The 288,358-nt window shown below is 38.4% G+C and overlaps 1 protein-coding gene and 1 non-coding gene across 2 annotated transcripts; one reads left to right on the forward strand and one right to left on the reverse strand.

The window, feature by feature from the left end:
• The first annotated feature begins 107,643 nt into the window (after positions 1-107,643).
• Positions 107,644-237,061, forward strand: DKK2 (dickkopf WNT signaling pathway inhibitor 2). Its single transcript, XM_068975736.1, has 4 exons — positions 107,644-107,865; positions 232,536-232,686; positions 233,964-234,119; positions 236,811-237,061. Exons 1-4 carry the CDS (start codon positions 107,644-107,646, stop codon positions 237,059-237,061), a joined length of 780 nt encoding a protein of 259 aa, XP_068831837.1.
• On the reverse strand, positions 117,461-117,567 carry LOC138082491 (U6 spliceosomal RNA). Its single transcript, XR_011145118.1, has one exon. It is a non-coding gene; the product is annotated as a U6 spliceosomal RNA (small nuclear RNA).
• Positions 237,062-288,358: the final 51,297 nt, after the last annotated feature.

The raw sequence follows: 288,358 nt of genomic DNA on the forward strand, positions 1-288,358 counted from the left end.
TATTACTACCTTTACTTTGCTCATTTTTAGTGCTCTAGTAGTTTTTTCTGTTACCACTTCAACTATTTCTTGCTTCCACTCACACCTTTTTCAGTATCTTTTAAAATATAGTGGGATATGTGATTATTTCTCTTTGGCTAGAACCATTTTGTTTTACAAAACATTTTGGAATATCTTTCAGTGATATACACAAAACCCAGAAATACATGCATACAATAAAAAGCTGAGGCCATGAAAAATATAGACGAAAAAAGCAAACTCAGAAAATTTTTAATTAAGAAATGTATACTATAAAGACCTTAGTAATAACATAACTCTAATTAATACATTTAACTCTGAGCTTCTTGGCAGTTGAAGCAAAAAGAGATGTGATTAGTTTAGAGGAATCATACTATCACTTAAGGAGAAGACATGTTAGTTGTTTGTAAGGTCAGGCTCAAAGGCCCACGTCTTGAGTGGGTCTTTGTATGGAGGATTCTGGTTTATATAGTGGATGACATTTTAATAGCGTTATTGAGTAACTGTAGTAGCCCATTTCATAAAGCATTTTCAGGGCACCCATTAATGTAAGCCAGGGGGATAATGTCAAAGTACAACAAAGAAAGTATCTTGTCAGAGGTTAAGTAAATATCACAGCATGATTCAGGGGTTAAAAATTAGGATGTCTAGAGAGAGGCATACACTTCATTTTTTTTTCAAAACAATCTCTAGAAATGAAATTCCTTTCAAATGACTTCTGATAGAAGTCAGCTAGCAAACAATTTGGAAGTATGTTCTCTGGTAATAAATAATTCTTTGTTACTTATTAAGGACAGACTCAGTATTTTAAAAATTAACCAACTGAACAGGAGGGTTGACAACTTTTTGTGGAAACCAGATCAAAACTTAACACTACTTCTTGAATAGATGACCATCCAATTTCCACTTTGAAGTGGGCCAACGGAATAAACAGGTCTAAGAGTTTAACTTAAGAAACAGTTTCTGAGTCTTTTTCAGCATATGAACAAATTAATTATTAAGTCTCCAAGTTCTTCACTATATAATGTGACTGAGATGATTTAGATTGAAACATTTTCAAAGCAAAAGTTACCAGCCACCCACTAAGGCTATAGAAAAAAAAAAAAAATCTCGGCAAATGCACTGATGGACCATCTGGTTATAAGAAACTAATTTCCTTGGTGAATGTGACAGGATGAATTAGTTATGAATGTACGTGTAACTAAATTAATTATCTTGTTATATGGTGTTGATAGGATCAGTTACATTTTGAAAAATAACTGACCCAAATAATTTTGGTTTTAAAGTAAATGTTTTTAAGCAATCTTTTTTGATAATAGTTGATAAGCTGAACCAATTTCTGCTTAAGAATTCTGATAATCATAGTCATAGCATAAGCATATAGAAGGATCATTCTGCTTTCAATATCAGACATATTTGTACTGATCAAGCAATTAAAATGTGTAAAAAGAAAATGGGTGGAATCAGAACATAGAAAGATTTTATGTTCTTTAAAATTACTTGATTAGTCACTAGGCCATTCCTCCCAATCTTTATTCTCCTGAAAGAACTATGGGAGATCTTCCCAGCAGATCTGTATAGAGCACCAGTACCAGGAAGTCATTTAGCCCATATTGACCGTTAGGTTTTGCCCAGAATAAAAGATTGAGTAAAACTCAATGAAAGTATGCCATTCTGGATGCTGCTGTCACTAAGTCATGTCCAATTCTTTGTAACCCCATTGACAATAGTCTGCCAGGCTCCTCTGTCCAGGAGATTTCCCACACAAGAGTACTTGAGTGGGTTGCCATTTCCTTCTCCAGGGATCTTCCCATCCCAGGGATTGAACCCACATCTCCTATATTGGCAGGTGGATTCCTTACCATTAAGCCACCTGGAAAGCCTGTCATTCAGGATAGACTTAATCAAAAGAACAAGATTGAACCATTTGTAACATTGGGACTTTGTAAAAATAATCTTAACCCAAATCTATTATTTCTTATATAAAATATTGAGTCAAGAAATACCTGTGTGTAGTTTGTAAAGGAAAAAATTGGCATGGAATTTGATACAGAAATGCATAATTAATGATATCTTATTTCAGAAATGCTGTGGCTTTGCAACTCTTTTGCTAAAGATATATATATATAGATATATTTCAAGCCTAGGAACCCTGTTGTTCTATTAATGGAGAAAATAATTCTTGGTTTTAAAGAAGTTAAAGACTTCTGAGTGACTGCATAAGAGCTAGAATGTTTCTCCTTTCTTATGTTCCATTCACTATAGTCAGGAGGAGCCTGGCAGTCTATAGTCCATAGGGTTACACAGAGTCAGACACGACTGAAGCGACTTAGCAGGCAGCACACACAAATGTCACTGAAGCTTGCGATACATGTGAAATGTACCAAAATAATTTTTGTACCAAAATAATTTTTCATAGAAGGAAATCAATTTTAGCACCTTTTTGGGATATGACACAAGAAAAACCCTGCAAATAACTGTGACTAGGACTGAAGCAAGCTAACTTATTTTCAAATCCATAAGTAAGGAAGAGCTGACTGACAGTTTCATGCTTGTGCGCTCTATAGAAAAATAATGAAAGATACAAAATGTATTATGTTGTCTGACTCCAAAAGTATCCTCTTGTATTCCTTATATGCTATATACATACATTTATTTCTTAGTGTAATAATTTATGCAAGACATGCTTTTTCTTATGAACAATTATAAATATCCCTGTTTCCCTATGAAATTGTTTGAGGAGTTAGGTTCTATTAAGACTAAGTGATACTTACTTGGTAAAAATGTGCTTTTTTGTGTGTGTGCTATTAGAAATCTGCCTCGTTAGAGCCAAAAGACAATATTAACGGTATGTACATAAATTGGACTCTAAAAATGATTTAAAAAATGCATCTGTGTTTTCTAGATTTTGTTTTTACTAGATCTAGAGTGAGCTACACATGTTCTGGAGACCTCAGTAGATTTGGAAAGTTAGATTTACACACTGAGAGTTTCTCTTCCAAGTTACTTCACTGTCTCTTCCTGAGCTTCTCGGTAAATCTTGTATTTGTAGAAAAAAATTTGTGTTATGGTTTTCTGGAAATTTGGAAAGACTCGGAAATCACCCCTTTCTCAGAAGTTGTTTCTTGAGATGTATTTCTTTTTCTATTGTCTCTGAAATGTAAAGTTCCTGCACAATCTTACATACCATATCATTCTTCCTTCCTTGAATTGAAACTTTAGCATGTTCTAACAAAACAAAAATTTCATTTGCATGTAGCCCATATATTGGTGTTCCAAATGATATTTCTTCTATAACTTGTTGGCTTCTATGATTAACCATTCTTTACATATCAGAGCACATAATTCACATTGTATCACATTTATCTGAGGAAATTCAAAGGTAAATGGGCCAATCATCCATATATACTACAGCAGCACATTCTATGCTTTTTACAGAAATAAATTGGAATGCTTTGGATTCAATATGGTTATTTCATTGATCTGATGACAAATAAAGCTCAGCATAAAAGCCAGAAATTCTTAGTAACATAAATCACTGTAGAATTTTGTTGTTATTTAGTTGCTAGGTTGTGTCTGACTCTTTGGCAATCCCCATGGACTGTAGTCTACCAGGATCCTGTGTCCTTGGGATTTCCCAGGCAAGAATACTGGAGTGGATTGCCATTTCCTTCTCTGGGAGATCTTCCTGACCCAGGGATCTAACCTGCATCTCCTGCATTGAAAGGTAGACTCTTTACCACTGAACCACCAGGGAAGAAAGATCAATTAATTCTATCAACTATCTCATATGTGTCTTAAAGGTCACATTAGCCCATTTATTTATTTTTTTAACTACATACCACATACAATACTTGCATGCAGATCAGAATTACTTTAGAACAAATTTACATAAGAAAGTCATTTAGGTATCAACTAGTTTTGCAAAAGTTGGACTGTGAAGAAAGCTGAGCACCAAAGAATTGATGCTTTTGAACTGTGGTGTTGGAGAAGACTCTTGAGAGTCCCTTGGACTGCAAGGAGATCCAACCAGTCCATTCTGAAGGAGATCAACCCTGGGATTTCTTTGGAAGGAATGATGCTAAAGCTGGAACTCCAGTACTTTGGCCACCTCACGCGAAAAGTTGACTCATTGGAAAAGACTCTGATGCTGGGAGCGATTGGGGGCAGGAGGAGAAGGGGACGACAGAGGATGAGATGGCTGGATGGCATCACCGACTCGATGGACATGAGTTTGGGTAAAGTCCAGGAGTTGGTGATGGACAGGGATGCCTGGCGTGCTGCGATTCATGGGGTCACAGAGTCGGACATGACTGAGCGACTGAACTGAACTGATTCATCATTGAAAATTCGTTTTAAAGAGGGAGTCAGGATATAGTTACAACCACTCTCAAGACATGAAATCACCTATTCCTCTTTGCTGGAATGAGTAAAATTTAGTGGTCTGGCTATGGAGAGTCATTTAGAGATTTAAAATTGTTTGATTTGTAGTTTTGTGCTCTTAGAAGCATCTCAGTGCCTCAGAGCAATTATAATAAAAATGGCTAGTGCTGCCTTTCTGAATTCATCAGTAAGAGGCACATATTTAAATCACAGCAACTCTATTAATAACCAACATTATTTGAAACAGATAACCTCAGTATAAGTGCTAAAACTGGGGAAATAGTTCGCTTACTACAAATGGAGAATTAATTTAGAAAGAATGATGTTAGCCTCAGATGAATATAAAATTTCTTAATAGGTAATATGGAATATTACCCATTAATAAGATATTAATTATATACTATTATAGCATGTATAGTATATTTTGTACATGATATATTAATATATAATAATTATAGTATAATTACTACTAAGAACAAGGCCTCTATTTGAATCAGGTTTCAACATAGCTACTGCATTGGATGAAGAAATGCATTATTATTTACTTGTCTTCCCTTCCCTTCTATTTATAAACAAATCCAAGTTAAGACTTATTTTCTTTATAAACCATCAATACTCACACTTTGTAGTACAGAGATGTAGACCTACTACTGATTTTAAAAATCTCAATGTCAAAGAAACAGTGGGTCTGTAAGTATCTATATCTAATTTACTTCAATTTAATAAATACGCCATTGAGTTTCCAGGCAGAATTCCGGGCACATTAAGTTACGCATATGCAAAAGCCATGGTATCTGACTTTCAATGAAAGAAACAAATTGTTATGGGAACACAGAGGAAGAAATATGTTTTCTGAGATAAAATATTCAAAAGTTGATTCTCAAAGTTCAAAATGTATGAATTTTATCTTGATATGAATTAGAATTTTCTTTTGTCAGATGAACAAGAGTAAAAACATTTCAAGTAGGGGAAACAAAGAAAAGAAAGAAGTATATCATATTGTGCAAGTAATATTAAGTATCTTAGTATGATTAGAGTGTTGGGAACGTGGTAGCGAGAGTTATTTATTGAATAAATGATGAATGGAGAGTGGCATAAATTGAAGAATGCTACTGAGAGGATCCATTAGTTAATTCAGTGCAGACCATGTGGATCCACTAAAGATTTTAATTAAGATAATGAAGCAGATTGTGTTTTGGAAACCCTGATAGTCTGGAGGCTGGATTAGAGAAGGAAGCTATAGGGGAAATGGAAACTCAAGGAAACAGTTTGTTTCTGCCAACACTATCAAAGTACATAAGAAAATAAGTAGTTTTATATAAACTAGGAACATGGTGGCTGCATTCATTCTGTTAGATTTATATGGTGCCTTAAAAAAAAAAACCAGAAGCCTGGTTTGGAGTCACTTCTCTTTTCAGATTTTATGCCCATGAGGTAAGGAGAATGGTATTTTCCTCTTATCTCTCTCCTGTCTATGGAATGGCTTATGCTATGTTATTTATCAGAGGCTTTGAACTCTTTGAAAGAGAATGCCATTAAAACCATAGAGTGTTATTGTCTTTTGAACAGAGACTCACCATATTTGCCTTAATTATGCTATCTTTGAATAAGGACCAATAAGATACCAGCTGTTGGCCCATATTTTATGCATAAGTTTTTCTTCCTGAATGAATTAGATTACCATTTCCTGTGACACAGTCCAGCAGAAAATATTGCCCATCAGCAAAATTTCTTGGATGGCAATAAGAATACCATTTCCTATAATGACACATCTATTGGAAAATTCCTGGCTCCTGATGGTTTTGCTATGAACATGCAAGTTATTCTCTTAAAGTGGAAAATACCTACCTGGAAAAAGTATTTTGGCTTTAGCAAATATTTATATTCCTTTCTATAATGCTTGTTAGTAAACTTTCTTAAATACTTCCATAATTCATAGCTTTCAAATAATATACTATCCTGCTGCTGCTGCTGCTAAGTTGTCTCAGTCGTGTCCGACTCTGTGCGACCCCATAGACGGCAGCCCACCAGGCTCCCCCGTCCCTGGGATTCTCCAGGCAAGAACACTGGAGTGGGTTGCCATTTCCTTCTCCAATGCAGGAAAGTGAAAAGTGAAAGTGAAGTCACTCAGTTGCGACCCCATGGACTGCAGCCCACCAGGCTTCTCCGTCCATGGGAACTGCTAATGATGAAGATGCATTTGTGATTCTTCCTAAATATTCTGCTTCTTAAATGAAACAGATTTCAAGGCGATTCGATCTCTTAAAGTAAGTAACACATCTTTGATTTGCTTGAAGAAAAGACTAGAGAAAATCTAAGACTTGGGTCTGTTTTAAACGTGATAACACTATGGCTAGAGTTCCTCCTTTCTATTTTTCTGACTCTAATAAAACATATCTTTCTCTTCAATACCCAAAATTTGAAGAAATCTTACTAGCCATTTTTGCTCTGCAGCAGCCCCCAAGCTGTTTGGGTTTTACTATGTTCCAGATTATTTAAAAGTTAGAGAAATGAAGATATAAAATTTTAGTTTGTCTTGGTATATGTCATTCACACGTGCTGTGTTTCCCCAAACATAACAAATTCAGTTCTATAAATTAGCACGTACAGGTAAAGATTAAGAATTTGACTTCAAACAATTTGCTTTTATATTGTAATTAAATATAGCTAAACAAATATTAGCTCTTTAGATCTAAGTTGGCAAAGAAATCTTTTTACATATATTCAATATCTTCATTGGATATGTTTGTGTATATATATATGTATGTGTGTATGTGTGTGTGATATTTACGGTAACTTTCTAAGTATGTAATCAATAACCATGATATACACTTTCCCACACTCTAAGCTCAAAATAATCTGAAGTAAGGAGTCAACATGTATAGTATTAGTACTCTGTTTTAGCTACTATTTATTCACTTCTTTATTTCGTAAACACTTTTGAGTCCCTACTTCCTCCCAGCCACTATACTGCATTTTAAAACAGTGAAATGTTAAGTTGATAGTGAGAATTAATCCTTGAAAAAATTCATTAAACTGTTCTTCTTGTCTGCATCAGTTCAGTTCAGTTCAGTTCAGTCGCTCAGTCGTGTCTGACTCTTTGCGACTTGTCTACATAGTTAGTGGTAAATCAAAACACACAAAATTCACGTTACTTTGTGCTTTGAATTGTAAACCAGTAGAAACTGGGTAGCTATGTAAGCATTTGTTTGGGGGGTAATGATTCAACAGTAGATATTCAATGCAATTTTCATGGCAAGGTGATTATAGTATTTTGAGTTTATAAATTTAAAAATTATTTATGCCCAGGAATCTAATATTCTGATTATATTGTCCACCTCTTATTGTGTCCAACTGTTTGTGACCCCGTGGACTCTTTGTGACCCCATGGACTGTAGCCTACCAGGCTCCTCCATCCATGGGATTTTCTAGGCAAGAGTACTAGAGTGGGTTGCCATTTCCTTCTCCAGGGGATCTTCCCAACCCAGGGATTGAACCAAGGTTTCCACATTGTGAGCAGATACTTCACTATCTGAGCTACCAGGGAAGTCCTATTATATTGATAGTTATTTGTTATAACCAAGTTTCTACTATATTTGCATTATTTTTTATAAAAATCTAAAAACATAGGCAAAAGGATGCAGGACAGTAAAATGAACCCATTATACCCATAACTGTTGCAGAATTGTTTCAACATCATTTTTTTTCTCCCAAATGCACATGTCTGGGTATGGGCATTGAGGGGGTGATAGTGGTAATAGTTGGGAAATCTGTCTCTGTACATAATATAATATTTCATTTGAGGTTCTTGGGAGGTTCAGAGATTCAGCAGCATGAGATCATTGGTTCAAAACATCTGAAGAAACGTTTTTAAATTTAGGTTACAAATGCAACTCTCCAGTGGGGATTAATCCCCCTGGTAGATAATGACCTTCAACACTTATATCACCACCAACGTTTGAACAGTCAAAGCTAAGCAAGAGGAGGAGTATGCTTAGTCCAGGATTAGTGTGATGAAAGGAAACCTGTTCTGCTTGTTTTGTTCATCTGGCTGTTTGTAAATGCACAAGGGAGGTGAAAATAGCTCGGGTCAAGAACAACAAAAGTACATTTATCCACCATTCCACCCTCTCCCAGATTTGCACTGAGACTGTCTTAACTGTGTATTATTTGTAGATGAAGAGAATGCCCCAGTTCTGTGCTGAGCTTTACTGCTGCTGCTGCTGCTAAGTTGCTTCAGTCGTGTCCGACTCTGTGCGACCCCATAGACGGCAGCCCACTAGGCTCCCCCATCCCTGGGATTCTCCAGGCAAGAACACTGGAGTGGGTTGCCATTTCCCACAGGACAGAGTGGGAGTTGTTGTTTAGCTGCCCAGCTCTCACCTGAGCATCTAGTCACCAAGAACAAGAATGTGAATGACAGCTGGGCATAGTGGAGGGTACAGCCCATTGTAAAAATCACAACTTGCTGATCTCCTATCAGAACCTGGTCTGCGAATCTTTTAGTGTGAGGTCTGAACAAAGAACAAAGTCCTAGAACACTTCAAGCTTACATTAAAAAAAAAAAAAAAGGATACAGCATATAAATCTGGATTTTCCACTTTTCTTAAAAAGCTAGAATGTCTGGTATCACTGCACCAACAATGGCCAAAAGGCATCTATTTCTTTGAACTGGCACCTTCTCCTAATATACTGCAGTTCCCACCCAGCCAGGGTAAATTCATCTGTGTTACACGCTATGGGAAAAGAACTTGAGTTTGCTAACCCTCCTGTAAAGCCATTAGCAAATGCTGCTCCCTCCATGTAAATGGACTGAACCAAACAAGCTGGCTTCCAAGGACAGAAGCCCTATTTGTGACTTTGAAATTGGATGTAAGAATTTATATTTTGACCAAAGTATCAAGGTAGAATAGATGTGAATTTCTCACAGATAGCTCAGTTGGTAAAGAATCTGCCTGCAATGCAGGAGACCCCAGTCCGATTCCTGGGTTGGGAAGATCCACTGGAGAAGAGATAGGCTACCCATTCCAGTATTCTTGGGCTTCCCCTTTTGGCTCAGCTGGTAAAGAATCTGCCTGCAATGCAGGAGACCTGGGTTCAATCCCTGGGTTGGGAAGATCCCGTGGAGAAGGGAACAGCTACCCACTCTAGTATTCTGGCCTGGAAAATTCCATGGACTGTATAGTCCATGGGGTCACAAAGAGTCAGCCATGACTGAGTGACTTGCACTTTCACTAGAAAAATTCACTGGAATATATTTAGATAATATAAAAACCCTTGAGGGATTTAAAAAAAGGATGAGAGGGGAAGATTAATCTTTACAGAGTGTGTCGCTGATTGTCAGTCCCTATTTACCCCAGAGAGAGAGCAGTCAACGTGTGACCTCCTTCACCACAAGCCTAGTGATAGATGGTTTCCCTGGAATCATTCAAAAGCTTGAAATATGTTCCCTAGGGTTAGAAGATATTATTAGAAGATGCCTAATTCATCTAGACCCAATCGACACTGACTTGAGCAAACTCCAGGAGATAGTGAAGGACAGGGAAGCCTGGCATGCTGCAGTCCATAGAGTTGCAAAGAGTCAGACACAACTTGGTGACTGAACAACAGCAATTCATTCAGAGAGAGGGGAACATACTCTCTTTGGATTGCAGCCCACTTCTATTGAGTGTGGAGCAAAAAATATGTTTTCAGTGATGTGGACTACCCATGGAAGAGAGGACCTATTTGGAACCTTCTTAAGAAGAGGAGAGACATGAACAGTAAGAGCTGTGAGGAATGGACAGTCTGAGGAGACATGGAGTGGGTGCAGATGATAAGGGAGAAGAGGGAAGCAAATAAACATCTGACCACTCAGCCTTTGTTGACACCATGGAAAACAGAGCAGGAAAAGAGAGTTATTTACTACTACATGGAGTTTAGAACTATATTGCATAAGGTTTGGCATTATACTTACCAAGTTTAACCCATGTTTGCAACTGTTACTGGGGCTTCCCTGGTGACTCAGATGGTAAGGAATCCGCCTGCAATGTAGGAGACCCAGGTTCGACCCCTGGGTTGGAAAAAGCCCCTAGGGAATGGAATGGTAATGGAATACCACTCCAAAGCAAGAGAGTTCCAGAAAAACATCTATTTCTGCTTTATTGACTATGCCAAAGCCTTTGACTGTGTGGATCACAAGAAACTATGGAAAATTCTGAAAGAGATGGGAATACCAGACCACCTGACCTGCCTCTTGAGAAATCTGTATGCAGGACAGGAAGCAACAGTTAGAACTGGACATGGAACAACAGACTGGTTCCAAATAGGAAAAGGAGTACATCAAGGCTGTATATTGTCACCCTGCTTATTTAACTTATATGCAGAGTACATCATGAGAAATGCTGGGTTGGAAGAAACACAAGCTGGAATCAAGATTGCAGAGAGAAATATCAATAACCTCAGATATACAGATGACACCACCCTTATGGCAGAGAGTGAAGAGGAGCTAAAAAGCCTCTTGATGAAAGTGAAAGAGGAGAGTGAAAAAGTTGTCTTAAAGCTCAACATTCAGAAAACAAAGATCATGGCATCTGGTCCCATCACTTCATGGGAAATAGATGGGGAAACAGTAGAAATAGTGTCAGACTTTATTTTGGGGGGCTCCAAAATCACTGCAGATGGTGATTGCAGCCATGAAATTAAAAGACGCTTACTCCTGGGGAAGGAAAGTTATGACCAATCTAGATAGTATATTCAAAAGCAGAGACATTACTTTGCCGACTAAGGTCTGTCAAGTCAAGGCTATGGTTTTTCCTGTGGTCATATATGGATGTGAGAGTTGGACTGTGAAGAAGGCTGAGCGCCGAATAATTGATGCTTTTGAACTGTGGTGTTGGAGAAGACTCTTGAGAGTGCCTTGGACAGCAAGGAGATCCAACGAGTCCATTCTGAAGATCAACCCTGGGATTTCTTTGGAAGGAATGATGCTAAAGCTGAAGCTCCAATAGTTTGGACACCTCATGCGAAGAGTTGACTCATTGGAAAAGACTCTGATGCTGGGAGGGATTGGGGGCAGGAGGAGAAGGGGATGACAGAGCATGAGATGGCTGGATGGCATCACTGACTCGATGGATGTGAGTCTGAGTGAACTCCGGGATATGGTGATGAACAGGGAGGCCTGCCGTGCTGCGATTTATGGGGTCGCAAAGAGTCGGACATGACTGAGCAACTGAACTGAACTGATTCTTCCCTGGAGAATTCCATGGACAGAGGAGCCTGGTGGGCTACAATCCGTGGAGTCGCAAAGTCGGACAGAACTGAGCGACTAATTCTTTCAGTTTCACTTAGACGGTTATTACCTGAACGTGAAAATCATCATTAAAGGCCTGTGATTCCTTGAGGTTTCTTCAGGGTCAGGAGATTGCCACCACTGAATACATCTTAAAGGATCAATGGGACACAAAAACAAAATTGTGCTTTCCTTACATCAGAAATTGTGCCTGTTCACTGTGCTGGATATAAAATACTAGCACAGCAATGTAAGCAGTCAGGTTCTGTGGGGAGGCTGGCATATTGTCTTCAGGCTCTTAGACCTTGTGGGTTTCATACACAGCTCTAGAAATGTGGAGAGTCAGGTCACCGGTATATTACCTAGTGCATCTTTTCTATTATTTTCTAAGCCCATTCAAACTATGCTAACATCAGTTTTCTTCAGCTGTTTTTTACTTCCCTGTAGTCATCCTTAAAATCTTAAATTCTATCAACCTGTTATTTTCATCAAAATTTACCTTAGTTTTTGCATTCTCAGCCATGTTGCCTTGTTGCACAGAGGTACCTCCAGAGTAGGTATAAAGTAGAACATCTTTACTTAATCACTTACAGACTCTGGAAAGCTTTCAATGCCTTCTTCCCATGGTCAGTGATTTCCTGACTGGGGATTTTATGACCTGCCGTAGTGTCTCATTTTTTTTTTGGGGTGGGGGGAGGAATGAAAGGAAACAAACGTTTTGATTTTTTTTCCTAGGAATTTATCTAGAGTTTGAGAAAGACAAAAAAGTGAAAATGGAAAGTGTTCAAATTGATAAGGTTACAGCTGAACCACAGTAATTATGAAGAAGCAAGAGAGAACCAAATTTATTAGCATGTTATAGATATACAACATGTGAAGTACATCCTATAGGGAAAAACTCCAATAGAAAAATGTAAGAATAATGTAGGTTGTCACCTATGTCAGAAGCAATTGATACTTAATAGTCATAAAATTAACTAATTGGACATATTGGTAGGAAAGAGAACAAAAGTAAATCAATTTATAATTGCCTGGGTACATTATATAGATTTAAAAATATAAAGATTAACATTAAAAAGAGGATGAGAGGAAAGGGACTCTGGAAGAAAGGACCTTTGGGAATCCACGAAACATTATCTCAGCACATGTACTTGAATATTTGTGTGTTTGAGAGTGAGAATGTGAGAATAAAAAATTTAAAATTTTACTGATGTTCTAAGATTTTCTAGTATATTCACTTCTTCAATCCACAAGGAAATTTTTCAACGATATATTAATTTCTCAAAAGTTATAAAATCATATATTATTTAAGCAGTCAGGATTTATTTATCAAAACCTCCATTAGCAGGTAGAAAGTAAAGCAGCATTGATTAAAAAATATATCCTTAAATAATTATGGGAAAGAGAGAGACTATAAAAAGACAAATATGCAAGTGTTAGTTCATTAGATTTGTGAGTTCTTTGGGAAAGCTATAACTGAGTATAAATAGACTGGCACTCAAAAACAAAAACAAACTGGTGAATGAATGAGAAACGCAATGCCTAACCTCAGAACTTTTCAAAAACATGCTTATAAATATGATTTCACTCTTTCCTCCAAGGTTGTTTCTTCATGAGATGATTGATTAATTGGTTAATGGACTGTTTAACGTAGATTAGAAGGATCTCAAATTTAGTCCAACACTTGTTTTTGTATGGGAGAGACCTGGGGTTAAGAGAGGTTAAGGTAACAAAACAGAATCAGGCCTAGGACCCAGGTTTTCTAATTTTTTTGACCCATGTTGTTCTCAACGGAGCATTCATCTGACAAAGTCTGTACATTAAAGTTGTAGATTCAAAATGAAGTTTTCAAATTTAAATAGCAAGTAGTATTGAGAAATGGTTTAGAAATGTCTTCCATGATGTTGGGAATTAAAGAGAATGTATTTAAATCTGATTCAAGTGCAGGGAGTGATCCTGATCTCAAAGTTTCTCTTTTTGGGTAACAGTGTGTTGTCAAAGTCAGGAAGGTCAAGTGTGTTATCCTGAGGTCTGAAGAATTCTTACAGTTAGGAATGAGGGAAATTTAGGCACCTAGTTCTAAAGAAAATTACTCAAATACAAGCAATGTTATTAAACATTCTCTTTTGAATCATCTCTTCAGAATCCTAAAAATATGGAAAGTTCTAAGTGAAACTGGATTAACCCATAGTTTATAATATGAGGGCTTCCCTAGTGGCTCAGATGGTAAAGAGGCTACCTGTAATGCAGGAGACCTGGGTTTGATCCCTGGGTTGGGAAGATGCCCTGGAGAAGGAAACGGCAACCCACTCCAGTATTCCTGCCTTGAGAATCCCATGGACACAAAGAGTCGGACACGACTGAGCCACTTACACTGTAATATGAGTCAATGCACTTTCATTCAAAGTCTATGCTTTATTCAGAAATGTTTAAAAAGTACCCTCATTTCTCATCATCTCAGTGAATATTATTTGGAAACTTTAGGTATTGGTATCACACAAGACTGATTCTGAAAACTGGGACTCCAGCTTGTTCAATTAAGTAATTCTCCTAATGGCAAAAGAAAGTACAAGGCAAATATTATAGTCTCCTCATAAACAATGACTAACAATTGCAGGATATAAATGGAAAAATTGCCATTGATGATAATGTAGTCAGTTTTAAACACTTGGGAGGGAGTCCAAGTATAGTATCTCCAGCTACCTTCTGCCTTTCAGTATAACGCCGCCACCTATGAATGGGAACACGTATCACTTCCTCCCAAACAATTCCATTCAGTTCAATCATGAAGAAACCTCTTTTATGCAGATCCCCCACTTCCTTCCCTCTGATGTCCAGGTCTTTCAAGCTCCTAAGTCGCACAGCGTTTCTGTGCATTGTTACCTCCTCCTCAATGAGGCTGTTGGGAAACACTTCAAACAGTCTGTCCTGGAGGGGGACAAAAACTTTCTAAGAGGGAGGGGAGGGAAGGGAAATCAAGTCAGTGCTTGCCAAAGCAATGAAAAGAAAAATGTGGAAGCTTGTGGTGGTGGTGGTGGTGGTGGTTGGGGAGGGGGATGATCTTTACTGGGCCAAATGAAATGACACCTGAGAGAAAGGTTTAATTCATTCAAAAGAGAAAAGTTAGGAGTTAGGTAATCACTTTCCATCTGTGAAAATGAATAATAGGAAAGTGGGATTAAGAAACTAATTTGGGGTATGAAAGGGAGGACTGAAAGGATCTGGAGATGCTTTGACTTCCCCAAGCTTTTTCACAGCCTCTGAATTTTCATTTTAACCCACTGAGACACTAGGCACTTAGCACTGATTCAGGAGACTGAGTTTGGACTCTTAATGTGGCTACATTCATTCTGATCTAAAATCCTTTGTACACGATTTCTCTCAGTGACATATTCCTTGAAATAAAAACATAACCACACTAGATATGTATAGCATAAAAGCAGATTGTTTTTAAACAGGGGGCTTTTCAAGGTTTACTGCAAGGCATCAGCTACCCTTTAAGTTAAAATAATGTTTGACAGGTTAGTAATGAGACATAAAAGATTTTTTTAAGAAACTGACAATTTTGTGCAACTAAAGGGGCAAAAACAGAAACATCAAAGCTCAGGAACTGTATACATTGCACAAAGCATTAGGAGTTTCTGTTCTCTTTAACATTTTGACATATGTTGTATAGTGTGGTTAGAGCTATTATGGGAATGCAAAATTCTTTCCAAGCACTTTTACCACTCACATTGTTCCATGGTCACTTGAAGGGCACTTTGAAGTTTCCCAGGAATAAGGGCAAGGTACTGCTGTGTTTTGTTGGATAGGATACGTATGAACAGAGAATGCTATGTAATGTAATACAGTAATCTTCAATTAAGTAGTATTTGCTTTTGATTTAAAGGCATTTTGATTTTTAATACAAGGATTCCAAGAGAAATTTCCTGTCTTTTGCAGTTACTCCAGCTCTATTAGAACTGAGACCTCTCTTAGGATTGAGGAGACTTGGAAGTTAGCCTTGGCAGGTTGACTGTCCAGTTAAAAGAGTTTGGAGTACCTCCCAACTGGTAGATGTGAAGCTTCACATAGATTTGGAAGGAATTTTTCATAACTTTAACATTTTTTCTGCTTGACCATTTATTATTTGATTGGATAGTTTTTATTTAGCTTTAGCAAAATATTAAAAGCATTTCTTGGATGGAAAAAGACAGGTGTGATCATTTCTGAAACTGAATTTGAAAGGCTTTTGTACAGGAATGCTTTTTAGAGCATGTTATAACTTCAGAGACAGAGAGACCCTTCAGTTTTCTCATAACTATTTTCCTGAGCTTAAATTCTGGAGCTATAATTTCCCTTTGAATAGTCAACAGCATGAAAGAAGCATGGACTTTAGAACCAGGTGGCTGTGGACGTATATGTAGCCTCTACCCTTCTCAGCTGAGGAACCTTGAGAAGGTCTTAATTTCTCTGTGCTTTGGCTTTCTTATCTGTGAAGGTGGGATAATGATACCAATTTTTGCAGGTTTATTGTAGGAATTAAAGTGTAATTTATGTAAAGTTTTAGCATCTAACATCCTAATATCTTACATCTTCTAGTCTGCCTTCAACAGGAGGGGGACTTGTTGCAAAGGCTTCCCTTTAGGAGTCAGAAAGAAGATTATAAGAGGGAAAATTGTGCTTTCTCTTTATACTAATGTTTATTTTTGTAGTTTCAAAACCTATCATCTCAAAAGCTTGAATGCTGGAATCAGAACAGATGAACGAGGGGATTATGTGGACTCATTTCTCCCTGCTCATTCTCATTATTCCTAACCCTCACCCCCACCATAGCTTTAAAAGTGAGCTATTTGGGGATCAGCATGAGCCCATCAAAGGTGAACACAGATTCCTCAAACAAAGCTTGTCCAGTGCTGACCTTAGGATCTTTTTCTGCCATCACCCAATCTAAAAAGCTAGGCTTTCTCTTACCGTCATCTCTGATACTCTCTACATGCAACCCACCTCCAAGACTTTCTGTTGCTGCTTTTTTAATGTGCATCAGCTCAGTTCCTTTCTGCCCTTTCTCCTTTAACTCCATCTAAATGTTGGTACTCTTCAGCTTTCTTAGGTTTTAATTGGTGTCTTTCTTCTAGTCTTAATCTCTTCCAAATACAAAGCTCATTATGTCAGAACCATTAAATGTTTATTGTAATCATTAAATGTTTATTGTTTAATTAAAAGATTAAAGTCTGAATTTCTTGGCAGAGTGAATCAGGCCCTTGAGGATGTAGTTCCAGCCTGTGTATTTGGCCCTGTATCCTACTTTGCGTCTCCTTGCTTCCTAAGCTCCATCCACATAGTGTAACTTGAGGTTCCCAGCTGCTACTAAACTCTGCACCTTTGTACTGGATTGGCCAAAAACTTCATTCAGGTTTTTCTGTACGGTATTATGGAAAAACCTGATGAACTTTCTGGCCAAATCAATACGTACTCTTCCCTCTACCTGGATCTCCTTTTATCCTGCTTCCCACAGGGAAATTTCCCAATTCAGATATTCCCTTCTCTGAAACACTCCCTGACCTTCAAAGCCAGGGAGAACCAACCCTCCCCTTCTCTATACTCCCTGAATCTTATATAGACTCTAGGATTGCACTCACCATATTGGATTAGATGCAGTGTTTCCAGCCCCTGGACTATAAACAGGGAACCTAGCTTTTCATCTTTATGATCTGTCTGTTACTCTTTAAGATACTAATAATACTCAAGGCTGCTTGAACAACTGAATTGAGGAGACAGGATTACATGGATGTGCAGCACAGGAGAGAGGGTTGTGATGAGACCATCACATTTGCAACATAGGAAGCAAAATAAAAGGACAAGCTTTATGTTATTTATGATAATTTTGGCCCAGAAATTTTATACGATGAAAATTATACCAGTAGTATAGAAAGAATGGGCTTCAAATAGTGAAAGAAAATGTAGTGGCAAATGATGTATTTGTTTTACAATGCCGGTAACTTGACACTTAAACTTTTAGAGTCATTGTGTCAATTAGAGTATGGTCCAACCTGTTGTAAGAAGAAATAGACTCCAGACTACAGTGGATTAAATAAAACAGAAGGCAGGAGGAGAAGAGTACGATAGAGGATGAGATGGTTGGATGGCATCACCAACTCAATAGCCATGAATTTGAGCAAGCTCCAGAAGAGGGTGAAGGACAGGGAAGCCTGGCATGCTGTAGTCCATGGGGTCACAGAGTCAGACATGACTGAATGACTGAATAAATTAAAACAGTAGTGTATTGATGTACTCATGACTTCATGATAAAAGTGGTGTACTGATAATTTTGTGATAAAAGTGTTTGTAAAATATCAGGAGATAGAGAAGGAATTGGAGTTCCCAGGTGGTACAGTGGTAAAGAGCCTTTCTGCCACTGTAGGAGACACAAGAAATGCAGGTTTGATCCCTGGGTCAAGAAGATCCCCTGGAGGAGGAAATGGAAACCCACTCCAGTATTCTTGCTGGGAAATCCCATGGACAGAGGAGCCTGGTGGGTTGCAATCTGGGGGGGAGCTCCAAAGAGTCAGACATGACTGAGCACAAAGGAGCAGTCACTTTGAGAGTGGTATTGAGGGAAGTGGTTATTGGGTTGAAACTTAAAGGATGCTTAAGACTTTAACAGGTAAAAAAGAGAGAGTAGCATAAGAAACACACGCAGAGTCCAGGGGAATACAAAGAAACTGGTAGGTGAAGTGAGAATGTAGTGAGAGACGAGGCTCCTTGGGTGGGTCGCAACCACGCTGTGACAGCCTGAAGTGGTAAGCTGGGTAGTTAGGTTTATGGGAAGTCTACATGCAATGTCCCAAGTGGGAAGACACGTAAGGCTTTTGATCCAAGTGGTGATATGACCCCGACTGTAAGAGGAGCCTTCAGAAGGCAGTTGGTAGGGAAGAATGCTCCATTACTATATGGTTATACCCCACCCTGGTCATTCCTGTGGTGCATAATCTGGAAAAGGAGTTAAGCATGGGTAAAGACAGATCAATAACCTCAGATATGCAGATGACACCACCCTTATGGCAGAGAGTGAAGAGGAGCTAAAAAGCCTCTTGATGAAAGTGAAAGAGGAGAGTGAAAAAGTTGGCTTAAAGCTCAACATTTAGAAAACGAAGATCATGGCATCTGGTCCCATCACTTCATGGGAAATAGATGGGGAAACAGTGGAAACAGTGTCAGACTTTATTTTTCTGGGCTCCAGAATCACTGCAGATGGTGACTGCAGCCATGAAATTAAAAGACGCTTACTCCTTGGAAGAAAAGTTATGACCAACCCTCGATACATATTCAAAAGCAGAGACATTACTTTGCCGACTAAGGTCCATCTAGTCAAGACTATGCTTTTTCCAGTGGTCATGTATGGATGGGAGAGTTGGACTGTGAAGAAGGCTGAGCGCCGAAGAATTGATGCTTTTGAACTGTGGTGTTGGAGAAGACTCTTGAGAGTCCCTTGGACTGCAAAGGAGATCCAACCAGTCCATTCTGAAGGAGTTAGCCCTGGGATTTCTTTGGAAGGAATGATGCTGAAGCTGAAACTCCAGTACTTTGGCCACCTCATGCGAAGGGTTGACTCATTGGAAAAGATTCTGATGCTGGGAGGGATTGGGGGCAGGAGGAGAAGGGGACGACCGAGGATGAGATGGCTGGATGGCATCACCGACTCGATGGACATGAATCTGAGTGAACTCTGGGAGTTGGTGATGGACAGGGAGACCTGGTGTGCTGCGATTCATGGGGTTACAAAAGTCGGACATGACTGAGCGACTGAACTGAACTGAAAGACAGATCTTTCTAAATCATTATAGAGAGGGGTTGTTTTGTTTGAGATAGCATAAAATCTGGAATGACTGCATTAGCATTCTCATCCCTACTCAAACATCAGAATACCTGGGGGAGGAGAAGGTCAGAAGGTAAAATATCTCCTTCTAGGCCTGGTGGGAAGAGCAGGATATAATTATCTTTATAAAAGGAGACACACCAGGAGTTGAATGGCTCACTTAAAATCTAAGCAAACTTAAAAATATATGACCCTAAACTGCATGCCCCCCAGTCTATCCACAAAAAAAGATTTGGCTGTGTACTATTTCCTTGGGGGTGGGGAAAAGAATAGAGTATACATTTCTTCACACATCTAAAGATTCCTTTGAACTCACTCTTCTTATATCCCTACACACTTTTATTTGAAGGCTGCAGTGCCCACAAATCCAGCAGATAATTTACATTTTGATGTAAGCAATTTCAAACAATTTTTCCTCTCTATTTTTGAGCAAAATTTTTGGTCAAAGTGAGTCATAGACTCATTAAAAAAAAAGAGACATTTGGATCACCAGTGATGTTACTACAGTGCTGAGCCTGTAACAGTGTTTGGATTTTAGCTGCTTATTTTTTAACATCCAAACTACTATTACATTATACAAGGCTAAAGAAATTTAGTGGAAATCACTCCCAGCTTTTAAGTTCTATCCATTGGAACATTATTTCCCAAAGTAGGGGTGAAGCCCCTTAGTTCATAAGAATGTCTCTAAATGACTGTTGAGACATCACGGTGAATTTTATAAAACCACCCCTAAAAGAAGTTTAGAATTTAGACATGAGGAAGAAATGTAAAGACACTGCTGGTGGGATAAACAGGGTATATAAGAAAAAGCACAGTTTCATTCATTTACAGATGTTTATTAAGTGGTCACATGTGATGAACGGAACTGGATTCTTAGCCGATCTTGAAGAGCCATGAAAGATACACCAAGAACAGTAAGTGAGAAGTAGAATGTGAAGGGCCTCATGTAGCTAGCACAGGCCTTTATCATTTCTCTTGGAGGCAATAATGAATTAGAAGAAAATCATGTTTGAAATATTAATCCTGGAGCATGGTCAGTTGATCAGGAAAGGGAAGAGAACAAAGGCAGGAGAACAGGTCCAGGGTGGGGGTGGGGGCTCTTGACATAGTCTAAGCAGGAGGGAACAATGGCCCCAGTAGGTGGATGACTGAGGGATGGAAAAGAACAGAAGATCGAGAGAGATGCTAGGCCAAGGAAGAGCAGAGGAGGTCGTTAACTCGGAAGGCTATAATGGAGCGGGGAGAAAGGCACTTTAGAGGAGGCATTTTTGCATAAATGCTCTTTATTTTAGTATCTGAAATTGAAAGTGTTGGTCGCTCAGTCGTCTCTGACTCTTTGCAACTTCGTGGACCATAGCCTGCCAGGCTTCTCTGTCCATGGAATTCTCCTAGCTTTAGTTGCCATTTTCTTCTTCAGGGTATCTTCCCAACTCAGGGATTGAACCTGGCTCTCCAGATTCTTCACTGTCCCGAGTATCTACCTTGGTACATTCAGGACATAGGAATTTCCTTTTTTCTCTCTCTAATTAGGGGTGGAATACATAGGAATCATAACAGATCATCATACAATCTTATACAAAAATTAAGTATAGAAAGAATAGTTTTCCTTTCATGTCACTCTGTGAAAGAAAAGAGATAAGAATATATTTTAAAACAATTATTATAGACAATTTCCCACTGTAAATAGGAGACAAATTTTGTTAAAAATCTATATTCAGAAATCAAATATTGACTTTGTTGTTTGGTCACTGAGTTATGTCCTACTCTTTGTGACCCCTGTGGACTGTAGCCTGCCAGGCTCTTCTATCCATGGAATTCTCCAGGCAAGAATCCTGGGGTGGGTAGCCATCCCCTCCTCCAGGGGATCTTTCGACACAGGGATCAATCCTGTTTCTCCTGCATTGGCAGGCTGATTCTTTACCATTCAGCCACCTGCTGCTGCTGCTGCTGCTAAGTCACTTCAGTCGTGTCCGACTCTGTGCGACCCCATAGACGGCAGCCCACCAGGCTCCCCCGTCCCTGGGATTCTCCAGGCAAGAACACTGGAGTGGGTTGCCATTTCCTTCTCCAATGCATGAAAGTGAAAGGGAAGTCACTCAGTCATGTCCAACTCTTCGCAACCCCATGGACTGCAGCCTACCAGGCTCCTCTGCCCATGGGATTTTCCAGTCAAGAGTACTGGAGTGAGTTGTCATTGCCTTCTCCGGCATATACCCTAAGGAAACCAAAACTGAAAAATACACATGTCCTCCAATGTTCACCTGGGAAGCCTCAAATATTGGGTTAGAGATTATTTTTTAAAAACTGCTAGATGATGCATGAATATATTCTCTGCTTGAGACTTGACTGCACAAAATTTTTAAGAAAGATTTCTGTGCCAATTTATTTAAGTAAGGACAAAGTTAATGGCAGTAAGCTAGATATATGGGAAAAGATTTTCCTGTTAGATCAAGAAGTTCATGCTTTTCTGCTGAGCTATCATTATAAATGGCATACCTAAATTTAAGCATTGTTTAGGATTAAAAGTATGAATACCAAGGCTTGGTTTCTCAAACAATAATGACCATGAAGGATATGTTACTATTCTCATTTGACAAACTTGGAGCTCCTGGTCTTGGAAAAAGCAAACGGCAAGAGAGAGAGGAAATTGGTAGGGGCATTCAGGAGCTATACCCTATGATTGGGGGCATAGCCAGGTTAGGAGTAGGGAAGAGTCGGCATTAAAACAAGCCCAGTTTCCCTGGTGGCTCAGACAATAAAGAGTCTGCCTGCAATTTAGGAGACCTGGGCTCAGTCTCTGAAGTCAGGAAGAGCCCCTGGAGTAGGAAATGGCAACCCACTTCAAAATTCTTGCCTGAGAAATTCCATAGACAGAGGAGCCCGGCAGGCTACAGCCCATGGGGTCACAAAGAGTCAGACACGACAGAGTAATTAACACTCACTCACTCATCTCTTCAGCAGGTACCCAGAAGAAAGCTGACACGTATACGTGGGGTCTTAAATAGCTGAGTGTGCCCACTGATGGTGGTTCAGCCTTTGTCTGAACCCGGTTCACAAACTTTCCAACATAGTACCACCTTCACTCCCAAATGAATTACGTTCTCTCGTAGTTCCTCACATTGATTTTTCCTTTCTAGTGTTTCTCATAGTTAGTCAGTATACCTTTTGGGATTATGTGATAAATATCTGTCTTATCCATTGAGTTCTAAGCTTAGTAATGCAATAATTCAAGGGACCAGGGCTGCTTTGCCCACAATAAGTGTTCCCAGCAACAATCAGAGTGCCTGGCACGTACTTTATTCCCAGTAAATATCTATCAAGACGATTAATGTCTTAACACTCTTATTCCTCCAACTATTGTTTAAACTTCTATGTCTAATTGCAAACTAGTTGCAAATAATCAGAAATAAATAGTATATATTGATAATTTTGAAGACTCTGTTCAGATGTTGGAAGCAGAATGAAAAATTTAAAGTGGCAAGTACCAAAAATTTAAGGCCTCAATGATAATCGATTTAGCATCCATCTTTGAAAACAGGTCCAGAAGGAACTGTGAAATATATACATTAATCTATTTAACTTTCATGAAAATGATGAAGTTATGAAGGTGGTCAAATTAGTGAAAATTAGCAGTAACATTGGAATCACTGGATATTTAAACTATAGTAGGGAAGGCAATATCTTTTCTGTGAGAGGAAAGTGTAGTTGACCACACCATACATTCCCTTGACAGTGATACATATATATATATATATATATATATATATCACTGTCAATAAAGGATAAACTGAAAATTTAATGTATTTTCACTTTCAAACACCTTTAACCAAGTTCTTCACCAAAAGATATTGGGAAAAAAATTCTCTCGCTATAAAACTGGGGGAAATGTATTGTCAGAAACAGGAAATTGGCTCATAAATAGGAAATAAAGGATAGTGATAAATGGACATTTTCTTCTTGGAAAAGATAAACAGTGAGGTTCTCAGAGACCAGTGGTGATACAACTTTTGTTCAACATTTTCATAATCTGTAAAAGGAAAAAGGCCTCTGGACTTTTCATATCTTAAAATTATATAACTCTTTTAGGTAAGGAAATGTGAAATGCCAGATCAACAGGCTGCAGATTGTGTGGGCAAAAACTTAAAGGGCTTTTTAATTTCTTGTTATTATGAAAGAGATCACATAACATGGTAAGTAATACAAACAGCACAAAGGGATAAAAAATAGAGTGGAGCTTTCAACTCCGACTACCCTTTAACTCCCTCACCTTGGTTCTATTCCTGGTTCTATTCCATAGAGAGTGCCACCTTATTTGGTTTTTTGACTGTCCTTCCTGAAATATGTGCATATATACACTTATATACCTATGCCTTTATAGAATATATTTACACATAAATGAGAGCTTACTATACACACACTATTCTAAACTTTGGTTATTTTTATTTAAGAATACATATTGATTCATGTTTGGGAACGCATGTACACCTGTGGTGGATTCATGTCAATGTATGGCAAAACCAATACAGTATTGTAAAGTAAAATAAAGTAAAAAAAAAAAAAAAAAAAGAATACATATTGGAAATGTGTTTTCTATTACCAGAAACCATTGCATCCTTTTTAATGACTGCTTATGTGCTATTATGTGGATTTTCTATATCTAATTTACTTAGTCCCCGATGATAGATATTTAAGTTGTTTCCTGTTTTTGTTATTATTAAAATTGCTATTGTTGGTATTTTTGTTATTACTGTTACTACCACAAGGACATTCTTGAATGCATATTTCTTCATATCTTGGGGAGTATACCTCTAAGATAAATTCCCAGAAATGGGATTGCTGAGTCAAAAATTAGATGCAGTTATTGTTTGCTTCACTCCCTACTGCCTTCCAAAATGTTGTATTGATATGTATTCGTACAAGCAGGAAATGAGCATCTGGTTCCTCATACCATAGCGAATAGTGAGTATTATAAAAACGTTTTAGTTCTTACAAAGTATAATCTAAGTACTAAAAATATGTTTTTATTTTAAATTTTCCAGTAAATTTTTATTAAAAAAATACAAACTCCTCCCCATTCCCCCACCCCCCACATACTTGAAATAGTCACTCTTTGCAGCATGACGGAAGTGGAGCCAGCTGTAGACTGACGGTTAGGAGGGGAGGGGAGGCAGTGAGAACAGATCATCCTTTAGAGAGCCTTGAGAAGAGGAGAGCGAAGGAGCAGGCAGGAAGTGGGGTCAAGGCTCAAGGCAGAAAAAGCATTTTGTTTGTTAAAGAATTTGAGTTATTTAGAATTGGAGTAATCTTTCTCCCCAGGAAGTGGATTCCTTGTCACTAGAAATGGACAAGCCATGGCTGAGATAACCTCTGGCCAAGACACTGCAAAAAATAATTCATGCTCTGGAAAGAAGGCTCTAAAGTCACCTTATCTCAGACTTGTCAGATAGGAAAATAACTAACATCTAATTGGATCTTCTCAACAACATATATACTTTGTGAAACTGCAGATTCTTCTTGAATATCATTAATTACTCACTGAAGTCAATGGGGCATTACAGAGTAGAAAGAGATTATGTATAAAATTCCTTCCACTTGAAGGAGTTTTGAAGTTTGATTTGAAGTTTTTGTGATGGATATATTAAGAAATATTTTTATTTAATATACAAGTGGAGGAAATAATATGACTGACCAAATCCCTAAGTAATTATTAGTTCTAGAGGCTTAGATTTTGCAGAAGAAATGAGAATAGATAAGATTTAGTTGATCACAAATCAATATTTCTTAAGAAAATCTTGCAAGACGAAGAAATATTTTGAAGCAAAAAAGTTTCAGCTGATAAAGCATTCATAGCTTACTATACACACTTGATTTTTATATCTTCCTGATATGTTCACACTCAGTAAGTCCCCATTTCATCAAATACATTCCATGTATCCAATTTTATTTACAACCTGGCCCATTTCATGTGTCTCTCACATGTACACACTCATTTCTTCATCTGGGATTTATGCAAGTTAGTAAAATGCCTGATATAAAGACTAAACAATATTAAAAAAACAACAGAGAAACAGACTTCCCAAATAGAGGAGTTGAAGCCTTTTTTTCCTTGCAATTTTCTTAGGATTTCATCAAAAGCTTGGGCTGGTATGTCATAATAATTCAGTTTAGAAGATAACTATCAAGGGTGTATCAAAATGTTTTTACCAATTTGTATTGAATTGTTTGGTCTCAATATGGGCAGTCTTTCAAATGCCTGATTAAATTCGTTGGAAGTTTTGTTTGCTAAAGCATTTCACATCCTGGGAAAAATAAAACCAAATATGTTGTTTTTCTTTGTTCTCCACTGAGCCATGCAAAAGTTAAAAAGAGCTTAAAAAAAATAAAAGAAATTTTTTTGAATAAACCCCCTTCAAATCAAATTGACCTTCTCTAGGCAATTTTTTTCTGCATCTTGGCAGGGACTGACTCTATATCCTTCTCTTTTCCAGGCTCACTCTGTGTGGCCCACTTCCTATGGCTATTCCATTCTCTGAAATGACAGCATTTTCAGACTACAGTAGCTTAAAAAGTATTAATTCCCAGTCACTGGAAATAACCTACATGTCACTCAAGGCAAAGAAATTGTTCTTGCTTTTTGACACTTGAGCTTTATTGCTTCTGAGCTCAGACAACCCCAACATGGGGAGGTGAGAATAACTTACTCCTGGAACCATTTTCTTTATGCTGTGCTTTGCCACTTGGCTTTCCCTGGCCCCCCAGCCAGGCTGTCAGCACATTCCCTGCTCAGGGTGGTGTGGGGAAAAAGCCCAAGTATGGAAGGAGAGTTTATTTTCAGTAAATTTAATCAAGCAGTGAGCTTTTATTTTTGCTTTTTATATTTTGGGAAAAAAGACCTCACTTTAGAATAGATAGCACCCTGGAACTAAGTTTTAGAGATTTTCGTTTTGGCTGATGATGAAACAGTTGCAAACCTCTCTGCTTTTTCCCTTTGCAACTTGTTTCCCCTTTTTGACAGAAAGAACTAGTTTTGTAGTGCAGTCAAAATAATCCCCAGTTTTCTTTAGTCTATGATATTTGGGAATGGTGGGCTGCTTGAAAGAGAGGAAAACTTCCTGATTAAAAGCAAGGCAGACAAACACCTTTTGCAGACTTCATCCAAAAATGGACAGGGAGCAATGTCTGTAATGCAAATGGCTCTAATGAGGAAAGTCATTCCAGCTTCCTTTTTTCCCCCCAGATTTGAAAAAGTCAGATTAACACATCATCTAGAGTATGAGTCAGTTCTGTTCAGTTGCTCAGTCGTGTCCGACTCTTTGCGACCTCATGGACTGCAGCACACCAGGCCTCCCTGTCCATCACCAACTCCTGGAATTTACTCAAACTCATGTTAATTGAGTTGGTGATGCCATCCAACCATCTCATCCTCTGTCGTCCCCTTCTCCTCCTGCCTTCAATCTTTCCCAGCATCAGGGTCTTTTCAAATGAGTCAGCTATTCGCATCAGGTGGCCAAAGTACTGGAGTTTCAGCTTCAGCATCAGTCCTTCCAATGAATATTCAGGACTGATTTCCTTTAGGATAGACTGGTTGGATCTCCTTGCAGTCCAAGGGACTCCCAAGAGTCTTCTCCAACACCATAGTTCAAAAGCATCAGTTCTTCGGCCCTCAACTTTCTTTATAGTCCAACTCTCACATCCATACACGACTAATGGAAAAAGCATAGCCTTGACTAGATGGATCTTTGTTGGCAAAGTAATGTCTCTGCTTTTGAATATGCTGTCTAGGTTGGTCATAACTTTTCTCCCAAGGAGCAAGCATCTTTTAATTTCATGGCTGCAATCACCATCTGCAGTGATTTTGGAGCCCCCCAAAATAAAGTCTGACACTGTTTTGCCATCTATTTCCCATGAAGTGATGGGACCAGATGCCATGATCTTCGTTTTCTGTATGTTGAGCTTTAAGCCAACTTTTTCACTCTCGTCTTTCACTTTCATCAAGAGGCTCTTTAGTTCTTCTTTACTTTCTGCCATAAGGGTGGTGTCATCTGCATGTCTGAGGTTATTGATATTTCTCCCAGCAATCTTGATTCCAGCTTGTGCTTCTTCCAGCTCAGCATTTCTCATGATGTACTCTGCATACAAGTTAAATTAGCAGGGTGACAATATACAGCCTTGACGTACTCCTTTCCCTATTTGGAACCAGTCTGTTGTTCCATGTCCAGTTCTGACTGTTGCTTCCTGACCTGCATACAGGTTTCTCAAGAGGCAGGTCAGGTGGTCTGGTATTCCCATCTCTTTCAGAATTTTCCACAGTTTATTGTGAGTATGAGTATATGAACCCAAAAGGAAGCACATCATTAATTACAATAAACCCAATTCTCTATAGTTTATGAGTGTGCAAATTCAAAACTCATATATATCTATAAGCTGACACAAACGCAAATCGTCCCCCAAGGGTTCTGATAGAAAGTTGGTCCTATTGAAATTTACCTCGAGTGGATACCCCGCTAAATAGAAGATAACTGACTTTATTTTATATCTTGCTTACCATTGCTGTCTATACACCAGATCATCAAAACAGTCAATATTATTGGGTACTAGAATTTGAGCACTTGTTATAGCAAGGGTAGTTTATCCATTCTCACTTTTAAACCACCTAAATATCCTATGGGTTAGTTATCCCTCCTTACCAATGGAACAAACTGAGACTCACAGAGTAAATTAGAGTACAGAGATAAATGTTATTATATATCTTAAGTTATGTTGTATATAATGTATATGTCATATAATTACTACTAATAACTTTTTAACTAGTTACTCCTCATAAGTATAAAACAGGAAATTTACAGAAAGAGAGGGGCTTCCCTGGTGGCTCAGTTAGTAAACAATCCACCTGCATGCAGGAGGTGCAGCTTCGATCCCTGAGTTGGGAAGGTCCCTTGGAGAAGGAAATAGCCCCACTCCAGTATTCTTGCCTTGCAAATCCCATGGACAGAGGAGCCTAGCAGGCTGCCATGGGGCAGCAAGTGTCAGACACGACTTAGTGGCTGTATTACTAGTACTATAGTAATGGAGACTTAAACTCAAATGTTAGCCTTCCTTGAAAAAGTTACTCAGTCTAATGGAACTCAATTTAAAAAGTCAGTTGTCTCAAAGGTATATTGCCCAGAGGCAGAACCTAAACCAGAGATTTCTGTACATGTGCTTTACAAGGGATGCACTGTTTGGGGGAAAAAAAAACCAGTAAGGGACTGGACTAGGGAAGCAGAAAGAGTGGACATGGGATGTGGTGTCAGGGCAAGTTTAATCTTGGCCTGATCCACCAGACATTGAAATATCTGTTTTATGGAAGCGTCCAGTGTTCTTGCCTGGAGAATCCCAGGGATGGGGGAGCCTGGTGGGCTGCCGTCTATGGGGTTGCACAGAGTCGGACACGACTGAAGCGACTTAGCATGCCCGACTTAGGGAAGGGACAGAGTTTTATCCCCTTTTACCAGTCTGTCATTGGCTGACCCCAGCAACAGTTTGACATGACCTTCATCCCACTCAGCTTCTGGAAAGTTGGCTCCTGTCTGATGATGCCAGTTCTCCTGAGAAGGTTGAAGGTGTCAGGGCGTCAGTTATTAGGCCATATTATTCTCAGTGGCTAGAGCTGAGTGTCACAGCAAGTTAGGCTAAGCAGGGCAGGGCGTTTACGACATCTACTATATCAATTTCTGTTACATGTCTGCCAGATGCCATTGATGGTATCTCTTTTTACCTTAAAAGAACTCAAAATCTAATGGGAAGAAAAATATGTTGATAGGGTTCAAATTAGAAGTATTTTTCTAGTATCACCATCTGTTTTGTACTCCTGGGGTGGGGATGGGAGTGTGCAGGAGGAGAAGGGAGAGGAGCTGATGAAGGGCTGCTGCTGCTGCTGCTAAGTCACTTCAGTCGTGTCTGACTCTGTGTGACCCCACAGATGGCAGCCCACCAGGCTTCCCCGCCCCTGGGATTCTCCAGGCAAGAGTACTGGAGTGGGTTGCCATTTCCTTCTCCAGATGAAGGGCTAAGAAAAACTAAATGCTACCAGAAGGATCTTACACTTGGGCTGCCTCTCGGAGACTCTTAGAAGTTAGTGGGTGAGATTGCAAAGGACATTTCCAACAGCAGAAATGGCATAAATAAAGGGAACTTGACTAACCTTGGCAACTTTGGGGGGCAGCATTAGCTCTCTATATCTAGGGTGATTAAACCTTGTAAGGGCATGGTGGGAGAAGAGATTGGAAAGATGAGTAAGGGTCTTTTGGTTTATGCCTGAGAGTGGAATTTATTACTGACTCAATAGGAGAGTTGAAAAAAAATTGCTACAGTGTGACATAGTCTCAGGTCTTTGCTATGCTGATGATAGTAATTACTTACATACTTTCCACACCATGTTGCCATGTTGGTTTATATTTTTTCTCCTACCTCTAGTTCTTCTGGGAATATCTGAAATGTGGACTGGGTAGTTTCGCACACTAATATAGTTGATTAAAATACACCATGGAGAATTCTAAGGTTGGTGTCAAAAAGGAGCCCATTGCCTTATTCCACGTGCCAGCAAATACATAGTTTGAGCACAGGGACATAAACTTGCAGAGAAGTTGGTTGTGGGCATTTTCCTCCAGACTTCTCCAAGCCTATGCTCATCCTACACTTACTCTCTAATCTCTGAGGTTCTTCCACATCCCATTCTTTGAGCTCTATAAGTCACATGGCTGTTAAGACTCCTAACTTGCTAATTTATTTTGCTTTTCCTCAAACCAGTGGCTCACACCATTGAACAACTGTAGACTTCTTCAGGGTGGAGATCGACTTACTTATTTGAGCTACAGTCACCATTGTTTTCTCTCCATTTTGATACTTGTTGCTTTTCCTGTCCTAGGGTTATATTGTTTTTCCATATGGCCTCTCTGTGAAGCAGGCCCTCCGTGTGTTCTGCGGAACTCCCCTGAATTCCAGCCAAGCTGCAGGCTTTAGAAATACACTTTGGAAAGTAGTGCAGAACATGGGCTGGAGTGTACAGTGGTGGGAAATAGAGGTGCAGAGTCTAGTGTTCAATATGGGATATACACACTGAAGAGTTACTGCTTATGATAGCAAAGCCTGGAAACAACCCAGATGCTTTTATTTTGCAGAAGGTGGGGGACATGAATAATGATGGCATAGTCACACAATAGAATATTATATAGCTGTCACATGAATAAATTACAGTCCCACCCAGTAGTATAGATAAACATAACAATATAGTAAGAGGTATTAAAAACTCAGTCATCCACACATACATCTAGCATAATACCACTTTTATAATTTTAAAAACAATACAACAAAAGTAAACATTTTAAGAATATAACTATAGATAATATCATATCATAAAGGAAAAAATGGGACTGATGGAACAGAATTTGAGATAGTGGTTACCTTACATGGGAGGAAGCAAAGGAATGGAATGGGGAAGGTAATTAGGTTTATGTCAAGTTTCTAGCTTTTATTTTGAGTGGTGGTTTCATGTGTGCTGACTATATAATGAAAGGTAACCCCAAACTGTAAAACCAATTACATAGAAAAGGGTCATTCTGGACCAATGACAACCGTGGATCATGATCCATGAGTTATGATTAAATCTGTGTACCTTAGATCTAAAAGGGAAATCATAAATAACTCTTGTAGTCGGTCAGGAGAGAAAAGGGCATAGCAATACTTATGGCATGAGCCGTTTTGAGAATTAAGTGAGATAAGCTGTGAGCTTCCTAGGTTCTTAGCTGATTTGGGAACGGGGAGGGGGTGAATGGCAAGACTGAGGACCGTGGTCCCAAAAGTTTGACGTTGGTTGTTAGACAGCATCACTGTATCTCTTTGAGGCCTTATCACCTGGATCAGGCCCTTGTTAAGAGCCAGATAACCTGTCCTCTTTCCACTCTTTCTTTGTCCATAGAGTCCCCTGACCCGTGGAATATCCAGTACATTCTCTTAATTAAGTTAAAATTTTTCCAAATGATAGGAAAACATTGACTTTAAACAGCCTATTGATGTGTTGTGGCCTGTAAACATACCTAATGCAAGAAACTACTCCAGGGAAATGAGACATAAAAAAATGTAAGGAGGAGAAACACAAATATTTTAGTAAAATTTCCTGCCTGTATGTTAAGCACTGGTCAAGTGGTTGTAGGTATTGAGTCAATATTTTGACCTTCCACTGCCCCCAAGTTACTAACAAGAAGGATGGACTTTTGTTTCCCTGTTTGGCTCAGGAAATCTTCTACCTGAAAACATGAATGGGATTGCAGGTAGGCACTGTGGAGAAATCTATGCCTGAGTTTGCCTTTTCTAACTCTGCTCTTCTCTCTACGAAACAAAAATGATAACCTGTGTGTCCTGGTGCCAGAATAGTGTGACATATAGGGGGTGTTCAGTACAAATTTCCCAACTGACAGCTCCAAAGTAGAAGATGTAAAAGTATCCTTTTTTTTCCCCCTGAAAAAAAGGAAACTTTGGATGAAGGCAGAATTCAGTGTGTTCTAAAAGTGGCTCGTTTCTTCCTGTGGTTGTCAGACTTCATCCCATTTCCTATTTGCAAAGACTGGATGTTCTCCAGTCCAGGGGATAGGAAGTGTGCTTCCTTGGAGTGGGACTTTGAGCATCTATCCAGCTTGGAGGCAGCCCACCCAACCGGAAACCCTCCCACCACACAGCACAACATGGGAACTGAGATCTGTTTTTCTTTACTTTCCACAGATTCATGAAAGCAAACAGAACAATGCAGTCTTCTCCCTTAAAAGAGAAGTAGTTTTTAATCTGAGAAAAATCACTCTAAATCACAAACTGGTGATTCGAGAAAATGTTCCTTTGCCTCCTAGCAGTTCCACAGAGGTAACCTATTCATTACAGGCATCTCCTGGGTAATTGGCAGACCCCGGGCAATCTGTCCAGATGGCCCCGTCCCAGTACTGTGTGTTGCAATAACATTAAAAAAAAAAAAATGCTTTGTGTTGGCTGATTTGAAAATGGATCTCTGTTGTGAAGATAAATATAGAAAACTTATCAGGTTACTAATCTGCCATTGAACATAGGCCTCAAAGGAAAGTCATAATCATGCCTTTCATATCTGTCTTCAAAGGCTGTCACAAATATAGCTAATGAAATACTAAAAGCACCTGCCTCCACCTTTATCAGTGTCCCTTCATTTACTTTGCTTTGTCTTTTGAAAATGTCAACTGACTTCATCATAATTGGATAATGGTACTGAACAAAATGATGACTTCTAATCTGCTTTAGCATCACCATGTAACCATGTTTCTGTTGTTAAATTCAGCTAGAAATTTAGGGCTATTGGAAATCCATGTATTTTATACAGTTGATGATAAATGTTTTTGAATGAATAAACAACTACATGCATTCAGTTATCTCAAGGATCTTAGAGGTGTGTAAACCTGTCTTCCTGGTAATCTAACCTAAGAAGTCTCTAAAATTTCACTCAGGGTTCCATTTCAATTCATTTTTTTAAATCTATTTTTTTTTTCTTTGTTTAGAGATCAAAGTAAGGGCTTACTATCTGTGGCATAAAATTAGTTAACATCACTTAAAATCATTTTTAAACCACTTTTCAGGCTTACAGCTGACTGTATCCTTGACTTTAACTTTTTCCTTGATCTTGCTTTTTCAAACCTAGATCTCTTCTAAACAAGTCCTCAAGTGCACTTTGTTGCTTAAAATTGTTGAAGGAGATCTCATATCTCTAGTACTTATTAACATTACCAGATCTGAGCATAACAGAAAGAAAAACTCACTGTTCCTATAAACTCCACAGAGTTTAAGGATTATTCATATTTAAAAGTATATTTGATATTAACATTTAAAAACTCATTTCTGGGTTATAAGCAAATAAGATATTTTGAATAAAACAATTATCTTAAAATGTAAGTGTAGGTAGTTTATTGTCAAAAATATTTGGGCAATATAGTTTTGGTATTACATATTCTTGCTAATGACAGTTCCTACAATTGTGATGTGCTTATTTAGTGGAAAGTCTTGGTTCATTTACCCTTTTGCCAATCACAGGATCTCTAATTACTTTTTTTTAAAATAAAATTTATTTTGTAGAACAGTTTTAGATTCATAAATAAATCACAAAAATAATATACAGTTTTCCTAAAACCTTCCAGCCGGTATCTCTTCTTATGACGTCTTATGGTATATTTGTTATAATCAATGAACCCAATATAGATATATTATAATTAAAGTCCATTCTTTATTCAGATTCCCTTAGTTTTTACCTCAGATCCTACTTCAGCTCCAGAATTCCATCCAGGATATGATTTTACATTTAATCATGTCTCCCTAGGCTCCTCTTGCTTGGGACAGTTTCTCAAGTTTTGCTTGTTTTTGATAACCTTGGCAGTTTTGAGGAATACTGGTCAGTTATTTTGTAAGCTGTCCTTCAACTGGAATTTGTCTGATGCTTTTCTGAGGATTAGAGTGGGATTGTGGGTTTTGAGGCGGGTGGCCACAGAGGAAAGATGCTATTTTAACTACATCATGGGAAGAGTCTATTATCAATTTAGCTTATTACTACTGATGCTGACCTTTGTCATTTGGTTAAGGCAGTGTTTGCCAGATTTCTGCACCATAAAGTTAGACTTCTTCCAAACCTCTTCCCTACTTTCTGCTCTGTAATGATGTCATATGAATGGCCCACACTTAAGGAGCTGGGCTCCTACGTAAATTATTTGGAATTCTTTTGCATGGGGAATTTTCTTCCAACCTCATTTATTTCATTATTTGATCACTCATTTATATCATGGACTCACTGATATTTATTTTATACTTCAAATTTTAACCTAGCACAACTCTATTTTACTGTTCACATTTTTCCAGCTTTGACCTTTGCAGTCTCTTTTAACTAACTTCACTGCCCTCTGACATACTTCCATCCTTGCAGGATTCGTTTTTTCAAAAAAGAAATTATCTTTAGCTCCTTCTTTCTTTTTGGTGTTCTGAGATGTTCCATGCTTATGCTGTATATTTTATGTCCTAGTGCTGAAATCAACCATTTCTCCAAGGAGTCCTGGTTCATTTTATTGGTGTTAGAATAGACAGTCTGGGTGCTATATGTATTTGCTACCTAGATGTTATTGCTTCTAGGCCCTCTCAATTGGCTTAACAAAGCAATATGTGTATATTTTAATATATATATATATACACACACAAATCTATAAATATTTCTTTATGTAACTATCTGTATCTATATTAAGTTAAACTTAAGTTCATACTCATGTCTCCAACTCTAATCCATTACCACATGGATCATTTTAGCTTTCTCCCCATATTCACCTCTGAACTCTCACTACAGCAGCAAGATACCTGGCTTCCACCAACTACCATCCACTCACCTAATTAATTATTCAGTCAGTTCCAGCATACATGGATCATAGTATCTGAATGCTTTACCCATACTTCCGTGGGAAACATCTAGATCAACTAAAATCCAGTGATTATGCATGATTTCTTTTGCCTTAAATCATAGACTCCACTCATTTCTATAGTTACTTGGATCTATCTGTACCTTGATCCCTATCACCCTTCAGTGAGATTGCTTCAAATATTTGTAATACTGTTAGATTGTTATGACATAGTCTACATTCCCTTCTGGGATCTTCTGACCTCCTAAATATATATATATATATATATTTTTTTTTACTTTATATTCATTAAAATTCACTCTGCCTTTTTAACATTCAGTGGCCTGCCTGCATGCATGCTCAGTTGTGTCCAACTCTTTGTGACCCCATGACTGTAGCCTACCAGACTCCTCTGTTCATGAGGTTTTTCAGGCAAGAATGCTGGAGTGTGTTGCCACTTCCTCCTCCAGGGGATCTTCCTGGTCCAAGGATCGAAGCCATGTCTCCTGCAAGTCTCCTAGACTGCAGAGGGCTCTTAACTGCTGAGCCACCAGGGAAGCCCCTGTGTTTTCACAAATAAATGCAGTGTGTCATGTGTTCAGAATTATATTGTCATACGGAATAGTTTCACTGTCCTAAGGTCTGCCTGTGACCCACCTAGTCAGTCTTCCTTCTTCACTCAGCTCCCTCGTGAACACTGATCTAGTTACTGTTCCTATGGTTGCTCTTTTCCTAGACTGTCATCTAGTTGAAATCGTACAGGATATAGTATTTTAAAGTTGATTTAAAGCAATGAAAGGACTTAGCATGTGCATTTAAGATTCATTTAAGCGTTTCATGTGTTGAGGGTTCATTTCTTTTTATCACCGAATAACACTCCATTGCATGAGTGTATCACAGTTTGTTTATGCATTTACCAATGAAAGACATCTGGCTGCTTCCAAGTTTTGACAATTATAAAGCTGCTATAAACATCTCCATGCAAATTTTTGTGTTGACATAACTTTTCACATCAGTTGGGCAAATACCTAAGGAAATGATTGCTAGATTAGATGGGAAGACTATATTTAGTTTTGTAAGAAACTGCCAAACTGTCTTCCATAGTGGCTGTACCATTTTGACATTCCCACCAGAAATGAATGAGAGGCTGCATCTTCACCAGAAATTGCTGTGACCAATTAAACAATTTTTTTTCCATTCTAGCAGATTATACCATTGTTTTAATTGCATAATGGCAAATGATATTGAGGTTTTATTTGCTATTTGTCCATGTTCTTCGGTGAGGTGTCCAGATAGTTTACTCATTTTTTAACTGGGTTATTTGTTTTTTTGTTGAGTTTGAAGTGTTCTTTGTATGGTTTGGATAAAAGTCCTTATGTGTTTTGCAAAGGTTTTTCCCTCAATCTGTGGCTTGTTTTTTCACTTTTTAAATAGTATCTTCACAGAGAGAGGTTTTTAATTTTAATAAAGCCACTTATCAGTTTTTTCTTTCACATATTATACTTTTGGTGTTGTATGTATAAATTCTTCACCAAACTCAAGCTCACCTAGGTATTTTCCTGTGTTTTCTTCTAGAAGCTTCATAGTTTTGCATTTTATGTATAGGTGTATGATCCATTCTGAATTAATTTTCATGAAAAGTGGGTTAAATTTTTTGCATATGGACATCCAATTTTTCCAGCATCATTTGAGATATAATTGACATTCAGCACTGTATAAATTTAAGATACATAGCATAATAATTTACATATATATCGATAATGAAATACTATAATAAGTTTAGAGAGATAATCCTTTGTCCATTGACTTGCCTTTGCTGTTTTATCAAAGATCAGTTGACTGTATTTGTGTGTGTGGGTGGGTGGGGGGGGATCTATTTCTGTGCTCACTGTTTTGTTCTATTAATCTGGATGTCTATTCTCTTGCCAGTACTACACTTCCTTGACTTCTGTAGTTTTTATAGTAAGTCTTGAAGTCAGGTACTGTCAGCTCTCCAATTCTCTTGTTCTTCAGTATTGTGCTGAATGTTTTGGATGTTATATCTTTCCATACAGACCCTCCAATCAATTGTCAGTGTATGTAAAACAGCTTGCTGGGATTTTGTTTGGGATCATGTTTAATCTATAGATAAGATTGGAAGGAACTGACATCTTAATAATATTGGTTTTTCTAACCCATGATCACAGAATATCTATTTACTTAGAATTTTTGATTAGATTTTTGCAGTTTTCTATACATAGATCCTTTACATATATAGATCCTATATATAGATCATTCTAAATGATGTATATAGAGATCATTTACATACATATAATTGTCAACACATAGGCATACATGTGTTTCATTTTTCTTAGTGCTATTGTAAATGGTATAAATTAAAAAAACTCAAATTCTTAGGTGCTGGAAGATAAGAAATCAACTGACGTTTAAATCCTAAAACGTTGCTATACTCAGTTACAGAAGGAGTTTTTGTTTTTGTGATGTCCATTCTTGAGGGTTTTTAACATAATCACATCATCTGTGTACAAAGATAGCTTTATTTTCTCCTTCCCATCTGATGGTGAAAAAAGTATAGCATTCACAAATCTATAAAGTCAAGCAAATGCTCTGTCCACAAATTCAAAATATTAACTGTATACAAGTAGGTTTTATGAAGCCTATTAAATCTTGGGTTTCTGGAGTGAAGTTATAACTTTTGGGAGGGGGCAGTTCATGGCGTGTAGCCTGTTGGAGCTTAGTTCCCCAATCAGGGTTTGAACCTGTGCTCCCTTCAATAGAAGCACAAAATCCTATCCACTGACCACCAGGGTACTCCCAACGTTATGACTTTATTTAATACCTGTTAGTTGTATGAAAGTAACAGAGCTGCTAGAGCCAGTTAAGATGAAAAAAAATTGAAATGGTTTATCTCTCTCAGTAGAGTGAGCTTTTAAAATTTCTTGAGTTGTGTTGCTATTTAGAGAGATACAGGGGTCCTTTTGTCAACCTTATAAATAGGTTTAGAAATTTTATCAGTCCTTGGAAACATGTATACTATCAGGCAGCAACACTTTTTATCAAGAGTGTCATAGTGATGAAATATCTGATAGCTATGAGTATTAAGCATGGAGTATATTGAGACAGATTTCAGTTTGATGAATATTCTTACATCTGTAATATTTTAAAACTTTCCTTAAAACCTAGTGCTAATCATAAGCCTTGGGTAGAAGGGAAGTCTGACTCTTTCCAAAAGATACTGAATTATGTGAAAAAAGGTCTGTTTTGGATCATTTGTGTTGTTAAGTATAACATTTCTTAATCCTATTTTGATAAGCCACAGTGAATAAGCAGTCTTTTATTCCATGCAAAGATAACTATAGATTTTACATACCATCTCTCAGTTCAGTTCAGTTCAGTCGCTCAGTCGTGTCTGACTCTTTGTGACCCCATGAATCGCAGCACGCCAGGCCTCCCTGTCCATCACCATCTCCCGGAGTTCACTCAGACTCACGTCCATCGAGTCCGTGATGCCATCCAGCTATCTCGCCCTGGGTCATCCCCTTCTCCTCCTGCCCCCAATTCCTCCCAGCATCAGAGTCTTTTCCAATGAGTCAACTCTTTGCATGAGGTGGCCAAAGTGCTTGAGTTTCAGCTTTAGCATCATTCCTTCCAAAGAAATCCCAGGGCTGATCTCCTTCAGAATGCACTGGTTGGATCTCCTTGCAGTCCAAGGGACTCTCAAGAGTCTTCTCCAACACCACAGTTCAAAGGCATCAATTCTTCAGCACTCAGTCTTCTTCACAGTCCAACTCTCACATCCATACATGACTAATGGAAAAACCATAGCCTTGACTAGATGGACCTTAGTCGGCAAAGTAATGCCTCTACTTTTGAATATGCTATCTAGGTTGCTCATAACTTTTCTTCCAAGGAGTAAGCGTCTTTTAATTTCATGGCTGCAATCACCATCTGCAGTGATTTTGGAGCCCCGAAAAAATAAAGTCTGACACTGTTTCTACTGTTTCCCCAGCTATTTCCCATGAAGTGATGGGACCAGATGCCATGATCTTTGTTTTCTGAATGTTGAGCTTTAAGCCAATTTTTTTACTCTCCTCTTTCACTTTCATCAAGAGGCTTTTTAGCTCCTCTTCACTTTCTGCCATAAGGGTTGTGTCATCTACATATCTGAGGTTATTGATATTTCTCCCAGCAATCTTGATTCCAGCTTGTGTTTCTTCCAGCCCAGCGTTTCTCATGATGCACTCTGCATATAACTTAAATAAGCAGGGTGACAATATACAGCCTTGATGTACTCCTTTTCCTATTTGGAACCAGTTTGTTGTTCCATGTCGAGTTCTAACTGTTGCTTCCTGACCTGCATACAGATTTCTCAAGAGGCAGGTCAGGTGGTCTGGTATTCCCATGTCTTTCAGAAATTTCCACAGTTTCTTGTGATCCACACAGTCAAAGGCTTTGGCATAGTCAATAAAACAGAAATAGATGTTTTTCTGGAACTCTCTTGCTTTTTCCATGATCCAGCAGATGTTGGCAATTTGATCTCTGGTTCCTCTGCCTTTTCTAAAACCAGCTTGAACATCAGGGAGTTCACGGTTCACGTATTGCTGAAGTCTGGCTTGGAGAATTTTGAGCATTACTTTACTAGCATGTGAGATGAGTGCAATTGTGTGGTAGTTTGAGCATTTTTTGGCATTGCCTTTCTTTGGGATTGGAATGAAAACTTGCCTTGTCCAGTCCTGTGGCCACTGCTAAGTTTTCCAAACTTGCTGGCATATTGAGTGCAACACTTTCAAAGCATCATCTTTCAGGATTTGAAATAGCTCAACTGGAATTCCGTCACTTCCACTAGCTTTGTTCGAAGTGATGCTTTCTAAGGCCCACTTGACTTCACATTCCAAGATGTCTGGCTCTAGATTAGTGATCACATATTCATGATTTTCTGGGTCATGAAGATCTTTTTTGTACAGTTCTTCCGTGTATTCCTGCCACCTCTTCTTAATATCCTCTGCTTCTGTTAGGTCCATACCATTTTTGTCCTTTATCGAGCCCATCTTTGCATGAAATGTTCCCTTGGTATCTCTAATTTTCTTGAAGAGATCTTTAGTCTTTCCCAATCTGTTCTTTTCCTCTATTTCTTTGCATTGATCACTGAAGAAGGCTTTCTTATCTCTTCTTGCTATTCTTTGGAACTCTGCATTCCTTCTTTTCACAGCTATTTGTAAGGCCTCCCAGATAACCATTTTGCTTTTTTGCATTTCTTTTCCATGGGGATGGTCTTGATCCCTGTCTCCTGTACAGTGTCACGAATCTCATTCCATAGTTCACCAGGCACTCTATCTATCAGATCTAGACCCTTAAATCTATTTCCCACTTCCACTATGTAATCATAAGGGATTTGATTGAGGTCATACCTGAATGGTCTAGTGGTTTTCCCTACTTTCTTCAATTTAAGTCTGAATTTGGCAATAAGGAGTTCATGATCTGAGCCACAGTCAGCTCCTGGTCTTGTTTTTGTTGACTGTATAGAGCTTCTCCATCTTTGGCTGCAAAGAATATAATCAATCTGATTTCGGTGTTGACCATCTGGTGATGTCCATGTGTAGAGTCTTCTCTTGTAGATCTCAAGACACAGTGTGTGCTTCATCTGGCTATTCATTTTTATCCTTTATCATAGCCTTTAATAAGCTGGTAAATTTAACTAAAAAAAAAAAACAGTACATGAAAAGTTCTACCTTAAATGAGGCTGTTACTTTTATATTAATCTTCTGACTTGCTTGTCCTGCATTCAGCTTTGTTTCCAGAACTTTAGCTAATCGAGTATTTTCTACAAACACTTATTTCTCACACTAATGGCCAAATTATAACCTTTCACTTCCTATCTTTTAAGACACTTTTTTTATTCCTATTCTACCCAAGGGGAAAAATTCTATAATTTCCACTCATGATAATACAACCTTGTTTACCTCCTTTATTACTATGGAATTCACAATTTATTCCTTATTTCATATTAGATATTTTCATTTTCTTGGGATGAAAGGGTGAGCCAATGTGATGGGAGAGAGATAAAATTTTGAGAAATAAAATTCAGGACTTTTGACTTTCTGATCACTAACACCTTGTTCAGTGAAATTAACAAACAAAGCTAAATTTTTACTTTGCCTTAGTATGCACAATAAATCTCATTATAGGTCTGTGTACTTCATTTGTATGTTATCACCATAATGAAGATTAGGTCATTAGAACATAACGCTTACTACTCCTTTTACTACTAAAGTTCTGAGACTGCACTGACCATCCTGTTAGTCTCAAATTTCAATACGATGCTCAGTATTGAATTTATCTTTGGACATACAGGCAACTAAAATTTTTTCCTGTCAGGTGAATAAAAAATCAAAAAATCAAAGAATGAGATGAACCAACTGGTGTTTTGTCTGACCTCTAACATTAGAGTTAAAATCAACATGGTATTTTGTATCCAAGGCACCCTTACGAGTTTTTACATGATAGGAAATAAAGTTAGCCCTCTGTTTAGAAAAAATCAATCTGAATTTAGATATATGTCACTTGATCTTTGCTCAACTTCTCCCTTCTGTAACAACGTATTTGAACTGTTTTAAGTATCCGACAAAGGTCCTCTGTCTTCAGGGTAGAGTAGAGAATCATTTTTCTTGTTGCCAGATTGGGCATAGGTACTCCACCATATTCTTTTGAATAACCATTCTTAGTACGCCATAATCCAAAGGAACCATCATGGGTCTTCCTTACAAACAGAATTAGTTTTCTTGTCTTAGTTGTTTTTAAAGGGCATCGTGAAAAATATCAAATGACTTCCAGCTCCTGCACTCAAGGAAAAGCTAGAAACCTCTGGAGGAAAATATGCCTGTGCTTACTTGCAGAAAAGAATTTAGCCTTTTTGTGAATAAAGACCTTAAGGTGAAGAAAAGATGGAAATGAATATGTTATCATGTATCAGTTATCTGGCAATTGTCTAGACAAACAATATGTAATAAATGAAATTGGAGAATACTTTGTGATATTTTGGATTCAAGATCTGGAACCAGTTTTGAGCTTTTTCCTATTTAGCTTCATTTGCTCTTGTCAAGGGGCTTCCCTGGAGGCTCAGCAGTAAGAACTTGCCTGCCAATACAGGAGATTCAGGTTCGATCCCTGGGTCGGGAAGATCTCCTGGAGGAGGAAATGGCAGCCCACTCCAGTATTATTACCTGGAAAATTCCCTGGAGAGAAGAGCCTGGTAGACTACAGTCCAGGGGTTGCAACGAGTCAGACACACACAGCAGCTAAACCACCACCACCAACTCTTGTCAAACAGTTATTTCCCATTCTTCAGAATGCTTCTTTGAGATGTTTAACTGGAGTATTGAAAAGCTTCTTAGTCATTAAATGCCTCTGATAATTTACAGTTGTAACATTTCAGAGGAACACAATTAGATGAGTGAATCGGAAACCAAATGAATCTCAAATGACAGATCTGATTCCACACTTATCTACCCTTTGACTCTTCACCATGCTCATGCAAAATGGCCCATGATCATAAGACCAAGACACGGTGATGGGTGACTTGATGTGAGGAGGCTCTTAGTGGAGCTGTTTATTTGCAGAGAGGTCTGGAAACTAATTTGAATCCCCAAACGTGTTTCTCCATGTAGAACATGAATGTGCTACTGAAAAGGAAAGATAAAACCATCTGTAAGAGTATTCAGGAGAGATGGCTTTATGAGTTTAGATAGCACAGACCAAATAGAGAGAATGGTAAGTCCAGCAAAGGCCAGTCCTTAGGAAAAAATAGAATTAATATGCAGAATTGGAACTAAGTCCACAAATAGTGAAAAGTGAAAGTCTCTCAGTTGTGTCCAACTCTTTGGAACCCCATGGACTATACAGTCTGTGGAATTCTCCAGGCCAGAATACTGGAGTGGGTAGCCATTCCCTTTTCTAGGGGATCTTCCCAACCCAGGGATCGGACCCAGGTCTCCCGCATTGCAGGTGGATTCTTTACCAGCTGAGCCACCAGGGAAGCCCTACCCACAAATAAGTAGTATGCAAATAGTCCTTTTATGCCTAGTCCAGCATGTGATACTGGGGAAGATGTAGACATTTCATGACATTATTTTAATACCAATTGGGGCAGTTTGTGAAAGAACACAGGGAGTTATGAAGATCTTCATATTCTGGGCATACGTCCCTTCTTCTGTGTACAAGGAACTCACACTTGTAACCATCAAGTGGATAAAACGTACTTGTGGAGCAGAGAGAGATTTAGAATCATCATCTCCTGTCCAAGGTACATTATCTTGAATATCTCCTACTAAAACAGGACCAGCTGTTTGGAAAGATGTCAAAGAGAGATTGATAAATGAAAGATTAGAAGCCTTGCCTTGTTCTTACCAAGCCTCTAAGAGAGTGAGGACAATTCCTGAGGAGAAGGCATTCTTTAATAGTGTCTTAAGATAGTCTATGCTTTGAGACTTGTTATATTTTTGATTTTGGTCTCAGTTATAAGGTGGATTCTTTTCCCAGTCAAAAAGTGTATTTGTTTGTTGTTTCTCCTCATGTGTTTTCATATGTAAGAAAATATACTTCACTGTTATTAAAGTTTCTTACTTATGATCTCCAGTGTCTGCTGCTGCTGCTAAGTCGCTTCAGTTGTGTCCGACTCTATCCAACCCCATAGACGACAGCCCACCAGGCTCCTCTGTCCTTGGGATTCTCCAGGCAAGAACACTGAAGTGGGGTGCCATTTCTTTCTCCAATGCATGCATGCAAACTAAGTCGCTTCAGTTGTGTCTGACTCTGCGACCCCATGGACAGCAGCCCACCAGGCTCCTCTGTCCACGGGATTCTCTAGGCAAGAATGCTGGAGTGGGTTGCCATTTCCTTCTCCCCTCCAGTGTCTGGAGAACATCTGTTGTTTCAACTGTTCAGTTCTGTTCTGTTAGAAAACTTTTGCTGTCTCATCCGCTGTGATTCGATTGGGACTACCAATCATATAACACTCCTTGTGATCACACATATAGTATCACACTCCTGGTCACAGGACTGAGTGTGTGATCTGGAACATACTTTTCTGCTCTTTTGTAGAATCTACTGTAATCTTGATTGATTCAAATATAGGCATGTGAGCCGAGATAGGTCAATCAATTCATTTTTCTAGGAGTCTTCATTTTGTGGGGCTCTTAGCTCCACAAAGGTTCTTTTCTGGATGGTAACGCAGGGTATGGTATTCATTAGGGTTATAATCCAGGTAATGTTAAATACAAAGACCTCAAGTTAGCATTAGCTTGAACACGATAGAAGTTGAATAATTTACCATGTAAAAGTCTGATCTGTATGGTAGCGGTCCTCTGCCAAGTCATTAGGGGCCCACACTCTTTAGATATAGTTACCCTGCAGTGCTAAATGTACAAGTTTTGTCTCACAGTCAAAGAGGACTGCTCCAGCTTCTACCCTATGTTTCCATTACAGCTAGTGGGAAGGGAACCACCAAGGGATGGCAAACCTCATGCCTTCAAAGGCGTAACTAGAAGATGTGTAAATCACTACTGCTCAGATCGTATCAGCTGTAACTTTCATGGCCACACCTGTCTTTAAGGCAAGCTGGAAATAGTCACCATTATATGAGTAACCACATGACTAGTCAAAAACTCTATTGTCATAGGAAAAGTGGAGAATGGAAATTTAAGGAAGCATGTCTGTTTTTATCAAATGTAGGCATCTGGGTTTCCTGGAAGCTTCCTTTTCTACTCTACAAAGTCTTCCTGTAGTCGATAAAAGTTGAAGATTTTAAAATGTTTGAATATGGTTGTGCTCCTTCCTGACTTTCTAATTAAGTAGACAAATAAATTTGGGTGTATGTGATTTGCTGAATAAATTTAAGTCAAGCTGTTACAGCTTATGGTCCAAATAGTCTTGACTAATACTATGCTGCAACGGGTAAGGGAAAACTAATTTTAGTCTAAGAATGAATGCAAAGGAGAGAGCTCCCACTGCTTCTTTTATGGCATATTATATGCATAAATGTTTCCTGAAAACCATGGTCATTACATATGGAAAAGCCCTGAGGAGTATTTGGCTCAAGAAAGATTTAAGGTGAGAAAAGAATTTAAACTCTCAGAGATGGTCAGGGTTTGATGAAGGCTGAAGATAAACAGTACAGGAATTAATAATAAAAGCATTTCTTATACGATCAGAGTTTCCATGGCATTTTCTGAGTCTTTCATTTTATGAATGTTGAATAAAATTGTGTGACTTCTGAAACAAAAAAAAAGATATTTCTTAAATACCTACTCTGTGCTTAAGAATTAACTATTTAAAGAATTTCATTTAATTTTAACTTCCACTTTATAGTGATGTGTATTACTCCCATTTTATAAATATTCAGAAAGTTTAAATATTCAGAAACTTCCCCAAGATGATAATTTGTGGCTAAACTAGGATTGAGTCTTAATCTGACTTGCAAGCCAGCCTTAGTCTTTCCTGACATCGTCGTTACCACCATTGGTTTCATCAGGGTCACCATGATCACTGTCCTTGTACACTGGCACCCCCATTTACAGTCACTGTTACTTTTACACCAGAACCACTAACTGTCGCCACTATCAGCACTACTACATCAGAAGCAGTCTCAGCACTGCTGCCCTGCACACCACCATCTAAGGTGGTCTACCACATCCATTAACAACCCCAGGATAATAACTCTTGAGGAAAATATTAGACAAGTGTTTTATTGCATGCAAATAATACCTTTTAACATAAAGTGACCAGTATGATTAATGTATCAAACCAAACATTCACTCCATATTGTAAGTTAATCATTAATTTTTCTTCTTGTATTGCAGGATACATTATATATATTGTCCAATTAAGTAGTATATTGATTTTATTAGGACAAAGACATTGATTTGCTCTTTTATTTTAAATATATAAATTTTAAATGTATTTTTGCTGTCATTCGTTCATTATAGAAAATACTCTCTTTAGTGTCAGACTGTAAGCAACTTGAGACTGCAATGGTGGAGAAGACAATGAAACAACATACAACGGAGCAAGGATTCGTAACAATGTGTGTTAAGTGTAAGGAGAGGGAAAGTAAAGGAAGAAACTGGAAGACAAGGCAGAGACACCACACAGATTTGGGATGGGATGGAAAGGCACCTTAAAGGAAGTGATGTTTTCACTGAGACTTATAGGATGAGGCAGATACAGCAAGAAAAAGAGGGGACCAGAGTGTTTGAGAGCAAACAGCATAGACAAAGGCCCAGACACAAAAACGGTAACTTTTTCTAGAAGTTAATATTCAAAAAAAAAAAAAGAAAAGAAGTTAATATTCATTGTGTGATCTGGACATGAGAGGGAAGGGCTGCAACTTGTAGGGGAAGTAAGTGCTGGGTCACAGAAACCATGCTGAGTAAAGGGGCCTTTATCCTAAGGGCAGTGGGAATGAGTTAAAATGCTTCAAGGCAATCAGAGTTGTGCTTTGGAACTTTGCTTTAAACTGCTGCTTGCAGTTTGGAGAAGGAATTGTGGGAGTCAAAACTGAAGTCAGAGATTGGGACCGTTACTAACTTGCAGTAGTCCAAATGAAATGATCATCCTCAAGAGTTATCTTACTTGAGATGGGAATAGTTTGCTTTTCATCTTGGTAAAGGCAGTGAGAGGGAAAGTGGTGCACAAATTCAAGAAATAGTTACGAAGTAGAATCATCATGATTTGCGGTTGATTAAACAGAGACATGAAAGAGAAGGAGGATTTAAAGATTACACCACTGTTTCTGTGTGGGCCATCAGTATCTGGTGATGTAATGCTTTTAAATATGGAGGAAAGAAAGTTTTGGAGCGAAGAGAATGAATTAAAGGTTTTTGGTTATTAAAAAAAAACTTTTTACTTGGAAATAGTTTCATGCTTAATGAAAAGTTGAAAAAATGATAAAAGATCCTCTTAGACACTTCACTCTCCCTCTGTACACACACACACACACACACACACACACACACACACACACGCACGCATAGGTATATAGTTAGATTTAGCATCCCTGAACTATTTAAGAATAAATTGTTCATCTCATAAATTTTTGTCTCTATTTTCATTGCATGTGTTTTAAAGCACAAGGACATTCCTTTACGTAAGAATACTGCAATTTTCCATTTTAGGAACTTTACATTGATACAACATTTTAATGTGCCATCCATATTCTGATTTTGTTAACTGATCAAATTATATCCTTTATAACTTTTTTTTCCTCTCCAGAACTGGATCCATTCCAGGATCATGTATTGCATTTCATTCTGTGTCTCTTTAATATCCTTTCATCTGAAATAGTTCCTCAGTAGTTTCACTGTCTTCCTTTTTTTTTATGATAGAACAGAATAAGTTATAATATAATGAAACATTTTCTATTTGGAATTGTTTGATACTTTATCCTGATTAGATTCAAGTTGTGCTCCTCAGGTCACAACATTACAGAAGAGATGTTGTACCCCTCTCAAGGTATTACATTCAGAGGCATATGTTTTCTATCCATCTCTTAACAGATGTTTTGATTTAGATCATCTTATCAAGGTATTGCCTTATTTTTCTACAGGATAATTACTGTTTCTCCCTTGCATCTTATAAACACTTTATGAAGAGACATCCCAGGACATACAAATAAACATATGCTCTTCATTAAAATCTCTCTCCCCCTCACCTCTCTGATTTATCATCCACTGATGATTCTTTCATGAGCCAATCTTTACTATGCTCGTTACAAAATAATTTTCCAACTCCAACACTCTCTCCACAATTACCAGTTGGCATTGTGCTCTAGAGCCTTCTTTTCTCCCCCATGCATGGATTCCTATTTTTTTTTTTGGTTTTTAATTTGCTACCATCTTTTTTTATTGATGCACAAAATGCCCCATATTGGACCAAATTTCAGTATATGCTTTCAGATATTAGATGTGAATTTTGCTGCAGTGAGGAATTATTTGAATTCAGAACATTTTAACATGGGATTCTTTGTTAACCTGGCTCATGTTGATGAATTCAGTTTTGTGCATGTTGAGTTTTTATTGTCTACAGGACATAAAAGTAGAGATGTCCAAGAGATTGTTGGATACAGAAGTCCGGATGTCAGGAGAGTAATTCACTAGCTTGAACTATTGTCTTGAGAATCCTCAACTATAATGATGGTAATTGAAGCTTTGAAGATAGACAAGATTGCTTAGTATCTCAGAGAGCAGCTGTCTAGATCATAAATCTAAGATAATGGATATTAACAAAAACAATTACAATAACAAGTACTGAGCTTATTTGAAATTATAAAAGTAGTAGCTATTTATTGCAGACGTTAAAAAGGTCAAACAGGCAATTCCTTAGTGGTCCAGTGGTTAGGATTCCATATTAGCACTGCAGGGGGCATGGCCTGATTCCTGGTTGGAGGACTAAGATTCTCCAACCAAAAAAAAAAAAAAACAAACAGAGAAACAACAAAAACCCAAACCACCTACCTCCCATAAAACTAGAGGCGTTTAAGAGACTTCTTTTTATAGTAAGTGATGGACATGGTCAAAATTAGAATTCTGTGTTAATAATTCTTTCTTCTGCTTATTCTATATTTCTCACTGAATGTTATCCTTTAAAATATGCCTGGAAGGAGCCTGCCTGTAAATTTGGGTTGCCTCAAACTGAGCTGAAAGTTGCTCCTAACAAAGGATCCCAAGTTCAAACGTTCAGGATTCAAACAAAACACCAACAGCAGCAGAACTCAGATCTCAGAGCTGAAAGTGAATACTCCCTCCTCTGTGTGCTGAAATGTTACCTTTTACTGCTCCTTGTGGAATGGCAGAACTCAGGTGCTCTATGAGGCAGCATTTAACTGTATCCTAGAAGCACTAAGAATGAGAGGCTATGTGTTGAAAGGAAACTTCCACTAAAGTAGTCACCCCACACACAAAATTAACCATGCTGATTATAAATTTTGTGCCTGTATTTATTTTCTCATGGGGAAAGGGAGCGATGTGAACATATTATGCCATGTGGGATGGAGAAACAAGAAGTTAGGAGACAGGAAGCTCAGGGTACATGCACAGTAAAATATTTTCCTATATAAAATGAACTGGCTATCAGGGTGAAAAAAGAACCTCCAGAACATGTGTTTTCAGTCATATGACTAAAAAACCCACAAAGCTTTGGAGAAAGAGACAGAGTATATTCCTTAAAGGATTTCACAGAATTCTTGGGCTGGCCATCAGTCTTAGATGGGCTGATGGATTGATGTGGCAGAGATAATGTTAGATCAGATGATTCGTGCTTTTCTAGTTTTGCATTCTGCTCAATGCATAGAAACTGTCAATTCTCAGAGAGTGCTACTATTTATACACAGTGTAAATGTGTGAGAAAGCCAATGGTAATTATCTCCATATTAATAAAATTGACCTCATTTCCCCTGTGGTTTAAAAATGTCATTTAACATGACTTTAAGATATGTCATATTATTTCATGCTATAAATTTGATAGTTAAAATTTAATTAATTGAACAAAAAACAACAATAATTTAAAATTTATTGCAAACATTATTTTAAAAAGTCTCTTTTGGAGAGCCCCTTAATTACGTATATAAAGTATATATTTAAATTGTTCTTGAATATCTACATAGTTTATAAAATATATATTATTCTTAATTTCATTTATAGAACTGATAATAACATTCCTTTGTGGGCTTTTTCATAATAATTCTTGGAGACCATTTGTTGCTATGCATAATACAATGAATCACTAAAACATCTGTTGCTACTTTTTAAAAAGTTGCTCATATACCTAAATTGCCTGTCAACCATAGCCTGGGCTCCATCTATTGCACAATGTTTGCCACTGGGAAATGGACTTTTTCCACGAATTAGTTTTTAAAGCTTTCAAACATAAGGGACCCCTTTGTATACATTGAATGTGATTTTGAATATAACATATCCCCTAGTACTTTTGCATTCTTTATGAACTATACATTATAGGCAATAAAACATTATCAGACAGGATGGTTTCATCTATTGGAATCAAAATTTGTTTGATTTAGCTAATTTTATACATCTTTCTCAATGTTGATTTTTCTTCATAAAGAATCATGGCTTTCGGAACAAAGAAATCACTTTATTTTTTTTTTTCATTTTCTACTTACAACTCTCACATGCTGATACTAATTTTACTTTAGTCTTATGAGGCCCATCACATTTTGTAATCATTTGTACTTCTCTGTAGGAAACAACTTATTAAAGAGTTCTAAAAAAAAATCCAATGCTGATTTTATGATTTTCAGTGCTTTTCTCTGAATCTTAGTAATTTGATACACATTTGCCAATTTTATCTTCTGTATCTTTCCTGTCAGCACTTTTAATCTTCTTTTTACCTTCCTTTCTCCCTCCAACCTTGCTTCCTTTTTTTTTAAAGTGTGTATAGGTGACCACAATTTATTGAACACATTCCCCAATAGTAGAATTTAAATTTACCCTAGTTTTTGCTGCAAGAAGTTAACATTGTCTTACATATGTCTTTGCAAACTTTCTTCAAATATATATATATATAAAGGTTCCTATAAATAGAATTTTTGGAAAAGGGGCATGGTAGAGAAACTGGAATAGGCTCTCAGTGAGTGGTTGATTTCTAAATTCTCAGATTTTCCTGAAATCTTTCACATTGGGGTAGTTAAAATACTATTTGCATTGTTTAAATTATACAAATGATGCATGAATTTATATCTGATGAAAAATTATCTACAGAAAAAAATTTCAATTTCATTTCCTTTTTAATCTCTGCCAAACCCTTTGGTAAAGGAGGGGCTTGCATCCATACACACAGATACAGATTTTTTTTCCTTTTTATAAAAATAGTGTAATTATATGAAACATACTGTAAATATATTAGATCATCACATCAAATCTTTTTTGTTTTCCTTTTTAAATCAACTTTACTGAGATGTAATTTACATGCAATAAAATGCATCCATTTAAAATGTACAATTTGATGAATTTTAACAAATACTTACACTTATGTAAACACCACCATAATTAAGATATGAAACACTTCCATCAAACTATAAAGTTCCCTTGTATTCATATGTAGTTAACCCCTTCCCCAATCCTGGCCCTAAGCAACCACTGATCTGATTTCTAGATTAATCATTCTAGATTAGTTTTGCCAGATTTAGAAATTCATGTAAATGGAATCATACAGAAAGTGGTCTCCTGTGTTTGTTATCTTTTTTGATACCAGGCATTCATCACTTTTTGAGAGTTATTAATGTTATTACATGTACCAATAGTTCTTAGTTACTGAGTATATTTATATAGGTATATGTTTATACATTTACCACCATTGGACATTTCAGTGCTTCTAGTTTTTGACTATTATGAACAAAGCTTCTCTGTACATTTGTATGCATGTATTTTGAGGGGGACACATATGATATTAATTTGTTTTGGTAAATGTGCTGGTTTATATAGGAAACGTATGTTTCATTTTATACAGAACTGACAAACAACTGCCCAACATGGTTGTACCATTTTATATTTCCTCCAGCATTTCATATTCTTATTGTTCTTCAAAAGCTGAAGGTGTTAATTTTGGTACAGGTCGGTTTATCAGCATTTTTTCTGAAGGTCTGTGAAATTTTTTTTTTTTTACAAAGGAATCTTTATCTAACATAAGTGGTGAAGATTTTCTCTTATGGTTTCTTCTATAAGTTCTATATTTTTAGCTTTAACTTTTAGATTTAAGATCATTTTAAGTTAATTTCAGTATCTGTTGACAGATAAGTATAGTGTTTCACTTTTTCCATGAAAATATCTAATATTTAATCCTTTTTGATATGTACCACATTTTCATTTTTACCTTTTTATAATTGAGGTATAGTTGATTTACAGTATTACATTAGGTTCAAGTGTACAAAATAGTGCTTCAGAACTTTTACAAATTATACTCCATGTAAATAGTGGCTATATTTCCTGTGCTATAACAATATATTCTTTTATCTTATTTGTTTTATACATAATAATTTGTACCTCTTAATCCTCTAATCCTATCTTTCCCTTCCACCCTTACCTCTCTTGAAAGTAACCACTAGTTTGTCCTCTAAATCTGTGAGTCTGCTTCTTTATTGTTATATTGATTAGCTTGTTTTATTTTTTAGATTCCACATATAAGTGATAGCATATAGTATTTGTCTTTCTCTCTCTGATTATTTCACTAAGCATAATACCCTCGAGGTTCATCCTTGTTGAAAATGCAAACTTTCATTCTTTTTTATGGCAAGCGGTATTCCTTTGTATATATTTACCATAGCTCTGTTGATGGACACTGGTTGCTTCTATATCTTGGCTATTGTAAATAATGCTGCTGTGAACTTTGGGGTGCATGTGTCTTTTCAAAGTAGTGTCTTCATTGTCTCCAGATAAATACCCAAGAGTGGAATTATAGGGTCATATGGTAGTTCTATTTTTAGTTTTTTGAGGAACCATCATACTGTTTTGCACAGTGGCTGCACAAATTTACTTTCCCACTAAAAGAGTACTAGGGTTCCCTTTTCTCCACATCCTCACCAATATTAGTTATTTGTGTTTTTTTGATGGTAGCAATTCTGACATGAGTGAGGTGATATATCACTTTGGTTCTGATTTGCTTGTCTCTGATGATTAAAAATGTTGAGCACCTTTTCATGTGTGTGTCTGTTGTCCATCTATATGTCTTCTTTGGAAAAATATCTGTTGAAGTCTTCTGCCCATCTTTTAATTAGGGTTTTTTCATGTTGAGTTGTATGAGCTGTTTAGATATTTTGGATATCAATCCTTTGTTGGTAATGCGAATTGCAAATATTTTCTCCCTCTCAGTAAGTTTTCTTTTCATTTTGTCAATGGTGTCCTTTGCTGTGCAAAAGCTTTTAAGTTTAATTAGGTTCATCTCAAAATATTTGCTTTTGTTTTCTTTGCTTTACAAGACAGTCCAAAAAATATTTCTACTAATTATGTCAAAGATTGTTTTGCCTGTGTTTTCTTTCAGGAGTTTTATGGTTTCTGGTCTTACATTTAGGTCTTTAACCCATTGTGAGTTTATTTTTATAAATGGTATGAGAAAATGTTCTAATCTCATTCTTTGACATGTAGCTATCCAGTTTCCCCAGTACCATTTACTGGGGAGTCTTTCTTTTCTCCATTGTATATTCTTGCCTCCTTTGCTGTTGATTAAGTGATCATAGGTGCATGGGTTTATTTCTGAGCTGTCTATTAAGTTCCAGTTATCTATGTTTGTGTTTTAGTGCCAATACCATACTGTTTTGATTATGTCACTTTGGGCATGGTGCTCAGTCTGGCTAATCAGTTTGAATATCTCTCAGCCTTGTGCATCTGGAGTCTGTGCCCAGATTCTCTGGAGTTTCACTCTTTTCACAAGCAGCTTTATACTCAGCCAAACACTTGAGACCATTAGCCATATTTCGGAATCTCTTTAACTAGATAACTTTCTCCTTTCCAATGCTCTGCGTCACAAATTCCAACTACCTCAGTCTCCCCAGATCCTGATCTCTCCCTTTCACTCAAAATACCATCATGTTCTTCCTGCACCAAGATGCAGGAAAGTACCTCCAGGCTCAAAGTCCAGGTGTTCATACTGATCACTTCCTCTGTTTCCTTTTCCTCAAGGATCACAGTCCTGTCCATTGTGTGAAAATACTTGTTTCATGTACTTTGTACAGTTTCTATTTGTTTTACGAGAAGGGCCAGTCTGGTATCAGTTACTCCATCTTTGCTAGAAGTAGAATGACAGAAACATTTTATTTTGCTAAATGTTGCCAAATCTCCCTTCAAAGAGATTGTACCAGTTATTGTTTCTATCACCTCTGTATGATAGGGTACTTATTTTTCTATCCATTATCAAAAGTGAGTTTCATTCAATGGTTTACTATTTGTCCATTTGAGAGGTATTTTTATTTATAATTCTTTGAATACATTAGGTTTAGTCATTTTTACACATTATCAGCCTTGTGTATTACTTTTTCTTTGCCTATTTAAAGGCCTTAGTCATTTTCCCATTTATGCTTTTCCTTTTTAATTTATTTCTTAGTATCCTTTCTGTCTTCATTCATTTATTCTTTCATTCAATCATTCAACAATGTTTATCGTATACCAGCCACATTCCAGGCCCTGTTCTAAGTGCTGGGAATATGATTAATTCTGCTTTGATGAAGTTTATATTCTAATGAGTAATGAGGATAGAGAGAATGAACACAGCATAAACACATTCGATATATCATATGGTGGTAAGTGTGGAGAAGAATAAAACATGGTATGGGAAATTCAGTACAATGGAAATATATTTTTGGATTGAGGAATTTCTGTTTTCTATAAAATCTTTAGACAAAGATTCTTTGATAGGTATATTTAAGTGAAAACTTGAATGAACAAAGTAAGTTATGTGGATGTCTGGAGAAAGAAGATTCAAAACATCATGAACAAAGGCCTAATGATGGTTGTTGCTCAGCGTGCTGGCAATATTAGAAGCAGGCCCCTGTGGCAGGAAGGTAAAGAGAGTAGAAGAGTGGGAGCATTTGTGGTCAACTGGGGAGAGTCTCTAGATTAGTTAGAAGTTGGCAGGAAATTTTAAATTCATTGTTAATTCATCTGAGTGAGATGGGAAGCCATGGAGGAGGACATGCAGATGGACATAACTGATTTTAATGTATAAGGGATTCTCTTAGTAGCTTCGTGGAGAAGATCATACAGGGAAGCAAAAGGAAGACAGAGCAGCATCCGTGTGTCTCAACATATAACTGAATATATAGTGTTAATTGTGTTGAGTGGTAGTGTTACCTTGATTATGTACTGTATTCTCAGATGCATTTAGCTCTTTCAAGTCTCCTCTAACTTGTTGTCCATTGTTAATGTTAAGCTCTATCTTGTTACCTGGTAGGACTATAATGAGAGTGATCATTCTGGCCAGTTAATCAAAACAGTCCCAGTTTATACCTGTGGTAAATCAGTTAATACCTGTTAACTACTTTTAATATGACTTTTCCTATCAAGCGGCCTGGTTTGGATGATAAACTACATGGTCACTCTATAAACTCAGTATTCTTCCTCAGTTTCCCAGGTGTTCTTTCATATTTAGCTTTTTGAATTATGGTTTTGTTTCTGTTGGAGAAGGGGATGGCATCCCACTCCAGTACTCTTGCCTGGAAAATCCCATGGACGGAAAAGCCTGGTAGGCTACAGTCCATGGGGTCGCGAAGAGTCGGACACGACTGAGTGACCTCACTTTGTTTTCTATAATGTTTCAGTAAAAATTCAAGTTGATATTTTAAGGGGAATAAAACTGTATTTTTAAAATATTTTAAATTAATAGTAAAGTAAATACTAATTTTTGGCAATATTTATCTTTCCCTAACCACAAAAAGATTTACATTTTAAAATAGTGAAGTCCTCAATATCTTTGTGTATATTTTACGACTTGGTTTTCACACAATATTTATATACTTTTATATGATTTTATAGTATAACATTTACAATACAAAATATTTTACAATATTTTTATACAATTTTAATGTTTATATCTTGACATTTAACAAAATGTTTTCTTATGGAATTTTTCAAACATGAAGAAGTAAAGTGTATAGTATAACAGCCTCATGTAATCATCACCCAGGTTCAACTACCATAAACATTTTTCCTAATTTTCTAGTTATTTTAACTTTTATTTGCTATACTACTGAAAATGTTTTTCTTGCTGTATTTTTTAGAAAAAAACATTATTCATATACTATTGTAAATTGTCACATTTCTATATTATGTTATTGTTTCAAAAATGTTTTACCTTATGGGACTGTCAAGTATAAAATCTTGTCAACTGCAAGTGATCATTTTGATCTGTTTCTCACTTTATTTACATTGAGTTATTTGGTATTCTTATATTAACTAATCTCTTAGCTGGCATAGATTAGAAATAGCATTGTAACAAATATAACATCATTTCTGTTTTAAAGAAATATGCTGTTAGAAACTTTCATGCTTTCCATTTCTAATTTCTGTTTAGTAGTTTTTTTTTTATGGACTTACGTATTCTTAATACATTAACATTTGAATCCAAGTTTTATATTATTTATAAGCTAGGCAGTTTTCCACATTTTAGGAGCTCTTTGTAAACACCATTTGCAATGAATGTATAATATTCCTTTGGCCCTGTATCACTCTGTGGCAGGCGATAAGCTTCCGGGCTGTGCTTACTTCCCCATGGGAATGACTTGACTCAGTTGCAATGTGTGCAGTGGGCCGTGAAGCAAAATCACACCAAACCACAAACCACTTGAGCAGAGTCGACTCTACTTGCCTAAACTTCTCTAGATCACATTCTATATCATCACCTACAGTTAAACTGCCCACTAGTCTCCTACTTTTGAGCTGTAAGCAGTCTCATTTGTTTTTCCTACTATAAAAACCTGTGTTGAATATTTGTGACCTGGGACCAATAATGGATTATCTTTCTGTAAATGATCTGTCCGTTTATTAGTACCCATGGTGCTTCCCTGCTTGTCTCCAGGCTGGACACAGTAGACTTTTCTGAAGAACCCTCTGTGGTGAGCACATCCTCTCCCAGTTTGGAAAAGGACAACCCAGAGCCTGAACTGCCCAAGAACTACAAAGGCTCTATATTCATGATTTTCTTCTAACTATAGCACTGAGATCAGAAGGTGATGTTATGTTAATTATCTTATGATATGACCTTTTATTTTGGGAAATAATGTAATCTATTCCCCGGAATGCCTATTTTTCTCATTCCTGAAGTATTCAGTATTAGGGCTAGGGTTTCACAGTGAGGAATTTTTGCTTCATCTTTTATGTGAAGAGAACACTAGAACAATTTTGTACATTAATCTTTGTGCACAAGTCTAATTATTTTCATAGGGTGAGTTTTTAGAACTCAAAGTACGAAAGCCAAACATATATTTAATTTTATTATTGCATATATTGCAATGTTGGCTTCTAGATATACTGTATCCATTTACATATTTTTATCAACAGTGTTTGAGAATTCCTATTTGTTCACTTCCCGGCTTACATGGATATCATCAACCTTTTAAATTCTGTGTCTCTGATGGGCAGCATATGATATCTTGTTGTTGTTTAATCACTAAGTCATGTCCGACTCTTGAGACCTCATAGACAGTAGCCTGCCAGGCTTCTCTGTCCATGGGATTTCCCAGGGAAGAATACTGAAAAGTAGGTTGCCATTTCCTTCTCTAGGGGATCTTCCTGACACAGGGATTGAATTCCTGTCTCATGCATGGGCAGGCAGAGTCTATACCACTGACCCACAGGTATCTCAGTGTCATATCTCTTTGCCTTTTTATACTGCTCATGGGGTTTTCAAAGAAAGCATACTGAAGCGGTTTGCCATTCCCTTCTCCAGTGAACCATGTTTTGTCGGAACTCTCCACCATGACCCGTCTGTCTTGGGTGGCCCTACATTCTTGACTCATAGTTTCATTGAGTTAGACAAGGCTGTGGTCCATGTGCTCAGTTTGGTTAGTTTCCTGTGATTGTGATTTTCATTCTATCTGCCCTCTGATGGATAAAGATAAGAGGCTTATGGAAGCTTCCTGATGGGAGAGACTGATGAGGGGGAAACTGGGTCTTGTTCTGTTGGGTGGGGCCGTGCTCAGTAAACCTTTCATCCAATTTTCTATTGGGTGGAGCTGTGTTCTCTCCCTGTCTTTTGACCTGCGGCCAAACTATAGTGGAGATAATGAAGATAATGGCAAACTCTTTCAAAAGGTTCAGTGCACATACTGCTGCACTCCTTTTCCGGGACCCTGCAGAAAGCCAAGGCAGACCCACACCTCTGCCAGAGACTCCTGGACTCTCACAGGCAAGTCTGGGTTAGTCTCTTGTAGGATCACTGCTTCTTTCTTCTGGGTTTGTTTGTGGCCTGCAGGAGTCTGTTTCCCCAGTCCTGTGTAAGTGCTGGTGGCTCTCTTTAGGATTGATGGCTGACTCCTCCAACAGGCCTTAAGCCATTCCAAGGTCTGCTGCATTCAGGGCCCCTGCATCAGGCCACTGCTGTATCATGCCTTCACAGGAGGCACTCACTCACAGTTCTGGTTCAGTCTCTGGGGGGGGTCTCCGAGTCCTGGTGCACACAAGGTTTGTTTGACCCCTCCAAGCATCTCTGGGTTTGATTCTAAACGTGATTTCACCCCTTCAACCATCTTGCTGGGGCTTCTCTTTTGCCCTGGGATGTTGTTATCTTTCTTTGGTGGGATCTAACATTCTCCTATCGACAGTTGTTCAGCAGCGAGTTGTAATTTTGGAGTTCTTCCAGGAGAAGATGAGCGCATGTCCTTCTACTCTGCCATCTTGTATGAAAAGGCAAGAAGATATGACACCGAAAGATAAACTCCCCAGGTTGGTAGGTGCCCAGTATGCTACTGGATATCAGTGGAGAAATAACTCCTGAAAGATGAAGAGACAGAACCGAAGCAAACACAACACTCAGTTGTGGATGGGACTGGTGATGGAAGTAAAGTCCGATGCTGTAAAGAGCAATACTGAATGTTAGGTCCATGAATCAAGGCAAATTGGAAGTGGTCAAACAGGAGACGAACATTGACATTTTAGGAACATTAGTGAACTAAAATGGACTGGAATGGGTGAATTTAACTCAGACGACCATTATATCTACTACTGTGGGCAAGAATCCCTCAGAAGAAATGGAGTAGCCCTCATAGTCAACAAAAGAGTCCAAAATGCAGTACTTGAATGCAATCTCAAAAATGACAGAATGATCTTTGTTCATTTCCAAGGCAAACCATTCAGTATCATAGTAGTCCAAGCCTATGCCCCAACCAGTAATGCTGAAGAAGCTGAAGTTGAACAGTTCTATGAGGACCTTCAAGACCTTGAAGAACTAACACCCCAAAATGATGTCCTTTTCATTATAAGGGACTGGAAGGCAAAAGTAGGAAGTGAAGAGATACCTGGAGTAACAGCAAATTTGGCCTTCAAGTACAAAATGAAGCAGGTCAAAGGCTAATAGGGTTTTGCCAAGAGAACACACTTGTCATAGCAAACATCATCTTCCAATAACATAAGAGAAGACTCCACACATGAACATCACCAGATGGTCAATATCAAAATCAGATTGATTATATTCTTTGCAGCCAAAGATGGAGAAGCTCTATACAGTCAACAAAAATAAGACTAGGAGCTGACTGTGCCTCAGAGCATGAACTCCTTATTGCCAAATTCAGACTTAAATTGAAGAAAGTAGGGAAAACCACTAGACCATTACAGATATGACCTAAATCAGATCCTTTTGATTATACAGTGGAAGTGAGAAATAGATTCAAGGGATTAGATCTAATAGACAGAGTGCTTGAAGAACTATGGATGGAGGTTCATGGCATTGTACAGGAGGCAGGGATCAGCAACATCCCCAATAAAAAGAAATGCAAAAAGGCAAAATGGTTGTCTCAGGAGGCCTTACAAATAGCTGTGAAAAGAAGAGAAGTGAAAAGCAAAAGAGAAAAGGAAAGATACACCCATTTAAATGCAGAGTTCCAAAGAATAGCAAGAAGAGATAAGAAAGCCTTCCTCAGTAGTCAATACAAAGAAATAGAAGAAAACAATAGAATAGGAAAGACTAAAGATCTCTTCAAGAAAATTAGAGATACCAAGGGAACATTTCATGCAAAGGTGGGCACACTAAAGGAGAGAAATAGTATCGACCTAACAGAAGCAAAAGATAGTAAAAGGTGGCACAAATACATAGAAGCACTGTCCAAAAAAATCATCATGACCCAGACAAACATGATATTGTTATCACTCACCTGTAGCCAGACATCCTGGAATGCGAAGTCAAGTGGTCCTTAGGAAGCATCACTATAAACAAAGCTAGTGGAGGTGATGGAACTCCAGTTGAGCTATTTCAAAGATGATGCTGTACAAGTGCTGCACTCAATATGACAGCAAATATGGAAACCTCAGCAGTGGCCACAGGAGTGGAAAAGGTCAGTTTTTATTTCAGTCCCAAAGAATGTTCAAACTACCACTGAGTTGCACTCATCTCACACACTAGCAAAGTAATGATCAAAATTCTCCAAGCCAGGCTCAACAGTACATGAACTACGAACTTCCAGATGTTCAAGCTGGATTTAGAAAAGGCAGAGGAGCATCTGCCTGATTGCCAACATCCACTGGATCATCCAAAAGCAAGAGAGTTCCAGAAAAACATCTACTTCTGCTTTATTGACTATCCCAAAGCCTTTGACTGTGTGGATCAAAACGAACTCTGGAAAATTCTTAAAGAGATGGGAATACTAGACCACCTGACTTGCTTCCTGAGAAATCTGTATGCAGGTCAAGAAGCAACAGTTAGAACTGGACATGGAACAACAGACTAGTTCCAAATTCGAAAAGGTGTATGTCAAGGTTGTATATTGTCACTTTGCTTATTTAAGTCATATGCAGAATACATCATGCAGGATCCTTTGCTGGATGAAACACAAGCTAGAATCAAGATTGCTGGGAGAAATATCAATAACTTCAGATATGCAGATGACACTGCCCTTATGGCAGAAAGCAAAGAACAAAAGAGCCTCTTGATGAAAGTGAAAGAGGAGAGTGAAAAAGCTGGCTTAAAGTCAACATTCAGAAAACTAAGATCATGGCATCTATTCTCATTACTTCATGGCAAATAGATGGGGAAACTATGGAAATAGTGAGAGACTTTATTTTTGGGGGTTCCCTAATCACTGCAGATGGAAACTGCAGCCATGAAATTAGAAGACACTAGCTCCTTGGAAGAAAAGCTGTGACCAACCTAGACAGCATATTACTAAGGAGAGACATTACTTTGCCTAAAGAGGTCTGTCTAGTCAAAGCTATGGTTTTTCCAGTAGTCATGTATGGATGTGAGAGTTGGACTATAAAGAAAGCTGAACACCAAAGAATTGATGTTTTTGAACTGTGGTGTTGGAGAAGACTCTTGGGAGTCCCTTGGACTGCAAGAAGATCCAACTAGTCCATTCTAAAGAAAATCAGTCCTGAATATTCATTGGAAGGCCCAATGTTGAAGCTGAAACTCCAATATTTTGGCCACCTGATACGAAGCACTGACTCTCTAGAAAAGACCCTGATGCTGGGAAAGACTGAAAGTAGGTGGATAAGGGGACGACAGAGGATGAGATTGTCTGATGGCATCACTGACTCAATGGACATGAATCTGAGTAAGTTCCAGGAATTTGGGACGGGAAAGCCTGGTGTGCTGCAGTCCATGGGGTCACAAAGCATCAGACACGACTGAGCGACTGAACTGAACTGACCAGGGATCTCATTACCACTTAAATATCTGTTGTTTTGGTCAGACATATTTTATTATTTTCTAACCGTTTTTTTTTTTTTTCCCTGAAGTATTGATCGTTTCCCCCTATTCTCTTTGGGTTGTTTATTTATAAGAGTATGGTTTTGAATGAGGGTTATCCATCATTTTATCTTATTGTATTTTATCTCTCTAGTTTGTCTTGTTTTTAATGTTTAGAAATTACAATAATAAATAAGTTGATAAATATTTTCCTGGTAGTAAAAAAATTCTATAAAGGTTTTTAAAGGTTTTTCATTTGTTCTTCACTAAAGAGGCAGGAGTGGCAGGCTAGTGCCAGATATTTGGAATCCAAATTTTGGCATTGTTTCATAGGTACTTCATGCCCTAAGGGAGTTTCTGTAACCCCAGAGGTCCCCACTGGTAGATCCAGCACTCACCTCTCACCTCTTTCCTCCTCACTCTGTGCTCTGATTCCCTACTCTATGCTAAGTTTTCACTGGCCTTGAGGCTTTTTTTGCGTTATACAATTTCTTTCCTTGACTTTTCCCCTTAAGATTCTTTAGATCTTCAAGTAAACGTGCTTTCTGATCTGACAATAAAGGGTAGATGTTTGTGGCAAGTACTATAAGTTGGCTGTCTCCAAAGCCATCTCCAAACACCTCCAGATTTGCCTTCCTTTCGAAGAGGCATTATTAAAGTGAAGAAGCCTTTCCTAAAGATTTGTTAGAAATGGAAATTCTTAGACCCCTCTGGAAATGTCCCTAATCAGCTCTGAGGGTGGGGGGGGGGGCAATGAGTAATATTTAATTAAGTGCTTCCAGTGATTTTTTTTTAATTGAGATTCTGATGCAAAGAAAGCTTTTTTTTTTTTTTTAATTGAGATTCTGATGCAAAGAAAAATTGAAGGAAGGAGAAGGGGATGACAGAGGATGAGATGGTTGGATGGCATCACCAACTCAATGGACATGAGTTTGAGCAAGCATCAGGGGTTGGTGATGGACAGGGAAGCTTGGTGTGCTGCAGTCCATGGGGTTGCAAAGAGTCAGACACAACTGAGCAACTGAACTGACTGATGCAAATTATGGTTCCAGAACCTTAAATACTGTGCAAAGTGGGATACTAGTGCCACCCTCCGTCCCCTGCCCCGTGTGAAGGGCTTCACATCTGCAAAGGTAGATAATAAGGGGAATTTGACCATTATAGCTCAGGCTCCATAAAGAAAAAAAACTACTTTCTCTTAATAGGGCTCACCTATGATTCTTCCACAAATGGGCTAAGTGTTTTAATTTCCTCTACAATCTTAAAATTAACATTAATAAGCCACCTCACCCCAGCCTCCCTTGATGCTTAAAGTGGCCATGTAAATAAGTTCAGAATAAAGAGAATTAGTAAACTCAGCTACAGAGGGATCTGAAAAATTTTTTTGTAGCTAGGGTGGCCCTTTGCTCTTCTCCCTTCTTGCTGTCTGGAATATTTATGAAATACATCAAGGTGCAGCAACCACTTTGCAGCCAAGAGGTGATACACCTAAGAATGGAAAGCCAGCACACTAAGAATGGCAAGATGGGCAGAAGGAATCCGGGGTACTTGATAAATTTAAGTAGCTGAACTAGTTAGAAGAAATCAACTTATTTGCTTTTTGTTTTTTAATTTTCTACAATGAAATATAAATACCTGCATAATTTTTAATTTTAAGACGTTTTAAAAGATGGCACAGTGGTAAAGAATCTGCCTACCAATGCAGGAGACACAAGAGACACAAGTTCGATCCCTGGGTTAGGAAGATCTTCTGGAGTAGGAAATGGCAACTCACTCTTGTATTCTTGCCTGGAAAATTCCACGGATGGAGCAGCCTGGCTGGCTACAGTCCATGGGATTGCAAAGAGCTGTATATGATGGAGCACACAAAATATAAATACAAGTCTGTTTACAATCAGATTCTCTAGTAATTTCTCTGAAAAAGCCTGTATCTTCAATAGACTTCGACTTGCTCAATAAAGTACAAAATGCCTTTTAAAAATGTTGGTTATAAAAGCAAAATGAGAACTGTAGCTAGAGAGGTAAGTGGGAGTGGAGGCTGTAGCTTTCAGGAATGAGGGTTGGAGACAAGCTGCTAGTTTGCCAGCCAGGGGCTGAGGTTTTAACAGCCATTCAGGGAATGTGGAGAAGGCCTACCTACATACCTGGGGATTCAAACTGAGATGCCAGTGTTAAGCTGGGTAAGGGTGACACAGAAAAACTTCAAACCTGCAAGGGTAGATAACAAGGAAACTTAATCATCATAGCTTAGGCTCTGTAAAGAAAAAGCATCTCTCTCATAGTTCTCATCTATGTTTTTTGTTGTTCAGTTGCTCAGTCTTGTCCAACCCTTTGAGACCCCATGGATTGCAGCATGCCAGGCTTTCCTGTCTTTCACTATCCTGGAGTTTGCTCAAACTCCTGTCCTTTGACTTGGTGATGCCATCCAAACATCTCATCCTCTCTTGCCCCCTTCTCCTCCTGCCTTCAATCTTTCCCAGCATCAGGGTCTTTTCCAATGAGTCAGCTCTTTGCATCAGGTGACCAAAGTATTAGAGTTTCAGCTTCAGCATCAGGCCTTCCAATGAATATTCAGAGTTGATTTCCTTTAGGATTGACTAGTTTGATCTCCTTGCAGTCAAAGGGACTCTCAAGAGTCGTCAGCACTACAGTTCGAAAGCATCAGTTTTTCAGTGCTCAGCCTTCTTTATAGTCCAACTCTCACATCCATACAGGACTACTGGAAAAACCATAGCTTTGATGTTTCTGCTTTTTAATACACGATCTAGGTTTCTCATTTCTCTGCTTTTTAATACACTGCCTAGGTTTCTCATAGCCTTTCTTCCAAGAGCAAGCATCTTTTAGTTTCATGGCTGCAGTCACTGTCCACAGTGATTTTGGAGCCCAAGAAAATAATCTTTCTCATCTATGACTCTTCCACAAATGGGTTAGGTTTTTAATTTCCTGTAATCTTAACATTAACGTAGAAAAACCTATGTTGTTTATACATTTGAAGCACCTGGCTAAGCACAACCAACACTTCCTTGGGTGGATACACTCTCAAGTAGGCCAGGTAGTTCCTCCAAAGATGAAGTCCCACAGACAATAAGATCACAATGTATGAGAGACAGCAAAAGAGACACAGATGTATAGAACAGAATTTTGGACTCTGTGGGAGAAGGCGAGGGTGGGATGGTTTGGGAGAATGGCATTGAAACGTATATTATCATATAAGAAATGAATCACCAGTCCAGGTTCGATGCATGATACAGGATGCTCGGGCCTGGTGCACTGGGATGACCTAGAGGGATGGGCTGGGGAGGAAGGTGGGAGGGGGTTTCAAGATGGGGAACACATGTATACCCATGATGGACTCATGTCAATGTATGGTAAAATCAAAATATATCATATTATATTTAAAAATAATATAACACTAAAAAAATAAAAAAGGCATACTATTCAAAAAATAAAAATAAAATAAATTACTGTGAACACAAGAGCACAAATCGGGACAAAAGAGCAGAAAACACAAAGTAAAGAAATAGACCACTCGGGATTTAAAATTAAATCCTTAGAATTAAAACAGAGGATATGAGATAACACACTTACATGATTAAAGATTAAAAGAAAATCTGTCATTTGGATTTACTGGTAGCAATGAAAGAGGTGAGAAATTGTTGATTTCTGGTTGTATTTTGAAAATGGAATTGGCAGGATTTGTTAGTGGCAGGATTTGTTAGAAACTATGGTTGCTGCGACGGTGTACAAGCGCGACTGAGAGGAGCTACCTCACGTCCGAGGTCAGGGGCAGAAGCCGGGAGGACCCCATGCCCCAGAGGCGGCAGCCAAGAGGAGTTACCCCAGGTCCGAGGTCAGGGGCGGCGGCCGAGAGGAGCTATCTCGCATCCGAGATCAGGGGTGGCGGCTGAGAGTGCCAGGCTGCCACAGCGCAGGAGCAGCCAAGAGGAGTTACCCCACGTCCAAGGTCAGGGGCGGGGGCCGGGAGGAGGTAACCCCCTGCCCCAGGCCAGGGGCGGTTGCCGGGAGGAGCTACCCCACGTCCAAGGAGCGGTGGCTGCACGGGCTCAGGAGGGCTTAGAGGAGCTACTTGACGTTCAAGGTCAGGAGGGGTGGCGGTGAGGAGATGCCCGACGTTCAAGGTCAGGAGGGGTGGTGGTGAGGAGATACCTGACGTTCAAGGTCAGGAGGGGCGGCGGTGAGGAGATACCCCTCGTCCAAGGTAAGGAGCAGTGGCTGCGCTTTGCTGGAGCAGCCATGAAGAGATACCCCACGTTAAGAGACCCAAGTAAGACGGTGGGTGTTGCAATAGGGCATCAGGGGGCAGACACACTGAAACCATAATCACAGAAAACTAGCCAATCTAATCACACGGACCACAGCCTTGTCTAACTCAATGAAACTAAGCCATGCACTGTGGGGCCACCCAAGTTGGCAGGGTCATGGTGGAGAGGTCTGACAGAATGTGGTCCACTGGAGAAGGGACTGGCAAACCACTTCAGTATTCTTGCCTTGAGAACCCCATGAACAGTATGAAAAGGCAAAATGATAGGATACTGAAAGAGGAACTCCCCAGGTCAGTAGGTGCCCAATTTGCTACTGGAGATCAGTGGAGAAATAACTCCAGAAAGAACGAAGGGATGGAGCCAAAGCAAAAACAATACCCAGTTGTGGATGTGACTAGTGATAGAAGCAAGGTCTGATGCTGTAAAGAGCAATATTGGATAGGAACCTGGAATGTTAGGTCCACGAATCAAGGCAAATTGGAAGTGGTCAAACAAGAGATGGCAAGGGTGAACGTCGACCTTCTAGGGATCAGCGAACTAAAATGGACTGGAATGGGTGAATTTAACTCAGATGACCATTATATCTACTACTGTGGGCAGGAATCCCTCAGAAGAAATGGAGTAGCCATCATGGTCAACAAGAGAGTCCAAAATGCAGTACTTGGATGCAATCTCAAAAATGACAGAATGATTTCTGTTCGTTTCCAAGGCAAACCATTCAATATCACAGTTATCCCAGTCTATGCCCCAACCAGTAACACTGAAGAAGCTGAAGCTGAATGGTTCTATGAAGACCTACAAGACCTTTTAGAACTAACACCCAAAGAAGATGTCCTTTTCATTATAGGGGACTGGAATGCAAAAATAGGAAGTCAAGAAACACCTGGAGTAACAGGCAAATTTGGCCTTGGAATACAGAATGAAGCAGGGCAAAGGCTAATAGAGTTTTGCCAAGAGAATGCACTGGTCATAGCAAACACCCTTTTCCAACAACACAAGAGGAGACTCTACACATGGACATCACCAGATGGTCAACACCAAAATCAGATTGATTATATTCTTTCCAGCCAAAGATGGAGAAGCTCTATACAGTCAGCAAAAACAACACCAGGAGCTGACTGTGGCTCAGAACATGAGCTCCTTATTGTCAAATTTAGACTTAAATTGAAGAAAGTAGGGAAAACCACTAGACCATTCAGGTATGACCTAAATCAGATCCCTTATGATTATACAGTGGAAGTGAGAAATAGATTTAAGGAACTAGATCTAATAGATAGGGTGCCTGATGAGCTATGAATGGAGGTTCATGACATTGTGCAGGGGACAGGGATCAAGACCATCCCCATGGAAAAGAAATGCAAAAAAGCAAAATGGCTCTCTGGGGAGGCCTTACAAGTAGCTATGAAAAGAAGAGAAGTGAAAAGCCAAGGAGAAAAGGAAAGATATAAGCATTTGAATGCAGAGTTCGAAAGAATAGCAAGAAGAGATAAGAAAACCTTCCTCAGTGATCAATGCAAAGAAATAGAGGAAAAGAACAGATTGGGAAAGACTAGAGATCTCTTCAAGAAAATTAGAGATAACAAGGGAACATTTCATGCAATGCTGGGCTCGATAAAGGACAGAAATGGTATGGACCTAACAGAAGCAGAAGATATTAAGAAGAGGTGGCAAGAATACACAGAAGAACTGTACAAAAAAGATCTTCATGAACAAGATAATCATGATGGTATGATCACTCATCTAGAGCCAGACATCCTAGAATGTGAAGTCAAGTGGGCCTTAGAAAGTATCCCTATGAACAAAGCTAGTGGAGGTGATGGAATTACAGTGGAGCTGTTTCAAATCCTGAAAGATGATGCTGTGAAAGTGCTGACTCAATATGCCACCAAGTTTGGAAAACTCAGCAGTGGCCACAGGACTGGAAAAGGTCAGTTTTCATTCCAATTCCAAAGAAAGGCAATGCCATAAAATGCTCAAACTACCACGCAATTGCACTCATCTCACACGCTAGTAAAGTAATGCTCAAATTTCTCCAAGCCAGGCTTCAGCAATATGTGAACCATGAACTTCCAGATGTTCAAGCTGGTTTTAGAAAAGGCAGAGGAACCAGAGATCAAATTGCCAACATCCGCTGGATCATGGAAAAAGCAAGAGAGTTCCAGAAAAACATCTATTTCTGCTTTATTGACTATGCCAAAGCCTTTGACTGTATCACAATAAACTGTGGAAAGTTCTTCAAGAGTTGGGAATACCAGACCACCTGACCTGCCTCTTGAGAAACCTGTATGCAGGTCAGGAAGCAACAGTTCGAACTGGACATGGAACAACAGACTGGTTCCAAATAGGAAAAGGAGTACATCAAGGCTGTATATTGTCACCCTGCTTATTTAACTTATATGCAGAGTACATCATGAGAAATGCTGAGCTGGAAGAAGCACAAGCTGGAATCAAGATTGCTGGGAGAAATATCAATAACCTCAGATATGCAGATGACACCACCCTTATGGCAGAAAGTGAAGAGGAACTAAAAAGCCTCTTGATGAAAGTGAAAGTAGAGAGTGAAAAAGTAGGCTAAAAGCTCAACATTCAGAAAACTAAGATCATGGCATCTGGTCCCATCACTTCATGGGAAATAGATGGGGAAACAGTGGAAACAGTGGCTGACTTTATTTTGGGGGGTTCCAAAATCACTGCAGATGGTGATTGCAGCCATGAAATTAAAAGACGCTTACTCCTTGGAAGAAAAGTTATGACCAACCTAGATAGCATATTGAAAAGCAGAGACATTACATTGCCTACAAAGGTCCATCTAGTCAAGGCTATGGTTTTTCCAGTGGTCATGTATGGATGTGAGAGTTGGACTGTGAAGTAGGCTGAGTGCTGAAGAACTGATGCTTTTGAACTGTGGTGTTGGAGAAGACTCTTGAGAGTCCCTTGGACTGCAAGGAGATCCAACCAGTCCATTCTAAAGGAGATCAGTCCTGGGTGTTCTTTGGAAGGAGTGATGCTAAAGCTGAAACTCCAGTACTTTGGCTACCTCATGTGAAGAGCTGACTCATTGGAAAAGACCCTGATGCTGGGAGGGATTGGGGGCAGGAGGAGAAGGGGACGACAGAGGATGAGATGGCTGGATGGCATCAACAACTCAATGAACGTGAGTTTGAGTGATCTCCGGGAGATGGTGATGGACAGGGAGGCCAGGTGTGCTGTGATTCATGGGGTCCCAAAGAGTCGGACATGACTGAGCGACTGAACTGAACTGTTAGCGACTTGGGTTTTAGATGTGAGAGAAAGGAGGTTAGATTTTGGGTGTGGCTTTTGGTCTGAGTGAATGGAATAACAGATATTAAGACAAAAATATATACTAGAGGTAAAGAGGATAAAATTATTTCTTCATTAAGATATAAGGATTCTTAAGTTAAATATTCATAAGAACCTTTCAATTTATGAAGAAATTGACCAAATTACAAGGAATTATTGACAAACTCACCATCAGAGTAGGAAAATTTTAACAAACCTCCCATAATAATGGAGAGAGCATAGACAATGAAGTCACAATATAATCACTTTCAATAGTACATTAAAATTTTCACTTAATAGACATGTATTAAATTCCTATACTCAATAATTAGTGAATACACATTTTGTACACCCATATGGTATTTGGAAAAATTTAACTCAAAGTGTGCAACAGTGTCACCAAATATAAAAAGATCAATATCATCAAGCTTACATTTTCTGACCACAATTCAGTATACTTTAGGTATTAACAACAAAACATATTAATATTTACACTCTCTTCCATTTATTTAGACATTCTCAAACATTTTCTAAATGATATGTGGATCAAAAATTAATAAAAATGAGAACAGATTCGTGAGTTCTAATAACTTTATTTATAAAAATTTGTGAGCTGCAATTAGATTAGTATTTGAGAATTTGTAACATCATAAGCTAATATTGTAAAATGCAAATTTTATTGTCATCACATTTGTTGACCCCATGTGAATTATTACTGGGAATGCTGTATAGGACATGACCTAGTGCTGAGAACTTCCATGTTAATATAGGTAGTAATGCTTTATTTTATACATAGGTGACCCTTGAACATCACAGGGGTTAGGGTCACTGACCCTCATATAGTCAAAATCTGAGCATAAATAACTTTACCATGGGCCCTCCATATCCTGAGCTCTTTATCTGTAAATTCAACCAACCAGATTGTGTAGTACTGGAGTATATATTTTGTGAGAAAAATCTGTATATAAGTGGGCAAGCACAGTTCCAAACCTGTGTTATTCAAGGGTCAGATGGTGGCTCAATGATAAAGAACCTGCCTGCTGATGCAGGAGACATGTTCGATCCCTGGGTTGGGAAGATCCCCTGGAGAAGGAAATGGCAACCCACTCTAGTATTCTTGCCTGGAAAATCCCATATATAGAGAGAATCCTGGTGGACTACAGTCCAAGGTATCACAAAAGAGTCAGACACGATTTAGCGACCACACAACAACATGGTCCCACTGATGTGTGTTATAAAAACAACCCTTTTATATATGAGGATCATGCCAATTTCCAAGCTTTCCATCAGTATTCACACTGCCACCAGGCTAAGTTTTCTAAGCATACTGCTCCCTCTGTCTGAACTACCTTGCTCCCTTGATCCTCCTGGAAAATTGTCACATGTTCTGACCTCCTGTCATAGTGATCCTTCCTCTGATTGTGATCTTTGGCTTCTCTCTCCACCCATCATACTCCCTGTCTATAAACTGTCTGTATATTGTACGTATATCCACTGTTTTACATTGACAATTGTACTGCAGTGATTTGTATCTCTCTCTCTCTTCTGTTGGCCTAAACATTTTGAGAGTAAATACTATACCTTATTCAGCATTAGCATAGTGCCTGCCCTGTAGGATGTGCTGAATGAATAGGTTTAGAATCCAGCAAAGGGAGCTCATAAATCCCTCTAAATTATTTCTTCATTCGTAAAGTAAAATGGATGATCTCTTTACGGTGATGTTGTATTAATTGTAAATCTGTATCACCGCACCAGTAATTTACTTCTCTCAAGCATAATCACAAAAAAGATTTAAGGAAATTTAGGGAAAGACACCCACAGTTGGGGGTAGGGGACAGGGAGGGAGGGAAAGAGAGAGAGCAAGAGAGAAAAATCCATGTATTTGTAGTTTGATATTTAAGTGCAAGTAATATTAACAGAAGTTCAGAAAGGGAGGACCGGAGAAATGTGGGACATTTATATTTAGAAAGTGTGAGAAAGAAGATCAATTCAGGGAAGATTTGGGTAAGAATCTGTGTTGAGAGGAGGGGCAGAGGACTGACAGAGAAGCCAAGGGAAAGAGTGGATCTCACCAAGAGGAGGGACAGCAGTGTCACTGAAGCAGAGCAGTTAAGATGAGAATAGAGAGGAGAGCAAATGCTTGGCTACATGTTAAACAAGAGCTACAATTTGTACTGGGCAGAGTGAAATTGTAAGATCTACATGGTTAAATGTATTAGAACTGTTACAATGACTTAAGATGATTTAAAAGGCAGCATAAGCTTTTGAAGACTTTTAAGAATTTATTTCTAAAGCATTTTCAAAATCTTTATTCAAAGTGAAAAGGTCTTTAAATGTAAAATTTTCATACATTTTTGTCATAATTACTAAATATCTATATAACTTCATATATTCTTCCTTTGTTTATTCAGGATAAATCTCCATTCTCTTTGGAAAGCCTGAACTTAATAAATGTTATATTACTTCAAAAGTATCAAATATACTTTCAGGATATACTCACTAATTTTATATGCTTCACTCCAAACACTAAATTCTGATAGTTGATGGTTTCATTGTATCAGAGTGAAAGTCAGGGTGGGCTTAAGAAAAAAAAAAGTGAAACTTTCAGAATGAACATTTGCTGTTGATTATAAGAATGTGTCAGATATGTGTGTGGGGAAGGGGGAGGGTGTATGGTGGTGGGTAGTTGCATGATCTATTAATAAGAAACAGTTTAGTGCAGGAGATCACTAAAGCATGGCTAATTCTGAAGCCAAAACCCACACATTCTTAACTTTCCCTCCAGCTTTAGAACCACTTTCCACACACTCAGTACAGGAACTGGAACATTATTCTTTGAAAGCAAAGCCAGTGTTTAGAAAATCTGAAATTGAGCTAACAGCACAGCATATAGAAGTCACACAGGATGTTATTTTAAGCTGTAATGCAGAAGTGTCAGTTCATTTGATACCTTTATTTGTTACATGTGGGCTTGAAGAAAGCATGTTATATACATTTTTGCTTTACAGATACTCTGTTACAGGGTATATTCAACTGTCAGGAAATTTTGAGATCCATCAAAGAGACAGAATCTTTATGGAACAGCTTTTGGAGAAAGGAACATACAGTGATTTATCTCATCCTTTCCCCTAGAAGAATGTATATTTAAAAATATCACTCAGGAGTCGTTCAGGAAGGATGTCCAGCTGGGTGAATCGCATAAATGTAATGGTTATGCAATCTAAGCAGCTAGCTCGTGTTCTATCAACATGCTCCCTCTCCATTGCACATAAGTCAAAGACTTACATACACAGCTGGATCCAAAGACAGGGTTGTGCAATATCCAGAGGTAACGAACATGATGTTTAATTGGATGCACTTGACTAATGCTTGTGCTGTTTTACAGACACTCCAGTCCAAATATCTCACCACCTCCTATATTTACATTTTCTCTTTTTGCTTCATTACCAGCTTTATGTGATTACTTCAGAATATTAAATCAGATGGTCAATTGGTGACCTTCTACTACTTGATTAGCTGCTGTAAAAGGGAAAAATGAAATGTAAATTTTAAAATCAAGGACACATGCTTTGATGTCCTAACAGCCTGAAGATTATACATCTCTGTTTTGTATAAAATGTACAAATAGGACAAGGTTGAAATTTTCTGTGTCTCTGTATTATAGATAAGCAGAAAATTATTCTGGATGTAACATTAAAATAAAGCAATCTTTGTCAGTTTTTGTTGAATTGCTTCTAAGGGCCTTCTCTAGTTGCAGCAACTAGGAGCTACATTTTTTTGCAGTGCACGGGCTTCTCATTGGGGTGGCTTCTCTTATTGTGGACCACAGACTGTTCATGAGCTTCAGCAGTTATGGCACATGGACTTAGTTGCTGCATGGCATGTAGGATCTTCCCAGACCAGGGATCAAACCCATGTCCTCTGCATTGACAGGCAGATTCTGAATCACTGGACCACCAGGGGCAGCCCCAACAAAATATTTTGATAGGACCACATCTCTTTCTTATAAGAGTGAAAACAAGCAGAAACAATATTTAATGTGGAAAGATTTTATAACTATGTATGTTCAAAAAAGTAAAGCAAGCCTGTTTTTAAAATGATTGTATTTGTTTAAAATATGTAAAACTAAAGATACTGAATAAATTTTATTTAAAAATGTGTTTAAAGCTGCTTACGTAGGAGAGGCGGGTATTGTATACGCCCACATGTACGTGTTGCAAAAAAGAAAAAAAAAGAGAGAGAGTAATTAGGTACCAATCAAGAACAATTTTGCTGAAAACTATTAAATTCCCTACAGGTTTTCATTGTTTTACAATTCTATGTTTTTACTTATATCCAGTTATCATTTGTGGTGAGATAGGTGGTATTTTATAATGATTTAAATAATGATAGGCTGTACAAATCACTGTCAAAAATGTCAAAAAGTATTTTTGACAATGGATACATATTTTATCCAAGAATCTGAGTAGCTCTTGTCTTTAAAATGATTGTATTTATTCATTCATATAATCATCCAAAAAATGTGTGTTTTATGATTTTTATCTACTAAGCACTGTTTGGGCATAAAGGTTAGAGTATTCACTAGGTCATATACAATTGACGCTTGAATGCTGACCCGGTACACAGTGGAAAATCCACTTGCAACCTCACAGTTGACCGTCTGTGTTTGTAGTTCCACACCCTCAGATTCAACTGAGGCTCATGTAGTACTGTGGTGCTTGATGAAAAAAATCTGCACAGAAGTGAACCATCGAAGTTCAAAGCTGTGTTGTTCAAGGGTCAGATTAGTTTCTGTCAGTCATTTTCCTGGGATTCATGTTCTGATAGGGGTGATAGGGCTGTTTTGAAGAGAATGAAAAAGAATCTTCTAGGGACATGGTATCCCTCCTTCTGTGGACCAACTCATTCTTATCTTTAAGTACATCTTATCTTTTCTGGTTTTTTTTTTTTTTTTTTTTTTTTGGTTCATTTTACTCTCTTTTCTCTACTTCAATCTGTTATGGCTCTCTTGCACTATTCTAATTTCCAAACTAGTTTCCTTGTTTTCTTCCAAGCCATTGCTGCACAATATGGGCAGACTGGACTTTTCAAGATATGTTTGTTCAAGTTGTTCCTCTATGTAAATCTTTTCAGTGGTATCTCTGTTTTTAGAATAAAGTGCTAACTCCGTAGCATAGCCTGTGTGATGTGGCTTCTGCCGGCATGTTCTTCCTCACCTCCCATCACGCTTCACCTCTCGCCTTGCGCCTCCATCTACCTTGCTCTTCTCTAGGTCACGCTAGCAGAACAAGCTCATTCCTGCTCCTCTCATGTGGTCCCCGTTGCTTCGAATGCCTGTCCACCACTCCAGCACTTTTCTTTAACCTGATTTGATGCTATCCATCTTATCCTAACTTCAGTATTACTTTATCAAGGAGAACTTCTCCAACATTCCAAGTTTGTTTATCCTTACTTTCTCTCTAAGTGTCCTGAAGTTTCTCTTCCCACCTGAAGGTATCCTGAAGCTTCCCATGATAGTTATCTAAATTGCAGATTTATTGTTTGCTTGTTCAAGTCTTTAATAATGCAGCTGAAACTTTAGCTAAGTCTAAGACTGTGTCTTCTTGCTTATTTTTGCATTTTCTGGCACAAGGTGACTGATCACTTGTTTCTGAATAAATAAATGAATGAGTACTGCTGCCTTCACTAGGAATTTGGATGTTAGAAAAAGTCCCTTACCCTCCTCTTCAGGTTATCACAATTCACCATTTAATACATGAGTTTGGACATTAGCCTCAGCTTTAAACTCTGTAGCTAGCAGAGAAACTGACTGAGAAATTTAATTATTTCAAACCAAAATATGACAAAATATTCATTCATTTAATCATCAAAAATATGTGTGTTTTATGACTTTTATCTACTAAGCACTGTTTATGCATAGGGGTTAGAGTATTCACTATTTCTCTTATGGTAAAATAATGTGATTATATGATTTTATAATTGAAATGTACCATCAGTTACTTTGGGTACATTATATATGGCCATCTGTAATTTTGTGTTCAATAGTGGAAGGTTGGGGATGTTAGTTAATCTCTCTTTGACTTGATTTTCTCATTTTTAAGTTTGACTATATGCTTGATCATCTACCTAAACTCTTTAAAGAAATTCTTGGACTATAGTACATACGCAATAAATTACAGAAGTTCTTTAAGATCTTTTTATTAATATTTAAGCCAGATATAGCAGCTATACCTGAGGGCTGCATGTATATAGCAGCTACACCTAAAAGCTGCACATATATATTGAAATGTCTGTAAATAAGAGCATCCATTGCCAGCATGCTCACTATAGCTAACCTAAGAGCAAACTATGCCATATGAAGGGACCCAGAACAGAATGTGGTATATAGCGGGTATGAAATACATGTTTGTTGAATGAATTAATAATAGCATGATAATAAATAAATAATAATAGTATTACTATTATTACTATTAATAATAGTAATACTATTATTACTATTAATAGTAATAATAGTAATACTTTTATTATTATAATACTACAGATCTTCCATTTCTTGGATATATAGGAAAAATGGAAGTAGTTTCAAAACTAAAGGGTTAATTTAGCAAAGTTAGGGTATTTTAAAATCTTACATGTCCATTGTTCATTGTTTAGTCATTAAGTCACGTCTGATTCTTTGTGACACCACAGACTGCAGCATGCCAGGCTTCCCTGTCCTTCACCATTTCCCTGAGTTTGCTCAAACTCATGTCCATTGAGTCATTGATGCCATCCAACCATCTCATCCTCTGTTGTCCCCTTCTCCTCCTGCCTTCAATCTTTCCTACCATCAGGGTCTTTTCCAGTGAGTTGGCTCTTTGCATCAGAGGGCCAAAGTATTGGAGTTTCAGCTTCAGCATCAGGCCTTCCAATGAATATCCAGGGTTGACTTCCTTTAGGATTGACTGGTTTGATCTCTTGCAGTCCAGGAGACTCTCAGAGTCTTCTCCAACACCACAGTTCAAAGGCATTGATTCTTTGGCACTCAACCTTCATTATGGTTTAACTCTCGTATCTGCAGTTGACTACTGGAAAAACCATAGCTTTGACTAGACAGACCTTTGTCAGCAAAATGATGTCATAGCTTTTCTTCCTAGGATCAAGAGGTTTTTAATTCCTTGGCTGCAGTCACTGTCTGCAGTGATTCTAGAACCCAAGAAAATAAAATCTGTCACTGTTTCCAATTCTTCCCCATGTATTTTCCATGAAATGATGGATGCCATGATCTTAGTTTCTGAATGTTGAGTTTTAAGCCATCTTTTTCACTCTTCTCTTTCATGCTTAACAGGCTCTTCAGTTCCTCTTTGCTTTCTGCCATTAGAGTTGTGTCATCTGCATATCTGAGGTTGTTGATATTTCTCACAGCAATCTTGATTCCAGCTTGTGAGTCATCCAGCCTGGCAGAGAACCCCAGGAACAGTACATCTCCATATTGGTTGATAAATTTATTTTTTTATATTATTTTGGATTTTAAGTGTAATATCTGTATTATTAAACATTTAAATTAAAATTGATAAAGAAGTCTTGATATGAAGCAATATGAATTATTTTCATATGGAGTTAATTTTTAAAAATCTCTTTAATGCTTCCTAGTTGTGATGGAATCCCTCTCACAAGGTTTTAATTCCTATGTTACTATTTCTGACCATGGACCTTGTTTCTAATTATCTTATATTGGAGATTTAAAAAAGAGTGTAGCTATCATCTATGTCAAATGTCCCAGAAATAGTAATAAACATAAATATTTAAGGTTTACTTGAGTTAGTTGGCATTCTAGGTGTATCTCATGAAGAAGTAACTCTGTTTCTGACTTCTCTTGGTACAGATTCAACTAAGTATTGATTAATATTGCCTTCCTTAATAAAGTTATTGAACTCATGATACAGCTTCTGCGTCCCTGAATTGATCTTAGAAGTATGAAGCAGATGAAAGGTAAGCCTCTGCTTCTACTATATTCAAGTCATGAAGTGGACTACTAAGAACATATTTTCTTCTGATGAATTAGTTGGATGGTCATGTTGAATGGAAGCTCTGTGGAGTGTCTGAGCTCTGGTCAAAAACAAGGGAAGCCACAGGTGACATTCTAGAGCTGTATGGTTAAGGACAATGAAAGAGGCAACCCGACTTTCCCATTTACCTTTGTGTGGAAGCAAAGAGGATTCATGTAACCAAACACAGCTAAGTAGAGGCATTAACATCACACAAGTCAAAAGTGACACTTATTCCTAAGAGGTATAGCAGGAACTGATCCTGGGATAGAGCCTTGAGATAGAAAGGGAAGACTGGCAGTACGTATTACTGGTGCCACTATTCACTGCATGCCCTCCACCTCCAGAAAATAGAACTTTATGGTCTATTTTTAAGTGCTATGAGCTGAATATTTGTATCTCCAAAATTCTTTTGTTGAGAGCATAATTCCCAGTGTGATGGTATTTGAAAGTGGGGGCCTTTGGAAACTAATTAGTGTTCTTATAAAAGAGGAGGTGACATGAAATCTCTATGTCTTCACGTGCACACCAAGGAAAGGCTGGATGAGGACAAAACCAAGAAGGAGGCTCTTGAACTTGACCAAACTAGCAGTCTGATCTCTGACTTCTAGCCTGCGAAATCTTGAGAAATAAATGTTTGTTGTTTTAACAGCCACCCAGTCTACAATAATTTTTTAATAGCAGCCCAAACTGACTAAAACAGTAAGTTCCTAGAACTGATAGCCCATTTCATGCAAACTGTCAAGATCATTTTGGGGGTAATTGTCTTTCAGATCAAGTAACTTTCTTGAGACCCTTTCTGAAAAATGCCTTGGTTGAAATAATGAAAATGTTAGATTGGAAGCATGTAAACCTAAAGAATGTTGCAGAAGTCTTAAGTGTACACTGAGGTGCAGAGTTAGAGGTGGTGCAAATCAGATTTCTTACTCCTACACAAGCTCCACAGTGGAATTCTAAGTGCCATAGCTACACAGTACAGTCACCAGCTGGAGCTTACCAGACAGGAAATAAAACTGTTACAAAAAAGCAGAGGATTTGGAATCAGACCTGCCAACCTTCTTTACCACTAACAATTTTATGTTGATTTAAGACAATCTAAGTCAAAGGTCAAAGAGCAAATCATGGACATTGGTGGAAACAAGCATATTTTATAAGATAATTTATCACTTTGTAAAATGTTTAACTGGAAGTTCATTGGTAAAGAGAACGTAAACATATACAATTAAAAATAGTTAACCTCTTGGTAATGAATTCACTGTCCATTGTGAGATTGTTACTCTTGTGCAAAAATATCCACCTGTCTGTAAAATTAAGAACATAGTAACTCCAGACCAACAAATTTCAAATTCTTTTCCATGAAATTCTGGAGTTTAAGCAATAATTTAAAGAGGTTTGTTGAAATACGATGTGGCCAAGGAAGGCATGCTTTAACACCGCCACTCTGGGGACTTGATGCTGACAATGAAAGTACGTGAGGGACAGCAAATAAAACTGTCTGTTCTGGTTTGGGGGATTTGGATCTGTGTTAGGGAAACAGTGACTGATTTATGATAGGTATTTGGAGAAGAGATAGTCTGTCAAAATAAACATATCTCCCTTTTTCCTTGAGAGGAAGCAAGCTGTTTTATGGATTTCCTTGGAATTCTTAAAAATAGTAGGGAGAGAAATGTTTCCATTATTAACAGCACGCTTCAGTTTTGCAGACTGAGCAGGCGAAAAGCACTTGTACTTGTACAGGTAGAGCTGGAAAGTTCCACACCATGTTGGATATTGAGCTCTTTAAGGATGAATCACATCAACAGCTTACATGCCCCACATCCAAGATGTCTGGGCTTCCTCATTCAAAGGGCTTTGGCATGACTTTAGCCACACATGGACTCTGAAATTTAGGAAGGTCAGACACACTAGCGAGGAGGATACAGCACAGGGTGGCCCCGCTCTTGGTGGATGCGAGTGCTTGCTGTCCTCCTGGGTATAAAAGAGGCAGAATCAACACTTCAGATGCTTTGCTCACCTTGCTTCAGACTAGTTAATCTACCTGAAAAGTCCTCCGTATTTTCTTTTCTCCCATCCTCAAATTTAGCCTTATAGTTTTGTGAAGCTTCTGAAGACTGGTAATTCTGGAGTTCAAACCCTCGTGTCAATTGGGTATTATTTACTTGCAAGGAAGCGATAAAGACCAGATGGAAAAATGTATGTGCAGCCCTCAGTGAAGAGCCTGGCATGCAATAGGTACTCCATCAATGATTTTTGTTGTTGTTCAGTTGCTAAGTCTTGTCTGACTCCTTGTAACCTCATCAATGATAGCTTTACTAAAAAATACTAGCACTTGCATCTATATTCTTTGAACCAGTGACCTAACAATATTATCCCCAAATGATTTTTCCTTTATTGTATCCTCGGAGGCTACTTTCAGCGCACAGTAGGAGAGCATGCATTAGGTCTTTGATTCTGAAAACAAATTCTGAATATTTAAAGACATATAGGTCATGCCCTGACCATCTCTGGAGTAGGATGGCTATACAAAAACAACCTTCACTCTACTAGAAACAAATGTGCAGGATAAATTTATGGATGGTATTTGGCAGATTTAGATCCTCTTGGAAGATATGGAGGAAAATAATGCTTCATAATTATTGTAAATTCAATTTAAAATTGATTTAAAAGACTTTCTCTTTGATTATTATGATTGTTTAAGTTCTGGCCCTTCTCCTCTAATTGCCATGATTTCTGGCCCCTTGTACTCCTTTATTTCTTGCCAAAAAATAAAATCAAACCCTGCTGTGATGATCCTTCTTCATTTTTCCAAACAAGCATTGTCTTTTCAGGAATACAGAGAGTGAAGTAGGGGAAAGTGAACTTCTGGTTGAACTATTTAGCTCAGAATTCCCCTCCTCTGGCAAATTTTCTTCTATACTTTCCTTCCCTCGAATCTCTATAGAAGTAATTAGTCATAATTATTAATTTTTCTCTGCTACCTCAGCAGTTTGCTCAGACTCTTAAGCTTTCACTTCACTGTACTGTAACTTATTTCTTTGCATATCTGCCTCCCTTCTGAGACTGTGGGCCATTTGAGAGTAGAGACTGTGCTGTAAACATCTTTGTATCCTGACTTGCTGCTTGACTATATATGCGGCAAGTATTTACTGAACTGAATTATTGAGTTCTTGAGTCGTTAAGTGAACACATAGTGAAAACATTCATTTTCACAACAATGATGACTATGTGAATAAGTCATGGTTTTGAAAAAGTTCTCTTTGTAACACGTGTATATTTTCTACTTGTCAAAGTTAGGGTTATTGTTATGCTTTTTATTTCTAAACTCTTGGCAGTGAATTACTGCTGCTTCACATTGCGGTTTTAAACTCTTGGTGAAAATTTTCCTGCCTGTTCTGCTGTTTGTGATGAATGTTTTCCTGTTGTGTGTGTGTTAGTTATTTACTTTTCCTGTAATGACAAATTTTGTCCAACTATATAGTGCCTCTCTACCTACATTGTTGTATAAATATCTTAGATTTAATTGTCCCTAAGGAACTAGCCTCAATTTAAAAGATTCATTTTGTCTCTGTTGTTCCTCTGATAAATAAATTCAGCAGATATAGGAAGACTGTTCTTTGGAATATTGTGTACAACGTTTTTGTTTAACTACTTCAATTTTTTTGAAAAGATAAAGGTGAGAATATATAAATTAATAACTGAATTCTGTTTCTCTCTCTTCCTTATTTTCAACATTTACTCTTTAAAATTTTACTTTATAAACTTCCAAAAGTAACTGCATTAGAGTATTAATACTGTTTTTCTTATACTCAGGAGAGAGAAAATCAATATATATATGTGTGTGTGTGTGTGTGTATATATATATACATAAATTTATATGATTAATGGTATGACTGTATATTGACAACAGTAAAATAATTTTCTGCATACAGTTTGGGCAAAAGGGAAGAAATTCAATCATTACACAAAACTATTGTCTGCATAATAGCAAACAAGTGAGATAAATGTTATTTTTAGAGTATTTAAAATTATACTTAAAATGACCTCTGCATCCTGTTATATTACGGGACTGAAAGGGACAGTTGTGCTAGTTAGCTTAATGATGAAATTAAGTTACCTGTCCAGGGTCACACACCTAGTTCATAGCAGCGTTTGCCTGACTTGCAGACCAAGCTCTTATTATTTTTAGGCAGGTAAATCAGAAAGAGATATGAGACCGTGTATTGTCAATCCATTTCAGGTATTTCATTATTAACCATGACAGTTACATAACAGGCTATGCTTTAGTGCCCAGTTCTTATTAATTTTCATTGCAAGGCCTTCTAGAAATAAGCAGAAAGTTACTGCTTAGCGTTTGTTTCTTCTTTCATTAAACATTTATTAAGCACCAGCGGTGTGCTGCATGGGGCTAGGCACCGAGGATACCGAGTGGCAGAAAGTAGCTCTCCCTCAGCAGGTATGGCTGCAGAAGAGCCACCCCTGTGAGCACGTATTTTGAATGTTAAAAATCCTTTTTAATATTTGATGAAGAGTGTGTTTGAGCAAGGGCAGGTGATATTCCTGGAGTAGTCCAGGTTTAAGGAGATAAAACTTTCAGGGGGACATGACTGGACAAACCTGAAACTGTGAAATAACCCGAGGGCGTGGCACTCTCGTCCTTGCCTGAGACACTGGTTTCCTGGAACTGCTGCTTTACAGGCTCCTTGCATTTGTCTCCAGTCCAGCCTGAGCTCTGCCCACTCAGGAATCCTGCCATGTGTGCTTGCAGCTCAGTGTCTTTTTTGTTCCTCTGGCCTCTGTCACTGTCCTCTGGTTCACTATTTCCTGTTCATTCCTTAAATCTCAGGTCAGATATCATCTCTGCTTGGAAGCATTTTTTTGGACCCCCCCCCCTTCAAAAGCTGAGCTTATTACTCAGTTATTTGAAATGCAAATGCCATATCTATGAAGAGGCCACTATTATAAAATACTCATATATCTCCTTAGTTTTCTTGTGATTTTGTACTTTATTAATTAAATACTAACACTTTTCTGATACTACAAATAACATGTGACTCTCATTAGGACAAATTTGTCTTCTTCCTCAGAAATTAGATTGTAACAATTTAAACCATTCTTGTTTTGTTTCTAATAGTGATTATTTAAATAATCAGTCCTTCCAATGAACACCCAGGACTTATTTCCTTTAGGATTAATGGGTTGGAGCTCCTTGCAGTCCAAGGGACTCTCAAGAATCTTCTCCAACACCACAGTTCAAAAGCATCAATTCTTCTGCGCTCAGCTTTCTTTATAGTCCAACTCTCACATCCATACGTGACCACTGGAAAAACCATGGCCTTGACTAGACGGACCTTTGTTGACAAAGTAATGTCTCTGCTTTTTGATATGCTGTGTATGTTGGTCATAACTTTCCTTTCAAAGAGTAAGCGTCTTTTAATTTCATGGCTGCAGTCACCATCTGCCATGATTTTGGAGACCCCCAAAATAAGGTCTGCCACTGTTTCCACTGTTTCTCCATCTATTTGCCATGAAGTGATGGAACCAGATGCCATGATCTTAGTTTTCTGAATTTTGAGCTTTAAGCCAACTTGTTCACTCTCCTCTTTCATCAAGAGGCTCTTTAATTCTTCTTCACCTTCTGCCATAAGGGTGGTGTCATCTGCATATCTGAGGTTATTGATATTTCTCCCAGCAGTTCCTTTAATCAGTCTCTTTCTTAAATTTTTTCTGTATTTAAATATAAGCAAAATTTCATGTCCAGATTGCTTCATTAGTGAAAAATCATCAAATCACCTTTATAAGCTTGAAATACTAAGCAGTTCAGTTCAGTTCAATTCAGTTGCTCAGTTGTGTCTGACTCTAAGCCTAATTTCATGTCCAGATTGCTTCATTAATGAAAAATCATCAAATCACCTTTATAAGCTTGAAATATCAAGCAGTAGAGAAACCCTAAACAGTTACAGCAAGTATTGTACATTTTCTACTTTATATTGTTGATTGTTAATATGTCATTTGCTTCTTTCATCTTCTGAACTAATATCGTTTGCTCAATTGCCTCATCAGTACTCCTTTTAGTAGAGATTATTTCAATATGTCACATTTCAGAAAAAATATCAGATCTCTGAGAGCTTAAATTTTTTACTTTAGTTTCCTCCAAAATTGCTTTGCATATTAGGTCATAAAGATCCCCTAAAACTAAATCAGATGCATTTGATTTTGTATGGTTACAGTTTCTTTGCTTTAGATAAATATTATCTATAGCTATATGAATATGTTTTAAATTATTTTATGATGTCTTGAGAAATTAGGTTGGTTGTAACATCAGAAACAATTTTGAATTTTTCAATTGATTTTGTAGGTTAGTCATTGATTTTTTTTTTTTTTTCATTTCCTTTGTCCCTCTTCAACTTTCCAGTGAAACCAACATCTCTCAACAATTATCAGAGTGAATGTAATGTCTGGGTTGTTTCTAAAATCTTTCTTTTGTTCAGAAATATACCACACATTAATGAATGCTCTAGAGGTAATACTATTGATTTTCAACTTTCTAAAACATAATGGACAGAATAATTTCGAACATGTCTAAAGAATCTTCTAACTTATGTATATTTTAATTTACTCTTAATAGAAACCAAAGTGCTCTGTATAGAACACAAACCATGCAATAGTACCCTGAAAGTATGACTTAATGATTCAAATCATTATTATTTATTTTGTAAGGCTATCTCCTATAATTTTAATATGTTCCCCTAGTGAGAAAGAATGTAAATATTTTTGTGGTAATCAAGATTATTTATATATTACTCTCTGCAGTAGAAAAATTAATCCCTGCCTCCCTCCTCCCATGCTTTCTGAAAAGTACCTGTCCCCATCGGACGCTTCCACTATGGGAAATGATGAACCCAGGTAGATTCTTTGTACCAGATGACCCTGCCCCCAAAGGGAACCAAACAGATTTTCTTACCCAGGAATTTGGAATTTAGAAAAATCAAACTGAGTGATTCATCCTGCTAAGAAAAACTGAGTCCCAAGATAACAAAGAAATATTACCGGAAGTTGGCTCTCCAAAAAAAAAAAGCCAAATCCAGTTATAAAGAGAAGACTACAACAAGTCAGCAAAGAAGTGTGGTTTTCAGAAAAAAAAAAAAAAGGCAGAATTAAGCAGTAGCATAAAGGTAGGCAAGAACAAGAAGCAGGGAGTCTGATGAAAAACAGAGGGTTCTCAGTTCTCAGGCCTAGGCCAGTGTGACAAGCTGAATTGTGCTTCTGTGTCTTATCCTCAGGTGCCATCACATTTCTTCTCTCACGTGCTTCAAACTTTCTATGCAGACTTGGGTAAATTTTTGTTTATTGAAACCTAATGATCCTGAAAGTGAAAGGTTAGTTGCTCAGTCATGTATGACTCTATGCGACCCCATGGACTGTATAGCCTGCCAGGCTCCTCTGTCCATGGAATTCTCCAGGCAAGAATACTGGAGTGGGTAGCCATTCCCTTCTCCAGGGGATCTTCCCAACCCAGGGATCAAAACCTGGGTCTTCTGTGTTGCAGGCAGATTCTTTACCATCTGAGCCACCAGGGAAACCCTTAATAATCCTGAGAGGTATTTAAAAATCAAAAAGTATTTATAAATTGAATAATACATAATAGTCATTATAAATCAAAAGAGTTTAAGAGATTCTCCTTACAATTCCATTTCATATCAAATTGCCAGATCCAAAGTATGTGAATAATAAAATGCATTTGAATCTGAAAAAGAACTTTTTAATCTTAAGGTATATTTCCATATTAGAAAATCATAAGCAATTTTGGTATCTATCACATAGGATGATAGTTCTCTAGTAAATTCTCAAACATCTTCTTGGCTCTAGTTAAACCTGAACTCTAATTTCTGCTAAGCTTAAACTTAATGAAAGTATACTTATTTGCTCAAGTAACAAATGTTGTCTATTTGTTTCTAGACTGGAAAATTTTAACTGTTTATTCCAAATTCAGTGGTTTTTTTTTTTAATGACCTCTTTTGACCTGCGTGGCAAAATCCTCTACCTTGAAATAACTTAGACAAAAAGGAAAGTTTATCGGTTCTCATAACAGGTCCTCTTATATTAGACTTCAGATTTGGCTCAAACCCTAACTAGTAACTTTTCTCTTTCTCTTGACTCAGTTTTCTCCTTGAAGAGCCTTCTTTCTTGAGTAGGTGCTTTCCTATCTTAGGTAGGTAAGTAGGTTTAGTTGCTCAGTCATGTCCAACTCCTGCGACCCTATGGCCTGTAGCCCGCCAGTCTCCTCTGTCCATGGGATTTCCCAGGCAAGAATACTAGAGTGGGTTACCATTTCCTTCTCCTGGGGATTGGATCAAACCCAGGTTTCCTGTATCGCAGGCAGACGCTTTACTAACTGAGCCACCAGGGAAGCCCTCCCCTATCTTACCTCTTGCAAATTCAGACATCTTGGCAGGAGAACTTCTCATTCCACTGTTTCCAGCAAATGCCTGACCCTGCCGCTAAGAATCAGCTTCTGCGGCCAAGGATAGAATGCTCTGAGTTTCAAGGTCTGGGTCCTGTGTCCACTCTGAAGTCACATGAACTAAGAGTAGGGCAATGGGGAGTGGGTAATTTCACCAAGAAAAACAAAGAGGCTCTTATTATGAGAAGAATAGGTGGTGCTGGGAGGCATAAGCAAAGATATCCTCTATATCTACCCAATATATTTTGCATTTTTGTAGTTATTCTGACTGTATGCCCACCACAGTTATTACAGCTTTGTTCTTATCAGTTGTGGTCTGTTAACCTACACATTCTTATGTACTGTGTGTGTTAGTAGCTCAGTCATGTCTGACTCTTTGCGACCCCATGGACTGTAGCCAGCCAGCCACCTCTGTCCATGGAATTCTCCAGGCAAGAATACTGGAGTGGGTTTCCATTCCCTTCTCCAGGGATTTTCATGACCCAGGGCTCAAACCCAGGCCTCCTGCATTGCAGGCAGATTCTTTACCATCTGAGCCACCGCTAATAGTGCGTTATCTTCCACATTAAGTGAAAGTTACTCAGTCGTGTCCAGCTGCGACAGCATGGCCTATACAGTTCATGGAATTCTCCAGGGCAGAATATGGGAGTGGGTAGCTTTTCCTTTCTCCAGGGGATCTTCTACCAATTGAAAAATCACTCATCCAGTGACAGTGTTAGGAGCTGAGACCTTTTATGTAATATGATTCAAAGAGTGCCTGGATATTGCCTCTTTTTCCCAAATATTCCCTCCTACTACCTAACATGGAGATGTACTGTTTTGTATCCTTGGGGTCTCAGAGTTTTCCAGTTTAATTTAAACACAGATATCTCCTTAGAGCTGCAGTTATCTTAAGGCACTCAGAGTTGGTGCTCTAGCTGGGATTAGCTTATGGCTAGTGATAAAACAGTTTTTTGAGGGACAGTGTCTAAGAGAGATGGAATAGTAGATGATTTTTGTTGGCACAGCATCAAAGATTTACTTGGTCTAACTTCACAGTTTTCTTATGGTTATTCCATCTCTAAGTCATCTTTTATATTTCTTCAACTCCAGTGGAAAAATGCAGATAAATTATATTGTATAAAAGAGAAGAAAGTTACAGAAAGATTTATTATTCATAGATGCTTTAAAAAAAAAAAGGGGACTTCAAGTGCCAAACCACAAGGAAGACATGACATGATAGCTATCCATCAGTGCTTGTGGAATAAAATTCTACGTCAAAATAATGTTGTTATCTTTGCAAGGTTTTCTGGTAAGAAAAACTCACTGAATAACAGATGTTGAGATCATGAAAAATATTATTAAATTCAAGTACAAAGCAATAATGTTTTATCGAATTAAACCGCAGAGGATTTAATTAAGTCTTTTAACATTTAGTACCTTTTCCCTGCCAGGCATTAATCTAGGTGTTTGGGCTACAGTGATATGTAAACAGACTGACATCCTCACTCTCATAGAGCTTACATGTTAGCAAAGGACATAGACATCATGTACTGATTATTATCAACAAAACAAATAAGTAAACTATGTAGAATAGAATTGTATAAATGCATGGAAAAACAAAACATAGAATAAGTTAAAGAAATAAGATAGGATATGTGGCATTGTATGTGTGTGCTCAGTTGCTCAGTCGTGTCAGAGTCTTTGCGACCCCATGAACTGTAGCCCACCAGGCTCCTCTGTCCATGGGATTTCCTAGGCAGGGTAGATTTGATTGGGGAGATGACATCTGGGCAAAGACTTGAACCTCTGAGGGAATGAGCTGTAGGATGTTGGCAGGAAGAAACTGTGGGCAGAGGGATTGGCCAGTGAGAAGTTCCTGGTGAGAATGTGTCTGTAGGACTCAGGACTAGCAATGAGGCTGGAGTGCTGGGATTGAGTGACCGAGGAGAGTGGGAGGGGATGAGAACACAGAAGGTTTTATTATATTGTTACTATTGTTCAGTTGCCCAGTCATGTCCTACTCTTTGCCACCCCATGAACTGCAACATGCCAGGCTTCCCTATCCTTTACCATCTCTTGGAGTTTGCTCAGACTAATGTGCACTGAATTTATGATGCCATCCAACCTGCTTTAGTACAAATTAGTTGTATCCTCTGAGGTTCCAAACGTTCAGCTATTACATTTTTAATGTATTTTTCTTTGTAATTATGATTAAATCAATGAGTTCTGTATGGACTCCTTTGGTTTGATGTTAGCCTTACCCGTTTTAAGCTTCCTCAATTTGTAATCTCATTTTTTAAATAAATATGAGCTAAAAACCACCACCACCACATAGTTAGAAGAACACTCATAAAAATGTGTGGTTTTGATAGGGCCAAAGGATAGGAAGCTGCCATATGTGACTATTCACAGCAGCAGACTGGATGGTGATGAGAAGGACATAGCCTTGCTGCAAAATACACCTAAAAGCGGATGACTGCAAACAATCTCCCTCTAGTGTCCAAGAAAGAAAATGTGCAGACCTTGTTCCACTGGAATTTGTTGGAAATGCAGCTTAAGTGAAGTCGAGATAAAGTTTAGTTTAGACATGACCACTGAGGCGCTGGTCAACTATGGGCCAAGTATTTAAGACCAGAATGTTAAATACATGAAAAGGTCTGATGACACTATTGTGAAGTAACTTAGTAGCTGATTAAATTTATCTGAGATTAGTTTGGCAATTGGCAATTATAATTCATATGTGATCATTTCATAAATATTTGTTAATATGAAACCCAGTGGATGGAGCTAAAGAATTTGGGGGAAAAATACAAAACCAGAAAATCAGAGTCCCTACTCTTGATAACTATGATATATTTTGAATTTTCTGTCCTGAGTATGTATTCCCAGCCCTGCCTTTGCTGCTAAATGACACAATTTATGGCTTCTTTCTTCCAGGGAATGTGAATGCTTAGAGAATAGCAATTTATTTAGTGTTAGCCTAAGTAAACACAAGAGAGCAGGTCTGTGAAAGGGAATAAAATATTACATCCCCAAAATGGGTCTTATGCTTTTACTTGTTTCTTTTAAGAGTTAAGAATTGATACTTTTTTTAATTGGTAAAATTTTAAATGTTTTACTAATTGTTTTGAAGTCAAAAATTTTCCCCTTTAGGTCTTGGGTTCTTGCTCAGTATTTCCTGGATATTGACAGTTATAAAATTTGCTTTTCTATCCACTTAAATATTCTATGAATATAAGTATATCTTAACATTTGCATAAGCAAAACAAAAATGCAAGTTGATCTAGAAAAAATTAAATAATATTGGAATATATATATAAATAATAATAAAAAGCACCCTTCAGCAGCCTATTTCACATCAGTACTACATTCTTTCCCCTGGTGAAACCAACCTATTAGGAGTATGAGTTTTATTTAAATGTTCAGTTTCTGTGTACATACACATAAACACAAAATGTTTTACTTCATTTTGCATTTCTCATTTATCTGCATAACTTGGACATATCTGTGTGTAATAACTATTCAGTTATCTCTACCATTTTATCTCTATATCTATTTACCTACTTATCCATCCAGCCATTTAACTATTTGATCTCTCATTTTCAACATCATCACATAAGCTTATCAGTCATCTCCACCTCTTTCATCAATCATCTCCATTTCTTTCTGCTCACCTGCATCAATCTCTCTCCCCAAAGACTGACTCACTTTCCTTCTTGGTCACAAGACAGAAAATATCACCAGCTGATTCTGAGTTTGCATCTTATATCAAGGACACACATAGAATCAGACTATTATTTTTAATGCTGATTCCCAGTTTCACAGGGAAGGAAGGGGCTCACTGGCCTTATTAGCTCAGATGTGACACCAAATGGAAATACCATGTGGCCAGAGGCAGATGGTGTTGTGGCAACATGACTGCCAGAAATCCTGTTCTCCAGCTGAATGACAAATGTTACTTCTCTGTGGGATCTACAAAATAATACAAGTGAATCTAGATACAAAACAGAAACAGACTCACAGGCATGGAAAACAAACTTTCGGTTACCAAAGGTGAGAAGGACGGGGGAAGGACCAATTGGGAGCATGAGATTAACAGATACAAACTACTGCACATAACATAGATTAGGAATAAAGATTTACTCTGTAGCACAGGGAATTATATTTCAGTTCAGTTCAGTTCAGTCACTCAGTCGTGTCCGACTCTTTGGGACCCCATGAATTGCAGCATGCCAGGCCTCCCTGTCCATCACCAACTCCCAGAGTTCACCCAAACTCATGACCTTCGAGTTGGTGATGTCATCTAGCCATCTCATCCTCTGTCATCCCCTTCTCTTCGTGCCCTCAATCCCTCCCAGCATCAGAGTCTTTTCCAATGAGTCTACTCTTCACATGAGGTGGCCAAAGTATTGGAGTTTCAGCTTTAGCATCGGTCCTTCCAAAGAACACCCAGGACTGATCTCCTTTACAATGGACTGGTTGGATCTCCTTGCAGTCCAAGGGACTCTCAAGAGTCTTCTCCAATACCACAGTTCAAAATCATCAATTCTTTGGCACTCAGCTTTCTTCACAGTCCAACTCTCACATCCATACATGACTACTGGAAAAACCATAGCCTTGACTAGATGGACCTTTGTTGGCAAAGTAATGTCTCTGCTTTTGAATATGCTATCTAGGTTGGTCATAAATTTCCTTCCAAGGAGTAAGCGTCTTTTAATTTCATGGCTGCAATATCTTGTAATAATCTATAATGGAAAAGAATCTGAAAAAATAATGAATCATTTTACTGTATACCTGAAACTAACACAACATTGTAAATCAACTATAACTTAATAATAAAAATTCACATATCATGTAATACCAAAAAGGAACTGCAGATGAGAGTCTGTTTTCAGTGAAAATGATTCCCTGAGAAAGAGATGGGGGTCTAGGCATACAGTTCACTCAGGGTCCACTTATAGGTTGTTGTGTTGTGCTTAGTCGTGTCTGACTCTTTGTGATCCCATGGAGCCTACCATGGAATTTTTTCAGGCAAGCATGCTGGAGCACTGGCATATTACTTAGCCATAAAAAGGAACACATTTGAGTCAGTTCTAGTGAGGTGGATGAACCTAGAGCTTATTATACAGATTGAAGTTAGTCAGAAAGAGAGAAACAAATATCAAATATTAACACATATATATGAAATCTAGAAAAATGGTACTGATGATCCTGTTTGTAGGGCAGCAAGAGAGATCCAGGCATACAGAACCGACCTGTGGACATGGTCAGGGAACTAGAGAGAGGGATGAATTAAGAGAGTAGCTTTGAAACATATATATTACCCTAGGTAAAATAGCCAGCCAGTAGGAGTTTGTCATATGACCCAAGGAGCTCAACTTGCTGCTCTGTGACAATCTAGGGGGATGGAACAGAGTGGGGGGTGGGAGGGAGTTTCCCGAGGGAGGGGGCATGTGTATACCTGTGGCTGATTCCTGTTGATGTATGGCAGAAACAAACACCACGTTGTAAAGCAATTATCCTCCAATTAAAAGTAAACAAATTAAACAAAAAAGAACACTGGAGTGGGTTGCCAACCCAGGAATTGACCCCCTGTCTCTTACCCCTCTTGCACTGGCAGGTGGATTCTTCACCACTGCGCCACCTACGAAGCCCCACCACTGTTCGGTTATGTCCTCTTAAAAAAATTTAATTCAGTTATAAAACTTACCTCTCAAAGGTGAACTCTAGTATCAATAGGATTATTTTGCGTATTTGTACAGGAATTATCTTCTACAACTATTTCTAGGATAGTCTTTTATTCTTCTCTAGCTTCTAAACCTGCATTACAATTATGCATTCTCTACTACAAAATGCAGTGCTTTGGGATCTGAGTACACTCTTCCTCCACCCGCCCCCAAACTAAATCAGAAAACATAGCCTGAGATGTTATTACTGAAACAAAAACTATCCCTGAAATTGGATGCCATGTAAAAAAAAGAAAGTCAAAACGTGCTTGTTTTTGATAGGTCTCCTGGGAAGAAATGTAAATGGATAGTGGTAGTGAAGCCAACTGGCTATGGCAGAAGAATTTAGAAGAGATTAATTCCTCATGAAAACTTTAAGTTACAGCCCTAATATTTCAGTGTTTCCAGTTGTCTTGAAGAGTTTAGAAGAATATGAAATGATATAATCAATATTCATGAAGATACTTTGCTCCAAAGGCCACCTGTTTGTATAATTGGAGTTTTTGCCTTTAATATCTTATTGTTATTGCTATTGTTACTTTTATTTATGGAAAATTTCAAAACTATAAAGAGTATACTTATAATGAATTCTTATATATATGATATGTACACATCCCTGAGCTTCAACAATTACCAACTCATGATCAAACAGGTTTCACTTAATCCCAAAACCCCTCCGTGAGATTGTTTTCAAGCAAACTCCTGACATAAAGCCATCTCATCTTGTCAATATTCTAGTACGTATATATCTTTAAAAGATAAAAATTTTCTGCAAAAGAAAGTTCATTCACAGAAACTATGATCACATCTTAAAAATTAATAATAGCTTCTAAATTTATCAAGTATCCATCATATAATTATTCATTTAACTTAGATCCGTATATGATCCATGCATTACAACCGTTTACTGTGACTCAGTTATCTTTTAATTTATGAGTTTCTTCCTTTGTCATATTGTTTCCTTGAATTTTTTGTCATTTTTTCTGCTGTTCATAAAAATTGAGTCATTTGTTATATAGTTACACATGTAGTCAGGGTTTACTGATTTCATCCCCATGGTGCTATTTAATTAGTTCCTCCATTTCCTATATCTCTGAAAATTCATACTTCAATATAGAGGCTTGGTCAGATTCAATATTTTGGCAAGACACCTTGATAGGTTGTACATAGGTTGTACCCTTGAACAACTCAGAGGTTAGGGACACCAACCCTCCACACAGTAAAAAATCAACATATAACTTCACAGTCAGCCCTCCAAATCCTCGGTTCCACATTGACCAATTCAACCAACCTTAGATTATGTAGTATCATAGTGTGTATTTATTGAAAAAACTTTGTGTATAAGTGATCTGTGCAGTTCAAACCCATGGGTGTACTGCCATCAAGTAGTATTTAATAGTTGGCAGTCTCAATATTTGTAATATAATCAAACATTGATGATAATTGCCTAGATTCCATAGTTCCTTAAGGATTACAAAATGATAATGTTTTAATTCTATCATCTACTCTTCATATTTTAACCCCTATACCTGGAAAACCCTATATGAAAAGCATTCTTGATAATTTATTTGGTTACCCTGAAGTATTGTGAGACTAGAAAAAGTATAATAAATGCTTATTTTTTCTTTTTCTTTTATCATTTTCAAAATAATTAGCTTGGTCTTTTATAATTTCCTTGCTGTCTGATTTGTCAAGATAATAAGGCTGATTTTGTATATTTCTACTTTAGCCTTTTCTATAAAGAGCCCTTAGTCCTTTTAGTAAAAAAGTTAATAATGACACTGATAATTCAAATTCCAGTGAAGTGAAGGAGTACATCAAGGCTGTATATTGTCACCCTGCTAATTTAACTTATATGCAGAGTACATCATGAGAAATGCTAGGCTGGAGGAAGCACAAGCTAGAATCAAGATTTCTGGGAGAAATATCAATAACCTCAGATATGCAGATGACACCACTCTTATGGCAGAAAGTGAAGAAGAACTAAATAGCCTCTTGATGAAAGTGAAAGAGGAGAGTGAAAAAGTTGGCTTAAAGCTCAAGATTCATAAAACTAAGATCATGGGATCTGGTCCCATCACTTTATGGGAAATAGATAGGGAAACAGTAGAATCAGTGGCTGACTTTATTTTTTTGGGCTCCAAAATCACTGCAGATAGTGACCGCAGCCATGAAATTAAAAGACTCTTACTCATTGGAAGGAAAGCTATGACCAACCTAGTTCACTTCAGTTCAGTTCAGTCACTCAGTCATGTCCGACTCTTTGCAAGCCCATGAATCAAAGCACGCCAGGCCTCCCTGTCCATCACCAACTCCTGGAGTTCACTCAGACTCACATCCATCAAGTCAGTGATGCCATCCAACCATCTCATCCTCTGTCGTCCCCTTCTCCTTCTTCCCCCAATCTCTCCCAGCATCAGAGTCTTTTCCAGTGAGTCAACTCTTCACATGAGGTGGTCAAACTACTGGAGTTTCAACTTCAGCATCATTCCCTCCAAAGAAATCCCAGGGCTGATCTCCTTCAGAATGGACTGGTTGGATCTCCTTGCAGTCCAAGGGACTCTCAAGAGTCTTCTCCAACACCACAGTTCAAAAGCATCAATTCTTCAGCGCTCAGCTTTCTTCACAGTCCAACTCTCACATCCATACATGACCACTGGAAAAACCATAGCCTTGACTAGATGGACCTTTGTTGACAAAGTAATGTCTCTGCTTTTGAATATGCTATCTAGGTTGGTCATAACTTTTCTTCCAAGGAGTAGGCATCTTTTAATTTCATGGCTGCAGTCACCATCTGCAGTGATTTAAAGTGCTGTACTCAATATGCCAGCAAATTTGGAAAACTCAGCAGTGGTCACAGGACTGGAAAAGGTCAGTTTTCATTCCAATCCCAAAGAAAGGCAATGCCAAAGAATACTCAAACAAGCGCACAATTGCACTCATCTCACACGCTAGTAAAGTAATGCTCAAAATTCTCCAAGCCAGGCTTCAGCAATACGTGAACTGTGAACTTCCAGATGTTCAAGCTGGTTTTAGAAAAGGCAGAGGAACCAGAGATCAAGTTGCCAACATCCGCTGGATCATGGAAAAAGCAAGAGAGTTCCAGAAAAACATCTATTTCTGCTTTATTGACTATGCCAAAGCCTTTGACTATGTGGGCCACAATAAACTGTGGAAAATTCTGAAAGAGATGGGAATACCAGACCACCTGACCTGCCTCTTGAGAAACTGGTATGCAGGTCAGGAAGCAACAGTTAGAACTCCACATGGAACAACAGACTGGTTCCAAATAGGAAAAGGAGTACATCAAGGCTGTATATTGTCACCCTGCTTATTTAAGTTATATGCAGAGTACATCATGAGAAATGCTGGGCTGGAAGAAGCACAAGCTGGAATCAAGATTGCCAGGAGAAATATCAATAACCTCAGATATGCAGATGACACCACCCGTATGGGAGAAAGTGAAGAGGAACTATAAAACCTCTTGATGAAAGTGAAAGAGGAGAGTGAAAAAATTGGCTTAAAGCTCAACATTAAGAAAATGAAGATCATAGCATCTGGTCCCATCACTTCATGGGAAATAGATGGGGAAGCAGTGGAAACCGTGTCAGACTTTATCTATTTTGGGGGGCTCCAAAATCACTGCAGACCAACCTAGACAGCATATTAAAAAGCAGAGACATTACTTTGCCAACAACGGTCTGTCTAGTCAAGGCTATGGTTTTTCCAGTGGTCATGTATGGATGTGAGAGCTGGACAGTGAAGAAAGCTGAGCACCAAAGAATTGATGCTTTTGAACTGTGGTGTTGGAGAAGACTCTTGAGAGTCCCTTGGACTGCATGGAGATTCAACCAGTCAATCCTAAAGGAGATCAGGTCTGGGTGTTCACTGGAAGGACTGATGTTGAAGCTGAAGCTCCAATACTTTGGCTACCTGATGCGAAGAGTTGACTCATTTGAAAAGACCCTGATGTTGGGAAAGATTGAGGGCAGGAGAAGGGGACAACAGAGAATAAGATGGTTGGATGGCATCACCAACTCAATGGATATGGGTTTGGGTGGACTCCAGGAGTTGGTGATGGACAGGGAGGCCTGGCGTGCTGCCGTTCATGGGGTCGCAAAGAGTCAGACACAACTGAACAACTGAACTGAACTGAAGACGTGAAAGTCACTCATTCATGTCTGACTCTTTGCGACCCCATGGACTAGAGAGTCCATGGAATTCTCCAGGCCAGAATCTGGAGTGGGTAGCTGTTCCCTCCTCCTAGGAATCTTCCAAACCCAGGGATTGAACCCAGGTCTCCCACATTGCAGGCAGATTCTTTACCAGCTGAGCACCAGGAAAGCTTACACTTAGCCTCATAGATCTTACATCTGTTTCTTCCATCTCTAGTATCTCAAATATCAAAAGTCCTGGCCCCCACCACACAAATTACAATTAAAACCCCATAGAAACCACAGGAAAGTCTCAAGATAATGATACTACCCCTACCACTAAGAATCTGATGATTGAAATAGTTCAGTAATGAATAATTGGGCTTCCCTGATTGCTCAGTCAGTAAAGGATCCACCTGCAATGCGGGAGACCTGAGTTCGATCCCTGTGTTGGGCAGATCCCCTGGAGGAGGGCATGGCAACCCACTCCAGTATTCTTGCCTGGAGAATCCCATGGACAGAGGCGCCTGGTGGGCTTCAGTCCATGGGGTCACAAAGAGTTGGATGCAACTGAGCAACGAAGCACATGAATAATTATTTTATAGTTATGTAAAGTACTTCTACAGTGACAATGCCAATTAGTGGAAATGAGACTAATTTATATTCATGGTGCCCTCCACTCTGTTTCTGCCCTCCATTTTAATTTTTGTGGTGGCTTATCTTTAATATTTTTTAAGTTGTAAGCAAAGACAAGTAGATAGAATTACCATTGTAGATACATATTTGTAACTATCCTTTCCTAGTTGAATGATAGTGCACAATTTCCCATTTTGCCTTTTTCAGTTAATGATGCATCTTGGAGATCACTCTATTAAGTATATTAAACATTTTACTTACTCATTTTTAAAGACACATAGAAATTCATTATGGATTTGTGGATATGTTCTGATGGCTCAGACAGTAAAGAATCTCCCTGGAGCTCAGGAGACCTGGGTTCAATCCCTGGGTCAGGAAGATTCCCTGGAGAAGGAAATGGCAACACACTCCAATATTCTTGCCTGGAGAATTCCATGGACAGAGGAGCCTGGTGGGCTACAGTCCATGGGAGTCACAGAGTTGGACAGAACTGAGTGACTTTCACTTTTTTCTGAGTTTATTCAACCAGTGCTTTGCTTATAAACATTTACATTCTTTTCAAAGCCTGTTGTTACAGACAGGGCTATAGTAAACACTGTTCTGTTAGTATATGATCTTTCTTTTAGTATCTTTGGAATAGAGTCCTAAAAGTGGGATTACTCACTAAGTCACAGGTAAACGCATGTGTCGTTTTACTAGGTTGACAAAACCCTCCATGTGGGATACCATCACTTTGTATTCCCATCAACAAAGCTGCTTGTTTTCTAACAGGCTTGTATAGAGATATTGTCAAACATTAGGATTTTTTCAGTCTTATAGATAAGAAGTCATATATTGTGTAGTTTTAGTTTATATTTCTCTTATATGCAAGTGCTTTTCCACATTTTCAAAGCCAATTGCTTTCTTTCTCTAAATGCTGTTCATATCACTAGGCTATATTTAATTAGAGCTATTGAATTTTTCTATTTTTTAGAAGCTCTTTACACATTAAAGGATAGTTATCATTTATCTCTGACAAAAGATCCAATTACTTTTCTTGTTTGTCATTAATATTTTATCTTTGTTTATAGTGATTTTTTACCATGAAAAATCATCTTTATGATATCAAAATTTTCAATCTTTCCCTTGGTTACTTCTGGATTTTAAATTAGGTGACTGTTAAATTTCAAATTGTTATTATTGTTAAATATTACATTTAAAAACTGATTCTTTGGTGAATTCCATTTCCCTGGTTAAGGAGGAATTCAGTTTATGGAGGAACTAGTCCATGTTTTCTTTTAACCTCTTGGATTATTTGGGTTTTTTTTACACTTGGAATTTATCTGTTAGGGTGTGAAGAATAGATTCATTTCACTTTTTTCCCCCCATATGATTATCTAGTTAAACTAATCATCTTTTAGCCTGCTCATTTGGGATGGTACTTTTATCATATACTCAATGTCCATATGCAGTTGGGTAAATTCCTGAGTTTTCTGTTGTTTTATGTTGGTCTCTAAGTCTTTTTATGTGCCAGTAACAAACCATTTTTATGTGTCAGTAACAAACTAATGCCTTTTTTAGAGGTTTTAATTTCTGGTGAGTTTATCTCCATCTTTCCAATCACTATTCTTCTTTTTTAGAGTTTTCCTGACCTTTCTTGTTTACACTCCTGAAAGATTTTTAATCCAATGAATTTTAGAAACAACTTTGTCAGTTTGGGGGGAAAAGAAACATGATGCATTTTTTATTGAGATTACATTAAATTTGTTAATCAATTCAGGAATAACTGACATTTTTATAATGTTTGGTTTTCTGCTCCAGGAATAGTGTATTACTTTCCATTTGCTTAAGTCTACTTATTATTATTATTTTTTTTTATGTTTCAGGAGTATTGGAAAGATTAAAAGATTAAATATTTTAAAAAATACTTTGTACAATTTAGGTTATGTTTATACCTAAAAGTTGTATTATTAGTTTTTGGCAATTGACATGAGATTCTTCACTTCCATGATAACATCTAAACACTTTTTTTCTTATATATGAAAACTAGAGATTTTTAAATATTAAATTTAAAAGCGGATTCCTTGGTGAATTCCATTTTTTTTAGTTTTCCAAATATATACTTAAATTATCTTCAAATACTAGTTTCATTTTAACCTTTCAAATTCTTACAGCTATATTTGATTTCTGTTGCTCAGCTGATGGCTGTTACCAGTAACACAGTGCCCATAAGGTGTGGAGATTGCGATCATCCTTATCTCGTTTCTGACTTTCTCATTTAAGCATCAAGTGATTCTATAAAGTAGATTCCAAGTTTTGTAATGATTTCTCTGTCCCCATTAACTTGATCTTATCTACGTCCATCTCTATGTCTCTGTCTCTCTACCTATACCTACATGTATACCGATGCCTATACAGTTGGCCCTTGAACAATGTGCAAGGATTAGGGACACCAACCCTCTGTGAAGTAAAGACATCTGAGTATAGTATGTAGTCAGCACCCTGTATACACAGTTCCTTTATATTCAAGGATATAACCAACCAAGCTTCTGGGGTACTGTGGGAGTCATTACTGAAAAAAAAAAATCTACATAAAAGTTGACCTGGGCAGTTCAAACCTGTGTAGTTCAAGGGTCAACTGAATATAGTTCCATAAATCCCCATTTTATTGAGGTGATTTTTAACATGAATGGATTTGACTTAGTATTGCCAAATGCTTTTTCTGCAACTATGCTACTGCTGCTGCTAAATCACTTCAGTTGTGTCCGACTCTGTGCCCCCCCGCACTTAGCTCTATTATACTGATGAAGCATATTAACGGATTTTCTAAGTACATTACATTTCTGAATAAACCCCATTTAGTCATGGTGTATTGTTCGAAAGATTTTACTAGAATTATGTTTACTACAACTTTATAGAAGACTTCTTCACGTTCATATACGTAAGTGTGTGCGCTCACTCTCCTGTTATTTGCTATCGTAGACAGACTTTCTATAATACTATATCCCTCTCTGGAGACCATCCTGTAGTCTTAGCTCTACAGGTAAATTGTGTTTTCAGTACCTTGCTTCATTTCAATGTCTCCCAAATCTTTGTGGTTGTCCAAATCTTATTTTCTGGCAAATTTCTAAGGAAGGGGTTATGTGATAATGTTCTCTGACTCTTTGGATTCACAAACCATTTCTCTGAAACTTTTGTCCATAAAGATCAGTTTTAGCTGTATTTAAAACCCTTGGTTCATATTTTCTTTCTTTAAATATCTTAAATATGTTACTTAATTGTCTCCTAGTATAAAACATGGTTGATGCAAGTGACACAACTATTTTGCCTACTTGCCAAATTATATGATTTATTTTTCAAGTTCAGTAGTTTAACTAGAATATGTTATGGGGTTGTTCATTCTAGGCTTTCTCCTGTGTAAAATTATCATATGTAATTTTAGATCTTTTTGCTTTTGTTCGTGTTATTTTAGAACATTTTCTTATTTGGGGTTTGTTTTGTTCCATTGCTTGGTTTTCTTATTTGGGGAAAACTATTTTAAGTATGTTGAATCAGCTTTTCCTATCTCTGCATTTATTTTTCTTGAACTCTTTTCTTTCCTTCTTTCTTAATATATCAACATTCTTCCTTTTTATCTGGTATTTTTCCTAAAGATTTTCTTTAGGAGATTCATTCAGTCTTAATTTGTGAAATGATTTGGCTTGTTACATCTCTTTTTATATCTTTCTTTTCTTGAAACATGTTATTAAAGTTTTCTAATCCTGACACATGTTCTTTCATAGTTACAAATTTTTCTTAATTTTCTTTATCATGTTTTGGAATATTAGGTTACTGTTTGAAATATTAGGTTACTGTTTTTATGTGTTTACTGGGCATTGTATTTTTTGTGTTTCTTTTCTTTCTTTCTTTTTTTCTTGCAGGTAGTGTTGCTATTCTAGTCTGTATTCTTTTTTTTTTTTACATATTAAATTTATATAGGATTGGACCATAACCCTCTTTTGTTGCCCATTGTTAATTCAGATAAGCATTTCTTTATATTAGAGTTTTGGAACAAAATAACTTTTCTAGCTATATATCTCTAGCATTCTCTCTTCTCTCATGTTTACGAAGTGATTTAAAAACTGGTCTCATATTTTTAAGATCTACTTTTTCCCTTTGTTCATTTTTACCTAGACTTTTTCTTTTGTCTTGATTGCTCTTGCAAATTCTATTTCCAAAAGTTACTCTTCACTGAGGGGCATATAATACATTTTGATACCTAAAAGGCAAACTGATCAAAGATTTAAGAATGTCACTCTCTTGTTAATTAAAATACACAATACTGGTATTCAAGAGCAAAGGTAACCCAATTTTAGAATATGGAAACAGTTATTGTGTTCTATGAGATGTTGTTTTATCTTCGTTACATACAAATCTGCACGTACATTCTTGACAGCAATAATCAAATGGCATTTTATGGGTTTTAGACTAGATTGGGTGTGTTCAGGGTGGTATTGATGTAGATAAGTTTTATGGATCTCAGGAGAAACAACAGTAACAACTAAAAAAAGTGAAGTTTGAGCTTATTCTAACTCAGATTTCTTAATAACTTAAAAACCAAGTGGTCAAAGTGCACATATATTACAAAATGATTTCATGAACAGTTTCAGTGAAATTAGATAGTCCCTCTGCTTCAACATATTTAACACTGCCTTGAATTAATTAAAGGTACTGTGATTCCAAGTGACTATTAATTTACTGAGTAAACTGAACAAGTTAAATTAAATAAATGGACAAATTAAGTTATTAACAGAACAATGTGCTGATTGCTAGATCACTCTGTTTTTGATGGCTGCTTCCTTTTTCCTTGATCTATAATAACTTCGTTTTTGTATCATTCACTCCTGAATTTTATTGTTTCCATCTTTCATTAACAAAGTGCTGTTTTTAAATGTAGAAATGATCTTATCTTCTTGGCAAATAGCTTATATTTTTTGTTGTCTTTCTCAGGGCCCCTGTGGAATCTCGACGTTCACATTTAGACTCAGCTGCGTTCATATTTGGCCATAATTCACACAGAAGAAAGGTGAAGAAGTTAATATCATTAACACAGGTAAGAGGTAAAATGATAGCAGGAAAATTTTAAATAACACTTTCAATTAAACCTATATGCCACTGCTCCCACATTATGTTTAGAAACTCTGGTAGAGTTCCAGAAATGTTACCCTTTCCTCAAATGTCTTATATTCCTGGTGTCTATAAATCCATCTGTTTGGGGCTGAACTGCATGCCCCCTCCCCAAATTTATATGCTGCCACCCTAACCCCAAGTACCTCCGTAACTCCTTTAATGCCTTTGGAGATAAGGCATAATTGCATAACTGCCTTTGGAGATAAAGTTTTTCAAAAGGTAATTAAGTTGAAATGCAGTCTTTAGGATAGACCCTAATCCAAATATGGCATGTATTCTTTTAAAAAGAGGAAATTTGGACAAAGATGGAAGGAAGGCACAGGGAGAAGAGGGCTGTCTGCAAGCTAGGGGAAATGCCCCCAGAGGAAACCAAACCTGCTAACACCTTGATCTTGTGCTTCCAGACTGCAGAACTGTAAGTAAAGACATTTCTGTTGTTTAAACCGTCCAGTCTGTAGTGTTTCACTGTTGCAGCCTGAGCAGATGAAGACACCATCTTTATAACAGACAGTCTTGGTAATATCATTGTTTCCGAGAGGCTTTTACTCTATTGGTCGAAGCTGCGATATACATACTCATCCACTTGTATTGTTGGTGTTATTTTTGGCCCTTTATCAAAGGATTTCTCTTGGCTCTTTTGGAGGAATCAGTGTTTAAGTCCTCCTTCAGTGATGCAAAGGTGTCTCCATTTTCTTCAGATGAATTCTCCTTTTCTTAGGTGCATTCCATGTTGTTGCCATGATTGCACCTCTGTAAGTACAACTGAGGGCCTGAGGTGCTGCAAGTTATTAACGTTGGACATGTCTTTAAAGACATGAACTGTGGGATACAAATAAGAGATAATACATGTAATACATGTAATGTACCTAACAAGCCTGGCCCATGGTAAGCATTTTGTATATTTTGGTTATTATTATATTTTGTTATTCCTGTATCTTCCAAGCCAGTTACCTGTAAAATCCCTTAAACTGATAGAAAGTTTAGTACCTTGATTTTTTTCATACCTCAAGCTGATTTTGAGTATTGGAGCCTATTTCCAGGGTATCAGAAGCTAAGATCTGTTACAGAATGATCATTTTGAAGATGAACAACACAGTTTGCATTTCCTGTTACTAAGCCTGGTTAGGCTTCAAACACAGATTTTAAATTGCCACTTAGAAACTTTTTCCCTTAGTTTTTTGTAAATAGTTTTCCTATTATTTTCAAGTCTGTGCCACAATTTATTTTATAGTTGAAGCTTTTCTGTTTTTATATTCATAGATTTAGATAACTGACCAAGAACAAACACATTTTACCATGACTCGATTAGCTACTCTGCCCTTCCATTGTTTAGTATTCTTTACTTCAAATGATCATATCTGACTGGAAAAACTGCCAGATTTTCAATAGTTTCTTCCTTTGAGTGTTTGTTTTGGAAAAAATCTGCAACAGTAACAGGATAGCAATCACTCCATGTAGTTGGCAGGTTAAGGGCTCATACAGAATTTTGCCCAACTCATTGTTGCATCCATATCTATGCAGTTGATTAAAAACAACCAAGCAACTAACACAGCCCTCCCCCAAATAAAAACAGTAACAAGACAGGCATTTACAAATCCCTGTTGTTGGAGCCATTTCCCATGAGATCCTGTCAAAAATAAGAGCAGGTCTAACTTCCTTGTCAGACTTCTGCAGAATTCTGGAGATCCAAGGAACAGAGTTTGGAAACCACTGGCCTCTGTCAAGAATTAAGTAGAATTCCCTTTTGCCACCAAGTCTAGTACTCTTTCCAAAGATGAATCTTGAAACAGCCTGCCAGAGCTCAGCAGTAGAGGTGTAGAACCAGCAGAAATTGTGACAGGTTTGGTGTTAAACGTTTGATGATATCTAATTTCAGTTCTATTTAAGGTCACTCGTATGCACAAGAATCAATAGAAGTTTCTCTACCTGAGTTTCTGACTATATTATTTGCATGCTTTTTGTAGTTGGATTCAGTCTCTTGGGGAGGGACTACTTTAATAAATTTCTTTCATTTGGGTGGCAGATTAAGTATTGAGAAGACTGATGTGTTAGGATCAAAAAACAAGACATTGGCTAAGAAATCATGTTTCTGATTGATTTACTCCAAAATAAACTTGAACCATTTCACCTGTGCTTTTTTACACCAAGTGCAGCTAGTGCCTTAAATGTGAGTGACATGGTCTTTTCTCATTAGCTGGTTCTGTTGTTCAGGAGATCAAGTCAGAAGAGAGTGAACAGCTGAACTATTGCAAGGATAGTGTGTACAGGAGATGCAATTTTTCATATCTGATAATGTGTAAGTACTAGTGCTAACAACTATTTATTATGCATTATTTAAAATGTAATTGGTGCTGACACATGGTACTGTTTTTCCTTAGGCAAAGTGAGAAACATAAAATTGTCAGTGGTAAGATCCAAAGTCTTGCTAGAATAGAGGACCAGTTAGGCTGATTTATTGATTTATTATGGAGAGAGGAAACCTACGAAAATATAAATTCCAAATCCTTTAACGCCAGCATGATGAAGATGTTTCATGTCTATCTCATGTGAACAAAATGATTGTGGACCTATGGTCCCTACTGAAAATTAGTGTCCCTTTCCAAGTTTACTGTAGTACCCTACTTCTATTCTTATTTAGTGTCATTTATCTGCATTTAATCACAAATATAGGGATACTGTCTCCCTGTATGCTATTAAAATGCAATTCACGAGAAAAGACATGACTCTGGAGGGACACTCCTAATACTTCTATTCCCATAGTCATGTGAAAATTCAATCTAGCTTGGAAGATCCAAATACCCTCTTAGAGACTGAGGCTGGCAGAATTCAGTGGCAGATGAGAACAGAGGAAGGTCATGGCAGCAACTCCTGAGATGGGTGGAGGCAGATTTCAGTAAGTCAAGGCCTTCACAGTGGAATGTGAGCCCCTCCAATGCCAAGGCCCTTACTTACTCACTTTTATATATTCCAGGCCCTACATTTAATAAATTTACAGTGAATAAATGAGCAGCTGATAAATAGATTATTGTTGGAAGTAGTTGCTAATGTAGGGAGAGGTAATAGGATGAAAAACAAGAATCAGGCAATGAGGTGCACACTGAGCTCACGTTGGTCCTAAGTATTCAGAAGGAAATCAAGACCTGGTAGGAACTGCTGAGTCAGTTGTGATTTTTCTATGGAACCAAAGTGACCCTACGGTGAGGAGCAAAAAGAGGGAGATTATGGCCAAAGGAGAAAGAGGCACTTTCACAGAGGCACTTTCCTCTGGTCAAGAGGACCCTATACTTCTGTATAGTGTTGCTTTTATACATTTGCTTCCTAATGATGTTATTGCAAAAGGTATAAAAGTCTGTTTTTGTAGAATATGAAATTTGTGTCTTCATACTTACAAAAACACATAAGAAAACACGTGTGGGATCATGACAGTAATCCAAAGGATTATGTTTATTTGCAGTTAGCTGATTGTGTGTATGCGTATCTACTTGTCTGCATGTGGGTTCTGTGTGTCTGTTTCTGTCTTCTATACAGTGTTACAGAGAGCATCTGGATCATAAATGAAGTTAGTTTTTTACCTCCTTTTTAGCCTCAGGTGTAGTTGTGTATGTTTTAGCAGTTGATTTTGTTTTATATAAAAGGGACAGTGTTTGTGAAAGTGACTTTCATGTGAACTTTGATTTTTAACTGTATTTGCAAAGTTTGCTTTTGGAATTTGTAGGATCCTGTGTAAACCTCTGAGATAATCTCTTTATCCTGATATCCAGAGCCTAGGGGTTTCTCAAGAGTACGTACGCTGAGCTTTACACTTAGTTCTTTGTAGAACATGCCAGGAGTTAGGTTCTGACTATGTAGCATCTTACTTTGATTGGTGGTAAAGAAAGAGGGAATCAACAGAAACAGGCAAAGTATCTTCAAATTTTCTTTTGATTCATTTGAGGTGGTTCTTCAGCAGATTGTATCCACACTCTTCAAGTGGAGGTTAAGCAATTTATTGCTTACATATTTAACTCTCTTTTCCTCTTCGTTTAAAATACTCTTGAAAAATATACAAACCTTTAGGCTGCTAACTTAATTTTCTCTATTTCTCTGATTGGCAAATCCCCATGAAGACAAAAGATACGCCCGGGTGTAAAGTCTATGCGTTGAATCCCAAGTACTGATCTATAGAGTATAAGTCAGTTTTCTTGCCCTCCAGTAGTGCCTGGAATGTTTCACTTGTCGTTACAAATCCATTTCTTGGCACATTTTTAAAAAGTGAAAAAAAAATTTTTTAAGGTAAATCTCTTATATTCTGAGGAAGCACATGGCAATCTGAAGAAAACATACCTGAGGGCTCCTCAAATTTTAATCTTTTGCTTGTGTATTCAAAAAGAAAAAAAAATCGTTCTGAAAATGAATTCCACACACAGATTCACACAACAGGGCAGAGAGACATGCAAGGCTGGTGCAGCCTGGGGGACCCAGCTGTAAATTTACACTTTAGACCTCAGCCCTTTTGCGGGAAAAGAAAGGAATGGCTAGCGTTCTCAGTACCTCCTTGACTGTGTGCCCCTGTCCGTGCCCTTGTGTGCCAGGATCCGGTGTGAAAGCTGAGGAACTCGGGTCTGAAAATTCGAAAACGTGTTCCGAAAGAACAGCTTCCTGAGTGGTGGTGCTGCACAGCCTCGGGCTTCTCTGTGCACAGATGGTAGCACACCAGAGAAGGAGAAATGCAACAATTTCCTAAGCCCTCGGGTTGTTTTGGAAGCCTGGGCGCTCTATTGCCTCTGATCGTCTCCAAACAGGGAGATTGCCTGGGACAGTTCTCATCTCTAGCTTACTTCCTCTCCTCGCCAGCTGCCACTGGCGCCCCCAAGCGCCGCGCTCCAGCCCTTCTCTGAACCTCTTTCCCGCCGAAGCAAAGACAGGCGAGCCTCCTGGTCGCCCAGGAAAGGCACTGAATATAATTGCCAGAGGCGAAGAGGCAGAAAGCAGAGGCAGAACCTCAGAGACTCCCTCGTCCGCAGTTCATTCCTGTCTTGGATTTCCTCTTTGCAAAGGAGGAGTTGCCTAGGATGGTAAAGTTGCCTAGGACGGTAAAGGTGTCCGGTAGAACTGTGAGGTTCAGAGCTCAGGTCCCCTGCCCCCATGCCTGGCGCTCCTCAGAGACAGAGACAAACAGCTCCTTGTGTGGTGGGGAGGGGGTCTGTAGGGTGAAGAAGGAGGAGACGAGAAAGTGCCAAACGCCTCTTGGTAGCATGGTGGGACTTTCTTTCCCCTTCTCTGATGCTCTTCTTCCCAAAGCCCCATCTGGATCGGTTACACACTCCCTAGCGCACCAATACAGTGCCAGCCTCACACATCCTCTGGGAGGCACAGGCTAAAACCCAACTTCTGTACACAGACCATTAACGCCCAGATGCTCATTTTCCTTAACCTTCTATCAGGCTTTTCTAGGGCTCCTCTCGGAGTCAGGGACTGGAGGTGGGTTGGGGAACCCATGGAAGGGTGCTGGCAGTCCTGAACCGCGGTGGTGGTTCGCCCCTGCTCACTTCCACATTTGCCCTCCGTTTGTTGGCAAAGGCTCTTCCACCCTCTGGAGTGGTTGGTTGTCAGGAATTAGGAGTCCGCCTGTTACTCTAGGGGTGAATCCCATCTTCTCGGTTGCTGTTCGGTGGAAGGGTAGGGGGCGGGGGCGAGGAGAAGCAGAAGGGGAAGCCTCAGAAGGAAAAGCCGCAGGAAAAAGAAAAGGGGGGCGGGCGGGGACGTGGGGGTGATAGAAACGGTTTTACTCTTTGTCACTCTTGAATTGGGGGCGGAGGGAGCCCCCCCCCAACCACCCCGCTGTGAGAAGCTATAAAAAGCAAAGGGGGCGGCGGTGAGAGAGCAGATGCAGCGAGGGAGACCGAGCGGAGCGCAGGGAGCGCAGGGCAGCTCCGGGGGCGACGCAGCATCCCCGGCAGCGCTTGGCTGCGGGCTGGTTGAACACCGCTTCGGGCGACTTTGCATGCGCGTGGGAAACCTTAGCTGGCTTCTGATCTCCAGGGTCCGGTCTGGGGGCGGTTCCTGCTCTCCCATATTAGTGCCCGCTAACTTTGAAAAGGAGGACTTGAGTCCCACAGAGGTTGAGACGTAAGAGGTAGAGAAGGAAGAGAGGAGAGAAAACGCAACTGAGGCCGAAGGAGAACGAACTCATGTGGACCTCCTGAGCAGTTAAGAGGAGGACTGGACCTCTGAGAGCCGAGGCAGGACCTCGGAGGAGGTGTGGGCAAGGAGCAACGGAAGCGGTGCGGTCCGTGGGGCTGGGTCTGCCTGCACCTCGGGTCACGCCTCCTTGGCGAGAAGGCGCCTCGCCTTTGATTGCTTCCAGTTACTGCAGAACTTCCTGCCCTGGCGGAGAAGCGGGTCTTGCTTGGGTCGTGCTTCCTCCGGGTCTGAGGCTTGAGACTGAGTTCACACGGTGCTGGGCCCCCAAAGCCAAGTGGGGTTGGGGGAACAGAGTCTGCGAGTCCCGGCGCCCCGAGTGCAGGGCCCCGTGCGGGGTCCTCCTTCCCATTTGTATCCGTATCCTTGCGGGCTTTGCGCCTCCCCGGGGGACCCCTCGCCGGGAGATGGCCGCACTGATGCGGGGCAAGGACTCCTCCCGCTGCCTGCTCCTACTGGCCGCGGTGCTGATGGTGGAGAGCTCACAGTTCGGCAGCTCGCGGGCCAAACTCAACTCCATCAAGTCCTCTCTGGGCGGGGAGACGCCTGCCCAGGCCGCCAATCGATCTGCGGGCACTTACCAAGGACTGGCTTTCGGCGGCAGTAAGAAGGGCAAAAACCTGGGGCAGGTAGGAAAATACCCCCAATACACTCTTCAACCAGAAGAGGTAGGGACCCGGGCTCTTGGGCACTTCATTTGACTTAGCCCACAAGGAGTGCGCCCCCAGGTGTGGCGCGCAGGATAGCTGGGGAGGGGTTCCCAGATGCACGATTGCGCTGGCGGAGATGGCTGTGTGGGTGTGGGTGCTGGAGGATGTGGAGCGGGCGGGATGGATAGGGGATAGGGTACTTTCTCATCTCTGTTTTGGGATATGGGCATGTACGGAGCGCTAGTGAGTACCGATGGGGAAAATGGCCAGGACGGTCCTTCTCCACCTTTAACACAGCGGATGTCGAGGATGCTGTTACTAGCTAACACAGAGCAACTACTGGGTGTCAGGTACTGTTCTATGAGGTTTCCATATATTTAATCTTCACCACCCTATGAGCTTTGCGCTGTTACCATGCCTTCCCTGCAAATGAAGAAACTTAGGCAAGGAGTAGAAGCTATTTGCCCAAAGCATACACTTCGTGTAGGTGGCAGAGCGGATTCCAATTCGGACAGTCTGAGTCCAGTTTCTGGGCTCTTATCCCATGCACTTTACAATCCGAAGGGAAAATTGACCGTTTTTCAGGTTCTCCTTCCTTCTCAGTTCCGGGAAGTAAGGTCACATACGGAAAACCTCAGCACATGTGCACTTCTCACGTCTGGATATAAATCATCCCAGAGGAAACAAAATAATGAGCTGACAGAGGTAGTATCAGGTGCGGAGGACCAGGGTACCTGGGACATGGCCAGGAGAACTCCCGAGGTATGTTTTCCAGTGAAAACTTTCCCGAGCATCTTTGTCTCTCTGTCACACAGGCAGACAGGGAGATTGACAGTCATGCCAGTAGTTACACAAACAGACACACACAGAGAGACACAAGAGCTCGCATGCTCCACACGGCACCCGCTGTGGCCAGCGTACAGCGGCCAGGAAAGGGGGCCCTGTGGGCACTGGGAACCACTACAGCTCCCCCTTCCGCTCCTTTTGTGGGAAGCCAAGACTGAGAGCCAGTTTGCCCAGCAGCACCGGCATCTCACACAGCCCAACTGTCAATTCATAAAGGCAGCTCATTGCCCCACAGATCGTGGGTTTCCTTGTTTTACGAGAGGAGCCTGCTGCAGCTGCTGTGCGCGCTCTCAGCAGCGTCTTCCACTGCCCATGCCCGCGGCGCAGGCATCAGGGTGAAGATTGACAGCCAAGCCCGGTGCTGGAGGGACCACAGGGAAGAGTCTGCTCCGCTTGGCCCCCTACTGCCCTCTCACGGGAGAGTTTTGCTAGTTCTGCAGTTCCAGAATGCTTCCTGGGTTCTGAAATGTCAAACATTTCAGCTCTCCTCTGAAAGGATAACAAAGTCTGCAAACACAGGATTCTTTTTAATGACTCAGGGGAAATAAACTATACATCTGCATACACACTACAGGCATACATGTCCGGTGCATATTCTCACACATGTGCACACACCTCCATCCACACTTACAAGACCACTCTCATTGCCTTTTTCTCCTCGTTAGGAAATGCTCTGCCATTTTCAATAGGAGCTGACAACATTTTCTTAGAAACCCATCACACAATGGGTCAAAGCTTACAGAGAAAGGGTGCGCTCAGTCCAAATCATCTGACTTTTCCCCCTAATGTTACTGACTTCAAATTCCACCTTATCAGTTGTTGAAAAGAGCCGTGTTGAGTTCAGCCAAGAACAGAGGGAAGGACCCAGTAATCTTTGAGGTTCCTTTTGATTCTAATCTATGTACATTCTGTGAATTTCTGTAAAGAAGTTTAAAAGTTTCTGTTTCTGACACCATGGGCCCTAACACCTAATGTTGCTCAGTCAAATTATCAGTTGTCAGTACTGCCACTAGCCATAGAGTTATATGGGCTAGACTGTGGGATCCATCTAAAAACCTGGCTTATCACTTATGTGTTGATATTACATCCATATACAAATATGTTTGCTTATTTTTCTATCTCTCCAAATTTCTGCTCCTTAAAGAGTATGTGAGTTATGTTGCATGTCTTCAAATTGAAGATTTCTTTTATACATCAGTTGAAGTTCCTTTTTTTTTAGTTGAATATCTTTTATGTTCTCCATATCTTAGTGGTTCAATGGAATATATTTCATTATATTCACTTAATTGTAATACAGGATCCTTAAAAATTGACATCATATTTGTGAGAAAATTGTAACATATTAGAGACAGTGGGAACATGGAATGAAACACTGAGTTGAATCACAGGAGGATAGCTGGAAAATAAAATTATTACCTTTTGTATATTCTGGCTTTGCACTTGTTTATCAGGTGGTCTAAAATGTGTACTGCTGTGAAGGAACAAATAGAAAAAAAAATCTTTTTCTTGTAGAGGTAGAGGAATTCTTTGTATACTTATGGATCTCTTTATCTTCTTTCTTCCACTTCTTATGTGGTTACCAAAAATTTTAGCACTCTTATTTTCAACAATGGAATGGAAATTAGAAAGATTGTTCCAAACAGAAGATGCCACATCCTTTTATGGAGAAAAACTACAAATAAAAATCAGTTGAGCTGAATTTTTATCCATCACAAAATAATTGATTGAGAAAATTTGTAAGTAAAATGCCAACTGCTAAAACTAATTATATCGTGTCATCTTGAGGCCTAATAAGTCTGTCTCCCATCCCCAATCTTTGATTGATGATGCCTGTCAATCAGTCACTGTCTTAGTCACTCAGTCATTTCTGACTCTTTGCGACCCCGTGGACTGTAGCCCGCCAGGTTCCTCTGTCCGTGGGATTTTCCAGGCAAGAATACTGGTGTGGGTTGCCATGCCCTCCTCCAGGGGGTCTTACCAACCTAGGGATTGAATCCAGGTCTCCCGCATTGGAGGTGGATTCTTTACTGTCTGAGCCGCCAGGGAAGCCCTGAACAGTAAAGATACAGGGACCAGAGACTGTAAGATATAACCTCAAGGATGAACGTCAGAAACTTAGTCTTTAGTCTTCTTTTCCTTAAGTGAAAGTTGAATGATTGTCTACTTTTCCTGATTTATTTTCATAATGGAGAATAAAAATAAAAATGTTATTGCTATTGCAGAAGAAATTATTGAAGAAATTCAATAATTCATTAATCTACAAATGTGAAAATGAGGCTAAATGGGCTCCAAGGTTTTCTTGATCCACCGTAGTCTGATCTCATATGAAGAAAATATTCTTATTTATAGGAATTCTACTTGTCTTGTCAGCAAGGTGGATTATTTGTAAATCACTTCTGGAAAAGTTGTCTTTGAATTTCAGGAAAGATTTAGAGGGCGCCCAGAGAAAATGCACTGTTCTCCAAGGGTGTTAAAATTCTCATCCTTAGGTTTGTTTTCAAAGACATAGTTATGAGTTTTGATTCAAACTGCCATAGAAAGTTGAATGTCTTAGTCTTCATTCAGGTGATGGAAACAGAAGTAGCAAAAATTATTTTGGTGAATTATTCACATTGTTTTAATTTGACTTTCCACTTGCATCTGTTATTACTGATGGGTTTTAAAAGGTAGTATGCGTTTGTATATGTATATTGGATAAATTAGGTCATAGGACTGTAACTAGCATATATATAAATAATTTATACATCTCAATTTATGAAGAGACTTGCAAACTTTCTAAATCAAAAGCATTTTTCAATATCATGTGAACAAATATATTCTGATTAAGTACACTATTGCTCAACATCACCTCAGTTGTATGAGGTATTGATTTTTAAAGGCCACTTTAAAGGCAATTTTTTTTTTGAAAAAGCAATTTATAAAATCAGTTTACACTTGAAATGAACAGTGATTTTTTATATGTGAATGAAAAATCTTTTGAATGTGTTTGTAATTGCTTCTTTTAGCCTTTATTCCTTGTTTTGTCTTTTTGAGACCAGCAGATTTAATTTGAACACAACCCTGTATGAATTTGAAGTATTTGTAAAACTTATGATGAGAACTGTGAAAAATAATTATATTTTAAAGGTAGAAAAGCTTCTTGGTATATGTCCCTAAAAAGAAGGTGAAATTGGTTTCATGTAAATTCAGATTCCATTATTTTCTAATATAATTTGGACATTTGAGGGACAGTGGTTTTATGAAATTATGTTGTAAGAAAAGAATGCTTGAAATACACTGAAATGGAAGCTTGAGGAAGTTGGTAAGAGAACACTAATTTTTTTAAAAATTTTCTTTAATAAAAATGCCATATCTATTTGCATCACTCATGAAAATGCTCATTGAAAAAAACTATATATCCTATTTTCTGTAGGTGATCGCTTAACTTTCTAAAATTAGCCATGACCTGTTTTTTGAAAACTGCAGGCCAACTTTCCCCTCTTAGAGGTTAAACATTTGCTATCTCCTCTGTACTTCAGTTGACACTAAACATAATCAGGAAAACAAGTCATCTCTAAAATTCTTTCAAAACAAAAAAAATATTTGAAATAATCTACACTACACTACTTCTTTTCTTTCTCTATCGATAGTAGAGAGTTGATGGTTGATACAAGTGGTGGTTACCTAGTGAATAGCAAGAAAAGTATTTTAATGATAATCTAAGTGGGGACATCCATCATTTTATTTCTGTGTTAGAGAAGAGAAAGCAAAGGACAAGGTTACTTAAACTCACTCCAGCTGTGACTCTGACCTTACCATAGTCTTCTTGAGTACTCCTCTCCGATACAAACTCCTTCCCAGGATGTTTCAAATCGTATAATTTTTAAAGTAGAGAGAGCAATGTAATAGAAGGGTACCTAGGAGACTATCACGCGTTCTTCTTCTTTTCCCTGCACAGTTATATTAAGTGTACAGTACAATGACCTGCTAAATTACAGAGGCCTTTATCATGGTCAGCATATTTAGCATTTTAGACTCAGGCTCTTCTGGCTGTTCATTCTTTGGTATTGATGTAGCATTGAAAAGAGTTACAGTCTTATTTCTGTGATTTCCTGATGGCCCTTTTAAGTCATTTTGCTTCATTATACCTCTAGTCACTTGTATTCATCTATAAAAAGGTGATAAAGCTACTCCTAGTTAATTATTTAATCATTGAAAAGATTTATGCAATATTTATATTCCTCTTACAGTCATTTTTTAAAAATCTGAAGCAACCTCCCCAAAAAACAAAATTAATAATAATAGATAGATTTTTGTGTCATGTAGCATTGCTTTAAGATTACATAGAAATATGTTAATATGGAACGTAAAACAAAAATTTAGTATTACTGTTTAAGGAAAGCAGAAGTTAATTTTTTTTCTTCCTCTGTCCCCACTTTACTTTCCAGGAATTAGAGAATGATACATTTTTCTCTAATAGCTGTTTTTTTGGTTTTTTTATTTTTCAGAATAAATTCTCCCACACACAGAGGTCAACTGATATTAAAATATGGGTAATTTTTTTTTTTTTTGATAGGAACATCTGTCCACAGGAGGAAAGTCAACATCCAAATATTTTAAATAGTGGCTTCCCAATGAGTCTCTCATGTTAACAATTTGGGGTCACTGCTCACTTCTTTGGGTTCAAAACAAGAAAGGAAAACCATGAGTAACACCAGCGTCTAATCAGAGTCCTTAGGGACAGTTCATCCTGTAAATCCTTGTCTTTGTAATGGTAAATTAAATCAGAAACCACTGAGGCAGAAGAGATTTCAATATCAGATGTAAACTGCCGTATTTTAACTCAGTTTATGCAGCACTAAAAACAGAATTAGTATTTTAACTTTTATCCACAACCAGTGAACCTGATTAGGATACTACATTTGTGGGATTTTAATAGAAGCTTAGATTTATCTATGTGCTTCAATGTAGGAATAAAATCAGCAAAACAGAAAAGTAGTAAATATTTTAATAAGTTACTTATCTCTTTTCTACAGTCAGATGAAAGGGACAGATGTGCATCAGATATCTTTTGAAATATATTACAGGGTCTAATTTAATTGGTTGATTCTACTTAAGTATAATTTTGGCACATACAATAGGTTAAATTTAAATATTTCATTATCATACAACATTTTAACTATCCCACCCTGTCTAAAGCAAGAAAATAAATCAAAGCAGTGAATGAATATGAACATTAATTAGAAAAACAAAGCATTACAATTAGGGAGAGAGACTTTTTGAAGTGTTAGATTTATCCAAATATCTCCTAAAAATTTTACTCTCTATGTTATGCTTTACCATGTAGAATAATAACATTCTTCCCAGGACTGGAAGACAAGAGTGGCTTTCAAATATCATTTTCTTAAATTGGCTTGCAAGTAGGTATAGGACACATAAAATTATAGTAAGAGGTTCCATTTTTTACTTATTTACTCTGCCAGGCATTGCTTCAAATACTTCATTTGAATTAATTTTTTAATTCTCTCAGTAGTCCTTTGAAGCGAGTAAGTCCTAATTTTTATAACTGATAACCCTTATTTTTATAACTGATAAAGCAATAATTCTCCTGGACACAGAGAGGTTTTGCAATTTGTACAAGTCACACAGCAGTAGGTGCAGAAAGCCACAACATGAACCTACATGATGTAGTGTTAGAGCCTGAATATTTACCTACCAGGCTGCACTGCCACAGAATCCAGCCAAATGAAACATGGGTACACTATCTATACAGTATGGAGTTAAGAGGAAACATGGGGCTTTATTTTATTCTTCCCTATTCTATTTCCAACTCACACAGGTATGACTCTAGGTTCATTAAAAATCATAGCAAAACCCAAACCCTCTGCTGATGCCAACTGCTACTCTGAGTAGCCAGAGTATGAGAACAGTTTATGGACTCAAAGCAGGCACAGAGTAGTACATGAGCGTCATCTCTGCCTTTACTTGCCTCCCTGCCAGAGAAAATTCACTATCAACAAGGTGCGCGCGTGTGTGTGCGTGCACACACACACACACACCCTCTTTCTTTCTCCTACTCTTCTTCATTAAATTATTGCATTGCCACAAGCAGAAAGGAACGCTACTGCATAAATCCTATTTTGCTCTTGGTAACCACCACATAGCACCCATCCCCCTGCCTCTGAGTGACACCGTGTGCCCACTGACATCAGCAAAGTGGGGGCCTTCCCAGCGGCCTCTCTGCAGTGACTGTCTGTTGGTCTGGCTGGCATCCATCACACTCTGATCAGAGAGGGAGAAGCCGTTTCGAACCTGCTATTGGCTTTGTTTCTCCTTTACTTTTGACCTCCTCCTAACTGCCTTTCAGATAATCGGTTGATTTGTAGCAGCACTAGAGTTTCATAACAATTCCTAGGAGAGTTTTTCTCAATTGCATCTGGCTAGCTTAATGGCTTTGGAAAAGCCACTTAATCTCTGGTCCTTTTTAAAAAATCTGTAAAATAGGATAATAATAACAATAGCAGCCATAATAATAATAACACTCAACTTACTGGGCCACAGGGAGGAAGAGGAAAGTGCCCTCAGTCATTTAACTGATATTATTATTTCTGTTACCATTACAGAAATATGTAAGGTCAAGTGCTCCTGTGAAAAATAGAAAGTGGCTACTTAATTTTCCCCACCAAGATGGGCAGGAGTAACTAAATGAATGCATATGATATACATGAAGGAAACAAATGAACTCAATTACACCAATGCCAAGAATTGTAAATCAGGAGAAAACAAGACCAAAAAACATACATGTACACATATACATATGCTGTCATGTTTCTTGTACTGCATGTCAGCATTAAAAGTGATAATAGGTCGGTGTTGTGAAAGAAAGCAAAATAGTACATAATTGAATAATTGGTGAAATTACACAGAAGCAAGAGTGTACCAGACATTAAAAATACAACCATGTGAGGAGGGGGTCCTAACAACGATGGCAATATTAGTTATTTAAACCTAGGAACCAAAACAGTTGAATACCATGTTAGAGTCAGCTGCCAACAGCATTAATTTGATATTCTCCAAAGTAAGACAGGCTGTGTAGAGGCAAACTTCTTGACACTTTATGCAGAGTGCTTGGACCCTGAAGAGCTTGCTAAGAATTTGGGAGACTTAAAACCCTCTTTGAGTGTCAGCCTGTTATATACAAAGCAGACTCAGAGATTTAGAGCTCATTATTCCCATTTTATCCCCTTGTTTGTTTTGAGTTCTTTTTTTCAAGATTCAGGTAATCTGGAAATATTTTGATAATGTTAAATTGAGAGTGAAAGACAACTCCCTGGAGTATGTAATATACTTCTTTCAATGTACTAGATATAAACTGCCAGTAGGAGTTTCTATCTGGTAATGAACTAAAAAACTTCATTCCGATGGGGAAACTGTCATTCAAAATCAAATGAGATGACAGCTCACAATCAGATAACAGTGCTCACTTCTCATTCTCATTTTCTCTCAGCCTTTTGAAATTTGGCTCAACGAGCACTGTGTTAATTTGTCACTTGAAATCCAAAGTCTGTTTTCTAGTAACCATCCTGTATACTCTGTAGCCTGTTATATCTCTCTTACACCTGATATAGTCCCCTACTTCTGTAATATTACAAATTTCTCTCTTCCTCTCTGGTTCATTCCTCTTTCTAGTTTTCGCTGATTCCTCCACGACGTTGTGCCTATAAATGTGGACATTCCTTCACATTCTCTCTCCAGTTCTCTTTTCCTTCCGTTCCATGTTCTTTTCTTTCCTTGTGTGCTGGTGTGCTGTGCTTAGTCGCTCACTTGTGTCCGACTCTTCGAGACCCTTTGGACTGTAGCCTGCCAAGCTCCTCTGTCCATGGGATTTTTTCAGGCAAGAATACTCGAGTGGATTGCCATTTCCTTCTCCAGGGAATCTTCCACTCAGGGGTCGAACCCGGGTCTCTTATGTCTCCTGCATTGCAGGCAGATTCTATACTATCTGAGCCATTAGGAAAACCCATTATTTCCTTATTTGAAATCGTTTGTCACTTACGGAGGTATGTTTGTTTAAACTACTGAGCCTCCTTGCCTGCTCAACTGTTTTGGAAGTCCTTCCAGAAACAAACAAATCTCCATATCAAAATTTAACCTTTTATGGTTAACATCAAATTGTCAGGAATCAGGCAACCAGGTCTTACTGATTTCTAAATGTTATAAAAAAGCCTGCTAGAAAGTTCCCGGAGTCAGACTAATGCAGGTCACAAGAATCAAGTCTGATAACCCCATCTTCTTATGCTCTGGTCTGTTTCATCATTCGCTGCTGATGAAAGAAAGCTGTGTACATTCCTATCAATGCTTTTGTTTCTTGACCTCTGTGTATTTGAATCCTTGGGATTTAAATGGCCTCCAATTTTTTTCCTCTATGATGAACTTGTTACATTAATATCTGATAAGACGCAAGTATCTATTATTTATGCTCATCAAATGTTACATATTATAATATGCACACAAATATTTTAAGCAATATGTAATGTTCATTTTTATAGCTTGAACTACTCATTAGAGTCATTTTTTGCTACTTCCAATCTTATAAGTAACTATTAATTTTTAGAGTGAGAAACCTCAACATTTACATAACGTTTACCTCAACATTTACTCAACATTTACTCAACATTTATCTGATACACTCTTTTTTGTTTGTTTGTTTGTTTTTAAAAAAATTTTATTTTTACTTTATTTTACTTTAAAAAATATGGAACGCTTCACGAATTTGCATGTCATCCTTGTGCAGGGGCCATGCTAATCTTCTCTGCGTCGTTCCAATTTTAGTATATGTGCTGCTGAAGCGAGCACTCTGATACACTCTTAAAAGTGCTTGATATTTAATAACTGAATAAGAAGATTCTTAAAGTGTGCTTAATCACTATTAATCAAGACGGAGAGTGTTAAAGAAAGAACCAAGAAAAATTTTTATCACCTGCAAGTTTCAAGAACTTGTATAACAGACTAAAGTGGGCATGCTTAGAGCTGGGATATACATTAGAAATCACCTAGTTTAACTCAGCTTATTTTACATATGAGGGAAGCAATTTAGGAGATTGTTGTGATCTGCTCTAATACTACAAATAATACTTTGCCTGTGACAAAGAAACTTCTGCTGAAACTTGTATCTTCTGACTTTTAACAAGGGCCTTTCAAATAATAACAAAGCTCTGTAGACGAATTAATTTCAGTTGATTAAAAAAACTAATGGGAGATAAATTATATGTAGAACCCCTTTCAGCTCTCAATTTGTGTGTGTCAAAATGTATTAGCAAAGAATACAATACCATGATGACAACTGTGTCAGTAGGATTTAAAGAAAATTAATGAAAGGACAGGGCTTTGGCTATATTTTCCTTGCCTGCTCTTTTAGTCATGATACTTTAATAATGCATTTAGCAGGAAGCCTGGCTGAAGAGTCTCTACCAAAGAAAAATATTTCCCCTTGTAATCAAGAACATGCACGCATGCATGCACACAACCCTGATAGAAGTTTCAACAATAAATACTCTTAAGATGCAGTTGTGTTCAGTCACTCAGTCGTGTCTGACTCTTTGTGACCCCATGGACTGCAGCAGGCCAGGCAAAAAAAAGAAATTTCTTTAGTCCTTTCCTTCTATTCCATGCTGTGGTACTCTCTTGCTCTGTTCTCTTTGCTCTTTATCTTTGAATACTGGTCATCACTCTAGAATAGACTGACCAAAACCTGTTTTTTGAAAAACCACTGACCTGTCTGCTAACTCAGGGCATGATGGTTGAAGATCGGTAGTACTTGAGGAGTCAGCCCCAGTGAAGCAAACTCAGGGCATGATGGTTGAAGATCGGTAGTACTTGAGGAGTCAGCCCCAGTGAAGCAAACTCAGGGCATGATGGCTGAAGATCGGTAGTACTTGAGGAGTCAGCCCCAGTGAGGGAAGGTAGACGGCAGAGGCAGGCAGGTTTTCTTGGAATGAAGCATCCATCATCTCAGACTGCTCCCACCTTCCCTTCTCAGCTGCCTGTCAGCCTCTGGTCTCGATGGAGGGGAGCTCTTCACCTGGGATGGACCGAACCTCTGCCCCTCTCTCTATTTCAGGAGTAACTGACTTAAAACAATGCTGTGTTTGGTACTTGGATGTTTCAGACATCTTAATGTTAGTCTGTTATCCCACATTAGTATTGTTCTTTCTGGGTGTGTGCCCAGAATGTGTATCATCATACTTTATTTCTAAGAGTATACAGTTGAGCATACAGTTTCTACATAGGATAGCAGGGGAACGTGACACAGGCTGGGATATAGATTGAGAAGACCTGGTTAGCCTATTGTCTAATATGCCGGACATGAAGAAATCATGACACCTTCAAGCCTTAGTTTTCTCATCAGAAAAGTAGGGCCTGTAATGATGGTGTTTTATCTTATCTGTTTGCAAAATATAAAGCATTGCTTATTTACATGATATCTTTAGAGGCTGTTTTAATGAAAAAACTAAGACCTTTCCACTCTGAATTTATGAATGATAAACCTGAATTAGTGTTAAACCAAGAATAAGTTATTCTAGATGGATTTTATGATTCTGGAATTATAAATTCAGTTTCTGTTTTGATAGACTGCCTCTTTTTTTTTTTTTTTTTTTAAAGAAAGACCGACCGAGTGTGGAAGGTGTTTCTTTGCTTTTGTTTTCTTTCTTTGCCTTTGTTTTCTTTCTTTGCCTTTTTGTCTTGATTCTCTTGGGTTTCTTGGGAAAAAAATAAGTGCCAGTAGTAATACTTCCACATTTCTGATTAGAACTTGGTGATGTTATAATGACAATTATTATTTTTATTCCTGCAGGCTACAGACAGCCTGCTATTAGAATATCCTGCCTATGACTTTAAGAAGAGCCCTATGCATTTTTATTCTATCATGTATAAGATATGTTACTGTTTATATATTTTTAAAATGTCTTGGAAAGGCATAATAAGGGTCTCAATAATAGAAGTAAGTGTATTTTAAAGTTCTGGAACTAAACTTGAGCATCATATTTTGGGCACATTATATGTTATAGGGTTCACAAAGCATACATTTCAGGGAAACAGCCAATTGTAAAGTCAAGTTGTATGGCTGTGAGATCACATGAACTGTGACAGACAAAATATATTTTTGCCACAAACCCTTCAAACAGGAAAGTGGGTATTTTACAAAGCTGGTGAAAACATACTATTGTGTTGCTAAGTTGGCATTTCTTAGTGAACAGTGTAGTAGCTCTGATCTTTCATGTTACATGTGCACGAATCTCACCTAAACATTTGTTCAGGCTATAAACAGTGCAGGCTTCCTGCTTGCCGTTCCTGCTCCTAAGTAATTATCCTCTAATTTAGAGGATTCTTCTTCTTGTTCAATAATGATTGCTTTTGCTATTTTATTGTCATCCCAACTGTCATGGCCTTGATTCAGACCATTATCATTTCCCAGGGGAACATTACAATATTGTGGTAGTTTTTGCTTCTCCAAACCATCCTCCACACTATTTTAGAAGTGAGCTTTCTAAAGTCAAAACTCTGTTAGAGCTGTTCTAGAAATGTTCACTTCTAGGGCATGAAGTCTCCACTTCTCCACTTGGCACACAACATCGTCACTTACCTTATTTCTCATACTTTGGCCCTGAGACCACCCAGCTGATGAGTGGCAGAGCTAGGGTTTAAAGCCAAGCAGTTTTACTTGAGTCCACTTAGTCATGCTATGCCGCAGCGTCATATAAATTGGAGGCCAGAGAATCCAGCTAAAGACTTTTTATTGGTATGTTTGAGGATTCAGATGTGATTAAATTCTTCTGGTAAGCCAGTCAGCTTGCTAATTGCTTACTTCTTAGAGGTATTAGATGCTACGGTCACAGTCAACAAACATTTATTAGACACATATGTTCAACGGTGTCCTTGGTATAAGTAGCCATAAAAACAAATATAGTGTATTTGAGGAAGCCGGTTGGAATTTTAAGGTTGAATGAGACCCCCAGATATTGTCCAGTTCAAGCCTCTATTTTCAGTACAGTATGAGAGCTGAACAGTTTGACGAGTTTTCCTTTTTATGAAGATTTTTAAGAGGAACACTTGTATCTCAGTTATCCGGTTACCCTGACTTTAATTATGTTAAGAACAGGAAACTTCTCTGTGCTGCTGTAAGTGAAACTTGAATAAAATGAAGCTGGATATTGATCTCTATGTAAAAATACTTCCTCACTAACAGAAAAAGTATCTACTTATTTTAGCCATTTTTCACAGAATATACTCTGGTTCCTTTGACAGATAGCCAGGCTGTCCTTGAAGAGTTATACTGTATTCATCAACCCGTTAAGAAAAGGTCTGACATGCTGGACATTATGGTGATCATGTTAAGAGGTGGTGCCTGCCTGCCTTTTTTGTTCCAAATATTTTGGAAAGAATTAAATTTTTATTATTTTTTCCTGTTTGTCAGTGCCTCACTGCTCCTGGAGGAAGCCAGATCTTAATTTTATCATTTACGAAAGCACTTTGGAAACATAAGTGGGAAGAGGCAGTTGTTGTTTAGTAGCTCAGTCATGTTTTGATTCTTTTGCAACCCCCATGGGCTGTAGCCCGCCAGGCTCCTCTGTCTATAGGATTTCCCAGGTGAGAATTCTGGAGTGAGTTGCCGTTTCCTCCTCCAGGGATCTTCCTGGCCCAGAAAAAGGCAGGCTCACAAGGAATTAGAAGCACGGTAAGAACCAACAAAATAGTACTAATAGAAGGTAAGAGTCTGGAGACTTCAGAACGGATGGTAGAAGGGTTGTGTTAATTAAAGTGGGCAAGTTCTTACAAACTGGGTGGAGGAACAGGTGGACTGAAATGTATCAAAGAAAGAATGTGGTAAAGTGCAAGTTTAAAATGATGTCATATGTTTTTTTAAACGAGCACACTCAAGCATTTATTCTTCCAAATTAGTCACTGCAGAAAACTCATTCCTTTGATATTGTCATGTAGACCTTTCTTTTGAAATCAACTTTCAGAAATAATTGACATGTTTATTAAAGGCCATAACTTTATGACCGTAAACAAGTGGTCATATATACTGGTGGTTATATATACTGATTAACATACCGTATCCAAAATCCTTGATACTGAGTGCCTTTGTGTTGTTTCCATAAACAGAATATCCCACGGAAGGTGAGGACATCGAAGAAATGTGGTACACTGGGTGAAACCAATTCCAAAAAGCTCCAAAAGGCATTCGGAGTCACAGAATCAGTATTGTAGTTATAATTGTAAACAGTTCAATGTTGATTGCTTTAAGGTGGTATACCCCAGTTTGGTTGATAGCCTTAAACAAATCTGTCATGTCACCTTGTAATCAAGTCCACTCTAGGAGAAAGAACCTGGCTTGAATTTATGTAATATGGTTACCATTTCTCAGGGAAGCAGGAACTTCAGGAAGCAATTAATGAGTGCAAGCCACGAGTATGTTCCCCACCCGAAGCCCACTCTTTCTGTGAAAGAGGAAGCAAAAGCAAATCACACCAGTGCATTCCCCTAGAGTCCAGTCTGATGACACTCATTACTTCATGTGACGCTTTTTAGTTAAAATATATGCACTGAGGTCAGGGGGGGGAAAAAAAAAAGATGGTCTGTCAAAAGTTATTTTTTTAATGCAAAAACATCCTATTAAAGTTTCACAGAAAAGACTAAACAGCTTAACTCAGTAAAAATGTTTTTCAATTGTTCAAAATTAATCCAATGCTTCCAAAAGGCTCTTTGGAAATCCTTGTAAATTTCCTTGCCTATGTGCCCTCCTGCTACCTTCCCAACAGGAAGGAAATTGTTTTTTAACAAGAAAAAATCTTCTTGAAGTCACATTTCCAATGGGGTCCTGGCCACACCAGCTGCAACACATTGTGACTAAACCATTGTCTATTTTGGTTCTCATTGTTAAAAGGACAAGTGACCAACACTCAGGTCTTGTGCCATAGCCACCCCAGTGATTGATTACAAACTGGATTTGAATGTGTGCTGTGAATTTTATTGTTAAAAAAATACAAGCTTTCAACACAAAAGAACAACTCTATTTGATAGACTGTCACTTAAAAAGTAAGACCAAAATACAATTCTGGTTCTTAGTAGACAGCAATAAAAAAATGTAGCCCAACCTCACCAGTAATTCTGTTTTATAAAAAGTCCATTTCTGGGAGAGCCAGAGACTAGCTGGAGAAAATGCTCTAATTGTGGGAGTAAGATATTCCTAATTTTTAAGAACTCTTTAAAATATCTCAGGGAATCAAGGCAGAGTGGCCAGAGCCTTGGACAAATTATTGATTTCAAATCCCTGATGGCAGATTAAAGAATGGCATGTTCAATGAAGAGCTAGTATCAATCATCATAATAAGATTTAATATGAGAAATTGAAGGAGTGATATTCTGAAGCTAAGATGCATGGAAAGGAGAGGAAGATCATAAATGATAGCTACTTGTGTCTTAAACACAAAATTAAGCAGGATAAACAGGCCGACCTCCAAACTTTAGTCATTGCCTGCCCCATGGATAATGTAGCCTGATATTAACCATGTTGTGACTGTACCTCTCTAGCACATTTCTACCAGTATCTTACAAACAGCATCAGTGTGGTTGGTACTGTGGTTGGATTCTAAGCAATACACAAGTCCTTGTTTCTAGAAGATAGTGCAACCAGCATTTGTTGAGAACCTACTTTATGTCAAGAAATTTCTGTTAATTTCACTGTATTAATAACATTAGTTCATTGTCTCAATACCCTATAGCACCTGTCATGTGCAGAGCCCTCAGTAAATACTTGAGGGAGGCAGTCAGGCAGGAAAGAAAATGCTAAAAAAGTGACCATATGCATTATAAGTGAGCTCAGTATTTGGTATCTGTGGTCCCATGATGGATCAGCTTCAAACTCAGAGTTATTTGAGTATAGTTTTAATATAGAAAAGTTTTGTCTTGATGAGTGCAGTGGAAAGAATACACTTTTTTTTTTTAAAGTGAATGAGACTTTTCCATATTGGGTTTTATTTATTTTTTCAGAAATTTAACAACTTTATAGAACTGTGCATATAAGCTCTAGAAACTATACTGAACTTTGTTTTCTCATCTCTGAAGAAGAAATCATAGTTGCCACAAGCTTCAAGCGGGGTAGAGTATATATATATCCATTAAAAGAAATACAAACCTTTTAAATATATAATAATTACTAATGGTCACTTAAAGATAACAACAGATTGCTAGGTAAGCACCTAAAGATAGACTATAGGACATTCAGATCCCAAGCTACAAATAGTTTATACTATTCTAGATGTCAGTTTTAGTGGGGAAGAAAAAACAATTAATACTAATTAATTGTTCAATTGCTCTGGATGGTCTGCCATGTTTTCCCTGACTAGAATTTCATTAAAGGTTAGTCAGTCAAGGTAGGGGCCAAATGGCTCTTTACAGCTTAAGGGAACTAGGGAAGAGAGAGAATTCCTTGCTGGTCTGATTGTTGCAAACCCGGTGACAAGAACACAGAGTATTTTTGGAATTTGCACATGCTTAACACCTGGAATATTCTGAGAGTTATAGTCATACTTCATCAGTCACCAGAATGAAAAGCCAAATGCTGATCTGAAGGAGAACTTCTGAGGCAATTCTTCTGGAGCTCACTATATACTCTACTTGTCATCTTTCAGACATAAGCCTTTAATCCCCTCTTCCTAAAATTGTTTACTTTAAAATGTGAGAAAGGCTAAGGATGTCACAGCCAAGTGGTGAGCTTTCCCTTTAAAGAATCCCATCCTTCAAACCCATCTTTAGCAAAGAAACTGGCATTTCATGTGCTGAGCAGATGACGTCCCGCGGCCCCGGCCAGCCCGCCTGTGCAGCTGCGCCTGTCTGGCACACAGGTGTCCTGATTTGGACCTTCTTGAAATTCTGACACCACGTTTTCCTCCACTGGGAAGTATGACTTGGCTATGCTGTTTTCCAGTGACAACAGATATAGCGGGCTAACAATAACAGCCCCAAGTAAGGTGATAACATAACCCTCTAACTCATACTTAGCTGGGACCCAGGGTACAGGGTTTGTTCTAGGAGTCTGGGCCAACTTTTTGGTTTTGATTTCCTCTTTCATATTGTGTTTTGTCATTCGTGTTCCCTCCTCTCACCTCTTAGGATTTGGGAGGCATCTCAGAAGGATGGGAAAGTTTCTTAGAGAAGGAAAATACTGCTGTAATATATAAACAAAGCTAAACATTGTACATACATAGTATGGTAGTCTTCCAATCATTAGTATATATTGAGCAACCACATTCCAATGTTAAATAGTCTTCAAGGGTTTAAAAATAAGCAAAACTAGACAATTTCCTAAATACTTTTCATAGTATTTTACAAAAACGACTGTGAAAGTAAAAGATTTTTTTCAAATGCAGGCAACAAGGAAGAAATTTAGTTGTTCTTTCCTGCATAATCTTTTACATAGTCATTTCGGTTTCACCAAAAATATTTCTTAGTGCAGAGCCCAGATGTTTTAAAGTTGTTTTTTTTTTTAAAGACAGCAATATTTAAGAACTTTCTCATTCCTTTCCATCTTAGTAACAGCTGCTTCTAACAACCACTTATAATGAATGGGTCTAAGTAGGAAAAACATAAGTGGGAATAATGAGGGAAGTAGATGGTTAACATATTTAGTGCCATAGATTGTGTTCCTGCCCTGACTCTGATTCTCTCTCACAAAAGATAATTCTGAAAATGATGTCTTCTTTGCCAAAAGCTATTCATCTTTACGCAAATATGTCCTACAAATCTGATCGGCTTTGCCTTTAGATAAGTAGACATAATTACTCGCTCAGCTCAAGAAAGAAAAGTTTATTACTCAGAAGTGATTTTATCCCACTGCTTTAAGATAATTCAGCTATTACCTTTGACCTAAAAGGAATGATATAATATGGAAGAGATATCCTAATTTTCAAAAAGTGATGGTTTATTCCATAGAATGATGAGTTTGATACTGATTGTGGCCTACATTACAAAGCAGATTGTAAAATTAAGTACTTATGGAAATAGATTTACCAAAGGAAAGACACAGGTTTACTTAGATTAAATCATGACAAGCTAACTTTATAATTTCTTGAACATGGGAATCAGTCTGATGACACTATGATGCCATTTATAGCCATTTTCTTTGAGAGGAAATTTGTCTTTAAATACCACTATATGCCAGTGACTCTCATATTTGTATTTCTTAGCAATACGTCTCTCTTGAACTTCAGAATAATAAATGTCAACCTAACATTTCCACTAATACATATTTCACACTGACCATATCAAAATAATCTTTTCCCTTTTCCAAAGCTGTAGCACCCATGGATTTCCTCAACCCATTTGATGGTAAATCTGTTTTTCTAATTGCTCAACCAAAAAGGCTTGGATTCATCTGTAACTTCTTTTTTTTCCCATACATTCATGTTCAGTCCCTCAGGAAAGCCCCTTAGCTCTATCTTAAAAACATATCCATAGATCAAAACAGGCATTTCAGCTTGTGAATTAACAGTAGTTCATAGAAAATTGACTTAGGAATTTAACTTAGGACAAGATCAACCCTGAATATTCATTGGAAGGACCAATGCTGAAGCTGAAACTCCAATACTTTGGCCAACTGATGTGAAGAGCCGACTCATTGGTAAAGACCCTGATGCTGGGAAAGATTGAAGGCAAAAGAAGGGGCGGCAAGGATAAGATGGTTAGATAGACTCACTGACTCAATGGGCATGAATTTGAGTAAACTGTGGGAGATAGCAGACGGAAGTCTGGTGTGCTGTAGCCCAGGGGGTTGCAAGGAGTTGGACAGGACTTAGCAACTGAAAAACACCATCACCACACAGGGCAGAGCAGAACTTGCCAAGAAAATACCTTAATACAAACATGAGAAACACATTTATTTTATAGTCTAGAAAGTGTTATATCTGTATACATTTAGAGTATTAAAAAATCTGGTACCCTAAAAACCAGTTCAATCATCAAGTCTGCATTGCCAGGGCAGGAAAAATTACTCAAGTAGCATTTACTGACCATAGCCTATAAAAACAAAAACATTTTGAAAATCCTGTTTGTTATACTGGATTCCTCAGTCATTTTTTTAGTGACCAGACAGAATCAAAACCCATGTCTTAGTTGTGTTTTCTTGACAGTTCTCTTTGGCTTTTTGGGGTCTTCTTCTTTGGGGTTTTTATAGCTAGCAGACAAAGAAGAATGATTTCTTAGGTTGGCCATTGGGTTCTCTAACAGTCTTATAGGGACTTCCCTTGTGGCTCAGATGGTATTGAGATGTGACTTAGTTCTCCAAACTCAGACTTTTAAATAACTTTTGCTCTTGTTTGATTCTTTGAAAGAGCAGGCCTAATTTATTGTTTAGAAATAGGGGAAATGATACCACACAAGAAATGTTATGATGTTATTATGCCATTTATCCTGGTCTCAGTTTTTATCATAATTATTCAATTTCTCATTTTTAGTGTTCACTTATATTGGAGAAGGAAATGGCAACCCACTCCAGTACTCTTGCCTGGAGAATCTCATGGACAAAGGAGCCTGGTGGGCTACAGTCCATGGGGTTGCAAAGAGTTGGATACGACTTAGTGACTAAACCAGCACCACATTACCAATAAATGATTTATCTGTCATAGATACCTGAGGAAAATTGTATTTCATTTTAACACCAAAAAATATTTTATTTTGCCAAATTTTCAGGTTATTCTGTAATCCCATTTACAGGAATTAGTATTTGTGTCTTGAGATATGAAAAATATCAGACTGTGTTAGTTGATTTTGTGATATTGACAAATTAACCAATGAAATGGATTAGAGAGTCAAGGAAAAGATTGAGACACGGATCATTAAGAGAAAGAGGAACTATTTAAAAACTGATCCTGAAAAAAATAAATAAAAAAATAAATAAAAATAAAAACTGATCCTGGAAAATTGAGTGTCTATATGGAAAAATCCGATATTGTAACATTATCATACTAAATACAAAGATCAACTCTAAATGAATTAGTATTTTCATGCAAAAAGAATAAAATGAAAAATATTTAGAAGAAAATAAATATTTTTTGAATCTTGAAAAGGAGGGTTTTAGAAAGCAAGGCACCAACCAGAAAATAGATGATACATTTGACTATGTTAAAAGTAAGAATGCTGACCTACCCAATGATACCATAAAGGAAAAGTATATCACTAACTGGGCAGTACATGGAACTGGATAATTGGAAGCAGCACATGTAGCCAACCCAAATCTTGTATGACTAAGGATTAGTGTCTAGAATATTCAACAAATTTCTGTGAGTTAATAAGAAATTAAAACTAGGTTAAACATTCCATAAAAATGAAAAAAAAAACATGAATAGGCACTTAACAGAAGAGTAATAAAATGGCCAATGAAAATTTGAATAAAGTATTGATATTAATTAGTAATAAAGAGAATGTAAATTAAGATACTGACTTTCCTTTTAATATACACTGGATGATGAAAAATTAAAAACTTGATAATACCAAGTGTGTAAGAGAATATCTGGAATTTCAGTATATTGTTCATGAGTGTGTAATCACTGTATGCACATAAGCCCCTGGCTACGTACTTGTGTGCAAAGTCACTTCAATTTTGTCCAACTCTTTGTGACTCTGTGGATTGCTACCAGTCTCCTCGGTCCGTGGAATTACCCAGGCCAGAATACTGGAGTGGGTTGACATTTCCTTCTCCAGGGGCTCTTCCCGACCCAGGGATCAAATCACAAACTTTGATAGGCAGGTTCTTTAACACTAGTGCCACCTATAATCAGTTGACAACGCCTTGTAATTATGAATGTTCCTATAATATCTAGTAGTTCTACTCCTAAGACTCCTGAGGATATAACCCAGATAAAAGTTTATTTATGTGCAGCAAAAGATATGTATAAAAAGGGCTATAGCACCATGGTGTGTAGTATAAAAAAACAGGAAACCAGCAAGCTCATAGACAAAAGAATGTACATATAAATTATGGTATATTAATGCTGTAGAGTGTTATTGAACAGTGAAGATACATAAATGAACTATAGCTAGAACCAAGCACAAATGAAGCTTTGAAATATAATGGTTAGTGACAGGAAATAATATATAAATAATATGGAAGACAGTGTTAATTTTGGAGAGTCTGGAGGGTTGGGATATAGGAGATATACTAAATTGAGATGAATTATTGATATTGTTCTAGTTCTTAGGCTGGATGGTGTGTTCATAGTTATGCTTTATAATATACACATATTTAAATATATTTTGCATGTACCAAATATGTTTTAATATATTTAAACATAAAAAATTAAAAGGTAATAAAAAAGAGAGATCTGAGAACCCTTGTATAACTTGGGGATGATCCACTAAGGTGAGATATTGGCAGATGAGAGTTGAGAGACAGGTAATTATCTCTGCTGCTGCTAAGTCGCTTCAGTCGTGTCTGACTCTGTGCAACCCCATAGATGGCAGCCCACCAGGCTCCCCCGTCTGTGGGATTCTCCAGGCAAGAACATTGGAGTGGGTTGGCATTTCCTTTTCCAACGCAGGAAAGTGAAAAGTGAAAGTCAAGTCACTCAGTTGTGTCCGACTCTTAGTGACCCCATGGACTGCAGCGCACCAGGCTCCTCCATCCATGGGATTTTCCAGGCAAGAGTACTGGAGTGGGGTGCCATTGCCTTCTCCAAATATCTCTAAGCATACCCTTTAAGAAATATTATCATTTTAAAAGTGATGTTTGGAGGTCATATGTTGACACTATGGTAAACAGATTAGGGAGATTTGAAAAAAAGTAGGACTCAGACCTTAGAGAATGTAGTTAAAGCCTTTATGAGTTTCCTACCCAACCAGGGATGAGCCTCTTTCCTTCTCACATATCCCACCTTTTGGCATATTCCCCTGATCTATGAGCCTAGAAATCCCTCTGCTTACTCACCATCTCTGAAAGTATTATGATATGGGGGTATTTTCTCCCTAACCTCTTTCCTAATCCTTAGAAAAGGATTCATGGCTTCAGTAAGCAAGCCTTTCTACAAAACATGTCTCTATCCTATTACTGCAACTTCTTAGGCGATTCAATAGAGATTAAATTACTTATTAGAGATGAAGAGAATATTAATGCTAAGGCCTCAGTGCTGAAGCTGATATGAATCCTGGATGGATTTAATTACATGTAGAAAAACCTTTTGCTGAACGCTTCTATTGGTAATTTTATTAAATCTATTTGCTTCGTGGGTTCCTTGCTTGTAAAGTAGGTGAGAATTCTTAAGCTGTAGTAAAGCAGATTGAAATATCTTTAAAATCTGTGTTAAAGTTTCGCTTCAGCAAGATTGCTTGTATGGGATATGAGCTATGTCAGCAGTTCAGCTTTGGATGCATTTTGCCTGTTGCATTTGGTGAGTGTGATTAAAGTGATTTTTATTACATGAATGGTAGGTTATATCTGGTTAGCTACTTCCTGTTCTGAAGAGAATAGAGGTGGATACTAATTCTTTTCTTTAAGAGTAAAAATTACTTTTTCTAATTTATTAGCATGAAAATATTGCCTTACGTAAGTGGTTCTTAATGTTTGGTGCACAGACTCTTGGGCATATCCAGGACTTAAGATGTTATTTAATATGTTATAAAAAACACATTGCAAAAAAAATGGTGAGTAAACTTGCTGGTGCCTTAGCATGAATCAATGTAATGGCACAAAATTGTGCCAATAGCCATTGTGTTCTATACCAATATACTCATAATAAAGTTATACTTACATACATGCATACAAGCATATGTATTTTACCTTAAGAATGTCCTTGAAGAAGCAGTAAAATTTAATTATGCATATATTCAAACATTCTGTGTGATGAAATAGAAAATATGCATAAAGCACTTCTGTTGCACCTCATTATACAACTGCAGTACTTGAGTTGCAAGTGGAACTTGCTGCTGTTTTTTAGTGACAGCAGTTTTTTAAATTTTTTTTACCTGAAAGAATTATTGAAAAACAAGCTGTAGTTATTCAGACTTAGCAAGTATTTAGCAAGTGTTTTCTCAGAAATGGACAAAATGAACCTGTTAATTCAAGGAAAACAGCTCATGATATTTGCTGCCATGATAAGATATGATTTTTCAAGGTCTGTATAAGTCTGCAAACCAACATTTCCTAAAAGATCAATGGATGATGTTGCAAAGGACAGCGAAGGATTTTAATGTGATACAGTATGAAAGATTCATTAATATGGCCTTGGGTTCTATATTGTAACTAACCTTTAAGAAACTACCATCTATTGAGTTTTGGTATAGTAATCAAAGAAGAATATTCATAATTATATGAAAAGGCTATTAAGATACTCCTCCCCTTTTGAACTACATACTAAGTGAAGCCAGATTTTCTTTATCTGCTTCAACCAAAACAACATATCACAAGAGATTAAATGCAGAAGCAGATAAGAGAATCCAGCTGTCTTCTGCTAACTCAGACTTTAGAGAGATTTTGAAAAATGTAGAACAATTTCATGCTTCTCACTACAGTTTTCTCCTGTTTTAGAGAATATAATTATTTTTCATAAGAAATGATGGGGTTAAGTTATTCTTTTGAAATGAACTATTAAATATTGTGCCTTAAAAAGCTTTAATGTCTGATGTGGTCATTATTGATAGCTGTCACAAACATAAAGAAAAGCTTTTGGGGGCCCTCAATAGTTTCGAGGATTCTAATAGGGTTCTTAGACTCAAAAGTTTGAGGATAATTCTCTTTTGCAAACTCTTGGTCTTTCTATTTCAGTGGTTTTGAGCAAAGTAAATAGAAAACTTTCAGGAGTTTTAGTACTTAACAGGAGAACTAGAAAGGCAACTTGATCCATCCTCTTTAGTTTTAGGTTCTGAGACTTGTCACCTCTTACTAAAATTGAACCCAACATTCATTCTCTTAACCACAAATTTTTGAGAACCTTTTATATGACAAGTATTGCCCTAGAACCGGGAACATAGAAAGAAAAAAAAAAAAGACAGATGTCCCTATCATCTCTTAGAAATGTTATTTAAATTAAATACTGGATTTAGCTTAAATTGATAAGAGTGAAAGATTGTGTGAAGGTACTTCATGTGTATTTTGTCAACCAAAAAATAAGACCATTGCTGTAAGGCGACAAAAGCATTTATTTGGGGCCTTAGGAATTATAATTCTGGAGACACAGAATCTGGCAGAAACCCAAATGTACTCTGAGGAGAGGTGAAAACCAAAAGGTTTTTAATGGAAAAAGGAAGAATCTAATATAAGTCGTATTGCAGAAATTATGATTGGGGCTGGCTGACTGGAACCATTTTTGTCTGTACTTGATTAGTTGCTAAGGTTGTTATTATTCGAGAGTCTGCTGTGTAAGCCTTCTTTCAGGACACTGTGGCCCAGTTCAAAGTTCATGTTCCGTCCAGGTGCAGTGTTCATAGATCTGCTTACCCAGAGGTCTCCTGGCTCCATTTTAGTGCTCTCTTGGCATTGTAGTTAGCTAGTTAGTGTTAGTGGCTCAGTTGTGTCCGACTTTGCAGCTCAATGGACTGTAGCCCTCCAGGCTCCCATGTCCATGGGGTTCTCCAGGCAAGAATAATGGAGCAGATCGCAACGCCCTCCTCCAGGGAATCTTCCTGACCTGGTGATCAAATCTGGGGTCTCCTGAATTACAGGCAGATTCTTTACCATCTGAGCCACTTGAGAAGCTTTAGCATTGTAGACTCCATTTTATTCATTCCTTCACAATTTAGTAGATGACTTCAATTTTAAACAAGGAATAGAAGTAGTATCTATTTTTATTGCCTAACAGCTCTCATGTTTATGTATTTTAATACATTTGAATCCGTTCTAATGAGGTGGATGAAACTGGAGCCGATTATACAGAGTGAAGTAAGCCAGAAAGAAAAACACCAATACAGTATACTAACACATATATATGGAATTTATAAAGATGGTAATGATAACCCTGTATGCGAGACAGTAAAAGAGACACAGATGTATAGAACAGTCTTTTGGACTCTGTGGGAGAGGGTGAGGGTGGGATGATTTGGGAGAATGGCATTGAAACATGTATACTATCATGTAAGAAACGAATCGCCAGTCTAGGTTCGATACAGGATACAGGATGCTTGGGGCTGGTGCACTGGGATGGCCCTGAGAGATGATATGGGGAGAAAGGTGGGAGGGGGGTTCAGGATTGGGAACTCATGTACAACCATGGCAGATTCATGTCAATGTATGGCAAAACCAATACAGTATTGTAAAGTAAAATAAAAATAAATAAATAAAAAATGAAAAAAAATAAGTTAACCTATACTTTGAAAGGGAATCATGGAATAGTGTATAGTCTTTGGTTGATGAGGGTTTAATCAAGACTCGTGGCTGTCATCTAACTCAAAGCACACACACGAGTATAGATGTTATTATATCATTGTTGGCTTCCCATCAGTAAATAAAAGCTCTGATAAGCACTGCAATAAAAGGATCTGTTTAAGGTTAAAAAAAAAAAAAAAGACAGCCTACTTGATTTACTTGAAGGTAAATCAAGTCATTTAAATGGGAGAAATAAAAAAGTATACTTTTTTTTTTAGTGTAAAAAACAGCTCATTTAAACCGATAAAGTGATGGTACACTTCACAGATGGCAAAATGCTTTGGGATCCTTACAGGAAAATAAATTCTTTTGAAGTACGAACTTGAACAATTGAGGAACAGTCAGTCACCTGGGGCCAAAATCTTATTCCTTGTAATTTGAGAAGAATTCCCACAGAATTACAGAGATTTAGAAAACTGGTCAGCAAGTACTCATTAAAAGAAAAATCTCTGTTGTCCAAGGAGCCTAAAACTGTTTTTTGTTCGCATAAGAAAATGCCTTAGTCCACTTTGATACTGATTCAAGAACGTCCCTTCCAATGCTGTCAAAGTGAGGGTTTGCATATTTTATTAAAGTGACTTACTTGAAAAATATTGCTGTCCCTTTGCCCTCCCCCAGCTGCAAGTTCCCTTGTTGAAGCATGATTTCATAAATTTATTCTGAAATAAAATTTCTTTTTTTCTTTGCTCTACCCCTTCCAGCTGCAAACTCCTACCATGCTTTGTTCAATAATTAATACATATGTTGAAAATAAGAACTCATCTCCCCCACCACCACCCTTCCAGCTGGAGATTTCTAGCCCTTTCATGGTTTTTTCCAGCTTCTTGTTTGTAGTAATATTTCATAAATACAGAACAAGTTCAGATTCTCTGGTTCCTCTTTCCAAACCCACACTGTTCTCTGGACTCTCAGTGGTTCTGATTGTTGCCAGTGGAGATTAGCCCAGGCCCTTCCTCAGCTGCAACATTACTTCTGAATTCCACTATTTTTATTTTACTTTTGAATTCCTCAGTCCTAAAAACATTACTGAATGAGCATTAGCTGAGGAAGGGCATGTTATAATTTTCTAGTATGAAAAGTGAGGAGAATTTTCTTTCTGTGCTTGAAGATGATAGACATGGACCTTTTGAACTGGTCCATTAGTAGGTAATCTAGAATTCCTTTTTATGAGTGATGTTAAGTGTATGAAAAGATTTCAGTTGTTGAGAACATTTATTTGGTTCTACTTTGATAATCTTTGATGTTCATGTTCATTTTCATTTATCAGATTGCAAACAGCACATTCTGTTATTTGGCATTTTATGAAAAGAAATTACAAATAATGAAATATTCCTGATAACAGAGTGACAAATTGATACTTCTGTTATATAATCCAGTTTTGATTATATTTGTTCATCATCTTTCTAAATACTCTTGAAAACATCTGTCTAGTAAAATGTCAAGTCTAGGAAACCATTCTATGTTATTGCTACTAGTAACAATTTTATTTGACTTTTAATTTTCTTAGAATATTAAATCCTAAAACTTGGAAACAAGTATAAGTCTTACTTGGCACTAAAATAACCTGAATTGTACAGAATGTTCAGTTTGTGTGTGTGTGTGTATGAGACACTAAAAGAGGTTTGGTCTCTTGCTTTGCTATTCAATTTTGTGTCTGGAATGAACTTTATAAATTGCATATCTGATGGTGTCTCTCCCTTTTAAGATAAAGTCTAACTGCTTGACCAAGACTTACAGGTCCGTGTTACAAGAGTGTTTATTTTTGTCTAACCTGTGGGCTTCTTCTTTTTCCCATTACACGTTTTACTTGGATAACTCCTGCTCATCCTACAGGCTTTCCTGAACTTCTCAAAAGAAAGTAAGATTCCTAGGTGTTCCATCAGTTCAGTCGCTCAGTCGTGTCCGACTCTTTGCGACCCAATGAATCGCAGCATGCCAGGCCTCCCTGTCCATCACCAACTCCCAGAGTTCACTCAGACTCACGTCCATAGAGTCAGTGATGCCATCTAGCCATCACATCCTCGGTCGTCCCCTTCTCCTCCTGCCCCCAATCCCTCCCAGCATCAGAGTCTTTTCCAGTGAGTCAACTCTTCGCGTGAGGTAGCCAAAGTACTGGAGTTTCAGCTTTAGCATCATTCCTTCCAAAGAAATCCCAGGGTTGATCTCCTTCAGAATGGACTGGTTGGATCTCCTTGCAGTCCAAGGGACTCTCAAGAGTCTTCTCCAACACCACAGTTCAAAAGCATCATTTCTTCGGCACTCAGCCTTCTTCACAGTCCAACTCTCACATCCATACATGACCACAGGAGAAACCATAGCCTTGACTAGACGGACCTTAGTTGGCAAAGTAATGTCTCTGCTTTTGAATATGCTATCTAGGTTGGTCATAACTTTTCTTCCAAGGAGTAAGCATCTTTTAATTTCATGGCTGCAATCACCATCTGCAGTGATTTTGGAGCCCCCCAAAATAAAGTCTGACACTGTTTCCACTGTTTCCCCATCTATTTGCCATGAAGTGAAGGGACCGGATGCCATGATCTTCGTTATCTGAATGTTGAGCTTTCAACCAACTTTTTCATTCTCCTCTTTCACTTTTTTTAAGAGGCTTTTTAGTTCCTCTTCACTTTCTGCCATAAGGGTGGTGTCATCTACATATCTGAGGTTATTGATATTTCTCCCGGCAATCATGATTCCAGCTTGTGTTTCTTATAGAGTCCTGTATTTACCTTTATTATAATCGTTGCTGCTGTGAATATTTTTGGTCAGTATTACTGCTGAGCCCCCCTTCCCACTCAGACTGAAAATCTTATTTTCACTATTGTTTATCCGTCCTTCATTTAGCACAGACACAGAGTGGACATGTAGTAAATATAACTTAAATGAATGAAGAAGTGTTGAATTGTAAATCTTTTAAAGTACCTCTGAAATATGGAATGTGATTCCATATTGCTTTTTTATGTTGTCTACTTAGTTTTTATTAGTGGTAATTAGAGAATACCTATTTTCTTTTATCCTATTTTATCAAAGGCTGAAACATTAAGTAGGGAGATTACTAGTAGAGAATATTGGAGCTGAATTAAGCAAGGTACAGCCCGGAAAGGAGTAAAAGTCAGGAGATGAGATGGGGGTCTAGTTTGGAAGTTCCTCATTCTGAAAGTCGGTATTTCCCAAGGAATCAGCAAACACGTTTAATGGCATGTACTTGCCTCCCACTGTTCACCACAAGTCTTTCCAATATCAAGTATGTCATTATCTGTCTTTGCCCAAAGCATGACTTCATCCACTAGTATATCAGCTCCTAAACTTAGCTACATACTAGAATCATCAGATTCCCCAGTTGCCCCTCAGAACAATGAAGTCTCCTGGTGTAAAATCCAGGCATGGTTAGTTTTTAAAGCTCTTAAGTGAGTGCAATATGCAGCCAATTTGAGATGTGATGTACTTGAAGATGACAACAGAGCTGCTGCCTTGGAATTACATGAAACTCCACGAGCATACTCAAGAAGGGCATCTTTGGGTTAGAAAATCGTCTCGAGTTGTGAGCCATAGCACCACTTCAAGTCTTTGATTTCTTCTCAAAACATTTCTTATTTTGTAGTGGTATAATTTAAAACTGTATTTATTTGTACTAATGGAGTCACTATATTTTCAGGAATGCTGAAATAAATGTCTACTTTGTCAAGAAAAAACAAATACAGATGAAAAAATAATCTATTTTCTTACCTTTCTGAAACCTGTGCCACAAATTTTTAATGACCATATAGTACAGATAAAACAGAGCCTCCGTTACTCTTGAGTCCATTGACACAGAGGTCATATTACAGTTTCATGCAGGAGCTTAAATTTAAGCACAAACTTAAAGAAAGAACAAATCTTCTGTGTTTTTTTTTTAATGAATTCAGGATCATTCTATCATTAATTAACCTATAAAAGCAAAGTTACTATGATAGGTGCTCCTTCAGAATGCATGTGCTAACTGATTTTATCCATTATCTCTGAAAATGTAAAGTGAGGTTCTGTTTTAAAGAATGTTTCTCTTTATAACATCTAAAATACTATCCTTTTGAAAGGTTTACAGTTTATTAATGTTTGACTTATTTGTCATGACATATTTGTCATTTCCTTATTTCCCTTTACTTTCTCCTCCAAAATAGCTGCATTTTACTTACAACCAAGGAAGATTAAAATTTTCTTTTAATTTGCCCTCAAAATTCTGTCCTTTCCGATCAAAATTTGAGAACAATATTTTGCCAAAGGATTCTTACTTAACATCCTTAATTTTCACGTGATTTGCTTTGTCTAGTAACAGGACCTAAGCCAGAGATTGTCACCTGACTTTTTACTTCTTTCACTTAAGTCAGATTGGGAGGTGGGAAGTATAAGTGAGGGGAGGGGATGAGCAGAGCATAAAAAGAAAAGAAAACATCTGCACTCAATTCAGCCATCAAATGAATCACATAGAACTGAATACTTGACAAATAACTGTGCACTTAACATGATCTTGGAGTCACTAAAGGTTTCAACTGGACTCTAGAAATTTTATTCAAACAAACAAACCTTCTTGGTTACCCAAAGATTGTTTGCTGAAGGTATTCTTTTCCCCCCACAACCAGGTGCTTCTAAGCATGGAGAGAGGAGCTAAGAAACCAGGGAGGACTCCCTCCTGGGGGTTAGTTAGGTATGCAGAAAAGTGGACTGCTTTGAAATGTTGTTGAGATGTTGGAATTCTGAATCATGCTGTAACACTCTATCCACTTTATCAAAATGGTATATTTAACTTTATGATAATCATTAATAAAAGAGAAAAAGCTGCTTTTTTTTTCATTTTTTGAGTTATTTTAATGTGAGCCTCAAACCATTACCCTCCAGCCCTTTAATTTTTATTTCCAAAATTTACCTTCCAGCTCATTAGTGACATTCTAGTTCTTTGATTACCTTCTCAGCTCTTTAGTTTTTATTTCCAACATTTTCTTAAATGAATTGTCTTTGAAGCCAGGACTGGGTTTTACATAGAAGGGTGTTATTTACTTTAAACCCTCATTACAATTCTAGTTTCTGTTTTAAAACAAGAGGAGACCATCATCTTCGTTAAGGAGCTTGTCCAGTGATTCTGGTAAGCCTCCAGATTTGGGAACTCATTGCTCTAGAAAACAAAGTATTTACTAAGTGAGATTTAAAAACTTCTGTTGACTAGTGTAGCGTAGTCAGTGAAACCACTGATAATTGTAAGATCAAAATGTAATTTGTCTAACAGAGAGTGTGGATGAGCCCATAGGATATTAAAAGAATAGAAACTTCAAATCTGTGCATTTTATCCTCCCACTTAAAAAAAAAATACTGGAAAATAGCTTCTACCTCTTAAATTGCAAGTTCGGAATAATAATGCAAGTAGACTACAAGAGATGCGGAGGTGAATTAAGAGAATCGTGCTCATCAGAGGCCTTAGAAAACACCAAAAATGCCGTGGTGTTAGAACATCATCCAAGCATTTCTGTGTATTTTGGGGAGGCATCAAGAAGGAAGAAACAGATGTGCTAGGTCTCTCTGCTGTTTTGTTTCAAATTTTAAAATTTTTTCTATTTTTTTTTTCTCTTGCTGCCATAACAAATTACCACAAACTTAGTGGGTGAAAGGAAGTTTCCGAGGAACTTCAACACCCTCTTTCTCGTGGAGATACTTCTTCTCCCCTCTGGATGGCCTCAAACAGAAGATGAAGAACTGGTATTGCCCTCTAGCACCCAATGGAAGATTCTTTTTTTTCTTTTTTAATTTTACTTTACAATACTGTATTGGTTTTGCCATACATTGACATGAATCCACCACGGCTGTACATGAGTTCCCAATCCTGAACCCCCCTCCCACCTCCCTCCCCATATCATCTCTCTGGGTCATCCCAGTGCATGAGCCCCAAGCATCCTGTATCCTGTATCGAATATAGACTGGCACCAATGGAAGATTCTTAAAACTCTACATCAAACTTTCCGTTTGGTAACTGAAAATACTTACCAATTTGCTAAGAGTCTTTTCAAGAGAAAAGGATTAATAGAAACTATAAGCAGATTGTTAAAGGATGTGAAGTCTGTCAAAAGAATAATCCCCGTAACAACCAGTCAGCTCTCCCAAATTTACAGCTTACAGGAAGATATCCTGGAGAGGACTGGCAGATAGACTTCACTCATGCCAAAAGTGAAGAGACATCAGTGCCTACTGGTTTGGGTTGACTAGAGAAGGTAACAGCAACCCACTCCAGTATTTTGATCTGGAGAATTCCATGGACGATCTCTGGGGGTCACAGAAGAGTTGGACACGACTGAGTGACTTTCACTTCACTAGTGGGTTAAAGCAACCATTTAAATCAATCAATTATTTTATAGATTTATATGTCAGAAATTCAACACTAGTCTCACTGGGACTAAAGTCATGGTGTCAGCAAGCCTGAGTTCCTTTCTACAGCCCTAGGGGAGAATCCATTACCTGGACTTTTCCACTTTCTAGAGGTTTCTCACATTCCTTGTCTCACTGGACCCCTTTCTTCCATGTTCAAAGCCAGAAACAGAGGGTTGAATCATTTCACACTGCATCACTCTGGAATCTTTTCCAGTTTTAAAATCTGTGTACCCCAATATTCCAGACTAATCTCATCCCAAGGGATTTACTATCTGCAGAGTCTCTTTTGTCATGTGAAGTCACATGTTCAAAAGTTCTAGGGACTAGAATACGGACATCATTGGGGGGACATTATTCTGCCTACTGTATGTGTGATTTTTTAGTCACACATTGTGTATACCGCATCTTCTTTAAGTTTATTATATCATTTTAATACAGTGAGATACATTTTAAAACTGTAAAACAATATTTTGGCAACTGCAGATGACTTGTGGTTCATGGTAGAATAGACGTTAATAAATTTTTAACTGGGGCTTTGGTCCAGACCACTCTCACAAATCTCTTAGGAAGTCATCATTATGGACCTCAGCATAGGCCTATCAATAATAACTAATACAATCCATTTTTCTTCATGATTGGAAAGGACCACTAGAATTATGATCTGTATGAGCATCAGACACAGTAGTTAATAGGTTGAAAATGTATTTCTCCAAACATCTGAGTCACAGTGAAATGAAATACCGTGTCACAAAATATAAGAAGCATTTTGAATAATTCAGTAGCATATTCATACACCCAAACCTCATTCACTCTGATCACACAATTTGGAATGGTGGGCTTAATGTAAATTATTCTCTCTCTTGAATTCTGTTTTGTAGATTCTTGCTCTCTTTCAATCTACATAGAATTATTAATATGTTATGCTGAACCATTAGTTGCTTTATCACTTCTAAGTTTGACCATCACTCATAAGAAAATAAGTAAAACAAACAAGAGTACGTGAATTCCATCCCTATGCGTTTTTCCCCCATCCTGTAGTTCAGTTTGGAATGCAAGACTTAACTTCTTAGAGCTGGCTTAGCAAATCATAATGAGCATACAGATTACCTGGAAATTTGACTAGAATGCCGATTCTGCTTTAGTGGATCTGGGGTGGAGCCTAACATTTTGCATTTTAAGAATGTCCCAGGTGATGGGCTTATGGTAGAGAATCCACCAGCCAATGCAGGAGATGCAGGAGACCTGGGTTTGATCTCTGGGTCAGGAAGATCCCTTGGAAGATGAAATGGCAATCTTACTCCAGTATTCTTGCCTGGAGATTCCGATGGACAGAGGAGCTTGGCAGGCCACAGTCCCTGGGGTCACAAAGAGTGGGCCACAACTGAGCATGTGCGTGCACACAGGTCACGTGATGATGATGAACCCTGACCGGGACAGATTAGTTGTACCCTAATGATTTAGTTGTACCCTGATGATTTGTTGTTGCCATGGTAACACTGCCAGCCGGAAAGGAAGCTGCTAGTTGAGGCATTTGGTGCATATTCTTGGCCAAGAAGCCAAAAGGGCCAAGCTACTATCGTGGAAGTTTCTGCACGCCTCTAAGTCGGCACTCTGCCAAGGCCAGCTTCAGGGCAATGCCAGCAAGCTTGAGCCTCCTGTATGGCCTTTGGCTCAATGACAGTGAAGGTTACTGGGCTGGGATCCCGAGGCCCCTCCAGTCAGCTAAGGGAATTCTGGGAACAGGAACACGTTTGTTAGGATTGGAGTGACGGTAAACTTGCCTGGGCTGAATGAAGCCTGAGGAGACTCTGGTGGAGATCCATAGGCATCCTGTGCTGATCCCTCTTCTGACTTTGGCTGTAGGAGAGGAAAACTGAGCCATCGAGTAGCTAGTTCCCTCTGAAGATTCCATCAGAGTAGCAGGCACACATGGAGAATGCCATGTGAAGAGGAAGGCAGAGATCTACAAGTCAAGGATGGCTAGAGACTGCCAACAGCCCACTCAGCACCCCCAGAAGGAACCAACCTTTCCCTACCTGTTAAATAACAACGTTTTATGGACCTGAGCTATGGAAGAGCTCACTTTCAACCTCTCCATAATCCTGTAGGAGGTGCCCTGAATTATGTACTATTAACCATTTATGGAATGTGATAACATCTGATACTATGTGCACGTGCTCAGCTCAGTCTCTCAGTTGTGTCCGACTCTGTGACCCCATGGACTATAGCCCGTCAGGCTCCTCTGTCCATTGGATGTCCCAGGCAAGAATACTGGAGCGGGTTGCCATTTCTTCCTCAAGGGGATCTTCCCAACCCAGGGATCAAACCTACACTTCCTCCATTGGTAGATGGGTTCTTTACCACTGCACCACCTGGGAAGCCCTATATGATACTATACTAAGCATTTTACTTATGTTATTTAATTTAACCCTCACAGTGGTACCAAGGGATGGGTATTATCCCCATTTTATAGAAAAGGAAGTGAAAGCTGAGGAAAGTCAAATGATTTGTTCAAGATTACATAGTTTGTAAGTGGCACAGTTGAATTCAAACACGTTATCTGTTATTCTAGAACCTGGGATTTTAATCACTGTGTTATGGTAAGTAATTCAACAGAGAGTATACTCTGAACCCCAGGTCCAGAAGTTAGAATATTAGAATGAAACTGATTTTTAATTTTTTATACCATTTTTAGGGCATGCCAAATTTGCTTTTGACTCAACATTTATTCAATGACTAGTGGTTTTTCTATCCCTTTCCTTCTTTTTTCTCTTCCTTTTCTTTTTGGCAGTGGAAATCACTCAGCCAGCAAAGCAGATGCATGTGAAGCCCTCCAGCAGATAAACATTTTCCATTCACATTTTGAAGAGAATAAAAAAGCCAAATAAAATAACCCAAATGGCAAACACTGTAATCCACTCCTTCAAAAAATAAATTTTTGGTGAAGAGGTCTTTAATTTGTAAATGAGATCCAGCTTCTGATTATGGAAAAAGCAAGTAAAAGGCAGGGAGAAGACCAGTTGGTCTGCTAACTATAGAGCCACACAGTGATACCCTGAGTTCCAGAATACAAAAATGTAGACTTAAAAGATTTGAACAATTTGTTTGCATATCTGTGCACTGTGAAATCAGGCATTATGAAGAAACAGCATCCTGTAGCCAGTTCAGTTCAGTTCAGTCGCTCAGTCGTGTCCAACACTTTGCAACCCCATGAATCTCAGCACGCCAGGCCTCCCTGTCCATCACCATCTCCCGGAGTTCACTCAGACTCACGTCCATCGAGTCCGTGATGCCATCCAGCCATCTCCTCCTCGGTCGGCCCCTTCTCCTCCTGCCCTCAATCTCTCCCAGCATCAGAGTTTTTTCCAATGAGTCAACTCTTCGCGTGAGGTGGCCAAAGTACTGGAGTTTCAGCTTTAGCATCATTCCTTCCAAAGAAATCCCAGGGTTGATCTCCTTGCAGTCCAAGGGACTCTCAAGAGTCTTCTCCAACACCACAGTTCAAAAGCATCAATTCTTCGGTGCTCAGCTTTCTTCACAGTCCAACTCTCACATCCATACATGACCATGGGAAAAACCATGTCCCTGCTTTTGAATATGCTATCTAGGTTGGTCACAACTTTTCTTCCAAGGAGTAAGCGTCTTTAATTTCATGGCTGCAGTCACCATCTGCAGTGATTTTGGAGCCCCCAAAAATGAAGTTTCACACCGTTTCCATTGTTTCCCCATCTGTTTCCAATGAACTGATGGGACCAGATGCCATATCTTCGTTTTCTGAATGTTGAGCTTTCAACCAACTTTTTCACTCTCCTCTTTCACTTTCATCAAGAGACTTTTTAGCTCCTCTTCACTTTCTGCCATAAGGGTGGTGTCACCTGCATATCTGAGGTTATTGAGATTTCTCCCAGCAATCTTGATTCCAGCTTGTGCTTCTTCTAGCTCAGCATTTCTCATGATGTACTCTGCATATAACTTAAATAAGCAGGGTGACAATATACAGCCTTGATGTACTCCTTTTCCTATTTGGAACCAGTCTGTTTTTCCATGTCCAGTTCTAACTGTTGCTTCCTGACCTGCATATAGATTTCTTAAGAGGCAGGTCAGGTGGTCTGGTATTCCCATCTCTTTCAGAATTTTTCACAGTTTATTGTGATCCACACAGTCAAAGGCTTTGGCATAGTCAATAAAGCAGAAATAGATGTTTTTCTGGAACTCTCTTGCTTTTTCCATGATCCAGCAGATGTTGGCAATTTGATCTCTGGTTCCTCTGCCTTTTCTAAAACCAGCTTGAATGTCAGGGAGTTCTTGTTTCACGTATTGCTGAAGCCTGGCTTGAAGAATTTTGAGCATTACTTTACTAGCATGTGAGATGAATGCAATTGTGTGGTAGTTTGAACATTATCTGGCATTGCCTTTCTTTGGTATTAGAATGAAAACTTGCCTTGTCCAGTCCTGTGGCCACTGCTGAGTTTTCCAAATTTGCTGGCATATTGAGTCAGCACTTTCACAGCATCATCTTTCAGGATTTGAAACAGCTCAACTGGAATTCCATCACCTCCACTAGCTTTGTTTGTAGTGATGCTTTCTAAGGCCCACTTGACTTCACATTCCAAGATGTCTGGTTCTAGATTAGTGATCACATCATCATGACTATCTGGGTCGTGAAGATCTTTTTGTACAGTTCTTCCATGTATTCTTGCCACCTCTTCTTAATATCTTCTGCTTCTGTTAGGTCCATACCATTTCTGTCCTTTATCGAGCCCATCTTTGCATGAAATGTTCCCTTGGTATCTCTAATTTTCTTGAAGAGATCTCTAGTATTTACTAATCTGTTGTTTTCCTCTATTTCTTTGCATTGATCGCTCAAGAAGGCTTTCTTATCTCTTCTTGCTATTTTTTGGAACTCTGCATTCAGATGCTTATATCTTACCTTTTCTCCTTTGCTTTTCACCTGTCTTCTCTTCACAGGTATTTGTAAGGCCTCCCCAGACAGCCATTTTGCTTTTTTGAATTTCTTTTCCATGGGGATGGTCTTGATCCCTGTCTCCTGCACAATGTCACCAACCTCTGTCCATAGTTCATCAGGCGCTCTGTCTATCCGATCTAGACCCTTAAATCTATTTCTCACTTCCACTGTAAAATCATAAGAGATTTGATTTAGGTCATACCTGAATGGTCTAGCGGTTTTCCCTACTTTCTTCAAAATAATTCTGAATTTGGTAATAAGGAGTTCATGATCTGAGCCACAGTCAGCTCCTGGTCTTGTTTTTGTTGACTGTATAGAGCTTCTCCATCTTTGGCTGCAAAGAATATAATCTATCTGATATTGGTGTTGACCATCTGGTGATGTCCATGTGTAGAGTCTTCTCTTGTGTTGTTGGAAGAGGGTGTTTGCTATGACCAGTGCATTTTCTTGGCAAAACTCTATTAGTCTTTGCCCTGCTTCATTCTGCATTCCAAGGCCAAACTTGCCTGTTACTCCAGGTGTTTGTTGACTTCCTACTTTTGCATTCCAGTCCCCTGTAATGAAAAGGACATCTTTTTTGGGTGTTAGTTCTAAAAGGTCTTGTAGGTCTTCATAGAACCATTCAACTTCAGCTTCTTCAGCGTTACTCGTTGGGGCATAGACTTGGATAACTGTGATATTGAATGGTTTGCCTTGGAGACAAACAGAGATCATTCTGTCATTTTTGAGATTGCATCCAGTACTGCATTTCGGACTCTTTTGTTGGCCATGATGGCTACTCCATTTCTTCTGAGGGATTCCTGCCCGCAGTAATAGATAGAATGGTCATCTGAATTAAATTCACCCATTCCAGTCCATTTTAGTTTGCTGATTCCTAGAATGTCGACGTTCACCCTTGGCATCTCTTGTTTGACCACTTCCAATTTGCCTTGATTCATGGACCTGACATTCCAGGTTCCTATGCAATATTGCTCTTTATAGCATCAGACCTTGCTTCTGTCACCAGTCACATCCACAACTGGGTATTGTTTTTGCTTTGGCTCCATCCCTTCGTTCTTTATGTAGTTATTTCTCCTCTGATCTCCAGTAGCATATTGGGCACCTAATGACCTGGGGAGTTCCTCTTTTGGTATCCTATCATATTGCCTTTTCCTACTGTTCAAGGGGTTCTCAAGGCAAGAATACTGAAGTGGCTTGCCATTCCCTTCTCCAGTGGACCAGGTTCTGTCAGACCTCTCCACCATGACCCGCCCGTCTTAGGTTGCCCCGCAGGCATGGCTTGGTTTCATTGAGTTAGATAAGGCTCTGGTCCTAGTGTGATTAGATTGACTAGTTTTCTGTGAGTATGGTTTCAGTGTGTCTGCCCTCTGAAGCCCTCTTGCAACACCTACCATCTTACTTGGGTTTCTCTTACCTTGGACGTGGGGGTATCTCTTCACGGTTGCTCCAGCAAAGCACAGCCGCTGCTCCTTACCTTGGATGAGGGGTATCTCCTTACTGCCACCGTTCCTGACCTTCAACGTGGGATAGCTCCCCTAGGCTCTCCTGCGCCAGAATGATAAAATTCAGGACAGATTTTTTTTTTTTTTTCCCTCTAACACATGGTTTTAAAATCAGAGATTTTTTGAAGGAAGATGGAAAAGTCATCATGTACCAAGTGCAAAAAATTACGTACAGAGTAAGTTTCATGGTATGTAACATTTCACTTCCTGCTTATTTTTGATTGGGTGAGTGTATTTCTTGTCAGCAAAGACCATAGTGCTTTTCAGGGCTGAGGTCTGCATTAGCCCACTGAAGGTAATGATGTAATGATAAGGCTTTCACATCCCAAAGGACAGTGATTTTTCTCTGTTGTGAATTAAAATGTTTATTTGTTCCTAATTGTTACAGAAGATTTCTTTAATACATTGTTATGTGCCTTTCCTTATGGAAAACAAATACCTTCTCATTCCTTTAGGTTAAAAAAATAACAGTTTATTCTTTTGTAAACACAACATATCATACTTTATGAGCAAGACAATGCACCAAATGGTGTGAGAGGTGGCAAGCCATAATTCTCTGCCCTGCATGACCTTAAAACTTGCAGATAATCTGAGATACAAAGGAAGGAAAAGAATGTACTATTTCTTACTGAGCAAGAGATACCACCCAGGTTTGGGGCTAAGAGCTTTAAATTTTATTTAATCCTTTCAGCAATCAGTGCCAGTTATTTTTAAACCCCAGTCATGCTACCTCAAAAAGCTATTTGTTAATCTAGTCTTGAAGGCATGAATTTCATCATATAAGGGTTAAGTTGTTTATTTAGAAAATTCTTAGACATGCAAAGCCTTAGGATTACCAAGATCTCTATTAATTTCCCAGGACTGCTCTAATGAAGTGAATGGCTTGAAACAATAGAAATTTAAATATTTAAGCCAAATCAATTGGTTTTAAACAACAGAAGTTTATTCACTCTCAGGTCAGGATGGGAGAAGCCTGAAATAAAGGTGTTGGCAGCACCATTATCCCTCTGAAGGTTCTAGGGAAGGATTCATTCTTGCCTCTTCTGATATTATTGGCAATCCTTGACATTCAGTAGCTTTGTATGTTGTATAGATTGATGATGCTAAAAAGTGGTAAAGCTTGGCCTCACTGAGGCTATATATTTCTAAACAAAGGGTTGTTGTTCAGTTGCTAAGTCATGTCCAACTCTTTGGGACCCTGTGGACTGTAGCCCACCAGACTTCCCTGTCCTTCACTGTCTCCCAGAGCTTGCTCAAACTCATGTCTATTGAGTCAGTGATGCCATCCAACCATCTCATCCTCTGTCGTCACCTTCTCTTGCCCTCAATCTTTGCTAGCAGCAGAGTCTTTTCTAGTGCTCATCAGGTGGCCAAAGTACTGGGGATTCAGTTTCAGTATCAGTTCTTCCAGTGAATATTCAGGACTGATTTCCTTTAGGATTGACTGGTTTGATCTTCTTGCAGTCTAAGGGACTCTGAAGAGTCTTCTTCAGCACCACAGTCCAAAAGCATCAGTTCTTCGGCGCTTAGTTTTCTTTATGGTATAACTCTCATATCCATACCTGACTACTGGAAAAACCATAGCTTTGACCAGATGGTTCTTTGCTGCAAAGTGCTGTCTCTGCTTTTTAATATGCTGTCTAGTTTTGTCATAGCTTTTCTTCCAAGGAGCAAGTGACTTTTAATTTCATTGCTACAGTCACTGGACACAGTGATTTTGGAACCCAAGAAAATAAACCATTTTCATTTTTTCCCATCTATTTGCCACGAAGTAATGGGACTGGATTCCATAATCTTCGTTTTTTTAATGTTGAGTTTTAAGCCAGCTTTTTCACTCTCCTTTTCACCTACATCAGGAGGCTCTTAAGTTCCTCTTTGTTTTCTGCCTTTAGGGTGGGATCATCTGCATATCTGAGGTAGCTGATATTTCTCCAGGCAATCTTGACTCCAGCTTGTGACTAATCCAGCCCAATATTTTGCATGATGTACTCTGTATGTAAGTTAAATAAGCAGGGTGACAATATACATCCTTGATGTACTCCTTTCCTGATTTGAACCAGTCTGTTGTTCCATGTCCAGTTTTAACTGTTGCTTCTTAACACATAGGTTTCTCAGGAGGCAAGTAAGGTGGCCTGGTATTCCTTTTCTTTAAGAATTTTCCACAGCTTGTTGTGATCCACACAGTCAAAGGCTTTAGTGTAGTCAATGAGGCAGAATTTATTTTTGGAATTCTCTTGCTTTTCCTATGATCCAGTGGGTATTGGCAATTTGATCTCTGGTTCCTCTGCCTTTTCTGAATCCAGTTTGTACATCTGGAAGCTCTTGGTTCACGTACTTTGGAAGCTTAGCTTGAAAGATTTTGGGTATTACCTTGCCAGCATGTAAAATGAGTGCAATTGTGCAGTAGTTTGAACATTCCTTGGCATTGCCCATCTTTGGGATTGGAATGAAAACCGACCTTTTCCAGTTGTGTATCCACAGCTGAGTTTTCCAAATTTGCTGGCATATTGAGTGCAGCATGTTAACAGCATCATCTTTTAGGACTTTCAATAGTTCAGCTGGAATTCCACCACCTCCACTAGCTTTGTTCATAGTAGTGCTTCCTAAGGCTCACCTGACTTCACACTGCAGGGTGTCTAGGTTTGCAGCCACACCATCATAGTTATTGATGTCATTAAGGCCTGTTTTGTATGGCTCTTCCATGTATTCTTGCCATGTCTTCTTAATCTCTTCTGTTTCTGTTAGATCCTTACCATTTCTGTCCTTTATTGTGCCCATCTTGCATGGAACAGAGTGTAGGTTTTTTGTTTTGATTTGTTTTTTGTTTTTAGCAGAGAGAAGAATTCTGTCCATATGATATGGAGAAAAGTTAAAAGAGGTTACTCCTTCAACCAGTCATACCTGGATTTTCCCTCTCAGGATGCTTCAAATCTATGATTTTAGAACCAGCTGCAGTTAGTATATTTCAGGTAGTTGTGAAACAGAAAATAACTATTTACCCCAACTCTCACAGATTTTCAAGGTGGTGAGATCTAAACTTCCTAGCTGTGTTGTCCATGGACAAAAGACTGAACTCAAATGTCAGTTTCTTCATCTGTAAAGGGGAGATAATATTCATTGCAAGAGGATTCTATGAGACATTACATTTGAAGAGTTGGCATCATGTCTTGCATGTAATGGACCATCTGTTCTCTTTGTCCTTTGATATATGTGGGTCTACTATATCTCAGAGGGGTCACAATTTAGGAAATCTGATACAAGCCTCCTCTATTAGCATATGAAATAGAAAAGAATAGGGAGATAAAATGATTAGCATCGAGAAAGTCACTGAATAGTTACCAAATAACAAATTGAGGTATGCAGTATAATGCCCTTTTGCTCCTTGAATAGAAGCTTGCACTCTGAGTAAAAGCCTCTGGTACTAAAAGTTTAGTGTTCAGTGTTGAAAAATCCACAAGTTTTGCTTAGATTAAAAAATCCATAGTCATTTTGTCTAAATCTTATAAACAACATTGTTTATTCTAATTGAAATGAGTGTTATATTTTTGATGAATTAAACGGAAACACTGGAATTTAATCTCTAGCTATTAACATCACTTCAAAACTATTAGACTGGTTTTTCACACTGTTAACAGTAAAAAATAAAAATCCATAGTAAAAGCAAATTCGCCATTAATCAAGGATCATTCTTCTTAGAAGTAAGAATTTATTAGATATCTAGCAAATTTTAAGTCTAATAAGTAAGTTTTAGTGGATTTTTATCTTTGATGATTTTTAAAACTACGCATTGTTTTTAAAATATTTTGGCCTGTTGACGTTTGTATTTTCATTTTATCACCCTTTACACACTTTCCTTTTATGCAAATATATCTACTCTTATCACCTCTTTGTGTATTTCTTTTCATATTACATGTTTCATTATCACATTTATTCTTTTTCATAGTGATAAGGTTTCAAAACATTCCCCTTCCTTTCACAGGCACAGTTCTTTCTCCTAGAAATATCTGAGGAGTTGATCTCTTACCACTTTAAAATACTCCAGTTTATACTTAAAATTGACATTATGCATATGTCTATAAAATATTAAAGTAAAAAGAAGAAAAATACAAAATTTGACTTAGATTTTTTAACAAGTCATTTGTTTTCCATGTAGCCATATCCTTTCTAACTAAAGAAATAAAAGCTGAACTAGAAAAAGAAGCCCCCTTAAAAAAAGATATATACATATATATGTATGTACACACACACACACACACACACACACACACACACAGATTTTCTTTATAAAGTATGGCCGCTTCTAATGTATTCTTAAAACCCTAAAATACACAATGACCCAGGCCTTGTGCTAGGCGATTTACACACTTTAGTTGTGATTAGTATAGTAACTCTGGAAGGTAGGTTTAGGATTATCACCAGGAAAATAAAATAGTTTTGCCTAAGGACACAAAAGTAAGAGGTCAGGATATTAACCCAGGTCTTTCTATCTCCAAAGTCTGTATACTCTCCCTGAAGCCAACTCCTACCTGATTTTTTCCCTAAGGAAACTTAAAGTAGATGTCTCAGTTGTTGTTCAGTCGTCCAGTTGTGTGTGACTCTTTGCAACCCCATGGACTGCAGCACGCCAGGCCTCCTTGTCCCTCGCCATCTCCCAGAGTTTGCCTAAGTTCATATCCATTGCATCGGTGATGTCATCCAGCCATCTCATCCTCTGATGCCCTCTTCTCCTTCTGCCCTCAATCTTTCCCAGCATCAGGGACTTTTCCAATGAGCTAGTTGTTTGCACCAGATGACCAAAATACTGGATCTCCAGCTTCAGCATCAGTCCTTCCGACGAGTATTTAGGATTGATTTCCCTTAAGATTTATTGGTTTGATCTCCTTGCTGCCCAAAGGACTTTTCAAGGGTCTTCTCCAGCACCATAGTTCAAAGGCATTGACTCTTTGGTGCTCTGCCTTCGTTATGGTCCAGCTCTCCATAACTATAAGTGACCACCGGGAAGACCACAGCCATGACTACACAGATCTTTGTTGGAAGAATAATATCTCTGCTTTTAATACACTGTCTAGGTTTATCAATGCTTTCCTGCCAAGAAGCAATCGTCTTCTGATTTCTTGGCTGCAGTCACCATCCACTGTGATCTTAGAGCCCAAGCAAAGGAAATCTGTCACTACTTTCCCCTTTTCCACTTCTTTTTGCCATGATGAGTTACTTTTTGCCATAAGGAGTTGCTATACTACCTCTCGGTTAAGTCAGAGACACTCAGTTTTAATGTTTCAGTTGTTGCTCTGCTTTTCACATATTATTCAGGAAGCTGTTTGTATCAGCTGCAGAATCACATACTTATAATCAATCTATGTGATTACTTGTGATTTAGTGTCTCAAATGTAGGCTTTCTAATATGGTCATCAATTTACAGTACTGTTTCATGTTTTCTGTAATCAGCACAAATAAATAAGATTGCTCTCTCAAAATAAGACTTAGGACTATTTTTCTGATTAGCTATAGCTATTTGTATATGGCTCATTTTAAGGAAATTTGACAAGAAATTATTTGGACATACATTTATGAAAATATTATTATTTTGTAGAACTATTCCCTTTATATGAGAATACATTGAAGATTTTTTTTAAAATTATATCAGTATTCTCTTTTGACTAGTACTACTGTGTTAAATGAGATTTATTGTAAATCCTTGGTGGCATTCATTTCAGAGAGTGCTTCTGTAGGGAAGACTGACTGGTTGCCCTTACTGGAGTAAAGGAACAGATGTAATATACCTTTGTGGGCATGCTAACTTGCTTCAGTTGTGTCTGACTCTTTGCAACCCTATAGAATGTAGCCCACCAGGCTCCCCTGTCCATAGGATTCTCTAGGCAAGAATACTGGAGTGCGTTGCCATGCCCTCCTTCAGGGGATCTTTCCAACCCAGGGATCAAACCTGCATCTCTAGTGTCTCCTGAATTGACAGATGGGTTCTTTACTACTAGTGCCACCTGGGAAGTCCAAATGTACCTTTATGCTCCTGCAACACCAAAGAGGTTACAGTAATTTGAATCTAGAAAAATCTGGATACACTTATTTTACTCTTCTTCCAGAAGAAATTTAAGCAGAATAACTTGTTTGTGGCCAGATGGAGGCCTACAATACTGTGAGATAGAAATAGAATGGACAGAAAAACTCAGTGCATTGAAAATAGAATAGAAAATATGATTCATTTATTTTGTGGAAAAACAGGATATCTTGAAAGCTGAAAAGGAAAAAAAAAAAAGTCCTTTGCTTGAATATTTCAAGTTCTCTTTGCCAGTTGTTTCACATTCTCCTGCCTCACCTGCTTAAATGTTCAGAAAATGGTGTTTCATATGCCGAACAATTTCCTGATCATCCCTGCTCTTAAACAGTCCCAGCAGCTTTAAGACTGTAATTCTGGAAACAGGAGCCTGATACGATGCATCTGCACATGCTCTCCCTTATTTCCTCCTGAAGAAAACAATAGTTGGGTAAGGTTACACTCTAATGGACTCCATTTTCAGATGTAATTTGGTAGACTATAAAAGAGAGAAAAAAAGAAAATGTTTAAATTGAGAAGGGCAAGTATAATGCCCATTAAAAAGTGTCTGAGTAGCTGATTACACATACATGCATAATTGCGGATCTGAATATTTGTTTCAATACACCTGAGTCTTGGAAATTGAAAAGAAATATCAGTATTATTTAAGTTACCATGTTTATCATGGATGTTTTGGCTTATGGACTTACTATTAATATGATCCAGTCTTCCAATATCATTTTTTAGATGAAATTACATGGAGTATTTTTCATTGGCATGATAAAGGAAGAATTAAGCACTAAGAGAATTAAAAATAAATCTCTTGAGTGCCTGGATAGCTGATTGGCCCCAGATAAACTTGTTGATAGTCTTAGTAATTTCCTGTATTTCAGGAGAAATTGAATCTATTTGGATATTTATATTATAAGCATAAGTATAATCTAAATATTCTGACCAAAACATGTGGCACTTGGCTGATGACAAATCTGAAAATCATTTCATAGGATGAACAAATAAAATAATTGAAGCTTTTAACCTGGAAAGAATATCTAGCAGTATTCTAAGTGCTGGTATGGAGTAACTATCCATTCACTCAATTATTTATATAACAGACATCAAAAGTCCACTGCATGTTAGGACCTGTGCTAAATACAGAAAGAGTTAATGCACTATATAGCTAGTATGGTGGAAACAGTTTTTCTTTGTAACTGGAAGAAAGAACTGGCACTAATAGGCATTATAGGTATTATAGAGATTACTTGAAATTTGATTAAGGTCAAATGCTGGGGTCCAGCCCCGGTGGATCCAGGGTGATTCGAAGGTGGGAGCATAAAACACTCTGGTTTTGGGGTTAGATGCTCGGGAACAGGGGGTTTCCTGAGGCTTGATCACAGCGTGAGGAACTCCGCCCATGGCAAAGGTCATGAGGAAGGAGGCTTGGCATAGTCAAATTTTTTAAAAGCCAGAGATTTTATGAAAGTAAGTAGGCTGTTTTGTGTTATAGAACCCTCTAGGAATGTTCTAGAGATAAATGTGCCAATTTATAGGGAATATTTAATATATACCATTATATATATTAATATAGGACTTCCCCGGTGACTCAGAGGGTAAAGAATCTGCCTGCAATGTGGGAGATCCAGGTTCAATCCTTGGGTCAGGAAGATCCCCTGGAGAAGGGAATGGCAGCCCACTCCAGTATTCTTGCCCAGAGAATCCCATGGACAGAGGAAGAGGAGCCTGGTAGGCTGCAGTCCATGGGGTCACACAGAGTCAGACACGACTGAGTGACTTTCACTGTTATATACATTAATATGGTGAAATTTCCTATGCTTCCTCTCAACTCAATGATTTCTTTTCAAAATTACATGTAATTTATTATTAGCCAGAGTTAACTCAAAGTTAACCTTGGCCTACAGAAAAAGGCTAAACTAGGTGTCAGGCACTTTTCAGAGAAGCAAGGAAGTCTACTAGCTGTATTCCTGTCACAACTGCCTTAGAAAGCAGAGGCCTAATCTTGTGCAGCTGTTTTTCGTCACCTCACTGGTTTTCAGACTAGTGAAACAGGCCACTAAAGGAACTATGAAAACCTGTCTGCATTTTGTGTGTGAGATTAATCATCAGATCCTGTCCTTTTTTTGATGTCTTGGAGGGTGAGGGTGGTTGTAGCCTCTGAGATCTGTCAGCTTCAACATCCATGTGACTTCATAGTTTACCATAGAACTTTGGGCTCAGAACTTCATTCAAAACCCTTTCTTGACATCATATTAAATTTACAATCGTATAGTTTTAAAATAGGAGGGGTTCAGCTACCTTTCCTAGAAACAAAATAGGATCCTGATCAGAATACCTGAAATAAGAAATCTCTAAGTTTATACTTTTTTCCTTAATAGTTGCATATTCTATGTTGTCCATAAATTGATTCACACTTAAAAAAAAATCTGATCTAGAAATTATTGCAGTTGGGGCCAGTTTTGTATCTGAGCACTTATCAATTAAGAGACTCTGTGCCTCTGAAGGTCTAAAATGACAACTACAATTTGTCTGTATGCATTCTGTTTGAATTTTCATTACAGTTGAAAGTTTTCCAAAGTCTGCTTTTTTGGTTTTTATTCTCCAGCACTTTTCTCCACCTTAAGGATTTCTCAATATCACAGAATTGAGTTTGGGACAGATGGCTAACCAAGTAAAAATATGGAAGTAAAATTTCTTTTGGATTTCTCTTGGTGAATGGGTACCTAAAAGTACATAAAGTCCTGTTCCTTAGTGACCTTATGATTCACTTTCCCTTCTACATTATGTAGCATCTTGAAAATTCATATTGGTGAACTTATTTTTTAAAGATTTCTTCAATGAAAAGTGAATGAATGAAATACAAATGAGGAAATAAGTCCTACTATCTTCCTGGAGATGTTTGAGCAGTTAACAGCATGTGTCCACATGTTGGTCAAACAAGAGCCATTATTTACTTTCTCTTATGTTGGGTGTGTAAGGCAGTGCTCAGAGGAGCATTGGGACTTCAGAGGAGAGTGGCTGGGCCCAGATGGGGCAAGTGGTAGCCATGAAAGGGTTAGTTTGGTAAGTTCCTTAGCAAAGTTTCTTCTTCTTTCCTGGTGACTTTCCTGTTATTTACACACACAAAAAGTCATGGTGCTGAATTATAAGATAAAAAGAATTGGTCTCTAACCCTCAAATTATTTTTCTTTTGCAGGGTCTGGTTCACTTAGTATAACCTGGTTTTTGAGTTATTTAATTCAGAATTATTATCAACTCTAATTGAGAACTGGTTATGAGGAATCATCTGTGGGAGGGTGTGTGTGTGTGATTGTTTTGGAAGAGGGATAGATGCTCCTAAATCACAGACTAAAATCTGAAAATTTATCCTAAGTGAGTATAAGCAAATCTTCAGATCTGTTGTGGCCATACTAATCTTCCGAAGTAGTCTGCGGCATATGGGCATTGCATTGCAGATTCTGAAAGCTTGGCTTCTGTCCTCAAGAGGTCTTGGGCTGGTAAAAATCCAGAGATATAGTTAGTTAAAGGGCCCCACTTGGTAAGAGGAGAGGATGGTATGTGAAGTTAATAGTGGAGAGGCTGCTAAATACAGTGTCTGCTGGCTGTTTTCACAAACCACAAATGCTCTTTAAGTTCTTCAAACCAAATTACTTCAACCACTAGATAAGGTTTCAATGCACGATATTACTATTCTGCAGGCTTTTTTCCCCCTTCCAAGTTAATGTCTTTGTTTTGATTTTGGCTGGGGAAGTTCCTTTGTTGGTCAGCCACAACATTTCCATTAACTCATATAAAATCCCTATCTCACAATGCTTGCCAGTTTTCTCCCTGCCCAAACAGGATAGATAACATTAGCAGTGTTGCATGAAATATCTAAAATTAAAAGTATGTTTCCCACAGCTTCTGACCACTGGATTGTGAATAGCTTTGATACTATTCACAACCTTCCTAATCAAACCAATGAACTTGGAAATAATTTTTATTTTGCCTAGGAACTAAATCTTTATGATATTAGAAATTGTTTATAGGTTTTTAAACATAAAGAGGTACCAGAGTTCCTTCAGAGATTATTTTTGATCTTGTGAAAAAACCAGTTTGGCTCTTTTAGTTGCCCAGGACAGTGGTCACTGAGCCTGTATGGCATCCCCCTTCAATTCCTAATGGCAGGGAGTTACCCAGTAGGCTTCAGGAGTCTAATCCAGCAATCCAATCAGTCAGCAATTCAAGAGGCCAATATATTTACTAAATACCTAGCAGATGTGAAGCAAATAGGACTCCCCTGATAGCTGAGTTGGTAAAGAATCCAACTGCAATGCAGGAGACCCTGATTCGATACCTGGGTTGGGAAGATCCCCTGGAGAAAGGAAAGGCTACCCACTGCAGTATTCTGGCCTGGAGAATCCCATGGACTGTATAGTCCATGGGGGCACAAAGAGTTGGACTCGACTGAGCAACTTTCACTTTCACTTGTGAAGCAAATTGGTCCCCATAGATACTGTGGCAATGATTACATGGGCAACTGAACTACTATCTCACAGTTTAAATAAACTAGAGAAATTATTCTGTTAGTGAGATAATTAGGAACCTCCACTCACTGAGCATTTCAGCATGTATCACTCCGCTATTCTTGCCTGGGAAATGCCATGGACAGAGGAACCTGATGCGGACAGTGCATGGAGTCACAAAGCGTTGGGCAGACTTAGCAACTAAACAACAAATAAAGCCATCAGTCATGGGCTAAGTACTTCACAGGCACAATCTTTTAAATTACTAACAACAACCCAGAGAGATAAAAAGGTTTTAAATAATTTTACAGATTTTTTGGCACCTTTAATCAATTCGTCCAAGGGTATATGGTCATTGGTGGAAGAGTCAAGATTTAAACCAGACTCTGGGCTTCCCTGGTGGCTCAAATGGTAAAGAATCTACCTGCAATGCAGGAGACCCAGGTTCGAACCCCAGGTCAGGAAGATCCCCTGAAGTAGGCAATGGCAACCCCATCCAGTATTCTTTCCTGGAAAGTCCCAATGAACAGAGGAGCCTAGCAGGCTACAGTCTATGGGGTCACAGAGTTGGACATGACTGAACAACTAATGCAACACTGAAGGCTATACTCTAGGCCATTATGCCATGCAATTTAATTGAACCCTGGTCACCCAGGCTTTGGGAAGAATGGAAAAGAATAAACTTCTTTGCACTTGAACCATTTTCTGATTCAAAGGAACCCAAAGAAAGAGGCATACTTGTTCTATGCAGTGTCTGTATGAGATCTTCATAACTCCTAAAAAGAACTCCATTCAATCCACATGCAATTCTTTCTCAAGACCACAGGAACACCAGTAAGGTCTAACTTAAACCGTGTCATGTGATAACAATGGCAATAATAAGCCCAAAGAGCACTTCTGTCAGGCACTGTTTTAAGTGCTTTCCATGCAGTAACTCATTTCTATCTTCACAACAACCCCATGAGGGAAATTCTCATTTTCTGGGGCCAGAGTTTACGTGGTGGTCAGGAGGTGATTTTTTTCTACTCAAATATACATGTAAATGCTTCCTAGTATATCTCTTTTTAATGATTCACAGTTCACATGAGCCTAGTAAAAGCTTTGAGAATCTCTGCAGCAAAGAAGCTTATCTTTCTTCTAGCCAGGGTATTCAAAATTTATTTTATTATTCACTCCTGTTGCCACTAACACCTATTAATGTGCTACAGAGTACAGGTCAAGGATTGCTGTTCCTGAATTCAGAAGCAAACCCATGGACAAATCTTAATGGCTAGGAGGTGAGGAGTGGAGCAGCAGGGGGAGAGGGGTATTACTCCAGCAATTCTACAGACCATACCAGAGACACTGGGCTCTGGTGAGCAAAGCTACATTCCATGTGCCAATCAGAGAGTTGTTTGCCAGTGCAGAACTACATAGAGGGAAAGTCTGGCACTTAACTGCAGGTCAGCACTTAAGCAATGGCACCCCACTCCGGTGCTCTTGCCTGGAAAATCCCATTCATGGAGGAGCCTGGTGGGCTGCAGTCCATGAGGTCTCGAAGAGTCAGACACGACTGAGCAACTTCACTTTCACTTTTCACTTTCATGCATTGGAGAAGGAAATGGCAACCCACTCCAGTATTCTTGCCTGGAGAGTCCCAGGGACAGGGGAGCCTGGCGGGCTGTCGTCTATGGGATTGCACAGAGTCGGACACGACTGAAGCGACTTAGCAGCAGCAGCAGAAGCAGCTTATTTCCTAATGCAAATCTCTCATCTAATAATCCAGTGATTCCATGGCTTAAGGCAGATGATGAGCACCATGAATGTAACTGATGATAATATGATAAATCTGTTCAAGCAGTGATACTCTTGGTACATTTACATGTGACAATGGTTGGTATTTCACAACCTGCTGCTTAACTCAGGCCTCTGAGGGAAGGCTTTAGCAAGTGACCTAGATTCAAAATCTGGTCACATTTCTGGCTCCATGGGATCGCTTAAGAATTTAGCATTAGGCTGGAGACAGAAGGGAGCAGTGCAAGGTTGGCCATGGAAACAACTGGAGGTAGAAGATTCAAGTGGCAAATGAGTGAGGGAATGGACTCTTGCTGGAGCTCAGGGTTTGAAAATGAGGATGTAGAATGAATGGATTACCAGGCTTCAAAAGTTTGAGCCCCAGTGAGGAACCTCACTGATAGGTGGGATTTGGAAAAATTCAGAAGAAAAGTAGTATTCTGATGTGCACATATGTGTACATGCATCTGCATATGTGTGTATGGGAGGCCAGAAGAAAATGAGTTAGTGTGGGAAAAAGTACTGTTGTAAATTGAGTCTGTATTCTGAAGATTGCAATAACTTGATCTGGCTGCATGGAAATGCTCATAGGAGACTTTTGAAATGTAGGTTAAATTCAAGTGATGGAGTTCTTTGAAGGCCAGGCCAAGGGTTGGCCTTGTCTTGGTAGAGAAGAGAGAGCCCTGAAGGTTCTTGAACAGTGGGATGACGGAAGAAGTGGTGTCTTAAGAAGACGAACCCAGCAGTGCCAGGTGGGATAACAAAAATACTACACGTTTTTATTGCTGACTCATTTATTCTTAAAAACATCGTCTGAGAAAATGACATTAGGACTGTATGAATCTCAATATTCAATTTTATGAAATTCTGGAAACAAAAAAGGAAACAAGTTGATTACAGGAAATTAATCTTTTAGGTAACAGTTTTAGTTTACACAAGATTAGTACTGTTAATGGATTAGTACTGTTACAGATAATAATAGTATTATCTATAACAAATGAAGCCAGATTTTTAAATAAAATAATACCCAGTCCTGAGGAGTATTACATATTTTAATAGAATAAAAGCACAGTATACTTTTTGGTCCCTCTGTACTTGGCTGTCTAGGTTGTCTATGTACCTTAACCAAAGGTATGTGGAGGACACTTTCTCCACATAGCAACGCTGTTCAGGTTTCTGTCACCACCATTTCCTCTTCAGGCTTAAGAGAGATACTGGTTTCCTTTATTTCTCTAAACCTGTACCATTCGATATGGTAGCCACCAGATACAGGAGGCTATTGACCGCTTGATGGTATGATTAACATAATAGTGTAACTGATGACTTGAATTTTTTATTTAGTTAAAATTAATTAAATTTAAACTTAAAAGCCAGAAATAATGCTTCCCTGGTGGTGCAGAGGTTAAAGCGTCTGCCTGCAATGTGGGAGACCTGGGTTCGATCCCTGGGTCGGGAAAACCCCCTGGAGAAGGAAATGGCAATCCACTCCAGTATTCTTGCCTGGAGAATCCCATGGACGGAGGAGCTTGGTGGGCTACAGTCCACGGGTCGCAAAGAGTCAGACACGACTGAGCCACTTCACTTCACTTCAAACACAGCTTTATTACTTTGGTAGGGCTATATTTTACTTGAGAATTTATTATTTAAACTGAGATGGACTGTAAATGTAAAATACACATCAGATTTCAATGATTTAGTATGAAAAAAAATTTTTTTAATATTTATTACATTAAAATAACTGGGATAGGTTGGGTTAAACTAAGTATATTATTAAGATTAATTTTACCTGTTTCTTTATACTTTTTTAATGTTGTTACTAGAAAATTCTGAATTACTATGTGGCTGCCACTAATGAACATTCCTGCTGTAAATCTTGCCCACATCATTGTAAATAGCCCCTTTATACTCTTCAGATATACACAGTTTAAATAGGCTACCACTTTCTGACTGGTAGAACCCCAACTGATTCCACTGCAACCAAAAAAAAACTATGACCAATTAATTTTATTTCTTGTGAACTAAATCACCACTCTGTTTTTAAAGAGAAAAAAAAATATAGACTTCTTTGGAGGAAGATACATATATATATATATACAAACGCACATATGTGTGTGTGTGTGTGTGTGTATATATATATATATATATGTATATATATATATATATATATATATATATATTCAGTGGGTATTATATGAGTAGCTAGGCAATATGTGGCTTCTAAAGATGTTTCCTAAACAATGTTTACATTGTGGACTAGTAAAATAATCTTCAAAAACATTTTCTGAATGGAAGTACTAGTATTAAGTAGCTATCATATGCCAGAAAATTTTTTGACAGATTATCCAGTCTATCCAGCTCCTAGACCACTTTCTACGTCTTCTGCAGCCTCATGGGTAGCCACTTTCAAACAAACCTCAAGTCGTCTCCCAGCAGTCCTTTGAGGTGGGAATGTTTTGAGTTGCCCTCATTGTACAGACCAGGAAAGTGAGGCATGGAGAGGTTACTTGTTTAAGGTCACACAGCAGGCAAGCATAGAGGCCAAATTAAGTCCAGATTTGCTTGACTTTATAGTCCAGGATCATTCTAGCACACCAAACAATAAAATATTCCTTACTCTAAGACGTTTTAAACAAAATTTAAGGGGGAAATTTGTTGATTTTACCAAGTTTTGATTTTAAAACTTTCCTTGCAATGTAGGTGGTCTTTGGTGCTGTATTTCTGTCCTACCCAATCTCTCAGACCACATTCCACCTCTTCAGCAGCCCCAAGGGTAACCACTTTCAAACAGACCTAGAAAAGACCATAGCTCACAAAACTTCCATGAAAAGGAGCTTCTAGGGAGGGCTTGTCAGGTCACTAGCCAGAAGGGAGAGACAGAAGTTTGGTAGAATAAATCAGGCCAGTCTGGGCAGGCTGCATTCTGTGAGCCCAGCCCCAGTCCCCGCCGCAGCCTCACCCTATCCTCAGTCAGAGTGCCATGTGCACCCTTAGATAGTCTTGCTTCCATTTAGTGACATTGGGCAAGGATGTAAACAGTATCCAAGTCACAAAAGGGACAAAGGTCCTTGAGCCTGGGGTTGAAGACATCATAGTGCTGCCCCCCATTCTTGTTTTCAATCTATGCATAGTCTGATCCTCCTGCATTTGATTCTGACTGATGATGTAATTTCTTCATGGGAGTTTTAAAGTGATGTTTACAGCTGTTAGCACATGTTGCTTTGGACTTCACTATATCGTCCATAGCTAAATGGGTGTGAAATAAAAATGTGTTTTTAAATGCAGGTAGCAACTGTACTTGAACCCATGTTAATTCTGGAATTGTGTACAGCTGTGTCACAATAAACACTAAAAGGAATTACAGGAACCTCCAGATTCATTGCAAAATTGGTCATGGTTTTGTACTCTTTATTTAGTGCGAGGCGTTCTTCAGGTGCACAGTGATTAATATTTAATATTTAAACATTTAATAGTTAAATACGATCTGATTAAATTTAACAAAGAAAGGGATGTGTCCTCCTCTTTCATTTTATATTTTTGGTCTGACCTAATATTACTGTGTGACCTTCTAGATACTCTCTCATCTAAACTCTTCTGAACCTGGAAACAGAGGCAATGTTACTTAGGGATTAAAAGAGAGCTTGAAGCAGGCAAGGTTTAGCTGTGTTGTCTCAATGTTGTATGGGTGTGGCCAGGCTCCTTCACTTCTCTACATCTCAGCTGCCTTGTTTGCAAGAAGGCAGCAGCATAGCAGGTAGAGTTCTTCAGGTGTAAGCAACAGAAATCAACTCTTGACTACACAAAATTAATTTTAAAAAGGAATTTACTGTAAGGATATGAGAGAGCTGAAATAATCAAATGAAAGAATGAACTGAGCCTCGGAAGAGCTCCAGGGTTCTAGAAAACAAGATATTTGGGCATTGTAAGGGCACCTCAGCCAAAGTAAGATTTCTTATCAGATTTCATCCTTTGGCTCTTCTACTCAAGATGCAAACTCCCAGAAAGAGTCAGTGAACTGACTTCATTTCCTTGATGAAGGGAAGGCAGGAAAAGGCAATGTGGCCTGACTGACAAACTAGTAAATGAGGGAGGCTGAGTTCCTAAATAAAACATCGGGGTGGTGTTACCCAAGAAAGAGATATGGGCGTTGAGCAAGCAAAAGAAATGTATTTTACATGCTCTTTACCGTATAGAGTGATTATGCTATTCAGATCAGATCACTGACATAGGTCTACACAGTAACAGTACATATACATTATCAATAATTTTAAGAAATTATCACTAAAATGGAATTTTTCAAAGAGCGTATTTCACACACACACACACAGAGCAGTCCCTCAGATTTTACTAATGGGGGTATTGTAACAATTTGCTGTCTAACTAGATAGAGATATATGGAAAACAAAATAAGCAGGAATTATGTCCCAAATAGTTTGCATGCAATTATTTCACTTAAAAGTATGCCTTGGTTTTTTAAACATAAGCCAACAATAAATCCCACGCCATCTATTTAGTTATGGTAAGTCGTATGTGGTCATGATTATGGCTAATTGTGGGATAATTTTAGAGTATGAATGAAATATACTGTTTTTGACATTTATGCATGACATTCTGGGAACAATAGAGTAAGTGCTAACAGCTATGTGATATAAATCCCCCTACAAAGAGAATATTAAAGAACATTTTTAAATCAAGGATTCTGATTCTTAATGAAGGTACTGATGATTCTAGAAGCCTGGGCTTTCCATATTTAGAATGTACCAACTGTTTCAAATTAGAGAGGCTATAAACTATTCTGACATGAGTTCACTGATGGGGTGTATGTGTGTGTGTGTGTTGTGTGTGTGTGTTGTATATGTGTGTATGAATAAGTCTTTTCAGCTAAGTTCAAACAGAAAGTCTAGAACACTTCCCTGGACTGTTAGTTTTTAGAGAAATACATTCTGTGGTGGGCTTCCCTGGTGGCTCTGTGGAAAAGAATCTGCCTGCCAATGAAGGAAACACAGGTTTGATCCCTGGGTCAGGAAGGTCCCCTGGAGTAGGAGGTAGCAACCTACTTCAGTGTTCTTGTCTAGGAAATTCCATGGACAGAGGAGCCTGGCAGGCTACAGTCCACGGGGTGGCAGAGTTGAACATGACTTAGTCACTAAACCACCACCAACGTTCTGTGGTAAACTGCTATCCCACACTAAGATCGCCAATCTACATTGAACTTTGTAACTGTATAAAGAACATTAAGATTAGAGAGTCTATTTACACTTGGCCTGAAACTGCTTATGAACTGAATGCCAATACTGGAAACTTAAAAGGAACCATCTCTATTTTTTGTCAACTTCTGCTTTCACTTGACAATGTCTTCCACTAATACTAAATGATTAGATCAGAGAACAAGATGGCAGAGGAGTAAGTGGATGTGGAGTGCATCTCTCTCCACGCATACATCAGGAATATACCTTCAGACACAGAAGTGCATGCAGAAACCAGCTGAGAGCAGACAGGAGTACCTGACCAGTGGAAAAGAATATATAGAACCATGCACAACTCAGTAGGATGAAGGAACTAGGGGGGAAAACAGGAGTGTTAGTAGGAATGGACCTGCCCTCAGCAGGTAGGGGAACTGAAGCAGGGACTTGATCCCCACATCAGGGCAATTGTCTGAGTCAGAGGAGAAACATTTAAGGCTTGGACACAGACAAGGCTTGGAGTGAAACAGCTGATCTGTGGCAGCCTAAATGAAATGAGAATCTGACAGTCTTTGCCGCAGCCATACATACCCCAGATGACGCAGTGGCTGGGAGCTGGAGTTTAGGGATTGTGGAGCAATCGCCGGGCGAGGGCTGCTGCTGACTGCAGAGAGGATTGAGAGGATGTGAGGGAGGCCATTGTGGTGGGAATGCCTGTGGAGGAAAGCCAGGCAGCCATGGAAGCAAGGCAGTACTGCTGAGTCACACGTAGGGGGTGGAGCCACCGCCACAGCCTCCCTCTCCCCACATGCCAGCATTGGCAGCTGAACAATAGAGAGGCTGGCCCATCAAACACCTGACGCACTGAACTACAGAGTAGGACCCCCCAACCCCCACCCCAGGGTGCTCCTTAAGTGACTGATGCACCAAACAGAGAAGGACCCCAGGCAAGGAAGCCCTGTAAGTGATGTATGGTTGGACCTATGGAGAAACACTGGCCAAAGAGGTCTTCTGATCGCCAGCTATAAGAGGCTGGAAAAAGACTGATAGGGCCATAACTCCTGCGGCAGTGGCAGTCCATGTCCCTGCACACTTGGTGCCGCCAGGGTCCCCACAAGCCAGGGTCCCCGCAGCCAAGCAGCTGTGCCACCTTCATGCTCAACTCTCACTGGGGCAGAGCTGCCACAGGCAAAAAAGTCTTGCGTCTATGTGTGCAGGAGCAACCCTGTGGACTGTGGCCTGCCAGGCTTCTGTCAGGGAGGGGGTTCTCCAGGCAAGATTACTGGAGCGTATTGGCCCATACTGGCTGCCATACCCTTCTAGAGCACTGTATTTCCTGCTGCCCTAGCTACCAACTCCCCTGAGTACCTGGTGCTGCCAGAACCCCTGCAACCCAAGCAGCTGCACCACCTCCACACCTGGCCCTCACAGGGGAAATCCCAAGTCCTCCAGGGCAGCCTCAGGAGCAACCCCCAGTGGACGACCCACATGCAGAGGTGGAGATAAAACCACAGTTGAAACCCAGGGGTAATGTGACTAAAGAAGAAGACCCCAAACCCTGCTACCAGCTGTACAAGCTGCAGATTAAATCCACACGATCAACTAGGCAGACTCTGTGTCTGTGGAATATATGAAAGGTCCTTGAGAGCTCCCACAAAAGAAAATGTACTAGTTCTGATAGCTGTGTATGTTGGAGGCAAGAACACAGAGGAGTAGGACCAGATCAGAATCTGAGCTGGCCCCAAAGCAGGTCCAGAGATCAGCACAGTGTTAGAGGGCATCCTAGGGAAGTGAAGTGGACTGTGACTCCCAGTGAGGTAAAGGACTCTTGGCAGCAGTGACTCAAGAAAAACATTTATTATTCTTATGTTTTGACTTGTTCTGTAGATTCTTTTGGATTTGTTTTTCTTTTTTTCCCCTTTTTCTCCCCACTCTTGTAGTTGTCGATTTTATTGGCACTTGTGAGCTTTTTTTTTTTTTTTCTTTTTTTATCTGTCACATTTTTTATTGTTATAACCTCTGCCTCTGTGTTGGGCTTTTGCAGTTCTAGGGAGTTTTTTTTTTTTTTTTTTTTCTCTCTCTCTCTCTCTCTCTTTTTTTTAAATTTTAATTTCTAATTTTTTAAACATTATTATTTTTTTCCAAATTTATTCCTTTGTTTGCTTTTCCTACTGTACTTTTCCCTTGCAGTTAATCTTTAATATATATAAATCTTCTTTGTCTACCTCTGTTTAACTTTGCACATCTATTCTTTCTTTTCTTTCTTTCCTTTAGTCTCAACATATTAGTTAGTTTTATTTTCATTGCTTTATTCCCAAATTGGCACCTTGCATTAGTTTTATTTTCCAATTTGTGCTTTAGTTAGTTTTGTTCTGGTAGACATACTTTTTGGTTGCCTTTGTTCGCTGGGTCAATCTATTGTACTTTATTGGACTGTTTAGATTTCACTTATGGGTGTATATGTATATATGTACATTCAGTCATACTTTTTACTGTTGCTATAAACCTCTGCCTCCATGTTGGGCCTTTGCAGTTCTGTGGAGTTTTCCTTTTTATCCTTTTTTGTTTCTTCTTCCTTTTTTTTTCTCTTTTTTATAATTTTAATTTTTTAAACCTGTTATATTTTTTCTACATGTATTCCTTTGTTTGCCTTTCCTACTGTTCTTTCCCCTTGCAGTTAATCTTATATAAATCTTCATGCCTCCCTGTCCATCACCAACTCCCAGAGTTCACTCAGACTCATATCCATCAAGTCAGTGATGCCATCCAGCCATCTCATCCTCTGTCATCCCCTTCTCCTCCTGCCCCCAATCCCTCCCAGTATCAAAGTCTTTTCCAATGAGTCAACTCTTCGCATAAGGTGGCCAAAGTACTGGAGTTTCAGCTTTAGCATCATTTCTTCCAAAGAAATCCCAGGGTTGATCTCCTTCAGAATGGACTGGTTGGATCTCCTCGCAGTCCAAGGGACTCTCAAGAGTCTTCTCCAACACCACAGTTCAAAAGCATCAATTCTTCGGCGCTCAGCCTTCTTCACAGTCCAACTCTCACATCCATATATGACTACTGGAAAAACTATAAAACTAACCCTGCTGCTGCTGCTGCTAAGTTGCTTCAGTCATGTCCGACTCTGTGTGACCCCAGAGATGGCAGCCCACCAGGCTGCCCCATCCCTGGGATTCTCCAGGCAAGAACACTGGAGTGGGTTGCCATTTCCTTCTCCAACAACTAACCCTAGGGGGTATCAAATAGTGAGAACTCACAGACAGGCAAGCGTTGGAATACAAGACCCAGCATCACTGAACCACCAATAGTACCCTGTGCAGGACACCTCATCTAAACAACAAACTAAAAATAATACAAAGGGAATCACCAGCAGACAGGATTACCACCTCACTCAGCCTTGGCCAACAGAGGAAAAACAAACAAACAAACAAAAACAGCAGAAATCTCACCCTATAAGAAGCTTACACAAACCACTGGACAAACCTTAGGAGTGCAGAAACCACAAGGAAGAAAGAATTCAACCTGGAAGCCTGGGAAAAGGAGACCTCAAACACAATAAATTAAGAAAAAAAAAAAAAAGAAAAGGCAGAAAAATACTACACAAATGAAGGAGCAAACTAGAAACACAGAAGTCCAAACAAATGAAGAGGAAATAGGCAAACTACCTGAAAAAGAATTCAGAATAACGATAGTAAAGATGATCAAAAACCTTGAAAACAAAATGGAGAAAATGCAAGAATCAATTAACAGACCTAGAAGAATTAAGGAATAAACATACAGAGACAAATGACACAATTAATGATATTAAAATACTCTAGAAGGAACCAATAGCAGAATTTCTGAAGCAGAAGAACGAATCAGTGAGCTGGAAGATAAAATGGTGGAAATAACTTCTGAAGAGCAGAATAAACTAAAAATAATGAAAAGAACTGAAGATAGTCCCAGAGATCTCTGGGACAATATCAAATGCACCAACATTCAAAATATAGGGATCCCAGAAGAAGAGGAGGAAAAAAAGGGTATGAGAAAATTTTTGAACAGATTAGAGTTGAAAATTTCCCCAACATGGAAAAGGAAAGAGTCAAGTCCAAGAGGCACAAAGAGTCCCATACAGGATAAACCCATGAGAAACATGCCAAGACACATACTAATCAAATTAACAAAGACTAAACACAAATAAAGAATATTAAAAGCAGCAAGGGAGAAGCAACAAGTAGTATACAAGGGAAACTCCATAGACTTAACAGCTGATCTTTCAGCAGAAGCTCTGCAGGCAAGAAGGGAATGGCAGGATATATTTAAAGTACTGAAAGGGAAAAATCTACAACCAAGATTACTCTACCTGGCAAGGATCTCATTCAAAATTGATGGATAAATAAAAAGCTTTTCAGACAAAAAGCAAAAGTTAAGAGAATTCAGTACCACCAAACCAGCTTTACAACAAATGTTAAAGGGACTCATATAGTCAATAAATATAAGAGAAGAAAAAAGATCTACAAAATCAACCCCAAACAATTAAGAAAATGGCAATAGGAACATATATATCAATAATTACTTTAATTGTAAATGGATTAAAAAAAGACAGACTGGCTGAATGGACACAAAAACAAGACCCATATGTATATGTGTACAAGAAACCCACTTCAGACCTCAAGACACATATAGACTGAAAGTGAGAGGATGGAAAAATATATTCCATGTGAATGGGAAGCAAAAGAGAGCTGATATAGCAATCCTCACATCAGACAAAAGAGACCTTAAAATGAAGAAGATTAAGGAATGACACTACATAATGATCAAGGGATCAATCCAAGAGGAAGACATAAAAATTGTAAATATCTATGCACCCAACATAGGAACACTTCAATACATAAGACAAACACTAACAGACATAAAAGGAGAAATTGCCAGTAACCCAATAATAGTAGGAGACTTTAACACCCCACACACACCAATGGACAGATCATCAAAACAGAAAGTTAATAAGGAAGCATAAGTCTTAAATGATACATTAGATGAGATGGATCTCATTGATATCTCCAGGACATTCCATCCAAATGCAGAAGAATACACCTTCTTCTCAAGTGCACATGGAAAATTCTCCAGGATAGAGCACACCTTGGGTCACGAATCAAACCTCAGTAAATTTAAGAAGACTGAAATCATCTCAAGCATCTTCTCTGACCACAACGTTATGAGACTAAATATCAATTACAGGAAAAAAAAAACTAAAAAACACAAACTTGTGAAGATTAAACAACACATTTCTAAATAACCAATAGGTTACTGAAGAAATCAAAAGGGAAACAAAAAAATTTCTACAAACAAATAACAATGAAAACTCGACATGTTTTCATGGGATGAAACCTATGGGATGCAGCGAAAGCAGCAGTAAGAGGGAAGTTTATAGCAATACAATCCTACCTCGAGAGACAAGAAAAACACTGAATAGACCACCTAACTTTACACCTAAAAAAACTGGAAAAAGAACAACAACAACAAAAAAAAACAAAATTAGTAGAAGGAAAAAAAACTCATAAAGATCTGAGCATAAATAAATGAAAAAAAAAAGGGAAAAAACAATAGTAAAGATTAATAAAACTAAAAGCTGGTTCTTTGAGAAGATAAATAAAATTGACAAACCTTTAGCCAGACTCATCAGGGAAAGAAGAGAGAAGAATCAAATCAACAAATTTAGAAATGAAAAAGCAGAAGTTACAACAGACAATGCAGGAATACAAAGGATTATAAGACACTATTATGAACAACTATATGGCAATAAAGTGAATAATGTGGACGAAATGGACAGGTTCTTAGAAAGGTTCAATCTTCCAAGACTGAACCAGGAAGAACTAGAAATTATGAACCACCCAATTACAGGCACTGGAATTGAGGCTGTGATCAAAAATCTCCCAAAAAACAAAAGCCCAGGACCAGATAGCTTCACAGGGGAATTGTATCAGCCATTTACAGAAGAGCTAATGCCTATGCTTCTAAAACTCTTTCAAAAAATTGCAGGGGAAGGAACACTTCCAAACTCATTCTGCAAGGCCACCATCACCCTGATACCAAAACCAGACAAAACAACACACTAAAAGAAAACTATAGGCCAATATCACTGATGAATACAGATGCAAAAATCCTCAACAAAATTTCAGCAAACAGAATTTGGCAACACATCAAAAAGCTCATACACCATGATCAAGTTGGGACTACTCCAGGAATGCAAGGATTCTTCAATATACACAGATCAATCAATGTGATACAGTATATTAACAAATTAAAAGAGAAAAACAATATGATAATCTCAATGCAGAAAAAATACAGCACCTAAAAATGGGCATAGAAGGAATCTACCTCAACATAGTAAAGGCCATATATGAAAAGCCTACAGCAAACATTATTCTCAGTGGTGGAGAACTGAAAGCATTCCCCATAAGATCAGGAACAAGACAAGGGTGTCCACTTTCACCACTATTATTCAACATAATTCTGAAAGTCCTAGCTACAGCAATCAGAGAAGAAAAAGAAACAAACAGAATCCAGACTGGAAAAGAAGAAGTAAAGCTCTCACTGTTTGTAGATGACATGATACTGTACCCAGAAAATGCTAAAGATAGTATCAGAAAATTACTAGAGCTAATCAGTGAATTTAGCAAAGTTGCAAGATACAAAATCAATACACAGAAATCACTTGCATTTCTATATACTACCAATGAAAAATCAGAAAGAGAAATTAAGGAGTCAATCTCATTCACCATTGCAACAAAAAGAATTAAATGTCTAGGAATAAACTTACCTAAGGAGACAAAAGAACTGTACACAGAAAATTATAAGACATTGATGAAAGAAATCAAAGATGACATAAACAGATGGAAAGTTATTCCATGTTCCTGGATAGGAAGAATCAATATTGTGAAAATGTCTGTACTACCAAATGCAATCTACAGATGCAATGCAATCTCTATTAAATTACCAATGGCATTTTTCAGAGAACTGGAAAAAAAATTCTCACAGTTCATACAGAAACACAAAAGACCCTGAATAGCCAAAGCAGTCTTGAGAAAGAAGAACAGAGCTGGAGGAATCAACCTTTCTAACTTCAGATTATATTACAAAGCTACAGTCATCAAATCAGTATGGCACTGGCACAAAAACAGAAATATAGACCAATGGAACAAGATAGAAAGCCCAGAAATAAACCCATGCATCTATGGGTCCCTTATTTTTGACAAAGGAGGCATAATATACAATGGGGAAGAGACAGCCTCTTCAATAAATGGTGCTGGGAAAACTGGACAGCTACATGTAAAAGAATTAAATTAGAACACTTCCTAATACCATACACAAAGATAAACTAAAAATGGATTAAAGATGTAAATGCAAGGCCAGAAACTATAAAACTCTTAGAGGAAAACATAGGCAGAACACTCCATGACATAAAGCAAGATCTTCTATGACCCACTTCCTAGAGTCATGGAAATAAAAACAAAAGTAAGCAAGTGGGACCTGATTAAACTTAAAATCTTTTGTACCACAAAGGAAACTATAAGCAAGGTGAAAAGACAACCCTTAGAATGGGAGAAAATAATAGCAAATGAAACAACTGACAAAGGATTAATTTACAAAATATATAAGCAGCTCATACAACTCAATACCAGAAAAACTAACCACCCAATCAAAAAAATGGGAAAAAGACCTAAACAGACATTTCTCCAAAGAAGACATACAGATGGCTAACCAACATGAAAAGATGCTCAACATCGCTCATTATTAGAGAAATGCAAATCAAAACCACAATGAGATATCCAGTCAGAATGGCCATCATCAAAAAGTCTACAAATAATAAATACTGGAGAGGGTGTGGAGAAAGGGGAACATTCTTGCACTGTTGGTGGGAATGTAAATTGATGCAGCCACTATGGAAGATGGTATGGAGAGTCCTTAAAAAACTAGGAATAAAACTGCTGTATGACTCAGCAATCCCACTCCTAGGCATATACCTTGAGGAAACCAAAATTGAAAAAGACATATGTATCCCATTGTTCATTGCAGTACTATTTCCAATAGCTAGAACATGAAAGCAACCTATATGTCCATCAACAGATGAATGGATAAAGAACTGTGTACAAATACACAATGTGATATTACTCAGCCATAAAAAGGAACACATTTGAGTCCATTCTGATGAGGTGGATGAACCTAGAACCTACTATACAGATTGAAGTGAGTCAGAAAAAGAAAGATAAATATTGTATTCTAATGCACATATACAGAATCTAGAAAAATGGTACTGAGGAATTTATTTACAGGGCAGCAATGGAGAAGCATACACAAAAAATAGACTTATGGACATGGGGAGAGGGGAGGAGCGTGTGAGATGTATGGGGAGAGTAACATGGAAACTTACATTACCATATGTAAAATAGATAACCAACCAGGAATTTGCTGTATGACTCAGGAAACTCAAACAGGAGCTCTGTATCAACCTAGAGGGTTGGGATGGGGAGGGAGGTGGAAGGGAGGTTCCAAAGGGAGGGGATATATGTATACCTATGGCTGATTCATGTTGAAGTTTGACAGAAAACAACAAAATTCTATAAAGTAATTATCCTTCAATAAACAACAAAACAAAACAAAAAACTAAACGATTAGCACCCTCCTGGCAAAGCCTGCAACAATTAACATAGACTCAAAGTTATTTCCCTCATTGGAAATTTTCAGTGATAAGCAAAATATTCATTCAATATGAAGAGGAACCCGAGTATGCCCTCTGCTTCCATGAAACATCTCTAGTAAGAGAAACTCCTACTGAACTGAAGGTAGTAGCTACATAGTGTCAAGATATAATGCCTGTCAAAACTTTTTGAGGGATTCTCTAAATAAGCATGAGTTGAAGGAAATTTTAAATTGTGCCATTTTATAGTTGTACTTTGTGTAGTATACACTCTGGATATTTAATCACTCTTTGTCTTCTGGAAATATCTTAGTATTCACACAGTATCTGAGCTACCATCAGTGGGCAATGTGGAAGAAGCTTGACTAGCTGGGAACCACTGATTCCTTTTAGTGTATTTTTTCATTTCAGTTATGGTATTTCTCATCTCTGGTTGTTCTTTATATTTTCTAATTCTTTGTTTAAAAATTCTAACTTCTGGCTCTGTACCTCTATTCTCTTCCCAAATTCTCTGATCATCTTTGTGATGGTCACTCTGAACTCTTTCTCAGGTAGACTGCCTATCTTCACTTCACTTAGTTCCTCTTCTGGGGTTTTACTTTGTTCCTTCATCTGACCATATTCCTCTGCCACCTCATTCTGTCTAAGTTGCTATTGGCATTTTTATGTATGTGGTAGGTTAGTTACATTTCTCAATTTTGGAGAAGTGGCGCTCTGTAGGAGGTATCCTATGGGTCCTAGAAGTGCACCCCGCTCTGGTCAGCCAAGCTATAGGCTCTAGGGGTTTCCCCTGAACAGGCTGTGTGGGCCTTCCTTTAGTGGCAGGCTGGCTTTGTGGGCAGTCTGTTAGGCTTGGTTGGCTCCTAGTCTGATTGGCTGCCAGGTCCTGTCTTGTGTGGATGCTGCTGGCTGCTGTTTAGTGGGGTCTGGTCATGAGGTGGCTGATTGAAGAACCCTAGGGGCCCTGGGGCTAGTGCCATCTCACCAGTGGGCAGAGTCAGGGTCCCCAAAGACTTGGGGGCTGTTGCCCACTCACTGGCAGGTGAAGACAGAACCTGGGGTTAGTGCCAGTCTACTGGCAGGCAGAGTTGATTCCTGAAGTCTGGTTATAGGATCCATGAGTCCCAGAGCTTTCTTCCGATTGTTGGGTTGAGGCATTCCTGACACAGCTGGCTGTGAGGTCTGGAATGTCCTGAAGGTGGTGCTGGCCTGTTAGTGGGCAAGGCCAGTGCCCAGCTTTGGGACAGTCTGGCCTGTGTTGGAGGATCACCGTTTTCTTGCTTCTGATGTCTGTCCCCTAGTGGGTGAAGCTGCTCTTGAGGCTTGTGCAGCTTCCTGGTGGAGGGGCTGGTGCCTGCCCACTGATGTGTGGAGCTGGGTCTTGGCCCTCTGGTGGCCTGGACCGCGTCTAGCGGCATGTCTGGGAGCAGCTGTGGGCTCTTTAGTCTTTAGGCAGCCAGTCTGTTGGTTAGCCAGTTTGTTGTTTGGTGTGGTGTCCCCTGCAGCACTGAAACCTACAGGCTATCGGCTAGGGCCATGTCTGGGTACTAGTGAGCCAATATGTAGCTGCCAGGGTTTTTTCTTTGCATTTGGATGTCCCCAGTATGTCTCCCACTGGTGTCTACATCCTGTGGGTGAGCTGCAGTCCCCACCCACTCCCAGTACAGACACATCCCTCTCCAGGAGACCGAGACCAGCAGGTATGACTGGCCCAGGTTCCTGTCAAGTTACTTGTTTTGCCCTGGGTGCTTGTGTGCATAAGATTTTGTGTGCTCCCATTAAGACTGAAGTCTCTATTTTCTCCAGTCCTGTGGGGCTCCTGCTATTAGGCCCTGCGGGCTGGCATCTTCCGGGTGCCAGACCCCTGGGCTGGGGTGGGGGTGGGGGGCTGACATGCGGCTCAGAATTCTTACTCGTTGGAGAACCTCTGTAATATATTTATTCTCCAGTTTGTGGGTTGCTTACCTGAGGGTATGGGATTGGATATCACAGGTTTGCCTGCCTGTCTTGGGCTGTGCTTCTTTACGTCTTTAATGGTAGAAGATCTTTTCTAGGAGGTTCCAGTCTCTTTCATCAGTGGTTATTCTGCAGATGGTCGTAGGTTAGCTGCACTCATGACAGGAGGTGAGCACAGTTTCTTTCTGCTCTGCTACCTTGGTTGCTCTGATCCAGCATCAGCTGGGATCTAAACTGAGTCGTGATCAAAGATGCAGGTTGATTTTGTATTGTATATTTGACTATCTGAGTGAAATTCCTTTCCTTCATTCCCTCCCACCTTCCTCCCTTTCTTCTCTCCCTTCTTCAGTCTAATATTTTGTGACAATTAGATTCACAAGCAGTAATAATAAATGAGAGATTTACTGTGTCCTTTACCCAGCTTCTTCAGTGGTATCATAAAACTATGGCATAATATCACAACCAGGATATTTACATTGATATAGGTCAAGGTACAGAACATTTTCATTCCATGGGGATCTACTGTGTTGCCTTTATAGTCACGCTCGCTTCTCTCTTGCCCAAATTTCAGGAATGTTCCATAAAGGAATCAGTATATAATCTTTTGAGATTGGCTTTTCTCACTTAGCATACTTTTCTGGAACTTCATTCAAGCTGTTATGTGTATCAATAATTCATCTTTTTTATTGCTGAGTAGTATTCCATGGTATAGATATACCAGTTTGTTTAACTATTATTCACCAGTTGAAAGACAACTGGGTTTGTTTCCAGTTTCTGTTTATTCAGAATAAAGCTGCTACAGAAGCTCGTATATGAATATTCATAGCAGCATTAGTCACAGTAACCAAAAGGTAAAAACAACACAAATGTATCTCAACAGATAAATGGATAAACAAAATGTGTATATATATATATGTGTGTGTGTGTATATATTATATATATGTATGCATGTATGTATATTAGCATGGAATATTATTCAGCCTTAGAAAAGAAAGAATTTCTGTATATGCTACAACACAGAGGAACCTTGCAAAGATTATGCTAATTGAAATAAGTCAGACACAAAAGAACACACTGTACAATTTCACTTACTAATATGAATTTCCAAGAATAGGCAAATTTATGAAGATAGAAAGTAGAATAGAGGTTAGCAGGGGCTGAAGAAGAGAAAGAAATGGGGAGTCATCATTTAATGAGGATGAAGTTTCTGTTTGGGATAATGAATACTATTGATGATTGCATGATATTGTGAATGTACTTAATGCCAATGAATTGTACATGTCAAAACTCTAAATTTTCTGTGTATTTTCCCACAATTAAAAAAGAATATATAAGCATTTGTGTGTAGGTTTTCATATGAATAGAAGTCTTAATTTCTCTGGGATAAAAGTCCAGAGGTGCAATTGCTAGTTTGTATGATAGTTACATCTGTGTTTTTCAAGAAAATGCGAGTACGGTACATTTTAAATTCCCATCACCAATGCATGAGTGGTCCAGTATCTCTGCATACTCACCAAAATTGGTGTTTTCACTAATTAAAAAAGTTAACCATTCTGATAGATGTGTACTGGTATCTATCTCACTGTAGTTTTAATTTGCATTTCCCTGTAAAGCTGAAACTCCAGTACTTTGGCCACCTCATGCGAAGAGCTGACTCATTGGAAAAGATTCTGATGCTGGGAGGGATTGAGGGCAGGAGGAGAAGGGGACGACAGAGGATGAGATGGCTGGATGGCATCACTGACTCGATGGATGTGAGTCTGAGTGAACTCCGGGAGTTGGTGATGGACAGGGAGGCCTGGTGTGCTGCGATTCATGGGGTCGCACAGAGTCGGACACAACTGAGTGACTGAACTGAACCGATAACCTGTGACGTTGAATGTCTTCTCAGATGCATTTTGCCGATTTTGTATCTTCCTAGTTGAAGTATCTCTTCATGTCTTTTGCCTACTTTCTAACTGTGTGGTTTTGCTATTGACTTTGGAGAGTTCTTTACGTCGTCTACATACTAGACCTTTGGCGGAGGTATAGTTTGCAAACAATTTCAACGACTCTTATCTGTCTCTCAATCCTTCTAATATCTTTCATATAACAAAATTTTTCAGTTTTGATGAAGTCTGATTTATCATTTTTCCTTTTTGTGGATTATGATTTTTTGTGTCAGATCTAAGAACACTTTGCTTAGTCCTAGATCCCAAAGTTTCTTCCTACTTTTTTCCCCTAAATATTTTATAATTTTACATTTACATTTAAATCCATGTTTTAGTTTTGAGTAAATTTTTATATAAGATGTACAATTTAGGTCAAGATGATTATTATTTCCCTTGCTGCTGCTGCTGCTAAGTCGCTTCAGTCGTGTTCGACTCTGTGCGACCCCATAAGACGGTAGCCCACCAGGCTCCCCCGTCCCTGGGATTCTCCAGGCAAGAACAGATTATCCCTTAGGGATAACCAAGTTCTTTTACACCATTTGCTGAAAAGACAATCCTTTCTTCATTGAATTTTAAAAATTTCCCTAAGATAATGCTTTATCCTTTCTTCCTTCCCTCTTTCTCTTTTTGGCCACTGCTTTACATAATCTACACTGTCTTCATTGTGGCTATAAACAGAGATTGGCACCTTCATGCTATGAAGTTTGATGATGAGTGTGTATATGGAAGGTGCACCTTTATATTTTCTAAATATTTATAAAACACCTAAATCAGTACTATGCTGGTCCATTTTTGCACTTTCATAATCCTCATTTAATTAATGAGCAAAAGAGAGATGGAGACAGGTTAAGACCTTTTAGTTCCCGCTTTCTTGTACAGTGTGCTCAGTGTCAGCAGCCTCAGTTCATCTGGGTTTATTTCTATCCTGCTGTACTGGGAGCACCAGGGACTTGGGAATGAGGCACAGGTGTCTGTAGCAAACGTGGTGATTTATGCAAACAGATCTTATACATTACTTCTTCCCCCCCTCCCTGTCTCCTTCCTTCTACAAATGATAAATAACTAGGAGTAATATGTTATACAAAGTAGACATTTTTTCTTTCATAGAGATTTTATTCTGGTGAAGAATAAAATTTTATTCTGGAAGAAGATAAGCAAATAAAGTGAAAACAGAATGAACTATACTCATTCTATAGTAGTTGTGTTGATTATTATGTTAGAATTACAAAATGTGTCATTAGAGTGATATGTTTTGATTCATTGACAATGTTTTACTGATTTCCCAATATTTATGGCATATACCAGTAATGTCCTAGTTGCTGTAGTAATCTGAAAGAAAAAAACTGTATAAGTTTTGATTTCCAAGAATTTATAATTTAGCTGAGGAGGTAAGAATATACATAAGCACAAATATTTTCAATTAGTGTCATATAAAGAGAATGATAAATAAACATAAAAACACTAAAATAGTCCAGTGAAGAGGAAAAGTCTCTTCCCTTGGGAATAATCATGGAAAAGCACCACTAAGTAACATCATAAAGCTGGGCTTTGCAGCCAACAATAACCGGCAGACTCGATGGGCATGGGTTTGGGTGGATTCCGGGAGTTGGTGATGGACAGGGAGGCCTGGCGTGCTGCAGTTCATGGGGTTGCAAAGAGTTGGACATGACTGAGCGACTAAACTAGACTGAACTGAACTTCCTGTTGTTGCTGCAATGATAAAATGAGATCATATATATAGATTTAAAAAATGGTATATAGTGCCAATTTAATATTATTAGGTAAGAAACTTCACGATGGCTTAGACTACTCCTCATATACCTTTGCCTTCTCCATGCGCCTGTACCCAGCACACAGAATCTACCTACAGTCAGCAGCATTATTAAAAGTAGCAATGATTCGACAGTACATTTATTTGCCTATACACATAGAATCTGTTTAATATGTCTGATAAATGAATGTTCTGTGAACTTGTTTACAAAGAATTTAGCATGTAATTATTGTGTTTAATCACAGTGAATCCCTCAGAAGAGAAAAGTCCTATTACTTGTGTCAAAAAAAAAGAACACCCAAAGAATTATTACTTGTTACACTTCTGTGATGATATATCTAGTGTGATGCTGAATAAAAGTCAAATTATATATCTTCCACTGGCTTCACTTTATGTAAGCAGATTTATAGTCACACTATAGCATGCAAAAAAGAAGTTTAAAAGGTTCGAGCCTAAATATTTAAACATAATTTTTAATAATATATGATTAGATATATACATATTAATATATGTATATATATATAAACAGATATGTAGAAGTATATACCTATATATCTAAATATATAGGTGTATAGCTATTATAAATATACAACCATATGGTCTAAATTGAAATTAATATTGCTAGTGTCTCAGAATGTGCTGAGTTTCAAGTCACATTCATAGGGAAACAAAATCAGAAATTGTGTTGTTAAAATTAAAACTTTATTCTAGAACTCTTACAGCATCCTATATGGGAGAAGCTGTCTGTAATAAAGATTGATGTAGCAGAAATTGTAACATATCCACCAAAATGAAATTTTACGTTCAGGTTTGTGGATGAAAAATTTAAGACCTGTGGTAGTAAAGTGACGAGTTTTACGTATTATCCCCTTATGAATCTTTTTGACCCTTTGGAAAAGTCTTATGGGGTTAAACATCCAGGTTCAACAAACAAACAAACACCTGGACACTGTGACGGATGAGGAAGGACAGAAACTGCATCTGTGCACGAGTGCAGGGAGTCTGAGTAAGTCAGTAGTAGGGACGGGAACAGCATGGTTTCTGCCGAGTGTGCTACACACTTAGCAGAGCAGATCCTGAACACGTGCAAGGCCTCATGGTTTGGGTCAGCAACAGTGTCTAACAGTGATGTGGAGCTCCTTCTAGGATAAGTCACGAGTGTGTAATTTACCATGGAGTGGCCTATTTATGGTACACAGGGGGATACCTCGCTGGTTGCTTTTTCACACAGTTATTAAATCTTAGTGGCAGTTAAAATCCAGGATACTGTATGACTTTGCACAAGATGACAGGATGCTTCCTACATGCCTCTTGTCTTTGGAAAAATGATATTAAGTATAAGCTAATCAGAACTCAAGGAATGGGAAAAACGTGAGTTTTCGAGCCAGATGAACTTGCCTTCAAATCCTGGCTCTTTATTTAGCTTTTGTTGGCCCAAGTTTTGTGTTTTTTTGTACAACAGACAGAATATTATGCACCTTGTATGATTATTCTGAGTATTCAATGAGATTAAAGTGAGTGAAAGTCGCTCAGTCAGGTCCAGGCTCTTTGTGACCCCATATAGCCCACCAAGCTCCGCTGTCCATGCGATTTTCCAGGCAAGAATACTGGAGTGGGTAGCCACTTCCTTCTTCAGGAATCTTCCCAACCCAGGGATCGAACCCAGGTCTCCTGCATTGCCGGCAGACTCTTTACTCTTTTCATCCATTAAATGAAATAATGGATGCAAATATTCAGTGTAATGCCCAGTATGCTTTAGATCTCACACTCCCTTGCCCTTGAACACCACCTCTCCTTTCCATTTCCATAGCTCAAGGGGAAATTAACAACAAATTTTTGAGGTCTATACATTCTAAAAATAAAAACTGTGAATGTGTTCCTACTGAAAACTGACACTAATTCATATGAAAAGAATGCAATACCTTCTCAGGTATTGGTACCTATAAGAAAAAAATAAGCCAGCAACTGTCCTACCTATAAACTTTATATGCATAATTATTTTTAAAATAATTTTATTTATTTTTGGCTATGCTGGATCTTCATTTCTGTGTGAGAGTTTCCCTAGTTGTGTGTGCGAGGGCTACTCTCTAGTTGAAGTGTGCGGGAGCACGGGCTCTACACGTTCAGGTTTCAGTAACTGTGGCTCGTGGGCTCCAGAGCACAGGCTTGGTAATTGTGGCACATGGACTTAGTTGTTCCATGGCATGTAAGTTCTTCCTGGATAGGGACAGAACCTGTGTCTCTGGCACTGGCAGGAGGATTCTTTATCACAGAGTCACTGGGGAGGCCTTATATATGTTATTGTTTTAATCCATATGTCAATAAATACCCCACCTGGTAGGTATTATTGTAAGTATTTTTCACATGCTTATCATAACAATTATGAAGAAAAAAGTACCAACTTACTTACACTGGCCTTATTACAAGAATAAGGGCTTCCTGGGTAGCTCACCTGGTAAAGAATCCACCTACAATGCAGGACACTGTGGTTCGATTCCTGGGTCAGGAAGTTCCAGGGATAAATAGGCTTCCTACTCCAGTATTCTTGGGCTTCCCTAGTGGTTCAGATAGTAAAGAATCCACTGCAATGCAGGAGACCTGGGTTGGGAAGATACCCTGGCGGAGGACATTGCAAGCCACTCCAGGATTCTTGCCTGGAGAATTCCACGGACAGAGAAGCCTGGTGGACTATAGTCCATGCGGTCGCAAAGAGTTGGACATGACTGAACAACTAAGTACATTACGATGCAAGCTCAGCAAAAGGAAAGCAAGTTTAACTGCCTTTTGTTTTAATGTTATTCTGTTCTGCACTTAATATGTAGTCAGGAAACATTAGCTGATTTCTTTCCCTTGAGAACTTTCATTGCTAAACCCAAAAAGATGACAGCATAGAGACTCTGTTTCACTGATCTAAGTACTAGTCAAGAAGCTCTAGGTACCTAGGTAGTACAAGAAAAAGTATGCTGTGTAATTTGTGAAGAACCTTGATAAAATCCAAACCTTGTGATTTGGTCTGTTCCTTTACATAAAGATAGTGTGGAGGGGTGTGGGCAGAGAAAGAGAGAGGGAGGAAAGGAGATGACACAGTTTCCTACATCCTCAGGTATGAGAATTACTAGCAAATTACTCTTGGAAATACTCAGATTGTATTTCAGGAGTTGCACTGGAAAAGGTATTTTAGCTAAAAATGTATTATAGCATTTCCAGTCTTGAGACCCTTACTTCTTTGGATCTATTAACTAGCATCACAAATAATGGATGCTCCTTACAACAGATTTAGAGTACCAAAGAGAACAGCGTCAGGTTGCTACATCTGGATAATTTTCAGGAGTGGAAAATGTAATAATGAGGATACCAACTGGGCCACCCACTGCAAACTGTGGGTGACCAAATAAGCCAATGGAACCTCTAATGAGTATTTACTCCAAAGGACTCTGCATGTAAACGACTTCCAGACTGATGTGGTGCCAAGCTTAGAGGATTAAGTCTTTCAATGGCTTTTGTTGGTCAGCAGCCAAGGCATCTAGGAACAAAGGAGGGGGTCTCCTTGTTAAACATATCAAGAATATTACTTTCAGACAAGAAGAATGCAAAGAATGGATCAAAGAATACCATAAAATAGATGGAAGACAGTAGACATAAGTAATAACAGCATCATTCCTACTCTGAGTTTAGGGTGATTATGTTTAGTTAGGGCATTATTTTTCAGAGGACTTTAAAGCACTGCTTAGCATTTATGTGGTCTGGCCTACATTATAGGTAGTTGTGTACATGTCTTAGGTTTTGATGATCTTGAGGGCAAGAGTTTCCTCTGCTTTGTCTCATGAGTGTGCCATTAATCTTCCGTTTCTTTCTTCTAGCACTAAGCAGAGTATAGATATAGGTTGTTGAAGAATTATTTTTGAAACATGTTAAAATGAATTTGCAACCACTTTTGCTTTAATAACATAAAAGGTACCAGGAGGAACATATCATGGTTTTGTTTTTGCTTTTTTAAGGAGAAGTAAATCTGTAATACAAAGAAATTGCATGTCCAGAGGGAACAACTCAATATCACTTAGAAAGTTAGTCGCTGAGTTTATCCTGACTCAGGGTTCTTGTATATCTCAGACTAATCAAATCCCCCAAAGCAATGCAAATGACAGAGTACATATGGAAAATCACATTCCCTGTATGTTTACCCAGAGAAAATACAAAGCAAGAAAATGTTTGCACACTATGACAAAAGTCAGTGCTAGAATAGATTCTAAGATGGCCACCCAAACAAATGTTTACTTCTGTAAAGCAAAGCAAAACAAAACAAAACCTAATTGGGTATTTTAAAAGTTTGAAACATAGCAACAAACTTATTTGATTCTTTTTTTCTGTTTCCAAATAGTTGTGTTAACATTGTGGAACCTTTGCCTTTCTGACCCTTCTCAAAGAAGTGGTCAATCACATTTTACAGCAAGATTTCCTGATAGACATTGTCAAATGTAAACTCTGGGCACCAATTTCTCCTTCTTTAGGCAAAAGGTAGCCCATAGTTGGCCTGAAAGTTTGGAACTGCACTGTGTGGTTTAAAGACTTTCCCGATGATCAGCACCACCAGTGTGGCCACAGTCCTAACAAAGATAGCCATTACTCTTTTCTTAGATGGACAGCAGTTGCATGCCTGCAGTTGCTCGTGTATTCAGAACGCTTCCAAAATGTTTGTTTATTTATATCCTTAATTTAACAGGCTCATATAGTGCCAGAAAGTGTTCTCTGTGAAGCAGATTAGAAACATTATCCCTGTTTCATAAATGTGAAATTGAGGTTAAATAAATTGTTGAAAGTCATGCATCTCAAAAGTGGTAGAACTGGGATGGAAACCCAAGCCACCTGGTTCAAGTGCACTAAAGTCTGACTCAAACTCAAAAACACATGTTTTCAGGAAAATCATGACAATGGCTGGGTTTTCATACCGTCCTATCTGGCTTAATCTCTCTGAAACTGTGTGGTATACATCTCCCTCCTTTAGTCCACATCCAGTTCCTCAATAGCAACAGGAAGTTCTCCAGCTCTTATCCCCCTGGGGGGAGGCGGGTCTTACATAGTAGATTTGAGCGGAAGCTTAGACTCAGGAGAGTGAAGGAGGTGTCTGACTAGACATCTGGTGATATGTCTGTGCTCATGAGGACTCCTTGTGTCCCTTTTTTGACAGCTCCTTTCCTTTGCTGCTACCAGTAAATTCCAAGTTGTTCCATTTCCCATTAGTTCAGAAAGTGGTAAAGTAAAAATCACACCTAAAGCAAGTGCTATGGTACATAAAAATCATTTAAGGTTTCTATCGCTGGGGGGTGGTGCAGGCAGAAATAAACAGGTTGAAAGTACATCAGGAGCGAAAACATATTCCTCCTTTTTTTTTTTTTTTTAAACTATCCTTTTTCCCTCCCCACCCCATCCTCTGTTCCCCATTTAAACACTTACCGCTGGTCCAAGTTACGTAATTGATTTTCAGAGTAAAGCTTTTTTGGTGTGTGGTTATAGAGTCAGCTTGGTGCTGGATTTCTGAGGGGAGGAGGGCTGGGACATGTGGAAACAGAAGACAAGGGAAGAAGGGGCCCTAGTGCTACTGAGAGAGTAGGTCCCTAGGGAAACAGTCCTGGCGAAGGAGAAGGGGCAGCACCGGGGATGGCTCCAGGCTGTGTGAGACAGGAGGGAAGAGGGGTCTCAAACTGGAGCTTAAAATTCTGAGCAAAGGCAGAGTAAGGGAAGCCAGGTTTGAGTTCTCAGCAAAGATCATGAAACTGCCTCTTTGCAGCGCTTGACTCTTCAATTAAAAAATAAAAAGAAAGGAAAAAAAGAGCATACACCAGCCTTATCCTCCAGGAACCTAGCACTCAACTTAATTCCAGAAAAGAACTGGGATTTGTTTGAGGTCAAATGCTAAAATTTCTTCTTGAGTGCTTTTGTTTTGCTCTGGGAGGGTCTCTAAGTTGACCAGTCATGCTTCTGTGAAATCCAAATTGGCAATGGGGAAGAGGGAGGAAGAATGTGACCGCATATCTTGAGGGAGTGTCTTTTTATCTTCTCTTCAGTGGGGGAGTCAACAATATTTTTAACTCCTTTTCTCTTAACCTGAAGAACTACACCCAGAGCCAGCTCTTTAGTTTTCTGTAAATCCCATGTGTGACAAGCGTTCAGGAATCTTGCCAACACATTTAAAGCCAAACTGCCCAGACAGCCATATGGAGAAGGGAGACTCAATGACTCATATGCAGACCATTTTATGCATTACGTGTTTCTGCTATCTGTTGGGCACACTGTGATTCACAACAACTTTAATTAAAAGTAAATGTAATATTTGCAATAATTTGAAGAATATGAAGCATGGCCCCATTATTTAGACTCTCTGAATCTTAGTCACTACCAAGACCCCCTCAGTGGAGACAGGGAAAAAAAAAACAAACGATTTATATGTGTGTGTGCATGCAGACACTCACTCTAACATGCCAGAGAGAGGGCTGGTATGGCTGACTCACTTTAAGCAAGTTGCTGAGCTATCCTGGCTTTATTATCCCATCTATATAAAAGTGACAATAACAACCAAAATGAGATAAACTCTGGAAAAAGTTGAGGAGCCCCATAGTGGATGGGGGCTCTATTTGACTTGTGTGTGTGTTAGTCACTCAATTATGTCCGACTCTTTTTGTAACCCCATAGACTGTAGCCCACCATGCTCCTCTGTCCATAGAATTCCAGGCAAGAATACTGAAGAGAGTAGCTATTTCCTTCTCCAGGGATCTTCCCAACCCAGGGATCATTGCAGGCAGATTCTTTACCTTCTGAGCCACCAGGGAAGCCCTCTATTCAACTTAGATATCTCTAAATCTTGCAATTCTACTGTTTCACTCTCTGAGGTTTCCTTTCTTCCTTTTTTTCTCCATCCATCCCTTTCTTCCTTTCTTTTTACATGTATTTATCAACTCTATTAAGTGCTAAGCACTGTGTTTAATGTAATTAACAAAACCCCCAGCAGAGAAGAAAGATCTGTATCTCAAGGTCAATGCATCCTTCTCCTTAAAATCCTTGTGTGACTTCTTGTTTCTTTTACAATAAAGACCAATATATCTGGGTCATGGCTGAGCAAGCCTCATCTCTCTTCACTGTCACCTTGTTCTCATACTTCTGGACACTTCCACCTTCTTTTTCACCACACAGCCTCCTGCCACAGGGATTTTTCACAAACCATTTCCATTTTCTGGAACTTTTCCTCAGCATGGCTCTCCCTTCAATTAGTTAACTCCTAGGTACCCTTCACTCTTAACTTTCATGCATTGGAGAAGGAAATGGCAACCCACTCCAGTGTTCTTGCCTGGAGAATCCTAGGGATGGGGGAGCCTGGTGGGCTGCCGTCTATGGGGTTGCACAGAGTCGGACACGACTGAAGCGACTTAGCAGCAGCAGCAGCAGCAGGTACCCTTCAACTCTCAGCTCAAATATCACTTCCTCAAAAAAACTTTCTCTGACCCTTCATCTGGATGAGGTTCTTTGGCTGTGTGCTTCTACGTGCTGTATCTCATTTACCTATCTGAGCTTATATGTATTTATTACTCTCTACTCCACCAAGCAGCAAGCTCCGTAAGACCAAACTCTGTATTTGTTTACTTCCACCATTGTGAAGCCAGAGCTTCCCACAGGCCCTGATCAGTGATAAGTGCTCAATATTTGTTATTTGAATGAATCGATGAGTAAGTGAATCCACCAGGAAAATTCATTGTCCTCAATTCTTGTCCTATCAGTTGTTGTGTAACTTTATAAAGCAGTTCCTCCTTTAAAAAAAAAAGTGCACTGCTTTATTATACAAATGGACTATAATAATGAAGATAAATTTTTGAAGACAGTGCCTTATTGGGACCTTTCTTCTACTTGTAATCTATCAATATTATTAACCAGATTCCTGCAGCTGAAGAGCTTGGTAGTTCTGAGATAGCCTCCAGAGAATTAAGACTTCCAGGCTGTTCATTAAGATGCATATTGTTTAAAGAAAGAAGGAACCCGGGGGCTTACAGCATGCTCTTTCAAACATGACTATTTGAGAACAATGATCAAGACATTTAGTTTACTTCTTAACAGATGAGGTTTTTTTAAAAAAAGTACTTTCTTGGGAAAATTAAAATGACTGAAAATTTAGGAGAGATGGAGAGTTGGCTACTAAGGAGAAAAACCCCAGGAAATTGATCAGTTGGTATTCAATTGCAGCTTTTGTGACTGTAGTTGAGAGTAATGCTACATACATTTTGTCCTGTAATGTATATACTGACATAAATTCCATAGTGTAAGAGGCTTATGAAAAAAAAAATGAATGAATTTCATGAGTCTGATATTACATCACAAAAGCCACTTTTTACTAGAGACAGCATTATTAGCTACTGTTTTTTTGGTGAATTATTGTTTAAATTACGTGGTCATTATATCATAATTTCAATCATCTTAGAATATAAATTAATTATCCATGACTTGCTACAAACATCTGAACCAAGTTCATTTGAAATTAAGTATGTAAAAGCCTTTACATTTTTCTAAATTATTTTTAGATCTTAAATTACTATATGTATCCCTGGATTTTTCACTAGACTTCAAATATAACCAAGAACTTCTCAGTGGTATTAAGATATTTTGGAAGAATACGGAAATAATTACATAAACAAAAACAAGTCAAGTGGGTTATATATATTAAATCTTGTAAACTGTTTGGAGCATCCCACCAAAAATAATCATTCCTTCTTTTAGTTTCTCACCCCTTAGTCATTTTGCTGAATATTGGTATAGTCATCTGAGAATGAGAGTAAATAAAGCTGCCTCTATCCATCCACGTACTTTAATCAGTAGGTAAAGTACACAAGTCCCCTTTGGCAGTCTGGTGAAACTTAGGGACCTTCTCAGAATAACATTTAAATAAAATAATAAAACTAAAAGGAATGCTGTTTATATTTAAATATGATTAACCAAGTTTGTAATATGACAATATATGTATTTATATGTTAAATAATAAGATATAGCTATAGATTTAATAAATACCATGATTTAAAAATAATGATGGGTAGGAACAGTATTTTGAGTTCCAGAAATGACTGTAATGTGATATGAAGATATCTGTGATTTCTATTGTTGACAAAGTCACAGATACTGCTCGTACCACTGTGATCCATTGTGTGTATTTACAATTGAAAGACAAGGAGCTGGAGGTTAGTGAAAATACAGATGTCACGCTTTTGCAACCAAGTTCAGAGGCCTCTGGTTAAGAATCAGTCCACTGTTTGATAAGGAAAAAAAAAGATGGTTTAATCAACTGAGAGTTGGATATTATCCATGGATTTAATTTCTTAAGTTTGTGATGACAAGAACAGTAATAGTGGTAGCTAAACACTTAAAACAATTATTAATTGCCAGATATTGTTCTAAGTGCTTTAAATATGTCACGTCACGTCATTCTTGGAAAAACTCTATGAGGTAGGATTTTACAGGTATACAAAGAGCTGAAGTAACTTGTCTAAAGCCAGACAGTTTTGTAAGTGATAGAGCCAGGTCCATCATGGTCTTTTAACTATTGTGCTATATAACTGGTTTCTTTGTATTTGCTTGAGTTTTGTGGTAAATGATGGAAGGCCAGAAATATATGAGACATTTTTTCCAGTAGAAAAGGTTATGAAACATATTTTAAATATCTGTAAATTTGCATAAAGGATTTACTATTGCCTATCTAATTTATATACTGTTGAAACTAAATGTCAGAAGCACAAGAAAGGGAAAATTCACACCAAGAGTCTGTGATTGTTAGTCATTACCAGATTTTATTTTTCTTCTTCTTCTTTTTTTTTTTTTTTAGTATAAGCTGTTAGTGGTTAAAACATTGAGTTTGAAATTTCTTTATAAGGTTAAAACATTTTAAAATTTATTGTCGTATGTTTTTTTTTTGACTCTTTTGAAATTCTAGAACCACTTTGTTGTGAAAATGTCAAGGTCTCAGAAGTTTTAATAAGATTAAAAATTTAGGAAAATTAACATGGCATTAAAACATGGCTACTATAATAAAATATTAAATATTTTTCAACTCTAAATTTTGCAAAAGAGAAAGCCCACAATATGTACTAACTTTTCAACAGGGTGAAAACACCATCTTTTTTTTCCTGAAAGATTTAATGAATTTAGGGTTACTATTTTAGAACACACAAAAATTGAGCCAACTCTTAACTTTCCAGAGAAGGGGGAGATGAGATGGCATGAGAATTCATATGTGGTGTCAAGCCAAACATAGTATTTAACGTAAAACTTCTATTTCATCAAAATATTAGTTAAGCTTCTAACAAATAGATGAATTAAGTGGAACTAACCTCTTTATTGGGGCTTCCCTGGTGGCTCAGAGGTTAAAGCGTCTGCCTGCAAGGCGGGAGACCCAGGTTCAATCCCTGGGTTGGGAAGATCCTCTGGAGAAGGAAGTGGCAACCCACTCCAGTATTCTTGTCTGGAGAATCCCAAGGACGGAGGAGCCTGGTAGGTTACGGTCCATGGGGTCGCAAAGAGCCAGACACAACTGAGTGACTTCACTATCTATCACTAACCTCTTTATGTATAAAGTTGTCAAAAGAAAAAAAAAAAAAAACTTTGGGTAAAAAGAGAAAAAAATCACATGCTTGGATCGCCCAAATATGCATAATTATACTGAATAATAAACATCAGTGATCATATTATTAAGGGCTTCCGAGGTGGCACTAGTCATAAAGAACCCACCTGCCAATGCAAGAAACATGAGAGATGCAGTTTCTATCCCTGGGACAGGAAGATCCCCTGGAGGAGGGCATGGCAAACCATTCCAGTGTTCCTGTTTGGAGAATCCCATCGACAGAGGAGCCTGGTGGGCTACTCCATTCCATGGGGTCATAAAGAGCCAGACATGACTGAAGTGACTTAGCACATACACTATATTATTAAACTAGTTTCCTCAGTAGAGCAGGCATATGACAACAGAATTACTAAAAGGAGGGAAGAAGAATATAGGGGAAAAAAACCCCATCCATTTCAATGTTCCTTTATAGTTTAATCACTAAGGCTGACTCAATGGAAAAAGAATTAAGTTAGTTAGTTGTTAATTAATAGAAATTAACTAGTGCCAGCTATAAAGTATAACTAGTGTGAAGGAAAGTTTGCACATTTTATAACAATACAAATGTTAATATGAAACATCCCGAAACTTCAAGTGGTGTGTCTTAAGCCTAGTCAACCATTTATTTACTGAGACATAAATCACTGTTAACAAAATAAATTTATGATAGATACCTTCCCCAGTGATTCAGCTGTTAAAGAATCCACCTGCAATGCAGGAGAACCTGCTTCTATCCCTGGAGAAGGGACAGGCTACCCACTCCAGTATTCTTGGGCTTCCCTGTTGGCTCAGTTGGTAAAGAATCCATCTGAAATGTGGGAGACCTGAGTTTGATCCCTGGGTTGGGAAGACACCCTGGAGAAGGGAATGGCTACCCACTCCAGTATCCTGGCCTAGAGAATTCCCCTTACTTCAGTGTTCATGCCAGTGAGAAATTGTTGCATAAATTGAGGACATCTTGAGCAAACTTAGAAATCACATTTTAAAAATTACTTGAGCTTCATTGTATATGAGCTTAATTGAATATCTGCAGTAAGAAGAGCAAATTGGCTTCACAAGGGCCAAAAAATATTTACTGAATGAATGAATGAGTAAAAGAGAACTTCAGTCAATGATAATTTTTTCAAAATGCTTCACTTTTGACAATATACTTACTGTTGTCATGGACTTGCTCATGTTCTGTGTTTATTCTTTATTAAGTATATTCAACAGTTAAACACAAAACTGAAATTCCCATTAAAATCTGACCATTATGTTCTAGGAATAAAGTAACTTATAGAAATTTTACAAAGTATGGGTCTAGCTCCCACTTAAAACTGTATCCTCTTAAGAAACCTTTGAAAGAATAGGCAGAAAGAATCACTTAGACTTCCCAGATAACTTGAACAGATTTATATGACAAGGAAAGAGGTAATTTCCTTGCATTGAGTACAGTAAGCCAATCAACCACTGCTTAATGACATGGAAGACCAATTTTCTAGAGTCACTGAGAAAAAAAAAAAAAAAGTGAGACCAGTCAAGAACATAAACTTATGAAAGGCAATCAGGCACTCATTAAAAAAGCTTCAGTTCAGTTCAGTTGCTCAGTCATGTCTGACTCTTTGTGACCCCATGAAGCGCAGTACGCCAGGCCACCCTGTCCATCACCAACTCCTGGAGTCCACCCAAACCCATGTCCATCGAGTGAGTGATGCCATCCAGCCATCTCATCCTCTGTCGTCCCCTTCTCCTGCCCTCAATCTTTCCCAGCATCAGGGTCTTTTCCAATGAGTCAGCTCTTCGCATCAGGTGGCCAAAGTATTGGAGTTTCAGCCTCAACATCAGTCCTTCCAATGAACACCCAGGATGGATTTCCTTTAGGATGGACTGGTTGGATTTCCTTGTAGTCCAAGGGACTCTTAAGAGTCTTTTCCAACACCACAGTTCAAAAGCATCAATTCTTCAGTGCTCAGCTTTCTTTATAGTCCCAACCCTCACATCCATACATGACCACTGGAAAAACCAGAGCCTTGACTAGACAGACCTTTGTTTGCAAAGTGATATCTCCGCTTTTTAATATGCTGTCTAGGTTGGTCATAACTTTCCTTCCAAGGAGTAAGCATCTTTTAATTTCATGGCTGCAATCACCATCTTCAGTGATTTTGGAGCCCAGAAAAATAAAACACCACTGTTTCCAGTGTTTCCCCATCTATCTACCATGAAGTGAGGGGACCAGATGCCATGATCTTCATTTTTTGAATGTTGAGCTTTAAGCCAACCTTTTCCCTCTCCTCTTTCACTTTCATCAAGAGGCTCTTTAGTTCTCCTTCACTTTCTGCCATAAGGGTGGTGTCATCTGCATATCTGAGGTTATTGATATTTCTCCTGGCAATCTTGATTCCAGCCTGTGCTTCCTCCAGCCCAGCGTTTCTCATGATGTACTCTGCATATGGATCATCGAACAAGCAAAAGAGTTCCAGAAAAACATCTATTTCTGCTATATTGACTATGCCAAAGCCTTTGACTGTGTGGATCACAATAAACTGGAAAATTCTGAAAGAGATGGGCATACCAGACCACCTGACCTGCCTCTTGAGAAACCTGTATGCAGGTCAGGAAGCAACAGTTAGAACTGGACATGGAACAACAGACTGGTTCCAAATAGGAAAAGGACTACGTCAAGGCTGTATATTGTCACCCAGCTTATTTAAAAAAGCTTAATGTAATGAATTTTTGTGATGTGGATACTTGCAATATTTAATTTTTATCCACTAGGAAAATCCTTATATGTTTGGAATATGTTTCCCACACAGACAAAATCTTTTTTTAGACATCTTGTGAAAGTCAAGTGCAATAATTAGGCACATTTTTTTGGTGTTCCAAAATGTGTGCTTGACATGATCAACTGTAAAGAAAACAAATGTAAACATGTGTCTCTATTTAAAGTCATTTTTCATCTCTTAACTTTTTAATGATAATTTGCTGATTCATTTCATTATATTTGCAGAATTGGGAGAACATAAAGAAAAGTGACTCTATTAGGCAGGAGAGCAACTGGTTGAACTAGACACCAAAAATTAGAAACAGCTATGCTCAAGTACATAAGTTTTGTACTCCTTGCTTAATTAAAATTTTACCAAACTATATCCTTTAAAAATGATGCTAGCCATGTGACCATGAATTTAGATTTCCTTCACAGGGCCTACCATACATTCAGTGCAGTAGGACTCTTTTTTTAATATGTATGGTATAAATGAAGATTAAGAGTGACAGTATCACCTTGTTTCTTGACTAACAGTACAGATTTTGCAAAGCTAAGTACTGTGTAATCCAAGCATATTCTCACAGATCTCATCTATTTTTTTTTGCATCTATTTTTGATTGATTCTTTTAAAAAGGATTGAGATTAGTATTGACACTTGAGCTTGGGATAATTAAAATTTTGTTAATAAAACTCTCAACAAAGATAAAAGTATCAGCAGTCCATCCAAGGATCCTATAATATAATCTATATATAATTTATATGATTCCCTGGAGAAGGCAATGACAACCCACTCCTGTATTCTTGTTTGGAGAATCCCACAGACAGAGGAGCTTGGCGGGCTACAGTCCATCCATAGGGTCACAAAGAGTCAGACATGACTGAGTGACTTAGCATGCATGCCAGTGCAGGAGACATAAGACATAAGTGATGCAGGAGCTATCCCTGGCTCAGGAAGACCGCCTGGAGGAGGGGATGGCAACCCATTCTAGTATTCTTGCCTGGAGAATCCCCATGGACAGAGGAGCCTGGCGGGCTACAGACCATGGCGTCACAAAGAGTCGGACACGGCTGATGTAAATTAGCACACATCATATTATTGGTCATTTCTATTCTAGGTCAGAGAAATTGCAAAAATACAGTTTGGCAATGCAGACAATTCTGAATCAATTCTCAGTTCTTCTACTTCAGTAGAAGTGGTCAGCTAAATTTTTTGAAGAGTTCTTGTTCTTCTTTTAAATGCTAGTATATTACCATCTTAATATGGAGTGCATTCTACAATTTAGATCAAATTATCTCTGGAGTTAGAATTTCTGTTTTCAATAATTATTCACTGACCCTTTTCTATATATCAGAAACTACTACGAACATGAATATAGAGATGAGTCTAACACCTTACCTGCACTAAGGAAATGTCTAAACAACTAGAATAGTTTGTGATAATTGCTGTAACAAAGGGAAATGAGTTCTGCTGGGAGAAAAAGTGGGACTTATGTTTCTAGGGTTGGGTTGCAGGTGAGGGAATGAAGGAAAGGGCTCCACCAGAGGGGTCACATTCACTTAACTCTTTACTGGGCTATGTCATAGATTAAACCTAGGATTTCTCTTTCAATCAGTATTCTGTAGTTGATACCAATAGCCTACTCCCAGGCAATGTTTTCATTTGCTCCCTCTGTATTTCTGACTATGGCAAAACCATTTAGCATATCTAGGGTTGGCTACAATTCACCAAAGTTTCTGTGGTACATCAGAAATTTGTTAACCTTTTTGGAAAAATGTAATAATTTGCTTTTCCTTTGTATTTTTAGGAGTGAAAAGATGAGTGATAGTGAGTTCATGTGTGGTGTATTGAAACCTACTGGGTGTGACTGCATAGGTGAGAAAGCAGCTATTCCACAGACACACTCTAGGGCAGTGGTGCTCTTGCCAACCCTCTGAAACCTTCCCTGGTGAAGAAAAGAAAGAGTGGAAGTTCTGTTTCTGGGGTTGGGGTGCAGATGGAGGGAATGGAGGAAAGGGCTCCACCAGAGGGGTCACATTCACTTAACTCTTTACCGGGATGTGTCATAGTTTAAACCTAGGATTTCTCTTTTAATCAGTATGCTCAAGCATAGTGAATGGAGTCAACAAGAAGCCTGTTTTAAAAATGTATTCACCTTACACTTGCTTTCAAAGAGTTTCAGCTGTAGAGAAACTATGCCTTTCTGACTTTAGAAGGATGGGTTGGAAATATGGGTAAAAAAGAGAAGCATAAAAACTTGCTTGGCCTTCAGTTTGGAGAAGGGCATGAGTATATCATTAAAAGAGAAAATAAAACCTACTACATTTCCAGGAAGTTGTTAATTTAAGAGATAATTAACATTACAATCTAGCACACTGTCTTGTTCATTATTACTTGATTTGTGGATTAAAAAAAAAATTCCATTGGGAAGTCCCATGGAGAAGCAAAGTTGCCTCACAGTGCAGTTTCCCAAGGCTCTCCAATTGAGACAAAGCAGTGCTATTAATTATGAACTTGTGGGATCATATTCCACAATGGCGAGATCTCTCCACACTGTCCGAAAGTGTTTCCATTCCAGTCTTACAGACACAGCCATCTAACACTGATGGTGGTTTCTGTACATGTGAACTTTCAGATACCTGCTCTTCTCTGTCTCATAAAAATGAGCATTTCTCAACTCTGAATTAGGATGTCATTTGAAGTAATGGAGTGGTTTATTAAGGAATGTATTGTGCCTTAATTAAGATGCAATTACAGAAGTCATACCTCTCTCCTCTCTAATTTTGCTATGATGAAAATAGAAAAATTAAGTAGTCCAAATAGAAAATATAAAGCAGCGATGATGACATTAGGCAAAACAAAGCAACAAACAAAACAACTCAAAGCTTCAAAATTCACATGCACATCCTAGGACTTTTAGATCATCGCTAATCTTGTGTCTGTGAAATTTTAGCTGGTACCGTGGTGACCCTGGATATATATGGAAGAAGGGACAGATTTTCATCATGCAGTTTATCATCTATTTGGGGAATTTTATGTAAATTAATGAGAATAATAACACTTTTACAACATTTATAATGTACTTTAAGTAACAGGTTATCTCATTTGACCACTCAACAGTCTGGTAAATAGTGATTATTATACTCATTGTGTGTTTGTGGAAACTGAGACTACTTTGCCAACAAAGGTCTGTCTAGTCAAAGCTATTGTTTTCCAGTAGTCATGTATGAATGTGAGAGTTGAGCCATAAAGAAAGCTGAGTATTGAAGAACTGATGCTTTTCAACTATGGTGTTGGAGAAGACTCTTGAGAGTCTTTTGGACTGCAAGGAGATCCAACCAGTCCATCCTAATGGAGATCAGTCCTAAATATTCATTGGAAGGACTAATGCTGAAGCTGAACCTCCAATACGTTGGCCACCTGATGCGAAGAAGTGACTCATTGGAAAAGAGACCCTGATGCTGGGAAAGACTGAACGCGGGAGGAGAAGGGGATGACAGAGGATGAGATGTTTGGATGGCATCACTGACTTGATGGACAGGAGTTTGAGTAAACTCTGGGACGCCTGGAGTGCTGCAGTCCATGGGGTCGCAGAGTCAAACACAACTGAGTGACTAAACTAAATTGAGGCTTGGCTGATAATTTGCAAAAGATGGTGCTCAAACTCCATCTATAACTTGTATTTTCCTCACCATAATGTATAGTAGGACTTTCACACTATACAAAAACTAGATGTCTAGAGCCTTATGATAAATTAACTGGAATTATAAAGTGAGTATATTTTTGAAGTCTAAAATATTTGATTTTATTACTTGAAAGTGATAGAATTTATTATAATGTAGTGCAACCCTATGTCCCATTGTTCTGTGATTCTGGAATGTGAGGAGGAGGATGAAATAGTCTCCTTTCTGCTGGGAACACTCTCAGTCTCCTGCTGCTCAACTCTTCACTGGGCTATGTAGTGACTTAAATGCAGGGTTGCTGTTTTTATGTGAGGGACTACCTCCCATGAACACAGTGGGGAAAAAGTCTCAGTAACCTCTGAGCTTCTAAGGAAAGGGAAGGAAAGATGAGAAGTCTCAGCTTTCCCTTTTATCTACTGAATGAGGCAAATTATCTATAGCCTTCAAAATCATCAAAATGTAATTGATCTTCCAAGTGGTAATGGTTAAAGCCTTCATCTCATATTTTTCTGTATTAAACATTTGTTACTTTGTTCTCCTTCTGTAGAGCAAAACCAGTGGAATGGTATGAACAAAATTTACACCAGAAGGGAGTTCTAGCCACCTCTTTAGATTTGTGTTGCAAGTGTGTTTTTGTCTGTTTTATTTCCATAGAGGAAAGTGAAGCGCAATCCCCACTTTGGAGCAGTGAATACAGTGATGGGATGGCCGGCACGCAGTGCTGGTTGTCCTGGTAACAGCATCTCAAATCTTACACTCACATCTGGTGTTCTTAAGCTTAACAGCTGGTTGTCTACAGAAAAAATTGAACAAGGAGTTGAAACACAAATGGGAATACCATAAAATAAAAGGAGTTACCTAGGAGGAATACCAAGAAATAACTAAGCTAAAGCAGGAAATGAGATGCAACTTGCAAAATGCAGAGAGAAATATATCAGGGATTAAAAAATGGATAAAAGATAATGTCACTTGGAAAATAATGAATGTTGTGAGTTTTAAGTTTTGCATGATTTTTAGAAGCAAATTGACCAACATGTTGGAAAGATGAACAATCAAAATTAAGTTTTGGAGAATGTGAACCAACAGACTATATTTTGTACTCCGTAAGTCCCAACACAAGTGGAAATCATGATTGCAAGTGTAGTCAAACCTTTCGAAAATTCTTGGTAAAGTGTTTGAAGATGAGAAAATACTTAGGATTTCTTGCAGAAGTAGTTGATCAGTAGCTTTTAACTACTGATTTCTACTCATAGAATTACATGTTATTATAGTTGAAGGTTATTTTTATTTATAGTTGAGGTTATTTTTATTTTGAGGAAGTGTTTTTTTTTATGGACTCACTGAATACATACTGAAGTAGTACTCATTTTAAATCACAATGTTTATACAAATAAATAATGTTGGTACCAATATTACTCATTTTGAAGGGCACAGGATATTATTTACAAAAAGTTGTTAACAGAGATTCATAGTGATAATTCTCCACCTTCACCTCTAAACTTGGAAAGTTCATTAAATTATATACAATAGTATAAAAAAATTCCTGCTATATCTACTCTCATACTAGGTAATGAAATATATGATATAGAAATAGGTTCTTTCCCATAAAGAAACTGACTGAAAATAAGCAGAGGCTTTCTTGTGGTTTAAGATATAATCACAGAAAGTTAAATAAAGCCACTGGACTCATAAGAATGTGAGACTTATTCTGAGTAGATTTAATAGGCAGAACCAGAAAATCTAGATAAGAATGGAAAGGGAATCCAACTTTTATTTGTCACAGAGAAGAATAATTTAGGAATTTGTTTCCAAAAGGGAAGAGACAGCCCCTTGAGGCCATCATGTCCAGAGTTGCAGGGGACAAGTTGTAGTCATTTGAGAATGCTGTATATAGAAGGCAGTCAGAGCCATACATGGACAGAACTCTGGAGTGAAACATTCTACCAAAAAACTGGAAAATCTGAGAGCAGAGCTGTTTAGAATTACTGTGTTAGGAAGATGAAAGAATGAGGATGACCCATTTAAGATAAGGTAAAGAACCAGGAACGATGAGTGCTAGGCACTAAGAAAATCAGTGTCCATTAAGGACAATCATGTCCTTCAGAAAGAGACAGAATGAAATGAGTAGGGATAACTCTCTGTATTGACCTCTTTGAAGGTTAAGTACAACCAGGGATAAATTATGAGTTTCTGCACATTGATAGCATCAGATCTCAGGTTACATGATGAATTAAGGAATAGATTAGCAGCCACAAAGAGCCTGTGTAAACTACTCTCTCAAGAAATTTACTAACAAAAAGAGAATAAGCATAGAGATTTTGTTTTTAATAGAATTTTGCACAATTTGGTAACAGATGGGAAGAAATAAAAATACACACTCTCTAACTAAACTCTCACTAGTCAAATTTCAGAAAACAATATATTCTGGTAGCAGGCCAAAGTTATACAAGAGAAAGGAAAAATCATTAGAGAAGTAAGAGTCTATGGAGCCTAAACGAGAGAGCAGTAGGGAGGAACCGTACCCTGTTAATGCTAGAAGTGCAAAACAATGTGCATATAGCAATTCATTCATCTGTTTTTAAGCATTTATGAGAGGCCAGGCACAGTTCCAGATGTTGTAGATACAGTCATATAAAAGAAAATAAAAACCCCTGCCCTCATGGTGCTTATACTTCAGTCAGGGGAGTGACAATAAATAAGTAAATGATTCAAATAAATAATTAGCATGCCATATAGTGAGAAATGCTGTGGAGAAAAATAAAGTCGTAAAGGAGGTGAGGGAGCAATGGAGTGGGGTGTCAGGATGGCCTCAATAATACAGTGAAGGAAGGAGAGGGGCAGCTGGGTCAGGTGGCTCTCTGGGGATGAGCCTTCCAGCAGAGAAGGGCTGGCTGCTGGGTCTTTAAGTATGAAGAGGCCTGGTGTGTGGGAATCATGAGGAGATCAGCATGGCTGCAGTGGGGTGAGCAGTGTAAAACAAGCACAGGGTCAGCTCCTTTCAAACAGAAGGGGTTCAGGCTTTTGTGCTGAATGAGATGCACAGCCCGTGGACAGTTTCTAGCGAGTAACTGACAGGAGAGATCTTCCATTTCAGCAGACCCACTAAGGCTGCTGTGTTGAGAATACAGTGGTGTGGGAGAATTCTGGGATGGAGGAGCCAAGATGGAAGAAGTGAAGCAGTACAGATAGTGAGGAGAGGTTGGATTCCAAAAACACATTAAGGATAGAGCTCAGTGGATCTGGTGATAGATTTGAAGTTAGGAGTGAAAGAGGAATACAGCATGGTGTGAGGTTTTGGCCTGACAACTGCCATTACACACTTGCCATTCACTGAGATAGGGAAGACTTCTGTGAAAAAGAAATAGAATAGCATTTGTAATATTTTCCTGAAGGTCTCCAAAGGATCGTCCCCACCTACATGCATTTCCACAAAACATTCACTGGGATTTTTTTAACATTCCAATTTGGAACTGAATTGAATTGAAGGTTTGCAATTCATGACATTTCACATTGTGCAGAAGCCTCACACACGTTACTGCATGTAAAGCACTTAACACACAACATCGTCCATAGTAACCACAAAAAATAATTCCAATAAATATTGCCTATTATGAGAATTTTTGTAGTGTCAGGCTGTTGAGATGCTGGTGCTATTTTATATTTACCAAAAGTTTGTCTAGATCTCTAGTTTGTTCTACTGGATGGAAACAAACAATAAAAGCAGATTATATCATATTATTTCTGTAATGCTAAAGAAAAGAAGGTTAATGACATATAGTCCCTGAAAAATGGGCAACTTTTATATTAGTTGCAACAAATAGCTTTTATAAACAGAAACCAAAATGGAGCTTTTAAGAGGTGATTCCCCTCATTATGTAGACAAAAACCAAAAGCCCACAGATGTTAGTGATATGTGCAAAGTCTACATGCTGATAAGGGAGAATCAGGACCTGAATCCAGAATTCCATCTCCCAGTCCTCAGCTACTTAGACCACAATAATACCACCTCTTTTGTTTGAATCCAAAATTCATCTGTACAAAGATTTCTATGTGTTTTCAGGCAACTGCGTTTATGTTCATCAGAGCCAAAAAGGTACACCCCCATTGTTTATGCCTTTCTGTGACGATTAGGTAGAAAATAAATAGAAGTCATTAAAATGTGACCAAAGCTGTCATCTTTTTACTTAAAGTAAAAAAGAGTCCAAACAGCCACCCACCCGCAGAGCAGAGCTCTAGAAATGTGTGAGTAATTCAAGTCACCTGGGTACTATGGACTCTGCAGGTGTTTGTAACACAGACCCTTTACTGGTAAATGATTTCCTGGTGTTTCATTTAGTCCCAGTGTCAGTGCATAAAGAAGGAAATCTCAGACATCAAAGGAAGAAAAAAGATTAAAGGATCCTAGCACTTCAGAAACAAGACATTGTCAAATCTACTGTTTTCTTCCCAGCAATGCTCCTCTATACTCAACCCCAAGCAAAGTGACTGGGACAGCATGCACAATCTGGTAGGCAGATGTTGGAATACATGTTGGCTATATCGCCACTTGTCATCTATACACTTGTACACACATGGGATAGGGCAAAGAAAGTGGTTTGGGGTTGATGCTAAGCTGGCATCACTCTTGCAGAGATGCAGGATAGGAGTTGATGCCCTAATTGGTACTTCTAAGACCTTTCAGTAAACATGGACTAGGACACAGGCAGAAAACTTTATGGGTAAGGATTGACCTGTGTCTTTATGTCAGATAGGCTGCTTACAGCTATATATATATATCTATATTTCTATGTATCTAGAAGCACCTCAAGTAATACTAAAATAAGCCCTCTTACCTTTGACTGTTAAGGAAAATAATTCATTTAACATTGATGACTATTCTGTGCCAGGCACTCTGTGTCAGACCCAAGATAGTAGATATTAGTTCTAGAATTTTGCAAGTACAAACTTACACAGTTTAGTAATTTCCTCATACATGCTAGAAGAGATAGTAAGCTTAACTAGTTAAGTAAAAGCACTGATCTTCAGCCAGGAATAAGACACTAATTTACAGGATCATTTGAAAGCTGACATAGTGCTTTCAGCTACATGTTTTCATTTTGATATTGACTCAGTCAGTGCACCTGTGATGTAGAAAAAGTGGACACCTTCTGTAAGCCTGTTCTTGTTGTTTAGTCGCTCAGTCCCGTCTGACTCCTTGCGACCCCGTGGACTGAAGCACACTAGTCTCCTTGGTCCTCTGCTGGTTCCCAGAGTTTGCTCAAATGCATGTCCATTGAGTTGGTGATGCTTGATCTAATGATCTCGTCCTCTGCCGCACCCTTCTCCTTTTGCCTTCAATCCTTCCCAGCATCAGGGTCTTTTCCAGTGAGTTGGCTCTTCACATCAGGTGGCCAAAAGATTGGAGCTTCAGGTTCAGCATGAGTCCTTCCAATGAAGATTTAGGGTTGATTTCCTTTAGGATTAAGGGGTTTGATCTCCTTACATTGCAAAAAACTCTCATGAGTCTTCTCCAACACCACAGTTCAAAAGCATCAATTCTTTGGCATTCAGCCTTCTTTATGGTCCAAGTCTCACATCCATACATGACTACTGGAAAAACCATAGCTTTGACTATACGGACCTTTGTCAGCAAAGTGATGTCTCTGTTTTTTAATATGCTAAGTTTGTCTTAGCTTTCTTTCCAAGGAGCAAGCATCTTTTAATTTGATAGCTGCAGTCACCATTGGCAGTGGTTTTGGAACCCAAGGGGAAAAAATATCTGTCATTGCTTCTTCCACTTGTCCTTCTGTTTGCCATGAAATGATGGGACCAGACGTCATAATCTTAGTTTTTGAATGTTGAGTTTCAAGCCAGCTTTTTCACTTTTTCACACTCGTGAAGAGGCTCTTTAGTTCCTCTTCACTTTCTGCCATTAAAGAGGTATTATCTGCATATCTGAGGCTGTTGATATTTCTCCCAGCAATCTTCATTCAGGCTTGGGTGTCACCCATCCAGTCATCCATCATGCATCCACATGGTGTACTGTGCGTGTAAGTTAAATCAGCAGGGTGACAATATACACCTTGTTGTATCCCTTTATCAATTTTTGAACCAGTCAGTAGTTTATAAGACTATTTCGTTTAAAGAGACAATGTCCCTGATTGAATTAGCAAAACCTGTAACTAGGAAATATGCTAACAGACAACTCAGTCTAGTATGATGGTTCATGTCTTATTGTAAACAGTGCTGCAATGAACACTGGGGATGCATGTATCTTTTTGAATTATGGTTTTCTCTGGATATATCCCCAGGAATGGGATTGATGGCTCATATGGTAAATCTATTTTTAGTTTTTTAAGGAACCTTCCTACTGCTCTCCATAGGGATTGTACTAATTTACATTTTGACCAACAGTCTAGGGGAGGGTTCCCTTTTCTCCACATCCTCTACAGCATTTACTGTTTGTAGACTTTATGATGATGGCCTTTCTGCCTGGTATAAGGTGATACCTCGCTGTATTTTTGATTTGCATTCCCCTAATCATTAGTGATATTGAGCATTTTTATATGTACTTTTTGACTATCTGCATTTCTTCTTTGGATAAATGTCTGTTTAGATCTTCTGCCCATTTTTTTTGTTCGTTTGGGTTGTTTGTTTCTTTTGTATAGAGCTGCATGAGCTTTTTGTAAATTTTAGAGATTAATCCCTTGTCAGCATCATTAACAAATATTTTCTTCCATTCTGTGGCTTATCTTTTCATTTTGTTTATAATTCCCTTTGTTGTGCAAAAGACTTTAAGTTCAATTAGGTCCCATTTCTTTATTTTTGCTTTTCATTTCGTTACTCTAGGAGGCAGATACAAAAAGATATTGTGGCAATTTATGTCAGAGTGTTCTGCCTATGCCATCCTCTAAGAGTTTTACAGTATCTGGCCTTACATTTAAGTCTTCACTCCATTCTAAGTTTTTGTGTCTGATATTAGAAAATCTTCTAATTTCATTCTTTTACATGTAGCTGTCCAGTTTTCAAAGCAACAGTTATTGAAGAGACTGTCTCTACTGTATAGTCTTGCCTCCTTTGTCACAGATTATTTGACCATAGGCGCGTGGGTTTATTTCTGGGCTTTCTATGCTGTTCCAATGATCTACTTATCTGTTTTTGTGCCAGCACAACACTGGTTTGATGACTGCAGCTTTGTCGTACAGTCTGAAGTCAGGGAGCCTGATCTCTCCATCTTCTTTCTCAGGGCTGCTTTGGCCTGGGTCTTTTGTGGGTCTTTTGTGTTTCCATACAAATTAAAAAAATTTTTGTTCTAGTTTTGTGAAAGATGCCACTGGTAATTTGATAGGGATTGCACTGAATCTGTAGATTGCCATGGGTAATATAGTCATTTTGACAATATTCATTCTTCCAATATAAGAATATGGTACTATCTTTCCATCTGCTTGTGTCATATTCGATTTCGTTCATCAGCATCTTAGTTTTTGGAGTACAGGTCTTTTGCCTCCTTAGGTAGGTTTATTCCTAGGTATTTTATTCTTTTTGATGTGACAGTAAATGGGATCATTTCCTTAATTTCTTTCTTTTCATTATTAGTGTATAGAAATGCATGGAATTTCTGTGCATTAATTTTGTATCCTGCAATTTTACTGAATTCATTGATGAGCTCTAGTGGTTTTCTGATAACATCTTTAGGTTTTTCTATGTAGAGTATCATGTCATCTGCAAACAGTGACAGTTTTATTTTTTTCTTTTCCCATTTGGATTTTATTTCTTTTTCTTCTTTGATTAGCATGGCTAGGACTTCCAAAACTATTTTGGATACAAGTGGCAAGAGGGGACATCTTTTTCTTGTCCTGATATTAAAGGAAATGCTTTCTGCTTTTCACCATTGAGAATGATGTTAGCTGTGGGTCTGTCATATATGGCCTTTATTATGTTGAGGTATATTACCTCTATGTCCACTTTCTTGAGCATTTGTGTCATAAATGGGTGTTGAATTTTGTTAAAAGCTTTTTCTTTATCTATTGAGATGATCATATGTTTTTAATTCTTCAGCTTGTTAGTGTGCTGTATCACATGGATTTGTGGATATTGAAGAATCCTTGAATTCCTAAGATAAATCCCTCTTGATCGTGGTGTATGATCCTTTTAATGTATTTTTAGATTTGGTTTGCCAGTATTTTGTTGAGGAGTTGGTTTTTTAAAAGAAGAGGACTTTAGAAAAGTAACTGCAATACTATCATCAAGACTTTGAGTTCCTTAATATCATTAAATATCCAATAAGTAGAATTCTTGAATGCTTACAGTTTTGGAAATCATCAAGGAAAAGTGATAACAACTGAAATGTGTAAAGACAAGTGGTTGTTCTTTACTCCTCTGTGAGTAACATATCGATAAGGTGCTTAGTCACACTGTGAAATCATTTTGTAAAAAGCACATCTGCAAAGTATTTGCAGTTTCCAGGAGCCTGTTATTTTCAGGGTCTCATGAAAATACATGCAGTTTGTAGAGAAGCTCCAGCATCTGTGGCATCTATTAGCAGGAGGAGTCTTTTTGGCTAGTGACATGGTGAATTTAAGGATTTACATCTGGGCTGAGGTTATGGGGGAGAGTACTGAACTCATCCTCACCACACCCAGGTTATGCACCCAAATTCCCAGACAACTTTTGTATTATTTTCGGCAAAGACTGTTCTCAATGAGAACCATCCTGCTCTATTGCTAGAAGCAAATTTTTGCCAATGATCAGGGATTGGTTGAGGACTTGGCAGTGAGCTAGCCAGACAGCAGGACATGGGTGTGTATTCTTATCCCATCTCTGTACATCCAAACACATTTATCTAGCAATGGAAAGACCCCCCCCAGACATTACAGGGACAGGACCTACGAATGTTAAATGAACTTCTCCCTAGGGCTCTCCAAACGCATGCTGGCAGTTGTGGCAGAGACAGTTAATTTGTTAATGCTTCAGAAAGCCACTGCTTTTGAAGACAAACAGCTGTATGCACAACTGATGTTAACTAGTGATTATTATTATTATTATTTAATCAGTTACTGGGTGATTACTCTTTTAACTGATTCATTCTATGAAACTGTGTTTTAAAGAATGATAACTTCTTTTTGGAAGGTTCCCAAAAAGCAGGACTGGACTCTTGAGCAAATTTGTTCTTGTTTATTAATGTCTGTGTATAAGAAAGGCATTGTAATGTTTCTTGGAATCATCGTTTGCAAGTTGTAAACAGTTTTCAGTGTACCATTTATAAAAGTACAGCTCTTGTTACCATGGGATGAGCAGTATTATTTCAAGAGCATATTCTTGAAACAGGACTTTTCCGAAAAGTCCTGTTTAAAATTGCAGGTGGAATTTGGTCAGTGCATATTAGTCAGTGCGTGCTCAAGGAGGGGAGATGAAAAGCAGTGCATGACCAGATCCTTATGCTTTTGATCCACCCTCAGAAAAGAGTCTGGCAAGTACTGGGTTTTGTAATAAAAAATCACTTCGTCCAATGTTAATGTGGAAACAACTTGATTTGTTTGTGTGACTGAAGTTCTGGTGATCTCATTTAAACACAGGAAATGTTATAGTTAGGCCATAATCCATCCTATCTGATACCTGCTGGGCCCAGGTGTGGCTGTCTTTCCTCTTCCTTCAACAGGGAATCCAATCACTCACCTCACTAGACCATATCCCAAAATTATACAGGAGTCTTAAAAAGAGACTTAACCTTTTCAAACACACAGTGACATCCTTGCCTGGACTCACAACATGTAACAAATATGTAACTTCTGTCAAAATTTCCTGAGGTAGAGTTATTTTTTGCCTTTTTGCCTAGGCAATAGGCTCTTCCTATAAATCTTTTTACAAATGTGAAATATGATTCTAGTTTAGGCTGAGTAAAGTACTTTGCAAATTTCTCCAAGGTCATAAACTTGGGAGCAGGGCCTGAAAAATGTATGGGTATCCTCAAAATTCTGATGCATGGGCGTAACGAGGGGAGTTGATAGGTGTGTATAAGAATTATAGACATGATCTGAAGTAAATTTATTTCAAAACATAGACATACTGTCCATTTTGGGGTAAAAATTGGCATGCCCATGAGATTTAACAAAATTAACGTGGTGGAAAACTTGCTTACTAACTCAATTTGTTTAGAATCATAAACAAGTTAGATTTTAAAATAAATGATTTGGTGGTGGTATTCCATGGGGCAAGCATTTTGAAAAAGTAGTTGTTTCATACTAGTTTCTATATTGTGGTGACGAAGGTGTATCAAGAAACTGAATCCCCTTAGCAGTCCATCTACATATCTTCAGGATATTTAAAGGAAGCCATGACTAGCTGCTCACCTTTTTGTTTCCTTACAAAAATATAGTGGTGAAGGTTAACTAGGAATGCTATAAGATACGACCACCAATGAGAAAAATATTGATAGGCAAAGGCAAAGAAAGTTTAGGAAGAAGTATTTAGGATGGAAGGTCAGCAGCTTCATTTGATCCTTAGAAGTACCCAGTGTCATAGCTCCCACCACCAAGAGGCTTAACCAATTTCCTGAGAACAGTTAGGGAAGAAATGAAATAGAGAGTCATTGTCATGTACTTCTAGGACAGCATTATTGCCGTGGCAGAGATGATCGATTCCACTTAGAGATGAAAGAGTTTATTTTTTCCTTTAGATAATTTATATGTGAAAACTATCAGCTATAGGAATGTAACGTGTGAATTTAAAATTTTTTTAATTGGAGTATAGTTGCTATACAATGTTGTGTTAGTTTCTACATACAATAAAGTGGATCAGCTATACATATACACATATACCTTCTTTTATGGATTTCATTTCCATTTAGGTCCCACAGAGCACTGAGTAGAGCTCCCGGTGTAATGCCACAGGTTCTCATTAGTTATCTATTTTATACATAGTATGTCAATCTCCCAATTCATCACAGACTCCCTTTCCCTCTTGGTATCCATACGGTTGTTCTCCACATCTGTGTCTCTATTTCTGCTTTGTAAATAAGATCATCTCTACCAATTTTTTCAATTCCATATATATGTATTACCATATGGTATTTTTCTCTTTCTGACTTACCTCCCTCTGTATGACAGACTCTAGGTCCATCTACATCTCTACAAATGACCCAATTTCATTCCTTTTTATGGCTATTATTCGATTGTATATATGTGCCACATTTTCTTTATCCATTCCTCTGTTTATGGACATTTAGGTAGACTTTGATGCTGGGAGGGATTGGGGGCAGGAGGAGAAGGGGGCGACAGAGGGTGAGATGGCTGGATGGCATCACCAACTTGATGGACATGAGTCTGGGTGAACTCCGGGAGTTGGTGATGGACAGGGAGGCCTGGCGTGCTGCGATTCATGGGGTCGCAAGAAGTTGGACACAACTGAGCGACTGAACTGAACTGAGGTAGTTTACGTGTGCAGCTAATGTAAATAGTGCCTCAGTGAACGTTGGGGTGCATGTGTCTTTTTGAATTATAGTTTTCTCTTAGTATGTGCCCAGTACTGGGACTACTGAGTCACATGGTAGTTCTATTTTTAGTTTTTTTAAGGAATCTCCATATTGTTCTCCATAGTAGAGAACATGCCCACTAACAGTGCAAGAGGGGTCCATTTTCTTAAGACCCTCTCCAGCATTTATTAATTACAGATTTTGTGATGATGGCCATTCTGACCAGTGTGAAGTAATATGCCATTGTAGTTTTTATTTGATTCATTTAATAATTAGTCATACTGTGCATCTTTTCATGTGTTTCTTGGCCATTTAGGGGTGTAATGTAAAGGGCTGAGGACAGCACTTGAAAATGTGAATCTGAGGCTCAGCATGAAATATCTGCAGCCAAGTTGCTACCTGGAGAATTACTTTTCAATTGATTTTCTTTTTATAAACACATATGAGGTTCTTAATTTAAAAGTTATAGGTTACAAGTGATTTATGTAGGACTTAGCTGATTTTTTTAAAATCTATTTCAAAATATATACAAAACCATCTCTTGATTTTTGAAATACTTCTTTTTAGCATCTTCTTATGGGTACTTATGTGAGCACTCAGTGGTACAAATTTCAAACCAATATTGCAACAATATCTCATTCATTAATTCATTACCAGACAAAATGCAGAAAACTAACTTACTTAATTATGTGTCCATGGGGAAATATAAAGATGATTTCCATGATCAAAGATCATAAAAAGGGCAGAAGAATAATTTAACAGAACATGATCTATAATACAACACAGTACAAATAAGCATGAGGTGTTAGCAGAAGGCCGGTTAAACTGGATATCCAAATTAGCTGGGGGGTGAGGAGCCAGGCCAAAAATTTCCCCCAAAATGAAGTTAAGTTCAGTCGCTCAGTCATGTCCTACTCTTTGCAACCCCATGAACCACAGCACGCGAGGCCTTACTGTCAATCACCAACTCCCGGAGTCCACCCAGACCCACATCCATCGAGTCGGTGATGCCATCCAACCATCTCATCCTCTGTCGTCCCCTTTTCCTCCTGCCCCCAATCTTTCCCAGCATCAGGGTCTTATCCAATGAGTCAGCTCATTGCATCAGGTAGCCAAAGTATTGTAGTTTCAGCTTCAACATCAGCCCTTCCAATGAACACCTAGACCTGATCTCCTTTAGAATGGACTGGTTGGAACTCCTTGCAGTCCAAGGGACTCTCAAGAGTCTTCTCCAACACCACAGTTCAAAGCATCAATTCTTCGGCGTTCAGCCTTCTTCACAGTCCAACTCTCACATCCATACATGACCACTGGAAAAACCATAGCCTTGACTAGATGGACCTTTGTTGACAAAGTGATATCTCTGCTTTTTAATATGCTGTCTAGGTTGGTCTTAACTTTCCTTCCAAGGAGTAAACGTCTTTTGATTTCATGGCTGCAATCACCATCTGGAGTGATTTTGGAGCCCAGAAAAATAAAGTCTGACATTGTTTCCACTGTTTCCCCATCTATCTGCCATGAAGTGATGGGACCGGATGCCATGATCTTAGTTTTCCGAATGTTGAGCTTTAAGCCAACCTTTTCACTCTCCTCTTTCACTTTCATCAAGAGGCTCTTTAGTTCTTCTTCACTTTCTGCCATAAGGGTGGTGTCATCTGCATATCTGAGGTTATTGGTATTTCTCCCGGCAATCTTGATTCCAGCCTGTGCTTCTTCCAGGCCAGCATTTCTCATGATGCACTCTGCATAGAAGTTAAATAAGCAGGGTGACAATATACAGCCTTGACGTACTCCTTTTCCTGTTTGGAACCAGTCTGTTGTTCCATGTCCAGTTCTAATTGTTGCTTCCTGACCTGCATATAGGTTTCTCAAGAGGCAGGTCAGGTGGTCTGGTACTCCCATCTCTTTCAGAATTTTTCATAGTTTCTTGTGATCCACACAGTCAAAGGCTTTGGCATAGTCAACAAAGCAGAAATAGATGTTTTTCTGGAACTCTCTTGCTTTTTCCATGATCCAGTGGATGTTGGCAATTTGATCTCTGGTTCCTCTGCCTTTTCTAAAACCAGCTTGAACATCTGGAAATAAAAGATTCACATATTGCTGAAGCCTGGCTTGAAGAATTTTGAGCATTACTTTACTAGCGTTTGAGATGAGTGCAATTGTGCGGTAGTTTGAGCATTCTTTGGATTGCATTTCTTTGGGATTGGAATGAAAACTGACCTTTTCCAGTCCTGTTGCCACTGCTGCGTTTTCCAAATTTGCTGGCATATTGAGTGCAGCACTTTCTGGATATCATCTTTGAATGAGTTGGAATTATTCTGATGATGAAGTGAGTGGAGGAAAGGTATTCACATGGCAGAGGAAAAACGTCTGCAAATGCGTAGACATGAGGGTGTGTGGCTAAGGGATGGGCAAGCAGCCCCTTATTTCTGGCATATATAATGTAGCAGAGGGGTCGATAGGGATCAGAATGCCATGCTAAGAAGAGAAATATTTTCTGCTCGTCTTTATTGCAACAGAATTGCCTGCTTTGGTTAAACCAGGCAAACCAAAGCAAATGGGATAGATTTCAGATAGCATCTCAAACATAGTCCCAGAAACACTTTCTTGTTGGATATGAGGCAGCGGGGGTTGGGTGGGGGCGATCTGAAAAAAAAAAGTGTAAGATTTCTGATTGACCCTAGCAAAGTTGTATCAAAAACTCTATTAACCATTTGGCTAATTAATAATTTTGTTTTAATGTTTGTCTAGACTTCCTTCTGACCAAAACAGCAGTGGAGGAGTTGTGCTGAGGCAGTATGTTATCTACCCCAGTCTCTGGGGTGATCCTGCACTCCACTTCTCTTTCCCACTCTCTCTCCACCAGCTCACATTTTAAAGCCCCATAGTTGCTGAAAATTCTGCTGGAATGTGATGCCAGCCACAGAGGTGTTAAAGAGTCCAATGCCAGCACATCTGGGGATCCTTAGTAATGAACAAGGGCCAAAAAAAGAAGCAGCAGAAATACATAGAAGCAACCTCTTTCCACAGTTTGTACCCATTGGAAAAACCAATAGTATGAAGGGGGAACTGACCTGAACCTGAGACGGGATTTCATTTCTTTCATCTAGGAACAAATCATCTGACCTCTCCTGCTCTATTGAGAAGGTCCTGGTTGCCACACCAAGTAGATGTATTGAGATGTGTGTGGTTAGGGGGATTAATGTCTTCTACGTGTTTTCTTTGAGATTACTGACACATTGAATATGTCATCACTAGAAGGACCACATTTCTGAGGCTGAGATTTGAACACAAACATCACACAAACCAAAGTATCTGTCATCTGGCTCATAATTTCCTCCCTTTCCCATCTCAAGGAAAGCATTTAAATAGAATTTTTTGACAGCAGATTATAAGCTAATGAGTGATGTTTTGCTCTATGCCATATTGTTCACTAGAAGTAGATTGTCTTTATGTGCTAACCTCCCTTTTCTTCTTCTACATAATAAGAGCTTAAATTTGGTCATGAGGGTAGAAGGCTGAGAAGAACCACATGTGTATTAAAATACTGATTATTTTTTGAAGAATTTTATTTTAATAAACATCATGTAGTCATATAATTGCTATTATCTGACACTAAAACTCTCCAGGTTGGGGCTTTTCAATCCAATCATCTTGTGAATATCTGAAATAAAGGAGTAGCCTTATGTATTATAATTTCATCTTACAGAAACTCAGGTAATAATTTTCCTGGATGATTTAACCCTATGATTATGTTAGAGTCTCTTAGACTAATTCAAACTCTAATTGAGACATTGTTTGGATCTTTGGAACCCAGAATTGATGACATGGGTGTACTTGGAGTGCTCTTTGCATGAAGAACTTCCATGTGAGATCTGCCTTATCAACTAAATATTCCAAATAAATAAAAATGAAACAGATATGTGGCATAGATCTTTACACAGTTTACAGGTTATGTATATATCAGGCATGTAAACTACCTAAAGAAAAAAACTAGAAACTGGAAAAGAATAAGTATGGTGAAATAACTGATGATATAACTCCTATTCCTTTCTCTTAGTAACATACAAATTTATCTCTCAGTAACTCACCCAAAGTGCAAGAGTTGAAGTCTTTCATCTCATTGCACCTATAGCTTGTATCCTAGTCCCTCCATAGATTCTTCATGCACTTATTGTTTTCTTCCAAATGGGAAAGGCAGAAATACACTGAGTTACTTAGGCAGAGTTCTGTATTAGCATTGTGAATCACCTCTTCATCTTACTCTTTTAATTAAAAGGTTTCTTAGGTTTCAGTCTAATCTCTGTGGTTATTGCTATTGAGTAAACCTCTTGTTCCAACCTTCTGGATCATCTAGGGCCGTGCTTTATATCAAATGAGTGCTTCTCCCCATAGAATATCTAGAGGATAAAATGCTGCCTGCTTTCCGATTTATGACTCTAAATTTAAATGGTAACATTTTATATTTGCAAGAAATATTTATAAGGAGCTTCAAGTAGTTGTTTCTCAAACAGAATTTGAGTATTTTCACTACAAATGAATATTGAGTGTTATATTTTGCTGTGCTTTTTCCATCTTCCCAAGTATAAAGCAGCAATATTTTCAGTTTTATCAGCTTCCATCAACTGTTTCATCAAAGTCAGAATGGAATATGGCAAGTGGCTATTTGACTATTGGTCTAGCTTGATTCTTAGAAGACATAAAGGAGAATCAAATGAGATTACAGAAGCATAAAGTTTGTGCATTATATACTGAATTATATGAGTCAAGACAATAAACATTAGCTCAATTAAATAATTGTTGGGACAATGGATTGTTTATATGTGAGTGTGTGTGTGTGTGTGTCTCTGTGTGTGTGTGTGTGTGTATAATCTGAATGTTGCATTGATGGTGTGATTCTGCTAATAAGATAAACACTTTATGAAACAAAAGAGACAATTTTTAATCAAGAAACGTCAATCTGTATTCTTGATACTCTTGCAATAAACCCTGGCTTTAGGAAACCCAAGTTCTTTCAAGCCTTCCTAATATGAAAAAGCATGAGGCATAAATTAGCAAGGAGTACAAAATTTCACTTTGAATCTCATAATATTACAGTTGTTCATCAGTATTCATAGGGAATTGGTTCCAGGGACCCTCATAGTTGCCAAAATTTGAGGATGCTCAAGACCCTTAAAAGAAATGCCTTAGTTATAGTCAAGCTTCTGCTTTGGTGTGTTCTATGGGGCCTATTAACTGTAGATCTTTAAAAAATTATGTTAATTTTAATAGATAATACATGTACCCATCACATATTATAAAATGTTTAAAAGCATTTATATGGAAACTAAATGTTCTTCTGTTTTCTGTTCTCAACAACCCTGTCCACATTCCCACTGGTAAATTTTGATATGTGTTTCTTGAGCATATCTTCCCAAGAGAAGGCAAGAGGCAAGATATCTTATGCACATACACATACACACACACGTCCATAGGATTTTCATTTCTAAACCCATAATATTATAAGTGAAAAATGACTCCAACTCTTGAAACATTAAAAATTCACAATTGTTTACACTGGGGCACAGAAATATTTACCAACACTGACCTATTCTATCATCTTCAGCAATACGTGAACTGTGAACTTCCAGATGTTCAAGCTGGTATTAGAAAAGGCAGAGGAACCACAGATCTAATTGCCAACATCAGCTGGATCATGGAAAAAGGAAGAGAGTTGCAGAAAAAACATCTATTTCTGCTTTATTGACTATACCAAAGCCTGTGACTGTGTGGACCACAATAAATTGTGGAAAATTCTGAAAGAAATGGGAATACCAGACCACCTGACCTGCCTCTTGAGAAACCTATATGCAGGTCAGGAAGCAACAGTTAGAAATAAAACATGGAACAAAAGACTGGTTCCAAATAGAAAAAGGAGTATGTCAAGGCTGTATATTGTCTCCCTCTTATTTAACTTACATCCAGAGTACATCATGAGAAACGCTGGGCTGGAAGAAGCACAAGCTGGAATCAAGATTGCTGGGAGAAATATCAATCACCTCAGATATGCAGATGACACCACCCTTATGGCAGAAAGTGAAGGGGAACTAAAAAGCCTCTTGATGAAGGTGAAAGAGGAGAGTGAAAAAGTTGGCTTAAAGCTCAACATTCAGAAAACCAAGATCATGGCATCTGGTCCCATCACTTCATGGGAAATAGATGGGGGAATAGTGGAAACAGTGTCAGACTTTATTTTTTTTTGGCTCCAACATCACTGCAGATGGTGACTGCAGCCATGAAATTAAAAGACGCTTACTCCTTGGAAGAAAAGTTAAGACCAACCTAGACAGCATATTGAAAAGCAAAGACATTACTTTGCCAACAAAGGTCCATCTAGTCAAGGCTATGGTTTTTCCAGTGGTCATGTATGGATGTGAGAGTTGGACTGTGAAGAAAGCTGAGCACCGAAGAATTGATGCTTTTGAACTGTGGTGTTGGAGAAGACTCTTGAAAGTTCCTTGGACTTCAAGGAGATCCAACCAGTCCATTCTGAAAGAGATCAGCCCTGGGTGTTCTTTGGAAGGATTGATGCTAAAGCTGAAACTCCAATACTTTGGCCACCTCATGTGAAGAGTTGACTCATTGGAAAAGACTCTGCTGCTGGTAGGGATTGGGGGCAGGAGGAAAAGGGGACAACAGAGGATGAGATGGCTGGATGGCATCACTGACTCGATGGACATGAGTTTGAGTGAACTCTGGGAGATGGCTATGGACAGGGAGGCCTGGTGTGCTGCGATTCATGGGGTCGCAAAGAGTCGGACACGACTGAGCGACTGAAATGAACTGAACTGAACTGAAAGACTGTTTTAAACAGCAGTTTGAAAGAATGTTTCATATCTACTTGGACATCAATTTTGAATTTTCAATGTGTTTTTCATTAGAAAGGAAAATCTGATGCTATACAAAAAATAAAAAATAATAATAAAATCATACCTTATCTATTTTTCATACTTGGTATGGGGAGGAAGAGTACTTGTTTTATAAAGACCAACAGGACACACGATGCAAAGAAAACTGCAAAGCTACGCATTGTCAACCAGAACCAGGTGGACACCACATGAGGATATGAAACAAGCCAGCCATAATGGCTGTGTTGACAGCTCTGAGTCTACACTGTGTTTCTCCCAAATGCACCGGTGTGTTATATGTTACTTTACTTTTTTATACAGTTTTAGAAATTCTTAAGCCACCCCAAAGCACAGTGGCTACGTACTAGCACTGAGGAAATAGTTGGAAATAGTTGTTGTTGTTAGTGAGTCTCTTACTTAGATTCATGCTGATGTTAGGGAACCAATCTCTACCTTATATACATGTCTGTCTATAACACTGCTGAGTCCATATCCCATGTAGACCAGACACTGTCAGTATAATACATGTACAAAAGCATCTGTAATTTTTGCACAAATTCTATAAAGCAGTGTTTCCCTATCTTACCTTATCATATAATTACCAGAACAGTATTCATTAAAAATAAAGATTCCTGGACCACATCTAGTTCTACAGAATTAGCCTCTATGAGTAGTCTGTGAAGAATAAGTTGTTTTTAAAGACACCCAATGCGATTTTTAAGATTAGGTAAGGAGGGGGAAGGACTCCCTGGTGGCTCAGTGGTAAAGAATCCACCTGCCAATGCAGGAGATATGGGTTTGATCCCTGGGTCAGGAAGATCCCCAGGAGAAGAAATGGTAACCCACTCTAGTCTTCCCGAAAAATTCCATGAACAGAGGAGCCTGGTGGGCTATAGTCCATGGGGTCACAAGAGACTTAGACATAACTTGGCAACCGAACAAAGAGGGGAAAATGCTGCTGAAGGTAAGGATTATTTCCATCTTATCACGGAGGAAACTGAGACTCAGTTAAATAACTTGTAACAACAAATTAATTGTGAATGCATAATTCAAACTTCAGTATAACTCCAAATTTCTGTCTACCATATTACTTTGCTACAGGTCATGAGGTCAGGTAAGTTTGAAAGGCTACAATGAAAATTATATTTTACAGACCTTTGATCCTGGATTTAAAAGAAAATGCAAAATTGTGGAATTTCTTTTGCTGTTTTGGTTAGGACAGTTATACTGAATCAATGCAGAATTACCAAGGGCTTTATGATTACATATGGAGTATAAAGGGCTCCAGCCACTGCTACAAAAGCACTCTGGAAATGCTTTTTGAACAGGGATAGAAATGTTCTGCCCTATATATTCCAAATGAGGGGGAAATGGCCTAAAACCAGCAAAATAAAAGCCAAGTTAACAAGATGGTTTAGATTTCTCAGGTCCTGAGACCATAAAGGAAGCATTCCTCTTTCCATTCGCCCCCTGATCAGCAGCAGGGAAACACACAATGCAGTTGAGAATGTGGTCTGTGTTCGAAGTGGGGAATTCCTTAGAACCTCTTTTCCACTTAATGACACACAGAGAACAGGGTGAAGAACTGAAGTGGGAGAGGACCCTGAATTTATTTCACAAAATTATTGTTTCTTAGGATTTAGGTGAGGCTTTCTGAACACTGAGGAGGTTAATGAACCCTGCCAGAAATCTAGCATTCCTAATTTATAATCCAGGAAGTATTGGTAGAAATTCTCTAAATTCTGAACTTTTATATAAAAAAATCAAATGTCTAACAAACTTAGTCTTAAAATGAGCATGTGTAAAAGGTATTCAAAGGTTTTCCACAGTGTGCACAGCATGAATTGTTTTAGGGAATCAATTTCCAGATCTCCACCTTCCATGGTTCTTTTCCTTAAAATTGTCTGGGAAAATGCCTGTGTTTACAATAAGCCTTTTGCTATTTTATGGGGAGAGAAAAGGAAAACAGTTGAATTCATTTCAGTCCTTTAGTCCTATCTGACATTTTGCAATCTCATGCAGCACAGCAGGGTTCCCTGTCCATCACCAACTTGCAGAGCTTGCTCAAACTCATATCCATCAAGATGGTGATGCCAGCCAACCATCTCATCCTCTGTTGTGCCCTTCTCCCCCACCTTCTATCTTTCCCAGCATCAGGGCCTTTTATAAGGAGTCAGTTATTCACATCAGGTGGCCAAAATATTGGTGCTTCAGCTTTAGCATCAGTCCTTCCAATGAATATTCAGGATTGATTTCCTTTAGAATGGACTGGTTTGATCTCTTTGCAGTCCAAGGGACTCTCAAGAGTCTTCTCCAACATCACAGTTCAAAAGCATCAATTCTTCAGTGCTCAGTTTTCTTTATGGTCCAACTGTCACAACCATACATGACTACTGGAAAAACCATAGTTTTGACTAGATAGACATTTGTCGGTAAAGTAACATCTCTGCTTTTTAATATGCTGTTTAGGTTAGTCAAAGCTTTCCTTGAAGGAGCAAGGGTCTTTTCATTTCATGGCTGAAATAACAATTTGCAGTGATTTTGGAGCCCAAGAAAATAAAGTCTGTCACTGTTTTCATTGTTTCCCCATCCATTTGCCATGAAGTGATGGGACCGGATGCTATGATCTTAGTTTTTTGTATTTTGAGTTTTAGGCGAGCTTTCTCTCCTGTTTCACTTTCATCAAGAGGCTCTTTAGTTTTGCTTCGCTTTCTGCCATAAGAGTTGTGTCATGTGGATATGATATTTCTCCTGGCAATCTTGATTCCAGCTTGTGCTTCACCCAGCCCGGCATTTCACATGATGTACTCTGCATAGAAGTTAAATAAGCAGAGTGACAATAAATGCCTTGATGTACTCCTTTCCCAATTTGGAAGCAATCCGTCGTTCCATGTTTGGATCTAACTGTTGCTTCTTGACCTGCATACAGATTTCTCAGGAGGAAGGTAAGGTGGTCTGTTATTCCCATCTCTTGAAGAATTTTCCACAGTTTGTTGTGATCCATACAGTCAAAGGCTTTAGTGTAGTCAGTGAAGCAGATATTTTTCTAGAACTCTCTTGCTGTTTCTGTGATCCAATGGATGTTGGCAATTTGATCTCTGGTTCCTCTGCCTTTTCTAAATCCAGCTTGAACATCTACACATACACAGTTCATGTACTGTTGAAGCCTCACTTGGAGAATTTTGAGTATTACATTGCTAGCATGTGAGATGAGTGCAATTGTTTGGTATTTTGAACATTCTTTGCATTGCCCTTCTTTGGGATTGGAATGAACACTGACCTTTTCCAGTCTTCTGGCCACTGCTGAGTTTTCTAAATTTGTTGGCATATTGGATGCAACACTTTAAAAGCATCATCTTTTAGGATTTCAAATAGATCAGCTGCAATTCCATCACCTCCACTAGCTTTGTTCATAGTGATGCTTCCTAAGGCCCGCTTGAATTCACTCACCAGGATGTCTGGCTCTGGGTGAGTGATCACACAATCATAGTTATCTGGGTCATTAAGATCTGTTTTGTATAGTTCTTTTATGTATTCTTGCCATCTATTCTTAATACCTTCTGCTTCTGTAAGGTCCATATTATTTCTATCCATTGTTGTGCCCATCTTAGCATGAAATGTTGACATTCACTCTTGCCATCTCTTGTTTGACCACTTCCAATTTGCCTTGATTCGTGGACCTGACATTCCAGGTTCCTATGCAATACATCTATTTCTGTTTTATTGACTATGACAAAGCCTTTGACTGTGTGGATCACAATAAACTGTGAAAAATTCTTCAAGAGATGGGAATACCAGACCACCTGACCTGCCTCTTGAGAAATCTGTATGCAGGTCAGGAAGCAACAGTTAGAAATAGACATGGAACAAAAGACTGGTTCCAACAGAAAAAGGAGTACGTCAAGGCTGTATCCTGTCACCCTGCTTCTTTAACTTCTATGCAGAGTACATCATGAGAAACACTGGACTAGAAGAAACACAAGCTGGAATCAAGATTGCTGGGAGAAATACCAATAACCTCAGATATGCAGATGACACCACCCTTATGGCAGAAAGTGAAGAGGAACTAAAAAGCCTCTTGATGAAAGTGAAAGTGGAGAGTGAAAAAGTTGTCTTAAAGCTCAACATTCAGAAAACCAAGATCATGGCATCCGGTCCCATCACTTCATGGGAAATAGATGGGGAAAAGGTGGAAACAGTGGCAGACTTTATTTTTGGGGGCTCCAAAATCACTGCAGATGGTGACTGCAGCCATGAAATTAAAAGACGCTTACTCCTTGGAAGGAAAGTTATGACCAACCTAGATAGCATATTCAAAAGCAGAGACATTACTTTGCCAACTAAGGTCCGTCTAGTCAAGGCTATGGTTTTTCCTGTGGTCATGTATGGATGTGAGAGTTGGACTGTGAACAAGGCTGAACGCCGAACAATCGATGCTTTTGAACTGTGGTGTTGGAAAAGACTCTTGAGAGTCCCTTGGACTGCAAGGAGATCCAACCAGTCCTATCTGAAGGAGATCAGCCCTGGGATTTCTTTGGAAGGGATGATGCTAAAGCTGAAACTCCGGTACTTTGGCCACCTCATGTGAAGAGTTGACTCATTGGAAAAGACTCTGATGCTGGGAGGGATTGGGGGCAGGAGGAGAAGAGGACAACAGAGGATGAGATGGCTGGATGGCATCACTGACTCGATGAACGTGAATCTGAGTGAACTCCGGGAGTTGGTGATGGACAGGGAGGCTTGGGGTGCTGCGATTCATGGATCACAAGAGTCGGACACGACTGAGCGACTGAACTGAACTGAACTAGCATGAAACGTTCCCTTGGAATCTCTAATGTTCTTGAAGAGATCTCTAGTCTTTCCCATCCTATTGTTTTCCTCTGTTCCTCAGCACTGATCACTGAGGAAGGCTTTCTTATCTCTTTTTTCTATTCTTTGTAACTCTTCATTCAGACAAATGTATCTTTCTTTTTCTTCTTTCCCTTTTGCTTTTCTTCTTTTCTCAGCTATTTGTAAGGCCTCCTCAGACAACCATTTGCCTTTTTGAATTTTTTTTTTTTTGAGCATGGTTTTTATCACCACCTCCTATACAATGGTATGAACCTCCTCTGTCCATAGTTCTTCAGGCACTCTGTCTATCAGACCTAATCCCTTGAATCTATTTGTCCCTTCCACTGTATAATCAAAAGGGAATTGATTTAGGTCATACCTGAATGGTCTAGTGGTTTTCCCTACTTTCGTCAATTTAAGTCTGAATTTGGCGATAAAGTGTTCATGATCTGAGCCACAGTCAGCTCCTGGTCTTGGATTTACTGACTGTACAGAACTTCTCCATCTTTGGCTGCAAAAAATACAATCAATGATTTATGTATTGACCATCTGGTGATGTCCTTGTGTAGAGTCATCTCTTGCACTGTTGCAAGAGAGTGTTTTTTATGACCAGTGCATTCTCTTGGCAAAACTCTGTTGGCCTTTGCCCTGCTTCATTTTGTACTCCAAGGCCAAACTTGCCTGTTAGTCTATGTATCTCTTGACTGCCTACTTTTGCATCCTAGTCCCCTATGATGAAAAGGACATCTTTTTTGGTATTAGTTCTAGAAAGTCTTGTAGGTCTTCATAGAACCATTCAGCTTCTTTGGCATTAGTCGTTCGGGGCATAGACTTGGATTACTGTGATATTGAATGGTTTGCCTTGGAAATGAAGAGTGATAATTCTGTCATTTTTAGGACTGTACCCAAGTACTGCATTTCGGACTCTTTGGTTGACTATGAGGGCTACTTCATTTCTTCTAAGGGATTCTTGCCCACAGTAGTAGATATAATGGCCACCTGAATTAAAATCACCCATTTCAGTCCATTTTAGTTCTCTGATTCCTAAAATGTCAATGTTCATTCTTGCCATCTTCCATTTGACCACTTCCAATTTACCTTGATTAATGGCCCTAACATTCCAGGTTCCTATGCAATATTGCTCTTTACAGCATCAGACTTTACTTCCATCACCAGACGCATCTGCAACTGGGCACCGTTTTTGCTTTGGCTCCATCCTTTCATTCTTTCTGGAGTATTTCTCCACTCTTCTCCAGTATCATACGGGGCACCTATGGACCTGGGAGTTTATCTTTCAGTGTAATATACCACCCATCAACAGAAAATTGGATTAAAGATTTACTGAGCATGGTCTAGCCCATCAGAGCAAGACCCAGATTCCCCCATAGCCAGTCCTTTCCATCAGGAAGCTTCCACAAGCCTCTTATCTGTTAGAGGGCAGACAGAATGAAAACCATAATTACAGAAAACTAACCAATGTTAACTAATTACAGAAAATTAATATCATGGACTACAACCTTGTCTAATTCAATGAAACTATGAGCCATGCCATGTAGGGCCACCCAAGATGGACGGGTCATCGTGGAGAGTTCTGACAAAACATGTTCCACTGGAGAGGTGAATGGCAAGCCACTTTAGTATTCTTTCATTTATAACTCCATGAACAGTATGAAAAGGCAAAACTATCACCCATTCCAAATCTTGATATACTGCATTAGTCAGAGGTTAAAAACAACAACAACAAACACTTTTGGTGGCAAACTAAAATAGAATTCAGAATATTGGTTTAACAAAGATATCCTTAGTGATTGATCAGGACATTCTAAATACAGAAAGGCACTTTCTTTCCTTATCTTCTTAGATTAATCCCTTGATCATTATATATTACATTATCCTTATCTTTTGTAACAGTCTTTACAGTCCATTTTGTCTGATATGAGTATTGCTACTCCATTTCTTTAGATTCCCATTTGCATGGAGGGCCTTCTTCCATCCCCTCACTTTCAGTCTGTATGTGCCCCTGAGCCTGGGGTAGATCTCTTGTAGGTAGCATATATACGAAACTAGTTTTCATAACCAATCAGCCAGTCTATGTATTTTGGTTAGAGCATTTAATCCATTTATATTTAAGGTAATTATCAACATATATGTTCTTATTGCCATTTTAAAAACTGTTTTGGATTTGTTATTGTAGGTTTTTGTTCTTCTTTTTGTTCTTATGGTTTGATGACAATCTGATACTCTATTGAGTTGTGTTTGCACTGATTTTTCTTTTTTTGTGTATCTATCTATTGTAGTTTTTTGGTTTACCGTTCCCATGAGGTTTTGATATAGCAGTCTACACACACACACACACACACACACACACACACACACACACACACACACACGGTTGTTTTAAGTTGCTGGTCTCTTAATTTCAAATGTGTTTCTCATTTCTTGCATTTGTGCTTTCCTATTCTAATGCTTGCTGATTTTGATATCATATTTGTGTACGGATGATTTCCCACTTTTACTGTACATTTGCCTTAACTGGTGAGCTTTCCCATTTGTGATTTTCATCTTTCTAGTTGTGGCCTCTTTTTCTTCCCTGCCTAGAGAAGTTCCTTTAGCTTTTTTTTTTAATTTTGATTTGTGATCCAGTCTGCCTTTATCATTGCTATTTTAATATAATTGTTTATCAGAAATACAGCAAGTCTTCCACATCATTATACCCATATCTTCTTCACTTTGTGTACTGTTCTGCTTTTTTTTTTAATAATTTTTTTTTCCTTTATTGTAATTTACAATACTGTATTGGTTTTGCCATACATTGACATGAATCAACCACGGGTGTATATGTGTTCCCAAACATGAACCCCCGACCCACCTCCCTCCCCATAACGTCTCTCTGGGTCATCACCGTGCACCAGCCCCAAGGATGCTGTATCCTGCGTTGGACATAGACTGGTGATTCGATTCTTACATGATAGTATACATGTTACAATGCCATTCTCCCAAATCATCCCACCCTCTCCCTCTCTTTCTGAGTCCAAAAGTCCGTTATACACATCTGTGTCTTTTTTGCTGTCTTGCATACAGGGTCGTCATTGCCATCTTTCTAAATTCCATATATATGTGTTAGTATACTGTATTGGTGTTTTTCTTTCTGACTTACTTCACTCTGTATAATCGGCTCCAGTTTCATCAATCTCATTAGAACTGATTCAAATGTATTCTTTTTAACGGCTGAGTAATACTCCATTGTGTATATGTACCATGGCTTTCTTATCCATTCATCTGCTGATGGACATCTAGGTTGTTTCCGTGTCCTGGCTATTATAAACAGTGCTGCAATGAACATTGGGGTACATGTGTCTCTTTCAATTCTGGTTACCTCGGTGTGTATGCCCAGTAGTGGGATTGCTGGGTCATAAGGCAGTTCTATTTGCAGTTTTTAAGGAATCTCCACACTGTTCTCCATAGTGGCTGTACTAGTTTGCATTCCCACCAACAGTGTAAGAGGGTTCCTTTTTCTCCACACCCTCTCCAGCATTTATTGCTTGCAGACTTTTAGATCGCAGCCATCCTGACTGGTGTGAAATGGTACCTCATTGTGGTCTTGATTTGCCTTTCTCTGATAATGAGTGATGTTGAGCATCTTTACATGTGTTTGTTAGCCATCCGTATGTCTTCTTTGGAGAAATGTCTATTTAGTTCTTTGGCCCATTTTTTGATTGGCTCGTTTATTTTTCTGGAATCGAGCTGCATAAGTTGCTTGTATATTTTTGAGATTAGTTGTTTCTCAGTTGCTTCATTTGCTATTATTTTCTCCCATTCAGAAGGCTGTCTTTTCACCTTGCTTATATTTTCCTTTGTTGTGCAGAAGCTTTTAATTTTAATTAGATCCCATTTGTTTATTTTTGCTTTTATTTCCAGTATTCTGGGAGGTGGATCATAGAGGATCCTGCTGTGATTTATGTTGGAGAGTGTTTTGCCTATGTTCTCCTCTAGGAGTTTTATAGTTTCTGGTCTTACATTTAGCTCTTTAATCCATTTTGAGTTTATTTTTGTGTATGGTGTTAGAAAGTGATCTAGTTTCATTCTTTTACAAGTGGTTGACCAGTTTTCCCAGCACCACTTGTTAAAGAGATTTTCTTTACTCCATTGTATATTCTTGCCTCCTTTGTCAAAGATAAGCTGTCCATATGTGTGTGGATTTATCTCTGGGCTTTCTATTTTGTTCCATTGATCTATATGTCTGTCTTTGTGCCAGTACCATACTGTCTTGAGGACTGTGGCTTTGTAGTAGAGCCTGAAGTCAGGCAAGTTGATTCCTCCAGTTCCATTCTTCTTTCTCAAGATTGCTTTGGCTATTCAAGGTTTTTTTGTATCTCCATACAAATCTTGAAATTATTTGTTCTACTTCTGTGAAAAATATGGCTGTTAGCTTAATAGGGATTGCGTTGAATTTGTAAATTGCTTTGGGTAGTATACTCATTTTCACTATATTGATTCTTCCAATCCATGAACATGGTATATTTCTCCATCTATTAGTGTCCTCTTTGATTTCTTTTACCAGTGTTTTATAGTTTTCTATGTATAGGTCTTTAGTTTCTTTAGGTAGATATATTCCTAAGTATTTTATTCTTTTTGTTGCAATAGTGAATGGAATTGTTTCCTTTAATTTCTTTTTCTACTTTCTCATTATTAGTGTATAGGAATGCAAGGGATTTCTGTGTGTTGATTTTTATATCTTGCAACTTTACTATATTCATTGATTAGCTCTAGTAATTTTCTTGTGGAGTCTTTAGGGTTTTCTATGTAGAGGATCATGTCATCTGCAAACAGTGAAAGTTTTACTTCTTCTTTTCCAATTTGGATCCTTTTATTTCTTTTTCTGCTCTGATTGCTGTGGCCAAAACTTCCAGAACTATGTTGAATAGTAGCGGTGAAAGTGGGCACCCTTGTCTTGTTCCTGACTTTAGGGGAAATGCTTTCAATTTTTCACCATTGAGGATAATGTTTGCTGTGGGTTTATCATATATAGCTTTTATTTTGTTGAGGTATGTGCCTTCTATTCCTGCTTTCTGGAGAGTTTTTATCATAAATGGATGTTGAATTTTGTCAAAGGCCTTCTCTGCATCTATTGAGATAATCATATGGTTTTTATTTTTCAATTTGTTAATGTGGTGAATTACATTGATTGATTTGTGGATATTGAAGAATCCTTGCATCCCTGGGATAAAGCCCACTTGGTCATGGTGTATGATCTTTTTAATGTGTTGTTGGATTCTGATTGCTAGAATTTTGTTGAGAATTTTTGCATCTATGTTCATCAGTGATATTGGCCTGTAGTTTTCTTTTTTTGTAGTATCTTTGTCAGGTTTTGGTATTAGGGTGATGGTGGCCTCATAGAATGAGTTTGGAAGTTTACCTTCCTCTGCAATTTTCTGGAAGAGTTTGAGTAGGATAGGTGTTAGCTCTTCTCGAAATTTTTGTTAGAATTCAGCTGTGAAGCCGTCTGGACCTGGGCTTTTGTTTGCTGGAACATTTCTGATTACAGTTTCAATTTCCGTGCTAGCGATGGGTCTGTTAAGATTTTCTATTTCTTCCTGGTTCAGTTTTGGAAAATTGTACTTTTCTAAGAATTTGTCCATTTCTTCTACGTTGTCCATTTTATTGGCATATAACTGCTGATAGTAGTTTCTTATGATCCTTTGTATTTCTGTTTTGTCTGTTGTGATCTCTCCATTTTCATTTCTAATTTTATTGATTTGATTTTTCTCTCTTTGCTTCTTGATGAGTCTGGCTAATTGTTTGTCAATTTTATTTATCCTTTCAAAGAACCAGCTTTTGGCTTTGTTGATTTTTGCTATGGTCTCTTTTGTTTCTTTTGCATTTATTTCTGCCCTAAGTTTTAAGATTTCTTTCCTTCTACTAACTCTGGGGTTCTCCAGTTCTTCCTTTTCTAGTTGCTTTAGGTGTAGAGTTAGGTTATTTATTTGACTTTTTTCTTGTTTCTTGAGGTATGCCTGTATTGCTATGAACTTTCCTCTTAGCACTGCTTTTATAGTGTCCCATAGGTTTTGGGTTGTTGTGTTTTCATTTTCATTAGTTTCTATGCATATTTTGATTTCTTTTTTGATTTCTTCTGTGATTTGTTGGTTATTCAGACGTGTGTTGTTCAACCTCCATATGTTGGAATTTTTAATAGTTTTTCTCCTGTAATTGAGATCTAATCTTAATGCATTATGGTCAGAAAAGATGCTTGGAATGATTTCGATTTTTTTGAATTTATCAAGTTTAGATTTATGGCCCAGGATGTGATCTATCCTGGAGAATGTTCCATGAGCACTTGAGAAAAAGGTGAAATTCATTGTTTTGGGGTGAAATGTCCTATAGATATCAATTAGGTCTAACTGGTCTAATGTATCATTTAAAGTTTGCGTTTCTTTGTTGATTTTCTGTTTAGTTGATCTGTCCATAGGTGTGAGTGAGGTATTAAAGTCTCCCATTATTATTGTGTTATTGTTGATTTCCCCTTTCATACTTTTTAGCATTTGTCTTACATATTGTGGTGCTCCTATATTGGGTGCATATATATTTATAATTGTTATATCTTCTTCTTGGATTGATCCTTTGATCATTATGTAGTGGCCTTCTTTGTCTTTTCTCACAGCCTTTGTTTTAAAGTCTATTTTATTGGAAATGAGTATTGCCACTCCTGCTTTCTTTTGGTCTCTATTTGCGTGGTATATCTTTTTCCAGCCCTTCACTTTCAGTCTGTATGTGTTCCTTGTTTTGAGGTGGGTCTCTTGTAAGCAGCATATAGAGGGGTCTTGTTTTTGTATCCATTCGGCCAGTCTTTGTCTTTTGGTTGGGGCATTCAACCCATTTATGTTTAAGGTAATTATTGATAAGTATGATCCTGTTACCATTTACTTTATTGTTTTGGGTTCGGGTTTATACACCCTTTTTGAGTTTCCTGTCTAGAGAATATCCTTTAGCATTTGTTGGAGAGCTGGTTTGGTGGTGCTGAATTCTCTCAGCTTTTGCTTGTCTGTAAAGCTTTTGATTTCTCCTTCGTATTTGAATGAGATCCTTGCTGGGTACAGTAATCTGGGCTGTAGGTTATTTTCTTTCATCACTTTAAGTATGTCTTGCCATTCCCTCCTGGCCTGAAGAGTTTCTATTGAAAGATCAGCTGTTATCCTTATGGGAATCCCCTTGTGTGTTATTTGTTGTTTTTCCCTTGCTGCTTTTAATATTTGTTCTTTGTGTTTGATCTTTGTTAATTTGATTAATATGTGTCTTGGGGTGTTTCACCTTGGGTTTATCCTATTTGGAACTCTGCATGATTCTTGGACTTGGGTGATTATTTCCTTCCCCATTTTAGGGAAGTTTTCAACTATTATCTCCTCAAGGATTTTCTCATGGTCTTTCTTTCTGTCTTCTTCTTCTGGGACTCCTATAATTCGAATGTTGGAGTGTTTCATATCGTCCTGGAGGTTTCTGAGATTGTCCTCATTTCTTTTAATTCGTTTTTCTTGTTTCCTCTCTGATTCATTTATTTCTACCATTCTATCTTCTATCTCACTAATCCTATCTTCTGCCTCCGTTATTCTGCTATTTGTTGCTTCCAGAGTGTTTCTGATCTCATTTATTGCATTATTCATTATATATTGACTCTTTTTTATTTCTTCTAGGTCCTTGTTAAACCTTTCTTGCATCTTCTCAATCCTTGTCTCCAGGCTATTTATCTGTGATTCCATTTTGATTTCAAGATTTTGGATCATTTTCACTATCAATATTTGGAATTCTTTCTCAGGTAGATTCCCTACCTCTTCCTCTTTTGTTTGGTTTGGTGGGCAACTCTCCTGTTCCTTTACCTGCTGAGTATTCCTCTGTCTCTTCATCTTGATTATATTGCTGCGTTTGGGGTGGCCTTTTTATATTCTGGTAATTTGTGGAGTTCTCTTTATTATGGAGCTTCCTCACTGTGGGTGGGGTTCTATCAGTGGCTTGTCTAGGTTTCCTGGTTAGGGAGGCTTGTGTTGGAGTTCTGGTGGGTGGAGCTGGGTTTCTTCTCTCTCGAGTGCAGTGGAGTGATCAGTAATGGGTTATGAGATGTCAAAGGTTTTGGAGTAACTTTGAGCTGCCTGTATATTGAAGTTCAGGAGTGTGTTCCTGTGTTGCTGGAGAATTTGCGTGGTATGTCTTGTTCTGGAACTTCTTGGTCCTTGGGTGGAGCTTGGTTTCACTGTAGGTATGGAGGCATTTGATGAGCTCCTATTGCTTAATGTTCCCTGAATTCAAGAGTTCTCTAATGTTTTCAGGCTTTGGATTTAAGCCTCCTGCTTCTGGTTTTCAGTTTTATTTTTACAGTAGCCTCTAGACTTCTCCATCTATACAGCACTGATGATAAAACATCTAGGTTAAAGATGAAAAGTTTCTCCACATTGAGGGACACCCAGAGAAGTTCACTGTTTTTGAAGACAATGGTCTGCTTTTCTGGTTGCCTGATGTCCTCTGCCAGCCTACAGAAGTTGTTTTGTGGAGTTTGCTCAGTGTTGAAATGTTCTTTTGAGGAATTTGTGAGGGAGAAAGTGGTCTTCACATCCTATTCCTCCGCCATCTTCAGTTCCTTTAGCTTTTGTTGTGAAGCTAATTTGGTGGTGCTGAATTCTCTTATCTGTAAAGATATTGATTTCTTCTTGAATCTGAGTGAGAGCCTGAGTGAGTGCCTTACTTGGTACTCTTGGCTGTAGGTTTTTCTTTTTAATCAATTTATGTATCCTTCATCACTTTAAACATCCTTATCATTCTTTTTTTTTTTTTTTAAGTGAGTCTTGGCTCTAGTCGGAAAGTTCTGAATATAAAACATTCAAAACAGTTGTGATGACTTGTGCATTTTAAAATTTAATTGAATGTTTTCTAAGATTATCTTTCTCAAGGAAGAATATCTACTGATAAATACATTGTGATTTACTTTAGGATCAGGCTGCACTGCACAATATTTTATTGAATCATGACAAATTACTGTGAACTTCATCTTATAAAATGTTTAACATTATATATTAATAAACTACACTGAAACATTTTACATATCAAATGCATGTGATGATGCATGTTTTTCAAAATTATTTTAGGGGCAATGATTTTCAGATCACAGAATATAGTTTTTAGTTTCTGTATTATAGTTGGGAGTTCAATAAATAAAAGCCAAATAAGTAATTATTGAATACTAAAGGAATATCTAAGCAGCCGCCTTAAAAAACTATGGTGCACATCCAGAATATCATGAAATATCTGAAAATTTCCCCTCAAAATTAAAAGAGCTCAATTCTCCTGGCAATAGGTTCAGGAATCCGCAAAGATGCATCTAGTAAACCCCTGTTCCCTAGAGGTAATTGTGGACAAAGGAAAAGATCAAATTGCCTAGCCTTTGGCATGAAGTGTACAACTACACAGATTGAGTTATATTGCCCCGCACCTCCTGCAGTTACAATGTTAGGGTATGAGTCTGAAACGACCACGTTAAAGAGTAGCATATTTTGCATGTTCATTGAAATATAGCTCTATCATGCAGAATGTCATGACAAGGGAAATTAATCTTTTCCCTAGGGACTGAGAGGAAGTCAGTCTGATCTGGTTTCCCAAATGCAATCGCCAACCCTTTGCTGTGTTAAGACCTCAGACATGTTCTAGTCCCCAGCCCTTTTGGCCACCTCCCTCTATCCACTTGCTTCAAATGTTTTCCATTCCCACAGCTGGGTTGTCCCCCTGCAGGCTTTCTTCTGCCTGCCCAGCTGACGACGTTTTTCTGGCTCCAGAAAACTTCCAAGATTGTTACAAACAGTGCTTGCGGGGACAAAGGATTGTCCCGAGTAAAACAACAACAACAAAACTAGGACGCTCTTGCAAGAATCCGGATGGGTGGCTCCCCACATGAAAACTTTGTGATGTTTCTCTCTTCTTTTTCCCTCCTCTATTAAATAGGAACAATGTCACTGTTTCGAAAGCTTGGGAGTTAAACTAAGGTTTTACTTGTGGCAGAAGGTCTATAAAAAGTAGTCAGTGCTGCTGAGATACCTGAAGCACTTCCCATTTCATAATCACTTCTCTGTTGCATTGGGGCAGGGAGAAGTTTCTAAGGGATGGGCAGTAATTGAAAAGTAAAAAAAAATACAGTCAGCCCTAAATCTAAGTCTTAATTTAATAAGCCTTTTCTCTCTGCAGTTTTAAGAATAATAGGGAAAAAAAGAGGCTCAATTAGTTTAAGAAGAGGCAGTAACATTTTATTTTATTCATTAGAATATTATTTATCATTATTTGCATGCTGGGATTTTGCTTATAACTCTGGTTACACTGAATTTAAACAGCCATAAAACGGTTGTCAAAAAGATGGAAAGAGAAAACGTTGTTTATAGTCTTGTCAGTGTTTTCTGCCAGTATTCTGTTTTTCCAACAGCTGCAGCAGGACATGCTGTTGGTATTTGGAGGCTTCTAGAAAGGGAAGTGGCCAAGTTGATTTTCCTAATCTCTAAATTCAGCACACTGGTCACCATTCAAAAACCTTTTCTATGTGTGCATTAACAGTCATTAAAAGATCAGTCGTGACGCCTTACAGGGAGGTCTACAACCCAGGGCAGGGCTCTGATCCCCAACTTTTCTGCTGCTGAGCACATAAGACTTATTTGCAGAAGTTACTTAACCTCTCTTCACTTCGTTGCTAAAACTGTAAAGAAAGGTTCCAGATTAGCACAGAGTAAATGGATGTTAAAAAATACCCTTGATACTAAACAAGAAATGCTCACTTCTGATGGACATTATTTTCAAGCTGTGCCCAATGTGTTCACTCTTATTTCAGTCCATGGCATCCTGCTAATGATAACTAGCACTTCTATTTATGGGAACCACTGTATTTTTAGTCTGAAAGGGGGGGGTTGGGCAAAACTTCTCTGTTTTTTGGCTTCATCAGGGACAGCTCTCATGCTTTCTTAATTTATGGCCTATCTTCTGCTATTATTAGGTCTCGCAAATGAATTCAGTCCCTAAGTGTGACTGAGGATAAGTCATGAATGATTTTGCATGAAGGCGTGCGCGTATTCCCGGATGCTCAGGGAATGATTTCTGATTCAGTTTTGGAAATATTAATACAGGATAGCCCTGCATAAAGTCTCTAATTCTTTCATTTGATTTCTAGACATCCACACAGACTGTCACTGTTCCTTATACTGTTCACTTAAAGTCAAGTGAATGAAGAGCCAAAGAAATTCACTATTAATAATTTCCATATAAGGCAAAGAGAATCAGTCTTCTTACTAATTTATAAGAACCAGAGATGCATATTATTATTTTTGTTAAATGGAAACTTAGACTGAGGTGCTCAAATGTAAAAATCATCATTAAATGGGACCTTTGGAGGCCAAAGTAAAGGAAAGTACTTTTCCACGGGAAAGTTTCTTAATGACACTTTTATTAAAGTATATAAGTCCCTTTAGTGGGCTTGTTAATTGCCACAAGTCATCACTTCTTCAGGATTCTCCATAACTATGTTAACTATGTGCTTTTCTTCTCTGTCTCTCCCTTCTTCCCTCTCTTGCCTAATATGATACCATTTCCAGACATGTTAAAAGGGACTAATGTAGGATGAGGAAAACTGGTGTGCTGCAGTCCATGGGGTCGCAAAGAGTCAGACACGACTGAGCAGCTGAACTGAACTGAATGTTCAGGAAAAACTCCATAGCAAACTGCAGAACTCTCATACTTGGGTTTAAAACTCTTTCCTGAAAAATAATGCATTAGGCCAAAAACATGAGAATCCCTTTTAACCAGTCAGAGTGGTGTTTTCTCCTGTTCTGCATTTTTTTGCTAATGGCTACATCAAGTAAACTTTATTGCTGACTAGACCCATCCTGAGGGACACTGATTTTCAGAAGACAAAGCATGTCCCCAAATATCAGTTCCTTTCCCTATAGCTTGTTTCAATCAATTTTTCTCATCTATTCTTGATTTTATTCATACATAAATGCTGTTTATTGGAGCCAGGAGTTCCATAAGCATGTTAGAAGCTATGTAATAGAACCTTGTATTTTAATTATTAAACACTTTTATTTTTGTCAAAGAACTTCCCTGAATATTATGTTCTGGGATTCCATTCCAAGGACAAGTTCACATTAACAATAACCTTCCATTTAAAAAAAAAATTCCTGCATACTTTTTCTGCCTATATCATTTCTAGTTCATTAAAAGATACACTGGAACAAAATAACACTGCCTACTATTTTTACTCTATCCTCTGAAAAATTGATGAGAATTTTACTGTGATCCCATTCACAAAGTACTACTGTGCATACTGCTTTCTGTAACAGTGTCAAATATTTTCCACCAAGTATTTTCCATTTCCCATCTACTGAGAACAGGAAGATGATAATGTGCTTTCTCTAATTTTCTGCGTAAATGTACTTCAACTTTTAGAAAACAAGTTGCTTTCTACCATACAGGCTATTTTTTTAGGAATGGAATCAAGTATTTCTCTATATTCAAAATCCCTTGAAGAGTCATTGTTTGAGTTGAATTACACATGATGTTTTAGGTGGCAAGTGTTTACTTCCATTGAAAGAACATGTCCTATTTTTGAGGAAAGAAAAAAAAAAAACCTTGTGATACATCAAATGTTTCTTGCAAAACAATTTGGTGAAACAAATGTAAATGAATCAGAAACATGTGAAGTGTATTTCAGTTAAACTTAATGGGTTTAAATATGAAGGCAGTAAAGTGCTCGGGGGGAAAGAGTGTAGCAAGTCCGGAAGTGACATTTGTTTTGTTTTCATCAGTGCTGGACTCTTGAAAAGTGGCCTCATACTCTGAATTCAAGCTCATTCAGATTCTTTCTTAAGCCTAATGATGGAGTTACAGAATGGGACAGTTATATCCAAATTAATTTTATAGTTTTATCGGGCTTCACTTATAAAGTGGGCATCAAATATTCCAGTGTGCAATGAATGCTTCAAGAACACTTTTCAGTCTGAAGTTAGAGGTTTTTCTATTTTCTGTTCTCTTCTGAGGGTAAAAGTAAATTGTAATGATGTTACAGGTTTATCTTTTATCATCAAATAACATGTAAAGTTTCCAGAGTCACACATCAACTTCACACTTATTTCCTCTTTCTTACATGATCAGATCTGAATGGAAAACACAAGGGGTCTGAACGCATGCAAACATACCCAGGAGGAAGGCCCAGGGAGAAAAGGCAAGGGAAGAAAGAGAGGGGTGGGGCTAAGGGAGAAGCAGTGCATGCAGGGTAAAGTCATCAACCTCATTTCAAAAGTAAAACGTTCAAACCACACTAATCATTTGAGAGTCACAAAAACTTTATCTTGTAGTTTTCTAGTCCTATCATTTATGCTTGCTTAAAAACTATATTGCTTTTTAAGTTTTTTTATTTTGCAATTTTAAAAAATTCATTATTGTGAAAAGCAGGAAAAAAAAACAAACTACACCACAGCAATAAAAAAGACTTCCAAATAAGTCTCCCTGTCAACATGCCTCAAAATGTGAGTTAATTTGATGTGTGGTATGATATTTCTGTTTCTCCATTCTCAGTCTCTGAAAACAGGGACATTTTAAGCATTCCAGTAACTTCCTAGATACAAGGAATATATAATTGGAGGGTGTATATAAATGCATTTTTTGAGATAATATATGACATTGCTTAAGTAGCCTTCTGAATCAACAACTTGGTAGAGAAGTGTAGGAACAGAAGTCCTTCCTGTGTAAGTAGCCTGTAGGGCTATTTCGTATGTCCCAAGTCTGCTTTTTTGTTCCCTGAGAACATAATGATATAACTGGAGTTTACCATGCTCCGACCACTCAGAATTCTACTGCTGCTCATCACTGAATTTGGAGTGAAGATACTGCTCCTTGAATTCTTTGTTCCCAAAGTTTCATTGCTTCAAACTCTCTGGAAGCATCTCTGTCTGTGTGTTCCTCACAGGCAGGAACTGAGAAATCACTCTTAGAATATCTGTTCCATAAATGGGCAGGAAATGTATTTTAGCTGCTAGCACAGCCCATTGTTGCTTTTTGTAACCTTCTCCTTATGCTAGTTCAGTGGGTAAAAAAAAAGACTGACTAGGCTGTTTCATTTACACCTTAAATCAGTGGCAGTATAACAATTACAGCTATTTTTTGAGCCTCCAGAGTCACACGTTAGGGCTCTACTAATCAAAATAAAATCTAAATCCTAACCCCAACGTCGTGTCATTGAAAATACATGAACACTGTCAACTTTATAAACATTGATTGCTGATGGTGATGACAAAGATAAAGCCCTTAATTAAGTAATTGTTACTACATAGTACCTCTGCTCAGAACATTTTTAAATATTTCCTTTGAGGAGGGAAATATTCTGATTTTCCATCACGATTTGGTGCAACAGCTTTTTGCTTACAAGATCTAATCTTTGCTTTTGGTGTTCTTGTTCTACTTCATGACAGGCCTACCCTTGTAGCAGTGATAAGGAATGTGAAGTTGGGAGGTACTGCCACAGTCCTCACCAAGGATCGTCGGCCTGCATGGTGTGTCGAAGGAAAAAGAAGCGCTGCCATAGAGATGGCATGTGTTGTCCTGGTACCCGCTGCAATAATGGTAAAGGGCTCATTCAGTGCTGATGGGCCTCTTTCCTTTCATGTAGGAAACCTGGAGACTTCTCCTTAGTCATACTTCTAAAATATAAGGAGACTCCCAAACTGGCAGGAGTGGGATCAGGGTTTAGAAATGTATAAGATTACCTGGTGTGTGTGTATTAGTCGCTCAGTTGTGTCTGACTTTTTGCGACCCCATAGACTGGAGCCTGCCAGGCTCCTCTGTCCATGGTATTTCCTAGACAAGAATACTGGAGTGGGTAGGCATTCCCTTCTCCAGGGCATCTTTCTGACCCAGGGATCAAACCTGTGTGTTCTGCATTGCAGGTGAGTGCTTTACTGTCCCTCTCAGATCTTAGTTTTCCTGGGCTCTGATCACCTGCTATAATCTATAATCTATGCTGACCCAGGATTTGCCATTGAAATGTTGCCATTGAAATGCCATTGAAATGTTGCATATAAATAGCTAGACACTATATTCCACTGAACACTTAAGTGAATATGTGCAAAGGAACCAAAGACAGAAACCTGTGATTCATCAATACACTTGTGAGATTGTTTTCATTTTCATACCAATTTCATAGCTTGATTCTCACACTCAAGGTGCCCTTTTTTGAAAGTCCCACACTGTGGCACACACAAATGCTGATAGAGTGATTGTTTCCTCCAAAAGGAAACATAGAAGTCTATTACATGGCCTTCACCCAATCTCAGTGACCTTATGGGCAGACAGTTCAGCATTGATGATGAAATGAAGAACCTCCAACACATGGTAAACAATTAAATACTTGCAGAACATGATCAGGAACACAATTAGTCATGCAAAACATCATAATCAGGCTCATATTCCTACACTTGCTCCTGACCTGTGGGCCTGGTCCTACTGAGTATCCTGGACAAGAAGCGAAGGGAAGAAGACCTCATCCCATTAGAGATGTTTACAGTGTGGATGGGGATTTTATTTTTGATTAAAAAAGGAACCTTGATCCTGAACACAGATGTCTGATCAGACAATTTTAAGCTACTAAGATTTGATAATACTTCACTCTGTCACTCTTCTAAACTCTTTGTACGTATTCACAGTAACTTTATGAAAGGAATTCTGTTTTTATCCCTATTTTTGCCCAAGGTCACTTGGTCATGAGACTGGCAAGATTGAAATCAAGAAAGCCTGGCTTAGGTCCAAACTATTGAGTCTAGATAGATGATAGATACATGGCCTCATACTTCACATCAGGAGACTACTTGAACAAGTCTAACTAATTATCTGACCATCTCCAGGCATCTGCATCCCAGTCACTGAGAGCATCTTAACCCCTCATATCCCAGCTCTGGACAGCACTCGGCACAGAGATCGGAACCACGGCCATCACTCAAACCACGACCTGGGATGGCAGAACCTGGGAAGACCTCACACTAAGCTGTCACATATAAAAGGTGGGGATAGTTGTAGTTCCAGAGAAATGTAGATAATTAATTCCATTGCTTCTGAGTGCAATTTGAAAAAAAAAATAATGAGAAGTTACTGAAATAGTAAGATTTTAACTGAATTTCTTCTCAATTTTGAGGATTCTAGAGGTTTCTTGGAGATCTTAAATTGTGAGAAATACATATGACAAGAATTGTGGTACTCCAGTTAACCATGCCATTTTCTAAATAGTTCAGCCTTTTTACAAGATATTTAGAATAAATCTTTTACACAAGCATTTCTCTTCCATAATCAAGAATAAAGCATTGCAAAACATAAATGGGAAAATGTTTGCTGCCTTAAGATTAAATTACTAAGATTTAGAGTCCTTTTCTCACCTTTGCAGATTCAGAAATTTTATTTCACTAAACAACCAGGTAATATACTATGCATAAACCAATTTTCCAAAAATAATTGGTTTCTAGAGGGATTATGTATGCCCATAAAAATTCCCTTCCTTGTGTCACAATATTTGGTAAGCCTAATCACTAATAGTACATTTTTGAAAAGTAGAAATACCTATATTTTTAAAGGAGGCTTTTGCAAGTGTATTCTGTGGAGCACTGTTCTTTCAAGATATTATATGACTAAAAGAGCCTGTGTGTTCAAGAGTTTTATAATAGTGTATCTGCCCATTTTTGGAACTTTAAAATAAACATTGATATATTGAAGGCTCTGACAAGTTCAGCAATGAGGAAAACAGGTTAACTTTTTTAGATACTGTATTTCCCTAGTTTACTTAAACATAAAACCATTTCCCCATATTTTTACCTTCTGTGGATCTAATATCCTACAAAATATCTGACTTGTTAGTCCAACCTAAAACACTAATGATTCTATCAATAGGGTTAAAGTGACTGACAGTTCCTCTTCAACCAGCCCTCGTCTATGCTTCCTGAAGGCCTTATCTCCTTATCTCCTATTTCTATCCCACTGAAATCACATGCATTTGTTAGTACATGCATGCTTAGTCACTCAGTCGTGTCCTACTCTGTGACCCCATGGACTTGCAGCCCCCCAGGCTCCTCTTTCCATGGGATTTCCAAGGCAAGAATACTGAAGTGGGTGGCCATTTCTTTCTCCAGGGGCTCTTTCTGACCCAGGGATCAAACATGCATCTCCTCTGTCTCCTGCATTGCCGGCAGAGTCTTTACCCGCTGAGCTGTCTGAGAAGTTGTCAGTACATGAGTGTCCATCTTTATTCTGACAGATCTCTATGTTACAGTACAGTTTCTAATTTATTAATCACTATTAGCTAATTATATGTGTAATTTCCTGATGGCAGCTAGCAAGAAATGTTGATGGCTAGTGAGTTGTGCCCACATTCACACAGTGGGACTGGTGACATCCAGGATGGCAGCTAACCTTTTAGATCAGGCTTGGCACACTACGGCCCATGAGCCAAGTCTGTCCTGCTGCCAGTTTTTTTATTTTTTTTTAATTTTTATTTTTACTTTACTTTACAATACTGTATTGGTTTTGCCATACATTGACATGAATCTGCCATGGGTGTACATGAGTTCCCAATCCTGAACCCCCCTCCCACCCCATATCATCTCTCTGGATCATCGTAACACAGGCCTGCCCATTCACTTAGGCATCATCTGTGGCTGCTTTTGTGATACAAGAGCAGAATGAAGAGCTGTGACACAGATCACATGGCCTAAAAAGTCAGAACTATTTACAATCTGGGAGATGACAAAGAAGCTTGCGGGCTACACATCAACCCCACTGCGACATGTGGGTGCTCTCTGCCTACCTCATCCTTTTACTGAACTGAATCTCCAGATCTGTGCTCCTGTGATTTTTTTTTGGATGGGTTCTTGGTTGACCCTGGGGCTGTTTGCCCTTGCTCTGCTCCACTCTGCATCATAGCTTTTCACAGACTTCATTGCCTAGACTCCCTGTCAGGTGGCTTCCAGCCGCACGGGTTTGGCTGTGGTGAGAGATTGAGAGGCAGAGGAGGGGAAAGGCCAACGGATTCTCTCTGCCTCTGGGAGTGTTTCTGGCAGAGCTGCGCCTCCTCGGGGCCTCAGCTCCTGCCGGGATGCCAGTCCCCTGCCCTTGCCCCATGCTGACGTCACCAGCTTCTCTGGATCCTCCAGCCTAAATGCGGTGGTGGCTTCCTGCGGTGCTGCTCTACGTTCTCTGGGGCTTCTTAGCCTCGCAACTCACTGCCTGTGTGACCCGTTCTCTGCATTAAATATCTTCTCTTTTCAATACTCAGCTCCTGTTTTCCAGGCTAGATTTTAACTGATACCTGGCCTTAGGAGGTACAGACAACTTCAGCCTTCTTGACTCAGTTTGTTTACTTTTTCCAAGAAGGTATCAAATTAAATAGAAGGCATTTCTTTTTACTGTCATTCACCTAAGTAAACAACAACACAGAACAGAAATATCTAAGATCACACCATACCAAAGTGAAGAGAAGATGCAACCCCCTCCTAGCTATTCATTAAACTTAATATTCAGACAGCAAACAACGGAAAGAGATGATACTTGGTTCACATGATTAGAGGGAAAGTCAATTGTTATGACTCTAAGACATCACGGAAGATAGGAAGATAGTTTAAGTACAAATATTTTAGGTGCTTCTGATTGCAGAGTAGATTTTTCTCCTACACTGTCATGGTAAAATCTTTCGGTCATCATTTCTTTAGGACATGAAGGAGATCCCTGTCTACGTTCATTAGACTGCACTGAAGGGTTTTGCTGTGCTCGTCACTTCTGGACCAAAATCTGCAAACCAGTGCTCCATCAGGGGGAAGTCTGTACCAAGCAGCGCAAGAAGGGCTCACATGGGCTGGAAATCTTCCAGCGGTGTGACTGCGCAAAAGGCCTGTCTTGTAAAGTATGGAAAGATGCCACCTACTCCTCCAAAGCCAGACTCCACGTCTGTCAGAAAATATGACCACCTCTGAGGACAAGCATCAGGAGCAGACTGTGAATCCATGTATTTAATGCATTATAGCATGGTGGAGAGTAGGATTTGGATTTCAGAAGAAGGGGTAAAATGAGGAATATGATAAGAACATAGATCAAAGAAAAAGGAAATGGAAGATCAGAGAGGGTGACAAGTGTGGTCAGTGTGTTTTCCATCATGCAACTTGTTTATGTAAATAATGTACACATTTGTGAAGATGCCATGACTCAAAAAAAAATAAATAAATAAAAGGCACACAGAGGGATTACTGATGAATACCATGTGACTTTCCAGGAGTTTAGGTTGTGCTGGAGGATCAATTTCTTTCACAGTGGTGACTGCCTATAAAAAATAACTATAAAGCCTTATTTCTATTTAAACAAAGTACTCCCCATATACCCTGGCATACAACAGGCTCTAAAACGTGAAAAGAGGAATTGTTTATGGGAAATAAAAGCATGGAGCACAGAGAATCTGCAACACCAAATCACCTTTTAATTTGAAACACTACGTCTTACTGCTCAATTAAAGACCTTGGTAGGAAGAAAAGCAGTCAATATTTTCTAAATAATTTCAAAATAATCACAGGTCTTTAAGTCCTTCAGGAAAAAGAAAACAACTTTGTTTTTCCTTAAGCTGCTTGTTTATATTTTTGAAACGTTTAATTTCAGCTACAATTAATAACCAGTAAAATAAGACCAAAGTAATCCATTCAGGTTTCTAGATATAAATTGCATCTCTTGATTGTGCGTTATCCCTACTCATTTTATTCTCCAAATTATACCCATCGTGAATAACAGAGCAGAATTTTCAGGTTGTAAAAATTTTAAGATGCCCACAGTAAAAGTTACTAGATCATATTATTCAAAGCTTTGGCATTCCCTATGTTAGAAAGAACTAGACATTTACTCTTCACGTACTCTGCAGTATAGTAAAAATGATAAAAGAAATGAGATATATCTGTTCTGCACTGAAGCACAGCAAGGAAATTTTGTCAGCTGTCCAGTTTTGGCAACACATGGATCATATGTTTGAAGCACAAACTGACTTTTCATATGTGAAGCCCAAGGCTGCACAGCCTACATGGAAGTTGTCCATGGGATTTGCTATCATAATATTTACTACGCAGATGAGTTCAGTGTGAGGTAACTACTTGACCACAAAATATTTCTTTTATATTTCTGAGGTCATAAAATCATCTTATTTTGAGGTGGTCTCATTAAATGGACTCCAAGGCAGTTAGGATAATAAGGTTCCATTGCTCTTGGTAAGCTGCTTTCTAACTGGCTGATGGCACCATCTGACTTTTTTCAGCATCAACTCTTTCTGCAACAGCTGTGTTTTTTTTTTTGTGGTTGTTGTTGTTGTTGTTTTTTGCCAAAGATACAGTTTCTGTCTTCTACAGTCACTGATATTAAATATTATAAATGGAATATCTTATAAAAATCTACATTTTGCTAATCTATGGAAACCAAAGGTTCTAAATTTTTACATCCATTTTATTACTTTTTATTTTATTCAGTTCTATTCAGTTCTAAATATTATGCCTAAAGATTAAAGCCAAAAAGTTATCTTATACTTTTTACTTTGGACCTTTTCTTTTATAGACTATAAATCACTCCATAGTTTTCATTTACTTAAAGCTCATTTGCAGTCTCAAATTCAAGCTCCCCCAGTAGAAACTGAACCTGAGCCTGCATGTCTATTAAGAATTTTACCTTTCCACATAGGTTCACTAATATGATTAAGATTTGCATTTTTTCCCCACATGTCTGTTAAAACAAAAATTAAGAACCAAAGTCTGTACAAACAGGTTTCTATAAGCTTAGCAACATGAAAATGGAACATTTCAGGGAAACATTTCCTATACAATAATTACATTTAAAATCTGGTTTCTGCATTATTTCCCTTATGTACATCCCTTCAAAAATTATTATTTGAAGTAATTTATTTACAGGAAATGTTAATGAGATGTATTTTCTTATAGAGATATTTCTTACAGAAAGCTTTGTAGCAGAATATATTTGCAGCTATTGACATTGTAATTTAGGGGAAATGTATAATAAGATAAAATATATTAAATTTTTTGCCTTCAAAAATGGAATTCAAATTTCCTTGTGTTTTTGCTTAGGGGAAAAACTTTTAAGAAGCACAGATTCTCAGAGTTCAACTGAACAGATGGGTCTGATTTTGCAGTCTTAGCAGATATCCTTTGGATGACATCACCGTGAGATGATCCAAGGCAGTTTATGGTTAGGTGCTTATTTCATGGTGGGACAGCTGTAACTGTCTAGAGATCTCTTCAAGAAAATTAGAGATACCAAGGGAACATTTCATGCAAAGATGGGCTCAATAAAGGACAGAAACTGTATGGACCTAACAGAAGCAGAAAACATTAAGAAGAGGTGGCAAGAATACACAGAAGAACTGTACACAAAAGAGAGTCATTAAGAAATGGCTCAGAAAACCACAATGGTGTGATCACTCACCCAGAGCCAGGCATCCTGGAGTGTGAAGTCAAGTGGGCTTCAGGAAGCCTCACTATGAACAAAGCTAGTAGAGGTGATGGAATTCTAGCTAAGCTATTTCAAATCCTATAAGATGATGCTGTGAAAGTGCTGCACTCAATATACAAGCAAATTTAGAAAACTCAGCAGTGGCCACAGGCCTGGAAAAGGTCAATTTTTATTCCAGTCCCAAAAAAAGTCAATGCCAAAGCATGTTCAAACCACTGCACATTGCACTCATTTGCTCACACACTAGCTAAGTAATGCTCAAAATTCTCCAAGCTAGGTTTCAACAATATATGAACTGTGTATGTGTAGATGTTCTAGCTGGATTTAGAAAAGGCAGAGGAACCAAAGATAAAATTGCCAACATCTGCTGGATCATAGAAAAAGCAAGAGAGTTCCAGAAAAACATCTGCTTCATTGACTACACTAAAGCCTTTGACTGTATGGATCACAATAATCTGTGGAAAATTCTAAAAGAGATGGGAATACCAAGCCACCTTACCTGCCTCCTGAGAAATATGTATGCAGGTCAGGAAGCAACAGTTAGAACCAGACATGGAACAATGGACTGGTTCCAAGTTGGGAAAGGAGTACATCAAGGCTGTATATTGTCACCCTGCTTATTTAACTTCTATGCAGAGTACATCATGTGAAATGCCAGACTGGATGAAGCACAAGCTGGAATCAAGATTGCCGGGAGAAATATCAATAACCTCAGATATGCAGATGACACCACCCTTGTGGTAGAAAGTGAAGAGGGACTAAAGATCCTCTTGATGAAACTGAAAGAAGAGAGTGAAAGACCTGACTTAAAAGTCAATATGCAAAAAACTAAGATCACGGCATCTGGTCCCATCACTTCAGGGCAAATAGAAGGGGAAACAATGGAAACAATGACAGACTTTATTTGCTCGGGCTCCAAAATCACTGCAGATGGTGACTTCAGTCATGAAATTAAAAGACACTTGCTCCTTGGAAGCAAAGCTATGACCAACCTAGACTGCATATTAAAAAGCAGAGATGATACTTTGCCCACAAAGGTCCATCTAGTCAAAGCTATGATTTTCCCAGTAGTCATGTATGGATATGAGAGTTGGACCAAAAAAAGCTAAGTATGAAAGAATTAATGCTTTTCAGCTGTGGTGCTGGGAAAGGCTCTTGAGAGTTGTTTGGACTGAAAGGAGATCATACCAGTCAATCCTAAAGGAAATCAGTCCTGAATATTCATTGGAAGGACTGATGCTGAGGCTGAAGCTCCAATACTTTGGCCACCTGATGGGAAGAACTGACTCATTTGAAAAGCCCTTGATGCTGGGAAAGATCGAGGGCAGGAGGAGAAGGGGATAACAGTGGATGAGATGCTTGGTTGGCATCACTGACTTGATGGACTTGAGTTTGAGCAAGCTCTGGGAAGTTGGTGTCAGACAGGGAAGTCTGGCAAAGCTGCAGTCCATGGGGTCATAAAATGTTGGACATGACTGAGAAACTGGAATGAACTGATTTTTTTTTTTATTAAATCTATAGTGTTCTAACTTGTGCTTTCTACTCAATTATCCTTTTTTTTTTTTCCTTCTGAAACATCTTAGAACACAAATATTCCACAAACCTCTTTAAAACACTTGAAGTCACCTACTGTATTTCTTATAATCTTCACTTTAGGTTGAAATTTCTCCAAATAGAAATGCTAATATGCTTAAGGTATTGGTTCATTCCTGTATGGCACAAATAAATTGCAAAATATGTTTACCCCTGTGGCTACAGAGGGTCCCCATGAAGTAAAATCTAGTTCCCTGGAAGGTTTTTGCCCTTCTTCCCAAACACAAAGATGTCGGGAGTGTTTGACAAACATTACTCATCAGTTATGAGACTGGGGGTGGTTGCAAGAGCACATGTTGTATTAGATGTTAATGGGATGGCAATGTGGGAAATAAACATTCTGTGACATAGTGGAATGAATTAAGTACAGCCATGGCAGCTGAATGAAGCTAAAACAGTCTGATAGAGGTCAGGATTGAAGACATCTCAAGCATGTCTGAAATAATTCCCCACATTATTCTAATTAGTCACTCAGTGTTTTCACAAATAGTTATCTATTTCTTCAAATTGAGAACATTCAGATTTCTAAGCTACAGTGTATTTTTAGATTATAACAATCACACGGGAGGTATTTTTCTTTTCCACTGAGCTGAGTGAGATGCTCTGAGAAGTGATGAATTGCCCTGACTTTCTTTTTAGCCAAGAAAAAACAATACCCTATTGAAGTCTTAGAATTTAAGGGGAAACAATCAATTACACTTTTCTCCTCCCTCAAATTGAGACCATTTCAGGAAAAGGTTAAGAAAGAAAGGCAGATGACAGATAACCCCGTGGCTGATAAAGTTAATAATGAAGAGTGTGGCATGTATCCTTGGGCAAGGAGATAGAATCCGTGCCCACTGTCAGGCAACAGCAGACAATATCAATTCTACCTGTTGGAGCTGCCCCTGTAAAACTTACAATATACATGGGCAGAATTGAATGAGACACTTTCTTCTGGAAGTTACTGCCAAAGAAGAAGGGTGAAGAGAAGATGGAACAATGAATTTATCATTCAGTTCAGCTCAGTTCAGTCGCTCAGTCGTGTCCGACTCTTTGCGACCCCATGAATCACACAGCACGCCAGGCCTCCCTGTCCATCATCAACTCCCGGAGTTCACTCAGACTCACGTCCATCAAGTCGATGATGCCATCCAGCCATCTCATCCTCGGTCGTCCCCTTCTCCTCCTGCCCCCAATCCCTCCCAGCATCAGAGTCTTTTCCAATGAGTCAACTCTTCGCATGGGGTAGCCAAAGTACTGGAGTTTCAGCTTTAGCATCATTCCTTCCAAAGAAATCCCAGGACTGATCTCCTTCAGAATGGACTGGTTGGATCTCCTTGCAGTCCAAGGGACTCTCAAGAGTCTTCTCCAACACCACAGTTCAAAAGTATCAATTCTTTGGCGCTCAGCTTTCTTCACAGTCCAACTCTCACATCCATACATGACTACTGGAAAAACCATAGCCTTGACTAGATGGGCCTTTGTTGGCATAGTAATGTCTCTGCTTTTTAATTTATCATTCAAGCATCTGTTATTTGAAATTCTCAGCTGCTGCTAAGTCGCTTCAGTCGCGTCCGACTCTGTGCGACCCCATAGACGGTAGCCCACCAGGCTCCCCCATCCCTGGGACTCTCCAGGCAAGAACACTGGAGTGGGTTGCCATTTCCTTCTCCAATGCATGAAAGTGAAAAGTGAAAGTGAAGTCGCTCAGTCATGTCCGACTCTTAGCGACCCCATGGACTGCAGCCCACCGGGCTCCTCTGCCCATGGGATTTTCCAGGCAAGAGTACTGGAGTGGGGTGCCATTTTGGGTTCATGTCAATGTATGGCAAAAACAATACAGTATTATAAAGTAAAATAAAGAAAAAATAAAAATTTAAAAACAAACAAAAGAAGTGGGTAATTCATACCACATGAAAGGAGTGAGTGAGGGATGAAGTGAGACAAAGATTATTATACATTTCACATAAAACTAAATTAAGGATTAGAAAAGAAGACCTTCTCTCCATTTTATTCCCCAGATCTTTGTATTAATCAAGTGTACATAACCATTGACTATGGTGAAGATAAGGGTTGTAACCAAAATCTGAGAAGCTATCTAATAGTTGAGGTCATTTCCCCAATTCCAATTACTCCCTCTTCATGGGTCCTCTAGGCAATTTAGGTTTTATCTGCAGAAAATTGTAAAATGAATGAAAATAGTTCACTAATTCAACCGACTCTAAAATCACACTATTATCAGGACTGAAAAAAAAATCCAATAGCTGCATCCTTCTTTTTATAATCCAAATTATGTCCATCACATTACTAATATAGTTGATTAGAGGTTTTGTAGTGGGATTAAATAACATATGTATCTGGTAATAAAATGTATAAAAACACTTCAGTCATAAATTCTGAGAAAACTGATACCCTAGTTTTTAATATAAATCCTCTTCCATTAAAAAATTCCTGGAATGAATTCAAGTACAAAATTTATATCTTATATATTAAGGATTTTAAAATTAAAAAAATAAAAAACTAAAAAAAAAAAAAAAAACCAAAATTTATATCTTGTTGCATGTTAAAACCAAAGTTGAAGTCCAGAGAAATCAGTCTATATTTGCTATCTTCAATGGACAACACAGAAGAAATGGACAAATTCTTGGAAAAATACGACCTTGAAAGACTAAATCAGGAAGAAACAGAAAATATGAACAGACATTTCACAAGTACTGAAAATGAAATAGTGATGGCTTCACAGGCAAATGCTATCAAACAGAGAAGAGCTAACACCTATCCTTGAAACCCTTCCAAAAAATTTCAGAGGAAGGAAGACTCCCAAGCTTATTCTGTGAGGCCACCATCACCCTGATACCAAAACCAGACAAAAGTGTCACACAAAAAAACAAAATCACAGGCCAATATCACTGATGAACATAGACATGAAAGTGCTCAGCTCAACAAAATAGCAAACCGAATCCAATACAAAGGATCATTTACCATGATCATGTAGGATGTATCCCAGGGATGCAAGGATTCTTCAGTATCCACAAATCAACCGTTGTGAAACACCACAGCAACAAATTGAAGAATAAAAACCATATAATCATCTCAATAGAGGCAGGAAAAACTTTTGATAAAATTTAACACCCATTTAAGATAAAAGCTCTTATCTCTCTTGCGGTAAGTGGGAACTTACCTCAACATAATAAAGGCCATATATGACAAATTCATAGTGGACATCATTCCCAATGGTGGAAAGCTGATAGCATCTGTCTAAGATCAGGAACAAGGCAAGGAGGTCCATTATCACCATTTTGATTCAACACGGGTTTGGAAGTCCTAGAAAAGAAAAATAAACGGAGTCCAAATTGGAAAAGAAGTAAAACTGTGACTGTTTGCCGATGACGTAATACTATACGTTTGCTATCTTCCTCTATAGAATAGAGTCAAAGGAAATCAAAGTTCAAAATCCTCAAGTTCACAGCTACAGTATTTCTCCCGCATTCCATATTCTGCTCTGACTCAGCCAGAGGAGTTATTTTTTGTTTGTTTACTGTAAAATAATTCACTTTTTAATTTTGTTGTAGTAGGTCCTTACTGGTTATCTTTTTTAAATACAGTAGTGTGTACATGTCAGTGGGCTTTCCTGGTGGCTCAGACAGTAAAGAATCCACCTGCAATGTGGGAGACCTGGGTTTGATCCCCGGTTTGGGAAGATCCCCTAGAGGAAGACATGGCAACCCACTCCAGTATTCCTGCCTGTTGAATCCCCATGGACAGAGGCGCCTGGTGGGCTATGGTCCATGGAGTCACAGAGTCAGACACAACTGAGCAAATAATCACAGCATACAGTACATTGTCAGTGCCAGACCTTCGATCTATCCCTCCCCCTAGCACCTCCCCCCGGTGACTGTAAATTCCTTCTCTCCGTCTGGGAGTTGTCAGAACAGTTCTGGATGCCTGGGTGAAGTGGGATTCCAACAGCTATGGAATGGGCTGTGTCTCACTGGAATGAGAGACTTTCACTTTTAATAAAGTCCAATAAATTTTTAGGATACACAAGATTAAGTAAAAACTGTCACCACATTGAGAAAAGAAGCCCGTCTCTACCTCACAGAACAGGTATCTCAGAGAATGTGCTATTAACAAATCTAGGACTTGGTGTTGTCAAAAACCACAGTAGAGATGCTTGGAATCTGAATGAAGAAAGATGGATGGAGAAAATCTTTGTTTTTGCTTTGCTAAAGTCAACCAATCCCAACTAGCTATCTGGAACCCATGGCCTATATACCTAAACTTATGTGCGAAAAATGTCCCACCAAGATAATAGCTACAGAACTATATTTTACCATAAACTGGGGTGGAGAGAAGGGAGAATCCCAGCTATGTTCTTCACCCACTTTTAGAGATTGTTAGTTGCAATATTGCTGCCTTCGTGTAAAACTGGTCAAGTTAGAAGTCTGCCGTGGTGAAGGCCTCTTTGAGGCTTCTTTTGGTCTCAGCATATTCCAGGCATTACCAGTGCTTATCTGAGGACACGTCTAGTTGGGGGATGTGGCCTTCACAGTCCCTGCAAGCTGACCTTTTCAGGATTGTACCGCAGTGGCTGCTTCTACTGCTTCATTCTGAGGAATTCCTTACTCCCTCTACCCCACATTTGTTCCAATTGTAGAAGCTCACCAACACACATTCCTGAAATTAAACTGCTACGGATATTTCTGAAAATTATTTTGGCAAAGAGCGCACAGGGGCATAGACGACAATCCCAATTTAACATTCCTTCACTCAACACGTACTTACGAAGAGCTCTGTCTATTGTGCTAGGCAACTTTGCAGGCACAGTGGGCAGAAACAGAACACCAAACCAGTAAAGCTTATTCATTCATTGTGTTTACCCTCCAGCTATTTTTCAGGGAAATGGCTAGGAGGCAGAAAATAACTAAGGAACAACTGTATAAATACTACAGGAGAGGAGATATGAGCCCTATGAAGAAAACCAAAGCAGGGTAAAGGAACAGAGGGAGCTGAGGAGTGTTATTTTAGCTTTTGCAGTCAGGGAAGATCTCTCAGAGGAAGCAAACCTGAGTAGAAACCTGAATGAAATGAGGGGTGGTCTGGAGAAATAGTGTCACGGGAAGAGCAAAAGTAAACATTTGACCATGGGAAGAAGTTGAGAGGCAGACTGGAGTCGAATGGATAAGGGAAGAGAGAAAGAGGATGAGGTCAGACAAAGAGTTGAGTCAGACTGTGTAGACCCTTTCTGCCCATCATAAATACGTCTATTTTAAAAGAGATACGAAGGTGGCAAGAGCTTTTGAGTAGGAGAGTAGCATGAGCTGAGACCCTTTGAAAGGACCACCTAAGCTGCATGTAGCAGAGACTAGCGCATCCAGGCAAGGACTGTTAGTGACTTAAATGGTGAGATAAGGTGGAAGTACTGACAGATCACTGGACTTAGGATATGCTGGAGATGGAGGCAACCGGATATGCTGTTGGTCTAGATGAGGGTTGTGAGAGAAAGTAAAACCTATTTAGCCTCATATAAGGATCAAGAACCTGGAGAAAGCATTGATGAGAAAAGAAAGATTAAAATAATACCTCTTCCCTGAACCGTGCTATCATAGTTAATAGATAAAGAATTGCCCTCAGTAGAATACTGACAATTCTTTAGAAAATTTCCTTTTGTAAGTTTCTCACCAGACATCTTGAGAACATAATGAGAAGTTATATGAAGGAGGGATTGCATCAATAAAAAGAGAGAACGTGTTGGATGCGCTAAGGGAAGCAGTTGCAGACAAATGAAAGGATGAGGGGCATCGGGAAGATACAGAAAAGCGAATAAACAGGTGCCAGAGCATAGAGACTGAGGAGGGAGAGCATGAGATGCATGGAAAGACATGGTAGAAATACTAAAAGGTGGTAATAAGGAGCTTCAATCCGAGCAGATGTCAAAGAGTGTCAAGGAAAGCTTCCAGGAAGAGAACAGTTGACTCTCAGCAGTAGGTTTAGAAAACTATTTTAGCAAAGGGTGTAGCTCAGGCAACACTCCCATTGACACGGGCTCAGTGCACTGCATTAAAGGGCAATTTGTCAAAGCAAGTCATAGTTATCTTTTGAGTCTTAAGTAACTGTAGAGTGTAGGACCTGGGGATTCTAAAGAAATAACAATATGCAAGTAACTGAAGTACTTTCATGAGAAATACGCTGGCTATCATACCTCTCACACATACGTCATGAATACCACAGTGCACGACCTTTGAAAATTTCCTGGGGGGTCAGCATTTCTTACAGATGCCGTGGACTTGTTTGATTTGTTCCACACCTTCCCACTTCACTGCACCTGCTACACCAGTCATCATTCTCTGTTTAATGGCCAGTCAGCCTCCAGGGCCCGGTAACAGATGGAGAACATCAGATCAGCTAGTGCACGTAAAACATTTTAAGTCCGTCTTAAGCTTCTCAGGCAGACTTTGAAACTGAGATCATTTTATCAACCATTTATTTCTCTATCTTGGCTATTGCTCCTGGCAGCTGTTTTTTTTGCCTGTTTCAATAGCTATTTATTCTGTGCCCAATTGTATGCCATTACTTCAAGCTTATTTAGATAACAGGAAGACTAAGCAATGTCTACAGGAATTGCACAGCATCATTCAAGCTATTTAACATACTGGTCTTATAACTTTCTAAGATCAAAATATAGTGATGCCACCTTTTAATAATGCCTCAAAGGATGATACAGCAAAATTCATTTTTACATTTTAAGGGACCTTGAGTTCTCTATGGGGAGTACATTCCCCAATATACCATGGACTCCAGTTTGGGACTGTTAAAAATGAATATTACCTAAGGAAAAGTTGGGGGTGCTGTGCTAACTTCTCTTGAAATAAAAGTGGATTAAGAAAAACCCTTGAAAACAGGATTTATTTTGTAAATGAGTGTGAAGTCACTCAAAACACTATTTTAAGGTTATAGAGGAGAGTGGGCATCTGTTATTTAACAGGGAAAACCCACCTTGGGTGGGGGAGAAACTACTCAGTGTTCAGAGGGAGACAGGCTGAAGAGAGTGACCCTGTGGAAGGAAGAAAAGCAGGGGCAATTTGGGAAAATGTTAAAGAATCAGGACTGATACGTGAGCTTTCCTTGAAATAATCTTTGTTTTGGTAGCTTTGAAAAAAGTCAAATGCAGCACGGGAAAAGGAGGACTGACTGGGTGAAAACTGGTTGTTATGGGTGGGGGCTTCACAGAAAAAAAACAGTGATTTAGAGACTATCCGAAAGGAACCCTGCACTAGTCCAACATTCCTTTCTGATGCTTCAAGTCATCTTACTGAGAATCCAGCTCTTATCTCATCGTCAATTGGCAAAGAGGAATGTTCATAAGGACTTTCCCATAGGAAACATATACAAGAGTGATGATAATAATCATTACTATCTACACAGCACTTCTTATTTGCTTCAGAAATGCCAAGTGTCTTACTATGCTTTATTCCTTATAATATGATTGCAACTCCCGTCTCTTTTGAAGGTTGACTGTGGACCAGGTGCTGGCTTATTGATGTCTCCCTATCATCTCTGGTCACTTTTCACAGCAACTACTCTGTAGCAGAGTGTGGTGAAGCCAAGATTTGAGATTGACTCTCTGAAGCCAGACTCTGCACTCTTATCAATTAGTCCATGCTGCCCCCATTTGGAAATGATGACCCTTTTTGGGATTGTAGGGGATTCTGTGGCCTGCCTACTACTACAGAGCTCATTAGTATCAGACTTGAGGCTAAAGTACATCTTTTATAACCATTTCTTCACTCCCAAGATTTACTGAGTACTTCCTAAAGCACTTTCCTTATTTCCCCTGAAATCATAGTAGCTAGTGCTAGAATGTGGGCTAATTGGAAAAAACATAATTTTCTCCCCAGCAGATATTACTCCCCACCTACTTCTTTCCAGGGGACAAATCTGTCTAATTAGTATTTTGGACAATGTTACCAAGAATAAGTTTATAAAGTTTACAAGTAAATGATCACTTGACAGGTGCACAACTGGAAGGTAATTTAAAAATTCAAAATTTCACAACTAGAATGGAAAGCAGGAATGGGATGTTTCAAAGCAGGATTTGGAGAGTATATGATTGGAATTTGCTCTGGTATGATTAACATGCTAAAATAGTGATTGAAACTCCATCCCACCACACCTCACATCCTGCTGTGAACATAGTTCATATCAGAAAATTAATCATTAGTTCTTTGAACATCTTCAGTTCAGTTTAGTTTAGTTCAGTCGTTCAGTCATGTCCGACTCTTTGCGATCCCATGAATTGCAGAACACCAGGCCTCCTTGTCCATCACCAACCCCTGGAGTTCACTCAGACTCACGTCCATAGAGTCAGTGATGCCATCCAGCCATCTCATCCTCTGTCGTCCCCTTCTTCTCCGGCCCCCAATCACTCCCAGCATCAGAGTCTTTTCCAATGAGTCAACTCTTTGCATGAGGTGGCCAAAGTACTGGAGTTTCAGCTTTAGCATCATTCCCTCCAAAGAAATCCCAGGGCTGATCTCCTTCAGGATGGACTGGTTGGATCTCCTTGCAGTCCAAGGGGCTCTCAAGAGTCTTCAACACCACAGTTCAAAAGCATCAATTCCTTGGCACTCAGCTTTCTTCACAGTCCAACTCTCACATCCATACATGACTACTGGAAAAACCATAGCCTTGACTAGACAGACCTTAGTCGGCAAAGTAATGTCTCTGCTTTTCAGTATGCTGTCTAGGTTGGTCATAACTTTCCTTCCAAGGAGTAAGCGTCTTTTAATTTCATGGCTGCAATCACCATCTGCAGTGATTTTGGAGCCCAGAAAAATAAAGTCTGACACTGTTTCCACTATTTCCCCATCTATTTCCCATGAAGTGATGGGACCAGATGCCATGATCTTCGTTTTCTGAATGTTGAGCTTTAAGACAACTTTTTCACTCTCCACTTTCACTTGCATCAAGAGGCTTTTTAGCTCCTCTTCACTTTCTGCCATAAGGGTGGTGTCATCTGCATATCTGAGGTTATTGATATTTCTCCTGGCAATCTTGATTCCAGCTTGTGTTTCTTCCAGCCCAGTGTTTCTCATGATGTACTCTGCATAGAAGTTAAATAAGCAGGGTGACAATATACAGCCTTGACGTACTCCTTTTCCTATTTGGAACCAGTCTGTTGTTCCATGTCTGGTTCTAACTGTTGCTTCCTGACCTGAATACAGATTTCTCAAGATGCAGGTCAGGTGGTCTGGTATTCCCATCTCTTTCAGAATTTTCCATGGTTTATTGTGATCCACACAGTCAAAGGCTTTGGCATAGTCAATAAAGCAGAAATAGATGTTTTTCTGGAACTCTCTTGCTTTTTCGATGATCCAGCAGATGATGGCAATTTGATCTCTGGTTCCTCTGCCTTTTCTAAAACCAGGCTGAACATCTGTATGTTCACAGTTCACGTATTGCTGAAGCCTGAACATCTTGTTATCTTGTAGAAAATCAGTTTAAGGTTCCACTGAGTTTACACTATGTTCTATGCTACTTATACCAAAATATACCTATTTAGATAATACACAGTATTACTACACATGATACAAATGTGTTAATCACTCTTTGACTGCATACATTCAAAGCGGTTCCAATCATCTGTCAGGGAAACAGAAATACTAACTGAACAAAACGACTTGCCAGTGTCACTGGAGTGGGGGCCAGAGGAAGTGAAGGCGGAGATTTGCCCAAACCATGTCCAATATGCTTTGATTTGACACTTGTGCTTTACTTGTAGGCCAGTTCTTTTATATATTTTTAAAAATATTACTATACATATATTTTTCTTCTTTGCCTAGTGTGGCCTAGAGAACTGAACAGCTCCTGGAAGAATGGTGATTCTTATAAACAGTGCTTCACAGATAACCTCCTTTGTTCCCTCCATTCATTCACTACATCCGAGTCCTTAATAGGAACGTGAGGCTGACTGTGAGTTCAGATTGTGTTTTCTCAAAAACCCTGGGTTGGATGAGTAATTTTCACCAGAATATGAAAAGTACTCTTGAGAAGCATGTCTTTCGTTTAAGGAAAACAAAAACTTGAAGAATCAGAGTCAGGTAAGAAAAGACTTTGCATAATGGCCACAACTTGCTAGTTAAAAAAAAAAAAAGCTACAAGTTTCAGTTTGCAGCTTGTTTTCATAAAAATATCTTAAATTGGAAAGGTTTTTAATGCTTCCTGGATGGATATTAAAGGTTATAAAGTACTTTAAATCACTTTTTAAAAGAGTTGCCTGACTGTGCCAGGTGGTCTACCTTGGTCCTCCTGTGTCCCACGAGACTGACCAATACCAAGTGCGGTCAGGGGGCTCTCTAAACCTCTAGCTCCTTTCTGGGTTTGGCCATTGGAAGACACCCGAGGAAGGTCTGGGAATAAGAACAGATGGCTCGGAGTGTATCTACATTTGGCTCCTGCCCTGATGTGGCAGCGCCTGGCAGTGGCTGTATTCTTCCACCAAAGGCCACAGGCAGGGATGAACATATTTCTTCTAAGTCCTCTCCAGGTTTCAGGAATGATTCCTTCAGTCGTACCAACATTACTTCATGCTAATCCTAGCCCTGAAGACGTGAATATTCCTCGTTGTCTTTTCCTAACCCTGCCCACACCATTTTAAATGGTACTTCATCAGTCTCTCCTCAGTGGCCTGTCTCTGTCTGCCACCTGCTTCCTGCCAGGAGCCTGCCTGATACCTGACCAGGTCCAGAGGTTAATGTACTTTTCCTCTTCACTGTTCTCACTCACCGTCTATGCAAGCCAAGATGCAGCGTTATCAAGGCCAGGGCTTCATCTGGCTTCCCAGTTTGTTCAGTGTTGTCTACTAACCACTTGAATTTACAAGCACTGAGTTGTATGCTGATTTTAGAAAAGTGTGGATTAATTCTAGCATTTCAAAAATAGGAAGTGTTTTTTACAAAAAAATCTGACTTTTAGTATATTATATGTAAGATTAATTTCTAAAAAACATATTTTCCATCTACATGTGATATAGCTTGACTTTTTGATTAAACATGCTTCAATTTTTTTTTTTATATGAGAGTATAGTTGACTAACAATGTTGTGCTTGTTTCAGGCATACAGCAAAGTGATTTAGTTACATATATACATGTATCTATCCTTTTTCAAGTTATTTTCTCATTTGGGTTATTACAAAATATTGAGCAGAGTTCCTGGACTATACAGTAGGTCCTTGTTGATTAGGGTTGCTTCCTTTCTCTTTTATTCTGTTCCTCCTTATGTTTCCAAGACAACCCACTGAATCTCTAATGTTTTAGGAAGATGAGTCACCACTTATTCTAATCTGCCTAGCATCCCACAGTCTGTTATCTTTGCCCTTGTTGATATGCCAGCTAGCCTGTCTGAAAACCTAACTGCTAATGCTGTGTAAAGGCAGTTATTCATTACTCATATACTCATAAAAGGATAGCGCTATGACTTTACAAGTAATTTTTTGCATAAAAATATTAAAGCAATAAAATAAAAACTATATTATCTTCACATATAGCCCCCCATAAAAAATTTGAATTTCTAGATCCTCCTGAAAAAGAAAACATACTACCCTGAACTATAGGAAAATGCTGGATCTGTATTTCTGCCCAACAGCAATTGATTAGGGCCTTGGGGAGCTGGAGTCTCTTCCTTTCTTCAATTGCCACCACTCTTGCATTCGATTACCAATTGCTATTTTTTAAATTGAATGTGGGATCTTTTCTTGTTGTATATTTGGTAACAAAATGAAATATTACAGATTTCTCTGCTACAAAAACTCCAGTCACACATTACCCTCAGAATAGCCTCTAAATTCAATGTGGTCTGGCCTCTGCCTATCTTTTAGAGCTCCTCTCCCATCTCTCTCCCTTTCTCTCACCCCACTCCAGTCAAGCTTTTTTTTTTCCTGTTGTTTGAATTCAGCAAGGTTGTTCTCATCAAACTCACCCTTCCTTCAGTCCTTTTGCCTAGTGTAGCTTCCATACACACATTCCCACCTGATGTTCACATGGCTTGCTTTCTTAATTCATAAAGATTCATGAAATGCTATTGCTTGAGAAAGTCTCTCTAGAATCTGGAGTATCCATTCTGAAAGCTGAAGCTAGCATGTAGGACTTCGCTGGTGGCGCAGTAGATAAGAGCCCACCTGCCAATGCAGGGGACACGGGTTTGATCTCTGTCCCGGGGGGAGGATTCCGCATGCTGCGGAGCACTTGAGCTGGTGTGCCACAACAACTGGGCTCTGCAACAAAAAGCCACTGCAACGAGCAGCCCTCCACCACAACTGAGCAGCCCCAACTGACCGCAACTAGAGAAAGCCTGCACAGCAATGAAGACCCAGCACAGCCAAAAGTAAACAATTAAAAAAGAAGCCAGCATGTATGCGTACAACTCTAATATCTTTCTTCTGGATCCTCGACCTAGTTTTTATACAATCTCCAGCACCCCTATCTCTCAGGATCCTCCACCAATAAATCCATAAATTGTAGCAGCAAGCAAGCTAACACCACATGACCTCTGCATGGTCCAGATTGAATGTTGCTTCAGCCCTGGGATTAAGAGGAGGAAGAGTTATTATGCAGTATTAAAACCAGATGGTGTTATTTTAATTAGTGGGGGTTCTTTATTTAAGGGGGTTCTTAATCAGGAAAAGTGTACTAATAAAGCCAGGATATATCATGATCATTAAAAAAATCAGGAAAGACATTACTTTAGGATATCCTTGAAATTTTTCTACAGACATATATTTCCATTAACATGTACTTGTGAGCCTTCTCTAAAATTCCTTCCATATTTTTAAATTCACTAAGTGAAAAGACAAAAAGCATAAATGTCTTCAAAGGTACAGAGTTTTGGTGCTTCATTTTTGGGGTGTGGGTATGCATGTGTGTGTATTTTCTGTGTGCATAAGGTATGTTTCCTCCAAACTAAATAAAACAAAAGATAAGTCCTCCCTTTGGAACCATTAACCACAAAAGATTCCTATGAGGAAAGTGAAATTTAATTTGGGAAGAATGAATGGAACAATCTGGTCCCATAAGTAGTGCAATATACTTAGTTCTATTCCAATCATTTTATAATAACTCACACCCAACTCTTTATCCTTTTCATTTGCCTGTGCTTTAGCACTTCTATGCATATCTCTAGAGACCTAAGCATTCTTTCCATGTTTTTGACACTTGTGCTTATACCTATTGGGGCTGATCCTCTCTCCTCCATTAGATTTTAAATTTATGGTGCACCAAGAAGTTTATAACTCCCCACTCCACTTAGTAGCCCCACAGCTGAAGCCTTACCTCTTTCATGAACTCTCCCTTAGACCTTTCTGACCCCTGGTGATCCTTTCCTTCTCCAAATTCATATTGGGTTTTTCATTGCATCACATCCCACAGCACTTTCTGTAATAACATTTACTGAGCTCTTGTATGACACACACTCCTCTTCTGTACTTTACATGAATCACAAAATTTAATTCTCACAATAGCCCTATGTATCAACCCTATTGGCTCTTTATGCCAATTCAATAGACCAGATTAAAATATTTGCTCAAGTCATACAGTCAGTAAATGTTATCACCTACCAATATTTCTGAATTTAGAAACATTCTTTTCAACCATTCTGTTTGATTATGTTACACTATCTCCCACATAAAAACATCTACTCATACATGAATTATGTCTTATATATTCATTGAGTCTCAGCCAAATGTCATACTGTACTCAAATAGTCCCTATAGTGCCCAGGTCTGTATTACGGGAGTCATTCAATAAATACATCTTAGAAATTCAGAAGCTGTAGTTAGAACTAAACATTCCTCATGAGAGTCTCCACAGTCCTACATCAGCTCACCTAGCTGCACGTGGAGAAGGCAATGGCAACCCACTCCAGTGTTCTTGCCTGGAGAATCCCAGGGACAGGGGAGCCTCATGGCCTGCCGTCTATGGGGTTGCACAGAGTTGGACATGACTGAAGCAACTTAGGAGCAGCAGCAGCAGCTGCATGTAGCCAAGTCTTTTAAATCTATGAGACTTCAGCATTTTTATTTTTGAGATCATTAGAATATTCCAAAGAAATAGATTTATGCTATGTAACTGCGATTACTATTTTTAGGATCTAAGGAAGGAAAGCTGAGCTTGCAAAACCTTCCATTCACCAACATGATCAGAAATAATATTTCTTTCTGAAATAGAATGAGTTACGATATAACTAGAAACACTTTATACTCTGGGGAGAAATAGAGATGACAAGAGAGAGAGGATAAAAAGAAACCACTATTCATTAAGCCTCTCTGTATCTTATTACCCAAATTTACATTAAAACTGTATTATAAAGCAATTTAAAGACATCAATTATAAGAAACCAGGATTTCTTGGTTTTCTTGTGCAGTTCTTAGAACTCTATGGTGTCAACTGACAGACTTCGGGGTGTTAAAAAACATTATGAAATTCTCTGTAATATCTGTGTGTCCATTGTTGTGTTTAGTTAAGAGGCGTCATGGTTTTCATCAGTTCCTCAAAGGAGCTTTGACCAATACCCTCAAAATAAGAGTTCAATAAGAGCCACTGCTTTCATGATGATTATAGTACATCATAAATAACCTAAAAGTTACTCATCTGCTCATGAGCAGATAGAATAATATCTATTAAGTTTCTATGAATGACAATTTATAGGTCTTAATGTAAGGAAACTGGCAACCGAAAAACTTGTTCCTATTTTAGAACAGAACTCTTTCATACTCTTAACAATTGAGGAATTTAAAGCGCTTTTGTTTATGTGGAATGTACCACGTGAGGAGCTGAAACAAATACAAACACATACAGGCACACAAGGCTGATTCCATTAGCCTTCAGAGTCTAAGTCCACCATCAGAGTGACGGTCATGTGATCTTTGGAAAATTCCATTGTGTGATCAAGAGACAGTAAAGAGAGAGAAGGCCAATAATGTTTTTGTTTTATTATGAAAATAATTTCACTTTGTAACCCCCAAAGCGTCTGCTGCTGCAGCAAAGTCGCTTCAGTAGTGCCTGACTCTCTGCGACCCCATAGACGGCAGCCCACCAGGCTCCTCCATCCCTGGGATTCTCCAGGTAAGAACACTGGAGTGGGTTGCCATTTCCTTCTCCCCCAAAGCATCTAAGGGGAACTAAGGTGTACTCAGATGACATTTTGAGAATTATTGCTTTAATTGGCACTATTTCACCATTTCATTAGGGTTCTCATCTCTGGGAAATGGAGTGAACTATATGAAAGAGTTAATACTATCCTCACTATAATTACACCCCTTAGTTTTCTGGGTTTTTTTTTTTTTTTGCCTCACTTTGATCATGTATTTATTTCATCTTACTATACTGTGAACATATTTACAGATCCCTTTAAGTCTCTTTGGGGACTAGATAGTATTTAAAGAGATAAACAAAGACAGCACTAAATGATCATAAAATACTAAGAGGCAGGCAGCAGTTTCTTTTTTAAAGTAATTATTCTGAAATTACTAAGTGCAGTGTCATGATATTATTAGAAAATCTGAAATTTTTAGCAAGTTAAAAAAAAACATTTTAAACCTAGAAGTTTTGATGTTTTACTTGTTAATCATTTTACAGAGGAGAAAACTGAAACAAAGTTTTCTTTTAGCTTCCTCAACTATGGAATATAAAGATTCCTTTAATATTTGAAAATAGAAATCACTTCAATAGAAAGTACTTTATCATATTTTTTATTGTTAATGGTAATGAACATTTGATGGTTCTCTTACATAAATGAGCTGAGATGCCCCCAGTCTACTATGTGCTCAATCTATAATGGCTGATGTCAAATCTATCAGAGGAATGGGCACTGCGAGTGGGAGCAGGGTCACCAGAAGCAACCAGGGTCTGTGCCAGAGCATTGCTCATCATCGACACCAGGATACCACACTTTTCATGTGCAACTGGTGGCCTTCCCTCCCTGCCAGTAGCCTACTGTTAAAGATAAATGTTTGAAAACAGGAGATTTTTCCCATGAAACCATAAATCTGTGTTTGTGGTATTGTCTAATCTCTGTTGTGGGAATGGATCTGACATCACCACGTGAAAATTATGACTGCTTTCAACTCAAAACCAGGATGCAAACAATGAAGAAAAATTTCCTCTGCATATTCAGGCAAATGTTACAATTGTGTATAATTCTATTACCCATGTTAGAAGCAAATGGACTTAGGGTTTACTATCCTTTAATTAGAATTATCTTCTAGGAGAGGTCGTGGTTTATGTGCTCACTAAAGCAATTGAACTGAGCCCTTACTTCCTCTCTAGCTAACCCTGAGCTGGAGAATGCAAATGTCATCACGGTGATATTACAAGTCATGGAAACAACCCAGAAAAGAGGATTTTCATCGAAAGGTTCAAATCAACTCCATATTTCCAGGTCCCCAATCACTTCCCCATGTTCTTTCATCAAACATTTCCAGTGTACATCACACCTTGCTGGAAATATCTTTTAAATTCCACTTGTCAGAGTGACATGATGCAAAAGTTGTGCTTTATGGTAGGAAAACAATCTCCCACCTACTTATCTGTGCATCCCTCCTACAATCCCTGAAACATCCTCCAAGAAAAGAGGCTTGCTTTCCTTATCCTACCTTCTGTTTTCTTTTTTAAAAACATCTGAGCATACGTTGGAAGCAATGACATCATGCAGGAACCTTCCTTCCTCAGAGCACGCAACACCTTTCAGGCAAGATGCTCACAGTGAACACTGACCACGCATGCTAACTCTTCCCTGCACAGGGCAACCAACTCCACATCACACAGACGTTCACTTGCAGAAGGTCACTCTGTGATCTGATGGTGCAGCTGGGAATAGACACCAGAAGCTCCAGCGCTCTGTGAAGTGTTCCAACTCGAAAACTCTAGGCCTGCTCCTTGGAGGGAAGGAAGCCCACTCTGGGAGCAGGCTGATAATCTGGCTAAAGGGAAGACAGTTGTGGCTTCCTCATCCCCCCGTGTGCACCCTTTCAGAAACCTGCACAGGGGTTTTAAGCAGGTGTGACCCTTACAGAGCAACTATTTCTATCAGCACAAAGACTATCCTATTCCATCTTTGAGAGTAATATGAAGGCAATTTTATTTCAAAACAGAGAATTAAAGACTGGAGAAGCACCAGTCTGGAAAATTCCAATCACATCCCTTGACTTACAGAACAAATCAAAACAGAACAACAAAAACAAACCCCACTGTGAACCTTTATGAACATCAGGGGAATATATATGCCTTTTTGGGGGAGGAATTAATAAATTTTTGTTGCTATGAGCTGAATTAGGTATTTGGAATAGCTGCTTTAGGTGGTACTATTAAAGCTTGAATATTCTTAACTTATTCAGACTTTAGAATCTGACAGTTTCAGTACCTTCCTCACTATGTCCACTCTCTGCCCTTCAACCTACCAGCAAGGCCTAGATCAGCATCATGGAGGCCATATATTGAACTGAATGTGTCCTTCAATTTACTTTTCCATCCTGCATAGCTCTTCTCCATTGACATGACTGATTAGCCAAGGTAATGAAGCCACTGTGTTTATTTAAGTTTTATTTTTTCAAGAAGGCAAGACCCAAAGGAGGAGTCAGAATCTTTTCCTTATAGAAATGCAGCCTGAGAGCTAATTTTTACTTTTCATTCTTATTTGTAAAATTTCCCTATGAACTATCCCTTCTTAAGTAAGGCTTAATGTTTTCAACTTAAATAATTATAACCATATAAAGACAGACATTTGTCAACCAGTAGCCTGGAAACCAGTATATGGTGACACACAACTTGTATAAAGAAGCGATAGACGTTAATTACCGAGACAATGGGGAGCGGTCAGAAAGAGACATTACAAAAAAAAAAAAAAAAAATCCAAAGACACAAAGTAATTTTAAAGTTAGTAACCTTTAACCTGACTCACATTGGTTGGAATCCAATATTGACCAGAGGGACTGGAATTCATTCTGATGATGTGATGGTAAAAAGTTGTGAGCTCAATGAGTCTGGTGGTCTTGGCACTGTTCCCAGAGAAATCGAGTTCCCAGCACATAACTAAAGGACCTCAACTTTGGTCCAACTAGCCATCTTTACTCTGTCAAAAAAAAAGACTCAGGGTGGAAATGGGCCATGGGGACATATTTTTTCCTTCCTACTGACAGGTTTCGTCTCTGAATGAGTGGAAGAAACTCTGGTGGTCACCTCTGGAGAAGTAGTGGCCGAGACCTCAGTCTCAATCTGACCTGTGACTGCAGTAGATTTGGGTTTCGAAGGAGTCCTTCTCAAAGCCTAATGCTATCTTTGGGGAACATAAAGGAACAGAAAATTTATCACTTGGAAAGATAGAATAATTTCATCTGCAGCCTTCATCTCAGAGTCCTTAAGGAGAAATGATGAATAAGCTGAGAAATTTTATCCAGCAGAACTATTCCCTTGGGTGGGAGGAAGAGTGAGCCACAGTCATCTTTATTAGAAATTATGCACCTGAAGGCTCCCAGACAGAGAGAGAGAACATGCACAACCCACTGTAAGACACTTTTAAAAAATCTTTGGAAAGCATAGTGTACTAATACACAAGGGGTTTGCTCTGATTGCCTGATATAGAAATCCCAGCTGCTCATCTTTAACAGTTAACACTTTCCATTATAAAGTGGTTTTTGCACTGTTTTCCTCTTTCTTTTAATTTGTGGTATTCATCAATAGAGTCCTTATATGGTCCCTATGGTTTCTAAAATTACTAAAGGAAGAAACTCTTCCCAAAGTCATTGTTAAGTGACTGAGGTGAGTGATTCTTGTTCGTGGATCAGGCTCCAAAAATACATGAAAAAAAAAGTTCAAGCTAGGTTACAGTGAAGTGATTCTAGTGTCTGTAATTACATTATTTCACTGGTGTTCCAAACCAAATGGATTATCGAAAAGAAAATGATGCAAAATCCATTAGTTTCTTGGAAGGGTTCAATCCCAGTGTGAACAGGATGTGGGCAATTAGAAGATATATTACAAAATTAATTTTATAATAGAAGGAACCCTGTAAGAATATTCACAAAGGGGAAAAAAATAACACACTAAGTAAGAAGGTGCAAGATGAAAATTTAGTCAGATCTTCCAACTTAAATTTTATCAAAAGGTCAAATAAAATACAACATTGTTTTTCATGCCCTCTGGCTTCAAATATTCTGTTCTCTTGACTTCTGTAACACTGATTTTCTATCCGGTCTCCTGTTCTGATATCTTTTTGCCTGGAAAACGTGATGCTTTTTTCAGGGATCTGGATCCTCTCTTCACAGACTGCAGACTCTCCTAGGGATAGTCTGTCTTATTGTTTGACTTTAGATTTCATCTACTTGATGACATTGCAAATGTAGTGACATCTTATATTTCTTATCATAGTAAATGGTACAACCATCTTTCCATTTGCCCAAGGAAGAGAGCTGGGAGTTATCATTCATTTCTACTTGCCCTTACATTCAATGAATCATAAAGTCCTGTACATTCTCTATTCTGAATATCTCTTCCTTTGGGGCCACCATCCACAGGATTATACCTGCAGCTCCCTGACTGATGGCTTTATTCTTAAACTAACCATTATTCTAATTAATTTTTCATACTGCAGAAAGTGATGTTTGTCCAAGAAAATACAATTCTATGGTTTCTTTGCCTAATGTCCTCTAATCAGTCCTTGTTAGAATAATGCAGCTTCAAAGGTCCCCGCTTACCTCTCCAGTTTCCTGCTCAGTTACTATTTACCACTCAGGCAGTGTTCTCAGCATACTAGACACATTCAGTTCCTCTAAGGAACTCAGGACTTCCCTCTTATCTTGGGCTATTGAATATTTGGTTTCTTTTCCCTGGAATATATGTATTTCAAGATAGACCTCATTTCTTTTAGGAAATATTTTCAACTCGCCCTTCCACTGTTCTCGGCTGCTACCCTTTTTCAACTTCACTATAGTTACACACTTTATATGGTGTTTTATTGACTATTTAATTGCCAGTAACCAATCACTATATTTTAAATTTCATGAGAGTAATGATTATGTCTTGGTCACTCTTTTCTCTCTCAGTAATTGGTTCATACTAGTCAGTCAAAGTATCCTATGTATCAATGAATAAACTCTGACCTTAAACTTTTTGTAAGGAAAATATTAATCATCACATAGCAGACATAAACTTCATTTAAAGTTTTGCTGTTGTTCTTTTAGTATTATGGAATTCATCCTCAGAAAAGTTTGTATCAGAGGCAGGACAAAGACTAATCTAAAAAATCAAAGAAAGAGAAAGGAGTATAAGAAAAGATTTATGATGGTGAGAGTCAATTTTTCAAAAAATCAAAATGGGAAAATTTCTATTTTATTGCTTAGGGTTCATCAATGGAGGCAGAAGAGATGCAATGATTGCTATGGAAAATTTATTATGGTTATTATATTTTAGGCAATTGTGGGAGGGGTTGAGAAATGAACACCTGGAATACAGAGATGGAAGCTGAAGGAGAGATGCCAACCAGCCAGGCTCCTCTGACCACAGAATTCTTCAGGGAAGGATACTGGAGTGGGTTGCGATTTCCTTCTCCAGGGGGTCTTACCAGCCCAGGGATCGAAGCTGTGTCTTTCACGCCTACTTTCATTGGCAGGCGGGTTCTTTACTACTAGTGCCCCCTGGGAAGCCCAGAAACCAAGTCTGTCCAGTTGCTAAAGTGAGTCTCCTCAGTGGGAGCCTGGGGCTACATCTAGAGAAAACTGCTACAGCTACCAGCCCTGTGGGGTGATGGTCAAGTGCATCTGCTAACTGTCCTGAAGCCACTTTGGTCAATAGGACCTGACGTGGGAAAGATCTGAACATAGAACAGAGGACAGAAATGATAAACTGGGCCTGATACAAATTGCTAAACAATGTTCTTGGAGACATCTGACTGCAAAGAGGTCTGCCTCATGTCTCTTTTCTAGATCTCACTCAAACTTCTAACATGGATCCACATAGGCAAGGAGTTTCTAGGAAACATATTTCCCAGCTTCACGAATTTAACCAGCATCAGCTGATGGATACTAAAGGCTTTCTTCAGGTGCTAAAGACACATGTGGCTTTACTTACCCATCCAACCTGAACCTGGAAGAAAAGCAGACATTTATTAGATATTCTGTTGCCCTGCACAGCACAGTGACCTTGACTCAGACTTCATTCTGAGTGTCTGTAGTGTAAAGAAAAGGATGGAAATGCCAAAAAGTCTACGTAATAATCTAAATAATCCTGAAGATCAAATAAATTCATTGCATATGGAAGAAAGAATGAGATCGAGTCTTATTTATATGGGTTTTTAAAATAGAAAACATTCTGCCAAGAAATAAAGAACAAAAATGTTTAGAGTGAGCTTCAATTATAGTTCAGTTCAGTTGCTCAGTCATGTCCAGCTCTTCGCAACCCCATGGACTGCAGCATGCCAGGCATCCCTGTCCATCACCAACACCCAGAGATTACCCAAACTCATGTCCACTGAGTCAGTGATGCCATCCAACCAGCTCATCCTCTTTCATCCCCTTCTCCTCCTGCCTTCAATCTTTCCCATCATCAGGGTATTTTCCAATGAGTCAGTTCTTCACATCAGGTGGCCAAAATATTGAAGTTTCAGCTTCAACATCAGTCCTTCCAATGAACACCCAGGACTGATTTCCTTTAGGATGGACTGGTTGGATCTCCTTGCAGTCCAAGGGACTCTCAAGAGTCTTCTCCAACACCACAGTTCAAAAGCATCAATTCTTTGGTGCTCAGCTTTCTTTGTAATCCAAATTTCACATCCATATATGACCACTGGAAAAACCATAGCCTTGACTAGATGGATCTTTGTTGACAAAGTAATGTCTCTGCTTTTGAATATGCTGTCTGGGTTGGTCATAACTTTCCTTCCAAGGAGTAAGCGTCTTTTAATTTCATGGCTGCACTCACCATCTGGAGTGATTTTGAAGTCCAAAAAATAAAGTCTGTCACTGTTTCCACTGTTTCCCCATCTATTTCCCATGAAGTGATGGGACCAGATGCCATGATCTTCGTTTTCTGAATGTTGAGCTTTTAGCCTACTTTTTCACTCTCCTCTTTCACTTTCATCAAGAAGCTCTTTAGTTCTTCTTCACTTTCTGCCATAAGGGTGGTGTCATCTGCATATCTGAGGTTATTGATATTTCTCCTGGCAATCTTGATTCCAGCTTGTGCTTCATCCAGCCCAGCGTTTCTCATGATGTACTCTGCATAGAAGTTAAATAAGCAGGGTGACAATATACAGCCTTGACATACTCCTTTTCCTATTTGGAACAAGTCTGTTGTTCCATATCCAGTTCTAACTGTTGCTTCCTGACCTGCATATAGGTTTCTCAAGATGCAGGTCAGGTGGTCTGGTATTCCCTTCTCTTTCACAATTTTCCATGGTTTGTTGTGATCCACACAAAGGCTTTGGCATAGTCAATAAAGCAGAAATAAATGTTTTTCTGGAACTCTCAAGCTTCTTCAATAATCCACTGGATGTTGGCAATTTGATCTCTGGTTCTTCTGCCTTTTCTAAATCCAGCTTGAACATCTGGAAGTTCCTGGTTCAACTATCACTGAAGCATGGCTTGGAGAATTTTGAGCAGTACTTTACTAGCATGTGAGATGAGTGCAATTGTGCGGTAGTTTGAGCATTTTTTGCCATTTCCTTTCTTTGGGACTGGAATGAAAACTGACCTTTTCCAGTCCTGTGGCCACTGCTGACTTTCCAAATTTGCTGGCATACTGAGAGCAGCACTTTCACAGCATCATCTTTCAATATTTGAAATAGCTCAACTGGAATTCCATCACCTTCACTAGCTTTGTTCATAGTGATGCTTCCTAAGGCCCACTTGACTTCACATTCCAGGTTGTCTTGCCTTAGGTGAGAGATCACACCATCGTGATGATCTGGGTCATGAAGATCTTTTTTGTACAGTTCCTCTGTGTTTTTTTGCCCCCTCTTCATAATATCTTCTGCTTCTGTTTGGTCCATAGCATTTCTGTCCTTTATTGAGCCCATCTTTGCATGAAATGTTCCCTTGGTATCTCTGATTTTCTTGAAGAAATCTCTAGTCTTTTCCATTCTATTGTTTTCCTCTATTTCTTTGCACTGATCACTGAGGAAGGCTTTCTTATCTCTCCTTGCTTTTTTTTTTTTTTTGAACTCTGCATTCAAGTGGGTATATCTTTCCTTTTCTCCTTTGCCTTTCAGTTCTTTCCTTTTATCAGATACTTGTAAGGCCTCCTCAGATAATAATTTTTGTCTCTCTGCATTTCTTTTTCTTGGGGATGGTCTTGATCACTGCCTCCTGTACAATGTCACGAACCTCCGTCCACAGTTCATCAGGCACTCTGTCTATCAGACCTAGTCCCTTATATCTATTTCCCACTTCCACTGTATAATTGTAAGAGATTTGATTTAGGTCATACCTGAATGGTCTAGTGGTGTTCCCTACTTTCTTCCATTTAAGTCTGAATTTGGCAACACACAGTTCATGTCTGAGCCACAGTTAGCTTCCAGTCTTGTTTTTTGCTGAGTTTACAGACCTTCTCCATCGTTGGTTGCAAAGAATATAATCAATTATAGTTAGAAAATGTAAAACAATGACTTAGAAATGTTATATTTATTTTATGGACTTGGGATGAAAATTAAATGTCCAATAGGAGGTGTCACATGAGCTAGTAACTTTTAATATTAAGCGTCTCTGCTGCTGATGTTCAGGATATACTCTCTAACACTGATTCCTCTGAGGCTATCTATCTCTTTGAGCCCTCTGTCCAATTTCTAATAAGATCTTGGTTTCTTCTCTGACAAACTCTTTCCCATAGCTTCAGAACTTTTTGCCAGAGGAAACTGGGAAAATACTTAACTTCACAATACTCTCTCTGCAAAGAGGATGCCTTCATTCATGACACAGCCTTTTAAAATCATAAAGTACAACAACATGCCAGCCTGAAACATTCGCATTTGGATGGTTTCCTGACTGTCCTCTTCCAAAACACATGCAATATCAACTCAATGGCAAAGAAGCTCATCAAACCAACAACAAAAAGATCATAACAGACACAACTACTGTCCTCTTCTTTAAAGTTACACAAAACCAATTTCTGACACTTTTTTCGTTGTCATTTTGTCCTGGCCAAAAAAGCTTCAGTTATATTGAGGTACCGTGTCAGAACACTCTAATGGATAAATGACAAACTTTAAATGTTATTCCCATAATGAAATTAAATATGGATTTTCCAAAAATCACCTCCCTTTCACTAGGTGGAACTTCGTCTAAACTACCTTGAAGAGGTATCTATCAAGTAGATTCAAGCTGCATCTTCGTCACTTGTTTTCAAAACCAGTGCAGGAAGTTTAGTGTTTCATTCAGTTCATTCCCACAACCATCTCCCCGCATCTCACCCTGGGAGAGGTGCCTTCTTTTTTTATACTGTACTGTTTCAAATTAATGTGCTTTAATTCTGCCTTTTAATTCCCTTTCAAGGCCCTTCCTACAATTTTGCCTTTGTCTTAGTTGTTAAGTTGTCTTAGTTGTCTTCTTTCTGGGCACACAAGGGTCAGAACAAAAGATTCTGTGGACAAACCTTCCTTACTACAATCATTGCTCATCTTCTGACTCAACAGGCCTGGAGGCTTCGAATCTCTCTTTTAGTTACGATTCATTTTTAATAGAACTGAAACAACTGTGGTGAGAAATGTGACATTTTCGTTGACTGTGGGGGAGGGGTGCTTGCCTTTAACATAGAGCAGACACTAGAGAAGCTCATGACACACAGTTCTTAAAATTAAGTTTAAAGATACAGTACAACAGCTTGTTTAAATAAATTAACAAGCTAACAAGCAACTTTAATTCTATACTTTCAAATTAACCATTTTTAGGAAGTTAAATATTAAAAGTTACTTCCAGACTTAACATATTCTTGAATGTTAGTCAAGAAAACAAATTAGAAAGTTCAATGTCAAAAAACTAAGAAAAAAATTAAATCTTATGAGTCTTATGTCGTTATATTTTTAAAAAAATTATCTTTAAAATAGTCTATTAACTTTTATGTTATCAGCGTGATTATTTTAACAGAGAATTTGGCTGTCTTCACTGAACAGCTGACACTAACCAAGAGAAAATTCAAGACTGAAGTAGCTGTAGAGAGTGATGAAGACATCATTCCCTGGTATTCACCTTTTCCCAGGAAACCAACTGCCATATTTGGACAAGCCTTGAAGTTAGAAACTGACTTAAGTAGAGGATAAAGGGCATGAAGCTTTAACATATTAAGGCATATGAGATGGGACAAATTCAGATTTCAAAGTTGGAATTAATAGAGATATAATTATTTTGGGAAAGAACAATCTCAAATTTTTCTACTAAAAAAGGAAAAAAAAGTCACTATCCCACCCAAGTCATAAAGTGAAACTATTTATACATATGCAACTGAAACAGAAAGAAACTAGACAAACATTCTAAATATATTCCAGTGAAGTATTTTAACATTTTTCTGAACTAAAACAAAGGAATAAAAGATGTCACTATCTAATTCAGCAACCAAATTCTATTTAGGGGCTTTATTAAGCAATACTGATACTATTTCATGAGTTAATCATAACACATGAAGTTTAAATTTAGAGCTCCAGAAAAATCTGACCTTACTTTTAATAGACACTACACTTCATCCAGTAGAGGGCAATGGTGCATACTTACAGCTCAGCTCTAACCAGGGAAAGGGGGAAAATCCACGGGAAGGAAAGTGTGGAGCAGCCAACAGGCAAGGTACAATGCAGTTAGAACTCATTATAAATATCCCCAAAGTTTGTTACCAATGGGAGATAAGGCATTTCAGATCTATTAGGTTTATTGAGATATTGGTAGGAAGAGCCAAGAAATGGGGGAATTTCACTTCTGAAATGCTTTATCTCAAATTACAGAGTCAGCCAATTTAACAGTGGTAGGAATTATGCAGCTTTCTCGTTGTCTCTCTCTCAGCCCTTTAAAGCCTGTTTCTTACTTTTTTCACTTAATACTACTAAAAATCATCTTGTCATATTCTTACATGCAAGAATAAAAATTCTGGTAACTAGTATTTATTGGGTATTTATAATTTATAATATTGTTCTGTCAAAGTCTTTACATATGCTTCAAGATATGAACTGAACATATATGTTCCTCCAAAATTCATATGTTGAAGTCATACTCTCTAATTTGATGATTTTAGGAGGTGGAGCTTTTGGGAGGTAATTAGCATTAGATGAGGTCAGGGGGACGGTGCCCCCATGATGGGACCAGTGACCTTCTAAGTTCCTTGAGAGAACTGCTTTCCTCTCTCTGCTCTCCACCATGTGAAGACACAAGGAGAACTCTTGATAGCTATCCATCAGAAGGCCCTCAATAGAACCTGTCCATGCTAGCAATCTGATCTCAGACTTCATGCTACCAAAACTGTGAGAAATAGATTTGTTTTTAAGCCACCCAGTCTACAGTCCTGTGCTACATCAGCCCAAAGGGACCAAGGTGCTATATTAACTCATTAATTTTTTCAGTAACTCCATTGTATATGTATTTTTATTATTTCTACTTAAAGGTTAATAAACTAAGATTAAGTAACTTTTGCAGTGTAGCTTATTGCTCCTCACTGGTGAATCATATTTTAGAGTTTTCTCTCTATGACATCTTATATATTAGGTTCCGCAAAGACACAGATTGCCTCCAACTTCCCTCTATGGCCAATCTTAAGGTGTAGAAAAAAGGGAACCCTCTTACACTGTTGGTGGGAATGTAAATTGATACAGCCACTATGGAGAACAACATAGTGGTTCATTAAAAAATTAAAAATAGAACTACCATATGATTCAGCAATTCCACTACTGGGCATATACAGAGAAAACCATAGTTCCAAAAGACACACATGCCACAGTTTTCATTGTAACTCTATTCACAATAGCCTGTGCATGGAAGCAATCTAAACGTCCATCAACAGAATGGATAAGGAAGATGTGGTACATAGGTACAATGGAATATTACTTAGCCATAAAAAGGAACAAAACTGAGTCATATGTAGAGACGTGGATGGACCTACAGACTGTCATCAGGATGAAGTAAGTTAGGAAGAGAAAAAGAAATATTGTGCAGTAACACATATTTGTGTAATCTAGAAAGATGGTATGAAAGTGCAAGTGCTAGTCATGTCCAACTCTTTGCGACCCTATGAACTGCAGCCCACCAGGCTCCTCTGTCCATGGAATTCTCAAGGCAAGACACTGAGTGGGTTGCCATTTCGTCCTCCAGTGGATCTTCCTGACCCAGGGATCGAACCCAGGTCTCTTACACTGCATGCAGATTGTTTACTGAGTCACCACTAGGAACTAACACAACATTATGAAGCAACTATACTCCAATAAAAATTAAAATAAAATATATCATATAGTGAAAGGGCATGCATAGTTTACTTGCATAGAAATAAATCCTGCCAAAGCAATATCCCATGATTTAAAAAAAAGAATTACCTGTCTATTTCAAAATCATAAAGATCTTTTTCTCACATAAATTTTCTTCTCAAAGTGTTTTAGGTTTGGGTTTTACAATGAGAAATACAATCTATTTTAACATAACTTTTATAAATCAGATTGATTATATTATTTGCAGCCAAAGATGGAGAAGCTCTATACAGTCAACAAAAACAAGACTAGGAGCTGACTGTGGCTCAGATCATGAACTACTTATTGCCAAATTCAGACTTACATTGAAGAAAGTAGGGAAAACCACTAGACCATTCAGGTATGACCTAAATCAAATCCCTTATGATTATACAGTGGAAATGAGAAATAGATTTAAGGGACTAGATCTGATAGATAGACTGCCTGATGAACTATGGAATGAGGTTTGTGACATTGTACAGGAGACAGGGATAAGGCCATCCTCATGGAAAAGAAATGCAAAAAGCAAAATGGCTGTCTGGGGAGGCCTGAAAAATAGCTGTGAAAAGAAGAGAAGTGGAAAGCAAAGGAGAAAAGGAAAGATACAAGCATCTGAATGGAGAGTTCCAAAGAATAGCAAGGAGAGATAAGAAAGCCTTCCTCAGCGATCAATGCAAAGAAATAGAGGAAAACAACAGAACAGGAAAGACCAGAGATCTCTTCAAGACAATTAGAGATACATTTCATGCAAAGATGGGCTTGATAAAGGACAGAAATGCTATGGACCTAACAGAAGCAGAAGATATTAAGAAGTGGCAAGAATACACAGAAGAACTGTACAAAAAACATTTTCACGATCAAAGATAATCATGATGGTGTGATCCCTCACCTAGAGACAGACATCTTGGAATGTGAAGTCAAGTGGGCCTAAGGACACATCACTACGAACAAAGCTAGTGGAGGTGATGGAATTCCCATTGAGCTATTTCAAATCCTGAAAGATGATGCTGTGAAAGTGCTGCTCTCGGTGTGCCAGCAAATTTGGAAAAGTCAGCAGTGGCCACAGGACTGGAAAAGGTCAGTTTTCATTCCAGTCCCAAAGAAAGGCAATGCCAAAGAATGCTCAAACTACCACACAATTGCACTCATCTCACACACTAGTAAAGTAATGCTCAAAATTCTCCAGGCCATTCTTCAGTGATAGTTGAACCAGGAACTTCCAGATGTTCAAGCTGGATTTAGAAAAGGCAAAAGAACCACAGATCTAATTGCCAACATCTGTTGCATCATGGAAAAAGGAAGAGAGTTCCAGAAAAACACCTACTGCTGCCTTATTGACTATACCAAAGCCTTTGACTGTGTGGACCACAATAAACTGTGGAAAATTCTGAAAGAGAAGGGAATACCAGACCACCTGACCTGCCTCTTGAGAAACCTATATGCAGGTCAGGAAGCAACAGTTAGAACTGGACATGGAACAACAGACTGATTCCAGAAAGGAAAAGGAGTACGTCAAGGTTGTATATTGTCTCCCTACTTATTTAACTTATATGCAGAGTACATCATGAGAAACGCTGGACTGGAAGAAACACAAGCTGGAATCAAGATTGCCGGGAGAAATATCAATAGCCTCAGATATGGAGATGATACCACCCTTATGGCAGAAAGTGAAGAAGAACTAAAAAGCCTCTTGATGCAAGTGAAAGAGGAGAGTGAAAAAGTTGGCTTAAAGCTCAACATTCAGAAAACTAAGATCATGGCATCTGGTCCCATCACTTCATGGGAAATAGATGGGGAAACAGTGGAAACAGTGGCTGACTTTATATTTTTGAGCTCCAAAATCACTGCAGATGGTGACTGCAGCCATGAAGTTAAAAGATGCTTACTCCTTGGAAGGAAAGTTATGACCAACCTAGATAGCTTATTCAAAAGCAGAGATTTTACTTTGCCAACAAAGGTCCATCTAGTCAAGGCTATGGTTTTTCCCGTGGTCATGTATGGATGTGAAAGTTGGATTGTGAAGAAAGCTGAGCACCGAAGAAATGATGCTTTTGAACTGTGGTGTTGGAGAAGACTCTGGAGAGTCCCTTGGACTGCAAGGAGATCCAACCAGTCCATTCTGAAGGAGATCAGCCCTGGGATTTCTTTGGAAGGAATGATGCTAATACTGATACTCCAGTACTTTGGCCACCTCATGTGAAGAGTTGACTCATTGGAAAAGACTCTGATGCTGGGAGGGATTGGGGGCAGGAGGAGAAGGGGACGACCAAGGATGAGATGGCTGGATGGCATCACCAACTCGATGGACATGAGTTTGGGTGAACTCCAAGAGTTGGTGATGGACAGAGAGGCCTGGCGTGCTGCGATTCATGGGGTCGCAAAGATTCAGACATGACTGAGCAACTGAACTGAACTGAATGACTAATTATGATGAGCATCTTTTCATTTTTACTCCTTTAATAATTTTCTCATGTTTTTCTCCGAGGAGCTTTATGTGCTGTTTGTTATTTTTACTTGCATTAATTTGCAACATAAGTTATATATTTTACACATCTCTTGTAAATCCAATCCCATGTAAAATTATTTTTATTTGCTTGATGCTAGTAAAGAATTGTATCATTGATTTTCTTTCTTTTTTTTTTAATTTTTACTTTTTTTTACTTTACAATACTGTATTGGTTTTGCCATACATTGACATGAATCCACCACGGGTGTATACAAGCTCCCATTCCTGAATCCCCCTCCCACCTGCCACCCCATATCATCTCTCTGGATCATCCCCCTGCACCAGCCCCGAGCATCCTGTATCCTGTGTCGAACATAGACTGGCAATTCATTTCTTACATGATAGGATACATGTTTCAATGCCATTCTCCCAAATCATCCCACCCTCTCCCTCTCCTTCAGAGTCCAAAAGTCCATTCTATACATCTGTGTCTCTTTTGCTGTCTCGCATACAGGGTCATCATTACCATCTTCCTAAATTCCATATATATGTGTCAGCATACTGTATTGGTGTTTTTCTTTCTTGATTACTTCACTCTGTTTTCTAAGCTGAACTTTCATTCAGGTGAACTGTCACTATTATTTAAAAATTGTTTACTACTGAAGTATCTGTAACAGATTTTTTTCCTTCCCTTATAATCCTTAACACTCTTCCTGCCTGTTTGTCGGATGTTGGCTGTCTTAGTCCACTCGGGCTGCTCTAAGAAAACACCACAGGCTGTGTGCCTTATAAACAGGAGAGATTATTGCTTACAGTTTGAAGGCTGGAAGTCTGAGAAGAGCATAGTCAGATAAAGGCCTTCATCTGGGACACAGACTTCCTAATCATAGTCCCACAGGACAGAAAACAAGGATACTCTCTGGGATCTTGTTCATAAGGACACTAATTTCGTTCATGTGGATGATCTAATCGCCTCCCAAAGATCCCCACCTACTAATACCTTCACCTCAGGCATTTGGGTTTCAACACATAAATTCAGCAGGAAGAGTAGGGGGTGCACACACAAACATTCAATTCACAGCCACTGGCAATGATCTTCAATATTATGCTAAAAAGTAGCTGTGATGAACTCTGTATCATACCCCTGATATTATGCATGCAAATTCATCTAAATTTCTTGCAGTAAGAATGCTTTCTTTCTGTGGGTTTAAGGTATACAGATGTTTATTGTTAGGAAAGTTCAATCTAGTCCTTGTTTTATGAATTTTAAAAACCAAATATAAGTAATTAGTTTTATGAAATGCTTTATCTGCTTGTTTTAATACTCAGTTATGTGGTAAAATGAAGGTAGTTTAAAAAAATAGTAGTTTATAACGATGAACCATCCTCAGTTTCCTAGTGTATTTTGGACTTAGATAAAATTTACTTAAGATATTTACTTCTAGATTTAAAACAAAAATTATCTATTACATATTTTTCTTATACTGTTCTTAGATGGTTTTACAGTAGTGTTGTGCTAGCCTCATAAAATTTATTCGTGAACTTGTCCTTTTTTCCTATGTCCTGAAACAAAATACATATGGTAGATATTTCTGTCAATAGAAAGTTCAGCAAAATTCAGAAATGAAGCAATACAGACCAGGGCTTTTTGTGGAAGAGCACGGGTAGGAAAAGAGGAAAATGGCGTATCTTTCATTAATCGTTTCACTTTTTTTTCAATATTTTAGTTTTCTATCCTGGGCTCTGGACACTAAATATATCACATCCCCAGCCACTGTGACAATTATAAAGACCCACAGGTTTCCAAATGCCAGCTAGGAACTGATATTGTCTCTGATTGAAAACAAATTATCATATTTATATTTTATAAAGTATTCATATATTGCTTTTTAAACATCTGTTATATCAGAGATTACTTCCCCCTTTCCTAGAATATTTTTGCTAGCATCTTCCTTTTTAATCCATACATAAATCTTGCCAAAATTTTGACTTCTCTCATTACTTGTTTAAATGATTTCTGCTTTATGTTTGTTGTTTTCTTGTTTCATTGGCATTATTCTGTTGCTCTTTTTCAAAAGGAAATTAGTATGACTTCAACATTTCCTGCTTTGTGACTAATTCTATACAAGGCTATAACTTCTTTCCAAACTCTGTTTTAGTGTACACAATAAATTTTAACTGTAATGTTTTCATTTTTGTTCAGTTTTTACCATTTTATAATTTCCCTAAAGATTTACTGTTTAATTCAAGGGTTTTTTTCTAGTACATTATTTTGTTTTTTCCAGACATTCAGGATTTTTTTTAAAGTTTCTTTAATTATTAATTTTGAATATTATTACTCTTTGGATCAGAGAACACATTCAGTATATTTGCTTGTTAAAAATATAATGATGCCTTGAGAAAATTTAATTTTTGACTGCTTCTTGTTTAGTCATGTAACAATATTTAATGAATATTCAGTTTCTGTGTTTCTGATACACTTTTAAGCACTTGGGTAAGTTAGTGAATAAAAAAGATAAAATCTCTTTCCTCGAGGAGCTTATATTCTACCAGAAATAAAAAAGATAATTAATACTAGTTAGTAGATAAATGGAAAGCTAGAAATAAACGTTATGGGAAGAAAAATGGACAGATGGGTAAAGCAGATTGGCAATGTCAAGTGAGACAGGATTTCAATTTTATAAAACAAAATGATCAAGGTTGGCTTTCTTGAAAAGGTAGCATTAAAACAGATAGTGAAAGGAGATGAGAGCTTGAATTCATAAGATATCTGGAAAAATATATTTCCAAGGAGAAGGGTCAGCCCCTTCAGTGTCCTGAGGTAGCCAGATCCTTCAAGGAATGTGTGGTTATGGAGGCCAAATGATGGAGGGTCTCACAGGGCACTGTAAAAAACTCGCTTTTTTATTCAGACAGAGAAGCTTTCAGAAGTTTTAAAACAAAGGAGTAATATGATTCTCACATTTTAAACTGGCTATTGAGTGACTTATTGGCTATGGGGTCAAGGATGGAAAAGAGAAGAATTAAGAGACAACAGCAGATCCCTTGGAGGAGGAAATGGCAACTCATTCCAGTATTATTGCTTGGAGAACCCCAAGGACAGAAGAAACTCATGGGCTACAGTCTATGGGGTCACAAAGAATTGGACATGACTGAGTGACTTAGCATGCATGCACCATGCTGAATCACATCATGGATGTTGCATTGGAAACTGAAATATGGCTGGATTATGAGTATATTTTTCAGTCCAGTTCAGTTGCTCAGTCGTGTCTGACTCTATGAGACCCCATGAACTGCAGCACACCAGGCCTCTGTGTCCATCACCAACTCCCAGACTTTAGCCAAACTCATGTCCATTGAGTCAGTGATGCCATCCAACTATCTCATCCTCTGTTGTCCTTTTCTCCTCCTGCCCTCAATTTTTCCCAGCATCAGGGTCTTTTCAAATGAGTCAGCTGTTCGCTACTAAACCATCAATGGGTAACTGAAGAAATCAAAGAATAAATTAAGCAATACTTAGAGAAAAAATGAAAAAGAAATCACAATGAGCCCAAACCTATGAGATGCAGCAAAAGCTGTTCTAAGATCGAAGTTTATAACAATACAAGCCTACATCAGGAAACAAGAAAAATTTCAAATAAACAGTTTAAATTTATACCTAAAGCAACTAGAAAAAAGATGAACAAAGTCCAACGTTAGTAAGAGGAAAGAAATCATAAAGAGGAGGGAAGAAATAAATGAAATAGAAAAATATAAAACAAAACAAACAAGAGGTCAATGAAATTAAGATCTGCTTTTAAAAAGATAAAGAAAGCTAATAAACTTTTGTGGGTTTCCCTGGTGGCTCAGTGGTAAACAATCTGCCCACCAATGTAGGAGATATGAGTTTGATCCCTGGGTCAGGAAGATCCCCTGGAGAAGGAAATGGCAACCCACTCCAGTATTCATGCCTGGGAAATCCTGCAGACAGAGTAGCTTGGTGGGCTACAGTCCATGAGGTTGCAGGAGAGTCAGTCACAACATAATGACTAAACAATAGCAACAACAATAAATCTTTACCTAGCCTCATCAAGAGGGCAAATCAAATAAAATCAATAAAATCAGAAATGAAAAAAGAGAAGCTAAAAATAACACTGTGCTATGCTGTGCTTATTTGCTCAGTCCTGTCTGACTCTTTGCAACCTGATGGACTGCAGTCCGCCAGGCTCCTCTGTCCGTGGGGTTTCTCCAGGCAAGAATACTGGAGTGGGTACAAAAATATGAGATAAGACATTATTGCAAACAAATATATGTCAGTAAAATGCACAACCTAGAAGCAATGGACATATTTCTAGAAAAATATAATCTGCCATGATTTAACCAGGAAGAAATATAACATATGAAGAGACCAATTACCAGTAATGAAAGAAACTCCTGACAAACAGAAGTCCAGGACAAGAAAAATTTGCAGGTGAATTCTACCAAATATTTAGGTTTAACTTCTCAAACTTTTCTAAAAATTGCAGAGAAAGGAATGCTCCACAACTCATTTTCAGATCAGGATCATCCTGATATCAAAACTAGACAATGATATGACAAAAGAGAAAATCACAGGCCAGTATTACTGATGTACACAAATACAAAAATCCTCAATAAAATGTTAGTAAAACAAATCCAAAAATACATTAAAAGGATCATACAACATGATCAAATGGGATTTATTGTAGGGATGCAAGAATGATTCAAAATCTGCATATTAATCAATGTGATTAATATGTGTCCGACACTTGTGACCCCATGGACTGTAGCCTGCCAGGTTCTTCTGTCCACAGGGATTCTCCAGGCAAGAATACTGGAGTGAGTTGCCATTTCCTTCTGCAGGGGATCTTCCTGACCCAGGAATCAAACCCAGATCTCCTGCACTGGAGATTCTTTACCCTCTGAGCTACAAGGGAAGCCCAATCAATGTGATACATCATATTAACAGATTTAAGAATAAAAGTCATATGTTCAACTCAATAGATACAGAAGAAGCTTGACAAAATTCAATACCAATTAAAGATAAAAAAAAAAACTCTCCATAAAGTGGGTATATAGAGAACATAATATAATAGAATCCATATATGAAAAGCCCACAGGTAACATCATACTTAATGATAAAAAGTTGATAGCATTTTATCTAAAATCACGAAAAAGAAAAGGATGCTCACACTCATCACTTTTATGAAATATAGTTTTAGAAGTCCTAGCCACAGTAATCAGACAAAAAAAAGAAAAATAAATAAAAATACTCCAAACTGGAAAAGAAGCAGAATCATCATGTTTGCTAATGACATGACATGACACAAAAAATTCTGAAGACACCACTAAAATACTACTAGAGCTCTTTAATGAATTTGGTAAAATTATAGGATGTAAAAGTAATATGCAGACTTCTGTTGCATTTCTACACACTAACAATAAACTATCAGAAAGAGAAATTAAGGAAACAACCCCCCTTACAATGCAAAAAAAAAAAACAAAACTAGGAATAAATCCATCTAAGGAGGAAAAAGACATGCATTGAAAAACTATAAGACACTGGGAAAGAAATCAAAGAAGACACATATAGATGGAAAGATATACCATGTTCATGGCTTAGAAAAGTTAGTATTGTTAAACAATCATATTACCCAAGGTAGTCCCTACCAAAATACCAGTGCTATTTTTCATAGAAACAGAACAAACAATTTTAAAATATTTCAGTTTAGTTCAGTCACTCAGTCATCTCCGACTCTTTGTGACCTCATGGACTGCAGTAGTCAGGCTTCCTTGTCCATCACCAACTCGGGGAGTTTGCTCAAATTCATGTCCATTGAGGCAGTGATGATATCCAACCATCTCATCCTCTGTTTTTCCCTTCTCCTCCCACCTTCAATCTTTCCCAGCATCAGGGTATTTTCAAATGAGTCAGTTCTTCACATCAGGTGGCCAAAGTATTGGAGTTTCAGCTTCAGCATCAATCCTTCCAATGAATATTCAGGACTGATTTCCTTTAGGATGGACTGGTTGGATCTCCTTGCAGTCCAAGGGATTCTCAAGAGTCTCCTCAATGTCATTTTTTGGAACCAAAAAGACCTCAAATAGCCAAAACAATCTTAAGAAAGAAGAATAGGGCTGGAACAGTGAAGTATCACACTCCCTGATTTTGACTATGGTTTAAAGCTACAGTAGTTAAAACAGTATGGTACTGGATCAAAAACAGACACATTAAAAACAGAAAGACCCATAGATCATTGGAACGGAACAGATAGTCTATAAATAAACCTACCAACTTATGGTCAGTTAAACTATGACAAAAGAGGCAAGAAGATACAATGGAGAAAAAAAAAGTCTCTTCAATAAGCAGTGTTGCAGGGAACCCATTCTGGTGCTCTGTGATGCCCTAGAAGGGTGGGACTGAGGGTGGTGGTGGAAGGGAGGCTCAAAAGGAAGTAGATTTATGTATACTTACAGCTGATTCATGCTGTTGTACAGCAGAAATTAACACAAATTGTAAAGCAATTATCCTCTAATTAAAAAATAATTTTAAAAAAACAGTGTCAGGAAAACAGGACAGCTACATGCAAAACAATTAAAACATCTCAAAACATATACAAAAATAAACTCACATGAATCAATCATTTAAATATAAAACCAAAACCCACAAAACTCCTAGAAGAAAGAGAGATTTGACATAAATCATAGCAATATGTTTTTGATTTCTTAAGGAAAGCAAACAAATCAGATCTAATTAAACTTAAAAGCTTTTGCACAGCAAAGGAAACCACTGACAAAATAAAACAACAACCTACTGAAAAGGAGGAAACATTTGGAAATGATATGACTAATAAGGGGTTAGCGTCCGGTCCCATCATTTCATGGCAAATAGATGGGGAAAAAATGAAAACAGCAACAGTCTCCATTTTCCTGGGCTCCAAAATCACTGCAGATGGTGACTGCAGCCATGAAATTAAAAGACACTTGCTCCTTGGAAGAAAAGCTATCACAAACCTAGATAGCATATTAAAAAGCAGAGACATCACTTTTCCAACAAAGGTCCATCTAGTCAAAGCTATGGTTTTCCAGTAGTCATGTATGGATGTGAGAGTTGGACTGTGAAGAAAGCTGAGTGCCGAAGAATTGATGCTTTTGAACTGTGGTGTTGGAGAAGACTCTTGGGAGTCCCTTTGACTGCAAGGAGATCCAACCAGTCCATCCTAAAGGAGATCAGTCCTGGGTGTTCATTGGCAGGACTGATGTTGAAGCTGAAACTCCAGTACTTTGGCCACCTGATGTGAAGAGCTGACTCATTTGAAAATACCCTGTTGCCTGGAAAGTTTGAGGGCAGGAGGATAAGGGGACAATGGAGGATGAGATGATTGGATGGCATCACCGGCTCAATGGACATGAGTTTGGCTGAAATCCGGGAGTTGGTGATGGACAGGGAGGCCTGGAATGCTGCTGTTCATGGGATCGCAAAGAGTTGGACACAACTGAGCAACTGAACACAGCCAATATTTTATAATAAATTTAAATGGGGTATAATACTATAATAAATAGTCTATATAAAATTTGTATCACTACATTGTATATCTGAAAATAATACATTATAAATCAATAATACTTCAATAAAATATTCTAATTTAAAAAACTAAAAAATAAAATTATATACACAATATACACTATAGTTTTACTGACACTGCTGATACAGATGATTACAGGTCAGATTTCTAACTATATTTTTTAAAATTCATATTTCTAACCTGACTTTCTTAGCAAGTTAAGAAGTAACAGGGATGGAATATAGCTAGTGGTGGTGGGTAGATATAGAGTATAGGATCAATAATATTTTAATTCCCAACTTTGAGAATAATTTTGCTTCAAAATATGTGCCAGAAAATCAGTCATCAGTGTCATTTCACTAACATAGGGGAAAAGCAACCTAAAAACTATAAAGGTAAAGTAGAAGACAGAAGTCATTTAAAGAATGTTTCCTGAAACTTCAAACTAAAAATGGTACTTTATGGAAGAGAAATGGAAGTAAGTCAGTGAAAAAGTCTTTGCTTCTGGATGTTCTCCAGCCTTGCAGTACCTTGAGAATTTCACCCAACATCACGGTCTTAAAGGAAATCAACCCTGAATACTCACTGGAAGGACTGATGCTAAAGCTGAAGCTCCGATACTTTGGTCACCTGGTGTGAAGAGCCGACTCATTGGAAAAGACCCTGATGCTTAGAAATATTGAAGACAGAAGGAGAAGAGGGTGACAGAGGACGAGATGGCGGGATGGCATCACTGATTCAATGGACATGAACTTGGGCAAACTCTGGGAGATGGTGAGGGACAGGGAAGCCTGGCATGCTGCAGCCCATGGGGTCGCAAAGAGTTGGACACGACTTGGCAAGTGAACAACAACTACCATGGTCTAAGCTAGCTGTAGCTAAAACCCCACCCTGGGCAGTGACCCGGCCTCACCAGCACTGTTGGACTCTGCAGTAAGTGAACCAAGGAGCACATGGAGAACGTTGCTTTCATGGGATCTGCAGGGGGAACTGGGACCATGGAAAAAGGCACTTATTTCTAAAACCTTCAAGCAATTTTCTTATTATTACAGAAGTCCTTAATTTCACGTATTTCCTTCTCTCTGCACATAACCACAATTATGGAGACTAAAAACAAAATAAGTTATTTTTTTTCCCTATGCCAGTATAGTAGCTGATCATGGGCCTAGAATAAACTTGGATTTTAATTGGCTTGACCACTTCCTAACTCTGTAACCATGGATTTGTTGCTTCTCTAAAGCTTATCTTCCTCTGGCAAAATGTGGAGGACACAATGGCATTTATGGCCAAAGGCTGTTGAAAGAATAAAGAAAATAATTCAAGTCCCAGGCATTTACTAAATAAATGACAAACATTATTTTTATAATATAACCAAGCAGATAATTCTAGTATTATCCCCAAATAACTATCTTACTTTTTATAAAAGTTAAATTAATGCACATAAAAATTTTAAAATATTAAAATCAACCCAAAGCTTAAAATATAAAATGTATATTTTCATAAAAAATTAGAGGTGTTTTAAATTGTCTGCAAATAAAAACTGATTTTCAAAATGAAGTATTTTCAGGAGGCAGTTATCCTTACTGAAAAGTTCCATAGGCTACATTTCAGCAAGGATTGTCATACTAAAGGTATCCATAAATTATACTATATGTTACAAAGATCTTAAAAAGCACAAAATAAAAGTGGTGATAAATTGACTATGTCCTAAGATACATAGTTTTATCATTGATTGCCTCATCTCTTGTGGCTTGACCACCCAGATACAATTTACAGTTAGTACCATTCATGCCAGTAAAAACTTCATTATGCTCCAGCCCTTGCACAATTTGTTTATTTCCTCTTTTATTGTTCTTTTTTATACTTTATTCTTACCATACTTTCACTTCTAGGAAACAGATATTATTGAACACAGTCTTCTCTGAGCATACAGATTTGAGTTAATTTGAAACCACTTACTAAAGAGATAGAAAGTCCGTATTCCATATTTCAACAAACATGTCACACTTGTGGATAAAAATGGCATATTTTAATTGACCTTGACATTAAGTTGAGCAAACTCTTCAAGGGAATTTGCTAACTCTATTAAAAAGAATAAATCAAATATATTTCAACATGCATTGTTTTAACAATTAACAACATATGCTATGATATAGGTATTATAAAATATTCATATATACAACCACTACTTTAACAGTATAAAGCAAAGATAATCACTCTCTCCTCATTTTTGTTATTTAAAATTCAACTGTTTTCAACTTTTTTCCCATCTGCTAAATAAATGACCAGTCTGTATGTCACTGTTTTTTCCCTGGAAACATTACTTGTTTTGTCAATTAGGTATTAAATATTTTATTGAAAAGATTGAAAATTCAGTTGTCTATTCTCTCTCTCCTATGAGTTGACTATCACATGAACTAGTCTTCTGATTGTGACCACTTAACAACTACAAGAAATTTGCACTGATTTTAGAATATGGGCAAAGGAGTTTGTGTAACTCAGTGAAACTATGAGCCATGCCCTGTGGGGCCACCAAAGATGGATGGGTCATGGTGGAGAGTTCTGACAAATTGTGGTCCACTGGAGGAGGGAATGGCGAATCACTTCAGTATTCTTGCCGAGAGAACCCCATGAACACTATGAAAAAGCAAAAAGATATGACACAAAAGATGATCCCCCCAGGTCAGAAGGTGTCCAATATGCTACTGGGGAATAGCGGAGGACAATTACTAATAGCTTCAGAAAGAATGAAGTCGCTGGGGCAAAGCAAGAATGACATTCAGTTGTGGATGTGTCTGGTGATGAGAGTAAAATCCAATGCTGTAAAGAACAGTACTGTATTAGGAACTTGGAATGTTAGGTTCATGAATCAAGGCAAATTGGAAGTGGTCAAGCAGGAGATGACAAGAGTTAAACACTGACATTTTAGGACTCAGAAGCTCTACACAGTCAGCAAAAATAAGACCTAGATCTACTGTGGCTCAGTACATTAGCCCTTTACTGCAAAATTCAGGTTTAAACTAAAGAAAATGGGGAAAACCACCATGCCAATCAAGTACCACCTAAATCAAATTCCTTATGACTCTATAGTGGAAGTGATGAATAGATTCAAGGGATTAGATCTGGTAAACAGAGTGCCTGAAGAACTATGGACAGAGGTTCATAATACTGTATAGGAGGCCCTGACCGAAACCATTCCAAAGAAAAAGAAATGTAGGAAGGCAAAGTGGTTGTCTGTGGAGGCTTTAAAAATGGCTGAGAAAAGAAGAAAAACAAAAAGCAAGGGAGAAAGGGAAAGGTATAGCCATCTGAATGCAGAGTTCCGGAAGATAGCAAGGAGAGTCAAGAATGCCTTCATCAACGAACAATGCAGAGAAACAGGAAAACCACAGAAGGGGGAAAGACTAGAGAGCTTTTCAAGAAAACTGGAGATATCAAAGCAGCATTTCATTCAGAGATGGGCACAATAAATGAAAGAAACGGTAAAGACCTAATAGAAGCAAAGAGATCGAGATGACAAGAATACAAAGGAGAACTGTACCCAAAAAAAAAAAAAAAAATCTTACTGACTTGGATAACCTTGATGCTGTGGTCACTCATCTAGAGCCAGACATCCTGGAGTGGTAAGTCTAGTGGGCCTTAGTAAGCACTGCCAATAAAGCTGCTGGAGGTGCTGGAATTCCACCTGAGCTATTTAAAATCCTAAGAGATGATGCTGTTAAAGTATTGCATTCATTGTGTCAGCAAATTTGAAACACCCAGGATTGGCCACAGGACTGAAAAAGGTCAATCTTCATCCCAATTCCCAAGAAAGGCAGTACTAAAGAATATTCAAACTACTGGAAAATTGCACTCACTGCCCATGCTAGTAAGGTTATGCTCAAAATTCATCAAGCTAGGTTTCAGCAGTACTTGAATCAAGAACTTCCAGATGTACAAACTGGGTTTAGAAAAGGCAGAGGAACCAGAGATCAAATTGACAACATTTTCTGCCTCATACAGAAAGCAAGGGAATTCCAGATAAACATCTACCTCTTTTTCACTGACTATGCTAAAGCCTTTGACTGTGTTGATCATAACAAACTGGAAAACTCTTAAAGAGATAGGAATACCAGACCATCTTACCTGTCTCCTGAGAAAACTGCATGTGGGTCAAGAAACAACAGTTAGAACCTTATATGGAAAAATTTACTGGTTCAAAATTCAGAAAGGAGTATGACAAGGCTATATATTGTCATCTAGTTAATTTAACTTATATGCAGAACACCTCATGTGAAACACCGGGCTGCATGAGTTACATGCTGGAATCAAGATTGCTGGAAGAAATATCAATAACCTCAGATATGCAGACAGAGAAGGCAATGGCACCCCACTCCAGTACTCTTGCCTGGCAAATCCCATGGATGGAGGAGGCTGGTGGGCTGCCATCCATGGGGTCACGAAGAGTTGGACACGACTGAGTGACTTCACTTTCACTTTTCACTTTCATGCATTGGAGAAGGAAATGGCAATCCACTCCAGTGTTCTTGCTTGGAGAATCCTAGGGATGGTGGAGCCTGGTGGGCTGCTGTCTATGGGGTCACACAGAGTTGGACATGAGTGAAGTGACTTAGCAGTAGCAGCAGCAGATGTGAAGATGATACCACCCTAATGGCAGAAAGCAAAGAGGAACTAAAGAGCCTCTTGATGAGGGTGAAAGAGGAGACTGAAAAAGCTGGTTTAAAATTCAATATTTAACAATCTAAGATCATGGTACCTGGTCCCATCACTTCATGGCAAAGAGCAAGGGAAAAAGTGGAAGCAGTGACAGAGTTCCTCTTATTGGGCCCTAAAATCACTGTGAAATTGTGACTGCATCAACGAAATTAGGGGAGAATTCCTTCTTGGAAGCAAAGCTATGAAAAACCTAGACAGTTTATTGAAAAGCAAAAACATCACTTTGCCGACAAAGGTCCATATAGTCAAGACTATGTTGTTTTCAGTATTCATGTATGGATGTGAGTTGGACCATAAAACAGGCAGAACACTGAAGAATTTATGCTTTTGAGCTGTGTTGCTGGAGAAGAATCTTGAGAGTCCCTTGGACAGCAAGAAGATCAAACCAGTCAATCCTAAAGGAAATCAACCCTGAATACTCATTGGAAGGACTGATGCTGAAGCTCCAATCCTTGGCCACCTGATGCAAACAGCTGATTCACTGGAAAGGACTCTGACGCTGGGAAAGACTGAGGCAGGAGAAGAGGGCAACAGAGGGTGAGATGACATCACTCCTTCAATGGACATGAACTTGGACAAACTCCAGGAGACAGTGAGGGACAGGGAGGCCTAGTGTGCTGTAGTCCATGGGATCACAAAGAGTTGGACATGACTTGGTGACTGAACAAGAACAATATTTGAAAACGGAGTGGAAAAATTCAAGAAGACTAAACACTTTCTCATATTGTGGAGGAAATAAAAATTTGTCATTTGGGATAAATTTTATATGTTTTCAGAGGAAGGTATAACACTGAATTGAGACATCATTAAAATTATTTTCTGGCTTACCTTTCAATTTAGTTGTATTTTGATAGATAAAGGACATATACTGCTTACATATAAGTCACATAAAATAAACAGATGGTGGTAAATACTTTATGAGAAAAATCAATATCAAATTCATTAAGTTTCTTTAAAAAAGAAACAGAAATTAACTTTTTGAGTACCTTATAGGTGCCTAGCACAGTTGATGTGAAAGGGAAAGTTTCTACTGTGATTAAATTCCATAATAAACTAAACTTTTATAAACTTTATGTTAATAAATATATTTGAGCAACCTTATAAGACCAGGAAATACAAAGCATCATTATATATTTTGACCTATGAAATTTATTCTGATATTTAATTTGTGTGTGTGTTAGTTGCTCAGTCATGTCCAACTCTTTGTGGGTCCATGGCTGGGCCCACCAGGCTCCTCTGTCCACAGGATTCTGCAGGAAAGAATTCTGGAGTGGGTTGCCATGCCCTTCTCCAGGGGATCTTCCTGACCCAGGGATTTAACCCAGGTCTCTCACATTGCAGGCAGATTCTTTATGGCTTGAGCTACTGGTATATTTAATTTAGATAGGATTATATATATATATGTGTATAAACATATATGTGTGTAGGTATGTATGTATCTTCCTCTTTCTTTTCTCATTCGCCTTTCAATTCTCCTTCTCCACCCTTAATTTGCCTTTCCTTTCTTCATTTCTCTCTCTGAATAATTAAGTTCAAAGACATTTGGTGAGGCTGAAAACCAGGTAGGTGTCTGTACTGGGGAGATGGAATGAGTCATGGTGGTCTAGATGGAGGAAAAGCTGCCTTCTATGCAAGGAAGGCTTCTGCATAGAAGGACTGCCAGGCCTCAGTGTTGAAAATTAAGAAGGCTAAAAGGAATATCCATGCATTAGAAAATCTATTGTAGGCTGTCAGAATTCAAGCAGGGTGAGTAGGGCATCCTTGCAGAGGGTTGACCAAATGAGGTTTCAGAGACTAAATGTGGATGGGAGGAATGACCAGAACTGGGTGTCAAAGCCTGAAGTATGTAGGGAAATCATCCACTCAAGGGATAGTCTCACTTCAGAACCTGAAGATAGGGAAGAGAGGATTCAATAAGAAGGCCTGGCATGGATTATCAGAGCTTGAGGGAGATGAGGAGGTGTCCATGCATAGCAACTGCCTGGCATAGCGCGCCAGCAATTCAGCGCTTGAAAAGAGCGTTTACATGGAAGGATGAGCTGACAGGGACTGTCTTGAGTTCAACTAGGACAAAGCAGACATCAACTCAAGGATAGGACGTAGGCAGCCTGGCCTGAGGATCATATTTCAAGCAGAGTAAAGAGAATGTCCATGGTGGCAGGGGATGGAAGAGTGGGGAAGGAGCAGTAAAATTTGGGGCAGTATATGAGAACCTCACTGTGACTGGGAGTGTGTCTGCAAAGAGGAATAAGCATTGTGACAGAAAGCAGGAGATAATCAAAGAATGATGGCCTCATGTCAAAAGGACACAGAAACCCTACTGTAGGGTTCACACTGGTCAAATCTGGGACAATAAGAGCATTGAAATAAATGATGGTAAAGAATTAGAAACCATAGGTCAATATTTATAAAAATAAGTGAGTGAATTGCCAGTTTGATTAATATATGAGTTTTCTGCTGCTACATCACAAATTACTCCAAGCTTTGTGGCTTTAAACAATACACATTTCTTCTTACACAGTTTCAGCAGGTCACAAGTCTGGGCACTGCTTAGCTAGGTTCTCATTCAGGGCCTTGCCAGGCTGCAATCCAATGGTCTCATCAGAGGCTCAGCTAGGGAAAGATCTGCTTCCAAACCTCCTCAGATTGTTCGCAGAATTAAGTTCCTTGCAGCTGCAGGCATGAGGGTTTTTACTTTTTTGCTGAAAATCACCCTTGGCTCATAGAGGCTACCTCCAGTCCCTTACAATGTGAGCTTTTACACACTGCCCCTAATTTCATGGCAGCTGGCTTCTTGAAAACCAGCAACAGAAGCTCTAGCCTACTAGAAAGACAGAGCCTTACACAAAGTAAAGTAACAATTATGGGAGTGACATTCTATCACCTTTGCCATATTGAGAAAGAAGCAAGTCATAGGATCCAGCCCTAGTCCAGGTGAGATATTACACAGGGTATGAATTCAAGAATAAACAGATATTGGGGTCTCAAAGGGATTATCTCACCACCACTTCTTAGCCCTCTGCCTTCCTATGCTTCACTCCCTTCCATATGCAAATAGATATTTTCATATATCATTAGGGGAATTATAACTCATTAAAAATTTTCTGGAGTGAAATTTGGCTGAGACCCATTTTGTATTATTTCTCTTCAGGGAAACTTACATTAGAGCAACAATTAGAGATAAGTGCAAAATTTAGCTACAATGGATGTTCTTTGTTTTCACTTCAGTTCAGTTCAGTCACTCAGTCGTGTCAGACTCTTTGCGACCCCATGAATCGCAGCACATCAGGCCTCCCTGTCCATCACCAACTCCCGGAGTTCACTCAGACTCACATCCATCGAGCCAGTAATGCCATCCAGCCATCTCATCCTCTGTCGTCCCCTTCTCCTCCTGCCCCCAATCTCTCCCAGCATCAGAATCTTTTCCAATGAGTCAACTCTTCGCATGAGGTGGCCAAAGTATTGGAGTTTCAGCTTTAGCATCATTCCTTCCAAAGAAATCCCAGGGCTGATCTCCTTCAGAATGGACTGGTTGGATCTCCTTGCAGTCCAAGGGACTCTCAAGAGTCTTCTCCAACACCACAGTTCAAAAGCATCAATTGTTCGGCGTTCAGCCTTCTTCATAGTCCAACTCTCACATCCATACATGACCACTGGAAAAACCATAGCCTTGACTAGACAGACCTTAGTCGGCAAAGTAATGTCTCTGCTTTTGAATATACTATCTAGGTTGGTCATAAATTTTTTTCCAAGGAGTAAGCGTCTTTTAATTTCATGGCTGCAATCACCATCTGCAGTGATTTTGGAGCCCCCAAAAATAAAGTCTGACACTGTTTCCACTGTTTCCCCATCTGTTTCCCATGAAGTGATGGGACCAGATGCCATGATCTTCGTTTTCTGAATGTTGAGCTTTAAGACAACTTTTTCACTCTCCACTTTCACTTTCATCAAGAGGCTCTTTAGTTCCTCTTCACTTTCTGCCATAAGGGTGGTGTCATCTGCATATCTGAGGTTATTGATATTTCTCCCAGCAATCTTGATTCCAGCTTGTGCTTCTTCCAGTCCAGCGTTTCTCATGATATACTCTGCATAGAAGTTAAATAAGCAGGGTGACAATATACAGCCTTGACGTACTCCTTTTCCTATTTGGAACCAGTCTGTTGTTCCATGTCCAGTTCTAACTGTTGCTTCCTGACCTGCATACCGGTTTCTCAAGAGGCAGGTTAGGTAGTCTGGTATTCCCTTCTCTTTCAGAATTTTCCACAGTTTCTTGTGATCCACACAGTCAAAGGCTTTGGCATAGTCAATAAAGCAAAAATAGATGTTTTTGTGGAACTCTCTTGCTTTTTCCATGATCCAGTGGATGTTGGCAATTTGATCTCTGATTCCTCTGCCTTTTCTAAAACCAGCTTGAACATCAGGAACTTCACGGTTCATGTATTGCTGAAGCCTGGCTTGGAGAATTTTGAGCATTACTTTACTAGCATGTGAGATGAGTGTAATTGTGTGGTAGTTTGAGCATTCTTTGGCATTGCCTTTCTTTGGAATTGGAATGAAAACAGACCTTTTCCAGTCCTGTGGCCACTGCTGAGTTTTCCAAATTTGCTGGCATATTGCATGCAGCACTTTGTTTTAGATAATAGCAAAAAATAGGAATACTAAACTTTTACACAGGTTGGAAGAAATGTTTACTCATTGCATGGAATGCCACAAAGCTTCTGAAAAGAGGCATTTCTATTTTCAAAGCCAAATGTGCAAAGTACATTAAGTGAAAAAAGTAGGTTGTCATATAATATTTACAGTATAATCTGATTTTTATAGAATCTATATTACATCCATAGGCATAGACAGCAAATTGAGAAATAAATATTCCAGTTTTAAAAATAATTTTTGTTCTGTTTCTTTTTCTTACATATAGTTTCTTGTGTTTAAAAATATATATATATAGTTTAATTTTGAGTGTTTAAAATTTTAAGAATACTATAGATACAAACTGATTCATTAATTCAGCCTCTATAAT

The sequence above is a fragment of the Capricornis sumatraensis genome, chromosome 7 (genome assembly GCF_032405125.1).
Source record: "Capricornis sumatraensis isolate serow.1 chromosome 7, serow.2, whole genome shotgun sequence".
NCBI lineage: Eukaryota > Metazoa > Chordata > Mammalia > Artiodactyla > Bovidae > Capricornis > Capricornis sumatraensis.

What these genes read in the sequence shown, in the direction of transcription:
- DKK2 (XM_068975736.1), top strand. Translation starts at nt 107,644, where the DNA reads ATGGCCGCACTGATGCGGGGCAAGGACTCCTCCCGCTGCCTGCTCCTA. An exon ending in AGGGCAAAAACCTGGGGCAG is followed by an intron (nt 107,866 to 232,535) that starts GTAGGAAAATAC and finishes ACTTCATGACAG; the next exon opens with GCCTACCCTTGTAGCAGTGA. An exon ending in TAAGCTGTCACATATAAAAG is followed by an intron (nt 234,120 to 236,810) that starts GTGGGGATAGTT and finishes TCATTTCTTTAG; the next exon opens with GACATGAAGGAGATCCCTGT.